General features: G+C 39.5%; 6 protein-coding genes across 7 annotated transcripts in view; 4 read left to right on the forward strand and 2 right to left on the reverse strand.

Moving 5' to 3' along the window:
- Positions 1 to 12,650: 12,650 nt before the first annotated feature.
- Positions 12,651 to 206,327, forward strand: trpm3 (transient receptor potential cation channel, subfamily M, member 3). Its single transcript, XM_036598475.1, has 26 exons — positions 12,651 to 12,909; positions 102,938 to 103,017; positions 106,031 to 106,232; positions 107,208 to 107,421; positions 108,472 to 108,596; positions 110,319 to 110,490; positions 126,868 to 127,042; positions 128,393 to 128,516; positions 151,663 to 151,735; positions 159,447 to 159,547; positions 161,381 to 161,515; positions 162,495 to 162,545; positions 166,065 to 166,205; positions 170,542 to 170,571; positions 171,348 to 171,640; positions 172,558 to 172,786; positions 178,237 to 178,440; positions 180,517 to 180,657; positions 187,764 to 187,892; positions 191,858 to 192,109; positions 193,500 to 193,674; positions 200,778 to 200,870; positions 202,151 to 202,301; positions 203,284 to 203,477; positions 203,762 to 203,894; positions 204,435 to 206,327. Exons 1-26 carry the CDS (start codon positions 12,772 to 12,774, stop codon positions 205,942 to 205,944), a joined length of 5,265 nt encoding a protein of 1,754 aa, XP_036454368.1. The 5' UTR covers positions 12,651 to 12,771; the 3' UTR covers positions 205,945 to 206,327.
- A 7,056-nt stretch (positions 206,328 to 213,383) lies between these two features.
- klf9 (Kruppel-like factor 9) lies at positions 213,384 to 218,964 on the forward strand. The gene is made up of 2 exons (XM_036598359.1): positions 213,384 to 214,012; positions 215,141 to 218,964. Exons 1-2 carry the CDS (start codon positions 213,733 to 213,735, stop codon positions 215,410 to 215,412), a joined length of 552 nt encoding a protein of 183 aa, XP_036454252.1. The 5' UTR covers positions 213,384 to 213,732; the 3' UTR covers positions 215,413 to 218,964.
- A 3,525-nt stretch (positions 218,965 to 222,489) lies between these two features.
- Positions 222,490 to 231,865, reverse strand: fam219ab (family with sequence similarity 219 member Ab). 2 transcript variants are annotated; one of them, XM_036599072.1, is made up of 6 exons: positions 231,656 to 231,865; positions 228,367 to 228,466; positions 227,369 to 227,471; positions 225,778 to 225,858; positions 225,642 to 225,696; positions 222,490 to 223,569 (listed from the first exon to the last, which is right to left on the reverse strand). In XM_036599072.1, the coding sequence occupies exons 1-6, from the start codon at positions 231,710 to 231,712 to the stop codon at positions 223,411 to 223,413; spliced, it is 555 nt and encodes a 184-aa protein (XP_036454965.1). In that variant the 5' UTR covers positions 231,713 to 231,865; the 3' UTR covers positions 222,490 to 223,410. The 2 variants fall into 2 exon arrangements, with proteins under 2 accessions (XP_036454965.1, XP_036454963.1); XM_036599070.1 differs by having other exon boundaries at positions 225,621 to 225,696.
- Positions 231,866 to 262,604: 30,739 nt separating this feature from the next.
- Positions 262,605 to 273,818, reverse strand: ela3l (elastase 3 like). Its single transcript, XM_036598332.1, has 8 exons — positions 273,672 to 273,818; positions 269,201 to 269,289; positions 268,530 to 268,627; positions 267,687 to 267,815; positions 266,935 to 267,071; positions 265,527 to 265,672; positions 263,783 to 263,935; positions 262,605 to 262,668 (listed from the first exon to the last, which is right to left on the reverse strand). The coding sequence occupies exons 1-8, from the start codon at positions 273,709 to 273,711 to the stop codon at positions 262,651 to 262,653; spliced, it is 810 nt and encodes a 269-aa protein (XP_036454225.1). The 5' UTR covers positions 273,712 to 273,818; the 3' UTR covers positions 262,605 to 262,650.
- Positions 273,819 to 277,102: 3,284 nt separating this feature from the next.
- Positions 277,103 to 287,446, forward strand: bco2l (beta-carotene 15, 15-dioxygenase 2, like). The gene is made up of 12 exons (XM_036598522.1): positions 277,103 to 277,317; positions 280,587 to 280,758; positions 280,910 to 281,121; positions 281,368 to 281,483; positions 282,159 to 282,261; positions 282,945 to 283,076; positions 283,162 to 283,322; positions 283,503 to 283,673; positions 285,001 to 285,135; positions 285,223 to 285,405; positions 286,325 to 286,435; positions 286,942 to 287,446. The coding sequence occupies exons 1-12, from the start codon at positions 277,278 to 277,280 to the stop codon at positions 287,056 to 287,058; spliced, it is 1,653 nt and encodes a 550-aa protein (XP_036454415.1). The 5' UTR covers positions 277,103 to 277,277; the 3' UTR covers positions 287,059 to 287,446.
- A 192-nt stretch (positions 287,447 to 287,638) lies between these two features.
- Positions 287,639 to 288,358, forward strand: part of si:ch211-214j8.12 (uncharacterized protein LOC100000539 homolog) — a 10,721-nt gene continuing 10,001 nt past the window's right edge. Inside the window, 1 exon segment of the mRNA XM_036597891.1 lies at positions 287,639 to 287,981. The gene's annotated coding sequence lies outside the window, so the exon portion shown is untranslated.

A 288,358-nucleotide genomic window follows, 5' to 3' on the forward strand; every position in this document is an offset into this window, starting at 1 on the left:
TCGGTAATCACCAGTTTTTCTGTTGCCTGGAAAAATATCCCTTGGAATTCTAATCAAGCTATTACATCACTTGTACTGCACTATATGTCCAAGAACATCCTTATAATAAGTGAATTCGGCCACTTTAAGGTGCATCCAGCACTGATGCAGGTGTTTAAATACACACTCACAGTTTAATCTCCATACAAGGCACTGACCAATACAATGGGATGCTCTGGAGTAGCCACTCATGAGGTCACCATGCCCAATAGCAAACATCAGCTAAAGGGGATAGCATTGGGCTGCAGGGCAGTGCTAATCATCCAGCATCAGTACCTGACCTCACTAATGCTCTTGTGGCTGAATGCAATCAAATCCTCACAGCAAATGATTGTTAAAAATGAATAATTTGAAATATGTGAGTAATTCATGGTTAATGAATTACAAGTGTATCTTATGTGTCTTATAAAGCAATGCTAATCTAGTAAATAATAATGAAAAACTCTACTTTCCTGATAAGGTCATGATTATGTAATTATGCAGTAATAGCTTATATGTGGTTTACTGAGTAATGTTACTGTATTAATTAACAATAAATAACTCTAAATATGTAATTAGGTCATAATTAGTTAATCACACATTACTAATTCATAGGTGACTTATAATGTTACTTTTGTAATTAATGATAATTAACTAAATAACTCATTAGGTCATGATTAGGTCATTACAATGTAATAGCTTATGTGTCTTGTAAAGTGATGTTACTGCATTAATTAATGATGGATAATGGGGGGCAGTCATGGGCTGGAGGTTAGGGAACCAGCCTTGTGACCAGGTCGCTGGTTTGATCCCCTAAGCCATCAGGACATGACTGAAGTGCCCTTGGGCAAGACACCTAACCCTGGGCGCTGTGGATAGGGCTGCCTACTGCTCTGGGCAAGTGTTCTCACTGCCCCCTAGTGTGTGTGTGCACACTAGTGTGTATGTGGGTGTTTCAATGAAATTTCCCCAACTAATAAGGGTCACTTAATAACTTAATAATAATAACTCTAAATACTTGATTAGTTCATTACTAAGTTAAAGCTAATAGATGTGTTAGAAACTATTGTTATTCTAAAGTGTTACCAGTCTTTCTACTATGATCAAATATAAGTTGGAAGATCCAATAATATTTCGGATTATTCTTTAATTAGAAAGGCAATAACAGCACATTGAGCTGTTTGTTGGTGCAACTTGAAAATATCTCAAATGCACTGGAAGCGCTATGATGTGCTAATACAGCTCTGCTATTTGCAGATCTGAACTGTCACTTGTGGGCTAAGCTTCCCCGATCTGCAGCCCGAGCTTCGTCGTCTTCATCTTCATCCCCTTAACGTTATGGAGCGCGACCGTAAAAGGGCGTGAATAATCAGTCTTGTGCAGAGCCTTGTTCTCCGGGTTTGATTTTCCCAGCCCGCTGTGGAACTGCATTCGTCTCAATGACAGAAGCTTCTGCCTCCGTAATGAGCGCACTTAGGAAATCCGGAGGGCTGCTTATGAATACAGATGTGCTCCTGCCAATACGCCAACAGCTGGCACAAATCACGCCATTCCTGACGGCTGCCAAATGAGAAGCAGTTCTCACTTGCTGTCCCCAGTGTAGTACAGAAGTGTTGACATCTCAAGAGGAAAATGTAGATGTTTAGTCCAGGGTTGAAGAATGGAGGGTATAATATGTGGACCTTATATGATTAAGAGGCAAATAATGGTCCCACCAAATATCTTCCCAAATTGATACTAAAGCATAGATATATTGTACTTAACTGCTGTGTTGCAGCTCCCAACATCTCAGCTATTGTTTGATTGGCAACCAAGACTTCTGTGTTTCAAAAAGAATCATCAAGGACACTTTTTACTCTTTTTAGTAATTGAGCTTGTTTTCTCTGTTGGTTTGGAATAACACAATGTTACATTGCAAACTACTTGGATTGGACCATTTTTCTTTACAAAAACTCCAAATAGAACCCCAAAAAGGCCCACCTTGGGAACGAAGTCAAAGGGCACATATTTTATCTTCTTGTTGTGATGGCAGAACCCAAACCTTTCAGGTGTTTAAACTGCCTTTAGACCAAAAGAGGTTCAAAATGTGATTTTAACCATGTTTCCAGCTGGAAACATAACAACCATTAAATGTTTCTGTTGGTTTCTGGTGTCCAATAGCCATTTATTGTATTTTGTGTTTTCTTGATCACAGTGTAGAGGATTCTAATGGTTTAATAGGTGTTCTGGGATGGTTACACATGCGTTTGATGGTTTGCAGACCAGATCTAAAGGTGTCCTACAGGAAAGTAGTTCTCTTCAATGGTAACCATTAAGCCAATTCCCATTAGTAAGCAAAATCGCAAGTTTTTTTTAATCCTAATGGTTCCAGTGGTCTTTTTTCAGCAGGGTTGTAAAAGAAAACTGTAAAATTATTATTTAAAACTTACTCTTAATACCAAAGAAGGCACCTTAATGGACAAGAAGCTGAATTTTTAAGTTAAATGTACCCAATAGATAAGCTGTTTTACATTAAAAAGGGATTCTGGCCTAAAGAAAAACTGTGACCATCGCTACATCTGCGCTAAACGCCCCTACTCTCATCTTCAGTGGTGCTAAAGTAGTCTCTAATGTGAGATTTTTTTCAATTTAAAGTTCAGTAAAGGGGTCGGCAACCCAAATTTTAAGAAGAGCTGTTTAATCCCTTCGACAAAAATCAAACCACCTTGGGAGCCACAACATTTTATGTTAATTTTACCAAATACATTGCTAATGTACTAGAATAGGCTTACAAATATAATATAAATGAAAATGCAGACTTACTTTGCTCTGCTTTAAGCTTTAGCCTAGCTATAGCCACTTTTCTCTCATCTCCAGCAGGAAACCTTTCCTCAAAAGTAGAACAGTTTCTTGTAAAATGTGTCTTAATGTTTGACTTTTTACGAGGCTGAAGTCGGCTTCTCATTCACCAGCTTCTTGTTCAAATTTTGGGTTAAAGGGTGAATTAGCAGATATAACTCCAGCGTTTAAGACCATTTGTTGCTAAAACTGTTAGAATGATCAGCAGAGCTTTATTTTACTAAAAAGAATGATTATTTTATTTTTACCTAAAAATTCTGCTGTGGAGCTGCAACAGGGCAGCATGTTGCTGGATTTGGAAAACTTTTGGAAAATGGTGCTGCTAGCAAGCCAAATATCATTTCTATATGCATTAACTTCTTCAACAGTCAGGATTTCTTCATTTTCCAGAGGTTATATCACGTATTTACGTAATGCATGCTAAGTATTGCAGTGAGAGACTGTAGACGGATGAAAAGGATGCTTCATTATGAATTCTGCCGAACTGATGAGGCTGCGGGATGCAATGCTGCACTATGGAATAATAAACAACATGATGCATAACATGCCCAAACATGCCCCAGCAGTCTCTATCCTGACCTGTCCATTGTGCTTGTGTAGAAGAGCATCGACTGGACACCGATAAAACATTTGACTCCACTGACTCATAAAGTGAATGGCCAACTCTGGAGGGCGTAAATTGTGTCCATTCAGCCTTGCAGAGTGTGTCATTTCTGATGGAATAAGGTGGTCAGACTGAGGTATTTGACACTTTAGGAAGGACTAGATAGCCTTAATTGCCAGGCAGCTGTATTGTCTAGACAGTGAAATGTGGGAAAAAGAGAGTATGTGTCAAATACAACTTCAAGTGAATTGAATACTTCCAGAGCGGTAATATGGTGGACTTCACTGGCTTGTAGAAGAAGCAATCAACTGCTCCTGAGTGGCACAACCATCTTAGCACTGGTCCTATGATCAGGAGATCCCAAAATTGATCCTGAACAGCATTTATTTGTTTGTTTGTTTATCTGTCTGTACAGTACAAGTATCCCATCTAGAGTGATTGAGGAGGGATTTCAGAATATCAAAACAACAGTGGAACACAGCAGGAACTATGGTTGATAAAGTGTAGTGGGTAACACCACTGGTCTCAGTGGCCTCCAGACTGGGGTTTGAGTACCTACCCAGTCAGGAACCCTAACGTATACCAATAAGAGACCTGTGACAAGATTTCTAACACTTCATTTGCTTACATCTGTAACACACTGTTAGGTCCATAAATAATCAGACACTGAAAAAGTTATTGTTATTTTAGCTGCCTATCACAGCATATTCGAGTTTAAATTAAATAACGAACATGAGCTCAAAGAGCAGCCATTCAGCTTTACTTCAAGGATATTCACATCCAAATCGGGTGAACAGTGCAGGAATTACTACTATTTTCATATATAGTCCCTCCATTTTTTGGACAAACCAACAATCATACTTAATCATACTTAATCATACTTAATCATCATTAATACTGGGTTTAAAATCCTTCACAGTCAATCGCTGCCAGAAATTTGGAACCTATAGACATCACCCAACACTACAGCTGTATTCAATTCCTGCTTGTTTTTTACCTTTAATTTTGCCTTCAGTAAGTAAAATGCATGCTTGATTTGGCTGAAGTCAGGTGATTGACTTGGCCATTGCAGAACATTCCACTTAGAAGAAGAAACTTAGGTGGCTTTTGTACTGTGTGTCGGGTCTTTGTCCATTTGCACTGTGAAGCCCCGTCCAATGAGTTTTGAAGCATTTGGCTCAGTCTGAGAAGATAATATAGCCCTTTACACTTAAGAATTCATCCTGCTGTTTTTGTCAGCAGTCACATTGTCAATAAATATATGGGAAACAGTTTCATTAGTAATCACATATACTCACACCATAACACTACCTCCACCATGCTTCACAGAAAAGGTGGCATGCTTTCGATCATGTTCACTTCCTTCCTTTCATTATACTCTTCTCTTTCCATCATTCTGGTACAAGAATCCTAGTGTCATCTGTCCAGAAGATGTTCCAGAACTGCAGAGGCATTTTTAGATGTTTTGACACACTGAAGTCTGGTCTTTATGTTTGTGAGGCTTGTCAATGGTTTACATCTCTGTACGTATTCTGGTGAAATCTCATCTTGTTGACTCTGACACTGATACGCCTGCCTCCTAGAGGGTGTTGTTGAGCTGGCCGACTGTTGTGAAGGGGTTTTTCTTCATCATGGAAAGAATTCTTCTGTCATCTACCACAGTTGTTTTCCATACTCTTCCTGGCCTGTTGGTGTTTCTGAGCTCACCAGTATTCGTTTTTTTAAGATTGTACCAAATAGTTGATTTGGCAACACTAGTTTTCTCTCTGGTGGGTTTGTTTTGATTTTTCTGCCTAAAAATGGGGGTGCTATGTATGAAAATGGTTGTAATTCCTACACATTCTTCGGATGGAAATACCCTCAAATTAAGGATGTGGTAGAAGCCAAAATAACAATAACTTTCTCTACAAATATTGAGAGACCTGAATGTAATGCATCGGGCTCCCATTGCAGTGAAGAAGAGGGTACAGCCTTAAAAATAAAGCAGTTGTAGAGTCAGAAAGCTAAACATATTAGCATTAGCATTCCTTTTTTGGTGAAGAATGAATGAGGTAATGTTTTTATTGTGTTGTTCTTCATCATTTTGAGGGCCTTTGCATATCTAACATGCTTGGTGCGTAATTCTTTGTCATTAGCTTTTGTTCCAGAGTGCATTCAAGCCGCAACATGTATTCGTATGTGCCTTCCCTAACAGTCAATCGATGGGCTTTACTCAGTTTGTTTAGCACCTGGCCTTGGGAAAGAAAAAAAGGCCGATTACTGATCGATACATTCTTATTGACCAAAGAGAGTGAGCAGTCAGAGGCAGGCATTGGGGGGTTGCTGTGTCACGAGATGGTTTCATTAGTGAGCTTGAGGGCAAATGAAGGGCTTTACAGTGTGTAGGATCAGGCATTAAAATATACAAATGCACATGTTAAACATATTGATTTTTCAGGAACACTGTGCGCTAAAATGCTATAGGCCAAGCAGTTTGCATGGAGGTATGTTCTGCAGAAAGAGGGTCTTTGACAAAATGAACTAATAGGTTCAGCTGGACAGAGGCCAGGACGAGCCTTCAGCTCATTATAAGTGGCAATTTGACCCGGTACTAACAGGGAGCTCGATACTCCGGCCTCTTAACGGTAAGAGTGAACAAAGCTAACGTCTAGCTGCTAATGCACAGCGGCATGTGGGATTCCAGCTACACAGGCAGAGCTGGACATTTAATGCACAATTACTGTTTTTTTTTTTGTTTGTTTTTTGTTTGTTTTTTTTGCTGAATTTAGTGAACTGGCCTGTCCAAAAGGTGAAAAATGGCATATTTTACGTTTTATGTTTTTCCTGTATGTCAATCTCAACAAGTACATAAAAATGCTCTAAAATATGCAAAAAAAATTGCCACATTTAAGTTTGTTCCCTGAGGAAGATATGTTAACTTATTTTCACTTAGAAAATCAACAAGACATGTCATTTGACCAGGGATGTTTAAACCTTTAAATACAAGTGTGTTGTAGCATTGTAGGGCTTCTGGGAAGAAGAAAGAAAGTTGCTGTGTTTTCTTTTTTGGCATTTTGGTTAGAGTGCTAGCATGATAAATTCGGCAACATTGCTGTGTTTCTTTTGCCGTTTTGGTTTATATAAAGTTACCTTAAGAGAGATATAATGGCCTCATCCCACTTCTGACACCAGTGTGGTGTTGTACAGAAAAAGAGTCAAGTGAGACACTTATCTCTTTCTCAAGGTATCTTTATGTTAATCGATATGACCAAAGAAAGTTTGTGTGACAGTGTGTTATTTTTTGTGTGTAAACTTTATAGTGTGTCAGTGTGTTACTGTGTGTGTGTAGGATGTAGTGTATGTAGGTGTTTGTGTAGTATGTAGTCTGTGTGTAGTACATAGTGTGTGTATCTGCGAGCGTATGTCAGTGTGTGTCAGCGTGTTACTCTGTGTGTAGTAAATAGTGTATGTATTTGTGTAGTACGTAGTGAGTATGCATTTGTGTGTGTGTTATGTTGTATATAGTGTGTTATGTAGTTTGTGTTTGTGTAGTATTTAGTGTGTTTATGCATTTATATGTGTATATATGTAGTGTGTGCATATATTGGTGTGTGTGTAGTATATAGTGTGTGTGTTTATGTGTGTATGTAGCGTTTATGTATTTGTGTGTGTTGTGGTGTGTGTAGGTATTTGTGTGTGTGTGTTTTACTGTGTGTATGTATGTGCGCGTGGGGTAGCTGTGAATAAATGAATAAGCGAGTAGGCCCTTTGTCCGTTTGCATGCACAGACATGCCAATAACTGTCAGGGGAATTCTTCTCCTGGATCAGCTAAACCCCCTGAGAGAGAAACTCCGTCATGCAGTCCAGCAGCCCAGAGAAACACCGCATTTCACCATCACTCACAAACTCACAGCCTGACAGATGTGCACACTTTAGTCTCCTCCTATTTATTTACAATACAGAATTGCTGTTTTAATGCAGCTTCCGCGACTGCCTTTGTGGAAATATTCGGACGGACGTTCGGACGTCAGTTTAAATATATCTATTTAAGTCAAGCATTATTTTTGGTCATTGAAAGTCAGTGGCCAATGTAGACTGTTTACTGTCCTGTAAGAAAAACCCAGCATGTTTTGTTTTGGAAGAGAATCTGACAGCACCCTTCCAAATTACTGGCATCTTAGGTAAATATAAAAAAACATGTAAAAATTAAATAAAAAATACAGAAAATATGAGAATGAATAAGAAAAAAATTCTTATTAAAAATGAAAAAAAAATCATGGGAAATATGAGATTTACAAATGTAAATAAAAACAAAAGTAAAAATGAATAATTAAAAAAGAAATTAAATAAATTTGAACAAATGTTAAATAAAATTTTTAAAATAAATTCATCAAAATAATTAAAAATTATTACTATTTTATGAAATAAAGAAAATACTGGAAATGTGAGATAAAAAAAAGAGATTACAAATATAAAAAAAGAATGAATTAAAATAATAAAAAAATAAAAAACCTATAAAATAAATGAAAAATATCATTGGAAAAAATAGATTAAAAATTAATTGCAGTTAGTAAAAAAAAAATCTTTCCAAAATTGAGTAGATAATATCACTGAAAATAAGAGAAATCAGAAAAGTGAAATAAAAAATGTAAAAATTACTGAACATGTGAGAATGTAGGAGATTAAAAAAAGTAAAACAAAGAAAGAAATTTTAAATACCACTGAAAATAAGAGAGAAAATGTGAGAGAAATCTAAAAAACAGAATATAAAAGATATCTAGCGTGAGATTTGAAAAAAATCCTTTTAATAAAAACGGTTTAAAAAATGACAGAAATCTAAACTTGGATGGTAATAAATATATAATAAATTATTATTTATTTTGTTAACTGTCACAGTGACTGTGCTCTTCTCATTTGGCAGAAAATATAAAAAGAAATTCTGAATTGCCAATAACTATTTTATAATTGATGTTTATGTAAAATATTCTTACCTTACTTGAATAATTGTACTTCACTGAAACGTTTGACTTCATTCATATCATTACGGTGAGATTATGCTTATAAACATTTTTTTGTATGCTTTGTTGCTCAAAGGTTGCAGTGATTCTTAAGGCCGCTGTGATTTTTTTCCACTATGGTGACTTACAATGTAACAACATGGAGCAAATAAGCAGAATTAACCTTTATAGTGACATTTCACATTAGCATTAGCATTTTATAACAGTGCTACTTCAGGCCTCCATATGCACCTGTGACTCAACTAGCCTCAGGGTTGTGGTGTGAGTGAGTGTGAAATCAGATCTGATTGGAGGCCACGAGAAAGTTGGCTTCCTATTGGCCAGCATCCTATTTACATTCTCCCATTCCACCTTAAATGGTGCAGCAGTTATCGTAATGCCTCAGGTGCCAGAAAGCACATGCTGCATCATTTAAGGTGGAATGTAAAATTCCAATAGGGATCCGACTTCGTTTGGAGGGCTTGTACCTGCTCATTAGAACCGGTTCCACACCCCCCAAAGGATGCTGAGTAAACTGAGGTTACCATAGCAACCTGCACCGGCTTCAAGACATGCGTGACACTTTGGGCACGCGAGGGAGAGAGGCGAGGAAGAGGAGCGTGAGGAAGGCTCACGTGGCGCGCATGGTGGTGGTGGTGTCGCTTGAGAGTGTGAAGAGGTAGAGGAGGTTTACTGACACCAGCACACACTGCAGACACACACCGCTTCACCCAGTACATCACTCTCTCTCTCTCTTTAACTCACTCTCTGTCTCTCGCTCATCACCTCCTTTGAAGCTCTCTATCTATCTATCCATCTATCTATCTATCTATCTATCTATCTATCTATCTATCTATCTATCTATCTGCCCCCCCTCTCTGTTTGAGAGGCTGACCGAAGGATGGGGTGGTCAGGGTACTGTGTGTCTGTGAGTGTATTCACTGACCCTCAGGCTCTCACACACACGGTGATGAATGACTCGGTGGTCCGTCTCTGAAGTGTGTCTACTGCAGTGTGAAAAAGAGAACGCACCCCTCACTCAACTTCACCACCACACACTCAACATTCAACACAACTCACATCTCTCTCTCTCTCTCTCTCTCTCTCTCTCTCTCTCTCTCTCTCTCTCAATCTTTCTCTTTCTTTTTTATTTTCTCATCTTTCTCTGCAGTCCTTTCCTCTCTCTCTCCCTCTCACTGCCATATTCTGTATCTATCGCTCTCCTCATCTCTGTTTCTCTCTTTATCTCTCTCTGTCAGACTCTTTATCTCTCTCTCACTCTGTCTTCTCTCTCACATTTTCTGTCTCTCTCTCCCTGTCTCTATATATCTGTCTCTTCCTCACTGTCTTCTCTCTCATATTTTCTGTCTCTCTCTCCCTATCTCTATATATCTGTCTCTCCCTCACTCTGTCTTCTCTCTCATATTTTCTGTCTCTCTCTCCCTATCTCTATATATCTGTCTCTCACGCTTTCCCCCTTTTTCTCACGGTCATATTCTCTCTCTCTCAAGTATTGCCAAAGTGACAACAATGACAACAACAACATATTGTAATATATAATAATATATTAAATAATAACAATGATTAGAACAACATTGTTGACTATATTAAAAGAAAAAGGGTATAATTTATTTTATAATTATTAATTATACAAATTTGGAAACAATTTTTTATACATATTTGTAGTGTTGGGGGAATGTGAGATGGGGCATCAGAAGGATGGGGGTGTGTGGGGTGATGGTCAGAAGGGTGGGGGTATGTGGGATGGTGGTCAGAAGGGTGGGGGTATGTGGGATGGTGGTCAGAAGGGTGGGGGTATCTGGGGTGGCGGTCAGAGGGGCGGAGGGATGTGGGGTGGCGGTCAGGAGGGTGGGGGTATGTGGGGGTTGTGGTCAGAAGGGTGGGGGTATCTCTTTCTCGACCTCACCTGTCATACAGTGACCACACAGCCTCTTCTCTCTCTCTCTCTCTCACTCATGGCTGATTTCCATGCACTATTGCCAAAGCAATTACAACATGAGAGGCAATACAGCAGCACTAGTAATCAAAATAAAACATAAACAACAATAAACAAACAGCAGAGCAGCAAACTCTGACAGTGCAGAGGTCCAGAGTGAGATGGTCACTGTTGTGCTTCGGCCTGTTTTAGAACACATTTCTCAGCAAAAGACGCCGTGTAACATTTCATTTTCTGTTCTTTAATTGAAGCAAATCACTTTTCTATCTGGAGCTTTTTCTCAGTGACCTCCTGCTCTTTTCTCAGCCGAGTATCTTCCCTTTTCTGTGGCTGGACTGTTTCAGTGAGCGCTTTACTCCTGACAGATCACTCCTCTCACTCCGTTCAGGAAAAGGCAGGTCTGTTAGTGACCGGCTGCTGCGGATCGTCCACTCCGCTGAAATATTGAGCAGGTGGAGGAAGGAGCTGCTCCGGCAATGCGGCATGTGTTTGGAGAAGGATGAGGGGAGGGGGGGATTTGGTGGGGAAAAGATGAGTGAGAATGGGGGACAGTGGGAGATCAGAGAGAGAGAGAGAAAGAGAGAGAGTGAGAGAAAGAGAGAGAGTGGTGGAGGGATAAGCGTGAAAGATAGCTTCTAAACAAGGGAGAGTGTTTCTCTCATCCTTTTATCCTTTTATCTGTGACCTCAAAGACCCATAGGTGGGAGAAAAAGACTCTGACAGAGAGAGAGAGAGAGAGAGAGGAGAGAGAGAGAGAGAGAGTGGGCTTCAAATCCAAGAACAGATTAAGCAAGAGAGAGAATAGAGAGATAGACTGAGCGATCCTTAGATCTGAGGATGGAGAGAAAGAAAGAGAGAGAGAGAAAGAGAGAAATTGACATAGAAAGAAAGAATAAAAGAAAGAAAGAAAGAAAGATGATCGATATAGACAAAGAGTAATCCACAGATCTGAGGAAGAAGAGCGAGAGAGAGAGAGAGAGAGATCCTTAGATCCGAGAAAGGAGAGAAAGAGAAAGAGAGAGAGAAAGAAAGAAAGAAAGAAAGAAAGATCGATATAGACAAACACAATGATCCACAGATCTAAGAAAGAGAGAGAGAAAGAGAGAGACAAACAGACAGAGACAAACAGAAAATGAGCAATGGAGAGAGAGAGAAAGACAGAAAGTGATGGAAAGGGAGAGAAACTGAAATAGAGATAAAGAGAAAAAGAAATAGAGATAGAAACATTGAGCTTCAAATCCAAATGAGAGAGAGAGAGAGACAGACAGAGAGAGAGAAAAACAGCACACAAAACAGAGAGAATGGAAGATGAGCTTTAAATCGAAGTAAAGAGAGAGTAAGAAAATCAGATGAGAGAGAGAGAAAGGCAGGAATAGGGAGCGATGGGTAGTGAGAAAGAATGAGAGAGAAAAATTAAGAGCATGGATAAAGTGAGGGAGAAAAAACAGAAAGAGCCAAAAACAGACTGAGAGAGAGAGAGCGATAGAGAGAATAGAGAGGAACATGGAGAGCGACAGAGGGAGAGCTGGAGGGATTTCCGCTGCCAGTGGTGAATTCACTTTTAGTGGTTTTCTAGGACCGTGCAGAGGGCGGAATGTTCATTTTCCAAAAAGTTCCAACTCAGAACACGAGAATCCTTCTTTTCCTCTTTCTGATTCCCTCGTTACTTTCTCTCTGCGTCCATCCCCCGCTCTCTCGCTCTCCCTCTCCCTGCTTTTCTGCTATCAGTCATTTCATTCCACTCGATCCCTGCGTTCTCTCTTGCTGTTATATTCCCTCATCTCCTTCCTCATCTTCTTTCATTCTCTCTACCTCCATGCTGCGCTCTTTCTCTCTTTCTTTCTCTCTTTCTTTCTCTCTTTCCCTATCCCTCTCCTCAGCATATCTTTCTCGCTTCTTGGAAACGGCGCTGCGTTACTCTACATCAGAGCTGCTCTCTTGCCTCCTCTCTCTCTCTCTCTCTCTCTCTCTCTCCCTCTCTCTCTCCTCTGCTCGTCCCTCCCCCTCCTCCCCAACCACTCTCCGGTGCGCTCGCTCTCCCGCCGCCTGTGGATCCACCGCCACGCTTCTACAGCATCCGCCACTGCTGCCACTGCTCCGGGACTCTCCACTTTCTCCGGATCTCTCTGTCCCCCTGTGGATCTTCCTTGGGGAGGGGGAGGAAGAGGGGTCAGGACACTGGGGGGCCAGGGGCCAGGGGGCCGGGGGACCGGACAAAGGGGTTAGCTTGGTGTTGGTGTGGGGTTGGGGGGTGGGGGGGCGGCTTGCGCTCTTTCCCGTCCGGATTCTGGATTCCTTGCGAGGGTCATGCTCCTTGAGCTGAGCGGCGCTGGGATTCTGGGATTTGGCCGGACGCCGACCGCACCCCGCCGCACCGATGTGGGGCCCTTTTCCGGACGCTGGGAATGTCCGGCCGGGAGCCACACCGAACCAGCTGGATGCTCCGCGGCCCCTCAACTGGACCATCCGGAAACTGTGCCATGCCGCCTTCCTGCCTTCCGTCCGGCTGCTGAAGGTACCTGGCAAGCCTTTTTTGGGACAAGTGGGAGGGGGAAGGTCTTGCATGGGGTCTTTTAAAGCCATGTTGTGGTCATACTTTATGAAATCCAATTCTGTTGTTCCTGCCTGCTCAGAGGCTCAGAGAAGCTTCTCTACCAGAAGTTTGAAGCAAATCAGACTATGAGGAAAGAAGGGCTTCTTTCAAGCGCTCAAGATCTATTTTTTGCTCATCTTTCAAACACACTGAAAGTGAATTGGTGCGCAGAAAGGAGCGAGAGTTTCTCCTCACAGGAATGAGAGATGCCCAGGCGAAGCCAGAGAGGCAGGGGAGAGCAGGTGGCTGTGTTGGCTGGGCTGTTCTCTTCGTTATTGGATAATGATAGATGCTGTGGCTTTGGTGGTGGCATGTTGCCTGGAGTCTTCTTTCAGTCAACTCTATTAAAAAACCCTTACAAAAAAGCAGGAGCATGATGGTCTGTTGGGCTTCCCTGCCTGCCTCTGCATCCTTGCAATCCTGCACACATTCATTTTTCTACAAAACTTGGTTTTGACTCATTGTTTTATTTGGTTTAATGCTTTGCAGAGATCTTTGGAGATGGTCTCACTGTCTTGGTCTGTTTTATGCCTCTAAGTTAAGATGCAATTGCCTTCCATTTGGGGGACATTAAAAATGGTTTCAATCCCAGGAAGCATCTGAAGCTTGTGTTCACAGCCAGTGATGGTGAATGAAGTCCAGGCAAATGTTGGGACCAAATGTTCGATTAAAGCAAGCTTTAGGTTTTATTGAGGTCTTTCCTCTGGAGCTGTACAGTAAGTGCTGCTCACAGCTCCCTCTTCAGGTTTGATGAGACCAAGCAAGTGCAGCAGAGCCCATTGGTAGATCAATGCCAAGTGTTGGTACCACAATACTGGGTCGGTTTTCATTCAGTTCCCAACAAAAACTGATTTTTTAGACGTCCAACCTCTTTCTAAGCATTTATTATATACATTGATGTGATTGATGCCATGCAGCAGTTTGAAAAAAGGCACTTATTTGCACTTCCAACCTATTAAGCATTGATTACACTGTCACCATTGATGCTGTTATATTCAGAAGGCTGTTTGCACTGAAGTAAAAATATCTCAAACGAGCTCAAGCGCAGCGAGAGCCAGCTGTGTGAACATGCTAAAAATAAGCCTGGGAATGAAGCGAATTTCTATTTAGCAGTGTGAGGTGTTTGAATTGATTATACAGGGAGAATTTTTCAGGTCAGAGTTTTCTGGAGAACATATTTCCTCTTTTTGGGCTAAAAGGACAGCTTTACACACCAACATTGACTCTGTTAACAAGTATTTATAGTGTTGGACTCAGTAAATCACTGGTTTTTAGAGAAGCTTTTGATTGCACGGTGTAGGATATCTGGCCTGAAAAGGTGTCATTACTGATAGGTGTGATTGAAACATTCATTTTAAAGGCATAATTTGCACCATCGTGGGATGGTGGGAGGTATACTGGACTGCATTGATTCCTACTGTAAAGTGCTGTTGTGCAACACTTTGCTGGGCTGTTGGAATATGTGCTATAATGTGTTTTGTTGTGGATTATGTTATGTCATTGTGGACTGCATTACAGGTTATAGAGTGTTGTTGTCATATGCAATACATGTAGTTATGTAATCAGGAGACAAAATAAACATACCTGTATTCCTATACAATTCTGTACACAAGAAAAGACAGTAATCAGCTTAAAGATTGCATAATACTCTTCTCCATGATATAAACCTTCACTTTATAAGTAGACTTTGTTTATCCAACTACCCTCATTACAAAAAAGCTAACATTCTCTATTGGATTTGCATAGTTACATTAACCACCGCCAAGCTAACGGTGGTGCACATTCACTTTCCTGCACTGAGTTTTATACCATTTATGGCAACTCTGGCTTCAATATATACATTTGAAGCTTGTAAGACTTTGAAGTAGCTTTTATTTAAGTTATATGTTGCAGCTTTATAGTGAACTCTTAAGTAGTTATTGCAACTTTATTGAAGGAACCGGTTTCCTCCCTTACAATGATGATTAACATACGAGTGGGCCTACGGAACTTGTACTACTTGCACTGTACACATTTGTCATCTTCATGTTTGAAACATTTTCATATCATCGTACAAAAAAAAAGCTCCAAAATAGTGACTTTACATGAGAAGGTAAAAACGTTCTTAGCTTTTAATGTAAGTTAATGTGAAGATGTTTTATTTTAAGTGATTTTGAAGCATTTCTATTGGTCCATTTACCATGAAATGCTTGCACAGTGTAAAGGACAGCCACCAAGTTCATTTAATATGGAAAACACACACACACACACACACACACACACATATATATATATATATATATATATATATATATATATATATATATATATGTTTATTTTTCAACATTAATTACATATACAAGCCTTATTTGAATACTTGACACATAAGGCACAATTGTCACTTTTTTTCACAAAACCTGCCATCTGTTACATTGAAGTCAGCTTTTCTTTTGTCTTCATGTAATTATATGACTTCAGCAAAGCAAATAACCCAAAAGGAATCAGATTAATTTAATATTTAATAATATTGTTACATGCAACATGCAGGGTTGGGAGTAACCCATGTTGAGCCATAACACGCTCCAGTGCTGGGGTCAGGTGACCTCATCTCTGCAGTACACAGAAGGCTTTTGGTCAAACTTCCACTGACATGCACACCTGACCAAACCTCCTGACCTTTGTGGCTGGCTATTGGCATTAATGATTCATTGCAGTGTCCTATGTGTTGGGCTCTTGATTTCTGTGGTATGACAACATGGATGGAATAGCAGAAATGAGACATCAAATCAGGTTTCAGATACAGTTGTATCCAAAAATTGGTCAAATGACTTGTTTTTGTTTATTTTCTAAGTGAAAATTAGTTAACACATCCTCTCCAGAGAATACACTTCTGCAAATGCAATGTAGAATTACTGTTTATTTGCTTAATGTAACGTATTAAAAAGAAAATCAAACATAAAATGTGGCCTGTGTAGAAGTTACAGCACATTATATATTTCAGGTTTGCAGTGTTTATATTTTTGCATAGAAAATCAACTAAACATGTCATTTGACTTGAAGTGATTTGCAAATGACTTTATAAACACAAAAATGAGTGGAATTTGGAAATTTAGGGTACATTATTACAAAATCTCTAAACATTTTGTGTTGTTTGACCATCTGAATAAAATGTTCACAATTATTATTTGATGATCGCTATTATTTGCATATTTCTTGCCTTAATTCTGCATACATCAGGCCATGTGCATCGTCCAGCATGTCCTTACACATGGGTTAGCTAGTTGACTATGGAAATGAACTGAATATATTAAAACAAGAACACACTAAACATCACTGGTGCTTCTTTTGCCTCTCCAGTCTACCTGAAGTATCATTCCTCTGATTGAGTTAGCGTTTCTTGTAAACAATGTATCTCAATCCAGTACTTCAAGGCAGTAGCGTAAACAGTAATACATTTTTGGGTAAACCTGTGAAAAAGTGGGTAGGCCAACTTGCATTTTCACTGAATGTGCTTATGTCTGTCAAAGTCATAACATCAGGCTATTGCCTATGATGATACAAAGCAACAGCAGTACTGTGTACACATCAACCAAGATGCTGATAGAGATGCCAGGCATGAAAAATGTTAATGGACCATTTATTTCATACCTTTGATGACTCGATGCATTTGTAGTATGTTTGCTTTGACATTTTGACACAGCCCATTTTAGCTTCTATAGTAAAAGAGCATTGTAATATCAAATTGCAAGTAACAAATTTAGAGTCCACTGACAGCATCGTGTATATTTTTTGGGGAAATTTTGGAAATGGATAGAAAACAATATACTCTATCAGGGATGGGATCTTACAACACAACATCTTTTGACCACAGATAGAGCTTCAAATTTAAACACTAGAGCACTGATCACAAACCGAAGGCTTAAGGCAGTGATGGACAGGAATGATTTCTAAGCAGTGATTGACGGGCTGAGAAGATAAGTCAGAGCTTGGGATTGGACTGTATCTAGCACAGTCTTATCCAGCATAATCATTCTGATTGTCCATAGTACATTCAAATTTCTATATTTATTATTCTTTATATTCTATATTTTATATTCTTTCCCCATTTGATTTCCAAGGAAACTGAAAAGGAGAAAAAATTAAGCAATAAATAAAACATATTTTCAGAGAGCCTAACGTGGATGATTTAAGGGGTTTTCTGGTTGAGCAGGGGGGCACTGATTCAATGACTGACAATGATTCAATGACTGACAATAAATCAATGACTGTACGTTTGAACAAGTGGATCGAGGTGTATTGCCTCATAGACAAGGAACGTTCCTAAAAACCCCTCCTTTGTAGGTCCACCTCACTGATGTACTGTTAGAGACTGTAGCTCATCTGCACAGCGAGCATTAGCCATCCTCTAGCCCTTCATCAAGGGTCAGTTTCTGACCACAAAATCACCTTTGACTGGTTATTTTTTAGTGTTGGACCACACTGTCTCTAGCAGTGACACTGACATATGTAAAACCCAAATAACATATGGCTAACAGAGATTCTACAGTCAAAAACTGACCAGTGATGAATGCAGTAGAGCTGATAAATTGAGCATTACAATACATGGGCTACAGTCTGCAACTGTACACCTAAATAGTGAGCCTATAAAGTAGGTAGACCTCATGTGAGTGAAAGTGGCTAGCAGAAGAATATTTCTAATGAGGTGCATACTAAGCAACTGTAACCCAATAATAATAATAATGTAATGATTAATAGGTCATAATGAAACTTCAAGATTTGTAGCATTCCCTCATATTCCACAGGAAGCGAGTTCACCTGCTAAAAGACCATTTCTATGCAGTCGACGAGGCAAGCCCTCGCACCTTCAGCAGCTAATCTAAAAGTAATGAAAATACAAGTGAGAAAATTAAAGTTGGAGACCCGGGTGGTTGCGTCCGTCAAGACACAGCAGCTAATCTAATTTACTCTTACCTCCATTAATTATGAAGCAATGGGGCCAATAAATCAGCCCCTCTGACAGGGGTGTGCCCACAAGAGTGAACGCTCTAAAATATGAACATTCATCTCTTTTAGGATGGGATGCTTTCAGAAAAAAATGTAGAATGAAGGTCTTTACCTTTAACAAAGCTGAGGGTTTGTTGTTATATCATCCTTTATTAAAATGTGGTTCTTAAAGGGGTCTTTAGTAGAGACAAGGGTTACAAATATAACAGGGACAACTCAAGAACCATTTGAATGTCTAAATGACTTGTTGTATTAGTTAATGGTTCTTCTCTGTTATTTGCCTGTTGTAAATAGTTCTTTTAAAAGCCTTTTAAAGAAGTCATAGAACCTTTTTTGTACTTGATAGCAGAGGTTCCCAAACACCAGGCCATGGACCGGTACTTGGCCAGGACATGTTTAGTACTAGGCCACAATAATGCAGGAGTAAAGCACAGGGGATGCTCAACTACTTAATTATTATTAATACTCCATTGTTATTTGGGACTCAATTTGTGCCATTAAATGTAAAATGATTTAAGTAAATATAAACACAAACTTGTGTGAGGCCAGGAGGCTCTGTAAAAAGGCCAATGACATACTGTACTAACAGACCTTACACATACTGCTTTGTCTCTGGAAAGCAGGCCCAGTATCTGCATAAATGCTGCAATTAGCATATTTGATTTCCCCACATTTTACATTATTCTGTTCAGTTTATATTGTTAAGTTAAAACGTGGACAGCAAATATGGGCTAAATCGGGTGCACCATGCGCCACTCACAATCCCAGTGGCCCATTTAACCAGAGCTGAAGTCACTGTTCCACTTTGCTGTTGTCCCTTGAACCCCCAAGAATGTCAGTCCAGGAGTAGTGGAATATTTGTGACTTTCATTCCCACTATTTCCATCAAGGCAGCAGTGGATAGCACTGTCGCCTCACAGCAATAAGGGCCGGGGTTCGATTCCCTGGCCCGGAGTGACCAGGGTCCTTTCTGTGTGGAGTTTCCCCCGAGTGTTCCGGTTTCCTCCCACAGTCCAAAAGATATGGACCACTTGAAGACTCTAAAGAACCCTAGGTGTGTGTGAATATGTGTGTCTATGTCTAGCGATGGACTGGCGACCTGTCTAGTGTGTTTCCTGCCTTTCACCCAATGTATGGTGGGATAGGGTCTGGTACCCCCATGTGACGCAGGTGGATAAGTGGCTTAGAAGATGAATGTATGTTTCCAAGTTTGAGAAGAGAAATGTGTTAGATTGCAACAATTTCTGGGCAAGTTCTGCTGCCAAGGTTGACGCTTCGGTTCACTCAAACCCTCGGCCCTCTGAGGGCTACTCTAACACACTACACCTAAGCTAATAAAGTAATGGAACAGCCCTTAAAAAATGGCCCCTGGGATTCCCCGAAGGGAGGCCAAGTGGACGAGGGCTTGTTAAAACTGGCGCTCAAGTGGGCGGCATGTTTCCAGTTGTGACTGGTCACAATTGTTGCCCCAACCTTTGGAAGTACCAGTAACCAAATGTAATAATGGACAGTGTGCTCTGTTTCTTGTTATCAGTATGGTTTTGCCCAATATGTGCATGCCAAGTTTCCACAGTGATCGCGTGCATTTCGCAACACGTTTTTGCAACGGATTCCATCATCCATTAGGTAATTGACAGGCCACGAAGGGTGACATTGCTTTAGTGTTAGCTCAACTAGCAGCAGTTTAGATAAGTCTGTCAATTCGACGATAATTAAGATGAATGAGATGTGAGAGTGTACCTGGATGGCGGGGAAACCCTTAGGGAGAAGAAAGGAGGGAGAGAGAGAAGGCAGAGCAGGAGGATAACAGCTGTAGAGCAATGAGGAAGCAAAAGAGAGAGAGAGAGTTGGGAATGCTAAAGTAAGAGAGAGAATGATCGTGCGAGAGAGAAAGCCAGAGTTAGTAAGGTGTAATCTTTGTTGAAGGGTGTTTGTGCTGCTGGCAGTGCGTGTGCTGGATGCCGGGGCCTAATGCACTCGTCCGTTCCTCAGCTGCACATGGCCTGATACAAAATGCATAAGACCTGTATAATGCATATACTAAGGCATTTAAACACTCTGCGGTCCACTGTCGTGCCCACTCTCTCACATGCTAATTTAACTTTCTGCAATGACTGGATTGCATTTGCCATCCTGACTGCCTGTCCAGACTTTAGAAGAGGCCTCTGGTGCTCTGAGCTATTCAGGTGGATGAGGGAACAGCTGCTCTAACTGTGGAAAATAAACTTCATGAATTTAGTGGTGTTTGTTCAGGTTTTCGATTTTAGGCCCTGTTTCAGTACTTTTTTTAAACATGTTGTTGTCAACTTCAACTCATCACCCAGAAGTGTATCACACCTACGTTAACCAAGTGGTGGCAGAAGAGGCACAGCAAGAAGCAGATTATTTAGATTAACCTCAGTGAGCCAATCAGCTAGCTGTGCAAATTTTGTAATGCAAAGAAGTTTAAACGTAACATAAATAACATTTGTGAGTAGTTGCTTTGTCTGGTCATAAACTTGTGTGTGGTGTAGTGCCTTTCTTTTTGTTGTTGTTAGCCGTGTAGCCTTTAGCATGCTACCTAGCAAGCTAGCTGAGTAAAGTGATGAAGTGATGGTTATATCAGCAGTCATGTATAACAGATAATGTACTGTGCAATCTAAAGCCCAGCAAATTATAAGTTATAGTTTTGAAATGTTAAGCATTATTATTATTATATTATTGCTATAGCTTATAAACAGCTTTGTCCACCAATAGTTTTGGGGTTTTAAAAGAGAATGCATCAAATTGCAATGATTTCTGGTCAGGTTCTGCTGCTTAAGTAGTAATAGATGGGACATGGTAGACGTTTCTAAGTGGCCCGTGAGTGGAAGCACAAGGTGAGTGTTTCTAATTAAGTGGCCAGTTAGTGCAAGTACAAGGTGGGTGTTTCTAATAAAGTGGCCTGTGAGTGGAAGTACAAGATGGGTGTTTCTAATAAAGTGGCCAGGGAGTGGAAGCACAAGGTGAGTGTTTCTAAAAAAGTGGCCAGTGAATGAAAGTACAAGATGGGTGTTTCTAATAAAGTGGCCAGTGAGTGGAAGCACAAGGTGAGTGTTTCTAAAAAAGTGGCCAGTTAACGAAAGTACAAGGTGGGTGTTTCTAATATAGTGGCCAGTGAGTGGAAGTACAAGGTGGGTGTTTCTAATGTAGTGGCCAGTGAGTGGAAGTACAATGTGGGTGTTTCTAATAAAGTGGCCAGTTAATGAAAGTACAAGGTGGGTGTTTCTAATATAGTGGCCAGTGAGTGGGAGTACAAGGTGGGTGTTTCTAATAAAGTGGCCAGTGAGTGGAAGTACAAGGTGGGCGTTTTGAATAAAGTGGTCAGTGAGTGGAAGTACAAAGTGGGTGTTTCTAATGAAGTGGCCAGTGAGTGGAAGTACAAAGTGGGTGTTTCTAATAAAGCAGCCACTTAGTGGAAGTACAAAGTGGGTGTTTCTAATAAAGTGGCCAGTTAATGAAAGTACAAAGTGGGTGTTTCTAACAAAGCGGCCAGTTAGTGGAAGTACGAAGTGGGTGTTTCTAATAAAGTGGCGAGTGAGTGGAAGTACATGGTGGGCGTTTGTAATAAAAGTGAAAGTAGAAGGTGGGGGTTTCTAATGAAGGGACCAGCGAGTGTACAGAAAGGAGATCGAGATCAGTCCTAGTTTGCACGGCCAAGAGAGCAGAAAAATGTCTAATTGCTATAAAGGACAATCTGATTTAGCAGAGAGTTCCTCCAGCATTCGTCCACAGCTTCAGCAAACTCATCACGTCCTCACAAATATTCAGTTAGCGTTTAGCAGAGCACTATTTAACTCTATTATCTTTTCTGATTAATAATTAAGATAGCCGAGGGGGGATCCTCATTCATTGAAATTATCAATTAGTTCTCAAACCAAATGCGGGCCAATTCGAACGCCCGACCCAAATCTGATGGAAATGCTCTCGGAGTGCGCAGTGGTAATGTGTGAGCATAACTCACTGCATCATAAAAACCACAGAGATCAGGCCCCACGCTGTTTACACTCAGCGCTGCCAACGATATCGCAATCACTCATCCTGACAGTCTCATCCCTCTCGTTCTCTTCCTCCTGCTCGGTCTTTCTCTCTCTGAGTTATGCTTATGTTCTTTCTTCCTTTCTCTGCCAATGTCATGAACTAAACCCTGACCTCTCTAAGGGTGGGCAACATGATGATATTTTATAGTTATAAATTACATCACAGTGGGTCTTTGTTGGTATGTCATGGGTATCATCTGTAACTGTGGCATTAATTAAAGTAGCTGATTGGATGTCAGCCCATTATTACAAGTCAGCCCAGTATAAAATCACTTCATTTCATGTCAGTCCATTATGACAAGGTTATAACATGTCTGCTCATTATGGCATCATCTTATTATGTCAGCTCATTATGACATCATCTTATTACCTGTCAACACATTATGACATCATCTTATTACGTTTGATCTTCATTAAAGCAATAAGCCGCTTAAGGCTGTGCATTACAGCAATTTTATCACAGGGAAGGGTGTTGTTAGGCATGACGCAATCCCTGCGATAAAACAGTGGCCAACATAAAATATGATAAAATTCACAATTTTTTAGAAATAATAATAATTAATAATAATAATTAATAATAATAATCGACATAAACAATAATTCCGCCAAGAAATGTCATTCCTTTAGAGTATGGTATTGTTGCCAAGCAACCATAGATTGCTGAACGAGGTCGCCCCTTGGTGTATATTGTGGTCATTTTATGAACTTTTTAACTTTTTGTCATATAACAATGAACATAATTTAACATAGCACTGTTTGATGCAGAAACTTTTGCTATATAAGTACTTTCTGGACATCGAATGACCACCGCGAGTCTTATTTAGTACAAATACAGCCGCGCCCCTCTTCTTGTGCTGGTGCTGAATCTCAAACAGCTCCCTACATAGTGCACTACATAGCAATTTAAATACTGGATCCTGCAGCCCAACAGTGAATAATATAGCTAAGGCATAGTTATTTGGGATTCAGCCACATCCATACTCGATAAATGATGCACTGTTTGGCTGTAGAGGCCAAGAGTACTGAGCCGTTTGAGACTGAGTGAAATTTTTTGGACTTTACACTGCCATTTTACAGCTAATCATACCGTAAATACTTTAATTCAAGCCTGTGATATTAATGATGGAGTTGTTTAGCATGTTTGCTATCTTTTAATACACAGTTAATATACATTGTGATACACAGTTCAGTTGTTGTGAGGCGGTCATTGGTCTGCGTATATGGTGGATTTTACAATGCGGCTCAGCCAATAAGATTTTAGGACTGGAACTGTGTTTTGTAAAACATCATTTTTTTTACATCAGCTTATTATGACCTCATCTCATGACGTCAGCCCAACATGACATCATCTTATTACATATCAGCTCGTTATTATGTCAACCCATTATGACATCACCCTATTGCATGTTTGCTCATTATAATATTATCTGATTAAAAATGCACTTACTATTGTTACTGTACTATTGGTTTTCCTTCCTGTTAATTTTATGTTATTCTGCACAAATTTAAAACAATTGGAAAAAAAAAAATTGTAGATTTTTTCTCAAAATGTGACTGTTAGGCTGGTGCATTTTGTCCATTCAAATTTGTTTGCAAACCTTCAAAACAGTGAATATCATGATATATACTGTGTATCATCAAAAACGGTCTTCAAATATTGTGATGCTTTGCCGTCTTGCCCACCCGTAAAGGACGTTCCAGCCAAAATGAAAACTGAAACCATCGCTACATCACTACACGTGTTGTGAACATGCCTACTCGCATCCTACAGTGGTGCCGCAGTCATCACTAGAGTGAGGTTTTCTGGTTTGAAGACTAGGAAAAACCTCTTTCAGATGATGTATCATGAAGGTGGAGGATCTTTTTCAAAAACTACAAACACTTGGGGTGAATATTTGATGGAAGGCTGCTAGCAGGCTAATGTAGAAAGAAACCAGATAGCTAACGTTACTGCCAGGAAGCCGAGTATCTTTATTAGCCTCTACATTGGTGGAATTCTCATCGTAGTAGGTGGCATTCACAGTAGTAGTAGAGCACATTTTTGTAATGCATGCTGGGTATTGTAGTGAGAGAGCATTGATGAAGGAAAACAACAAAATTCTGTCAAACTGATGAGGCTGAGGGATGCAATGCTGCACTATATAATACTGCATAACATGACAAATAATATAGTAAATTATAGCTTTAGGCCAGAATGCCCCTCTGCTAATATCCTCCTTAGAAAGGTCCCAGAGAGGCCTCTTTTAGGGACACTACCCCATCTAAAACCCATTTTCCATCCATTGACTTCCTCTATGTGCTTATGTTTGCCATCAATTAGCCGAGTGAATTAATCCCGCGTCGTGTGTGAAATCGTGATTATGGCATTAATTCGTTTACAATCTGAAGCTCATGTTGGGCCCTTCATTCTCTGTCGCACTCAACATTATTTATTTACTTCATTACTTGCATATTTGCTTAATTTTTTGCTCAATTCAAAATATAAGTGGTCTTCTCTCTGTCTTGCCTCCATTGAAGACTTCTTATCTTTTCCTTTTAAAAGCCAACCTCATTGACAGTGACATGGTTGTATTAAATGCCAATATAGTCTTTAACAAAGACACATAATTATTTGGTTTTGCCATTTGGTTATTTAGTTTTGGTACGAGTGGATCAGACACAGCAGTGCTGCTGGACTGAGAATAGTCCACCTACCAAAAATATCCAGCCAACAGCATCCTGTGACCACTTGATGAAGGACTAGAGGATGACCAACACAAAGCAACAGATGAGCTGCTGTCGCTGACTTTACATCTACAAGGTGGACCAACAGGGTAGGAGTGTCTAATAGTGTGGACAGTGAGTGGACACAGTGTTTAAAAACTCCAGCAGCACTGCTGTGTCTGATCCACTCGCACCAGCACAACACACACTAACACACCACCACTATGTCAGTTTCACTGCAGTGCTGAGAACGATCCACCACCCAAATAATACCTGCTCTATGGTGGTCCTGTTGGGGGACTGACCATGGAAAGAGGGCTAACAAAGTATGATGGACTACAGTCTGTAATTGTAGAACTACAGAATGCCTCTATATGGTAACTGGAGCTGATAAAATGGACAATGAATGTAGAAACAAGGAGGTGGTATTAATGTTATGGATGACCAGTGCATTAACTTGGATGCATCTTCTAATCAATAGATTCTAATCAGACTCTGAGTCCCCTCAATGCGACTTATAATGATATTTAAGTGGAATATGATGACTTTGGCCATTTACCCTGAGGGCCACATATAAACTACATTATAATGTACAGTTTTACCCTGTCTTATGGGTTATCATTTTAAAACTGGACGTGTCTTAATGTAAAAGTCTGTCCACTTAGAGTGGTCTGAATAATTTACAGACTCTGGAATGAGGCTGGGCGGAGGACGGCGGTTACTTCAGAGGTAATCTGCAAGCAGTGGCAGATGGTAAAAATGTTTCTAGATGGAGCAGCCCAGTTCAGTTAATGTCCCAGAGGCATGTAACATTACTGCAGCTAAAATTATACCGTGTTGCTTCCGTCCATGCAGCATACAACTTAAGTCAATGACGAAGTTTCTGCAGAGTTTAAAATGGGGTTCTTTGAGCAATGCTGTAACCACGGAGGCAATGACGGAGGATGCAAGAGCTGGTTTTATTGACGTCAGATTTCAGAGTCAAAGAATTGATTTCATTGACAGTGAAACCTACACGAAACAAAATTGCATTTAGGTTTATAGCCACTAGCCACGTTTACATGCAGCCTAATAATCCGTTAATAATCTGACTAATAGCTCAGTTGGAATAGAATATGTCCATGTATACCTCAAATGGAATAGACTCATCAAATTGAGGCCATTCTGAATATAATTTCTATCTGACTGAACGAGGTTGGTAATCCTGCAAATAATCCGTGAAATAGAAGAATATTAGCCATGTAAACGCCTGTATCTGATTACATTCCCAATCGGAAAGTTTAAGTACGTTCTGTGCGTGTGCGGAAAGTTTATACCATTCAACATGGCAGAGCAGAAACTGCAGAGGAGACGAAGTTTATGCTCTGATCTTTAAAAGACGGTGGTGGGACGGACGTCCAGCTTATGTATCTCTGAACATGACGTCTTCCTCTCAGCCTTCTTGAATAAGGACATGTGAAGGACGTTTTCATGAATCTGACATCATTTTAAAGTACTTAAAAACACAAACACTGCTCACTGCTGCTTGTCTCACTCTGACTGGACTCACGTGATGCTCATTGTCATGCTAACGTCTACACTTAGCTGTACTCTTGGATCTGATTACTTGTAGTGAGCATGTAAATGGAGATTTTCCATCAGATTCTTGAGTAGAATAAGCATATAAACACCCCAGTCGTAATCTATAATCTGAATAAATTCAATTAAATTGGCAATAATCTTTACATGTAAATACAGCCACTGTTAGAAGACACATCAGAAATGCATGTGCCTGATTTTTAAAGCATTGAAAAGCTTTATTTCTAAGAAACTGTATCTGAATGAAACCAGAGGCATGGCTGTGAGGGGTTCCTGGGGTGGCCTAGGCTTCCACAGTTGGAAGCAAGGCTGCACTCTACTAATGAAAATTAGTTTGTTTTATGCTCCTATAATACAAAGTTCTTGCTTTTTTTGTACCTTTTTCCACCTCAAGCAAATAAGAGTGACCACCAAACCATTGTTCACCTGGCTGCGTGCGGCCATCAGTCACTGTTTTATACTAACTCTGCAGTGAAGCACAGGGTAGCTCATTTTTTTGTAATGCTAACATGTAAACACAGCATTTCCCTGCTTGAATGTTTCTTCAGAGTGTAGGATTTTCAATGAAATGGACAGTTTGAAAGAGCTGGCTTGGGAAAATTAATTAAACTTCCCATCACTGCTCCCAAACTACTCTCAAAGATATTTAAATCAGCGTTATGAAGTAGAATATGCATTATGAGACTTAGCATTAGTATCATTGGAAGTGAAATTGGCATTATTACAATGCAAATCTACATTATTAGAAGTAGAATCAACTTTAACACTTTAAAGTGCCAGACTTATTACATACTAAGGCTTATTATTCAGTAACTACAGGGAGCTCAATGCAAACTGGTTGAACTATTCTTGGGTTATAAAAGTAGAATCTACCAATAAATTTGGAAAAAAAGTGGTTTTAGATTTGATTTGTTTTCATTTGGGATCAGACCTTTTTTCTGCCAACTCTATAATTGGTGTAGCTGAATTTGTAACTGAACCTGTGAAGTGAGGCCTACAGACGATCAGTTAAATACTGTATTCAGTGACTTAATACTTTTCACAGCAAAGCCAAACTTTTTTTCCACCTGTAAGAGTAACTTGGCATCTTGACCGCATGATTTGGTCTCAGAAGGCCTCCTTTCGTCCAACTCTTTGATCACTGAGGTTTGAGTAACAAAGGCCTAAGCCTGTTTTGATGAATCATGGATGGGCTTTAAATGTATATATATAAAAAGGTAGCAACCCCATTCAGCTACAACACATTTGCATCACTTTCATGAACAAAAGCCCGTGGAGCGCAGCCAGTCAAGCTGAAAGCAAAGCTACCTGCAGTTCTGAGCTTTGGAGGTTTAGTTTATTGCATCTCCAAACCATTTGAAGAAGCGTCCACAGAATGGAGACGTGGCTTTTCTTTCTTTCGGAGATCAACAAAAGTGTTTTGTTTTCCTCACCACATTTCTTTGAGGCTCAAAAAAGATCACAGTAGTTAATCTTTAGTGTAAAAATGAGGAAAAAACAGCCTGAAACAGAAATAAGACCAGGGATTAGCAATGCTAGCTATGCTAACACTACTGAATTCTGTGTTTTGTAAACAGTGCTGGTTTTCGGATTTAGTGTTTGTGAGTGTGGCACCTGACGGCTCATGAACAGAAACTCGTGACAGGAGTGGAGAGAGCTTTAAAAAACACTCAAAACCTAACTTGCAAGCTCAATGTTATGCTAGCTTCCCTGCTGAAAAGAACAGCATGCATTCCATGCTAGTCTAAACTGGTTTATATCCATCTGGTGCTGGTTTAGCTGGTCACCCAGCACAGTCATGCTGATCACCACCAAAACCAGCACCTAAAACACAACATATGCTGGTTTTGGTGGTGATCAGCATTATAACTTCCTTTGCTGCTGACCAGCATACCAAACACAACATATGCTAGTTTTGCTCGTTACCAGGCATGCTGGTCTTTTGTGGGGTTTTTTTTGGGTTTAAGGACCCAAATTGGAGTGGTTAACAAACACCAGTTGCTTGTTTATTATTGGTCAGTTTCTGCCCACAGGACAGCTGCTGACCAGGTATTATTTGGGTGATGGACCATTCACTGTATAGCAATGACATTGACATGGTGCTTTTGCTAACTGTAGACCAGCAAGTTTAGGGGTTCTAACAAAGTGGCCGGTTAGTGTCAGTGGAAATGGACAATTATCGCATGCTGGCGAAAACATGGTCCAGCGAGTCCGTTCTGATTCAGTATCCATAAAAAAGTGGGAAAAACAGTGTGACTGGTTATTTTACAAAACTAGCGTTCCTGCATTTAGCGCAAAAATTGGGGAATAAAATGAAGAAGCTAAGGTCACTTTATCCTCTTCACTAGTTATCGTTAAGAGCGCAGAACATGTTATTAGTAAATTAGAGCAGCCTCTCCCAGTCCCAGTGTTGTTTTTTAATGGAAATTTTCCATTCGGCGCCTCAGAAGAGCGACTCCCTGCCGGATGCTAAATGGAGGATTTGGAATTAGCTTCCCCTCATTGGCGAACGGTTATTGCTGTGAAGCGGGCGGCCCTTTGAAGTCGGGCCGGAAGTCTTCTCTTTTTCTCTCCCTTTTAATGCATGCTCTGTTTAATGTGCCGGGTAGCCGTGTCAGACAGATCCTCAGCGGGATTTTTGCGGGGACCAAGGAAATCCCTTCCTTTTTCCAATCTCTTCCTCGTCCTTTCTCTCCGGCTTTCTTTTCTTTGCTGCTGTCTGGGTGCGGTGGATCAGATCGGATGGAGAGATGGGTTCTGGATGCGCCATGAGTGGCGCTGACAAGAGTGTGTATGTGTGTGTGTATGTGTGTGTGTGTGCCGTTAGCACTCATCCCCTCGTTGAACAGTCATTTGTGTGCTGAGGGTAAATGGAAAGTGTGAACATGGTTAACTACACGCCACTTTCAATGCTTCTTCACATATCCACATATCCTTATATGGCCATATATCAAAGGGTCAGTCATGTATTTCACAATATGTGTACATATATGTAACAAAGATTATATATATATGTGTCTGGTGGGTGAACACATATGCATGATAAATGGATTATATATATATATACATATATATGTATATATATGTGTGTGTGTGTGTGTATTTAAATAGAGCAGGTATTATTTGGGTGGTGGATCACCACTGCTGCAGTGGTGGTGTGTTAGTGTGTGTTGCGCTGAGTGGATCAAACACAGCATATATTGGCCTGATAGGTGGTGAAAACATGCATAATATATGAATCCCATATATACTGTTTATACACTCACATATATACTGGATCGTACACATTTTTTCATACAAACACTGAAAAAATTTTAAAGCCAAAAAAAATTAAATACACCAGCAACATCTATGCAATATTATTTTCTATTATATATTGTTAAATGTGATACATACATATGTTTAGATATGTTGAAATATGGCTGAAATGTATGTCTCATTTTTGAAAATAGCCAATTTCAAATAAGTTGGCATATGTCACCTATATGTCCATATATGACTAATATAAGTTGGATATAAGGGAAATCCATATTTGATAATATATGTCTTGTATTTGAAATCCATATATTGCCATATATCAGTTTTCTATATGGGACATATAGGAAATGTTGTAGAAAAACATATCGAGCTAGCTTATACATATACTGCAACAAGCTATAATGTAGCAGTCAACAAGCATCAGTTGCTAGCATCTCGCTCACTTCTGTTTGGTTTTGTCAGTCATGTGTCCCATTAGAAACTACCCTGGACTTTTTTGCCCCAGTTAATTTCTTATTTTTTCAGAACAGTACTTCCTGAGGTTGAAGGCTTAGCGGTTCTCTCCATCTCGCTCCCAGCTGAAATGTCTTAATTCTCACTGCCATTCTCAAAGTCCATCCTAAAAAAGGCCTTACAGTGCAGTGAAAAAACAAAGTAGTGTGCCAAAGTCAAGTCAGAGACCACCGTTCATTTATTTAATTTCCAGTCAAAACAGCCATTAGGTACAAGTTATTCTTTTTTCAGAATCAGGAAAAAGGCAGAAAACCTATTTCACATAAAATCGCAGAAGCCTCAACAACTAAATATAAAGCCCTTAGCCTTTATTACAGTTTCCATTCTTTACACACCTCCAAATTTCAGTCTTCGAAGTGGGTTTTTCTTTTTATGCTTCTCACAATCCAGATAATCCCAAACACATTTAACAATGTTGAGGTCTGGACTCTGGGGTGGTCGGTCCATTGTTCTGAGACCACCAGCAGCTTCTTTGATTTGTGAATGTCATCCTCTTTAGTCTTTCTCCATTTCTTAGTAACATTGAGTACAATTACATGCACTCAATAATCTGATCATAATCGGATTTCTGCAGTCATCCAGTTTTTCAAATGGTCGTATAAACACCATACTCTGATCTAGAAATCCGATTAAGAAATCCGATAAAGAGACCTGGATTTTAGCTCAGTAATCAGATTTCTCAGTGCATGGAGACTCTTACTCTGATTTCTTTCTGATTTCTCAGTCTGCGCAAAGCGAGAACAGACAGTGAATGTTGCAAGACGCAGCAAAACACTTTGATTACTCAAGTGGATGTAAACGTGTTGATCGGATTACTGACAAAATCTGATTTTCTACAGTTTTCGGATTATTAAGTACATGTAAACGCACGCATTGTCTTCTTAGAGTTGTTGGAAACACCTGTGGATGTTTTCAGATCTGAAGCAAGAGTGGAGCTTGATTTTCTCCTCTCTCTCAAAGATGAACACTTCTGGAAAACTGGATTGAGGAATCCCTCAATAATGTCTCCTGGAAAGTGAGGATATTGTACTCTTGTGGCTGTTGTAACTGGAAATAAAATAAATGAAGGGTGGTCTCTAATTTTGCATAGTTGAGATGCCTCCAAAGGTCTGTGGACACCCATACACCCCTCCTTCATTTTGAGTTCAGGTGTTTCAGCCACTCCCATTGCTAATAGTTGGAATTAAGCATATAGCCATGCGATCTCCATAGACAAACACTGGCAGTAGAATGGGTCATACTGAAGAGCTCAGTGACTTTAAATGTGGCACTGGACGCCACCTTTGTCAGTTTCTGAGTTTTCTGTCCTGCTAGAGCTGCCCTGGACAACTGTAAGCGCTATTATTGTGACATGGAAGTGTCTAAGAGCAACAACAGCTCAGCCACGAAACGGTAGACCACACAAACTTACAGTGCGGGGCCAAAGTGCGGGGCCAACACCTATCCTCAGTTGAATCACTCACTGTAGAGTGGGGGGCGGGTGAGTGTAAAGCATGTTCCCTCTGGACGTGTTCTCGAGTGATGGTTCACGCTTCACTAGGTTATGTTTTGACAGTGACAATATGTGGGATACATTATTGTAACATATTGGTACTTATGTCTAAATAATGCATATGAGACCGATGTATGACCCCATGTCCTGACACTGTATAAAACCAAGTGTGTATATGTGTATATGAGAGTGTTCATGGCTGCTGCTGTTTCAAGCATAAAGGATTGGATCTGCAGTGAGATCTTACATTCACTGCTCCGTCACTAATATATAGAAATCTGTTAAAATATATATTTTCACTGTACTGTTATATATGCACATTTCAAAATATTTCATTCATCTCCTCAGTTCAAAGACTCCATATCTACATATATATCGCTGCTGTTGGAACAAAACCTTGTATTTTTTCCTTGTCCTTTTCCTTTAACCTTGTCATTTTTCAGGTTTTGACATAAATTGTATATGCCTGTTGCCCTTTACACTGTATGTAAATTTCATGATGAATGGACCAAAAGAAACAGCCCAAAATGACTTGGAAAAAAGTCTGGTTCCATTGACTTACATTAAAAGTAAAGTACGTTTTTTCCTTCTCCTGTAAAGTTACCATTTTGGAGGTTTTCTTCCGACAACAGCAATATATATATGTGTGTGTGTTAGGGGTGCGGGAAAAAATCGATTCTTAGATGCATCGCGATGTGGACGTGAACGATTCTGAATCGATTCACAAATGTCAAAAATCGATTTTCTAAATATTTAATTTATAACGTAATGACAGAACGTAAAAGGCGGATCTTGGAATTGCGGAAGTGCAGCGCCCCGGACAGTCTGTGGCGGCACATAACAAAAACACACATGGATGAGCGAGAAATCCGACCGGCTCCCTCTGCATTAAAAGCCAAGTTAGATCAGGAGTCACAACCCAAATGATAAGAAGAGCCATTTTGTCCTTTCAACAAAAATCAAACCACCTTGGGAGCCACAACATTTAATGTCCAGTATGTATTAATGTCCTTGTATAGGCTAAGCAATATAAACGTGAGTGCAGATTTACTTTACTCTGCTTTAAGCTTCAGCTTTAGCCGCTTTCCTCCCCTTTCTGTCAGGAAACTTTTCCTGTAAAGTTCAATAGTTTCTTGTAAAATGTCTCTCATCGTTCGACTGTTTTACGAGGCTGAAGTCGCTTCTCATTCTCCAGCTTCTCGTTTGAATTTTCCCGTTCCACCTTAAATTCTGACTGAGGCGCTGAATGTAACCTAAATGCAGCACTGTTTAAGGTGGAACAGGAAAATTCGAAAGAGAAGCGACTTCATGTATATATATATAATTGGTTTCTGTGACACCACAAAAATGGTGAATTCATAACAGATCCTTTTCACAGCCCAGTTTCCATATATGGACAGTGGGAACAAAATATTTTGGAATTTTTAAAACGTTAAGACAGAAAAAAAAGAAAAGAAAGGAAAAATTGGTTTCCCATGATATGGGCCCTGTAAGTCTCCCACAAAAGCCTGAATAAGAGCTGCAGTAACTCCACCAGGACCTGACAACATCGCTGCCCTGTGGTTATTTGATTTGCTAGGAAAAATTGTTTTTGTCCTAGTGCGGAGGGGCCGAATACACACGCACACACACACACACACCACACACACACACACACACACAGCCTTTGTTTTACTAGTAGAAACCCATTCTCTGTTAAAATCAGAGCAGATCACATCCTTACTCAAGCAGATATGAATGATGTGTGTGTGTGTGTGTGTGTGTGTGTGTGTGTGTGTGTGCGTGCTTACTGGGTTGTACATATGGGCCGGTGATGAAAGGGTGGAATAATGCAGGCATGCAGCTGTAGGAGAAATGCACACAACCGCAGCCCATACACTGCAGAAGCACTGACGGTTCCTATAGGACTGGAAACAGGGAGAGGAATGATTAACGGCAATACAGCAAAATATTTCACAATTAAATGATTAAAATAGCTGTTTATGATTAATCAGTGGCAAACTATGACTACTAGAGCTGCTAGGCCTTCAATTCAGGCCATACACGGTCAACGCGAGAGGCAAAAAACCCACCTTAATGATAATGCTAACTTCTGATAGCGTTCTGTTGAGATTCTAGTAGCTTGTTAGCGCTAAGCTAATGACAAGTTAGCTTCTAAAAGATGATTCCATGTTTTCCTTGTTGTTGTTCATCGGTTAATTCTGCTCTCACCTCCTATTTATATTGGTGGTTAATCTGACTACAGTCTGTCTAACCAATGGGAGAGCTCGCTTGGCTGTATCTGCCTAGATACCACAGAAAATGATCCTGATTGGACAATTTTCCATTAGCCATTTTACGACTTTAAATCTTTTGTTTTCAGCAAAAACTCAACAATAAATAAAAGCACTACTACAGTCAGTGGTGAATCGTGAGCCAGACCTTCAATATGAGCCATAAATGTCAAAACTTTGTCAAAACATGAGGAAAAAAAACACCTCAACAATAATGCTAAGTTCTGTTGGCATCCCAGTGGGATTCTAGTAGTCTGGTAGTACATCTTAACCACTTGATTATGAAATATTGAACATTTTAGGTGGAATTTCCCTTTTAGGAATGAGCTGTGATGTGGATTGTGTTAAAAGGTGTGTGTGTGTGTGTGTGTGTGTGTGTGTGTGTGTGTGCGTGTGTGTGTGTGTGTGTGTGTGTTTTATCCTTTAACAAGGTCAGTAGAGCAATTACTACTATCATTAATATGTTCTAATCACTGTATGGACTGTAATGATAAGAGGAACCACGTTTCATTAATATATGAGTGAATTAGTTCTCGGTAAAAGCAACCTTGTAGTTCACTTCCTTTATCTTTCCATTCTCAGCTCTATCATTCTCTCTCTCTCTCTCTCTCTCTCTCTCTCTCTCTCTCTCTCCCTCTCTCTCTCTTTCTCTCCTGTCTTTCTTTCTCTCTCTTACTCTGTCTCGCTCTCTTACATTCTTTGCCCCTTTCTTTCTTTCTTTCTTTCTTTCTTTCTTTCTTTCTTTCTCTGTCTCTCTACCTCTTTCTCTGTCTGTATCTTTCCCTCCTTGTTTCTTTCTTTCTTTCTTTCTTTCTTTCTTTCTTTCTTTCTTTCTTTCTCTCTGTGTCTCTTTCTGTCTCTCTCTTTTCCCTCTCCCTGTCTCTCGGTCTCTCTCTCTCTCTCACTCTCTCTTTCTCTCCTCTCTTTCTTTCTCTTTCTTACTCTGTCTTGCTCTATTACATTCTCCCTTCCTTTCTTTCTTTCTTTCTTTCTTTCTTTCTTTCTGTCTGTCATTCTCTCGCTCTCTCTCACTCTCTCTCATTCTCTCTCTGCCTCTTTTTCTTTCTTTCTTTCTTTCTTTCTTTCTTTCTTTCTTTCTTTCTTTCTTTCTACCTTTCTCTGTTACTTTCACTGTCTCTTTTTCTCTCCCTTTCTGTTTCTATCTCTCTCTCCATATCTCCATCTATCTCTTTTCTTCTTTTCTCTTCTCTTCTCCTCTCTTCTTTCTTTCTTTCTTTCTTTCTTTCTTTCTTTCTCTCCGTGTCTCTGTGTCTCTGTTTCTCTTTCTGTCTCTCTCTTTTCCCTCTCCCTGTCTCTTGGTCCTCTCTCTCTCTCTCTCTCTCTCTCAATCACCCGAGCATTCCTCGCCCATAAAGCTCCCACATTCATTTTCACTCAGACTCTAAAAACCAATTAAACTCTGCAGCAAATGATCGCTACACTGGAAAAAGGCAGCAGCAGGGCATGGAGACAATCCCAGATTAATTATACTCCAGTCTTGGCCTGAACGTGTGTCAGCTGACCGTACAAACACACACACACTCTCACACTCCTTACACACCTATCCATCATCTCTCCGAGTCGACGTCCTGTTCTGGTTTTATATCTGCTCATATCTGCTCACCCTCGTGTAATAACGCCCTGTTCACCTTCAGCCACTAAAATCATCCTGTATTATTCATAAGTGCCTCTGGACCTTGGCTAGCTCTCCAGCCATTCCGCTTCTGCCTCCAGTCCCTACTTCAGAGCGTTATCTGTGAAGAACACGGCCTTATGACCGGGCCAGAGCGAGAGGGAAGGCTTTTAAGGCGGAAGGTGACCGTTTGAAGGGTGCTCGTGTCAGATTGGATGGAAAAACGTAAGCCATGCTCCTCTGTAAGCTCCCCAAGGGCTTAGAGTTTTTCAGCACCATGCTGGACTTCTGATGTACAAGCACTATGTGTAAATAAGTAAATAAATAAATAAACAAGGGGCACTGGGCATTTAAAACATTTATTTTTCATGTTTCCAAAAAATCAACTTCCATTGTGCTCATGAGAAAATATTTAATATTCTTATGAAGGATTAGCATCAGAGTTCAAATTTAGGGGGTCTGGGGGGTCACGAACCTCTCATAAGGATAAAGCAACCCCCCCAGTAAGAGATACAAAACTGAACACTTCCCATATTTTGGTTTCCGGTATCATTCCCTTAAATTAAATTTTCATTTTCCAGCAAAATCAATGCCCTCATATGAGGTGACCGTCTTATTTTCTGCATATTTATCATGTACAATATTTCAGCACAGTCAGCCAGAATCTTGTAAAAGTAATACATTATTTTGACATAAGTCAAAATTTCAAGAAATTTTTCAAGAAATCTCAAGAAAATAAGACATTATTTCAACATAATAAGTCAAAATCTTGAGAAAATAAGACAATATTTCATATAACATAATTCATCAAAATTTTAAGATAATAAGACATTATTTCAACATGGTCGGCCAAAGTCATGTAAAAATAAGGCATTCTTCTGACATAATCAGTCACACTTCAGAGAACATATTAGGTCAAATATTAAGAAAATAAGACATCATTTCAACATAGTCAATATTTCAAGAAAATAATACAGTATTTCAACATAATCAGTCAAAATGTTGACACAATAAGACACAATTTCAACATAATCAGTCAAAATCTCAATAAAATAAAACATTATTTCAACATAATCACTCAAAACAATGTGAAAAAAGGCATTATTTCAAAATAATCTACCAAAATCTTAAGACATTTCAACATAATCAGTAAAAGAATCAAGAATATTAGACATTATTTCAACATAATCAGTCAAAATCTCCAGAAAATGAGAGATTGTATCAGCATAGCCAGCCAAAATAATGTAGAAATAAGACATTATTTCAACATAATCAGTCAAAGGCTCAAGAAAATCAGTCAAAATCTTGAGAAAATATTTCAACATAATCAGTCACAATTTTGAGAAGATAAGACAGTTTCATAACGTTATCAGCCAAAATCCTCTAAAAATAACACGTTATTTCAACATAATCAGTCAAACTCTTCACAAGATAGACCCTTATTTCAACATAATCAGTCAACCTTGAGAAAGAACTTAATTTCATGACAATAATTTCAACGTAGTATTTTTCTCCTCTAGCTGGCAGGACTGGGCTTCTGAATGAATGAACTCTTTAGCACTGTGACATGCCTTGTTCCTGCTTAAATTTCTCAGGATAATGTAAGGCATTTTCACTGACCTTCTCACGTGACAGGTTTGTTTTACGGGAGGCTGATAAAATGACATGAAACATACTAAGCTAACAAGCTAAGCTAAACCTGTAAACATGTGCTTACCCAGTCATTTCCATTTGGAAGTAAGTTTTTGCATATGTGTGCAACCTCTCTAATAAAAGTGGGGGTGCACATGGTCCACTTTCTCCATTGCTGAGCTGCCTATGGTCAGACTTTCCATCAGAGCTCCCCGCCCCCAAATAAGACTCTGTATTTTTCTTTTTTCCATGTTTGAAGGGGCTCTCCAGCCAAAATGAACCATGTAACCATCACTACAAGGCTTCGCACCTCCTGTTGTGGTGTCAAAATAGTTAGAGTGAGATTTTCCCAGTTGAAAGACTATGAAACACCCCCTTCCAATGATGCATCATGAAGGTAGGAGGAGCCTTAGTTTAAAGAAAAACTAAAAAGGTTTTGTGGGTAGGCTGTTTGAATTTTTTCCCCACCTGCTGGCTGATGCAGTAGGAATTACATTACTGCCAGAAACCCAAATATCATGTTTGTATTTACTAGCCTTTAATTTGCGCAATGCATGCTGGGTATTGTAGTGAGAGAACGTTAATGGATGAAAACACAACTAAAGATATAAAATTGTGAAGCGATGAAGCTTTGGCGTGCAGCGCTGCACTACAGAATGCAGCATAACATGACTAAAAGCATTAAATGCTAATTTTAGGCCCCTTTAAGCCATACAGTATTATGGTGCACAGTTCCAGCATGAGAGCAGAGTAGCTCGTGGACGTGGATTAAGGTTGCAGCACTGTGTGTTCTGTGGATCACAGTTGTGTTCGGTTAATAACACCCTCCCCCCACCACCGGTGGAGGATACCAGGTGTTAAACTGGGACTTGGTGAGCCAACCCTGGGTTCACAGATGCCAGGAGCCACAGGAAAATGAGGCTCAGTGTCGACTCTGTGAAGTGAAGGCGCTCCTGCTAGCTCTCTGCCCATTAATTTAACCGCTGGGGAAGAGGCATATGGCAAGCTGTGGGGCTAAGGGTCTCATTTGGTTATTTAAAACAAGGCAGAGGGTAAGAGCTTTGCTTCGCCCAGCAGTGCCATCATTGTGGTTTAGCAGTTTTCTACAAGCATCTGTCCAGTAGGTTTCTACAGATGCAGAATTCCCTCAATAACAAACACTTATGTTTGTTCCCATCACATAGAATGATTGGCAAACAATGCTGAGCGAGTGGAATTCCACCGCTGTTTCCCCCGTAACATGCAAATAGTTCCATGCATGTATAATTTCACGGTTGAGCGGAGGAAGGCTCATGAATAAGACGCTCGGAGGAAGACCAGAGCTGATCCAGGACCAGCGCTCATGTGATTTCATGTTCAGTTGCAAGGCACCCCTCATGTAATTTGTAATTAAATTGGAATTCATTGAGATGTTGGTAGAGTAGCTTAATGTGAGGGCACTACAAAGAAAGTAACCCTTAATTTGAACGAATTTAACTGAGAGCAGTGGTTTGTCAATCTACTGTGACCTGTATTTAAACAGAAGCAGTACAAAGACAAGATCTTTAATGTTTTATCAACTTCATTGATTTTTGCAAATTTAGGCTCATTCTGAAATTCCTGCAACGTGTTCCAAAAATAGTTATAACAGGGGCAATTTAAGACTCGAACATTGTTAAATGTTCAGAAAACGTTTTAAAAGAGGTGCAATCATGCTAAGGGGTCATCCGGGAAAGGCCTACAGTTTTATGAGCAAGGATGGGTCGAGGGTCACCACTTTGCTAAATAATTACATCAGCAACTGTTTAACAACAAAGTTCCTCATCTTCTACAGTGCATAATACATTCAGAAGAGTCAAGGAGTCCAGAAAAATCTCTGTGCATGAAAAGCAAGGCCAAAAAGCACAAATGAATGTCTGCGACCTTCGACCCTCAGACGGCACTGCATTAAAAACTAGCATGCCTCTACTTCTGTGTGGGAACTCATTCACAAACAGTTGCCAATAACTAATGTTCATCACTGCATCCACAAATAAAGTTAAAACTGTGCTATGTACAGCAGAAGCCCTATATCAACAAGATCCAGAAACGCTGCCGACTTCTCTGGGCCTGAGCTCATCTGAAATGGACTGATGTACAGTGGAAATGTGTATCGTGGACTGATGAGTCAACCTTTCAGATTGGTTTTGGAAATAATGGACGTTGTGTTCTCCAGAATAAAGAAGTAAAGGACAATCCACATTGTTACCAGCGTAAAGTAGAAAAAAACAGATTCTGTTATGGTATTGGGGTGTATTAGTTGGCAACCTGAACATCTGTAAAATCACCATTAATGTTGAACTCATTTTGGAGCAACTTATGCTAGACGCCGTCTTTTTCAGGGTCAATTTAATACATTAAAGAGAATTCACCAGTCACTGCTCTCGGTTTTTTATTAGCATTACACATACTATCTTAACTTTTTTGGAATTGAGTTTGTACATAACATTGACATGCCATAAATATTTCATGGCTGATGTCATGTTCTGTCATGAAAGATTTTGTTCAGTAAAATAACGGTCATGTTACCTTTACAGGTAATTGTCATGACAGATGCTATGTCACAGACTTATGTCACATGCTAATGTTTGCTGAGAACTCTACTTAGCTCTCATGACATCATGCATCCAACTCTAACATACATGCAATTTCAAAATCCCCCAAAAAATTCCAGTTGTTTTCAAGTCAGGGGATTGGCTAGGCCATTCAAACACCTTCACATCCTTTTTTAGAAAAAAGTCTTAAAGTATTTTGGCTACATGTTTAAGATTGTTGTCTTGTTGAAGTGTTGATTTTCTTCCCATCTTCAGTTTCTTGAAGAATGAGATTAAATTCTCCTCTAATATCTCCTGGTACATTGCTCCATTTATGATTCCTTCAATGACCTGTAATACCCCAGAGAAGCAACCCAATATCATGATGCTTCCACTTTTACACTTCCACTGTGGGAGTTCTTGGTATCATGCATGCATCCCTCCATTTTCTCAACATGACAAGCTGAATTATTGCCATAAAGTTTTAATTTTGTTTTGTCTGACCAGAGTACATAATTCCAGAAGAGTTCTGATTTGTCTAAATCTCTGTGCTTCATTTTTGCAGATTGAGTTTTGCGTGGGGTGTAGGAATGGAGGTGATTGTGGTAGCAGTTCATTGGTTATTGTTTTCTATGGAACCTTTGTTCCTGCTGCTTTTAGGTCATCCTGCAACTCTCAAGCTTCTTGCTTACCTTCCTCATCATTACTCTGAGAGGAATCTCATGTAGTGCACCTGTCTGGGGTCGATACAATGTGGTTTCTTGAACTTTTAACTTGCATGTTATCAAATCAGTTGTACCTATGAGACGTTTAAGGTTTTTGATCTGGCTCTGTAGCTTTTTCAATTCAAGTGTTGATTAATATTGTTGTCCCAGAGAACTTTAGAATGATCCTACACCTTTAACCTTAACATATATGTATATTTTAACATTGTGCCTGAAAACTTTTCTTGCTGTCAGTTCTGTATATCTTTGCTTATGCTTATGAATGCATAGTTTTTTGTTCATACACTATATAGACAAAAGTGTTAGACACACATCCTAATTATTGGGTTCAGGGGTTTCAGCCACGCCCATTGCTAACAGGTGGACGATATTAAGCACATAGCCTTGCAATCTCAATAGACAAACACTGGCAGTAGGACACCACCTCTCCCACAAGTCAGTTTGTGAAATTTCTGCCCTGCTAGATCTGCCCCAGACAACTGTAAGTGCTATTATTGTGAAATGGAAGCACTTAGGAGCAACAACAGCTCAGCCACAAAACGGTAGACCAAACAATCTCACAGAGCAGGGCCAACGAGTGCTGAAGCACATAGTGCCTATACATTTTGGACAATTGTATTCTTCCAACTTTGTGGGAACAGAGGGAAGAACCTCTTTCTGTTCCAGCATGACTGAGCCCCAGTGCACAGAGCAAGGTCCATAAAGGCAATGCTGGGTGAGTTTGGTGTGGAAGAACTTGGGGGGAGCAACTCCATATTAATGCCTATGGATTTTGAATGGGATGTTATAAAAGCTCCTGTGGGTGTAATGTGTAGGTGTCCCAACACTTTTGTCCATATAGAGTATTTATAGGCAAAGGGCATTATATGTGTATTAAATAACAAAGTTAACGAAGTGTCTGAAGACCTTTCCTCGCTGTATAGCACAGAGGCCTGCAGATGCAGTACATACAATACAATATCCCATCATCTAGTTTAATTTCTCTACATTAACAGGGAATTTGAAGGATGTTGTTTGATATCTTAAATGATTGTAAAGTTATCTAGTTGTTGGTGAGGACATTAGTTGGTCGGGGCCTGGATCTTTGGACTGCTGGTGGTTGTTCTTCTGCGATTGCTGGTTTCATATGGGTTGTGCAGCTAGGGCCTGTGTTCGGTTGGGTAGGTGCAATGTCGGTGGTCACTGTGTTTGTTTGTCACAGTGGAGAGCCCCGAGTTTCTGGCACCATGTCTCTTCAGCTAATCCTCCCTCACTGCCCAAACCTAATGCTCCACATCCTGACACACACACACACAGTAACACACAGTGAGGATGCTGCTGGGCTTGACTGATCACGCGCTCCAGCCACTGATGGAGGTTTGAGCGTTCAGGCAGAGGAGAGATAGAGAGGGTTCTCGAGATAAGAGTAAATGAGAGCTGGAGAGGAGAGTGGGTTAAAGCTGATTTATACCTCTGCAAAGATGCATATACACATATTTGCAGAGAAGTGGTCTATGAGGTCTACTGCTTTTTCCAATAGACATTTTCCTAAAGTAGCATTGCAGAATTCCGGGTCTAAACACCAAAGAGCATCGCATCGAGGGAGACAGTGGCAGGGATTGAACTGGAACTGAGCTGAAATCAATTGCACTGAACTTCATTGAACTAAAATGTCATTTGTTGAATTTACATTAACTGAACAAAACTAAATGAAACTGAACTACATGAAATTTGATGGATCTGAACAAAATTTAATTTAACTGAATTAAAAAACAAATTTAATTGACTTGAATTAAACTGAACCAAATTCGATTTTCCACACATTTAGATTATTCAACTAAACTAAACTGAATTGAGCTAAATCAAATTTGATGTATCTGAACAGACCTGAATTAAATTAAATTGAATTGAACTAAACCAGGTTGAACTCACCTGAACTCACTGTATTTCAACTGAACTGAAATGAACTGCATTGAATTACTTTGAATTTGAACTGAACTGAAATGCATTGAACTGTGTTGAATTGAATTGAACTGAACCAAATTTAATTGACTTGAATTTAAATCAAGTGTACTGACCTAAATCAAATATAAATGGATCTAATCAGAACTGAACTGAAATGAACCACGCTGAATTATGTTCTATTTAAATTGCCTGAACTGAACTGAATTCAACAGAACTGAATTACTTTTTAATTCAGTTGAACTTGGACTGTTTATTTATTGATTTACCTTGAATCTAATCAAGCTGGGCTGAACTGACCAGAGACAAATTTTACAGAGTTGGATTTAAGTTAAGTGTAATAAATTGAATGAATTGAATTAAACTGAACTAATCAAATTTGATCTGAACTGAATTGAATTGAACTGAATTTGAACTTAATTGAAATAAATCCTATTTAAAATGTGTGAGCTAAACTGAACTGAACTGAAGTAATCTGAATTTGCACTGAACTGAAATGGAATTCCAGTGGCCATTCCTAGTGGACAAAGGTGAAAATCCACTTTGCGTCCAGTTTAGTAAATCAACCACATTTCCATCTAAATATATTACATCAAGGTTACTGAAGTAAACAATGCATATTTCAACTCATGGACCTCCAGCTATTGAAATGGGGTTAAATTATTTTGGTATAATTCAGTGTTGTTTTAAAAAATACAATATTAACACAAATGGGACTGCAAAAAGTATATGGACATCTGACCATCACACCTATATGAGATTGTTGGACATCCCATTCCAAAACCAGGGGCATTAATACAGAGTTGGCCCTCTTTACAGCTCTAACAGCCTCCGCTCTGCTGTGTCTGTGGGAATTTGTGCCCTTTCAATCATAAGAGCATTTGTGAGGTCAGGCACCTATGTTGGACAAAATGGCCTGGTTCACAATGAACGTTCCAATTTATCCCAAATGTGTTCAGTGGGCTTGAAGTCAGGACAGGAAAGGGCCTTCCCCAAACTGCTGTCACAACGAAAGCGTATAAAATGCCTTTGTATGCTGGGCATTAACAGCACCCTTCACTGGCACTAAGGGGCCCAAACCTGGACAAACACCAACCCATTATCCCCCCCTCAACCAAACTTTACTGGTGGTACTATGCATTCCAGTAGGTAACGTGCTCCACCAAACCCAGATTCATCCGTCAGACAGCCAGAGAGTGAGCACGATTCATCACCCCAGACAACATGTTTCCACTGCCTCAGAGTCCAGTGGGGGTGTGTTCTACACCCCTCCAGCTGACGCTTGGCATTGTGCATAATGATCTTAGGCTTGTGTGCACCTGCTTAGCCACAGAAACCCATTTCTTGAAGCTCCTGATGCTCAGTTCTTCTGCTGATGTTGCTTCCAGAGGCAGTTTGGAACTCTGCAGTGAATGATGGGACAAAGGATAGGTGATTTTATGTGCTACACACTTCAGTACGGCTTCATGGCTGAGATGCTGTTGGTCCTAGATGCTTCAATTGTACAGTTGACCAGGGCAGATCTAGCATTTTACACCCCGAATGTAAACATTTACCGATGATACTTACGCATGTTCACAGACTCACAGAGGCAGAAGTGTAATCCGGCCCTTAGAGGGGACTGACAAGCATTTAAGAAAGACGAGTGCAGAGAGAGGAAAGACACTGAATTGGAAGTGGACTGTGAAAGTGCCTGAAACGAAAACAACCAGTGCAAATGAAGTGAGAACAGCAGGGCTTTTCTCAGAGCTCTGCCTTATCAGCTCTACCAGACCCTCCCCAGGTCACAGGCCCGTCTGTTCCAGCGCTGCCTGGCTTTGTCTCTGCCCCTCTCCCTCTCTCTGGCTCTACACAGCTCCGATCAGCTCTCTGACGCAGGCCACATGACCTGCAGCTATCACTTACGCAAAGCGACAGGTACGCTGTGGTAGCTCTCAGTAGAGCTAATAAAGTGCCCATGTGCAGTAAAAGCAGTGTTTCCAGTGGGGATGTTACGGGCGATGCAGCGGGGTTAAGGTTTGGTTGCTGGCTGTGCTGCGAATCAGGAGCTTCTACCCTGCTTCTGTGTCTTCTAAGCCTGCTTTGTGTTCACACTGAACTTCTAACCCCCTATATACATTCAGCATAATCATTCGTCCCCTTAGACCTGATAGGCTTTTACCATTGGTCGTTGGCTTACCTCACAGATCTTTCCTCTGCATAATCTGGGTGCTTTTGTGTTTTAATCCTGTGTATCTAAATGCCATCTGTTACAATAACTTCACTATCCTAAGAGATTCTTTTTTTGAGAATAAAGATTTCAGTAAAGCCGCTTTGGGACAATATGTGTTGTTGAAAGTGTTACCCAAATAAAACTGAATTTGAATAGAATACATTTGAATCAAATTGAATTTAATTAAAACCAAATGTAACTGACATTTAATTTAACTGAACTAAACTAAATTGAACAGAACTAAATTGATGCATCTGAAAAGAAATGAATTGAACTAATTTGAACTGAACCAAGTTGGACTGAACTGTATTTGAATTGAACAGAAGTTAACCACACTGAGTTACTGTGAGTTCAAATTGAACTGGACTAAAATGAATAAATTGAATTATTTTGAATTTAAACTGAACTGAACTGAACCGAATAGAACTAAATGAAATCAAATTCAAACTGAACTGAACTGGAACTAAATGGAAATGAACTGCTTTGAGTTATTTGAACCAAACCAAATTTAACTACTTGAATTTAGATTAACAATTTAAACTGATTTGAGCAGAACTGATCTAACTTACCTGAACCGAACAGAAATCAACAGAACTGAATCAAACTGAACTGGGACTGATCCAAAATGAATAAAATTGCCTTGAACTGAATCAAGCTGGACTGAAGTGAATTTAGTTTGAACTGAACTGAGACAAACTGAACAGACTTGATATAAGTTAAATGAATTGAACTAAACTGAGCTAAATTGAATTTGAATTGAATTGACAGTGTAGTTCTTGGCTATTAAATGGATTGTGTTTCCTTTGCTAGGGAGGGTTTTTCTCCAAGCACACTGAGGCACCAGAGAACTGCTTTGCAGAAACTGGGAAAGTGGTAGACTTCACACATATGAGAGGAAAGACTGTACGCCTCCTGCTATCTTTCTGCTGTCATGTGACAGGCGAGACTCCTGCTAATATATTTAGAATAGATAGGGGATGGGATCCTATATCTAGAGGTTCAAGCTAAGAATGCACATATAAGATCATATTTTTACCCTCCTAGTCATATTAATTAGGATAAAAAGGCAAAAATGGGTTCAAGATCAGTACAATTAGTAAATTGAATACATATCATCCTTACAGTAGAGTGCATACACTCTTAAAAATAAAGGTGCCAAAAAGGAGTTTTTTGGAGCAATACTGTGGAAGAACCACTTTTGGTTCCCTAAAGAATCTTTGACTGGGTGCTTCTTTAATGAACTGTGTTTTGTAAATGAGATTTGGGAGTGTAAAGAACCTTTTTAAGTTTGAAGAACCTCCAATCAATGTAAAGGTCCTATACTTTCAATACAGTATACAGATACCAACACAGATATCAATACAGATGCCTTGACTTCAATGTAGGACTTTAATGGTTGGTATGGTGGAGTGGGTAACACCTCTGCCTTCTACACTTGTAGACTGGGTTCAATCCCCACCTACACTATACCAATAAGATTCCTTGGGCAATACTACCACAACACTACCTTCACCTACCTGTGTAAAATGATCAAATTGTAAGTAGCTTTGGATAAGAGTGTCTGCCAAATGGCATACATGTAAATGTAACTGAGTCTAAATTTGTGGTCTGAACCCAAATACAGCCCGAGAATTTTCTATTCAAGTCTGACCACATCATTGAGTTTTGCGTCCAAAACTGACCCGAGCTTGAGAAAATCAGAGTTACAGAATACAATCTGTTAAAGTGGGAACATAATTTTTTTAACCCAACCCAAGCCAGATCTTGGAAATGATGTCTGAACCGGGTGAGCAGTCGTGTCCATCAAGTTTCGGCTCAGTTCAGTTTAGTTCAATTCAAACTCAGATGAATTCAGTCCAGCTCAATTCATATGAAAGCTGGAAGATGGATCTCAGAATAGAGTGGTGTTTGAGAATTGGCCTTCATTAGGTCTTATTCTGAAAGCTTCAATAGTCACAAAGCAAAGATTTCTCAAGTTGATAGGTCTTGTTTTAAAAAATCTGGCTCCAGTTCAATAAATACTAACATTATTGACCATCATCAGAAGCTTGCAACTATTCCCGCTAATCAAGACATAGTCCTATGGACACATAATTGCGTGGGCCACTGCTTAAATGTAAAAAGCTAAATGGGAATGCCACTTGAGCTGCTTTATCTCAGTGATCTGTACAAGAGCCGGATCATTCAGGGGCTCACCGCGGACAAGCGATGCCACAAAAGTCGATATGGAAAAGCAGGGTCCAATATCACAGCGTTTTTTTTTTTTTCCAACGAAAGGTCACGGTGTCTGACATCAATACTCATATTCCATCACACCAGGTAATGAAACTCCCTTCCAATCTCCCATATGGGGGTACCAAATGCACCCATGTGTGCAAACGCAATTTGGCATGACGCTCGAGATTGAGAAAATCACATGCACAGAATCACTGTCTATCGTCTTATTTGGGGCCGGCGATATTGAGAGGGTTTTATGTAATTGAAAACTCAGACACAAAGACGCTGAGACATGATTCAGTATGCCAAAGTGTACAAATCTCAACTCCAAAAAAGCTGGGACAGTATGTAAATGCTAATAAAAATAGGAAGCAGTAATTTGATCATTAAGCTAAATTTGACCAGTTTTACATTGAAAACAATACAAAAAACATAATATTTGATGTTTTACCTTATTAACTTTACTGTTATTTTGTAAATATATGCTCATTCATAGTATGATGCCTGCAAAACATGGCAAAAAAATTGGGACAGGATCATGTTTACCACTTTCTTTTTAACAGCTTTTAATAAATGTTTGGGGACTGAAGACACAAACTGATTCAGTTTTGAAAGTGGATTTTTTGCCATTTTTTAGTCATACACATCTGTGCACAACCAAACAAGCCCTTTGTTTTTGTATTTTGCACTTCATAATATGCCACATATTTTCAACAGAAGACAGGTAGGACTATCTGATTACACAGCTTTCCCAGATGTGCAGGCAGTGGGCATTAATACACCCCCATACTATGCCAGACCCTTCCTTTTGAACTTATAGCTGGTAACAATCTGGATGGACTCTTACTTCTTTGGCCCGGAGAACACAATGTCCATTATTTCCATAAACAGCCTGTCTTGTCAGACCACAGTATGCATTTCCACTGTGCATCAGTCCTTTACAGATGAGCTTGAGCCCAGAAAAGTTGGCAGCATTTCTGGATGTTGTTGACAAATGACTTCCAATATGCATATAGTCTTAACTTGCATTTGTGAATGCAGCGGCGAACAGTGTTTATTGACCTTTAAAAATATTCTTGAGCCCATCTGCATTTCACATACTGACCCAACATTTTTGGAATTTGTCCAATAAATGACTGACGAATTTTGCCTAAATTCTCCCCTTGGATGTAAACAAGTTGGGCCTAATCTTAGTTGAAGCTTATGGAAGCAGTACCCTCATTAAGGCTGATGTGGCTTAAAAACTCCAACACTCTCTCTGAGCAAGTTACTGAGAGAAAACTAACAACCAAGCGAAAGCTATACAGGCGTAACCAACAATCAAGCTAGTTCATCAGTCTGTGTCTCTTTGTCGTCCATTTATCCGTCCATCTGTCCAACCAGTCATGCCAGCATCCCATCATTAGTGATTAAATGTTTTCTGTTTGTTTCAACATTATACAAGCCGCTAAATATCCCTGATTTGTCGGCATGATATTGTTAAGTTTGCAAAGCCTCAATATCAGCCATTATTATTGAACAACCAATATATCGAGCCCTAGTTGTAACACTAGGGGTATTCAACCTGTGGTCTTGGAAAGCTACAGATTTGTCCTGTTTACCATTGTCGATTCAATGCATGAAAACTGGAATCAGGTATTTCAGAGCAGAGAAAACGCCGGGCACCCCTGCATTACACCACTTAGCTTCCAGTGAGTAGCGGAATCCCTCCAGAGAATATCCATTTCCTCCCAGTGCGTCCCCATCAGCAGCCAGCATAACAATCGTGTAGGCTAAATGCTAGCCTGAAGGCATTAGAGTGGGATGGTGCTTGATGTGTGTGCCTGGTGAGTCATCCTTGTGTGAAATATTCTATATTTACCGGCATGTGGTCTAACACACACTGAGCGCCATGTCATCATTACATGCTTGACATAGAGGGCCAAAGCTCAAGCACTGTGTCAAGAGAATGGAGTTTTGAGGTTAGTACAATGCTGCAAACAAGATGTGGAAGAACCATGAATATGAAAAAAATATTCCCTTCTAGGCTTAATACATCTCGGTAATGTTTAGTTTAAACTAATCTAATAGAACAGTCTTGCTTGTTTTCATTGCATTGTAGTAATACTCATATTTCACTGGAAACAAAAGAGTTAAGATCTTTAAAAAACCTTGTCTGTTTAATCTAGAATGGTCAAAAAAAGTTCACATACACTGGCATTAGCTTAGCACTAACCTATTATTAGAAATCTCATAGAGGTGCTAGCAGATAGGAATGTGCTAGGTTAAGGGAGAATTCAATTAGTTTGGAAAAATTTCTGCATAAGTTAAAGAATTGTGACTATTAGAGCTACACTCTTAAAAAAGCTGGTTTTTCGAGGGTTCTTTAGTAAAAAAAATGTTTATGTATAGAGTTATGAACAATCAAAGAACACTTTGCATGGTTGAAGGGTTCTTTGCTTGGTGAAAGCGTTCTTCCGATTGAAGGAGACTGTGCTGGTTCTATAAAGAACCTTTTTGAAAAGGGTTCTGTATAGTAACAAAAGGGGTTCTTCTGTTTTACAAGCTTGACATCGTAACAATAGAAGAACTCTTTTCAAAAAGGTTCTATATAGAACTATATACAATCTCCATCAATCTGAAGAATGGTTTCACAAGGCAAAGAACCATTTAATCATGTAAAGGCCAGTCAAGTTCTTCCACACCAAACTCGCTCATCCATGTCTTTATGGACCTTGCTTTGTGCACTGGTGCACAGTCATGTTGGAACAGGAAGGGGCCGTCCCCAAACTGTTCCCACAAAGTTGGGAGCCAAAATCTCTTGGTCTGCTGAAGCATTAAGAGTTCCTTTCACTGGAACTAAGGGGCCGAGCCCAACTCCTGAAAAACAACCCCACACCATAATCCCCCCTCCACCAAACTTTACACTTGGCACAATGTAGTCAGGCAAGTACCATTCTCCTGGCAACCGCCAAACCCAGACTCGTCCATTGGATTGCCAGACGGAGAAGCGTGATTCGTCCCTCCAGAGAACTCGTCTCCACTGCTCTAGAGTCCAGTGGTGGCGCTTTACACCACTGCATTCGACGCTTTGCATTGCGCTTGGTGATGTAAGGCTTGGATGCAGCTGCTCGGCCATGGAAACCCATTCCATGAAGCTCTCTACGCACTGTTTTTGAGCTAATCTGAAGGCCACATAAAGTTTGGAGGTCTGTAGCGATTGACTCTGCAGAAGGTTGGTGACCTCTGCAAACTATGCGCCTCAGCATTCGCTGACCCCACTCTGTCATTTTATATGGCCTTCCACTTCGTGGCTGAGTTGCTGTCGTTCCCAATCGCTTCCACTTTGTTATAATAACACTGACAGCTGACTGTGGAATATTTAGTAGCGAGGAAATTTCACGACTGGACTTGTTGCACAGGTGGCATCCTATCACGGTACTACACTGGAATTCACATTCACTGAGCTCACTAATGTTTGTAGAAGCAGTCTGCATGCCTAGGTGCTTGATTTTATACACCTGTGGCCATGGAAGTGATTGGAACACCTGAATTCAGTGATTTGGATGGGTGAGTGAATACTTTTGGCAATATAGTGTATATATATATATATATATATATATATATATATATATATATATATATATATATATATATATATATATATATATATATATAGATTCTTTTTCTATATGTATAAAGAGAGATAGAGAGATAGATGGTATATATTACTCATCTAAGTCAGCTTCATGTGATAAAACAAGGTTTTTATTTCTTCCTAATACGTATTGATGTATAGTATAATAGGTAAATAACTAAACACTAAAACATGCACATTTAAGCTGTGCAATAAAATCATTCAGAAATAAATTACAAGAATTTAGACTACCCAAAGTTTAGCTCTTGGCTTTTATCTCGAAAGAGTCTCTCTGCATAAACAGAACACATGTAGATTTCCTGAACACTGAGCAGCTGTTGGCTCACTGCATTTAACCCCACCATTTCAAATATCTGAGCACCTCTTCCTGAAAAGAAAACGCCAACTGTTTGTATTTAGTGAGGTGAGCTGAGGTTAGCGCTCTTATTAGCACAGAGCTGGGTATTTTCTTAGCTCTTATTTTAGCATTCCAACAGCGATGACACTCTGGGCCAGAGCTGCCTGTCTGCCGTTTAAGCATCTCTGGCTCTGACACTTAATTATCAGCCTATCAGGTGACAGCATGACAGCCTAATCTTAGCCAATCAGGACAGCTGCTGATTCGTGTCCGGCAAGAGGAGAAAAGGAAGTCGACGGAACCACCTCTTATCAGCTGTCCTTCATGTGCCGTCTCTTTATGTGATGTTCTGTTAATTCCCTCCTGGCATATGAAAAAAAATGTCAACAAAAAACATTGGATAAGACCTCGTTAGTGTTTGTTCACTGTCTCTACAGTTTTGGGTGAGAACTGTTTTCAGGTCTTAGAATCGGTCAAGCTTAGTGAGGTACTAATAAGCATTGTTTATGATTATGGACTGAAGTAAGTCATTTTATTTCTAGAGCTTATTTTATGACAACTTAACCTGAACTAATTGGTGCTTTCCCAATTAGATATAAATGACATTAACAAGCCACTCAGCTCTGTGAACTTTCTCAAAACCTAATAAATCTGAGTTTTAATTCTAGGTGCAAATTTATACCTTGTTTTAAAGCCCAAGGAGTGGTCAGCAAGTCATATACACAAACTATTTAACACTATTTGGCTGTATGTCAAATTTGAATCAAAAGTTTTTGCCATGAGATTCGATGTGCAATGCCATTAGTTAATTTGTGGGGACCAAAATGTCGCACTTGTTTTCCATTAACTGTACAAAAAAGATTGGCCATCCAGGTTTTTAATGCTCACAAAATTGTGATTGAACAGTGATTGCCTTTAAAGAACCACACTGGGTTTCAGGATATATTGACATAACAATGAAAGGATATTATGCTTCCCCTCAAGGGTACTTCTTCAGTCCCTTAAGTTAGGGAACATGACTGTACTATATTCCATTTATATATTTTTAAGTTATATTGAATCCACTCACCATGTCTTGTATGCAGGCTTTTTATTTTATTTTATTTTTATTTTACATATAAAAAGGTACAACTGAGCATCTTTGCACTGGGAAAAACTCATTTAAGGTACATAGTTGTACCTTTTTATAACCTAATGTTTTAAAACAGAACAATAAAATAAAAAGCCTGCATACAGGACATGGTGAGTGGAGTCAATATAACTTAAAAATATATAAATATATACATTTTGCACATTTTAAAAAAGAGTATGCCCTATAATTTAATCCTGAGGAACCCCACACATGGCTGTGGCAGTAGAGGAAAAAGAAGTGAGGAAGGAAATAAACCAATTAAGTGCTGTACTCAAATATCAAATCGATGTTCCAGATGTCTAATGAGTTTATCATTGCAGCACTGAGATCTAGAATCAACAGAGTAACAAAACATTTGTCACTTTGAAAAGGGCTGACTCAGTAATATGACTGGCCTAAAACCAGACTCACAGACTTTCTATTATCGAGTGCATGCAGGGACCAGTGGCTAAGAAGATATTAACAATTTTACAAAATACTGTGACACAATACCTCAGATATTTCTCTGAAAAAGCCTGGAAGGAATTACAGCAAGGAGGGAGGTATGTCTATTAAAATTCATTATCTATTAAACTAGTAAGCGAAACAGGTTGAAGGTATTTAAAGGCAACATTAAACATCTGGTGAAAGAGAAGAATCAACAACAGAAGGTGTTATATGGGGATATATGAATCTTGTTCTCAGACATCTCTGGGGCCTGGCAAACAGAAGGGTTGGGTAAAAAAAAATAATCAAATGAACTAGTCTTTGACGATTTAGACATGATATCTGAAACGTTTTTATGTCCTTGCAGATCTAACAATATCTAACTTGAAAGTTTTTTTTAAAGGGTTTTTTAAAACATGGCATGGTACTTGCAGCTTATCCTTTGTTCCATTTAGACTCTGCTTCCCTACAATCCTGCCTAAGCGCCCAGGTAGTATCATTTAGCCATGACTGGGATTTAGCCACCTAGCTTTAAAGGGGGCAACAGAGCCAAGAATAGCTGTACAAAATGAGTGAAAAGAGAAGCAGTGGTACAGCTGCAAACTGACTAGCCGACTAACGTTCTATTAAAATCAGTCTGAAAATAATACAAACACACACACACACACACACACATATATATATATATATATATATATATATATATATATATATATATGTACATATTACTGGTGTGACATTTGACAAAAAACTTGCATCCAACTTGCTTTCACTGAATTGTTTAAACTAATCGGCCATCCTGCTTTTATGCATAAAATACAAAATAATCACTGAGCCTGAGTGTTCCAGGGGAAGACAATGATTCTAATTGGCATAATAATGAAAGATATTATGCTTCTGAATAATAAATTCCAGTGGGAGCATGCAAATTTTTAAAAAATGAATAGGCCCTACAATTGAGCCCTGAGGAACTCCACACACAGCTGAAAACTACTGGCCTATGATTCAACAGCCTATGTGTATGCAAATTTATGTTACCAGCAGAAAATGCAAATGACAATGTAAGCTCAAGTGGGTGACCAGGCTGTGTAATCCTGACACCAATAGAAACATAACATTCCTGCACTAATTTGCAACTAAGTTTACTTGCAAGTTTACTATGCATATTGAATTGCAAGTTTAGAAAATTGCATATTAAGAAAGAAAATTGATTTGTGTGGCTTGAGAGCCCTTATCATAATAAGCAGAGCATCATGAGTGGTTCTATATGCTTCAAGCTCACTTATGTGGACTTCATTGCATTTCTCCTCCATTCTTCTCTATGTTAAACAGTGGGAGTGCACCCAGCATTTTCCCGCCATGCCAGTCACGCTGTAATGTATTATGAGCACTCAGCTGTGGGAGGATGTTTCAATTTAGCTCGGAGCTGGAGCGGATAGCGGCTGTCACCAAGAAAATGAGGACTCATCACCCAGAGCTGGCTCAAAGATGAGGGGGCTATTGATTTTAATTTTATTTGAGGCTACTTCGGTACAATGAGGGTCAGCAGGAGTGTTTAAGGAATTGTATGCAAACGCATAAGACCGCCGTGGAATCTTGCACAGCAGATGAGACAAACAAAAGAGCCTGAGTTTTTCAGCCATTTGGGGTGTGAAGAAATGGAAAGTTTCTGCTAGCTGTTTCCAGGCCGCCTGGTTAAGAGAAGATAACATTTAAACACATCGCTGAAATATGTCCCCACTGAAACAGTGGAACCATTAGAGAAATGACGGCAATGCTGACTTAATTAATCAACTGCCATCCTTAAGCTTAGCGCCTACACGATCATTCTGCTGATTTCTCGTGGGCTGCCTTGGCTAGATTAGCCCCCAAAGGGCTGGTGGAACTGAATCATGACGGATTCAATGAAGTGAAGATGGTAGGAGATGAGGAAAGCGGTGATTTAAGATAGGACGTGAGGGTTTTTGTTTGCCTGGCTGCCTTCAGTCTTTACAAGTGAGTTTCCTTCAGTAGACAAACTTAACAATGATGGGCTTCTGTTCTGTTGGTTTCTCATCTGGCTGGCCAACGTGACTAAATTCGATTCGAGTGATGCTTGCTTTTTTGGGTGTCTCCCCAAATCCACCTCATGAGTTTCCATCTGTCAGGTTTGCAGAGGCTACAGCAAAGTAAAGGTTTTGTCATGTTTTGTTTTGAAGGTAGATCATTTAAGATACAGGCTTTTCAAAGGATCTCACATCTCTTTGAATGCCTTCTGAAGTTCTTGGCTGTCCTCCTCCTCGTCATCATCATACCTGACAGATATGTAACCACGTCCAAGGAAAACCACATGAAAAGAACTTACATACACTCAGAATCCGCTTTAAGAGAAACACTATATAGGTATACAATTACACAGTTTATCGGGTGCCCTCTACCTCATGCGTCTTTGGTCAGTTTCTGACCGCAGGACTACTGTTGACCACATGTTGTTCTTGGTGGAGAGTGGTCTGCTGCCCACAAATGTGCAGACAAGAGCAGCTCTGCGGGCAGAAACCTGACCACAGATGGAAGGCTTGGTAATGAATTGGAATGCGAGAATTCAGAATACATATTCAGAAAATAGAAATTAAGTCTATTCATACTGTTCATGTTACATTTTTGTTTTGCACACAAGGTGCACACGAGGCTTATGGAGCCCAGCCAGTGACGTCCGTTCTTGATGAAAATAATATGTGGCCACCACTTAGTAAAGCATGCAAACAGTCTACTAAGGCATGGGAAAGAGATAGTTAAGTCTCTGCCACAGTGGTGTCAAAGACTTATTCCCACACATTACTAAGTTGTGTCAGACACTTAACTATCTTGTTCCCACATATTACTAAGTCATGTTAAACAATTAACTATCTCGCTACCATGTCTTACTAAGTCATGTCAGAGACCTAACTATATCGTTTTCACGCATGTCTGACTAAGTAGTGTAAGAGACTTTAATATATCATTCCCACATCTTACCAAGTAGTATCAGAGACTTAGGTATCTTGTTCCCACGTCTTACTAAGTAGCGTCAGACTTAACTATCTTGTTCCTGCATCTTACTAAGTGGTGTCAGAGACTTAACTATCTTGTTCCTGCATCTTACTAAGTAGTGTCAGAGACTTGACTATCTCGTTCTCACATCTTACTAAATAGTGTCAGAGACTTAACTATCTCATTCTCACACCTTACTAAATAGTGTCAGACTTAACTATCATGTTCTCATGCATGTCTTACTAAGTTGTGTTTGGGACTTAACAATCTTGTTCCTGCATCTTACTAAGAAGTGTTAGAGACTTATTTATCTCATTCCCATGTCTTACTAAGTAATGTTCGAGACTTAACTATTTTGTTCCTTCATTTTGCTAAGTAGTGTTAACTATCTCATGCCCACGTCTTACTAGTAGTGTCAGAGACTTAACTATCTAGTTATCACACGTCTTACTAAGTGGTGTTAACTATCTAATTCCCACAACTTGCTAAGTACTGTAAAAAGATTTACCTATCTTGTTCCCACATCTTACTAAGTAGTGTCAGACACTTAGCTATCTCATTCCCATGCATTACTAAGTAGTGTCAGACACTTACCCATCTTGTTTCCACATCTTACTAAGAGACTTACCTATTTCATTCCCATGTCTTACTAGGTCATGGCAGAATGGTCACACATTTTGATCCTGTTCCGACACTTTAGTAAGTTGTGACCATGCATTGACTTTACTAAGTAGGGATGTCACCAGCGTAGTTTTGTGTGCCGCACTGGGTGGAAAAACTTGGTCAGGTGTAAAGAAAGATTTTCTGTGCTGATAAATGTGAAAGCGGGCCTTTAGTGTAAACATGTAGGAGTGACTAGTGGCTGCAGTTGCCAAGTAGGCTAAACTCTTTAATTTGGATTGAATATCCAAATGATTTCCAACCAGAATAAAGTTCTATATACCTTTCAATGCCCGTTTTACTGCACCATCCTCATGTATTAATGCACAGAGTTGTCCTCTGACTTTGTGTTCAGTCTTTCTTGGTGACTTGTGGTTCATGGATTGTGGTCTTTCTGGAGATTATAGTAACTTCAGATCACCAGCTATGGTGAATGACTGTTGTTGCCACAGCGGCTGGGCTCTCCAAAAGTGATCCGATTTGATTCCGTCTGCTGGACGGAATTAAATCCCGAAACCTTTCATTGGATTTCTCAGGGATGTTCTCCGTCGCTGCAGAGCATGGCATTTTGCGGCGTTTTATAACCATAATGAAAAGAGCTGAAGAGCAGCAGCTGTTCAGATTGCGGAGGAAGAAAGAGAGTAGATAAAATTGAAGAGAAAGGGAGAATCGCCGGGAGAGAGTGAGAAGAGAGAGAGACTGATTGATAAAGACAACAGGGCGAGCAATTTAGGGACTGAATTAAAGGATAATTCAAGAGAGGGACGGAAGAAATGGGACATTGCTGTGAAGTCAAAATTCATACAAAAAAGGAACGTCTACCTGACAGAAGCTACTGATCTGTAAGGAATCTGAAAGGGATGAAGAATGATCTGAAGGCATGAAAGTGCAGATGAACCACTGCAAGCATAAGAAGAGCAGATTTAAACATTTAGAGTGGCATTTTGGCCTAGAACTAGCATCTAATATGTTGCTTGTTATGCAGTATCTATCTATTTTGGGGTAAAAAATAGTTGTGCCCATTGATTATAATGGAGTAAATAGGGCCATTGTGTCAATAATGCTGAAAGTGGTGAACATTAAGCGCCCATGGTTGCATTTTTGCAACATTTACAAAAATTGCCTCAAATTTGTGTATGTACAGCTTTTGTCTGTTGTACTTTTTCATGCTAAGCATGTTATGAATGAGGAAAAAATGAAAAATATCAAACCCCAAATACTTGCTTTGATTTTGACATTCTATTAAATTTAGAATATAAATAAATAGTAATACTTTACCGTAGGGTACTGTTTATAAGGCTACATGACACCTACATAAGCTTTTCATGACCACTGACAAAACCCTACATAAATGTTTATAAAGGCTTATTCCAATAGGCATCGACTGTCATAAAGGCTACTTTAGTTGACTGATCGAAACTGGCAAATGTAACCTTTTTAGAAAAGGACACCTGCTGGAATACGCATTTGTAAACATTTATGTGGGCTTGTGTCAGTTGTCATGACAACCTTATGTAGGTGTCATGTAGCCTTATGAACCGTACCCTACAGTAAATTGTTACCAAATAAATTAATGTACTGAGTGTGAACTGTTGGGAGAGGAAGTTTTAGTGACGCAAGTCAGACACAGATATAGAGAGAGAGTACAATTGTCGCAGAAGTTTCTCTGACTACAATATCCAGCATGCATTGCGCGAATACCTTATACAACTATTGGGTATCTGCCGTAAAGGTGATGAACCAATCATGCTAGCCTAGCCCTCAAGTATTCGCTCCAAGGTGCTTGTAGTGTTTCCATTCAAAAGTTCCTCCCACCTTCAAGATGAATCATCAGAAATGGGTTTTCCTAGGTTAAAGCTGAAAAATCACAGTGTAGAGATGACTGTGGCACAACTGTAGGAACTGAGTAATGATGTAGTCATGATAGTCAATATCCACCTCCAAGCAGTCTTTCAAAAGTTCCTTCCACCTTCAAGATACATCATAAGGAGGAGAAGTTCCTAATTTTAAACCAAAAATATCTCACTCTAGAGCAGGGGTCGGCCACATGTGGCTCCAGAGCCGCATGAGGCTCTTTTACTGGCCTGTTGTGGCTCCACAGCAGAAAAAAAATAATTAAAAAGTAAAATAATCCTCCTTTGCAGTAAAATAAAGCTCATTTATTGTTAGAACACAGTTTTTACAATAAATGGTCTTAAACACTGAAGCTAATGTAGAACTGCTAATTGACTCTTTAACCCTGAAGAGTGGCACAGACAACAGTCTCACCTAGTTAGTAGCTAATGAAAAGGCAAAAAGAAAGATCAGTTATTTGGAGACGAATGGAATTTGGATTTAGAATCACTCTAGCTATTTTCCTGATATGTTTAATCTGCATTGAGAAACTGCCAAACACTAAAAAAGTCACGAAGCTGAAGTCAGTTTCTTGTTCGTATTTTCCCGTTCCACCTTAAATGGTGCAGCAGTTACATTCTGGCACCTCAGGCACCATTTAAGGTGGAACGGAACAATTCAAACAAGAAGCTGGCGAATGAGAAGCTGACTTTTTTACTTTTTGTAAAAAAATCGAATGATGAGAGACATTTTACAAGAAACTGTTCCACTTTTGAGGAAAAGTTTCCTGCCAGAGATGCGAGAAAAGCAACTATAACTGAGGTAAAGCTTAAAGTAGAGCAGAGTAAGTCTGTGTTTTCGCTTATATTATATTTATTGGCTTATACTACTACATTAGCACATACTGAGAGATATTTACAGCCAAGATGGTAAAATGAACATAAAATGTCATGGCTCCCAAGGTGGTTTGAATTTTGTTGAAAAGATAAATTGGCTCTTCTTAAAATTTGGCTTGCCAACCTCTGGACTAGAGAATGCTGTGCCAAGTAGGTATGTTTACAGCCAGTAGAAAGTATCCACAGTTGCAGTTTTTCAATTCAAAAGATCCTCCTACCTTCGAGATGCACTATCAGAAGGGGGTTTTCCTAGTTTTAAACTGGAAAATCTCACTCTAGAGACGACTGCAGCACCACTGTAGGAGTGAAATAGACATGTTTACAGCCAGTAGTAATGCTTACCTTTTTCATTTTGGCAAGTGTGCTCCTTTAATAGATTTAATAGACAGGAGGTACGTATGAAAAACAACTCTCTGACTAATCACAGACCTGTTTCCTTTACTGTTCTTCTTTCTCAGCCTCTGCGCTTGTTCCTGTGACAGGTTGTGTCGTTTAGATCATTTGTGTTGAGTGGGAAGGTTTGGGGGAGGTCCGCTTAGATATGTGAGCAAAAACAAGTCATCTCTAGTGCTGAGTTTCTCTCTCTTTCTTTCTCTCTGTCCTCCCACAAGCTTGGTTCTCATTTAGCTAATGTGAGAAAAGTAGAAGTGTTCAGCCAGGCGTGCCGCGGCAGCTGCATCGTGAGCCAACCTGCGACCCCACAAACTCAGCGTGGGCTGCCTTTCTCTTAGGCTCTCCGCAAGACACTTCTCTGAGATTGGGGTATAATTGAGCAAAAGTTACTTCCAGAAACTTTTAGAACAATCTCACAAACTTTCAGCCTTCACTTTCTTGAGGTACCGTAATTTCAGTGATTACAGAAAAGATCCGTTAATTTTTAACATCTGTAGTTTTTACAAATCTGTCAGTAATGGTAATCCTGACTGAATCCAACCTCATGCTAATGCGAAAACGAAGCCTGTTGAGATCTTTTATCCCAAACCAATTGGCTAATCAAGTCCTGACAAATGACATTACACAACCTTGCCTGGTAAAACAAATCCAGCTCCAACAGTGCTTTACAGATTGAGACTTTATTAAGGCAATTCTGACAAATTCTTAAGAACCTCTGAAGTGTTGTCTAGAATTGCATTTACATTCTCGGGTCAGATTTCTGTAAACTTTCCAAAGAAAAAACATTTTGATCTTTAAACAACTGCTAGATGTTCCATAAGTTTGGGCCTCATTCACCCATCTTAGGACCTTTCTCAAGAACACATTTAAGAACAAACTTATTGGTGAATGAGGCCCAGTGTTCTTAAATGTAATTGTGAAATCTACTCAAGATGTTCTCATATCCTTTAAAGAACATCTAAAAGTTCAAGGAACTAGAATTTCATTCTCAGAAACACTTAAATTCTGAAATATTCCAAAACATTCCTTTAATTCTTATATATTCATAAGAATGCTCTGTAATTTCTCAAAAACTTTCTTGAGAAGGCCTAGAAATTCCAGATGTTCAATGAACAAGATGTTCAAAAGATGTTCTCGAATGTCATTCTCGAAAACGTTTAAATTCTCAAGCATTCTCAAATATTTTCTTAAATTCGCAGTTATTTGTTGGAATGTTGTGGAACTGTCAAGAAGAATGTCAGAATCTCTCAAATACTCCCTTGAGAAAGTCTAGAAGTCCTAGACATTCAAAGAGCTAGAAGTTGAAAAGAATGGGCCTCATTCACCATTTTTTAAAAGAAATTTCAATAACACTTTCTATGAATGTCATGTTTGTAAGCATCTATAAACACATTCATAACATGTTATAATGCATTCATAAGGTATCATAAACATGGCTATAAATATTTATAAGAAATGCATTACATGTTACAGCCATGCTTATTATGCATTATGATTTGTTAACATAATGCATTATAAGTTCTGTTCATAACAAATTATTAGAGCTCGTAAGCTGTATGAAATGTCAGATTTTAAACTAGTGCTGCCATCAGTGTTTTACCCAATGTGGGAAAGGTAATGTACACCAGCGTTAGCTTGTCACTAACTTAACACTGCATATCCAATAGAATGCTAGCAGAAATTAGCATTATTGTACTGTAGTGTAATGATGTTACAGCGTGAAGGTTTCTAGCACTTGACGTTAGAACCAGTGAGGGAAACAATTACAATGACAGCACTATCTTGCCTCTCCCTCTCCAGGCCTTCACTCCACAGTGACTTCACTCTCAGTGTGATGTCAGAGGGGGTTCAGGGGAGGGGCTGATGGGTACTTGGTTTGCTGTGATGTAATGTAACATTGAAAGTGAGAGCGCTGGGTAAGAAAAGCACATTGTAGCAATAATTCTAGGCTGGACAGCCTGTTTGGAGCAGCTCTAACAGCACCAGCGGTGATAAATAAAATATTGGAAATCCCAGGGTGTAAATGAACTTTATATTTGTCTTTACACTCTCCAAGCTGGGACTGACTTCTTTGGCACTGACAGTATAACATGTTATTACACTACTTATAATGCATTATATTAACAATTCATAATGTATAATAAACCTGGCTATAAAGTATAATTCAGTGTAATTATTTTTTATAAATATTTATAACCACGTTTATAATGCCTTATGAATGCATTATAACATGTTATAAATGTGTTTATAGATGCTTACAAACGAGACATTCATAGACAGTGTTACCGAAATATCCCCTTAAAATCTATTTAAGCAGTTTTCTTGAAGATCCTGACATTCACCAGTGTTTTTGTAGTTGGGATTTGTTCTTAGGTAGGAACAGAATCTAGAGCACAAAGGTGTGAACAATTCTGTGGTTTAAGAACACGTCATGAATCTGACATAGACCCTTTCTTAGGACCCTCTTCAAGAACATATTTAAGAAGAAACTCAGGAAGATATTGGCGAACGAGGCCCAATGTTCTCAAGTGCCACTAAAATTCTCAAAAGTTCTTAAATATTTTCTTAAATTCTCAAATATCCATAAGAACATTCTGTAATTGATAAAAGAAACACTTAAGACTTTCTCAACCACTCTTTTGAGAAAATTTAGGAGTTCTAGAAGTTGAGTTGTGCTTCCATTGCTCACAGAAGGTTCCTGAAGCTGGAGCATTGCTTTGTTGGTTTAGGACCATGAGCCACTATCTGAAACGTTGTGTGAATTCAGTCCACAACAAAGCCTGCTTCTTTCTACATGGGGCAGATGGCTTTTCAACAGGGCGGTAAAATGTGTAGGTGTACTTGTCAGTTCCATAGACCTTATTTGGGCATGTTTGAGTCGCCGCAGGGCCAGGCAGTCTGTGCAAAAACGATGACTGTGTTGATAAATGAGGTATTGTCAGCTGCTAACAACTGTATTGTCCACTCAGAGGTTGTTTAAGGGCGTCTAAAAAAGTTTGAACAGGCACATAATGTGCTAGCGCCTTTTTAAATGATAATGGTCCTCCTACGAGGTAGCAGTAAATAAAACCCTGGATCAGTTCCATGCGTTGGACAAACCAGCACACCAGCGCGCTGGCACTGTGGGCCTGTTCTACAAGTGGAATCGATTTACGATTTTTATTCCATAACCCTATTTCTGTACGTAAGCCCATACATCCATTCCCACTTATAGTAAATGGGGTTGGAAATAGCCCCCTGAGTCTTGCTTGTCCCATAACCGAGATTGTACATTGCTCTGAGCCTCTGCACCCTTGGCTCAGTGCGCCAAGTGGTAGTAATCGTTTAAGGGAGTCTTCCCGCCTTGATGCGAGGAGACTTTCTGCGGGCGCCAAGTGACCAGGATCGATGCGAGACTCTGTTGGAGGCAGCAGCGATGAGGGACTTTGAGAATAGAAAGTGATCAATAGCTACTGCTGCAGTTTTCCTCCACAATGGAGCTCTTGGTGGAGGGAAGGTGTGAATGAAGCTCAGCCCAGTGCTGGAAGACAAAAGCTATATGTTCACTTTGGTGGAATGTGTTGTTTTTTGTGATATTACCAAAGACGTTTTCAAGCTATAGCCATGCCACAAGGTTTCTGACATGTAAGATATGTGCATTTTTGCAGAAATATGTTAGATTTTTCACATTTTGGCATGATTACATGGTTAAGATGCAGGGGTGTCACCTGGCTTCCAGGGCTACAGCCCCAAATATTCTTTAATCAACTCTGAACTTTATAACATAAACACGTTACACATCTCACCCCAGTTCTTGTGCTCATCATTTTCTTCATCCATTGTTTCATCCATTTAAGACTCCTCAAACTCTATTCCGAACACAGCTGTGGATTGTAACATCACTGTAAAGTGCATGAAATTTCTGCAAAAAAGCAAATCTGCTTAAAATCGTCCCAATATTTTCTCAGGCCCCTTTGGGCTTGTGTCGGGTACACCTCGAAGAAATGAATCAAGACATTCACAAGATTGCCCAAATGGAAAAGTTTGTTTTAGTGTTCTTTTTAAATTAAATCTATTGTTTCTAGTTTGATGTTAAGAACAGTTTTACTGATCGACTACTTATCATTTTAAAGATGCAATAAGTGAGTTTCTGCCTTATGTTCTTGGAACTGTATACACTGCAAAAAAAATGGTAAAATTATCCTAAATATAGTCAGTAAATCTAATATTTCTCCTGTTGAGATTGTTCTAAGATTAATTTAAGATTATTTACCTTCTTCTAGACATTTTTACTTGGTTTAAGTAGCTTTATTAAGTAAAATATCTCACTATATTGGAACATAATTTTGCTTGGTTTAAGAAATGTGCTTGAAACCAGCAAAATTATCTGCCAGTATAGTAAAATAAATAAACAAAACAAATAAAATAAAGTCTAGATAATCGTATAATAAGTGCACAACCATCTCAAAAGGGGAAATATTAGATAGATTGACTAGATTTCAGATCATTTCACTTGACAAGATATTATTTTTTGCAGTGTACCTGTAGGAGTGGGTGAGTGTCTATACTGCCCCCTGGTGTTGTGGAGAGGCAGCCCCCCCTTTTCTCATTTGGTAGTGGAATGAAAGACTAAGGCTGTGTTATTTGCCCAAAACATGTTTTTTTAAAAATCCATTCACTGTGGATGGGTACATTATGTTGTTATGAGGCAAAATAGTCCCAAAAGAAAACATATTTTCACAGATGTACCAATATTTTACCATCATCAACATTAAATATAACAACTCAGAAGACACATGTAGGTTCACTGGTGGTTTTACATAGTAAATAAAATGTCTGTATTTCTGTTGTAGACATCAGAACCTCTGGTTCCTATCACCACCACTGTAAAGAACTCTAATTCAGTTTCTCTACAGTGAACGTTTTCACAACTTCAAATGACTTTGTTTACATCTTAAGCACAACATTTTATAATCTAATCAGATTTCTTTTAGTCTACTTTTGGACTTCTCCTAACAGGCTTCTCTCAAAACCCCACACTACTGTTATCAATTATAGTGGCAATGGCGACTATTAGAGCCAGGCCTTAAGCTCAGGCTATAAACGTCAAAAACCAGGAAAAAACACCTCTATATATGCCAATTTCTGCTAGCATCTCTATGGGATTAATACTATGTTAGCACAGTAACACTTTCTATGAATGTCACCATTGTAAGCATCTATAAACACATTCATAACATGTTATAATGCATTCATAAGACATTATAAACATAGCTATAAATATTTATAAAAATGCATTATACGTTATAGCCATGTTTATTATGCATTATGAATTGTTAACATAATACAATATAAGTACGGATCATAACAAATTATAAGAGCTCATAAGTCGTATTTGTCCGCTCTAAGTAAAGTGAAGCGTACGGTACTAAAGCCACCTCCAGTGTTAAGAGTGAGGCTTCAAGTTGAAGTATTTACTGAAGGATTTACTGAAACACTAAAACATACACAATAAAGCACATTACAGGCTTCAAATGTCAGAGTTTAAACTAGTGCTGCCATCAGTGCTTTACCCAATGTGGGATAGTCAATGTACACCACCGTTAGCTTGGTAATTGTCTTTGTCTGGCTTTACGCTCTCCAAGCTGGGACTGACTTCTTTGGCACTGACATTATAACGTGTTATTAACACTATTTATAATGCATTATATTAACAATTCATAATGTATAATAAACATGGCTATAAAGTGTAATTCAGTGTAATTCTTTTTTATAAATATTTATAACCATGCTCATAATGCCTTATGAATACATTATAACATGTTATAAATGTGTTTATAGATGCTTACAAATGTGACATTCATAGAAAGTGTTACCGTTAGCACTAAGCTAACCCTGGTGCACACTAACCTTTTTCAGCCATTCTAGATTCAATATGGACATTTGAAGCTTATAAAAGACATTATGTGTGTTTTATTGAAGTTTGTGACAAACATTTACATATATTTGACCTTGTATGTAGCAGTTTTGCAGTGTAAATAGCCCTTTCATAGAGCTGCTGCTGTTTTACCGGAACTTTGTTAAACTACCGCTTGTATTCATAGTCAGTGACATATCCAGAACTTCCAGAAGGCCTAGAGTGATGCTTTTTCTAAGAATATTGGTCCCATTGCAAATCAAACCCTGATTCCAATTATTACTACAACCTGTATGAGGTTTAAATACAAAGAGCATGTTGATTACTTTCAATAAAAAGCAATGAAAGTGACAGACATGTATTATATAGTTCCTCAAAATGCTTTTTTAAAGGCCTAGAAGGCCTTGAATAAGTTCCCTGCTGCACAGTGGCCTCACTAATGTGCACTTTACAGGCACACTAAGTAAAATAAGAATTAATAGACTGAATTAATGACGTTTAATGAAAATTGTAATTCTTAAAATTAGTGCTTGATTTTTGTAATCAGAATACATAACCCAGATTAGATGTATTCTGTTCCTATCCAATGCACATCAAGTGATAGCGAATGTGTTAGCCAGAAAAATGAACACTAATAAACAAAGAACATCTTGCTTGCCGCACCTTGAAAATACCCATCTTCATCTCCTTCTGTGCAGAATGTAGCATGCGCCTCCCAGCTCGGCGGCTGAAAAACAAACCAAACTAAGCCCTTGACTTGGCAGCGTTTCCGATGCTCACCAAGCCCCATTCATCACGAGCTAGCGAATAAACTCATACTGGCGCATGTGCCGCCATATTACTGTATGTGCCGAACCAAATAAGAGCAATAATCAGCTCCATTTTCCAGCAGCAAATAGCCTGGTGGACTTGCCCTGGCTCAGGTGGAGGAGGACATAGCTGTAATGGGGTGACTGAAAATTGAGGGGAACATGAAGACCATGTCTTGGGGTTTTATTTTCTCTGATTTTAACCAGGGAATAGAGATATTCCTCTCGTTTTCTGAGGAGAATCCTTTCCTGATCTGATCGATCAAGCTGGTGGAATCTAGCGGTGCTCATTAGCATTCAGCAGAGCTAGCAGAACCTCCAGCAACTCAGTACTAGAGTGGTTATCAAACCATGTTTATGGTGCTATTAGGCTTTAATTCAAAGAGCTTTTTAATTAGGTTCTCCGGTTATCTCTTTTTAATCCTGTCTGCTGACCATCCACATGTGCAGCGTTTAAACCAGAAGACTTTGATTGTTGTGATCTGACCTCAATTAGAACAATGCTAACTAATCAGACGGCTACTTTGTGCTGGCTAAGAATGGCTCGTGAGGTCTTGCATGAGCAATATCAGTTGTTTAGTGAAGTGTTTTGTAAATTAAGTGGTTTTAATGACGTATTTAAGCATGGTCCACAAAAATGCACCCATGGGGAAAAGTGAAGTAAGTGGACACACTGTCTGTATCTAGCGATCTGTGCTTATTTTTTTGTCATGTGACCATGTATTCAGGAGGAAAGCATCATTTCTCTCAAGCAGTGAATGGAAAGAAATGTACTTTATGACAGAAGATGAGTGGGCCTCATTTCCCCACCCTTCTTAAGAAGAAAATAGTATCTTGTCAAGTAAACTTATCTGAAATATAGTCAATACATCTAATATTTCTCCTGTTGAGATTGTTGTAAGCTTAATTTAAGATTGTTTACCTTATTTCAACATTAACAGCAACATTATCTGCCAGTATAGTAGATCATTTTACTTAATAAAATGACCGAAAACAAGTAAACAGTGTCTAGAAATAAGTTAGATAATCTTATAATAAGGGCACAGCCATCTCAAAATGGGAAATATTAGATAGTTTGACTAGATTTCTGATCATTTCACTCGACAAGATTCCATTTTTTGCAGTGTATTAACTTGTGTTGACTTAGAAAATCAACAAAAACATGTCATTTGACTGGGGTGCCAAAACATTTGCACACCCACTGTATGTTGAGGCTCAAAAAAACCCATCAGCTAGGATCAACTTACTCCTAACCTGAGGCAAGATGGCACTTTGTTAGAGAAATCATATTTTCATACATGCTATTTTACCAAATCTATTTTACCAAGTCTTAGGAAAGATCTTGAAAACTTCAAAACCTCGTATCTCCAAAATAACAGCTTTGCAGGAGAAGGAAAAAACATACTTTACTTTTAATGTAAGTCAATGGAACCATACATTTTCCATGTCATATTGGGCCATTTCTTTTGGTCCATTCATCATTAAATTTACACACAATGTAAAGGACAACAGGCACTTTCAAATTACGTCAAAAACTGTCAAAAATGGAGATACGAGGTTTTGTTCTGACAGCAACGATATGTAGCAGTTTTACTTCCTTGCTGACATGACAACTTCAGGTGTGCTGGAGATAAGGAGTCAAGCTGCTGCCCTCCAGGACCTTCAGAGCCCTTTTTTGAAAGCCACTGCATCCAGCTTTTGGATGCACCCACTGCCAACTGGATATAATTAGGAGCTGCCTTTTGGCTAAAGACCGGGAGGTCGTTCATCATCAGTCCGTCAGAGGTCGTGACATTATCGTAGCTTGTGTAATAGTCCAGAGCTTATGACTCATAGAAGAGCCACATTAGTGCTAATGCCACTGAGGGAGCACTAGCTAGCGTCATGCTAGCACTCTGCCGAAAGCCATGACTGACATATCCATTAGACGGGTGAGAGAATGATTGACAGGTGCCTCTTGGTCTTCTTTCCAGTGACGTGGCACTTGCTGGGTCACGTCTGTCTCCTTGGGCGAAGTGTGATTAGATATGCAGTTGGTCAGCTGTGGTTTGTGAGTTGATTCAGTGTTTGTTGACCTACATGACTGCAGTGTTCGAATGAATATTGGGCTCAATTAAATTTGCATCAGCAAATGTGACAGCGTTTGATATCATCATATGTCTAAAGGCTAGTAGACACCTGCTCAATGTTTCTTCTGAAAGGCTTAAGGCTCTTAATAGTTAGTGCATCCTCCTTCTGGGAAGGCTTTACACTAGATGATGGAACATTGCTGTGAAGATTTGATTGAAGCCACACAAGGTCAAGTAGTGATGTCAGATGATTAGTTTGGGATCCCAAAGGTACTCGATGGAGCTCCATATTCCAAGAGAACACATTTCCACTGCTCCACAGCCCAATGTTGGGTTTTATACCCTTCTAGCAGACACTTGGCATTGAGCATGGAGACCTTAGGCTGATCCTGAGCATCCCATTCTATTATGATACTGACTATACTGTTTGTATACTGAGATTTTAGCAGTGATTTTTGTGTGCCTGTGCCAACAATGGGTGCACCATTTTGACATATGATATGCAGTACTCTGCAAAATCAGAGACCCCCCATTCATATATTTAATTTCGAGTCAAAACAGCCAATAAGTAAACATTTTTCAGCTTCAGGAAAAAGCAGAATTCATATACTTAACCACTAAATATAATATCAAGTTCATTAGTATTTATTGTGCCCACCTTTGGCCTTTATTACAGCTTCCATTCTTTTCATTTTTCCTCCAAAGTTCAGTCTTAGAAGTTGGTTGCAATTTCTGCTTCTCACCATCCAAATAACAAACTCATCAGTCCATAAGACCTTATGCTACATCTCACCTGTCCACTGTTGGTGTTCTAGTGCAAATTGTCTTGTCTATTTCCTTTTCTCAGTAACGTCTACACATCTTTTCAGACCTAGAGCATTGGATTGTCTTCTCACAGGGGATGGATGGACAGAAACATGGATTTTTTCAGATCTGAAGCAAGACTGGAGCTTGATTTTCAAGAATGGCGCTTGCAGTATGGTTCCTCTGATAGTATCAGTTTAGATGTTCCTCTAGGTCCTACATGGTTGATTCACAATATGTCACTTGTTAACCCCTTAAAATCTCAGGCTTATTACTTCATTATTCAGTATCTACAGGAACTTTAATACAAACTAGGCCATCTAAGGGATTCATTCCTATCACAATATTAGTCTTCTCAATACTGATATTTTCCAAAGGCTGCAATATGCAAGAGGCTCAAACTAAACATGAAGTGTTTTGCTGAGTGCTGCAAGTACACTGGCCAATCTTGGATGTTCTTTGGATGTTGGATGAAAATCAAGGTGTTAATATGATCCAAACAACACATTTTTGGCCAAAAAATAATGAAGGGCAATCTTTAACCATATCACATAGAGAGAGGAAAAAAGAGAGAACGATTCCAACAACATCAACATATTGACATAAAGCTCTTAATTAGTATCCATATTAAATCTGGGGGCAAATAAGTCAGACGCCATTGACTGTAATCTAAGTACGTGATCAATGAAGAGAAAGACAGGATGGCGATCAGTGATCAATATATTAGCACAGCTACTGTCATTAGTTTCCCTCCTCAAATCCTCATCAATGTCATATATTCAAAGTGTTATGCCTCATTAGCCTTTGATGACCAGTTGCATCAACCGCTCGATTCTAGCTGTAATGAGTGCAATAATGACCGCTTAGCACTGAAAAATTCAGCTGTGAAAGACTGGGATTGATGGGTAATGGAGTGCAAGTGGAATCTGATTAGTTTAAACAATCTGATTGCTGTTATGAAGTGCAAAGAGAATATAATTTGTTTCTGAGTCAGATTATTATTATTATTATTATTATATTATCGGTAATTTATTGGTAATGAAGTCCAGTTGTAATCTGATTGGTTATGGAGATAAGATGGAATGTGCTTCATTATGGTTAAGGAGTCCCTTTGTAATCTGACTGGTTGTGGTGTCAGATTGGAATCTGATTGCAGAATCAGAGTGAATACTGACAGTTTATGAAGTCTGAATTGAATCCATTTGGTTGTGGAGTCCAGTAAGAATCTGACTGGTTGCAGAGTCTGACTTGAATTTGATTGGCTATTGAGTCTTGACTGGAATCCAATACAGAGTTATACAGTTAGTTTGGAATCTGATTGTTTTTCAAGTCCGACTGGAATCTTACTAGTTATGCAGTCCGTTTGGAATGTGATTTGCTATGAAATCCAGTTTGAACCTGATTGATTATGAAGTCAGGCTAAAATCTGATTGGTCATGGATTCAGATTGGAATCTGATTTGTAATGGAGTCTATTATAAAATGATTGGCTATGGAGTCTGATTGGAATCTGATTTGTTATGGAGTCTTGTTTTAATATGATTGGTTATGGAGTCCAGTTTGAATCTGATTGATTATAAAGTCAGTTTAAAATCTGATTTGTAATGGAGTCTGATTTTAATATAATTGGTTATGAATTCTAATTGGATTTGTAATCGAGCCTGTAATGTAGTCTGATTGTAAAAAAATTGATGAAATACTCTGATTGGTATCTGTTTTGTAATGGAGTCTGATTTTAATGTAATTGGTTATGGAAACCATTTGGAATCTGATTTGTTATGGAGTTCAGTTCAAAACTAACTGATTATGATGTCAGACTAAAATCTGATTGGTTATGGAGTCTGATGGGAATCGGATGTGCAATGGAGTCTAATTTTAATATGGTTGGTTATGGATTCTGATTGGAATCTGATTTGTAGTGTAGTGGAGTGGAGTGTAGTGGAATATGATTGATTATGGAGTCCAACTCAATCTGTTGAGTTATGGGTTCTGATTAGAATCTGAGTAGTTAATCAGTACAGTTTGGATCTCACTCTGATTTCAAGTTAAATATGTGATGTTGGCTATGTTGCTGCAGAACCAATGCTGGTCTTGATTCTTGAAATAAACCAAGATCTCAGTTTTAATATGAATAACTGCTCAGCTCTAAGACAGCCTGTCCAGTAATGTGTAATAAAATCTCAGTCCACAGTAGCAGTTCTGTGAGTCACATACGTGCTCAGTCATTCACAGCATTGTCTGAATTCATACTGACTTCTATTCATTCTTACATCAAGTTTCATTCACTTCAGCCCTATAGCAGGCCTTTTCAGAAGCTATGTGAGCACAAACGCTCTGATTACAGTCCAGCTCTCTTGAAAAGAAGAGACTGATAAGAATTAAGACCCAGTAATATCGACACGTTCAGAAGTTCTCATTGTTATTAATTGTCCATTGAAAGAGATTAAATGAATATGAATATGTAGGAACATATAGAAGGATGGTATTTATCTTGTTTATAATCTAGCATTGAATTGGCTGTGAATTCCACAGTGGTGCAGGGCCTAACTCACATAAATTAATGCATCTGGAGATGGTGGATGCCAGGGAGAATGCTTTTTATGACTATTTCTGAAAAGCTAGGCAACTGACCAGTTCACGCCCCACCCACATTTTCATTGTATATCTATTTTCCATAGATATACATAGCTAGATGCCGCGTAGCCTGTTGTTCTCTATCTGAGGCGATACGTCTGCGCGTCCACCATGTTGGAGCTGTCAAGATCCGCTTGTGAACATATTCACTTGTATTGAGAGACGATGAGTCTCAGGATTAAATCAGCCACAACTTCCTTATTACTCAACTGAATTTCACCAAATTTGTTTTGTTATAATCCTCAGACAGAGATTAATCTAGGTCTCACGGACTGCTCTCGGTAGCTTGACGTGAGTTTAGCGCGAGCTCCGATAAAACACACAATCAGCAAATCCATCAAAGTGTGAATCACTTCTAATCTTAATACACAGAAGGATGAAGCTAAAGCTGGCTTCCTATTCGCCAGCTTTTTAAATGACTCCTTAAATAGTGCAGCCGTCACTTTCTGGTGCCTGAAGCTGCACAATTTAAGGTAGAACAGGAAAATCCAAACAAGAAGCTGGCTGATGCACCATTTAAGGTGGAACGGGAAAATTCTAACAAGAAGCTGGCAAATACGAAGCTAACTTCAGGTTCATGCAATAAGGTGCTAATGTTAATCTGTTATGAACATCTACCCAGATTAAGCAATGCTATAACTGCATGCATTAACCATCATTGTAAATAAATAAATACTTCATAAAGTTAAGATGCCCTGAATAGACTATTAAATGAAATAAGCTTAATATAAAACCAGAGAAAAAAAAACGATCACATCAACAGGGTCTTTGTGCCTCACCAACAACACGACCATATCTACACATAAGCATCACACAAACGATACGCATCACACAGACATGAGTGTGGATCGCTGCGTCCCCGCCATTGTATAATACTATCCCACTTTCTGAGTGCAGTGTTGTTGAAATAGTATAATTTTGGACAGTATCTTTGTTAAACTGCCACTCTGTAATGGTACTGAATGCTGTCCAGCAGCGTTGTTGACCGCTCTAAAATGGCGGCGCCATTGACGTGCCTGGCTGGACCCAACGCAGCATCTAGGTATGTATATCTAAGGGTCAGGCAAGCTTTACAGCATGTAGGCAAAATCAGCATTCAACCAAATGAGCGGCACCTAATCTCTAATGCTGTTTATTTTGTAGAATAGATCAAGTGTTGATTTTGGTTGTTTTAGGGATAAACATCTGGCTGCTAGTCTAAGTGGTTAGAGTTAGCCTCAGCTGCTAGCTATGTCATAAGATTGAAGCTTGCACTACCAGCTACTTTAAGGGAATTCCCACAGTACAGCAGAACAGCACAACAGTATGTTACATTGAACTATATCAATAAAGCATTTTGTTGTAAGTGTACTCACAGTGTACTTATAAACAATGAAACAAAGGACGGAGGATACGCGATGCTAGAGTTAGCCCCGAACCTGCCTCAAAACACTCCAGGCTGACGAAAGCGTCCCAGCCAAGCTTGTCAACTCATATTGTAACGGGAAAAAAGTAAACAAAAGTAAAACGGTATGTGTTGACATGCTTTCTACATGCAAAAACTACAACCAGATCACATCAGGGACACATTTTAGCGAAAAGTGTAAACGGAATCCGGCTAGCATGTATCCAGATACAATCGCGACACAATGCAAGGTGTAAACAGGCTCATTCGGTGCTCTTTAGCTGCTGTAAGGATTGTCCATCAGTGTAGCACCAGCTTACTACTTTTATTTAAGATCTCATTTTCATCCTGCTTTAAGTGAATTCATTCCTGATGTTACTGTAGGTATGTTTTCACTGGGCAGTGTGGTTCAGTAGTGACAGCACTGGTATTGCTCAGAAACATAGCAGCATGTTTTCGTGCTGGATAAATAAATGAGGCTGCCACTCCAGATGAGCTAATGAGCTAACCAGTGTCACGCTGGACACTGATGAGGACTTGTTGTCTTCTACATGAGGTATTTTCTCCTCAGTGGACGATGTGCCAGCAGTAAATTTGTCAGAGAAATATATTTTCACTGTTTTTGGACCTAGCTAGCAATAGCCAGAGTAGCTAGCATAGTTAGCAATGTAGCCATGCTATCTCTGCTTTCTTAGCTACATCCTTTATAGTTTTGGTCCATATAATCGTCACAGAACGATAACACGGTGCCAATGGAGACAGATGACCACCATCTAGCTAGCCACAGTTGCTATCCGTGATTCTCACATTAAACCAAATGCAAAGGAAAAGGTAAATCAGAATGTAGGCTAATGCTAGATTTGAGTGGAAAATCAATCACACAAGCTAAAGAGTTCTGATGTGTGATGGGAAATGGACACAGGTACTCAAAGAGGATAGAGATAGTTCAAGGTTTGGATTTGGAACTGTGTTGTACTGTACTATGTTTGCTCACATGCTACCTACTTGGCTAACTTTAGCAGCATTTTAGAGAGCAAAAATACATTCTTAGCAAATTAAAAATGTTTTCCAGTTTTCCAATATATTTATCTTTGACATTCATGTAAACAACGGGGACGACCACACTTATCACTCTACCTAAACATATTTATTTATTTAATATTACATATTACATTTATTTTCTACCAAATTGGTTTAAAATCAGAGTTCAAAACCCATTTTGGACATTTAATGGACTTAGATTTTACACTACAACAAATTCTCGAACACTCAATTTTACACTACCAACACAATAATAGTGCCTCCAAAACTTTACTAAACATTTGGGTAGTGACATACATACATACATACATGCATCACCTAAACTGCTTATCCTTCTGGGTCACGATGTGGGTAGTGGCAATTTTTGCAAATTTTGAGCAGAATGCAAAAACACTACTCAGTACATGACTAGCAAACACAGCTTTGAACAGTTGTACACACATAAAATCATAACAGTTTAATTAAAGCACAAAAACATTCACTTAATTGCAGAAAATGTTTTGGTAGTGACAATTCTTAATGTTCCACAATGATTGTGTGATTTTGGGACACGTACTTCAAAACAATGGGATCTAACTGCTCACCATGTGGCCACGAGGGACAGGGATGCAGTCTCACTTCCTTCTCCGCCGGGGTACGGCTAAAATAAGCCTCCACCAACGGACCAAAAAAGTGTTTCAGTAGTAACGTGAAAACATGGGACAGCAGTTTTTGAATGAAAAGCTAAATTCACAGTGACTCTAAATCTTTCAAGCTCACTTTTAAGTTAAAAATCGTTAAAAAATGAAACAAAAAAAAAATTAAAGAATATAGTATTTTCACACATAGTCACAAACTTAGGGGTTAGGATTTGGAACAGCCACCTCCCAATAGATAGTGCCCCATAAATGATGATTATGTCTATATTTCACTTTTTTTTTTTTTAGCTTATCTCAGTTAATGCCTTGGGTTTAAGTAGATCAAAACATAATCCTTGTAAATATCTAAGGTCTGAAAACTGTTTTTATTTTTTTTTTCTTTACTGTGGAATCATAACGTTACTGTAGGATTTACAATGCACTCTTATGTTTGGCTGAAACTTGTTGTATGCTACAATTTTGTCCACCTTCTGTTGTGAGGTTGGACAAGCTACAAAACTTATGGTCAGATGAATGATAGGTCAATAGAGTGCTAAACTGGGCCTGGATCTCAGCAGGTACCTCTCTACCGACAGTACATAGATGTACATTAGGTCTGTTTCTGAGTCTAAACACAAATTATTTCTTTCTCCACCTCTCTCACTTCTTAGTCCTTTGTCCCTCTCTCCACCTCTCTCATTCTCGATTCCCTACCTCCTTTGTGCCTCTTGTTAGCATTCTTGCTCTCCTTTTCTCTGTCTCCACCGGCAGATGACAGGTTCAGGGCATACAGGAAACAGACTGGTCACAGCGGAGAGCTCGGTTGGCTGGCACCATTACAATGAGAGCAGAGAGGATTACATAACACTATCCATCCACAAGCACTCCCTCTCATTCTGTTTTTCTTCCACTATCTCACTTCCAAAACCCCTCTGGTTAGCTGTGCAGCTCCCAATCCTCATAGAAAAGGATGTGTGGTGCAGTTCTCAAAATACACCCTAAATGCTACAACTGGATATGGTTTTTGCTGTGCAGCGTCTGAGGCTGGTGATCCTAAAAGAAAGAAGTTGTAAACCTCAGAATTTGCTTTTGAATGATGCTGTGAAATCTGTAAGGGATGACTAAGACTCATGATCCATGGATCTCAGCTCCAGGACTGTTTTAGAAACTCTTTACGCCTCTATTTATTATAGCACAGTTACTTTAAATATGGGAGTGCAGGCTTACTGGTTGGAGGATCCACTTTGGTAATCGTAAGGTTGTTGGTTCAAATCCCATTGAGATATTTGGTTCGTAACAGGGATAAATTAGGGCCAGTGCCTGGATGCAAAACATCGTTAAGTATTGTTAAGTAGTATTAAGATAATGTTCCCCTTTAAACCCCCCACTCCCCCATTTCAAATTATTTGTTTTTCCCAGGTGTATCTCTGGTGCCAGGCTTGTACCTCACCCATCGTTAGCATATGAAAGTCATGCTCAATGGGATTCAGATCAGGAAATCAAGAATTTTCCAGGTTTTAGCTTTGAAAATTGTTGATTTTGTAGTATGTTTGGGATCATTGTCTTGCTGTTGAATGTAGCGCTGTTCAATAAGTTTGGAGATCTTTTCCCGAACTTGAACTGAAAAGATGTTTCAATAAACCTCAGAATTCATTTTGGTGCTGCCATCAGCACCTAGATCATCAATGAAGATGAGGGAGCCAGCACCTGTGGCAGCCATAAAGGCCCAGGTCACCCCCACGTTTTATAGAAGAGGTGTTATGCTTTGGCTCTTGCTATTACTCTGATACAAGTAAATCTTGATGTCATCTGGGCACAACACCTTTTTTTAGCAACCTTTAACCTGGACATCCTGTTTTTGGAGCTAACTAGTGGTTTCCATTTTGCATTTTGTGTAGTGTTCTGTGGACAGTAGTCATTGACAAATCCACACCTGCCTCCTGAACAGTGTTTCTTCAATATGGTGAGAATTCTTATTCATCAGTTGTGGAAGTCTTCCTTGGCCTACCAATCCCTTTACAGCTACTAAGCTCACCAGTGTCCTTTTTCTTCTTAATAATGTTCTAAATAGTTGATAGTTGAAGTCTAAGGTTGGCCAATGTCCCGTACTGTTTGTCTCAATCAGTTTCTCAGCCTTGTAATGGTTTACCTAACTTTCATTGGCAAAACTCTATTGTTGACAAACAGCAAAAGCAGACTCCAAAGCTGACCAAAAGCCTAGAATCAAGACTAGATGCTGAAAGCTCCCACATACCCGCACGCAATTAAACACACCTGTATCACCAATCATTATAGAATGAAACTGCCTCAAGGACATCCTGTATAAAGAAAAATAACATGTGGCTACGCCATATTAACTTAGTAAGGTGTGGGAACAAGATAATTAAGTCTCAGTCATGACTTAGTAAGGTGTAGGAACAAGATAATTAAGTCGCGGCCACGACTTAGTAAGGTGTGGGAACGAGATCAAGCCTTACTAAGCTGTGGTCAAGACTTAATTATCTAATTTCCATGCCTTACTAAGTTGTGGCCACGCATTAGGGTCACATTTCCACACCTTACTAAGTCGTGGCCACTCATTATTTTCGTACGGGATGTCACCAGCAGGGATCTGTAAAGATCAGTAATGAAACATCGGTGATATAATCGCAATAATTCATTGCTACATCATTAGATAATGGGCACTAGTGTGCTGCGGTCATTGGCATGAGGCCTAAGACTAAGTCAATTAGCCAGAAGATGGCAAGAATGTATTCCTTCAGAGATGACAATGCAATAAATAAACAATGTAAACTGCAATAAATAAACGTCTCCTCCATGTTCCTTACCTCAGTCCTACCACAGGTAAAAGGAGGGGGGTCCGGCCTTCTAGATCCAGGCAGAAGCCAGCCCAAGTTCACAGAGTCCCTCCCTCAATCAGTCGTCCCTCATACTACCACCATATTGCTGCTGTCCAAAGAAAAACAGGTATCTCCAACATGGTAACTTCACAGAAGAGAGGAAAAACATTCCTGAATTTAAGTTAATGTAGAGATTTTATACCAAGCAATTTTGGAGCATTTCTATTGGTTTAATCATCATGAAATTTAAATGCAATGTAAAAGGCAGCTGCTGTGTTCAAATGATATAGAAAAGTAGAAATTGGAAAAAATGGAGATGATTGTTTTTTTTGTTTTTGGACAGCAACGATACGTTGAAGGCATGGTCGGAACTCACAAAATGTTTCATTAAATAGATTTGTTCTCACACAGACATGATAAGAAATACATAATATGTGTGAAATTTGTAAAATTGCAACCCTGAAGCAGTAAAAATTAGCCAAAATTGATGCTTGTTGGCTTTTTGATGCTTCTGCTGCAAGTATGACCCTTTGTCTTCATTTCAAGGCTGCTGCGACACGACAAATTACAGGGATGGAGAAATCCAAATCTGCCCCAGGCAGGCAAACCCAGCCTTTACTCTGATTAGGCGAGATTATTAGATAGCACAGCTTCTTAGTATAGCAGTCTGACTGATGTACGACCTTGCCTCGGCTTGTCTTGCATCTAATCTGTTGTCGGACGAGGGCTGAGCGCTGCAGCAAACACTGTACGCAAATATTTCAACACGCTGTTGGGCTTCAGCAATATTTCAGCCGCTGTTTTGTTTAAGCAAACTCTGAATGACCAATAGGCATGAATTTTCTATGAGGGTGTCAGGTTTGAGTGAGTGATTCTGAAGCGTTTAATACTCCTGACAAAAAGAGAGAGAGAGTGAGAGAGTGTCTCAAGGGCCAAACGTATGAAGGTTGGAATTAGATATAGAGGCAGCACCTTTCAATAAATAATGCTTCACTAAAAGAGGGCTGTGTATGTGCGTGCCCGAGCTGGCTGCAGCCTGTGTGCCGGCGTTCAGTGTGTGTGGCGGGGAAAATGATTAAAGTGTTCTCGGCACTGGCGGGGCTGCGCTACTTCTATTCCTCTCCCGAAATTGAAGGAGCATTCCTCGCTCTCTCGCAGATGAAGAAAGGTGGCCCTGTAAAGAACAGGAAACATTCTCTCTTCTCTATTTCGGATTACAGGCCTCTTTTTTCTTCTGTCTCTGTTTCGCTGTCTGGAATCGTATTAAAACAGCTGTATATCACACGGCAACACGCAAAGCAAAGATCGCAGTTGGCGCTACAGTCGGAGTTGTCCCATGGGACTTGTGTGTATTATTCTAGTCTCTGTTACAGATGAGATAATTCATATAGCTGCGGAATATAAATAGAACACACTGTAGCATGGCAGCCTGAAAATGCAAGCAACTACTGTTAGCAGCAATCTGTGAGTTTGGGCACTTCTGTGCTTGTCGTGAATGTGGAGTGTAGTCAAAATGAATGTGTTCATTTGTATTAAATGAGATTTTTAGCAAAATTAACAAAAAATCAGTTCTATTTTTAAATATAAGCAAATTACAGGAGCCCATGGCAAGCTAACATGCAGCATTGGCTAGAAAAGAGTCGCTAAGTTACCCAGGCCCTGAAGGAGCCTATAATGGAGTTTGACTAATGGCTCACATCGGCCAACGAGATTTTGTTCATTGGCAAATAATTGGCCCATTCTTGTTGGCCCTGTTAACCCTAACTCATCCCTAACTGGGAGCTTTGTTGTGGGTTTCTCCACAGCTCAATGGGCCACATTCTGGAAAGCTGGGGCTTTTCTTGGAGTGGGTGGTGGTTCATGATGCTACGACACACATGATTAGCCTATGCAAGCCCATCAACCAACTCATCATAGACACACTTTCTATTGTGGCCAATGTCAAAAAACAAAGGAAAATTAAACTACAGCGCTTGTTGGCGGTATAAAAGGCTACCTCAGTTAACATATGAAGGTTTGCTTGCGTCACTTTGTGTTGGCTGCTTTTTAAGAATGTGCCAAATATTGTGGGAGATGAATCAGTAAATTGGTAGATATTTGGAAAATTTGGTCCTCCTTTTGTTTCTCTCCTGAATGTTTGGCTTCTGTGGACAGAGACATCGCAGATTTTTCAGCCTGTATTTTTCTTAGCCCTTTGATTGAGTGGTATACTATTGATCTGCTATCAAATACTGTAAACCAAGGCCCAGTAACAGCCCAAAGCCCAGCAGTTGGGAACCAAAAAGTGAATGAAAAGTGCATACCAAACATTGTGAGGTAAGGTAAACCAAGATATCACATGCCTGTTGAAGTCAATAGGACAAAAAGTGTTATAGGTCCTGTCTGCATATATGGGGCTATCATCCACTCCCCCCTCCCCACCTCCCAGGGCAACAACAGCAGCCTAAAACTCTTCAAGAAAATGCTTATTCAGGCTTAAAATAGTTACAGCAGCCTAGCAATCACAAAAATGGTCACAAGTTCATTGTAATCAGAGAAGGCCAGGAAATAAATGCTAAAGTTCAGTAAAATGGCCAGAATTTCATGCTGGTGTGAATGAGAGTTTTATTTTATGCCTCTTTTTTTCCTTGGTATCAGACTCAACAGGCTTATAAGTTCAATGCTTATGTCTTAAACCACATAGTAAATACTCTTGGCAAAGTGATGTTAGATAAAACCAATAAATAGATAATATAGACAGAATCAATTAACACTACCTAACAATCAGTGATCCATTCAGAGATTTTGTCTTTGACCCCTTTAACTCTGCCCCCAGAGTAGTTGGTGTGCGTTCATGTCGACATTGGTCATAGTAAAATGGATCAGCGTGCAGAATTGGAGCTTTCTAAGTGCCATCATGTTTTCTATCACTGTATAAAAGAAGCACCACAAATGTGCTTAATGTATAGATGTTAAAAAGGTTACTAATAAAAAAATCCTTTGCCAAGGGAAGTAAAAACAACTGGTTTATAGAAACGTCCCATCTGCTCATTCTGATTATACTGCTGCCATTTGTATTCCAGGCATTTCAAAACACCTATGTTGTACTTTCACTCACTGTCCACTCACTGGCCACTTTATTAGAAACACCTACCTTGTACTTCCACTCACTGGCTACTTTATTAGAAACACCTACCTTGTACTTCCACTCACTGGCCGCTTTATTAGAAACACATACCTTCTACTTCAACTCACTGGCCAGTTTATTAGAAACACCTACCTTGTTCCTCCACTCACTGGCCACTTTATTAGAAACACCCACCTTGTATTTCCTTTAACTGGCCACTTTATTAGAAACAACTGCTGTGTATTTCCTCTCACTGGCCACATGAGCTCCACCTGCCTCCACCAGAAACTGGCCACTGATGAAGGTCTAAAGTAGGGCTGCGCAGGTTTGCCTATGAGGATGTTTTATTGGGCCCACCAGAATGTTACCCTATCCTCACCTCCTCACCAAATTAAATACATTGTATATAACATTTTAAAACTCCCCTTACCATTTTTATTTTTACATTGTTTAGTTTTTTTGCCTTTGGACCACCACACACATTGCACTATGGCCCCCCATAAAAAAGGGCAACCCTAGACAAGAGGTTGACTACACAGACTGTGCATCAACAGATTAAGTATGGTCTCTATCTGTACAACATCAAGGTCGAGCTACAAGGAAGGGGTTTCAAATAAAGGGGCCAGTGAGCTGATACAAATTCAGGATGGGAAGTCAGACAGTCCGACAGGAGTTTCAAGACATGCATTAAAGTGCGGTCAGACCTAGAGAGGTCATGTGGTTAATGGTCTTGCATTTTAGCCCTTGCAGTATCTTTGGAGGAGATGTGGAATGAGTTCCTTTTGCAGTTGAGGATGTTTCTTGTGGTGTTGGTTCTAAAAGCCTTCTGACAGAAAAGTGCCTCCATTAGAAGTGTCAACACATCAGAGCAGAACATGACATCATAGTGAGAGAGAGAGAGAAAGAGAGAGAGAAAGAGAGAGGGAGAAACATAAAAAAAACAGCTTGACGTGGCTACATAACAGCCACTTTCATGCGCATTAAGCTCAATTCCTCACAACGTGTCTCATTGGCCAGTGAGTATGGGCAGGCCACGAGATGCTGCCAATTAGCTGGTTGGTTGCAGCCACTGCTTATGCAGCTGTGAGCCAAGCTGAAGGACACATAGGACAGCTATAGATCCAGTGGATAATGGAGGGAGAGAAAGAGAGAGGGAAAGAGAATGACAGGGTTAAAGACAATGGCACCACTGACAGGAAAATGGATGGTTATGAGTGCTAGCAGTAGCTTAGAGCATCTCAAATCCAAGTGCCTAGGGACCCACTGGACTGCCATGGTTTAACTCAGACCCTTAATGAAAAACACAGAAAGAGCCCACGACTCAAAAGAAAAAACTCCCTAAGAACATGAGGAAGAACCACTGAGAGGAACCAAGACTCAAAATGAGGACGTCCATTAGAGCACGAGGAAGAATCACTGAGAGGAACGAAGACTCAAAAGGAGGAAGTACATTAGAGCATGAGGAAGAACCCCTGAGAGGAACCAAGACTCAAAAGCAGGAAGTCCATTAGAGCATGAGGAAGAACCCCTGAGAGGAACCAAGACTCAAAAGCAGGAAGTCCATTAGAGCATGGGGAAGAACCCCTGAGAGGAACCAAGACTGAAAAGGAGGAAGTCTATTAGAGCATGAGGAAGAACCCCTGAGAAGAACCAAGACTCTAAAGGAACCCCCACCAAGAGCATGAGGAAGACACACTGAAAAGATCCAAGACTCTTAAGGAGAAATCCCTAAAGAGAGCCAAGAAGAACCAAGACTCTAAAGCCTTGGGTACACTACACATTTAAAATCTTAACAGAAAAAAACTGGGCATCTCACTGGTTTTTGGGTGACTGAAATATTGGGGATCACACACTAAACGATTAGGAATCACATACTACTGAACTTTCAAGCTCTTGCTGACCCAAACGGAACTCACTGAACTCCCACAAACTCTCGCATTCTCCCATTACTAGGACACGCAAATAAACAAACATGTAGCTGCTCGCTGCTGCCACTGTTTTCTCTGCTGTTTGCACTGACACAGTAAAGAAGCAGCAGGTAAACGTGTTGAAGTGAGGCTCGTGGATTTAAAGTTGTGATCTGTGTGGTATTTTTTTTTAATTTTTTTAAATGTACATAAACTCAATTGTGCCTTAAACTCAGCTCATTAAAAAGCTTCTCTCCACACATGAGAGACTTTTCAGCATTTTTCTTTGTTTACTTGCTGTATTTTCTTCTTTCACGCTCTCAGTTTTCATTGGCTGTTGTGGGAATACGTTCAGATTGAGACATTGATCAGTTTACACTACTGGATTACGCTCAGGGTTGAAAAAAATCAAACGTTTGATAAACTCTGACTGGTCTGAAACGCAATCAGGAGGCCAAAAATCTGAGTCTGCGCCCCTCACACACTACGCGAGTCTCTCTCTCAACTGTTGACTTTGACTGACCCAAAAATCTAGACTAGAGCCAACTAGCACAGACTCAGCCAGACTGAGAATCAGGGCTAAAATCAGGGTGAAAGTCATGTAGTGTAACCCCAGCCTAAAGGAAAGACTCCCTAAGAGCATGAGGGAGAAATACTGAGAAGAATCAAGACTCAAAAGGAAAAACTCCCTAAGAACATAAGGTGAACCACAGAGAAAAACCAAAAATCAAAATGAGAAACATTTTGAAAAATAAGAACATGAGGAAGAATGTCTGAGAGGATCATTTTCGCTTTGCTTGAGGAGAGGTGCAATGATAGCACTGAGAGTAAACAGAGTAAAGTAAAAGGCAGAATCTGGTGTTGGCCCTATCATCAGGAGGTTGCGAGTTCAATCCCTGGTAATGCCACAGCCATCGATAGATGGGAGTCCAAGATAGCATAACTGGCCCCATCTGATAGCTAACCTAGCAGAATTCTCAGTTAGTGTTCTCCTCCAATCAAGTTGAGTCTTGCAGTGATGTTGCATTGGCGGCAGTTTGAAAAGATGTCGTGGAGCTTCATGTGGCTTGATGGGCACAGCAGTCTTCACTCTTCCGATTCAGTATGATATGGGGAAACAAGTGGGTGAGAATTGGCCTAAAAAAAATCAAAGGTCAGCCATTTTAAACATGATAAAGTGTGATATGGAGCATGAGGACGAGTTCAATCTTTGCTCAAAGGCAGATCTCCAGGAGGACAGTGGTTTAGCATTTTCTCCAGCACACCTGATTCAACTCATCATCTCATCTCCAAGGCCTTTGTGTGTTGAATCAGGACTGCTACATGCAGGAGAAGATCTTTTTCTTCTGCCGTGATTGCGTTATTTACTCATTGCTGAGAGAAGGAAGACAGGAGAGAGAGAGATACAGAGTAAGAGAAAGAGAGGGAGGTTGTGAGGTTGTGATGGACACGGTTCTTTTTATTCACTATGTTTTATTTGGGGGAACAGAGGCACGCTGGCAGGACGAAAGGCAATTTCACAGCTTCTGCCTCCAGACACACCAACTACACTATCACACTGAAGGGGTGTGTGTGTAAAAGAGAGAGATCGAGAGGTGTGCATTTGCGATAGATGGATACAGAGGATCAGATGTACTCACGAGCGCAAGTCCAGCGCAAAATGTGCCGTGGTTCGCCTTTAATATGCACCCACAATGTGCCCGGATTTAGCATTTGATTACTATGACTGCAGTTGATCACGCAAACTGTGCATAGCCACACCCACTAACTGCTCACTCAAGAGATAGCGGAGGTCTTGTTAGGCTGTTTCTATGGTATTCCAGGTGGTTGTTAAGGTATCGTTAGGCTGTTTCTATGGTATTCCAGGTGGTTGTTAAGGTGTCATTAGGCTGTTCAATGGTATTCCAGTTTGTTGTTATGGTATTGTTAGGCTGTTTCTATGTAATCCCAGATGCTTGTTAAGGTATTGTTAGACTGTTTCTATGGTATTCCCGGTGGTTATTAAGGTATTGCTAGGTTGTTTCTATGTTATTTCAGGTGGGTGATAAGGTATCGTAGGCTGCTCTTATGGTATTCCAGGTGGTTGTTAAGGTATCATTAGGCTGTTTCTATGGTATTCCAGGTGGTTGTTAAGGTATGATTATGCTGTTTCTATGGTATTTCTGGTGGTTGTTAAGGTATTCCTAGACTGTTTCTGTGGTATTCCAGGTGGTTGTTAAGGTATCGTTAGACTGTTTCTATGGTATTTCTGGTGGTTGTTAAGGTATTGTTAGGCTGTTTCAATGTTACTTCAGGTGGTTGATAAGGTATTGCTAGGCTGTTTCTAAGTTATTTCAGGTGGTTGATAAGGTACTGTCGGCTGTTTCTATGGTATTTCAGGTGGTTGATAAGGTACTGTCGGCTGTTTCTATGGTATTCCAAGTGGTTGTTAAGGTATTGCTAGGCTGTTTCTATGGTATTCCCAGTGGTTGTTAAGGTATCGTTAGGCTGTTTCTATGGTATTCCAGGTGGTTGATAAGGTATTGTTAGGCTGTTTCTGTGGTATTCCAGGTGGTTTTAAGGTATTGTTAGGTTGTTTCTATTGTATTCCAGGTGGTTGTTAAGATGTTGTTAGGCTGTTTCTATGGTATCCCTGGTGGTTGTTAAGGTATTGTTAAGCTGTTTCTATGGTACTCCAGGTGGTTTTTAAGGTATTGTTAGGTTGTTTCTATTGTATTCCACGTGGTTGTTAAGGTATTTTTAGGCTGTTTCTATAGTATTCTAGGTGGTTGCTTAGGTTTTGCTACCATACATGTATGATGGTGACATAAGAGGCGTGTCCAAGAAGTTTGGCTACAGAATGTATACCGACTGTGATGGAATAAGTGTTAGAGTTATAAGCATTATATACTGTATAAGTGGAATGATTTCAATCTCAGGATGTTGAGCATTTTCCCTTTTGTTTTTATGGGAAAAAAAATTGTATTTGAAGAAATGTTGTGTAAACACCATGAGTCAAATCGGTTAAAAAACACCTATATGGGTATGAGTGCTATGATCCTGCAAAGTTTTGTGGTTCTAGACCAAAAGCTGTAAGAGGAGTAGAACTGCAATTTTTTGACCATGGAAGAAAAGGAAAGTAAGTTGACTATTTCAAGGGCATAATAATTGACACCTAAAATGTTGTGCAAACGATGATATACAATACACAAATCAAAGTGCTCTGTAAAACACTTAATTCACTCTTATTGTTTTAAAAAGTAGTCATGAGCAGCCGGTTAATTAGCAACTACTGTCTTGATAAGGCTTGATAGAAGCATTATGACATCCCCTTATACTGAAGTGTTAACCGAACTTGATCATCATTCCTGCTCATGTGTCTGACAGCTCTCATTTGTTTTAATGCTTATCATTTATGAGTAATGTAGACATAATCACAACATGAACCCCTAGTCCTTTCTCTCCATCTGTCTGTCTCACTCTCTGTTGGACAGGCAGGTAGAATTAGGCGCTCATGTACTGGGTGGAGGGCGGCAGAATGGCCTTGCCACAAGTGATTACGGGCCGCTTGAGGAGGCGCCACACCGGGCTTTGTGCTGCATGGTGGGAAAGGGGGCGCTTGCTTATTCTGCGGCCCGTCGATGGATTGGCCCCGACAGTGTCTAAAACAAGCCCTGGCTCTCCGGTTCGGAGATTACTGCTTTCGTGCACCCATTGTTGACACGCACACACACAGCTTGGCCTGAATAGACAAGAGGCGGAGTAGTGTTGACTCCTAAAGCTGCAGGTTCACACTCAGAGTGAAACATTTGACAGTTACAAAGTTATTCACAGCACGCACAAGTTTGTGTTCCTGTCTTTGGGGGGTCTTTCCATGTCTATCTGTATGACAAGCATTTAGACTACTTCTACTTTCAGTGCATATATCCACACACATGATTTCTTATGACTTTCTAGCTACAAATATGATATGTTTAAAAATAGGAACCATGTCATTAGACAACACTCGAATGGAAAAAGCTACAGAGCCTTAAACAAAGATCTGAAAAATCCCTGTCACAACTAGAGCAATTCATTTGATGATATTCAAGCATTCAGACAAGACTCTTTTAGAACAAGGTGCTCTGGTCAGAAGAAACGAAAAAGAACTCTTTGGCAATAATTCAGCTTATCATGTTTGGAGAAAGAATGGCATATGATCCTGAGAACACCCACAGTGAAGCATGATGGTGGGAGTATCATGATATGGGGCTGCTTCTCTATAACTAGTACTGGAGCATTACACGTCATTGAAAGAGACACAAATGGTGGGAGGTACCAGGAGATAATTGAGGAGAATTTAATCCCCTTTGCCAAGAAAAAGAGTCAAAAAAAGAGTTTCAACAAGATAACAAACCCAAACATACAGCTAAATAACTCAAGGCTGATTTCTAAAACAGAAGGTAAAGGTGCTTGCATGGCTTAGCCAACCTCCTGACTTGGATCCCATTAAAATGTATGGACAACTTTGAAATTGCGAGTCTATCAGAGGGACTCGAATAGTCTTAGGGAATTGAATACGGTTTGCCAAGAGGAATGGGCCAAAATTGAACCACAATCCTGCAAAAAGATAATTACTTCTTACCATAGAAGTCTCAAAGCTGTAATTGGCAACAGTGGCTTTGCAACAGAGCGCTAATGTTATTAATCTGGGGTGTCTGAATACTCTTTTCCTTGTCAATTTTGTTGACATTCCTTTGTTTATGCTTATAAATTCGGGATTTTTTGGTTTCAATTGATCAATATTTACATGCACATGCTACATTAAATAACAGAAACAGAAATGCAGCACATCTACAGCTTGAAATATTTGCTAAATACCAACCAAACCCAAAGATTTTTCCCAAAATTTGTGTCAGGCTCAGGTTCACATTTGATCGTCAGGCTCAATTATTGTTGCTACATGGAAATTTAACTGCACTATCATTGGAAATACCAGTTTTTTTTCAACACTTTGGGTGATGTTGGCCAGTTTGTGTCAGTTTCAGGCAGCATTTTGTTGTTCTCGCGTCAGTTTCAGGCTCGACACTTGATGATGTGGTTTGAGTTTGGTTGAGGCAAAATTTCATTGGTGTTCCTGACATGTTCAGTTTCAGAACTTGACGATTTGTTTTGGGTTGGGTCTGGACAAAAGCGTTGTCAGACTCAGGCCAGTTTAGGACTTTGAAAGTTTTGCCAGTCAGGTGTGGACTGATGTGAGTCCGGACAAAATTTTGTTGGGTTCGGCTCACATTTGGACTCAAAACCTGATGTGGTTTGGGTCCAGATAAAATGTTCCTGGGGTTCCTTAGTGTTCAGACTCTGATGACATGGCTTGGGAAAATTTTGTTGGGCTTGGATAAATTTCTGACTCAAAAGTTGAAGTTTGACTCAGGTTCAGAAAAAATTTGGTTGGGATCCCGTCGTGTTCAGACTAGACCTTGATAAAGTGGTTTGGGTCAATTTGGGACAAAATGTTGTTGGGCTTAGTTAGGACTCAAAACTTGACAATGTAGTTTGGGCTGGACTTGGGCTGAAAGTTCTCAGACTGTATCCAGTTTTGGACCAAATGTGCCTAGTCAAAGCTCTAGCTACACCAAACACTACCTTGATCTTTATCTTAGAAAACTTTTGGCTTTTTACTTTTTCAAATAAAGCTGCAGTTTTGTAAAGAAAACCATCCTCAGGGGGAGCAGTCAACATGTTCATGTTTTGCTGCTACTTTGAGGACATTTGGTCCACTGTGAATGTAGAACTATGCCACACATTCTCTCTCCTTGCCTTCACTGACACTTTGTCTCTCTCTCTCTTCTTTCCCCATTTTATTATTTTGTCTTTTCAAGAAGAGGCCGTGCCAAGTTATGGTCATTATTTAAAAACAAGCTAATCCTGCTCTGCCTCTGGGGATTTGCATTATATTTTTTTTTCCTCTGGAATTGGCAGAATTTCATATCAGCTTAAGTTTCTCTTTGTGTGGGAGAGAGCTTGCCCGGGTAATTTTCCCAGGTAATTCTTCTCTGATTTATGAGCCGGCATGGAAATGAAATCCAGCGGCAGCAGAATTAGTATCCGAAGCCTTTGCCTGCCGTTACTCCATTAGAGGTGTGAGCATGAGCATTGTAAACACAGTAAATTGCAATAGGTGCTTACAGCAAGATGTCCACTAATGTGGGGCAGTCATGAACTGCCCTTGCTGTTTGAGTAGCTTCATGAAGAAGAGGATTGTAGCTTCATGAAACATTTTATTCAAGGACTACTTCCACAGAAACATCATAACACATGTACCAATGTAAAAGATGTCCATCTCTTTAGTTTAAGGCCCCTTATATGAATACAGTATCCTTCACTGTATAAAAACCTCTAGTCGATATGCCATGACGTTTTCATTCTAATGCAATCTAATGCTAGCTTTACCTCTGACTTAACTCATAAGCTAATTCTAAGCGCTTCCTAAAATGAATCAGGTGTATTAGAGCAGAGGCAACTTGAAACTGTGCAGTGGACTGGACTTAAAGCCCCCTGCTCTAGACCAGAAGTGACCAACCAGCCTTGCACCTGGAGATCGATCCTCCTGTGGATGTTAGCTTCATGATAAAGGCACCTCATCCAGCTAGTAGGCCTGAATATAACAGCTGAGTGGCTTCTAGATCAGGGCTCTGCAGGGAGAAGGGTGCACTGTAGATGTTTGCGGGGCTCAATAAGCCAGTCAGAGGTGGAATGCTGTAGCTCATAGCCAAACTTAGCCTAATTGATTGCCATATCCAAGTCATGGTAACACTTTCCCTAAAGGGTGTCTACATAACACATTCATAACATCTTACACAAACGCTTCATAAAATGTTCATGAATGTTTTTACTCTATTTTCTATAAACTTTATTGTGCCAAAAGGTTATACATTGTTGAGGAAAATGTTTTTGTTATGTTATCCTCGGTTTAACTTTCTTGGGGTTAAATACTAGCACTGTTATCCCAGTGATTCATTAATACTTTATAGGTTTTATTTTATTTTTAGGGATGTTCATTCTCGCTTATGGTATTGAAGAAGGCAGAATTATAATTGTGCTTTGGTTAATTGATACTCTTTGAGACTAAATGTTGCACTGTCCCAAGGATTTGTTGCCATTACCTCAAAAGTGATGGACGTTAACCAGACTAAAATGCATGTTATGTGGGTATTTAAATTGCAATGCAAAGTAGTCTACTTACATTCATGTGGCTATCCAGCACCAACAGGGAATGGATGAGTATTATGGCCTGTAAAACTCCTTCATGCAATGTATCCCACCACCATAATAGGATTCAGTTGATAGATTCAGCATATTGATGAGTAATTTACTGTCTATAAAGTGACATGCAAAGCAGCAAATGCTTATTTGAGAATAAGAAAATACAAAGAATTAAAAAGAAATTATGAGTGAGTGTCAAAACACCTATCAAAGGAATAAAGCAAGGTCATTTTTATTGTGGCTGTCCTGAAATGAGGCATTTTACTGAAAATAATTACTTTTCAAAATAAAAAATGAGGACTTTTATTTTGAAAATGCATCTCAGTAAAATGTAGTCCATATTAATGTCATGTAAAGCATGTATTTTTTATTAATGTTGATTTAAACATTCATGAATATGAAGTGGTTATGTAAGATGTTATGAATGTATTATGTAGACTTTCAGGTAAAGTGTTACCCAAGTTACTGAATCTGTCATTAGGATTTGAAGGTTTATGCCTTTTGTTGTCTCCTCTCTGTCACTGTCACCAAGTCAGAATAGCCAACAAAAGACTTCTTTTCAGTTTTCCATAGAAATCTGTTACTTTTCCACACCTCCAATGAAAGGTCAGTCTTGGAAGTTGGTTGCATTTTCTGCTTCTACCATCCAAGTAATCCAGTTACAACTTTTAATTTTAGCCACTTTTGGTGTTTTGGTGCAAATGTCCTTTGTGTTTATTTCCTTTTCTCAGTGAGGGCTTCTTGACAGCTACACTTCCTTTCAGACCCATAGCATGGAGTTGTCTTCTCACCTTTTATGTTTACTTAGGTAGCTAGCATTGTTTCAGCTGAACACATACTCTGGTGGACCACCCCAGATAGTGGAGTTACGATGCACGTTTACAAGATTAAACAGAGCCACTCAGATCAAGTAGAGGAAAGATTAATGAGATAAGCCAGTGATCAATGTTAATGTCCGTCAAATACCTGTTGGTCTCCTGAATGTGTCGTACGTGTAGCTCCTACATTCCATTCCAACACGCATGTTACAAAGATCTATGAATATTTATGTCATGTCAGTTTGAACATGGTTTGCTTGGACCCATTGTGGTGGACGTGATGCAACTCCAGGCAAGGCCCTTTTGTTCGCAAGCTTGAAAGGACGCAATACTAAGCAATGGCCATTTGAATGTGGAAGTGGTCCATACAGACTTGCTGTTTAACTGGGGAACTGTGAAAGGCATAATTAGTTACACAGACCCAGTCATGATGGTCACGTGAATGCCCATCTGTGTGCTCACACATGCAGACAACGCAAGCCACCCAAACAAGCGTACATAGATGGCCACAGGTGTGATGCACCCACGCTTTTGGTCACGAGTGCCGATGTGAGCACACATATACAGACACTCGAATGCACACACGCGGGGAGGCATGGCATACATGCCTCTCAGGGTTTGTCCCTCGCTTGTTTTCATGCCAAAGTGATCAGCTAAGCTGCAGTGTGCTGAGACAAGCAGAGAAAGAACGGGCGGAAAGAGCCTGTCAGAGCGAGAATGGAGGCAGGGCCCAGTATGTGTAGCATGCCTTTTGTGTTGGATCAGATATGTGGCATTTGTGTGCACATGCAAGTCCATGTGTTGTCTTGTTGGTGCAGGCGTGATCTCGTAACGTGAACGTCTGTGGGCCACAATGAGAAATTTTGAGCTAAATGTGGATGGGAACGTAGACTTACGGAACAAATTGAGTTGCACATTTAAAAACAAATTCAGCATGAAAGTGGAGGTCAAAGTGGGAGGTGATGGTGCTTGTCAACATTGTCTGATGGACAAGAAGCCCATCTTTAGCCAATGGAGGTAACAAACAGTTACGTTAAGTATGTACAATCATATGCAAAAGTTTGAACAGTTTTGTTGATTTTTTTTAAGAGAAAATAAGTTAACATCCTCCACTGGGAACATTTTTCTGCAAATCTTGATCATAATTTCCATGTGTTTGCTGTGTTTAACATATTGAGTTCCACATATTTTAACATATTAAGTTTTACATATTAAGTCCAAAAGGTGCTATAACTTTTTCACAGGCCACATTTTATGTTTTCTTTTTTCCCACAATATGTTAAATTATGCAAATAGACAGTCACCGTGCATCAAAATCAGCAGATATGTTTTATTTGTAGAGGGTGCGTTGACTTTTTGAAGAAACTTGAAGAAAATGTTTCATTTGACGAAGGGGCGCCCAAACTGTTGCATAAGATAATCAATTTGCATAAGGAAGGGAAATGCCAAGTGAAAAATCAGACATTTCAAACATAAATGTATACAGAAAATGGGACTCCTAGCAACCACCTGGAAGATCTGGTAGACCACCAACACTGTCCCCATCAGATAAACAGAACATAAAGCAGCACTGACCACTCCAGAGTCCAGACCTTAATTACTGAATGTGTTTGAGATTACTTGGATTGTGAGTTGCAGAAAGTGCAACCAATTTCTACGACTGAATTTCTTGTATTTTCTTTGAAGAACTGAACGTATCCTGAAAAGAATAGAAGCTGTAATAGAGGGAAACGACAAACACATTAAATATTGAAAAATCTGAACCTGATATTATATTTAGTTGTTTACTCAATGGCCATTTTCACTACAAATTAAGTAAATGAAATTATGCTCTCTGACTTTTGCACATTACTGTCTGCATCACAAACATGTACATCTACTATGCGAACCTTGTGCACAATAATGCTAAATACCCACAAATGAACCTTTAGAAGAAAATGTGTCTGACCTCTGCATGGCCTCTCATTTGATAAAAGCTTTCTGATCGGTGTAGACTAAATGGAACGGAAAAGCCTCTTCGCTTTTCTCCAGACGACTCTTCATAAAAAACAACCTTAAGATACCCTACGATCCACTTAGCATCCATTCCGAGCCCGCAGAACACTTTCCTGATTTCATCCGTCTGAAAGCAAGGCCCATTAGCTAGGCACAGATGTGTCTGATGGAGTAGGATGCCTTATTTTGTCCTACTGTGATCAGCATCAAGCTTATATGTTGAAGTTTTAGTTTTGGTGGAGAAATAATTGCATCTGCTGACTGACCTGTCATTCAGCTTGATGATTCAGCCTTTTGTTTTACACAGTTTTTCTTGCCCAGGTCACAGCTCTTAAATTTCATAAGTTTGCTGCCTACTTATGAGGTTACATGTCTTATTTTTCTGAAATTGAGTTAGGAAATAACTAAAGTTTGGCAGGAGGACCATGCTTAAACCTCCATCTAATCTAAGGCCCAATCCCATTTCTTATTTTTACCCCCACCCCTTGTTTTCGAGTGTCACCTTGCCCCTTGGAACAGAGCTACAAGGGGTAGTGGTTGAAATCTTCCCTCATGAAATGGGATCCTCAAATAAAAAAGAACATTACTTCATTAACAGGCTACTATCAGTGCTTTGTAGGTGACCCTGCCAGTCTGTAGTGATAGCAGAGGAGGGTAAAGTTCAGCAGCCTCACTGCTGGGCTTTAGTTACATTTAGGGCATCATATGCCTTCAAAGAGTTGGGATGCAATAATTATTTATTATCACCCACCCCTAATTCTTCACTGATATGAAGTTCAGCTATTTGCCAGCTTCTTGTTCATATTTTCCAGTTCCACCTTAAATAGAGCAGCAGTTACATTCTGGCGCTTCAGGCATCAGAACTGCTGGGCTATTTGGGCTATTTAAGGTGGAACGGGAAATTTAGCTAGCCAGCTACTGAGACATTAGCATACTACTAGTGAATTTTTGTGCTTGTTACGAAGAAAAGGATCATAATACACTGAAACGTCATTAAACTATGACAGTACAATGGTTATTGTGATTTTTTAATGGAGAAAATTCTCACATTTGTGGGTTTCTTTGGTCGGTTGCACAGCCATCTTGCTTTTTCCTTTTTTTCTCATAACACTCTGTTTGGGGTGTGCCTCTGATAAACCTCCATTTGGAGGGCCCTAACACTTTGACTTACCCATCTTTCTCAACAAAAATCAGGACACCCTACCCCTAGGCATGAACGCACAAAACAGAGGGCTAAGGGCTAAATTGTAGGTACAAGGGGTGAAATGGGATTGAGCCTAACATTCTATATGTTGACATTTCTACCTTACATTTCCAATGTCCAAGTTTTCTTACCCTACCACCATCCCATTTTCTCCTTGTTCCTCAGTCCTTTCCCTCCACCCAACCTCTGTTCCTCAAGGAAGCTTGAAGCAGAACCTATCCAGAACTCCAACCCACGTTCTCAAAGTTCTCTGCGCTCCTAGTCATACAATGTCCTATTATGGTACAGCCATATGTTGACGATGCAGCAAATAATCACTGAGGCAGTATCGCAATGCATTGTGACAGAATTCTTTCTTGAAAGTCTACATTCCAGATGATGGATGCAATCACCACAAGCGACAAGCACACTCATTACTTGATTATTACAATTGTGTTGTCGAACATTATTAGACAGGTAATGCTAGCTAGCTAATCAACTGACCCAACAATGTGACACAGTTGGATAATTTGCTAGAATGATCAAGATTTATTGCTGTCTATTACGTACTTAGCCAGCAGGTTAACACCTTCTCACTGAGGTGATTAGACTGGTGCATGCTGAGGCAGAAACATTTTGTGTTGTAATCACTTTCTAGAACAGGGGTATCCAAATGAGTTCTTTCCAGGCCACAGCTCTGCAGAGATTTACTTTCATTAAATTCACCTTATTCAACTCCTCAGCTAATTAGCAAGGCCTTCAGCCATCGAATTTGCAATGTTAGCCCTCATCCACACGTATCTGAATAGTTTTGAAAAAGTAGTTTTTTTCTCCATTTTCAAAAAAAATTTCACCCATGCCTACAGCATTTTTGACAACCTTGCCAGCCAATCTGATGTCAAACACCTCATGAACAACAGTGCGAGCATGGAAATGGTGCACAATATAAAGTGTAAAGCTGATTTCCTAACCAAGGGCCTGTCCATATGTATCAGGACATTTTCGGAAATCTGTAGTTTTCTCTGTGTTTTGGCCTCCCATCCTCAGGAGGATGGTGTTTTAGGTAATTGAAAAAATGATTTTTATTCACAAGCCATGAAACCTGCTGGCGGTCCCTGTCCATCAGATTTGTCTTTCGACCATAATTCTGATGAGAATTTCCTGTAGACTGGGATTTTTGCCACTGCTGGTAGACCCATATGACCTTTCGCTTCAATACACCTGCAAATTCAGCTACTTCCTTTACACTGTGGCATTTGGCTCGCCCAAATGTAATCACTCCTTTTTGCCAATCATTAACATCTGCTTGCAACCCATTTTCCATACATCAAAGAAGACAATCACTCCAATGTACCACCTCTTCTCAATCTATGAATCTTATTGCACACCCTGCAGGTATTTATAGCCCAATCATCCTCGTGCAAGTCATGTCTGAGGTTACTACCACCTTAAACACACAAGGTGTAAATTTTTTGTCCGGGGAGCTGATGTTTTCAGGGTTTTCATGTAGATGGACAAAATATTGACAACTGCAAAGCTGTAAACTCAGAAGGAGCCTAGTTTGATGCTTCAAAAAGTGGTTTCATGAGGTTTGATTTGGGTTGCAGTGCTGCCAGTCTGGACAGAACAAGGCAGTTTGAAGAGGGACAGTGCTTATCTCTACAGAGCTGTGACCCAGAAGGAACCCAGTTTGGTGCTCTTGATCTAGAATTTCCTTGTGATAAAAACCTCATGAAATTTGATGTCAAATTTGATGTTCAGTAACCCCAGGGAATGCCACCACCTTGAACTCCATGTTCAGTGACCCAGAGGAATGACACTCCGAGCCCCTAAAAAAAAGAACAGGTTAAGCATGCATATGGCTGTGCAATGTGTGCAGTGCTGAAGCAGAGATTTTCTACAGTCCATATGTATCCAGATATTTTTGAAAACATAGTTTCCTATGTGTTTTGACCCCTTGCACTCATGAGAATGGCATTTTTGACTACTGCATTTTCAGTTTTCATGTGGATGGGCAATTAAAAGAGGGACCGTGCTTCTCTGCAGAGTTGTGGCCTGGATGGAACCAAGTCTGATCCCCTTAGAGTGTCTCAAAAGGTGGTTTTACAAGGTTCTGTGTAAGTTGTAACTCTGCCTACCTAGAAAGGTGCATCTGTCGGCATTAGAGAAAATGTCATTTCATAAGGTATTGAGTGTTACTGTTAGGTTATTACAGGTGCTAACAATACTGCAGCAGATTGTTACCAGAGACCATGATTAACGTACATATTGTAGGTTTTAGAAGGTGTAGTCCTGTACCTGTCCTTCTAAAGACTCTGTTGTTGAGTCTAAAAAGTAGGGTTTTCCCAAAAGAACATACAAACAAAGTTGCAATTTGTATCATCAGTATTGGTGGTGTTTTTGCACCTGGCACTTCTCAACTTGACAATTTTCCTTGTACTGCAGTGAATTGAGGCAGGTTGCAGTTCACGGCCTCTGAGCAGCTCTCTCATGGTGTCAAAGAGCTGGCCTGCACTGTAGCCTCTAATATCCCTGCGAAAACAGTCTTTAAGTAATCAGTGCATGCTTTAATTATGCAGGGAGGGGAAGAATGCTTTAATCTGTATTAAATGAAGCCCCCGAGGAATGCCGCCGCTCCGAGGCCTACACCGCAGTGAGAAGGAGCGGGCAGGGGGCTGAGGACTGCTGGGAGACCGATATAGAACTGCCAGCGTACAGCTGGGTTATTAACCGAGGGAGAAGGAGGGAGGGTGGGCGAGAGAAGGGGAGAAAAAGAAAGAGACTGGCAGCCAGGTGGAGGGAGAGAAAGTGGAAGAGAGTGTGCGATGTGAAAAAGAGAGAAACCAATTGAATGCAGGTGAGTGGGATGGAGGCAAAGCCTGACGAAGGGAAGGAGGGAGATAACAGGGTGCTGTCCATCACTCAGGCCTGGGAACAGCCTGGTGTTTGCAATTTCATTCTGATCTTCAGGTAAACACCACTAATGCCAACAGAGTGAGGAAAATCCATTAATGCGATTGTTATCCAGGCCCTGGGACAGTTGATGAGCCACACTGGTGTTTTGTTGGTATTGACCAGTCCATTTTCCGGCAGCATGAGTTCTCGCTTACCAGCAATCAATCGGACCTTGCTGGCATCTGCTAACCTTCTATGATAAGCACGCTCATTTGTCATACATCTTGTACTGTTTGAGAAGGGACATCGTAGATGCTACCACTGAAATGTGAGGTCATTGACCATTGCTTTGGGATCTATTTGTGTTTATCTTCCTGCCTTTGTCTCTTTCTATCTCCCATTCTCTCTTTCCCTCTTTATCTCACTCCATCTATTCTTCCTGAGGCTGCTGTCTCAGACCACGGCTGCTCTCTTTGTTCATGTCTCAGTGTGCACTGAAGCACAGCGACAACTAAATAAGAACTAATTTCACCAAAACTGCAGATGATGCCTTTGTAATCGGGCTAATTAGAGGCAGGGATGAAACCACACATAGAAAAACGAGGTGACATCATCGTCGCTGGAAACAACTTGGCTGCAAATGTCAACAATCCCTCACTGAGTCCCTTGTTGACTTTAGCGGGTACAATGAGAGTCACACTCTTTCCAATATTTGTCCCTTTAGACCGATCCTGCCCACTGACACAACATGAACATGAATCAACTTAAAGTAAATGACACCATATCGCAACCACTCTTATCAAGACAGTCTTCGTGTTTCAAAAGAAACCATATACAAAGATTGTAAAGCCAGAAATACTAATATTGGACCCCAATCCCCAGTATACAATGATGTTAAATTACCTATGATACTATCAAATTACTATCAACCAATGAGGTATAACTCTATTCAAGAGCACCACATACCACCATTAGTTTGGTTGTTGTTCAAAATAACCACAATATGGAAAATAATGCTTTCTTCAAGAGATCATTAGTGCTTTATTAGTGGGATTTCAAGCACTGTGGTGCTCCATGCATCCATGAAAGGTCAGCATTGCTGAGGGAAAATCTCCATAGGTGGCTGATACTGCACCAGAGGGGTCATCCAACTACGATGGAGGTTGTAGGACCTGTGCTGACCTAGTAGCTCTATTTTCTGAGCCTTGCCTTGACAAATAGCCATATGAAACACAATTATTACACTCCCTGACCAAGAGGGCAGTTGTGCAGTCTGAAGGCAAAGGGACGGGGCTAAACCCCTCCACCCCCCGTATTTTTTACGGGGTCTATCTGTGCTTGTGCCTGTTTAAGACTGATGTAGGATCATGATATAGCTGGGTGATTCTAACATTGTGGTGGCAAACGGGGTATGCATGTATTTCAAGTGTAAAGCGCAATCTTTTACATTGAACATCAGTACAGTTGTAACACCACAGACCGTAACACTACTGATTGTAACCGAAATGACCAAAAATTTGTAAAACCAGAGCCACTGCCACTTCAGTTTCCAAGTCACAATGTATGTAGACAAATGACAAGTATTGCAATCATGGTGTTAATTTATTTCAATATTGACATCTCTTAATGTTTCATAAGTAACACCACCAATGCAGTCTTTTTAAACATGAAGCTGTCAATTTTTGCCAAATTCATCAGAAATCTAAAAAGAAATTTCATTAACTTGGACTTCTCAGGGTTATTCTTTCTTCCTTTGAGATATCCGTAATTGAAGTATTCAAAAGACATCATCATTTTTATTTAAATGACATTTAACCTGAAAAACAAAGATCAAACATTCAGTAAAATTAACATTCAAAACTAAAAATGATCTTCTCTTCTTTTATCTCATTTTGAGCTCATTTTCATGTGGAAAGGTTGGGATAAAATGACCCAACTACACTGAAATCTTAACCATTATAAGAGAACCAGCAAGTCTGGTCTCATATCAGTGGAAAATGGCTTTCAGCTTCACTTCAACAGCAAGTCATGGACAGTATAAGGTGAAAATTTTTTCCACGTAGGTGTTGTGTCAGCAGCATGTGTGTATTCATGTAGATATATATATGTAGGGGTGGTAATTACCATGTGTCAAAAGTGGAGGATAATGACTGTTCTTAACACTGCCTTTGTTCCAGGCCTGTAACCTTCAGTTTATAGAGTAATTTTGGGTTGCTGTGTGTAGAGGCTTGGCGAGTTTTGTCGAATTTGCTGAGGCAAGGAAGTGAAAAGTTCTCTGGTAGCATCGGCCGCTCGCCGTGACCAAGACTATAATCCAACACTGAGGTTCAGGAGGGGTCAACTAAGCCTGGAAAGATTTTTGCAGCCAATTTATGGGAAAATAGGATGGGGTCTTAATAGGCTATGAGTGCCCCACTGTTATGGACTTGTTATTGCAGGGGCACTGGGTTTGGTGGACCAGCCAGAACTGTGTATGTGTGGCATGAGGGGGGGGGTGTCCTGCCTCTATTCTCTTCAGCTGTGAAGAGATTAGCCCTGAAATCCCAGTGCAAATCAGTTCAGCCACTGGGGCGGATGTGAGTAAGCATGTCTGGTCAACAGCTTGAGGCTCTCGGTAGAACTGAGGTCCTCACCAGCTCAGTACAATTGGGGTCCACACCAGCTTGGTAGACTTTGGGGCCAGACCAGCTTGGTAGAATTGGGGACCAGACCAGCTTGATAGAATTGGGGAACTGACAAGCTTGGTAGAATCTGGGGCCAGACCAGCTTGGTAGAATTGGGGACCACACCAGCTCGGTACAACTGGGGTCTACCCTAGCAGAACTGTGGACTGACCAGGACATGAGTATGACTTTCACCATGAGCAAGGCTATCCAAAAAGAAGATCTACACAGGTACTGGCACTTTTACACACTTTCATACATTTCCTTGAACATATACTGGAACTTTGCAGAGTTACTGGAGCTCTTGGTATATTCTTTATTGCGTTGGCAAATGGTGTTCCATGACTTTAAAGCCAAGGAAATAGCTTAAAATAAGAATAAACCATAGAAAGTTGATGGATATATATTCTTTGTTCAATTCCTAGATGAACCAACAAAAACTAGGATAATTGTTCTTGTTTATTTTTTATTTTAGTGACTGTAAGTTATGGTGCGCATGAAAAACAGCCATGACTTAAGTAACATTTCATTTGAAACAACAATTTTGATCGTTGTTTTTCAGTTTAAATAGTAAAAAAAGTCATTAAAATTATTGCCTGTCCTATGTTACAAATAATTTAAATATACACAGTTGTTATTATTTTATTTCGTTAATAAATCTTGTCACAAGATTTTTTGGTCAGCGATATTACAGAAGCATTAAAAAAATGCTGTTTTTTTTAATTACTTTATGTAGGGATATCACAGTTAGTGAAATGTCTTTACATTTCTGATAAATTTGGCTTACTGTTGCAAAAAGGATTGTGTCAAAGGTGTAACTCATGAAACATTTAAGGATTTTAAAAAATAATATGAAATAAAAACGTGAACACAACATTGGTCATTTTCTACATGCAATTTGAAACTAAGGTGGCAAAGAAATATAATTTATTACACTTTTATTCATAATTTTGTCAGTGGTGTTACCGTCAGTGGGGTTACAACTTGAATGTAATAGACTACATTTAAATTGCATACAAAATTCCACCAACCTTGTGGTACAACGACCAACATTTTCTTGCATTCTTGATTCCGAAGCAGAGTTCCACTGAGTGACGGAGACAGTTGAGATGCCTGCGGCCATTCTCCAAGCTGTGTGAGAGGTAGAATTGAGCTGAACTGTGAAAACTGGATTGATTAAATTGACTCCTGATTGCATAGTCTTCTCTGCTCAGTCAGGATTCAGTTGCCTTCATATAATATAGGCATCTAGCGGCGTTGTGTATTAATCCAGAATTTGATTTTAGGGTTATTGCTAGCATGCTGTTATTGTTGTTATTATTGCACGGTGCCTGTAGCCAGTCTATAACATCACCTGTGGAGAGGCCATATAGACGCCGAGAGATTTCCAACGACGAGCAAAGCTGTTCGGCGCCTCTTGGGGGGGCGAACCTGACGATGAATCTTAATTACACCATGGGGCTTTTGGCTGCTGTCGGCTGTCAGAGACTAGCAAGCCTCTTGCATCATGTCAACAGGCACCGACAAGGCCTGGGAAAGAAATTGTTCTGACTAAAATATTATGGTTCTCAATGTCCTTTATGAAGCCTGCAGCAGTTAATATTGTTCCATGTTACCTGCCCTTCTCACACCAAAGGCAGTGCCTGAAACTAATGAGTTCTAATGCTGGGTTTTATCATGAAGAACACGTTGCTGGAAAGGAACTCACTTTTAAAACTTCTGAAAGTCTCTTTCACTTTACGGCTCATTTTGGTTATAGCTGATTAGAGCTGACTGCACCAGAGTTCCTTGTTGTGCTTGCAGCGCCGCGTTAATGCATCGCCTTTTCACAGTACATGAACGAGACCGCTGTTCTCCTGCCAGCTCTGTCACAAAGCATCGCATCTCCCCAGGACCTACTTTGTGCGTGCTCACGCCGGCGGAAAGCTACGTGAATACGGGTCGTCACCGGCGCGCCCCGGATCTGCTGATTCATCGCGCAAGGGTTTCCCTGTAAAAGCTAGGACCCTCCCCCCGGAGACAACATTTTTATAGGAGTAAGGGTTTACCGTGGGAAGGCCGGGGTCAGGGGGGGTTAGTTGGGATCAAGGTCTGGGTTCAGAGGTATGTTCACAAGGTAATTTTAGAGGTTCCAGAACCTGTCATGCTGTGATGAAGTGCAAGTTTGGGGCATTGACAGCTAAAGTTCAGGGGGTTGGGATGCATTCACAACAGTGTTGAAGCCAGAATTTCAATTTAGGGGTGCCTGGTTACAGATCGGGGGACCCGCAAAGAAGCATCGTGTTCATCACTATAGTGAGGTTGACAAACACCAACTAGCTTCTAGCTACTTCACTGTAGCTTCCATAACCAAAAACATAGTTGCTGATCTCGCAATCAGTTGGGCACCTGGTAGATCTCCAGGTGCCCAATCCTGGTCCTGGAGGTCTACCAGCCTACAGAGCTTAGCTCCAACTCTAATCTAACACACCTGAACCAGTTAATGAAGTCTTCCAAGGGGGTCTGAATATTAGAGTCAGGTGTGTTGGATATGAACTTTCCAGAGTGGTAGATATCCAGGAACAGGTTTGGGTACCCCCGGCCTAGTAAGTATAACAACTGACAGAATATTATGGTGGGCATTGGCTAATTGACTATCTTTTACAGCATTAGCATGCTGAATGATTAAAGATTTTCTTGTTGAAAAGTGTAGTTGCCATGGTGATCACATCTGGCAAAAATGAGCGATGATAAAATAAAAGTTTTGGTGATCACTTTTATTTGTTTTAGGTGAAAATAAAAGAATGAAGATGCAAGAACTCAGCACCTTTGGGTTTATCCTTTATTGCAAAAGTACAAATGAATCTTCATTGAATGAATTCATGAATTTTCATTAGCATCAAAGGACTTGAGCAGTCTGAACAAATCTGGGACTTGGCTTCTAAATGAGAAGGACTAGGTCCCCATGGCCACTGGTTTGGAGGTTATGGGAGGTTTGAAGTATGGAGCGATTTCCTGTGCTTTTGTGTAATTTAAGGCCTTTCACTATGGAATTCATCTGAAGTGCTATTTTCACAGTCAAATAACATTATGTTGGTTTCCTCTCCAAATATTACAATCTGACCAAACCTTGCCACAAATTTCACATCGCTTCTTGTTTTGGGAATGCCTCCTAGGATATAGGAGTGACCAAATTGGTCCCATCTGCAGAGCTAGTTCACCATGACCTCATCCAATCTAGTATCACCAAACTACTTGATTAGATGATAAAATGATAAAATGGCTGTGGTAACTACAGGTATCATATATACAGTCAAAGTTTCCAACTCCTCTATGATTGTAGCCTCTTGCTCTCATTCATACAGCCTGTGGATTCTTCTTACAGAGGTTCACTTTGCTGTTGCTTTTGTTAGTTTGCTGCTTGTTGAATTATCCATAAGTCTGATGTAGTCTGATGAAGGTGCTAAAAGTATTGCTTTTAAAGCTATATAAAAGATGTATTGCAGTACTGTGGACAACTTTGACAACCGTCATTGAAACACATCTGTCTAGAGTTAAAAACAAAGTAGAGAACTGTATAAAAGTACATCAGGATCTCATTTAAAAATACAAATCTATATTCCAAAGCCTACCTTTTACCAGTTATGTATGTTCCATTCTATTGGTATAGTTCTACAGGTACTGGTTCTTCTGACTAAACTTGCTATCAAGTCCATCATTACTGCAACTGAAGCATCAGAGTAAAACTTTCACATCGGATTTTCTGCCACAGCAGAGCAGTGTAATCCCTGAAATATGTAAATCCTCCGAGAGAAAACCCTGGGATAATGAATTGTCACTCTGGAAAGCCTTGCTCCAGGTAACGAACCCAGCCAAGCATGCGCAGACAGAGAGCTTGTTAGGGGATTTATCGTAGGTTCCCTGATTGGCTTTCTGGGGTGGACGGATGTGGCTCACCTCTCTGACGTTAAGCTCTCTCTGTGTGTCTCCTCAGGCGCAGAAATCGTGGATCGAGAGGGCTTTCAGCAAGAGAGAATGCGTGCATATCATCGTCAGCACCAAAGACCCCCATAGGTAAGATTCAACATGGCCTGCTCCGGCATCGAGCGCGTTATCACTGAATCCATCTCTCGGAAAGGTGTATTAAGGCATGCAAATGGAATTAATCCAATTAATTTTATCAATGAGAGGGAGTGAGAGAGATAGATGGGGAGAGTGCAGGCCGGTTGAACGGCCTAATTTATGGAACGTTTTCCAAGGAAGACTCGATTGGTCACTTGGATGTGGAGATGGTATCTCTACTGGAGGAGGGAAAGAGGCAATGGTGGGGGGTGATGACCCACTCTTTCAAGTCAATTGCTTCCAGAAATCGTTCAAAGCGATAGTTGGGCTGATAGAGAAGCTACAGTATCTCCCTGCATCTTTAATGTGGCCATTTTCAAATTGTCATTGTTAATCAGTAATCATAATGTATTTTCCTGAAACAATGCATCAGGGAGGGTCTCTAAGGTAGCTAAAACTCTAGAATGCACAGTGCCAACAGTAAAGTTTGGTTGAGGAGGGATAATGGGTCTGGGGCTGTTTTTAGAGATTTGGCCCCTTCATTCAGCACAGCATACTAAGACAATTTAAACAATTATATGCTTCCAACTTTGTGACAACAGTTGGAGGAAATGCCTTTTCCTGTTCCAGCATGATTGTGCCCCTGTGCACCAAGCATGGTCCATAAAGACATGGTTTGATGAGCTTTGGTGTGGAGGAACTCCAGTGACCTGCACAGAGCCCTGACCTCAACCCCACTGAACAGTTTTGGGATGAATTGGAATGTCACTTGTGAGCCAGGCCTTCTCGTCCAACATCAGCGCCTGACTTCACAGAAGCTCTTTTGATTAAATGGACACAGATTCAAACAGACACATTTCAAAAACTTGGAAAGCCTTCCCAGAAGAGCGGAGGCTGTTATAGCCACAAAGGGGGACAACTCTGTATAAACGCCCATGGTTTTGGAATGGGACATCCAACAAGCTCATTAAACATATTTTTAGCCATATATTCATTTTTATATTCACTCTATTCATATATATACATATATTCACTGACATTGCTAACAGACACCAGACAGAGAGTCAACTTCAAATTAGAAGTTTTAGAACCTCTAGAAAGAGGTTCTAAAAGTTTTAGAACCTTTAGAAATTTTAAATACAGTTCAGTTGCTCATTAATATTGATTGGTCAGATTGTTCACAATCCAAACCCACTTACTCTAAAGCAACAGAATGTAAAGCAAGTAACACTCGTCTAATGCTTAAGGATGGAAAGTTAAGACAGTCGTCATGCTACAGTGCTTTTAGAAAATTTGATTCAGCCTAGAAGAAAGGGTAAGCTAATAAGAAAGAAATGAACACAGGTCGCACTGTGCTATTTAATAAGCACGAGGTCCTATTTAATCATGAACACTGGGAAAAAAGGCCCTAAAACTTTTAATAGAGTGAACTGTTCTGAAATCTGAAATGAAAAAGAGTTTTGGCTGTTTTAACCTTTTGGATGTTTCTGTGACCTGCTATGACGTCTGTTCCTATCCAATTTCATGGTCAAGCTTCAGATAACAAGTATTACATCACATAGGAATGGGTAAATTCTGTTTTAGTTCTTTCAGTTACAACCAATCAGATGAAATGTATGTGGCAACCATAAATACTGTCACATTCACTATATTGCCAAAACTATGTGGATACCTGTCCATCACATCTATAGGAACTTCCCATTCCATTGGACATCCCATTCCAAAACTATGGGCATTCATTTGGAGTTGGCTTTCCTTTGTGGGTATAACAGCCTCGACTCTTCTGGGAAGCTTTCCACAAGATTTTTGAGTGTGTCTGTGGGAATTTGTGGCCAATTCAATCAAAAGAGTATTTGTGAGATCAAACATTAATGTTGGATGAGAAGGCCTGGCTCACAATCGATGTTCCAATTCAGCCCAAAGGTGTTCAGTGGGTTTGAGGTCGAGGTATTTGCAGGCAAGTGGAGTTCCTCCACACATAACTGGTCAAACTATGTCTTTATGGAGCTCGCTTTGTGCACAGGGGCACAATCACGCTAGAACAGGAAACGGTCTTCCCCAAACTGTTGCCGCAAAGTTGGAATATAATTGCCTAAAATATCTTTGTATGCTGTAGCATTAACATTAACTTTCACTGGAATTAAGGGGCCTGAAAAACAGCCCCAGCTCATTATCCCTCCTCTGCCAAACTTTACTGTTGGCACTATGCATTCCAGTAGATAGGGTTCTCCTGTCATCCACCAAACCTAGATTTGTCCATCATTCATCTGTTTCTAGAGTCCAGTGACTGTGTGCTTTACACCATTCCTGCTGGCACTGCGCATTGTGATCTTAGGCTTGTATACAGCTTCTTAGCCACGAAAACCCATTTAATGAAGCTGTTCAGAAGCTGTTCAGAACTCTGTAGTGAGTGATGCAACAGAGAATAGGTGATCTCTATGTGCTGTTAGCAATGGGTGTGGCTGAAACACCTGAGCTCAGTAATTAGCAGGGATGTCGATATAGTGTACATTTCATGCAGGTTTTCCCAAAAGTTAAAGAGGCACTCTGGCCAAAATAAAACCTGTAAACATCTGCTGAAAACATGCCTACTTGCATCCTCCAGTGGTGCCCCAACAGTCTGAGAGAAATGTTCCAGGTTACAAACCAGCAAATCCCTCTTTTGATAAAGTATTTTGAAGGTGGGAGGAAACTTTGAGGTGGGTGGACCTTTTGTAAGGCTTTTGTTTCCTTGCTACCTGGCCAATGCTGAAGGAATTGCATATTTATTTGCATAATTTATTTGCATCAGTCAGGATTTCTTTATCGCTGTAGCAGGACAGACATATTTGCGCAATGCATGCTGGGTATTGTAGTGAGAGAACATTGATGGGCAATGCTGCACTACAGAATGCTGCAAAGATATTTAGTGCTACTTTTATTTTGGAGTACCCCTTTAAACTCTCTATAATAAACCCAACCTGAGTACATAAGACCACAGTTTAAATCACTTGTTCGCTGCTCCCTGTACCTTTCTCCCTGACAGGTGCTGTTGTGGGCGTCTCATTGGCCAGCATGTGGGCCTGCCCCCCAGCATCTCGTCCAATCAGAACGACAAGTCGGAGCGCTTGTCGAAGAACGACAGCTTGTCAGAGAAATGGTCCATCAGCAAGCACACGCAGCTGAGTCCCACCGATGCCTTCGGGACCATCGAGTTCCAGGGAGGGGGGCATTCCAACAAAGCGATGGTAACAGAGGCCAGAGTTTTTTCACTATTAAAGCAGAAGCTCATCTCCTATTTTTCAAAATTTACACAAAATTCAGTAGTTTTGATGTAAACAAAGTCAAGTAAAGTAATTGACTAGAAAAACTTACCAACTCAGATCTCTTTACAGTGGTGGTGACAGTAACCAGGGGTCGCCATGTCTACAACATAAATATAGCCATTTTATTCACTATCCAAAACCACCAGTGAACCTACATGTGTCTTCTAAGTTTTATATTTATAACGTTGATGATGGCAAAATAGCTGGCAAAGTCTTTTTTTATGCATTTTAGGCCTAAATTTTATCTCACAACTACCATAAAAGTGTTTCAAACATCAGGCAGCACATTTATGAAAGTTATTTATGTAATAACTTTATGTGCTGTAGCTCTTAGAGGCTTTAAATTCATCAGACATCTGGTTACTTACTTGTCTCCACCACTGTGAACAGTTCTGAATCGGTAAGTTTCTCCAGAATAGAATTTCACATTAGACCACTTTAAATGACTACATATTGAGCATTTCAATGTGCAGAAATGTTGAAAAACATTGGAATTCCCCTTTTAATTGTTGGACTTTTATTATGTAATGTGCTGCCAAAGTGTTGATCTTGCATCTGTCAATATGATCCATTTGAGGAATGCTCACAAATAGGCCAATAATGGACCAAGATATAGGTTTGAATAATTAAAATATTACACAATAAACTGGTCAAATTCATAAAATAGTTATATTACATTTCGTTACTAATTTATCAATTATTAACTGAAATGTACATATATAACGAGCATTAAAGATGTATTATCTTCCAGAAACGAAGACTCTTTTGTGTTAATAAATACATTTAATTATTCATTCTTAGTATTAATTATCATCCCTAATGAGTCGACTCCGCTGCTTTCTAGATGACCCATCAAGTCTAACTTGCCATTATTTTTTCATGCTTCCAATTCGTCAGTACGTGAGGGTGTCCTACGACACAAAGCCGGACCTGCTGCTGCACCTGATGACTAAAGAGTGGCAGCTGGAGCTCCCCAAGCTGCTCATCTCTGTACACGGGGGTCTCCAGAACTTCGAGCTGCAGCCCAAACTGAAGCAGGTGTTCGGCAAGGGCCTCATCAAGGCCGCCATGACTACCGGTGCCTGGATCTTCACCGGGGGCGTCAATACAGGTGTGTTACAGCTGCGCTTTCAACAAAGTGCTGTACTTAAGTTGTACCAAAAGATTGAGACAGCAAGTGAAATGCTGAGATGTACTCAAACAACAAAACCAAGACAAGATATGTAATGTTTTATCTTATCAACGTCATTTTGAAATTGATGCCTGCAGCATGTTACAAAAAAGTTGGGTCAGGTCAGCAAAGGAACGTTGTGAAATGTTCAAAAACCGTCTTAAACAGGTGATGCAGTCACGCTTGGATATAAAAGGAGCATTCAGGAAACGCCTAGTCCTTTATGAGGTCCATTCTGATTCCATTTTGTCACAACCAAAACAATCATGACATTACCAAAGGTTTACCAAATGTTTCAGTAGTGACTGTTTCAGTGTTTTCTTGAGCAGAACTTAAAAACTCTAGCCAGTACATGACTGTCAAGACTTTGAGACAAAACAGTGGGATCTAACTGCTCACCAAGTGGCCATGAGGCACAGGGATACAGTCTTACTTCCTGTTCTGAAATGCAGGTGTGCACTGTGTTTCAGTAGTGACATGAAAATGCTGCATTTCTTGAATGTTGCATTTTCTGTTACAGCTGCAAAGGGGGGACCAACTCCATATTAATGCCTATGGATTTAGAATAGGATGTCATAAAAGCTCCTGTAGGTGTAATGTGTAGGTGTCCCAATACTTTAGTCCATATGTTGTAAGTATTGAGTTTATATTTAAATGTTTTGTAAAATTAAACTTAAACATATTATTAGCAATATATATATATATATATATATATATAATGTGTGTATGTATGTATGTATATTGTTGTGTTATTTCTAATAATATATTGATATTGATATCTTAAGCAGAAGCCATGTCTCTGCCAGTCAGAGCTGTTTAAAAAGCACACAAAGGACAGCACATTAGACAGGTGGTCATAATGTTTCGGCTCATCAGTGCATACATTAAGTCCATTGTCATTCAGATGAGAGCTGATGACTAATTTCTCACCAAAAAGCAACTGTCTAGTTTTGTTTGTAATAATCCTCATACTCTGATCTCCACACACAGGGGTCATCAGGCATGTGGGCGACGCTCTGAAAGACCACGCCTCCAAATCCAGGGGCAAAATCTGCACCATTGGCATCGCCCCCTGGGGTATAGTAGAGAACCAGGAGGACCTCGTGGGCAAAGATGTAAGTCATCACACCTACAGTCATATTCTAAAGTTGGGGCACCCCCAGTCAATTCGTATAGTTGATTTTCTAAGTGAAAATAAGTTCATACATCCTCTACAGAGAACACACTTCTGCACGTTTTAATGCACACTTACTGTTTATTTGATGAAACAAAAAATTTGCAAAAATGTTTGCAAGAAAAATTGCAAAAAAATTTGTTTCGTTTTTTGCCAATATGTTAAACTCGGCAGGTAAATAGAATTTGTGCACTAAAATTGAACAGAAAAATATCATATTTAAGTGTGTGCTCTGTGGAGGATGTGTTATTTTCACTTATAAAATCAACAAAACATGGAATTTGACTGGGGGGTGTTTACAACTGTTCATACTGTAAATACAACTCATCTGGACATAAATACCACACAAAGTGAATAAAAACAGCATTTGAATTCTGTGCAGAACAGTATATATATATTTAGAAACTCCTAGTTTATGTACCATATATAGTTAGTACATGGTGCCTGTCCTGCTGCTTAGCAGCTCTGATTTTAGAAAATTAAAAGGTCTTAAAAAATGACATTAATGTATTCTCTACATGCATTAACAATGATACAACATGTGCTGAATAATTTAAGCGGACCGCAATGTGTCAGCTTACTTACACAGGCTCAGTTAAAAAACACACGCTTCACTTGAGCTATCTCTTATTTATAACTACCCACTTCTGTTTGCTCTCTCTGCCTCATCTTCCCCCTCTTTCTCTCTCTCTCTCTTTCACCCTCTCTCATTCTGAGGCCAGATGTGTTCACTTTCTTTCACTGAAGTACTATAATGCTGTTATGAAGAAAAACGTCAGTGAAAAAGAGAAAAGTGACACTAATATCGACTTCTCTCTTTTCCTCTCTTTGCCTGTGTTGAGTGGTATTGAAAGTTAGAAACTCAGGTTAACTGACTGTTGCACTATATACAAAACCTTTAACCACCACTGCGCCCTGCAGTGTGGCAGGGAGCATTATGCTCAGACAACTAGTCAGACTGCACCTTTAACCATCACTCATAAACACCAGAGTGCACCTTTAGTCATCACTCATAAACCATCAGACTGCACCGATAATCATCACTAGTAACCCTTTGGAGTGCATCTTTAATCATAAATTATTTTATTATAATATTATTTCAACTCATAACCCATCACAATACTTTTAATCATCACTCATAACCAGTCAGGCTATATCTTTAACCAATCAGACTGCACTATTAATCATCACTCATAAACATCTGACAAGACCTTTAGTCATCACTCATAAACCATCAGACTGCACTATTAATCATCACTTAACCCATGAGATCGCAGCACATCAGATCACAGATCAGCGCTCATAACCAAACAGACTGTTCCTTTAACCATCAATCATAAACACCAGAGTGCACCTTTAACCATCACTCACAACCATTAAACTACACCTTTAATCATCACTCATAAAAATCGCACTGCACTTTTAATCATAATTTAGAATCCATCAGATTGCACATTTAATCACCGATCATAACTATTGGACTACACCTTTAACCATCACTTATAAACCATCAGACAGCATATTTAACCATTACTCGTAAACATCAGATTGCACCTTTAACCGTTACTCACAACCATCAGACAACACCTTCAGTCATCACTCATAACCATCAGACTGCATCTTTGACCATGAGCGAACCCTGTTTTTCTGTAATATGTGGCAGGTGGTCCGGCCTTACCAGACCATGTCCAACCCAATGAGTAAATTGACCGTTTTGAACAGCCTGCACTCCCACTTCATCCTGGCAGACAACGGCACCACGGGCAAGTACGGCGCTGAGGTCAAGCTTCGCCGGCAGCTGGAGAAACACATCTCCCTGCAGAAGATCAACACACGTGAGTCCACCACCTGCTCACCTCTAACTCAGTCACAGTGTTGCATAATGATCTGAGTGCATTATTAGCCCTGTGGATGTTGCACTGTGTCTTTCCCTTTAAGACTGACCTAGGAAAGCATGCTTAACCCAGAGCTGATATTTCAGCTATTATGATAGAAGCTGGATCTTTTACCTTATCAATTACACATGCACCAGTGTTACTGGCCATATACGATACTTAGCACCATATGTAGTACTGTACAAAGTGAAAAACCACCCTTTATTTACTTTGCAATCTAAACAACCATCAAGTGCAACCATTTTTAAGTAATTAGAGATTTTTCCACATCTCTAAAGTTCAGTCTTAGAAGTTGGTTGTACTTTCTGCCTCTCACAATCCAAGGAATACTTTTTCAGTTCTGAAGCAAGAGTGGAGCTTGATTTTCTCCTATCTCCAAGAGAGATATCTTAATATCTTTTATCTGTTGGGGACAGTTTTGGTGGTCTACCAGGTCTTCCAGGTGGTTGTTAAGAGCCCTATCTTCACTGTAGCTTTTAACCATTCTTTGAATTTCAGTATTGAAAACATCTGTTTTTGACCTTCTAATTTCTTTATGCAAGTGGATTATCTTATACTATACGGTCAAAAGTATGTGGACACGACCATCATGCCTAAATAAACTCTGTGCAGTCCACTGGAGTTCCTTCACACTTAACTTGTCAAACCATGTCTTTCTGGACCTCGTTTTGTGCACAGGGGCAACGCTGCAACTAAAAACGGTCCTGTGTAAAAAGTTGCCCGAAGTTGGAAGTATTTAAATGTCTAAAATCTCTTTGTACATTGTGGCATTAATATTACCCTTCACTGGAACTAAGGGGCCTGAAAAACAGCCCCAGCCCATTATCCCTCCTCATCCAAACTTGGCTGTTGACACAGTGCATTATGGTAGGTAGTGTTTTTATGGCATCAACCAAACCTAGATTCATCCATCAGACTGCCAGATAGTGAAGCTTGATTGTTACATTGGCAGTTGCTCCTTCTAGATGCTTCCATTTTACAAATAATACCACTTACAGTTGGCCAGGGCAGCTCTAGCAGGACTGAAATTTCACAAATTGAATTGTGGCAAAGGTGGTGTCCTATGACAGTGCCATGTTTAACATCCCTGAGCTCTTTAGTATGATCCATTTTAATGCCAGCGTTTGTCTATGGAGATTGTATGATTGTGTGCTTGATTTTATACACCTGTTAGCAATGGATGTGGCTGAAACACCTAAACTCAATAAACTGGAGTGATGTCCATGTACTTTTGGCCATATAATGTATATGTAATCTCCTTTAAAATACCTCCTGAAAGGTTAATAACTTGTTCATGCAAGCTCTCTAACTTTTGCACAGTACTGTACACCGGCCACTTTATTGGAAACATCTACCTTATAGCCGCACTTCGCTTCAGCAACAGATGGGTTACAATCTGTAACTGACATCTAAGGTATGTGTTTCTGATAAAGTGGCAACTCAGTTGTGAATCAACTAGTATACATCTGGAAATGTACAGTACAGGATATAAGCAGAGTCAGACTGCAGGCTACTTGCACCACCTGTCAGAGTTTCCCATTCCTATGATTCACAAGAGGTCAGTGGAGAGCTGGCTGCCCACAATAGAATCCACTCAGACGTCCAATTCAGCTCAGAGCACTGTGTCAAAGCACTTCACTCAGTGAAGGAGCTCCGGATGAGAGCACAATGGCATCAGATGCTGAACTGTAGCCCAATGACACTCAGCTCCCCTTCAATAACAACACTGTCAGACTCTGTAGAACACAGTCACTCATACAGGCTACAGCAGGAAGACTCAGTAATCTGGTGACGTCTGCAGTTAATTAGGACCCTATATAATTATGTTAGTACATATAGTAGAATTTTCTGAAGGAAATACAGAGATTACAAGGCCCGAACATGTCATAAAATAATGTTTCTAAGTGATGAGTCATAGAATTCAAGTATAATAAAATGAGAAGAAAAAAAGTAATGAAACAGACGAAAGAAAGAAAGAAAGAAAGAAAAAAAGAAAGAAAGGAGAGAGAGACAGATAGGACATAACAAAAAGGCAGAAAGAAAAGAAAAAAGAAATAAAGCAAAAAAAAAGAAAGAAAGAAAGTAAGAAAAGGAGAGAGAGACAGACAGAACATAACAAAAAGGCAGAAAGAGAAGAAAAAAGAAATAAAGCAAAAGTAAAAAGAATCTGTGCATTAAGCAGTTTAAGCTGTATTATGTATTAATAAAGAGGACAGCAAAAAAGAAAAAGGAATCAGAAAAAGAAAGGAAAAGAAAGAAACAGAAATAAACAAGAAAGAAAGAAACAGAAAAATAAACATGCATGAAAGAAACAAAGAAAATAAAGACAGAAAAGAAAGAATGAGTGAAAGAGAGGAAAAGAACAACAAGAATGAAAGAAACAGAGAAAAAGGAAGACAAAAATAAAGAAAACCAGAAAAGAATGAGTGATAGAAAGGAAACAGACATCTGAAGGAAAGAAAGAAAGAAAGAAAGAGGAAGGAGTCTGTATGTTAAGCAGTTAACACTGTTTTGAGTACATTGGGGAAAGAGAGAAAAGAAGAAAAAACAATAACAGGGATAACAAAACAGCCTCACAATGACAGGCCTGAGCTTTTCTTAATTGCGAGTTTCAAAACAGGAGTTTCCAAAACTGGAGCTCAAAATGATTAAATGTTATAGAGGAATCTAAATGTATTATTTGGATCATGAGAAGCAAAAAGTGCGACCAACTCCTAAGACTGAACTTTGGAGGTGTGGAAAAATATCCCTGCAGATTTCTATTAAACATTGAAAGTGAGTCTCCTGAATAGAACAAAAGCTGTAATGAAGGTAAAGAGTGAACACAGTAGATACTGAAAAATCTGATCTTATGTTTAGTTGCTGTGGCTTTGGTGTAATTTTCTGTTAAATGTGTTTTCTGCATTTATCCTGACTGTATATTGGTATACTCAGTATACAGAACCACACTCCATGTATTCATTTCCAGTCAAAACAGCCATTTAGTACTTCCAGCTTGGTTTATCTGATGGTGACAGATTTGCTGGTCTCCCAGGTGTTCCAGGTGGTTGTTAGGACTCCCGTTTTCTTTGGATCTATTAATCATTTTTAAACTCTCACTTTGGAAAATCTTATTTTCACTTATTTTCCTTTGACGTTCCCATTCCTTAAGCAAGTGGATTATCTTCAGATTGTCTCCTCAGAAACATCTCCTTTTCACAGTACTGTACATGCCTCTCGTCCATCTCCACTGACCACCACTAACCCACAAACCCCAGCATGTGCTGTTCTGTTTGAATGGATCGATCAGCTAACCTTCCTGACCCAGACATTGGCTTAGGCATTGCATGTCTCTGCCATCAATTGGAGGGAATGAGCTAACGGTCAACAAGACAACGTTTAGCCAACTTTTCCCTCCCACTTCCAAACCCTCCCATCCCCAGTCATGTGACCTGTGGACTTCCCTTTGTCATCCTATGCCTGGGATCATAGAGGGGGCTGGGAAGGCAAAGGGACGTCCAGTCGTCATCAGCAGCATCTATGTCCAGAAAAAATGACTGACAGCTCATTTGAACCTGTCACTCTTCATGGACCAGCACTTCACTGAGCACATTCACACTGAAAGAAATGCCTGTTAAGGAGTAAAGCAGAGTTCTTGAAGGAAGCAAAACTGAGGAGAGATGAGTTGAATAATGCCTGAATAATCTTACTGTAAATCGCTGAGTAGGAAAATTACTCTTCTGCCAATCTTCCACATATTTTCAGTTGTTAAATCTTTTTTGCAGTCTAGACTATGAAATAAACCTCTGGTGCCCAGACGTTTTTGCCTGCCTGGCAAAAATGTATCGGTTGACAAGATAAAGCGAGCAAATATATATGCAGTTTGTCTACCGTGTCATTATATCTTTTGCTGAAATTGGTTTTGTCTGTAAGCAAAACCTTCTAGTGCTTCCATCACTTCACGTTTACAGTGAACAGTGGGATACAGCACAGTAAACTAAACTACTATCAACATAACCAGTTAATATGGTGCTGAAGTGATTTTGCTAACTAGCATTTCCTAAACTGTGGTGTTACTTAGCATTAACTAATATAGATGAATTATTATGGATAATTATAATTTCTTTAACTGCTGTGATTGTCTAGCATTGACTAGCACTGATAACATTTCCTAAACTGCTGTGATTGTCTAGCATTAACTAGCATTGATAACATTTCCTAAACTGCTGTGGTTGTCTAGCATTAACTAGCATTGATAACATTTCCTAAACTGCTGTGGTTGTCTAGCATTAACTAGCATTGATAGCATTTCCTAAACTGCTGTGATTGCCTAGCATTAACTAACAATAACATTACCTAAACTGCTGTGATTGTCTAGCATTAACTAGCATTGTTAACTAGCATTTCCTAAACTGCTGTGGTTGTCTAGCATTAACTAGCACAAAAAAATAGCATTCTCTAATATGGTTGGCATTCCCTGCTATGGTTGTCTGGGATTAACTAGCATTCTTAACTAATGTTTCCTAAACTGCTGTTGTTATTTAGCATTTATCATGAACTATCATGGATACATATCAGTTTCTGTTTTTTGTCTGCCATTAACTTTCAAGGATAATTAGCATTTCAATTCCCAACTCCAGTGTGACTGACTAGCATTACTTAGCATGGATAATTTGTGTTTCCTAAACTGCTGTTGTTGTCTAGCATTAACTAGCACAGATAATTAACTTTTCTGAAACTGCTGTGGTCTACCTTAACTAGCATGGGTGATTAGCATCTCCTTATGCCAGTGTGGTTGTAGCATTAACTAGCAGGGGTAATTAGCATTGCTGTAATTATCTAGAATTACTAGCATGAAAAATTAGCATTTTGTAAACTGATGTGGTTCTCTGGCATCAACTAGATGTTTAGCATTAACAAAATTGCTGTGGTTGTCTGGCATTAACAAAGCATGGAAAACATTAGCTTTTCCTAAACTGCTGTGGTTTTCTTTCAAATAGATAAAGATGATAAGCTAGCGGTTGTTTGAATGAAATACTTAAGCAATAGAACACAAGAGGGAGTGTGTTATCGCGAATTGCCTTCGGCTTGTGCCTGCAACCAAATCACAGCCGTGATGTTATAACACACGACCTCGAGTGTTCTATTGCTTTTATACAACGGTTAAATAAATAAAGTAAGAAATAAATAAATTGGGCTGTGAACACGGCATTTAATATGTTTTAATGTCTGTTGCTACATCAGAGTAATGAGCACCGCCCACTCGCTGCACAGTCTGCTGTAAACCTTGCCTTTTGAAGTACGGACTGAGCCGTGAAACTGCCGCAATATCAAGTTTAGCTCAGTTTTGTCAGTTTTTGCTAGATCAATATTAATGTTGTTTTGTTCCAGCCAGTCTGTAAAACATCTTACAGCCCATTTTGTTTGGCAAATGGTATTCGGTTAATGTCTGTCTAATTCCAGGTTGTTTAGGTGTTTTTCTGTCACAGCTGCCGACTGAAAAGCTGCTCAGTGGTGATGACAGTTTTGAAATTTAGTGTAGTTTCATCTTCAGCGTCTGACCAAATCGGCTGTCGGTCAAATGTGATCTTAAAAGTGTCCATTTTCAGTTTGTGCAAAGTAAGAAGTAAAAATGTTCAAATGGCTTTAGCGTCTTCTACAGCTGTCAAAGTTATTGCTTAGCAACAGCGTCTTAGTGGAGTGATACAGTGAAAAACCTGATGTTATGGCGAAATAACAGCATGGTTAGACCGCCTCTCAACCAATCAGCTTGGGTGGCCGGAACTAACTGTTGTATAAAATACCATTAAAAAATGAGGGAACTCTGTTATATTACAGTAATATGTTCTTAGCATTGACTAGCATGCATCATATCTAGTTCTAATCTAAGAATAACATGTCTTTTGACATTTTAGTGTAGGATGAATTCTGTTGGGGATTGTATGAATAGTACTGAATGGTACAGTGCGGCTTATTATAGAACCAGATTAGATTTGCAAAACTACATATGTGAAACATATTTCATCTATAAGCACACAGTGTGGAACTGTTCTTCTCATGACCTCTAGTTTCATTGTGTTTCCTGCACCAGCTACAGTGATGGAATGCTGCTGGCAGAGGCTTTAGGCTGAGCTCATCTCTTGATTTGATTACCTTTCTTCTCCAGCTGGAGAAGGACATCCATATCACTCTCCGTTTGACCTCGCAGGCATGCCAGGAGCCGCCCACTCTACTCAGCTGTTGAACCACTACAGCAGCCTACGATAAGGCATAAATACATTCATATACTCTCCTGCTGTGTTCTTGTTTATACGAATTGAGCAGAATCACAGAGCCAATGTTTTTGCTTTCTGCTCGACTGGACATATAAAGAAAATACTGTATTACTTTTTAATGTCACCACAAAGGTTAATAGCTTCTAAACTTCTAATGAAAAACAATGAGCAGGGTTTTAGCGTTGAGGAGCAAAAAGAGTGAAGAATTTAATCACTAGCATTTTCTGAATTCGAGCAGGCAGAGGTCATATGCCGGCAGCTGACTGAATGAATTACAACGTCAATAAAATGCATGGGTGAGCTGTCCGGGGTGCTGAAATGGTTCTGAAGAATAGAGCAGATGGCGTATATATTTGTGCTTCATTTAGTTGTATAGGACTGGTTAAGGGTAGACGATTACAGCAAGGACTGTATAATTACTCATTCATTTATTTAGACAATTAATAAGTATTTTTTTCCAAATTGTATTTAGCCAAGTATAAATTTGCAGGTGATTAATTAACCTTTTAATGTCAAGGAAAAAAACGTGGTTATTTAAAAATAAAATTCTTTTTTTGGAGCCCTATTATGGATGGTTTTTTAGACAACCATTGCAATGAACGGTTCTTTAGACCACCATTTGCATAGATGGTTCTTTGGACAACCATTTCAATGGATGGTTCTTTGGACAGCCATTTCAATGGATGGTTCTTTGGACAATCATTTCAATGGATGGTTCTTTAGACCACCATTTGCATAGATAGTTCTTTGGACAACCATTTCAATGGATGGTTCTTTGGACAGCCATTTCAATGGATGGTTCTTTGGACAACCATTTCCATGGATGGTTCTTTGGACAATCATTTCAATAGATGGTTCTTTGGACAACCATTTCAATAGATGGTTCTTTGGACAACCATTTCAATGGATGGTTCTTTGGACAACCATTTCAATGGATGGTTCTTTAGACAATCATTTCAATAGATGGTTCTTTGGACAACCATTTCAATAGATGGTTCTTTGGACAACCATTTCAATGGATAATTGTTTGGACAACCATTTCAAACAGACGGTTCTTTAGACCACCATTTCCATGGATGGTTCTTTGGACAACGATTTCAATGGATAGTTCTTTGGAGAACTATTTCAATACATGGTTCTTTGGACAACGATTTTCATGGATGGTTCTTTGGACAACCATTTCAATGGATGTTTCTTTGGACAACCATTTCAATAGATGGTTCTTTGGACAATTGATAATTGTTTGGACAACCATTTCAATGAACGGTTCTTTGGACAACGATTTCAATGGATGGTTCCTTGGACAACCATTTCAATGGATGGTTCTTTGAACAACCATTTCCATGGATCGTTCTTTGGACAGTGATTTCAATAGATGGTTCTTTGGACAACCATTCCAATGAATGGTTCTTGGGCCAACCATATCAATGGATAATTGTTTGGACAAGCATTTTAATGGATGGTACTTTGGACAACAATTTCAACAGATGGTTCTTTGGACAATCATTCCAATGGATTGTTCTTTGGACAATGATTTCAATGGATAGTTCTTTGGAGAAAGCTTTAAGTACTGTTCATCTAATGAGGTCAGTTTTGGTGGTCAACCAGATTTTGCAGGTGGTTGTTTAAATTCATTTTATTTGACTTTCTCCTTCTATATGCAAGTCAATAATCTTATATCTACTGTATTTTGATGGGAAATAAATGAAAGGTGATCTCTGGCTTTTGCACAGTACTGCAGGTATCCATACTACACCATTGCTCTCACTGTGTATGTCTACAGGTCAGTGACCTACATATGACTCTGTAGCTCTTGGATTTAGCTGACCCGGCCGTCTGGGGTCCAAGCACTCAGTGGTTGACGTCATGCCTAGCTATGGGGCCAGGTGTCTGCCGGCCTTCCTAGCCTAGAAACCTGCTTTAGCGCTCTCCGAGCTAACTGGGACTGTGCGAGATGGTGGCATCTGCTGCTCCCTCACTTTGGTGGGTTATTTCTGGACATTATTCCCCGCTGCTGCAGCCTTTGAACGTCTCCTCAGTGGGTTGCAGCATATTAACATAATCCCACTGTATCATGCAGTCCAGCCACACGGGCCTGGCATTCTGGGTCCTGCTCTCTTTCTTGGAGATGCATGATTAAAACATAGACACTGAGGGGAAAAAAAACACTATACCAAATGGAATGAGTCAGGGTCATTTATGTGCTATAAATGAGTTTCATGCCAGTTAGTGGGTTAAGTGTAGAAACCAGTCAGAGAGTATCCTTCATTTATTTAATTTCCAGTCAAAGCAGCCATTAAGTACAAGCTCATTTTCAAGAAATATTAGTTCATATTAGATATTAGAGATTAGATATGAGATAATCCACATCAAGGAAGGAGAATTTTAAATAAAAACGTTTTCAAAACTGGAGTAAAAATTCTGAAAAGAAATACAGAAAATGGGACTCATTACAACCATTCAAGACTTGGTAGACCACCAAAACTGTCAGCATCAAATAAACAGCACTTAAAGCTTTCATCTGTGAGGAGAAAATCAAGCTCCTCTCTTGCTTCAGATCTGAAAAACCACAGGTGTTTCTGTCCATCCTTCCAGGAAAGAAAACACAACTGAACACTATGGGTCTGAAATTATGTGTAGCTACCGAGAAGATGAAGCACATTCGCAAATCAAACAAAGAAGCTGTTAGTGTTCTCAGAACAGTTGACTGACCACCCCAGAGTCCAGACCTCAACATTGGATTACTTGGATGGTGAGACGCAGAAAGTGTAGCCAACTTCTAAGACTGACCTTTGAGGTGTGGCAAAGTATCCCTGCAGATTTCTTTGACAAACTGAAAGCAAGTCTCCCAAAAAGAATGGAAGCTGCAGTAGACAAAGAGTGTCTTATACACGCAAAATATAATTAAAAATATGCTGAAATATAATTAAATCCCAAATATATATGAAAGCAGCAACAACAACATGCTCATTACATCACGTCAAGAAATTATAAAAACATGGCAAAAGTGTAAAGACAGTTATTTTCTTTACACAGAAAAAAAGACTACAGACTGCAACGACTCAAACATGGTTAGGCTAGAAAAAGTTTTTTTTTGTTTTTTTTTCACAAAATTGCTCCCATTGTAAACCTGGATATTATTCCACTGCTGTTTCCTAATTATTTTGGTAGATAATCCGATGTGCAAGTCCTAACCAATGGCAGAGCTTGCTTGGCTCTATCTACCTAGATACCAGCCTGATTAGACAATGTTTTGTTTGTCATTTCAAGATTTTGTCAAGCTTCAGCCCTTTTGTTTCCAACCAAAACAGTGAAATATGAGTATTTTTACCATACTTACAGGGCTTCAATACAACAAAAATGATGATACTATTTAATAAAAATAGACTAAAATTTGCAGACATATTCTTTTAGCTGCCAGAAATTAAGAAGTCCCTGGGGTTTCCTCTTTTAAAATGGTCTTCTTCTTGTCTGAGTGTTGTGGTTTATTGCTATCCTCATTTCTAAGTCTGTTCAGTTGTTCAATGTTTTCTTATATTCTCATTTGTCGGTGAGGTCAGTCGGGAAAATGCTGCCTCCTAATTGACTGAGCATGAGTTGTAGCATTAGATTTGCTTTTAATGAAGCCCCTGATCTCTTTATTTCCCTCTCTCTCTGTCTCTTCCTCTCTCTCCCCTGACAGCCTCATCACAGCCGAGATCACTGCACTCAAAACAAATTATTCAAAGGCTTTTCTCTTGTTCTCTGTTTCACTTTTCTCACTCTCTATTTCTGATCAGCACACTCTGCCCGGTAGCATGTTGTAGAGCTTATGGTTTGTATTCTGGCGAGGTGCTGTAGGTCCGCACTGAGGTATGCATGCCTAACTGGCCGGCTCCTGGAACCTTATGACCCCTTCACACCCTTTTGTGATCCAGGTTTCATATAATATGGTTTCATATATTAATACTGTATGTTATCACTTAATGAGCTTGGTGAATGTGAATGAAATTACAAGAGCTGTCTTGAGCCACAGCTGAGCATTTGTAGCATTTTCACGGGTCGCTGTGTTAGAGCTTAGCAACCACCTGGGACACCATAGCAATGGCCTAGTAACTCCTTGGCAACCACCTGGGATACCACAGCAATGGCCTAGCCACACCTCAACAATTACTTTGGATAATATAGCAATGGCCTAACAACACCACAGCAACCACTTTGGATAACATAGCAACAACTTACCAACACCAGAGCAACCACTTTAGATAACAATAGCAATGGGCTAGTAACTCCTTAGCAACCACCTGGGTACCATAGCAATGGGCTAGCCACACCTCAACAGCTACTTTGGATAATATAGCAATGGCCTAACAACACCACAGCAACCACTTTGAATAACATAGCAACAACTTACCCACACCAGAGCAACCAACTAGGACACAATAACAATGGCCTAGTATCTCCTTAGCAACCACCTGGGCTTCCATAGCAATGAGCTAGTCACACCTTAGCAACCACCAAAGAAACAATAGCTATGGCCAAACTACACCTCAACTTGTATAACATAGCAATGGACTACAGAGACACCTTAGCAACCATCTGGGATTCCACTGCAATGGCTTTGTCCAACCAACTTAAAGTTCATTCACTTAAACTCTCTCCTTCTAATTGTATTCAATCTCTGCAGGTATTGTCGTAATTATCTTACTTTATTGTTAAGTTTTCATTGGAAACTAAAGATTAAAAATTCTTGAAATGCCCAGACAAAAATCACCTAATCTAATATTCTCCATGGTGTCTGGGTAGATACTACCAAGCGAGATCTCCCATTGGTTAGGATTTTAGGAATTGGGATGAAGGCCTTACATTTTACATTACCTGTTAACATATTTGAGAACTGACAATGGAATCAACCAATCATGCCTTGACTTCCAAAGGGATCCATTTCGTAAGGATTTTGCAGGCCTTCTGGAAGTCCTACATATCAGAGTTCTTTAGTAAAACAGTCACTACAAAACTGCTAGTACAAATGAAGATTATTATATTTCTGATGGAATGTTGTCATTTATGCCTAAATTGAAGGCCTAGCTCTAATAGCCACAGTTCACTTCTGGTTATAGCCCAATGGCTAATTACAATATACAAACCAAATGAACCAGATTTTTATTTGTTTAGTTATGAATCGGTTTTACAAGAGGGGGTTTTTGCCCTACACTTTGCCCCTTGTTGCTTGCTAGCAGTTCAACATTGCACATAAAGAGATCCAACAACATTCTATTTAATTTGATAATAGAATTAGAATTACCACAAGGAGGAATAATAGAATAGAATGGCCACTAGGGGGCCTGCAGAAAGAGGCTATGGTTTACCAAATCAAAATGAGAACAAACTACCACACAAACTAGCACACAAACTAGCAGGTAATACATATATGACTCATACCAATGGCAACCAAGTAGCTAGCTAATGTTGCGCAAACAAGCCAAAACCATGGCCCATTTAGAAAGGGTTTTAACTTACAGCACTACATTTTTAGGCCATTAGGCTTACATTAAGCTAGCTGTGTGGACTGTTAACTTTTAGCTTTATTTCTGCTGACAGCCATATTAGCATCCACTATTACAATGAAATAAAACAAGATTAACAGTGAGCCTTTTAGACTAATGCTGCCAGTGTGGCACAAGACCAGAAAACATTGTTTTGAAATTTTTATTGTTATCAAATTGGTTAGAAATTGGTCATCATTGTGTTAAAGCAACATGGTTTTCCTTAGCGCCCCTGGAAGCTTCAGATTTATTTGCCAACACATTAGTTTCATTTAGGTGGTGCAACTCCATTCTGTAAAGCATCAATCTGATACTAGGAAGTGGAAACTAAGGGCTCAGTGAAAGGTCTTGTTTTTCCTTCCTGTACAATCCAAGCTGCTATTGGCTTTGACACAAATTTCACCTGTTTAGTCCTAGGTCGAATATTTTGTACCTAAAATGCTGAATGTAATGAACATAGTTTATGTGGTGCAACTTCTTTTGATTCAGTAATATGTAAAGCTTAGCATAAACACTTGTGTTATAACTAACCTAGCATTCACTTAGCCCCTGGCCAAAGGTCAGCAGATTGCTTTTAATCCCTAAGAAAGGCAAACATGAGCAGCCAAACTTGATCCTGTGAACCCCATATGATTAGGGACTCAATGATGTCCTTCATTACTATAGTTGACCTTTCAATTTGCAATTAAATGAGAGATTTGCATGAACACTGGTTTGTTATTATGGCACCAGCTGTGAATAATAAAAGTCACAATTAGGATCAGTTTCTTTCTTCTTTTCGTTTCAAGACATCTTGTTTGTTCCATTCACAAGAATTTCACAGCTGGGAGTATGTGATCATGCTGTGTTTCCACACCTGGCGCACCACCGGGGAGCTGATTTCACCTTGAGGTCGTGACATTTTCCTCTGTGCTGTCTCGAAACAATTAAGCCAATTACACTCAAAAGGTTTTCCAGCCAACCTGATAGTGAGACAAGGAGCAGAGGTTTGGAGCCAGTGCTGAAAGAATAAACAATATTGTTCCAAGACGGAGAAGCGTAACGGCCGCTCGGCTTCCCACCAGATGCTAAACTGCCTTTGCTTCCGTCTATTGAACGGCACATTAGGGTTCATTTGCTGAGCTGAGCTTGCTTTCAGTTGTTTGCTCTGGCGCTGCTTTTCAAAGAGACTTTGAGACTTGCCAAGGGTGGTTAGACTGAAAAACAGCCTGGGATGAGCAGAGACAATAATAAAACAAACACACAGCACAGCTCGACTGTGGTCCTTGTTTGTTTCTCGGCCGGCAGGCAAAATTAGAAACTGCTGGGCCACATTTTCTCCTGCTCCCATAAAGTTATAACACCATCTTAACACTCCACAGCAGAGTGTGATTCTTCCCAAGATTAATGCCAGCATGGTTCTGGCCAGCACACAGAACAGAGGAAACTTTCTTGTGTTTGGGAGGTCATGAAGGTTGAAAATAGGTCTTCAAACTGTGGAGATTTATTATGTATGCCTTTAAAACAACAGTATCTGAAAGGTACTTCAAAAAATCTGTCTGCTACCAACCGTAGTCTGACAAAATTCTGTCTGAACCCAACTGTAGCCTAATAAAAGTTATTGTCAACCTGACTCTAGCCTGCCAAAATATGTCCAAGCTCAACTGTAGCCTGACTGAAGCCCAAAGCCGATTGTAGCCCAACAAAATTCTGTCCAAACCTGAATGTAGCCAGAAAAAAATTGGTCCAAACCCAACTGAAGCCTGACAAAAAAATTTTTGAACCTTACTGTAGCTGACAAAAGTCTGATATTAACTGCATCTTGACAACATTCTGTGCAATCACAACTGTCTCCTCTCAACTGTAGCCTACCAAAATCCTGCTTGACTGTAGTCGTACAAAATTCTGCCTGAACCTGACTGTAGCCTGACAAAATTCAGTCTGAATCCAACTGTAGCCGACAAAATCATGTCTGAACCCGACTGTAGCTGACAAAATTCTGTCTGAACCCGACTGTAGCCTGACAGAATCCTGTCCGAAGTCAACTACAGCCATACAAAATTCTGTCTGAATCCAACTATAGCCTGGCAAAATTCTGTCAGAACCTGAATGTAGCCCCACAAAATTCTGTCTGAATCCGAATGTAGCCTGACAAAATTCTGTTGAACCTAACTGCAGCCCAACAAATTCTGTTTCAACCTGACTGTAACCCAACAAAATTTCGTTGAACCTGACAGTGGCCCAACAAAATTCTGTCTGATCCTGACCGTAGCCTGACAAATTTCAGAGTAAACATTTTTTACGCGACAAGTACAGATGTACAAGGTGGGTTCTCGTGTTTGTGTAAACAGAAATGCCAAGCATACAACAGAATCTGACTTTGCCACTAAACGGAACCTGAATAAAACTTCGTTCCCATTGAAGGCGTTTGCTAAAGTACCTCAGTGACAATGTTAAGCTCCTCAGCAAGAATAACAGCTACCACTTCCACCAATTTACATTATTCACCCAGCAATGCCTTCAAACAACACACTAAAAGTTTGTAATTTAGGATTAATATGTTGTTCTCATGCTGGCCTCACGGACCCGTGGTCCAAGCTTGACGTGAATAGCTGGGTCCTTTCAGATTCCTTTCAGGCAAATATTTCCCGCTCTAAAATGAAGTGGAAGAACTAAGCGAGACGCTCGTTTTATCCGCACGCCGCTAGCAGCTGAGTCGCGTAAGGACTGGGCTTTGAAGTCAGTGAGGCCTATAAATAGAGCTGCTTTATGTAACTGTGCCTGTTTTAGGCACAATGATCGCACATGTGGGACTCTTGGGAACGGCCCACTTCTCTCTCTCGTGCTCTCTCTCCCTGTCTTCCCCTCCTCTCTACCTTTCTATCCGTCTCAATCTGATCCTTTCTTCCTACATCTCCCCCACTCCATCTGTCCTTTCCTGTTTCACTCTTTAACTCCTCCTCCTCTTCTCATCCCTTTCTCTCTTCTACTCTTTCTCTCTGTCGGACTCCTTCTCTTTCCTGTTGGCGCTCTCTCTCTTCCTGAATAATTCATGCCGTTGGAGCGGGATCGCTGTTTGAACTGCAGTCACAATGCTACAACGCAAAAGTCAGTCTATTACAGTGGGCGAGAAAGAGAGAGAGAGGGAGCCATGCGCCCGTGAACCTGCCAAATATCTGATGGGCCTGATCCCTCTTCCCCTGCCCCACCTGCTTCATGCACCACCTGTTAATTACTCCGCAATCACTGCTAATCGCGGCTGATAAATGGATGCTGGCCCGCTCTGCTGTCCAAAGCAGATCTCTAGGCACATGGATTTCATTCCCACCATACTCAAGGGTCTGCTGTGGAACTGTGGGCTCATGTGGGCATGTAGTGGCATGGACAGCAGGGTCACTCAGTCTGGGCCAGATGTACTAAGCCTTAGCATCTGGTTTCAGGCACAAATTGACGCATTCGGCCATGCATGTTATGTGCGAGACTATAAGGTCATGGCTGAAATGGATACCTATGTTCATTTTAGAGCACTGTTATGAACATCAGCCATTCATAAATTGTAATTCCAGAGTGATTTTGGGGGCGCAAAAAACTCCCACATTGCACTCGTAATGTCTAGTGAACACTGTGGACCAGAACATCAGCTGAATGTATACTAATGTGGATTGCAAGTCTCTTGATACTACACAGCAGACAGAGGAATGTTAGCTAGGGTTAACGGTGACCGCTGGGCCACTGAAAACGAAACTTATCAGACTCTCTCAACACTCTACTACCTTTCATCATATAGCAAAAATAGTCAGCTGAAATTGTATTGATAGCACCCAAAGGAAGCATGTAAACAATAAACAGGAGGGTGCCTAAGACGTAGCCCTGTGGAACTCCATTCGGAGAACAGAGTTTGAGATTTATATTTAGTAAAAGAGAGATACTGGTCTCTGTCTGTGAAGTAGGACCTAAACTAGGCTAGGAGAGAATCACATATTCATTCTAGACAAGAAAGTACTGTTTGCATGATCAGCTACAGACCTAGTAAACTAGCTTTTAATTTCACATGCATTGACAGCAGATGATGCAGCCGAATCTAGTCACATTTTGCACTGCAGCGCCTCACATACATAAGTGTAAATGGGTAACCAAAGGCGCTAAGAAAGTTATTGAGCGTCAGAAGTGAAAAAAGAAGCAATCATTTGCAACTTCGATAGTTTTCCTGGCTGGTTGTCAAGCTGTGACAGTGCTGCCACAAGTGTGGCTGCTGGTGGAGTCACTTCACTCCTTTCCACCAAAATGTGTGGCAGGTTGTCAGTGTCGGTATCTCTCTCTTTCCAAGTCTCGCACACTGTTGTGACTTCCCAATTCTTTCAGTTTAGTTAAAAATATCTAAGCTTGAAAGTGAGAAAATAATTATTTTGGCATTATTGCCAGAAATTCTTTGTAGCCCTGGAGCATCTCAGAATCAGAAACACTCTCCATCCTGTCTGGCATTCTGGCTCTTACCCAACTGCTATTGACTTTTTACTGCCTTCACTGATTTCTGTCTCTCTCTCTTTCTCTGGCTCCAGGAATCGGCCAGGGAGTCCCTGTGGTGGCTCTGATTGTGGAGGGTGGCCCTAACGTGATCTCCATCGTGCTGGAGTACCTGAGGGACACACCCCCTGTGCCTGTAGTGGTATGTGATGGCAGTGGACGAGCCTCGGACATCCTGGCATTCGGCCACAAGTACTCAGAGGAGGGAGGGTAGGTGACTAACAGAGCAGTGTGAGAGCACCACTTTGCTACAGTAAGAGGGTGTAGCTCATCTGTAGATACACCGTTTGTGTTAGTCAACCTTTAGTCCTTCATCAGTGATTAGTTTCTGACCACAGAACTGCAAGTACAAGTACAAGGTGGGCGTTTCTAATAAAGTGGCCAGTGAATGGAAGCACAAGGTAGGTGTTTCTAATAAAGTGGCCAGTGAATGGAAGCACAAGGTAGGTGTTTCCAATAAAGTGGCCAGTGAATGTAAGCACAAGGCAGGTGTTTCTAATAAAGTGGCCAGTTAGTGGAAGTATAAAGTGTGTGTTTCTAATAAAGTGGCCAGTAAGTGGAAGTACAAGGTAGGTGTTTCCAATAAAGTGGCCAGTGAATGTAAGCACAAGGTAGGCATTTCTAATAAAGTGGCCAGTTAGTGGAAGTATAAAGTGTGTGTTTCCAATAATGTGGACTGGGAGTGTAACAAGTTTCATGCTAGAAGAAACACCATGGAAGCAAAGTAACCCTTGGCCTAAATCTTGACCCAGTTGGCTCCTATTATAAGATGAATAAATCAGTATGTTAGGAGGAAAAGCTGAGTAATGAACTCAACCCCTCTCATTTTTATACTTGGGGTAATAATTCAATGAGGTTCTGAAAACTTTTTGTGCCTTTAAATAAGCCCAATGCTTCTTATTAGCCTACATACCGAGCACTGTGTTGTTCATCTGAATACAAACGAAGAAAGAACGATTTCTTACAGACTGTGCGATGTTTTTATGTCACGGCATGTTAAGCAACTTTTTAATTCCGATCCACTAATGTTATTCCTGTTTAATTGCCTCTACTTTCCTCTGTTTGTTTGTTTTTTTTTTGCTTGTTGTTGTCTTTTTTTTCGCTCTCTCTTTATCTCATTTCTCTTGCGCTCTCGCTTTCTTCCACATCTCATCCTTTCTCATTTTGCCTTTTTTCTCTCTCTCTTCTAAATATTCCTTTATTTCATCCTTTCTGCTTCTCTTGTTTCTTTTTCTTTCACTTTTCATTCTCTTCTATATCGTTTACTCATTCTCTCACTCTCCGTTTCCTCTGGTTTTCTCTCTCTTCATTTTTTTCATTCTCTTCCACATCTCTATCTTCCTTTTTGTCCTCTCTGCCTCTTTTTTGTTCGCTTTTTCTTGTCTCCTTCCCTTGCTTCCTCTTTTTATTCCTTCAAACACCACCTTCTCTTTCTTCTTCATTCTTATCTGCCTTTTCATTTTCACCTATTTGTCTTCTCTCTCTCTCTCCTTCTCCCTCTCACTCTCTCTCTCTCTCTCTCTCTCTCTCTCTCTTTCTCTCTCTCTTTCTCTCCTGCAGCCTCATTAATGAGTCTTTGCGGGACCAGCTGTTGGTCACCATCCAGAAGACGTTTACGTACAGCCGTACTCAGGCCCAGCACCTCTTCATCATCCTCATGGAGTGCATGAAGAAGAAGGAGCTGGTGAGTGCAGCGCTAACGCAGCAAACGGCAAACAAACTTGAGAAAACAAACTGTGCTTGGAGCGACAGCAACAGTGTTCTTGTGAAAGATGAAAAAACATTCACTCATTACATGTCTCTAAATTAGGGCGGTCAAACAATTGAAGTCATCACGATTAATCATTTTCTTTTGTGCAGTTAATCAGGATTAATCACATTCATTTGTAAGACTAAGATTGCTTTAGCTTGTGTAGTTGTGATTAGTCATGATTAATCACAGTAATAGTAGTCACATAGTGTAGTAACTCATAATTAATTACTTCAGTTTTGTCTGGTAAATCATGATGAATTGCATTCATTTGTGTAATCAAGATTAATCACTTTCTTTTGTGCAGTTAATTGTGATTAATCGCATTAGTTTTATGTAGTTAATTAGAACTAATCATGTTTGTGAGGCTAAGCTTGATTGATTGCTTTGGCTTGTGTAGTTGTGATGAGTTATGATTATTCACATTATTTTGTGTAGTAAATCATAATTAATCACCTCAGTTTTGTCTAGTGAATCATGATTAATTGCATTCATTTGTGGATTCACAATTAATCACTTTCTTTTGTGCAGTTGATCATGATTAATCACATTAGTTTGTGTAGTAAATCATGATGAATCACTTTAGTTTGTGTAGTAAACCTGAATTAACCACATTAGTTTGTGTAATCATGATTAATCGCTTTCTTTTGTACAGTTAATTGTGATTAATCGCATTAATTTAAGGTAGTTAACTGTGACTAATCACATTTGTTTGTGAGGCTAAGCTTTAGCTTGAGTAGCTGTGCATATATATGATTAATTACATTATTTTGTGTAGTAAATCATAATTAATCACTTCAGTTTTGTCTTGTAAATCACGCTTAACCATTGGTATGTATAATCATGATTAATCACATTTTTTGTGTCATTAATCATGATTTATCACATTAGTTGGTGTGGTTAATCCTGATCAATTACATTAGGTTGTGTAGTTAATCATGATTAATCACATTAGTGATTAATCATATTAATGTATAAAACCATTGAATTCCTGATTGTGGATTCATGCTACCATGGAGGCTCTCGAGGGGAACTGGAGTCCCACTTTGCTGTTGCTTTTGTCAGTCTGCTGCTCATTGATTTATCCATAGGTCTTCTCCGATCATTGTCCAATGCAATCTGCTGAAGTTGCTGACAGTATCATTTTAAAAGCCATTTAAAAGTTGTAACTGAATGAGAGAATTAAAATCACAGATTCTATATTAAAAGCATACAATGTGCTGCAGCTGGGCTTCGGGAAAAATCTGTTAACGGCAATGCAAAAGATGAATGCAGATAACAATTTATTGCAATAAATGGTATTAACGCCTTAACTTTGACAGTCCAACTGTAAATATAATTTCTCAATTCTCGGTGTTTCAGATGGCCAGTCTTCATCAGAATCCCAAGTGCAAACAGTCAGTTAATTGTTGAATGAGTTAACTACTTTTGATTAATTAATTGGAATGTGAATGTACATAATAATTAATATCCTCTCCAATGAGAAAACGTGTCCATACAACACATGGAGAGTTGCAGTCCTTTCTTTTAATGTACTCTGGTAGACGTGTAGAGATAGAGATGAGAGATCATCTCTGCAGGCTCGCCTTTGATTTGTGCTTAGTCTCTATGTGCTACAGTAGAAACCTGTATGGTAGGACTTGGATACATTTCCTCTGTAAAGTCAATCTTAAGGGCGATACACAGCCATTCTCCATTTGGAGTGATAATCCAGGTGGATACATTTTTAAAAAATCTATTTCTTTCATCCCAAAACTAAATAATTATGTCCATTACCTTCTCCTATTATCATAAATGCAAAAGGAGTGTGCAACTATTTATAAATCATTTATAAAAGTGATATTTGGCATTATTTTCACAACATTTTAATTACCCAGACATTAAAGCACATAACACCGGTGACACATAAAAGTTCTGTGCTGCCTGATAAACAAAATTATTAATAAATTAATGAAATATAGTGAGCAAGTGTGGATTCATGCCTTGAGTTGCTTCCTTTCTGATGAGCCTCGACCCAAAGAAGCAGTTTAATAGAGCTGAAAATACTGTGTTAAAATACAATATAAGAGTCCTGATAACACCAGTGACCAAAATCTCTGTGACAAATTATTTTTTTAAATAACATACATACTTTTAAAATGTAGTACAACATTAATGATATAAAAAGTAAACTTTAATCTGTTTTATACAAATGTCTAAGTTAAACCTCTTAAAAATATTGTTTTAGATTAAAAATGGTTTCTCAAATGTTTAAAAAAGTTTTGTGATGAGATGTTTTACAGTTACAGAGCGACTATGAAACAGGATTAAAAAAGAAAACTCATAAGGGAAAAGTGTTATTCAATCTTAGGTCAACTGTGTAAATGTACAAACTGAATTTTGGAGTTGTGCCTAAACTAGCCAACCTATCAGAGTAAAGTTGGCAGGGGGTGGGGCTTATGCTGTGGCCATATATTATACATTTTAAGGGATCTGATTTTTAGGCTCCAGACGTTTCACTTCAAATCAATTTGAATCTTGACCTCAGAATAAATAATTGTATCAGACCTGAAAGTTTGCTTTCAGGTCTGATACAATTATTGTTGTATGGCACGAAACCTGGAATACTAGTATAGATTATATATTGGCTGGCACAATAGCAGCTTTGCTACTCACAGTGCACCATATCTGCCAACTGTACAAGTTGAATTGAATGTAACATTTGAACCATTTGTCCTTCGCCCAGTGCAGTATACCCTTACTGGCCACTTTATGACCTCCACCTGCCACATAGTTGTACAGCTACAGACTGTAGCCCATCTGTTGTCATGCATAAATTTCTCCCTGTAGTCAGAACCTGAACACTGATGAAGGGTAAGAGGATGGTTAACACAAATTATGCATCAACAGAACGTGGTACAGCTATGTGGCAGGGCTTTCTAATAAAGTGAACAGTGAGTGTAAATGTGTAAATGCGCACTAAAAAATACAATCATTATCTGATTTCAGCAGTTATCTGATTATTTAAGTGTCATGTGAACAGCGTATTCTGATTTCTTAGTTCAGATTAAAGCTGTTATCAGATGAACTGGATTTGAACTCCGCAATCAGGTTTTTTGGATATACAGTTAATCTGGTTTCCTGTGTTTTTCTACATCTGCGCATGAAACGGTGAACGCTAAATGCTTATTTTAGTACTACAACCATGAAATGCACTTTTCTGGTGACTCACAAGTCATGTATTTAAAACGAAATCTGATTATCAAGTGGCTCACATAGACTCAGAGTTTTCTCATCATCAGATTACTGAAGTGCTTGTAAACATGAACAGATTAATGCCAATATCTGATTTTGTGCAGTTATTAAACATATCCAGTGAGTGCGCTAACAATATGATATTTATCTGATTTTAGCAGTATCTGATTATTAAAGTGGTCACATACTCTGATTCTTTGATTGGATTAAAGGTCTTATATCAGATTAATCTGATATCTTGCATTTTAATTAAAAAAAAATCAGACAGAGAGTTGTTAAATTCGAGAAACGCTACATTTTACAAATGAATACATTAAGTGCACTTTGGAGCCATGTAAACAAATGAGTATTAACTCTTAAGGGTTAAAAAGGAAACTTTGGCAAGACATTTGAATTTTACATTGCGCACTGCACAGATGGTGAGTTGACTGGCAATTTTGGTACTTACCTTGGTATTTAGAAAGAAGTCTGATTATTAAGTGACTCATGTAGACCTGGAGTTTTCACATCAGATTTCTGAATCAGATAACTGATTGTTATGTGGATCTAAACGTACTCAGCGAGTGTGTTTACATGCCAGTAGAACCAGAATCAAAGAATTGTTATCTGGTCTTGGCAGTTATCCAGTTAGTGAAATGGTCATGTAAACATGACTTTTAGATTTCTTAGATCAGATTAGCGCTGTCAACACATTTCCAGAAATCTGATAAATAGAGCTGGATTTCAGCTCCATCAATTTTTGGAAATGCCCTTAATCTGATTTCCTGCATTTTTTTCTACATCTGCAGAACCAGACAGAGAATCACTACAACCATGAAATGGCAACAAATTATAAAATTTTGTGCAATTTGGGGCCTTATAACAAATGCATATTTATAAAGGGACCTCATGTGAAAAAAGTAATCTTTGGCAAGAAGTTAGAATTTTATGTTACCTGCAGCACATGCAAAATCTTTTCTGCAGTTGTTGATTATTTTGTGTATCTAAATGCACCCAGTTAGAACATTTACAAGCAGACCAATGAGTGCCTTTATACTTAATAATCTGATGTCTGCAGAAAATCAGATTTTGTCAGTTCGTTCATCGTCTTAACATGCACTTGGGTAATCAGATAATAGAAAAACCACCGGGTCTACATGAGTCAGACAGTAATCGGATTTCTGCTTTGCTACCCTTCAAAGAACTCTCAGAAGAAGATGTGACATTAAAGTAACATAAAGCACAAATGTTATGCCACGGCTTTTTTAAAACATTGAGTCATTTTAGTGGGAAATATGAATATACATCATCTAGAAGATAAAGAGTATTAAGTTTTTCATTTCGTCAAGCATGTACTTGGTTTCGGTATTGCTCCAAAAGTGTTTTGTTGTCACCTCGCGGGTGCCATGTTTGATGTTTCTGGGACAGTGCTCTGTTTGTGCACATGCCCAGACTGAGGAAAATGAAAGAAATCAGAGTAAGAGTATACATGCAGTGAAAACCCCAATTACTGAGCTAAAATGTAGCTTTCTTAATTGGATTTCTAGAAATCCAATAAGGGCCTTAATCGGAGTATGCTGTTTACATGAACACTTGAATAGTCAGATAACTGCCAAAATCTGATAATGCTTGGACTATGCATGTAAATGCGTTGAATAATATGATCGTTTTAGCAGTGCGTTTAGCAGTTTGGATTAAAGCTGTTATCAGATTTCTTGATTTTAGTGCCATAATTGATTTTTTGTTTGTTTTTAGGTTTTTTTTGAGTATGCCCTTACTGTTTTTTTTTTATTTGGTGTGCAGAGTCAAATAAAGAAGAGTTACAACCACCTAATGGCAACAAATGATCGCATTATGTCCAATTAGGAGCCGTATATACCCCCCAATGAATATTTAAATGTTAAAAAGCCAAAAACCTTTGACCTTTGCACTTCTTTGATGAGTTTATTGGTGATGCTGCTGCAATGGTACAGATGCACATCATGTTTTTAGAAAGAGATCTGATTATTAAGCCCTTAAAATCCCAACATTATCAGAGCCTAAGATTTTTTATTCAGTTATTACATGCGAAACAATGCAAACTTGCTAAGTTATAAGAGTGAGGAATGAAAGTTGGATCTGCCGGTGCATCCTGACCATTTAAGGGCTTTAGTGAGTCATGTAGTCTCAAAGTTTTCTCATTATCAGATTACTGAAGAGCAAAAGACTGAGTTTCTGCAGTTATTAGATTATTTGTACCTGTAAACATACTCACTGGCTAATAACTTCTCATTTAGAGGTTGAAATCGATGAAGTCTTCTGGACTTGCTAATGTGTAGAACTAATAAGTCCAAAAAGCAGCGCTATGTAAGTGTCCCTATGTGTGTCCTGTCACAGAATCATTAGCAAGGCTGAACTGCCCTGTCCACTTTCCTGCTGATAAATGCCACGTGAAGCTAATCTCCTCAGGGAACCGCACTGTCTGTTCATGTCAGCTTTTCTCTCCGTCAAACACATTCACACTCTCGCACGGTCTCCCTCAGCCTCACTCTGCCGCTGCCTCTCTCGCTCTGTCTCTCTCTTTCACACTTTCTCTCCCTCTTCATATTGATTCCGTGCTTTCACGTCCGTAGCCACACATATTTGCAGCGGGAATTCCAGAGCTTTCTGACATCTGATGTCCAGCATACAGGACGTCTAGGCACATGCAAATTCTTGTACATTCAAAATAATGTAGATGTTGAACAGCTACTTAAATCAAACTGAAATCAAACTGCTCTTAAGCTGTAAGGGCTTCATATTTTTTGTCATTTTCAAGTCTTTCATTGTATTTGTCCTGCCGTTTGCATGCTGACAACTGTCTTTGAATGTTCTAGAAGCCTGGAGTAAATCACACTTGTCTTGCTGTATTTATGTTTGATTGTTTTTATGTTATTAAATCATTCATCTTCTAATTGATGGCTGTGTACGTGATTTTTTTCTTGTGTGATTTTGGTTTTCTTTGTTTCTGTTTTCATTCCATTCACTGATTTTCCATCATTGTGTTTGTGCTTGATTCAATTTTAAGTTAATTGAGCTTTTGATATATCATACAGCCAAAAGTATGTGGACATCTGACCATCACACCTATATAAGCTTGTTGGACACCCTATTCTAAAACCATGGGCATTAATATGGAGTTGCCCCACTTTGTTGCTACAACAGTCTCCATTCTTTTGGGAAGGCTTTCCACAAGATTTTCAAGAGTGTCTGTGGTGATTTGAGCCCATTCAGTCAAAAGACCATTTGTGAGGTCAGACACTGATGTTGGACGAGAAGGCCTGGCACACCTCAAAGCTGTTCAGTGGGGTTGAGGTCAGGGCTCTGTGCGCTCTTCCACGCCAGACTTGTGAAGCCATGTCTTTATGGAGCTCACTTGTTGGAACAGGAAAGGGTCTTCCCCAAACTGTTGTCACAAAGTTGGAAGCATAATTATATAAAATGTCTTTGTGTGCTGTAGCATTAACATTATCTTCACTGGAGCTAAGGGGAGCAAAACCTGAAAAACAGCACCAGACACATTATCCCTCCTCAACCAAACTTTTTAGTGTTGGCACTATGCATTCTGGTAGGTACCGTTCTCCTGGCATCCGCCAAACCCAGATTCGTCCATCAGACTGGCAGATAGTGAAGCATGATATATCACCTCAGGGAACATATTTCCACTGCTCCAGAGTCCAGCAGCGGCGTGTTTTACAGCATGCCAGCTGACGCTTGGCATTGCACATCTTCAGTTTGTGTGCAGCTGCTTGGCCATGGAAACCCTTTTTCAGGCTCTTTCCACACAGTTCCTGTGCTGATTGTGCTCCCAGAGGCAGTTTGTTAGTCTGTAGTGAGAGATCCAATGGCCATGCAATCTTCATAGACAAACATTATTTGAGACAAATTAGTTGTCTGTAGTGTACTGTAAATTACTGTATTTTTACAGAATACTGTACACAAGGGAAGAACAAGATATACATGCACATGAAAATCGCTCACTTTCACTTTCTCTCTTCCACATAAACACACATGAACAAAGTTTCCACAAAGTACAGTGCAAAATCTGCCATGTCCTGTGAGCCGTGTTTGCAGCTCACCCTTCACAGGCATGTAAAAGGATTGGTGGAGATGCTCTGGGTGTGGGGTGACTGATATGTTGGCAAGTGCATTCAGCTTGCAAGAATTTTATAGCACCATCTGACATCTTGCACATTACACAGCATGCTTGAACTGGGTTTACTTAAGCTTTTACCACTGCTGCTATCACAATAAAGCAGGCTTAAATGGGAATGCTCCATTGTAAAGAAACTTGCCGAGCCAGAATTGTTCACAGTGGTGGTGATAGGAACCAGACATCTGAGAAGTTTAAAGCTTCTAAAAGCTCCTTCACAGAAAGTTATTACATGAAACAGTTATGAATACGCTGCCTGATGTCTGAGATGATAGTTTTACGATATGATTTTGGCCTAAAACATATATTTGAAATACATTCATGGTACAGAATTCTAGTTGCAACATTAACATTTTTAATTGACTATCTAGGCCTGTTGCAGCTCCACAGGAGAATTAGATTTTTAGGTAAAAATAAAATAATTCTCCATTGCAGTAAAATAAAGCTCTGCTGATCATTCAAACACAGTTTTAAAAATGAATGGTCTTAATAGCTGGAGTTAATGTAGCCTATATCTGCTAATTCACCCTTTAACCCTGAAGGTTGGCATGCAGACTGCTGGTCACCATAGCAACACAGACAACCGTCTTGAACAGCTAGTAGCTAACACAAAGGCAAAGAGAAAGATTAAAGATGAACATCGATAATTTGGAGATGAATGGACTTATTTGCGTTTATAAGCACTTCAGCTGGTTTCCTGATACATTTAATCTGCATTGAGAAACTGTCAAAGACTAAAAAGTCGCAAAGCTTAAGTCAGTTTCTCCTTCATATTTTCCCGTTCCGCATTCTGGCACCTCAGGCACCAATTAGGGTGGAACGGAAAAAAGGCGAATAAGAAAGCTGACTCCAGCCTCGTAAAAAGTCGAACATCGGGAGAGATTTTACAAGAAACTATTCCACTTTTGAGGAAAAGTATCCTGCTGGAGATGCGAGAAAAGCAGCTGTAGCTGAGCTTAAAGAGCAAAGTAAGTCTATGTTTTTGTTCATATCATGCTTTTTATCCTATACTAGTATATTAGCACATACTGAGACATATTTACAGCCAAGTTGGTAAAACATTATTTAATAAAATGTCCAATAAAATGGACATAAAATGTTGTGCTCTCAAGATAGTTTGATTTTTGTTGAAAGGACAAAATGGCTCTTCTTTGCAACATTTGGGTTGTGACCCCTAATCTAGGTGCTACTTTTTTGGCTACTTTTAGTGCACTATTAATTTGCTAATAAATATAATAAAATATAAGATGTACCATAATTTTTTTTTTTTTTTACCCAGTATGTTAAATTCAGCAAATAACTATTATTTTTGCATTAAACTGTGCACTTATTTTCACTTTTATTTTTCTTACAGCTCAGTTGGTGGTAGATCATTTTCTTGTGTGGTTCCTAAAGTCTGAAATGTCATTCCAAAGAATATTAGCAATGCAAGGAATTCATAAATCCAGATTGAAAACATTTGTTTAGACTGGCATATGCTTGTAACTGAGCTGTTTTCATTTACAGCAATATTATTATTTGTATTCATGACTTTTGTTTCCTGTCACCACCATTGCAAAGAAATCTGAGTTAGTAAGATTATCTGCCGTGAACAATTTTACATCAATCCACTCTGAATAACTTTGTTTACATTTCAAGCCAAATTAAATTAAACAGAAATTGACAAATTAGCGGAACTCTCTTTTAATGGGAACTTTTGATAAACCACTGCCAGTTCATCTCACACGCACACACATCACGTATACCACACATGCACTGAGCTTACTGAGCTCCTTATACCGCAACTGCCATTTTACATTCATTACATGTCCTACAGGCTACAAGCAGATGGAAAGCTCAAGCTGATTTCGCTCAGGCTAAACACTTGAAGAAGTGCTCACACTTTAATTTGTGATAGAAGAGTCACTTGAAGATGAGCACTGCAACATTTTGAATACATTCCCAATGTCAAAACAGATTAAAATATTGGAATAACAGGACAATGTTGGGCAATATTCATTTATTAAAATTGTAGATGGGTCTCCTAAATGTCCAGATAGACAACTGACCTGGGGTCCATCCTAGAAAGCAGGAGTTGATGTCTAGCCAGATTACTTTAGACTTGGTTTGATCTACCCCTGGACTTTCTGTCTTATGACGGTGGATCGGGCTGCATTGAGATGGCAACTTATGCTGTGCGCCTATACTGTTCCAATGTCGGCACAGGTACAGTTTCAGGCTAAACTGCTCTTAGACCAGTGGTCACCAGCCCTCTTCCTGGAAATCTACTTTACTGAAGATTTTAGTTTCAACTTGTATCTAACAGATGAGGCCAACTGTGGTTGGAGCTAGGCTCTGCAAGAAGGTAGATATCCAGGACCAGAGTTGGTGACCACCAGTCAGGGTTGAGCTTCTGACCAATCAAGGCCCAGTTTCCCAAAACATCTTAGTGTTAAAATCATCTTAACTGGTTGAGGAAGTGTTGTGCTCGCTCTACCATTTAAGAATCAAATCTGCTTTGTGAGACAACATAAAGTTTGGTGGTACTTCCAGTGAATACAAAGAGAAGAAACTGATGTAAAACATTGGCAGTAATGATAAATGAATAATAATCAAGAGTAATGAATTAGGTTTGAGCTTTTCTAGTTCTTAAAGAGAAAAAAAAAACACTAACCTGCATCCTTTTCTTTATTACATAGGCTGCTTTTGGACTAAGTCCAGCACACTTGGCAGACTCTCTGTGACAAAATTCCCAACTGAACTGGTGCTTCATCTTCACATGAACTTGGCTGCCACTTCTAAAATAGTCAGTCATTGCTCATTATTACTCAGCAATTATATGAAAAAACAAAAGCAGTATAGTTCCACAGAAACATACAGGCATAACTGCAGCTAAAAAGTTTAGTTTCACCAAAGAGTTTTTCATTCGGAATCAGTGTTCCCTGTCATTGGCCATGAAATGAAACTGTAGAGTTTTTGGACACCGCGAGTCACCTGGTGTGCTGTAATCATTGTTTCTGCTCATTATTAATTGTTTTACTACCTTCTTGCTTACTAAAACCTATGCACCTTTTTTCACATCAATCGGGAGGAGACCCTGTTGTATTTTGTCATACTGATTTTATGGATTTTAACTAGATCCGAAGGGCTCATGATCACCTGTAGACCCAGGGCCCACTAGCAGGTTAAAGCACCTCTGGCAGCACTTCTCCACTGGTGTGCAGTAGAATTTATTCAGCAAAACCATCATCACCAAAACAGCTCAGCTATAGTCTATAGTCTATAGGCACAGGCAAAGATCATTGATTGAAATAATGCAGAACTGTCCCAGTAAAGCAATTAAGGAAAGTAGCTTATTATTCATTCTTTCTTGTCAGGTCTAATTCTCAGTTGCCAGTTCTCAGCATCAGACATATTTTACATTATATATAAATACATATATACATATATCCAACATGCTGGACTGTGTCCTTGGAATGTCCTGGTAAATTACATATTTCTCTTACATGTTCTATATGATTTTCAGCATAACATACATTTAAACATATGTATTTTGGCTTACAGAACAATAATTGTTATGTTATTTGAAGCCCAGAAACAACATTGAAATAAATAGGCAAACCAGTACACAGTGCTGGTGTACAGTTAGAGGCTGTAGCCCATCCATTGACCACTGTCAACCCCAATAGTGACTGCTACCCAAATAATATCTGGTCAACCGCTAGTCCTGTGGCAAGAAATTGGTGATAAATAGGGTAGAGCAGGGCTGTTGTGCAGCAACAGACAGACTTCAGTTTGTAATTGTACACCTACATAGTACATGCATAAGGCAAATGGACCTAATAAACCAATCACTGAGTGGAAGTACAGGGAAGATGGTGTTCAAAAAAGTCAATGGTGCATATTTAATCCATAAAACTCACCAACATCTGAAGCTTCTAGTCAAGAATGTGTTCCATTATCATAACGCTTGAAGTGATGCCTGTGAAACCCAGTGATAAGCTTTATCTGGTTTCCCTACACTACCGATGGTTACTTTGTCTGAATATGCATGCTGATGCAAAAGGCAATTTAGAATGTACTTCAGCGGGTTACACTCATCCAATCCAATGATGACAGATTCTGGACAGATTTTTCTATTTAGTATAGCACACGAGAAGATGTCTTAATTCTAAAGCAACACTTGGTAAGTGGCACAGTTTCTAGAAAAGGTACTCAAGTTTTACTGAGGTGTACTCTCAAAAGTACATTTTCAGTACTTTTAGTGAGTGAACAAATACTATATAACTTTGTAGTTATATTTTTATTTTGCATTGACTCCATCCATCTTGTCTTGACTCAAAGCTTTTTATTTTATGTTTCTATCTTAAAACAATAGGTCATAAAAAGGCAGAAATGTGTATTTTATCCCTGGGAAAGTGAATTAGTGTATCTTAAAACTTATTTAAGATACACTGTTGAACCATGATTGTACCTTTGAGGGTATATTTACATTGTTTGTATGCTTTTTGTACATAAAGTACAACTTGGATCTGTTTTTTAGTAAGGCATGGTGAGAAATTACTGGACATAAACAAATCTAGAGACAAATAAGGATATAACCGGTTTCTGAGAACAAAAGAAGAGATACCCGATACATGTATGTATCACATGGAGCCCAATACTCGACAATACACTGTGCTCCCAAATGTCCTCTTGACTTTCTCCCTGTTGAATGCTTTGATATACACACAGATGTGTTTTCTAGAAGTGCAGCAAAAGGGCTTCCATGTTCAGAGACTTCTCTCCGGGTAGCCTCAGCCTTTAGATGTTTGATGTCATGCGGTGTGTGTAGGAGGCTCTCCAGAGCTTTAGGCTTTAGGATGAGCATGGAAAGCACGTACAGCTTCCATAATGCTTCAGCGCTATCAGTCATACAAGTCACGAGTCTCTCGGCTTTGATCTTCAGTGGCGTAACATGTCAGTTGTTGTTAGTGGGGATTTTGCATGTATGTGTAGTGAGTCAGAATAATGAGTAAGGGTACGACTCAATTCCTGCAATTCGTTTGATTTTCCCCGAAGGTAAGTGAGGTCTGAAAGGTGCCTGTGCTTCCTTCCATGCCTTAGGGAACTGTATTTTGAGTTTACCTGAGATGAGAGTAAGACCTGCATGGCAGGAGTCAAGGGATTGCTCCCTCCCTGTCTATCTTCGCAGAGTATCACTTCAGTTTCCAAAACCAGGCAATCCTTTTGTGCTATTTCATCTTCAAATGAACCTGTTTTAGGGGATCAAGGGCTTGGTTCAGGCATGGTAAGGAGTGGAATGGGATTGGAATGTCTGTCCCAGGTCATGTAAACTCAACCGAGATATTAGCATTCTCCTCAAGGCGTGTCTCACGGGATCACGTGAGCAGCAGTTTGAAAAAGAGCACTCCATGTGCTTGGGGAGTGGGGCACGTGTAAGCCCACATGCTCCCCCCTTTCTTCTGTGTAAATGTTGAAGGCCTACAACAATAGGTCCCCGTAAGCATTGAAACACATTCAGAGGCGCCAGTCTTCACGAGTTCATGTTCCAGAGTATTTAGGCGATATGTTCTTAACATGGCCTGCCACAGCAACGCTGTAATTCGTAGACCTAATTGTGATGAATATTCATTCCGTTTGGCGTATGTGAGACAACTAAAATTAGCTGCCAAACAAAGGGACATTAGGCTCGGCTCGGCTCTGCGCCTGCTCCCTGCTCTTATTTCGAAAGTCATTCTCTTCTCAATCTGCCTCTCCATGGAAGCGCAGGGATCGCACAGTGAGGGAGCGATGATTCTATTTATCAAACTGACAAGAAAGGAGGGGAGTCCTCACATACTCTCTTTCTCTCTATCTCTGTCTCTCTCTCTCAGAGAAAGAGAAGGCACAAGAAGGAGTAATGCTGCCAGAGCTCATGTACTCATCAGAGACTTTAATATGGGGGGTCTTACAGAGCTTTCAACCTTCTCACTCTCTCTTTTTCTCTCTCTCTCTCTCTCTCTCAGTGCTCACTCAACAACGCTTCATGCCAAGCTTGTGTATGAATACATAAGCAGCATGCTTACTGAAGCCTTCGCTCTCCTCTTCCTCCCTTTTGACTTTTTGTCTTTAATGTTTTATTCCTGTCAAGGTGAATAACTCATGAGGGAAGAGGATGCTTCCGGAGCTAGAACAGGAACCTGGATCAGCTGGTTGCTACAAAAAACTGACCTTGCACTAGAGGGCCTCTAAGTCCCTGCTGTCAAACTGAACACTGGTGCTCTACGCTCTGAGCAAACCAACACAAGATGGTACCGTTCTCACTAGGGAGAAAAATAGGGAATGAGAAACAGGCTTCCCATCAGTTCACACTGACTAAGTTTCAGGTTAACAAAACAAATGCAACCACAGTTACAGGCCTGCTATCAACAGGGGGCACAGACAGGCTTAGGCCACCTTGAGAAGACTCCAAGCCCTCCCACATACACTAGAGGTGTGAGAAGACAATGCATTGCTTAAATACACACAGCACTTATTGGTATTTTCAGATCATTTTTATTACATTATAAACATACAGTGCTGTGAAAAGGTATTTGCCCTTCACCTGATGCCAGATGTAATGGGACCAATGTCTTCCAAAAAGTACAACCTTTGACTCATGAATCCACAGAATATTGTCCCAAAATTTGTGAGGCTCATCTAGATCTTTTTTGGAAAACGTGAGATAAGCTTTTGTGTTATTTTTGGTCAGCAGTGGTTTGCATCTTGCAGCTCTCCCATGGATGCCATTTTTGCCCAGTGTTTCTTACTGTGGAATCATGTACATTGACCTTAACTGAGGCAAGTGAGGCCTGCAGTTCTTTAGATGTTCAGCTGGGTTCTTTTTTGACCTCCTGGATGAGTCGTTGATGCACTCTTTTGGTAGGCCGGTCACTCCTGGGAATGTTGACCACTGTTCCAAGTTTTCTCCAATAGTGGCTAATGGCTCTCTCTGTGGTTCTGGAGTCCCAGAACTTTAGCAATGGCTTTGTAACCTTTTCCTGACTGGTAGATTTCAATGACTTTGTTTTGCATCTGTATTTGAATCTCTTTAGAACGTGGAATCATGTGCTGCATTTTGAAACCTTCCAGCCTGCTTCACAGGTTCCACTTAAGTGATGTTTATATTCAACAGGTCTGGCAGTAATCAGGTTTGGGTGTAGCTAGTGAAATTGAACTCAGCAGTTAACTGAACTTGGTTAAATGGTTGATTTAGTAGCTGAGAGGGAAATTACTTTTTCATATAGGGCCAGGTAGGACTGAACAGCATTTTTCCTTCAATAAATGATATCATCATTTGAAAACAGCGTTTTATGTTTACTTGGGTTATCTTTGTCTAATATTTAAAGTAGTCAGATGATCCGAAACATTCAAGTGTGACAAATATGCAAAAATAGAAGAAATTGGGAAGGGGTGAATACTTTTCACAGCACTGTGTATAGTTTTCATTACAAAGGCTTTTTTAAAATGTATGCACATTTTGTTTGTTTTCTGTGTGTTGTCCATGTATTGTGGTCAATCAGAATCATGACACTGTCCTTGTCATTCCTGAGCCTGCAGGGCAGTCCAACCCAAGTAGAAGAGTCCTGCTGTCTTACTTGTCTTACAAGTGGGATGCCGGTCAAATATAATGTTATAGAAGTTATCTAATGCTGTCATGTTCTGTTTTTATATGTGCTAAAGTAGAAACTTTAGTATTTTTTAAAAGGCTTTCAACATCCAGAACTATCTGTTTCACAATAAATGTAAGACAGTTAGGGTTGCTAGTTCCAGCATGTAAACATACTTCTGCACATTTGTTAATATCAAAATACTTATAAATCATTTTACATTTTACACATTTTACTTATAAACATCAGTACTACATAAAGCAGCAGTAATTTTATCTGTATCGACCATCCCAATGCTGGTGCATCTGTTTTCACAAATTAGATGCAAATTTAGCATCCTCAACAATGTTCCATATGTCCTGTTGCCTCTGGAGTGTGTTTTACAGTGCATGTATCATCAAGACAGTTACTTATGTAATCTGCCATCAGTCACTCTGGCACATCCTTGAGGAGAATGAGCTGATGAAATGTTTGTGCTGCTGTGTTTCCAGTCCACACACTCCTTAAAAGATTAACTGTAGAGCTAAAAATAGCACAGATGGTTTGTGTCATCGCTTTTATGCATTATTGATCAGCGATATGCATTATGGATCAGCAATAATGTATTATTGATCGGGGGTTACTGAGAAACACGCAGTGGTTGTGGTGGTTTTAGTTCGACATGTCTTGACCGTTAGATCATAATTGCCATCAATTACATGTGTCAAGTGAAAAACTAGGCCTACTGACTGTGCAGGCATGGAGCCAAAATGCACAAATTACCTCTTTTTGTGCTGCAGCGAACACAAATCCTTTCTGATGGGCTTCATTTCTTATGTGTATTTTTTCATGAAGTCCATAGAATGAATCAGATCGAAGGCATTTTTATATAAAAAGACTCTTAACTTCTCAGGCTCATGTTGACTCTTGACCTCACAAATGTATAATTGGTGACCACTAGTGACCTTGAAAAAGACTGAAGAAAGCCTGTGACACCAGAAAGAATACAAAATTTAAGAGATGCTGAGGTGAAGGACAAATTGATGAGTCATGAATGATTAATGAGAGGACCATTAAAGGGTGGCTTAATTAAGGCAAGGTGGGTCCATGGACGTGCATGTAATGTATGAACAGGTACATGGATGGATGGATGGATGAATGGATGGATGAATGTGATGTAAGGATGTATTGATGAATAAATAGGCATGTGATTTATGTATGATTGGGTTGGTAGATGAATGGATAGTCGAATGATAGGTAAATTGATTGATATGCATGTGATGTGTAAATGGATGGATAGATGGATGGATGGATGGATGGGTGGATGGATGTACAGATGGATGGATTGATGTGCAATGGATGGATGGATTGATATGTGGTGTGATGTGAGGATGATGGATGTATGGATGGGTATGTGATGTACGGATACATGGATGGATGGATAGATGGAAGGATGAATAGAAGAGCATGTAATATATGGATGGATAGATGGATGAATGAATGTGTGGATGGATGGATGGAAGGATGTATGTTTGTATGTATGCATGCATGTATGTATGGAAGGATGGATGGGCAGATGAATGGACATGTCATTTCTGTTTGGATAGGTGGATAGATGGACATGTAATGATAGGATGGATGAAAGGATGGATGGATAGATGGATGGATGGATGGATGGATGGATTGATGGGTATGTAATGTAAGAGTGGATAGATGGATAAATTGACGTATAGATAGTTGGATGGAATGTAATGTGATGATGGTTAGATGTATAGATGGACAGATAGATGGAGATATGCTGAAAGTATAGATGGATGGAGGCTTGTATGGATGGAGGGATGGAGGGAGGGAGGAAATGAAAAATGTAGGGATGATGGATGTGCCTGTGATGTATGGATAGAAGGATGTATGGTTGGGCATGTGATGTATGGATACATGGATGGATGGATAGATGGAAGGATGGATAGAAGAGTATGTAATGTATGGATGGAAGGATGGATGGATTATGAGGTATGGTTGTGGGGCTAATAGAGGGACACAGAGAAAAAGAAAGAAAGAAAAGAGAGGTGTAGGCATATATGTGTTCATATGTGTTCACAGAGTGAGGAGAGGGGAATGTCGCTGCTGGTAAATGAAGATGAATGTTCTTCTCTTTCAGTGTGACCCACTGAGGCGTGCTCTTTACAGTGGACTAAATGATGACCGCATTAACTGGTTCCACTGTGCTAACACTTACAACTGCAGCAGCCTTTTATACATTCATACACCAACTTCACTATAGCCTCTCTGAGCAGTCAGCAGCTTTCAAAGTCAACGCCGCGTTAAATATGGACCCATAAAAGCAACTGTATTTCTGCATCTCTAGTTCAAGGATGAGAATTGGTTTCTTTTAATAAGTCAAAAGACAGTCAGTGACCACTGTGATTCTGGAAGACATAGGTAAGACCACATCAAAGGTGGTAATCCTGGCTGGGATGGATCTAACACCTTCAGGAAGCTTGGACTATTAGGGAAGCAGTGATAAACATTCCTAGCTACCAACCTGCGGGCTTATGAGTCTGAACTGTGTTATAAGAAAGTGGCTAGAGGTTTGAATGTGACCCTCCATCAGTCCAGAGGTGGTTGCTTTAAGACTACATTGGAAGCACGGCTTCATTAGGAGCCTATGAGGGTATCGCAAGTGATTTTTGCATGCAAGCATTTATTGGACTGTACCCATCTGGAAGCTCAGCCTCTGTATGTGATGATTGGTGGAGCTCTCAAATGGGCAGGATCCCGAAACTGTAATGACTGACTGACATCAACTCAAACAAAATTTCTGGTCCTAACATAAGCCCTATTTGGACAAGATCAGTTTGCCATGGGGAGGTGGGGTAATAGCAGTTTATCTCAAGATGTTTGTAATATTTATGACCAATTCAATAACCCTCAGAGACGAGGTTGAAAAAAAAACTGAGGAGATAAGTGGCTAACAGTTCATCGCTGCATCCACAAATGCAAAGACAAAACCATATACAAACAGGATCCAAAAACGCCGCCGTCTTTGCTGGGCCTGAGCTCATTCAAGATGTACTGAGGCAAAGTGTCCTGTGGTCAGATGAATCAAAATTTGGACACTGTGTCCACTGGGCTAATGACCATATGGTTTGTTATCAGTGCACAGTTCAAAAGCAAAAGCCAGCATCCGTGATGGTATGGGGGGGCATCAGTGCACATGGCATGGGTGACTTGCACATCTATGAAGGCATTGTTAATGTTGAACGATATATATACTGGTTTTAGAGGCATCATTGACCACAAGGGTACTGTTATCCACTGGCATACAAACCGCTTTATCACCACCAAAGACATGACCTGCGCTCACAAACAAGGCTGAGCCGTAGCTCGTCTGTAATAAATGATGCCCTCGGAGAGGTCCAACATGAGTCGGAACGGTGCTGTTATTGTTATCTGTTCAAATGCACTGCGGTTTCATTAATTCAACCGCGTCCCGCAGGTCAGCACTTATTTGAATCCAGGAGAGACGTTCCTATATCTGTGTCTGTGGCTGCTCCCCCTACCGAGATTAGCAAGGCGGCGATGTTAATTTCCCTCCGATTAGGGGAGGCACGTTGAGTATTTATGGAGCCAAAAGTCAGTTAATGTGACATTAATGGTGAGGGAAAGCTTAGAGAGGCGAAGGGCTAATGACTAGTGGATCCTACATGCTCACAAGCGCACACCCATGCACAAATGTAATTATAACTTTGAGTGGGCTGCAAGGGCCTAGCCTTAGAGAGATAAGTTTGAAAAGGCCAGCACTCTCGGGACACACATGCACAGATTTGTTTTTATACAATGCCAGGACTTGGAGTTGGATATGCTCAAAAAGAGCTAAAAAAAAGTCAGTCAATACTGAAAAACATAGAATGCAATGATGTGCAAATCATGTAAACCTTATATTTAATTGAAAATACAAATATGTTTATCAAATATTTTACAAATATTTTTTGAAAATTACAAATACAACATATCAAATGTTTAAACTGAGAAATTTTATTGTTTTTGAAAAATATATGCCCATTTTGAATTTGTTGCCAGCAACATGTTCCCAAATAGTTGGGATGGGGGCAGGTTTACCCCTGTGCTCCATCACCTCTTCTTTTAACACTCTGTAAGCGTTTGGGGACTGAGGAGACACTGCTGAATTTTTGAAAGTGAAATGTTCTCCCATTCTTGCTTGATATAGAATTTCAGCTGCTCAGCAGTTCAGGGTCTTCTTTGTTGTATTTTTTATTCCATAATGCACCAAATATTTTCAGTGGGTGGCAGGTCTGGACTGCAGGGAGGCCAGTTTAGCAACTGGACTCTTTTTACTATGGAGCCATGCTGCTGTAATATGTGCAGAATGTGGTCTGCCATTGTCTTGCTGAAAAAACCAAGGCCTTCACTGAAAAAGACGTCATCTGGATGGCAGCATGTATTAGCTCCCCAATATTCTTTTAACCCAGTTTACAAAGGGTAAGCGGTAAAAATTTCAGCTGCCCCCTTGTGGTCAATGATGCCTCTAAAACCTGTATATATCATTCAGCATTAATGGCGCCTTCACAGATGTGCAAGTCACCCATGTCATGTGCACTAATGCACTCCTATACCATCACGGATGCTGTGCTTTTGAACTGTGCGCTGATAACAAACCATATGGTCATTAACCCGAAGATACAGTGTGCATGATTTCCAAAAAGAAATTCAAAATTTGATTCATTAGACCACAGGACACTTTTCCACTTCACCTCAGTCCATCTTAAATGAGCTCAGGCCCAGAGAAGGTGGCGGTGTTTCTGGATCCTGTTTATGTATGGTTTCTTCTTTTCATGATAGAGTTTTAACTTGCATTTGTGGATGCAGCGACAAACTGTGTTCACAGACAGTGGTTTAAGAAGTGCTTCTGAGCCCATGCAGTGATTTCCACTACAGAATCGTGTCTGTTTCTAATGCAATGCTGCCTGACGGCCCGAAGATCATGGTCAGCCAATATTGGTTTTCGGCTTTGTCCCTTGCATACAGAGATTCTCTGAATCTTTTAATGATATTATGTACTGTAGATGATCCCCAAGTTCTTTGCTATGTTACATTAAGAGCCGTTATTCTTGAGTTGTTTGCTCGTGCAGTCTATCACCCAGTGGTGAACCCCTCCCCATCTTTACTTCTGAAAGACTCAGCCTCTCTGAGATGCTCTTTTAATACCCTGTCATGTTACTGTCATATGCTAATTAACCATCATATTTTTTTTTAGAATTACATAACTTTACTGGTCTTTTGTTCCCCTGTCTCAACTTGTTTGAAACATGTTGTTGACATCAAATTCAAAATACACATATATTTTTCAAAAAATAATAAAATTTCTCAGTTTCAACTTATGTTATTTTATGATATATGATATATTGTCTTTGTAGTATTTTCAATTAAACATAAGGTTTAATTAATTTGTAATAATTTGTTTCAGGCATCAAGATATGGATTGCAATTGTTTTATGTACTAACTTTCATGGTATAGTGTGTAGAGGCATTAAATTTTTCAGACGTCTGGTTTCTATCACCACCAAATAAACTATTTTGACTCAGTAAGTTTGTCTAGAATGGAGCACTTCACATCAAAACACTCTGAATGACATTCTGAATAACAATTTAATAATGCAGAATTTTGAAAATAATCTAGGAAAGCTCTGGGTTTTCCTACAAAAGTCTAACAATGTATGAAAACAAACACACACAAACACACCAACGGGTCACCTCCACACATAGAGGGTCTTCAATAATGGTCACACGAGTAATTACTCTCTCTTTAGAAAGAGTTGATATAATCGCAGTCTATTTATTCTATGCTTTCACCCATACAGTGACAGGGCTATCTCTCTATCCGTCTATCTCTCTTTCCTTTCTTCTCACACACATACACGCATAACATGCACACACTCATTTTTCTCATTTCACTCCTCCCAAACATCCATGCAGCTCTTCAATATGCCTTCATTTCATGGTCCGTTTAGAGGATGAAAATGCTGTGAGCGGCTGGCCGGCCGGTCATCACTGCCCTGTGGCCAATCGGGCTTCCACGGATCACCTCATTAGCTCTGGCTGGGCTTTGAGATGTGAGGGGTCTTGGTGAACGCATCCTGGACTAATCCTGTAAATGGCGTTAGATTTATGGCCGCCGCTCTAATGCATTGCGAGTGTTCTGGAATTCGGAGCACACGCTGGGCGCACTGCAAGGTGCCCTTGTTGCACGTGTCCATGTGCAGCTCTGCGACACAAGCCCCCCGCCATCACTCAGCAACAAGCGCATGCATTACGCCACTTTGCTCTCGGCACGTGCTGCAAACTGACAGTGCTGGCTTCCATTCCCCCCCTGTTGTGGTGTAGCAGTGATTGGGACGGTTGTGTAGTTCTTGTTTGAGACACAAAAAAAAAAAAGTGTAGACCTACTGTCTTCTTTGATGATGATGTGAGCAAATGAACAATGGATTTGTCTGGGCAGTCAATAAAAGTAAATTTCTATAATCGATTAATTTAGCAATTATTTGCTTAATTGACTAATCAGATCATTATGTAGTGGTCTTGATGCACTTGTTTAAAAAAAAATGTGGTCCTGTGGTCTGCTTTGATAATGATGTGAGCAAATGAACAATGGATTTGTCTGTGCAGTCTATAAAATTGATTTGCATCATCAATTAATCTAGTGATTATTTGATTAATCAACTAATCAGATCTTTATGTAGTGGTCTTGTTGCACTTGTTTAAACAAAAGTGTGGGCCTATGGTCTACATTGATGAGTAGGAGATCATTTGTGAGGAATTTGTCTTGGCAGTTACTAATGATTTATATCTAGAATTGATTAATCTAACAAGTTTCCGATTAATCAACCATTATCATCAAGTAGTTGTTGGGATGCACTTACTTAAGATGCAAGAAAAGAGCAAGTAGAAGTGTAGTGTGTTCTGTGATTAATTAGTTTTTGCGATAGCTAATAATTCACTCCATAATTGAATAATTAATTGATTAATCAGTGACCATTTTTCAATTAATCAACTAATCGTTTCATTGTTTAGTGATTAGGACATCAGCACTTGTTTAGAATGCAGTAAAAGAAAAGTGTAGGCCTACAGAGCTGTTTATGATGAGAAGAGATTATTTACAAAGAACTTATCTAAGAAGTAACTACTGGTTATTTCTATAATAAATCTAGTGACTTCTGTTCGATTAATCGGCTAATTAAATTATTTTGTAGTGATTGAAATGTTGTGTAGATCTCGTTCAGGATGTGAAGAAAATGTGGGCTTACTGACGTCTTTAATGATGATGTGAGAGATCACTTTAAAGCAATTTGCCTTGGTAGTAATTCATAAATGACCTTCACATTAAATTAATGTAGCAACTAATCTTCGATTAATCGACTGTCATCAGATAGTTAAGTAGTAACTAAGACAGTTGTGCAGCACTTGTTTAAGACACAAGGAGAGAAGTGTAGGCCTACTGTGTTTTTAGACTATGATGTGAGTAAGAGATCACTTTCCACACAAATGGAAATTTATTTCTACAATTGTTTAGTGTTGCAACTATTATGCGATTAATCGAGTCATCAAACCAGTATTCCTTCTGCTGCTTCCTCTAACTGTTTCACAACACTATCATCATTCAGTTTTCTATCTCTGTGAAAAAACTTTTTTTCATGGTGCATCAACATAATGGAAGCCTTATTGCCCCCTGCATTTCTTATAGTGTATTGCAATCTGTTGTAATGATATGTATGATATGGACATTAATTGACTTCAGTGTTGACTAATGTTGTCGATTTTGACGATTAATTGTTGCGCAACTCTTATTATTTTATTTGTTGCATTGTTATTTCACAGTAGCTAACTTTAACCTCGGCACATTAACCAGTAAATAAATTAAATGGAGCAGAACAGAGATAAAATGATAACAATGAGTATTAAATTTAATAATAAACAGTGCAAATAATGTAGATTTATAATGTTTACTGATTATAAGCCTTATTACTGCCCTATTATAAGCCATATTACTCCTTCATTCTCTCTCAACTCTCTCTCTGTCTGTCTTTTCTAGATCACGGTGTTCCGAATGGGTTCAGAGGGACACCAGGACATTGACCTGGCTATCTTGACAGCTTTACTGAAAGGTAATGTGTGACAGTGTATGTGATCTTGGGATTGAAACATATACATAATGGTACCTAATACAGCAATAATGCATAGCTTAAAAGGCTTTACCTCACATGTTTAGTCACCCTGTGTCTTCTCAGCACACCAAGGACAGAGCTACATTAATGCCCTGTGTGTTCCATATGGCTCTTCTACCAAACACGACATCAACAACACCCCTGAGAGCTTTTACATGACTATAAGTATGCCTGCAACAGAGAACAGTGCTTTACATGACACCCGTGGGCAAAGGTGTCTGTATCATAATGCTACACTGGTTCTGAACTGGTCTCCAGTGTCCACTCTGTGGTTACACTTTCTCAAGCAGTATGTGTTAATGTAACACTGGTGAGTTTTGATGAAGGTTAATGCTGCATCCCACCCCCACCCCATCTCCACCCTTTCATCTCTTTGCTTCTATCAGCACCATCTGCAGGGGGTCTGAAATCACTCTCCTCAGCAGTCTGTGAGCCAAAGTGACTTGTGCAAGATACATTTAACATGAACATGCACTTAAAGGAATAGATAAGATTTCAGAGAAAAATCTGATGTGTACAATTTTCCCTGTACTGAAGATTTAGTCAGTCAGCCAAGGCACCAAGGCTGCAGGAAAATGATATGCAACTCAAGTCCGAGTCACTGACTTGAGCCCCCATCTCTGCCCTACAGTATTACAAACCAATCGATTAATCTGGTGGCTATTGTCCGAATAACTGACTAATGTAATTGTTCTGCAGTGATTGGGGCATTGTGCAGCACTTATTTAAGACCGAAGGAAAGAAAAGTGTAGGAGTGCTCTGTTCTTCAAAAGGAATTTCTCTTGGCAAACAACAGCAATTACTTCTATGGTCAATTAATCTGGCAACTACTGTTCAATGAATCAACTAATTGTAACATAGTGACTGAGACAGCTGCGTAGCACCTATCTAAGACAAAAGGAGAGAAAAATGTAGGCCTGCTGTTATCTTTAATGATGTAAGAGATCCCTTAAAGAAATTTGTCTGTGCAAAAACGAACAATTACTGCTATATTAAATTAAATCTGGCAACTATTATTCGATTAATCAACTAATGGCAACGTGAAGTGACTGAGACAGCTGTGTAGCTCTTATCTAAGACACAAGGAAAGAAAAGTGTAGGCTCACTGTGTTCTTTGATGATGAGGTAAGAGATCATTTAAAATAAATTTATCCCAGCAAGAACTAACAGTTACTGCTATAGTCAATTAATCTGGCTACTATTGTTCGATTAATCGAATAATTTGAACACATAGTGACTGAGACAGCTGTGTAGCACTTATGTAAGACACAAGGAAAGAAAAATGTAAGCCTAATGTGTTCTTTGATTTTGTGAGAGATCACTTAAAAGAAATTTGTCTTGACAAGAACTAACAATTACTGGTATTGTCAATTGATCTGGCAACTACTATTCGATTAATTAACTAATGGTAATGTGTAGTGACTGAGATAGTTGTGTAGCACTTATCTAAGACACAAGGAAAGCAAAGTGTAGGCCTACTGTGTTCTTTGAATAAAAAAGGAATTAGTCTTGGCAAAAATGAACAGTTACTGATATAGTCAATTAATTTGGCAACTATTTTTGATTAATCGACTCATTTAAACATGTAGTGACAAACAGCTGTGCAGCACTTATCTAAGACACAGAGGAAAATGCAAGCCTAGTGTGTTCTTTGATAATGTAAAAGATCACTTAAAAGAAATTTGTCTTGGCAAATCTAACAATTACTGCTATAGTCAATTAATTAATTAATCGACCAATTTGAACACATAGTGACTGAGACAGCTGTGTACTACTTATCTAAGACACAAGGAGAGAAAAATATAGGCCTGCAGTGTTCTTTAACGATGAGGTAAGAGATTATTTAAAAGGAATTTGTCTTGACAAGAACTAACCATTACTGCTATAGTCAATTAATCTGGCTATAATTGTTCGATTAATCGACCAATTTGAACACATAGTGACTGAGACAGCTGCGTAGCACTTTTGTAAGACACAAGGAAAGAAAAATGTAAGCCTAGTGTGTTCTTTGATCACTTAAAAGGAATCTATCTTGGCAATAACGAACAATTACTTCTATAAATCAATTAATCTAGCAAGTATTGTTTGATTATTCAACTAATTGAAATATTATGTAGTGACTGAGACAGACTGAAGGTTTTTCTATGAGTGCTTTTACATGCATGTAATAATCCAATAACTGAAGACATGACATAAACTCAAACTTCATGCTGTGGCTTTTTTTTTTTTTTACTTTGCGCCACTTTTAATGAAAATATGAACTGACAGCTGCCAATTCGGGGCAATGCTCGTTGCTTATTTCTGGTACCGTTGTTTTTCGCACATGCGCAGACTGAGAAATCAGAAAGAAATGAAAGTAAGAGTTTACATGCACTGAGAAATTTGATTACTGAGCTTTCTGCAGGATTTCTGCAGTTATGTGATTATTCAAAAAGTCATGTGACCAGCATGTTCTGAGATTGGAGTAAGGCCTAGAAATCCGATCAAAAATTCAGATAAAGAGAGCTGGATTTTAGCTCAGTAATCAGATTTCTCAGCGCATGTAAACTCTTACTCTGATTTCTTTCGTATTTCACAGTCTGAGCATGTTTGAAAAACAGCTGATCTTCTGCAGTTATCAGATTATTAAGTGCATGTAAATATGTCTACATTAGATTTCTTAATTAGATTTCTAGATCTTACTCCAATCTTAGAAATCGGAATATGTTGTTTACATGACCATTTGAATAATCAGATGCAGAAATCCAATTCGGATTACTGAGTGCATGTAAATGCACTCACTGATAAAAGGACTCATTATTGAAGTCACATATAAAAGTCTGTTTGGGATTGCTTAACACCTCTACACAGTTTGCACAATGCTAATTAGTCAGCTATAAGCTTCCATTATTTGCTACATTAACATCATAGGTTCAGTGCAAAACTAAACAAGCAAATGTCTGACACCAAGCATGTCTTGACTGATTGACTATAGTTGAAATAAGGGGGAATTGTGTGCTTTTGTTTATTTGCAGAACAGCCTCTTTAAATGAGACTGAGCAATACATTGGGCAGCCACCATGCCCCAGTGGACACTGTGCACCGCATCAGTGCCCACAACTGTTCCCCCAATGTCCGCTATTGATCCGCAGGCAGGGGATACGGTCTCTGAGCGCGATTAAGTGCTCTGCCTCTTTCCTTTTCCTGTGTCCTGCTCCTAAATCCCTCACAGAAGTTTGGAATTCTGCAGAGCCTTTCCATCGGAGCGCCGCAGGCATCATCCTGAGGAGCAGCGTGGCTCCTGCATAATTCATACCGCGCATCTGAAGAGCAATTTGCTCGCTCGCTTTCTCTTCTCTCTCTCTCCTCCTCTCCCTGTCACTCTCTCTCTCTCTATCTCTCTCTCTCTGTATCCCTCATTAACTCTATCATTCTCCTAATGACTGGAACATGCTCTGCAGAACCGAAGGCCCGCATTACTGTTAGCAACTGACTCATAAAAAATGAGCTATATTATCAAGTAGCAAAAAACATTACATTGAATACTCACTTCCATACACTTCATTACACTGTTATTAACCCTCTGCTCTGGTAGCTTTGGTGCCTTTTGTGTGACTTTAATAGGGATTGCCTGTCAAATGCAAAACGGCAGGTTCTATGTCAGGACAACAGCTTGCGCTAGCATTTGAATTACGGCGCCCATTTAGTTATACTCATTTCTATGCAGGTTGTCTTTTAAGCAAAAAATTGGTATCATGGTGATCCTGGAGATTCACTGAATCTTGAGCAGATATTGAATTAGTCTGAATGTCAAATGCCAATAAATTACAAACAGTACAAAAACACCATGTTTGATGTTTTACTTTAATGAAAAAATTGGGACAGGAGCATGTTTACCACAGCTTACACCACCTTTCCTTTTAAGAGCACTTAACAGTCCTTTGAAGGCTGAAGGCACCAATTTATCCAGTTTTGAAAGAGGAATTTTTGGTATTCTTCTATCATACAAGTCTTCAGCTGCAAATCTGTATGGGACCTTCATTGTCATATTTTGCACTTCATAATGCGGCACACATTATCAATGGGAGGCAGGTTTGGAGCCACTAGGTGTGGGTCAGTTGTGTCCACTGTGCATCAGTCCATGTCAGATGAGCCTAAGCCCAGAGAAGTCAGTGGTGTTTCTGTATGTTGTCGACATACGACTTCCACTGTGCATAGTACAGTCTTAACTTGCAATTGTCTTTATAGCAAAAAACATTGTTTGTGACAGTGGTTTGACAAAGTATTCCCGAGCCCATGTAGTGATTTTCATCACATGCCGGTTGTTAATGTAGTACCATCTGAGGGCTCGAAGGTCACAGACATTCAGTTATGGTTTTTGGCCTTGGCCTTTATGCACAGAAATGGGAAAAGCACAGTGCCAACAGTAAAGGTTGGTGGAGGAGGAGCATTTTTTCAAGGTTTGGGCCTCTTAGTTCCAGTGAAGGGTAATGTTAATGCTAAAGAATACAAACATTTTAGACAATTATATGCCAGCAATCTGGGGAAGACCTTTTCTTTTCCATTATGACTGTGCTCCTGTGAGGTCCATAAAAACGTGGTTTTCCGAGTTTGGTTTGGAAGAACTGTGAGACCTGATCTCAACCCCACTAAACACCTTTAGGATAAACTGGAATGTCAAATGTGAGCCAGGCCTTGCTTTTTTGACTGAAAGGAGGCTGTTATAGCCCCAAATTGGGGGCAACTCCATATTAATGCCCATGTTTTTGGAAGAGGATGTCCAACAAGCTCATATGTGATGGCCAGGCGTCCATATGTATTTGCCTATATACAGTATGTGTGAATCACAAGAAAATTTTGACTGTGGGTCTACAGGACCCTGTGTTTGTTTTTCCCCATTGTGGGCATAGCTCCCTTTTTCTGACGCATGACGCTCTCCCATGAATTCCCTCTACCGTTACAGCTATCCGTAGCTCAGAACTGAAATGAGGTTATAAAACCTTAGGAGTGTGTATTTAATGGACTGTGGTTGAACAAATGAGACTCATAAAAAAACCCATATCGGCCCTGAAAGTGAGTTATGACGGATGTAGGGAGGTTCTAAAGGAATAGCGGGATATTCATAGTGAAAGAAAGGCTGTTACAAACTGGCAGTTTTGAGCAAATGACAAGATAGGAAAAGGGAACTTGAATCTGAGGGTCCTTTTTTCATTTTTACATTGTCCAGTTCCTCCCTATATAACACACTACATAAGTCATAAAACAATGGCTTCTGCCCCCAAATAGTGTCCTGTACGTCAAAGGGAGCCATTTGAGATGCAGTCACAGTCTAGTACCTTGTTACTCCCTAAGACTCTGATCTGAGTCCAACCTCATTGTTTCGGCCTCATTACTGTGGCTTTTTCAAGTTTTTTCAAATCCTTCCGACATCCTTGGCTTTGGTGGCTCGCGAAACAAAGTATGGTGTGCTTGGATTGGCTTATAGGTCTTCTTCAGCTTTGTTACTGGAGGATGCTTCAATTGCGATTACAACATCAAGATGCACTGTAAAAAATGACTGTAAATTTACAGTAACTTACTGGCAGCAGAGTTGACAGGTACTCTAATTAACATTCACAGTACTCATACTGTAATGTTTGTTTACAGTAATGACATTTAAATACAGTGCAAAACTGTCCTTTTTTTCTTTTACACAGAATATTACATATTTTACATGTGACATTAAATTGCAAATTAAATACTTTTAAAGTGAAAAACAGCTATTCTTTCAAAAGCTAACAGGCTAACAAGCTTCTAATATTACTCACAGGTTTGAGTATTTTCTACAGGAATCACTAACAAACTACAATTTGCAAAGTTTTAATTCATTCTTTCAGTCATTTCATCAGAGTCATTTCTGTTTGTTTTTTAGGAATGTAGCCATGTTTCATTTTCTAGCCACTAAAAATCTAATTCAAATATTACTAAAAAAGTTGTATCAGCATCAGAGCATTACCATGTTCAAATCACATCAACTTTAAAAGTGTTTATTTTAAATAAAACCTAATTTAAGGAAAATATAATATATATAAAAATCATTTTTGATCATACAATAATATTCTGTTATACTAAGTGACAGAATAATAGTTATCGGTAACCAGCGGTGTAGCCAGTCCTGGTGCAGCACTGTCAGATTTCCTATCTGGTAGCCCTTAACAGGCACAGATTTCAAAGCTAACACCTACACGGTGAAAATGGGTAAGAATAGCCTATTCATGAGGGTTGGCAGCCTTGCTTTATGGCTGGTTAATGCTCTATTGTGCAATGTTGCCTCAGGTTAACAAACCCATTCTCCTCACTTTAAATGACATCATACATATTTAATGACAATGAAAGGGTTAATGGTAAACCGAATAGTTTGAATGAACCAGTAAAAAGCTTGTGCTTTGTCAAACTGTCCTCTGGTGAGCGATTTAAAACCTCTTTTTCCCATGATGCAGCTTGTGGACAGAACACGTTCTGCTCTAGACAGTTTATATAATTATAATATAATTATAAGGGAATATAATATAAATAAGGGAATATAATTTTCATTTGTTATAGTATTTAAATTCAATATAATATTAATTATTTCTTATTTCCTTAAATGAAACATAACATCTTGAAACCACCTTGAAAATTTCTCAAACATGAATGTTGCCTACAAGCAACATTGTGCAAAAATGGAATGAACATAACCTTTAGCAAGTGGACTGTAAGCTATGCAGCCATTTTTTCTGTGTAAGTGAACTTTACTTGATTTTTGTGTTTTGGCATTGTTTTAACTGTTAATTTCATTTTCAGTGATTGTTAGGTGTGCAGAAAATCAAAATCTTACTTCATGATGTTGCATAATAGTAAGAAGGGTTCTTTGAAAATAACATGAAAATAGAATTAATCTGTTTTTTTTTGTGTGTTTTTAGCATTTTAACATCAACAAATTACTACTAGCTACTCAGTTTCGTTCCAAATATTTAGATTTTTAAATAACATTTTCATTTTTTTCCACTATTGCACACTGTTGCCTCAGGGCAACGTACCACAAAAGGATCCCCGAACATGTTATTTTTTATGCAAGAAAATTGAATCAACATTTAAAAACATTATCTTTTAATGCATTCAACTTGTTGTATTTACCCTGGTTCACTTTATTTTAAGGTAAAGCTGAGGATACTGTTTAATTTATTTTTACCTATTGTTACAGTAATATTGCTATAGCCATACAATAACAAGTTCAATACAGTATATGTTCACTGCTCTGTGAATGTTTTCCCAGAATTCAGCATGAGATGTTGTATAAAACTATAAAACACATTTAAAGTATTATACTGGCATGAATAGAGTACATTACAAATTTATATTATTATTTTTTTATGGTGGATATATCATAAGTTTGGTACATTCATTTAATAAACACAAGACTTCCAGCCTGTTGCTCATTGCTGTTAATTAGCAAAACCATTAGAGCGGGGATATTTCATTTCTCGAGTTCCTGAATACCCAGACTGATCAGCACATTTAATAAATTAATAATGTTCTCAAAAAATCATTAGCCAGTTGATGTCCTTGGAGCACTGCTACAAAAAAAGGTCTAGTTACGTTCAGTATGCAGTCACTTTTCCCTTTTGCTGAGCATTCTCTGGTCTTCTTTCAGGTGCCAATGCTTCAGCCCCTGACCAGCTGAGCCTGGCTCTGGCCTGGAATCGCGTGGATATCGCCCGCAGCCAAATCTTCATCTATGGACAGCAGTGGCCTGTAAGGAACCATTATACATATTCTGCCTTTTAGAATGCACCAAAACAGGCACCATCGATGGGACTTATGAAAATGCTTTGCCATATAAGGATTTTACACTTTGCCTTCTCTTAAAATGTTCCAAGAAATATTTGATTTTCACTTAATTCTTAATTTCAATTAATTCATTGTTATCTTCAGCCTATATCCCTTTTTTAGAATTAACAGATTACGTTTAACATATTATATAAAACTAAAAAAGTGTATTTCCCAAACAAAACACAGAGTGATTGCAGAGTTTAAGCAGTTCCCAAGCAGTTGCTAGTGTGCAACCAAAAGGTTTCTATGGCATTTTAGGTGGAAGCTAAAGTGTTGACAACTAGTTGGTATGGTATTCCAGGTGATTGCTAATGTGTTGCTAGGTGGTTGCTGTGGTATCCTAGATGGTTGCTAGGGCATTGCTAGGTGGTTGCTATGGTATCCCAGGTGGTTGCTGGGGTGTTGCCATGAGTTTGCTATGTTATCCTAGATGTCTGCTAGGGTGTTGCTAGGTGGTTGCTATGCTTTCCCAGGTGGTTGCTAGGCTGTTGCCAGGGGGTTGCTATGGTATCCTAGATGGTTGCTAGGGTGTTGCCAGGTGGTTGCTGTGATATTCCAGAGGAGCTACATGTACACTTATATGCAAAGTATCTGCAACAATTTTGCAGCTCGTAGCCTAAAGTGAAAACAGATTATAACAGTTTATATAAATATCTATAATTGTCTATAAACGAAAAGTAATTTACAAACTTTTGTCCACAAGAATAGGAGATACCTTAAAAACACTGCTATACACTGCAATAGGAGATATTAGTTCATAAACAACCTCAATAAACACTCTTTCAAGGAAGTCGGTGTAAAAACTAAACCATGAGAGGTACTTACACCGAAGACAAGAATAGAAACCACCTGGGAAAGTAGAGGTAATAAACTACATACAGAGGAAAGCATTAAGGGCTACATGTTAGGAGACAGGAGAGGGTGGAGTCACAAACAGGACAACAGTGACATCACTTTGGAATGGGGGCTGCAAGTCATTTGTAAACCACTATCAAATGATGGTTTATATTTGTTTTCTGAAGTAATGTTAATATATAATTAATGATGAATAATTCTAAATACCTCACTATTTCATGATGAGTCTATTATGAAGTAACAGCTAATAGGTCTCCTATTATTATGCCATTTATACCTCAGTTCTACAGTATTTTAATTTGTGCTATAACTTTTACAATATTCTAGCGCCAGTGCTACCTGCTCAAAAAGTTTGCACACAGTCCTGGTTTGATAAATATCAAACTGGTGAAACAAATCTGGAAGTTTTAAAATTGGTCTTTAAAAAGTTGTGGAAAAGTTCTGGAACTTTTTTTTTTTTTTTTAAAAAGTGAAGTAATGCAACATTTCAGTTTGAGGCAACACTGTTCACTCAGATATAAAATCAAGGTGGAGCTTTGGGTCACCTAGTGCTTATCTAAGCGAATAAAATCCATGTTCTTTTAATTTGCTGATTTTAAAACATGATTTAACTGCGTGAATATAATCACTGCAGGTCAAACTTTTAAAGGACCTGACTCGAGTCAGCTCATTAAATCAGCAGCAGACTGAGCAGACGTTTTGACTGTCTTTTTTCCAGTATGTTTTGGTTTATGTTCTCTGTGCTTCCTGGGTGCTCTGACATACTCAGCCCCAGGGTCCTTGTGCTGTGTGTTTTGGTGTGTGTTCTCTGAGAGTTCTGACAGACACACACACACACACACACATATACACACACATAGCCCCGGGGCACTGATGTGGCTGTGTGTTCTTTGGTTCCAGGTGGGCTCTCTGGAGCAGGCCATGCTGGATGCGCTGGTGCTGGACCGTGTGGACTTTGTGAAGCTGCTTATTGAGAACGGCGTGAGCATGCACCGATTCCTCACACTTTCCAGGCTGGAGGAACTCTACAATACGGTAACACACTATAGGAACTCACAGCTCTCCAGGGTTTTTGCTGAAAAGACTTAAAAGTTAGGCTTTAACTTGGTGGGCCCTTGCTTAATCCCCTAACTTTCATAACTACATAACCGACAGATTAGTTTCATAGTAGTTAGTGAATAGCTTGTCTCACATGCCAGACTTCAGCCTACGGTAAGAGGGTCTGGTGTGTTTTGTCTCTCAGGATCGCCAAGAACTGCCTACTTTGACAGGAACGGGCTGTTCAACCCTTTAATGCAAACACATGGCTATTATTGCTGTTAAATCTGCTCTTCTTGGTTAATAACAGAATTTCTCAGTACTGTTGTTGCAATTATGCTGCGTTAACATTTGATTTGAAAGCAACATCATTCAGTGTCTCCTAGCGTTATGCGACTGATGGCATGCAAACATTGGCAAAGTGACAGCGTTATGAGTGAAAATGGGTGATTATTAGAAGAAACATTGCCACTGGTTCACTGAAATGCGGAACGTTGCCACTCGTACATTGACAACAATGGAATATCTGGTTTGCCATCAACCGTCTACCACCAACATGTGAATGCAGGATTAGCCAGAAACGATTGAAACAAGACCACATTCAGGTTAATCTGGCAAATACTTATAAAGCTGAGTCGAATCTGATTGTGACAGTTTTTTGGCTCTATCCTTGATGCAAAAGGTCAATTTTAACGCACATTTGATGCAATGTTCAGAGCTTCTTTGCTTTATTTTTTCTTTATGATTTCTTTATTTTGAAGAACTGTTGTATAAAACACTTGAGGTCATGTGTTATCGCAAATAATATCACAGCTGTGGTGACCTACAGGATTCACCTTCAGCTCATGCCTGAGACTGTGATATTTGCAATAACAGGGTTCTACACCTCAGATAGCTACACCACTCTGCTAGTTCATTCATCTGCTTATTTAGGAACATTTCTAATATGATATGTCTTTGTTTGTTTGTCTAACAGAGGCACGGACCATCCAACACCCTGTATCACCTCGTCAGAGATGTGAAAAAGGTATGACGTCTCAATGCATGCTTGTACGTGAGAAAGGGAAAGAACGGCTGTGTGTGCATGAGTGTCGGTGTGGTTGTGTGTGTCTGAGAGTGTGTGTGTAGCTGGTAGAATAGCATTTTAGATTTTTCGTTGCACATTTCGGAAAGTCCTTAACTCTCTAGATGGCTTGCCAGCTTCACTTCCCGGCTTGAGGGAGGGTGCCGCCTAATTAGACGCCTTCTCTGTCTCTGCATGAATCCTCCCTGCTTGACCTTCTGTCCATTTTCATCTGTGAAAGAGTTGCGTTGTTCTCCCCTTCCTGACTTTTGACTTCTCAAAGCTCAAGAGAACGGTCTCCGAGTCCTAATTAGAGCACCTACTGCCTGCTTCAGAAATCACAGTTGTGACATTGGTGGCCAACTTGCTAACTTTGTGGGTGCTTCTGCTGTCTTTGGTTGCTAGTTTGGTAGACATTCATAACATTGCCCCTTTACACACTTCTAGTGCTAGTCTACACAGCCCACTCAGTTCAACTCCACAGACTGGTCCTCTGGCTAATTTTTTTTCCTTTCAGATTTTATTCACGGCCAATTTCTACCCACTATCTAGATCTCAGCTATCGCATGATGCTACAAAGAGGGGGGTGAGGGCTTGAACAAGTTTCCTCCAAGACGTGTGAAGTACCACCACATCTTTTCAAACTGTCCCTAATGTCATCTCAACATGCTTGGAAGAGAACATTAACTGCCAATTCTGTTGCGTAAGCTAACAGACTCCTACATCGTGCTAAGTGATGGGGGAGAGGGACAACCATCCTACCCACCCGGAGAGTGCCAGTTATAATCTCTCAAACTTCCAGCCATGGATGGGTATGGCATCACCAGGGATTGGACTTGCGATCTCCTGACGATAGGGCCAATGATTAGGCATTTGATTCTTTAGAATATTGGAAGACATTACAGTTACACCAATGTGCCACGAATATGCCCATTACTATGATGGAGACTCAAGTGTGGCTTTAGGCTTTTATGAAATCAATGCACCCTTTGATATTGATTCAGCTTACAAATGTTCAGTCAGCCCTGAATGCTGTGGGGGAAAATCAAGGCCAGCGTGTTTGAGATCTAATCTGCTGGTGGTGAAAGTAATTAGCCCGTTTGAAAGGAACAATGGTTGTCTTATGATTCAGATGCCTTTAATGTTGGCGCAGTGGCTTGATGAAGGGTACAATTGCTAACAGAACTCAGAGGATTGTTGTGGAAAGTCATTTATATGAATGCTAAACAGGGATAATTGTATTTGATGCTGTATTGGAGCTGTAGCTATAGCCATGTACAGACAGCTTAATGCTAGCAGACTTGCTAATAGGAATGTGATGCCATGACGCAGTGTCTTATGGGTGAGCTGCCATTTTGGCAGAGTTAGCCAGTTTGAATAGTTGAATTAATTTTCCTTTTCTTACCTACTTTCCTTGGTTTAGCCCAATATGTTGTGAGAACTGACTAGCATGTGGCTACATGGCTACCTGATCAGAAAATCAGAGCAAAATCAAGGATAGGAAAAAGAAGTTTCATTTAACTATGGAGGCATAACTCTAGTCAAACAACTCAGGAAGCATCACAATGTGCCAATAAACATCAAATTGGAGTTCATTTTATATTGTACCTGCATAGATATAGCAGAATAAAACATTTAACATCATGTTTGATATTAGCTAACTAACTTTTCATGATCTCACCGGTATTCAGCTAAAAGGTACAAGATGAAGTAAGTTATGATGTCATTAGGCTAGTAAGGCTAGCTGAAGTAACATATGATTAACATTATCTTAAAGACTATATTAATGGCTCATTTGTTGTTCATCTTATTTGCCAGTAACTGAATGAAATGTGCCTATACCTGATTAAAAAGTGCCAGTAACTGAGTGTAAATTTGTGTATACCTGAGAGAAATATGCCTATAACTGAGTGAGATTTGCCAGTAACTGAGTGAAATTTGCCTATAACTGAGTAAAATGTCAGTAGCTGAGTGAAATTTGCCTATACCTGAGCGAAATATGCCAGTGACTAAGTGGAATTTGTCTATACCTGAGTGCAATTTGCCAGTAACTGATTGAAATTTGCCAATAATTGAGTGAAATTTGCATATACCTGATTAAAATATGCCATTAACTGAGTGAAATATGTAAGTAGCTGAGTGAATTATGCCAGTAACTGAGTGAAATTTACCAATATCTGAGTGAAATATGCCAGTGACTGAGTGAGATTTGCCTGTAACTGAGTGAAATTTGCCTATAACTGAGTGAAATATGACAGTAACTGAGTGAAATATGACTATGACTGCGTGAAATTTGCCTATACCTGATTAAATTACGCCATTAACTGAGTGAAATATGCCAGTAACAGAGTGAAATATGTCAGTGGCTGAGTATATGCTGGTAAATTAGTTATATACCAGTGGCTGAGCAGAATATTAATTTGTAAACTGTACATGAACTGAGAATGACTTGAACATTCTAAATTACTCATAAAAATAGACAAAAGCCTGAAAAGAACACAATAAAACATTTCTCGTAATGTAAGCATTAGTAGGACATGAGCAAAGAACTAACCCTGCCGATATGTTGGAATGATCCCATAATGCAGTGCGATGTGACATCAGTTCCAGAGTTCTGTAGAGTGGAGTACATTGCAAATAGCATAAATTCAAATGTCAGTAGAATTGTGAAAAACCTGGACCTTTCCTAGACAGTTGTATTCATTCTTTCTTCTTCCTCACCTTCTGTTCTTTTCCTTTTTTTACTGCCTTGCGAGAGTAAATATCTCATTTAGCCCTGTAGGTGCTAGAGGCCAGATTTGCTAAAGCTATTAGAGCATGTTTCCACAAAATGATCAGCATGTTCGGTTTCAGCAGTGCTGCGTGTTTTCCTGCCATCCGCTTGTTTATGGCCGTCAGCGGTGTTTATTGCGTCTGCTCAAGCTAAGAAATGAGCTCATGTTGAAAATATTATTGGACCTGGTGCTTTGTTTGGTGAAGGACACTACATGGCCTTTTGTGCTTTTGTGTATTAGTGGGGTATTAGCATTTTAGCGTGTTTGTGTTTAGCAGTACTTTAGCTGTGTTGTGTTTTACTGGGTGCTCGTGTCATAGGGGTGTTTGTCTTTCAGTTGTGTTTTTGTTTTTTTAGCTGGGTGTTTTTTGTACTGTTGGGGTCTTCATGTCTTAGTGGAGCTTTGTTTGTTGGTGGGGTGGTGTTGTGTTGGTCGCCGGATCCTTCGCGTGTGATTCTGTCTCACTTACCTTGTGTGTTCTTTCCAAGCAAGAATATCCAGGGTTCAGTTGGATCTACCTCAAGGTGAATCAGCCAGTCCCTTATCTTCGTAGTGCTTTTAGCGACAAGTCAGTGTGTGTGTTCATGTGTGTGAGAAACTGTTTATGAGTGGTATGACTGGGGTATGAACTACATCTGGCATTTCCTACTTCATAACCATCTTGGGCTGAACATGTACAGTCCAGCCTGAGTAACCTCTTTATCTTCAGGGTAACCTGCCACCCGACTATCGCATCAGCCTGATTGACATTGGGTTGGTGATTGAGTATCTGATGGGCGGGGCCTATCGCTGCAACTATACAAGGAAGAGGTTTCGAACCCTCTACCACAATCTGTTCGGCCCTAAAAGGGTGAGTCCCTCAATACCATGAAAATTGTCTTGACCTTATTAGGTTGTTAACCTGACTTGTTATGCAGTTGTCAGTTGTCTTGACTATTCTGAGTTGCTACTGACCCTGCTAAAAAAAATCCAGCTAGAACCAGCTTTAGCTGGTTTCAGATAGTCTGAGCTGGCCTTTGAATGTCTAGGTCAGTGTTTCCCAACCCAATCCTCAAGGCTGGGGACGAAAGAAAAATGGGGACCCTGAGGACTGGATTGGAAAATACTGGTCTAGGTGCTTAACAAGCTGGTCATCCAGCTGGACTAGGCGAAAACATACCCTATGCTGGTCAACATGCTGATTAAGCTGGTAGACCAACTTCGCGGGTGACCAGCATAACGTATATTTTTGTTGGGGTAGATGATTTAGATGGTCGACCACCATGCTAGTCAACAAGCTTGGTCAGGCTGGTCATGGTGGTCACACTGTAACACAACTGACCTCACTGAAAACAGCAGGACGACTGGGTTTAGTTTGTGTATACTGTTGCATCTGGCAAAAAAGGAGATAGCGTTTTCAAGAAATGGCCTTTTATTGAACCAGAAGCAGTGGAGCACCACCCCCTAGCGCTAATTAAAGCAGCCCCAAACAGAATGACACAACCAACCCCCACAATCTACCCTCCGACCACACTCCCGGCACTTTCCCAGGAGGCTCCACACGTCCACAGCCAAATGAACCAATAGTAGAACACTACAATACTGTCAATGCATCATACAGCAGCACTGAAGATCCAAAACTGGGGTTAGCGCTACTTTTAGCAGCATCTTAGCTCGACCCTTTGCACAGTTCTTCCCAGCTAGCTTTAAATAAACACATAGAAAGATGAGGCATGATATACTGTCAGTTAAAAGGGCTGTATTTGATGGTATTTCTCCTTTTGTGTTCTTATTGTTTATGGTAGGGAAGTTCAGCAGCTTGCTAACTGTTTGGTTAGCTGCTTGGCTAAGCACTGCGTGCTAGTCATGCCATCAAGCACATCAGTTACACTTTTTTGCCACGACTCAGTGTGTAGCACTCACAACATGTGCTTAACTAGTATCATTATATTTACTTTTGTGTTTTGTCGTTTCACAAGTTAGCTAGCTTGCTAGCTGCATAAAAAGGAGGATTATTTTCTGTACTCACATCTATTTTGTCACAAACTGCAAATTGTTAGTGTGACTGCAACTTACATCATGTTGTTGGCTACAATTTTCTTCCTGTAGACTGCTAAAGTCTTGCAAAGCCTAAAAAGGCCTAAAGCCTAAAAGGCCCACAGCTAAGTTAGGCCACTCAAATGAGTCAAAACAATTGGAAGGTTTCGAAAGGTAATCCGTGATAACTTTAGTTTCAGGAACATTTCAAATGCTGCTTAAGAGATTACATGACATGTAATCTCTGAAAACGAACAGCAGACCTCTCAAACTCTGCAAAAAATTCAAGAAATGAGACATTCAGCAATTCGAGAACTGCGACTTGACAAAGGTGAAAACAAATCCTTCCATTGCCTCACCTCTGCTCGGAGCGTCCAAACAGAATGTGTGATAAGATTCTGCCAGATCCCCTTTAAGCACATTATCTGCCGACAGTGAAACACATTTTTCTAGCAGCCCCTGCTGAGATGCGGAGCCGCCGCAGATCAGAGATTGAGTGCAGAGAGAATTATTTACACTGTGGCACAGCGGCAGCCCCGAGTATACGCGGCTGAAAAATTGGGCGGACGAAAATTGACATGCCTCTCCGGAGGTGCCGGCTGGGATTTTTCTTACCTTTGGGTGTCTTGATTGAGGCGAGCAGGTAAATAGGTGACATCAGCAAATTCAGGCAGCTATAGATCTGCTGCGTAAACCCTGAACCTCTGAGATTAGGGGAGACGACTCACAGGAAGAAGACAGAACACCTTAATGATCTATAGCTGCAGTGCTGAGGGCGCAATTTTTTTGTTTGTACAGCGAGGTGTGTGTGTGTGTGTTTGTTTTTGCAAATTATGGAGACTTAAAAAAGAGTAGGAAAAAAGATTTTTTTAACATTGCATAAGCATCTCATGATTAACTGATCAACAGAATTTATCCAAAATGAATTAAAATTACTATGCAATATCATTTCATTACCATATATAACGTTAAACCGTTTCATGAAAAGAGTGTGTCCACAACATTTGATGCCATATATAAGACACAAAATTGTCTGAGCACCTCCAGTCAAATTCATGTTTTGTTGATTTTCTTAGTGAAACTTAAAGAGGACACATCCTCTACAGAGAACACACTTAAATAAGGCATTTGCTGCACATTTTAGTGCACAATTTCTATTTATTTACAAGGTTTAACATACCAGAAAAAATAAAACATAGAATATAAATTGTGCTGTAACTTTGGTATAGGCCACATTTTTGTGTTTTTTTCATGTGCAAATGTGCAGAAGTGTGTTCTCTGTAGAGGACGTGTTACTTATTTTCTCTTCGAAAATTAACAAAACATCATATGACCAGATGTGACCGATAAGTTAATAAATATATATTAGTTCTAAGTTCGTCAATAACAGCAAATCTCTCTCTCTCTCTCTCTCTCTCTCTCTATCTATATCTATATATATATATATATATATATATATATATATACACACACACACCCAATCTGCTTCCACTGCTGCTGGTTCAGCCTGTTTAGCTCTCATTATGTTACTAAACATTACTGAAACTCATTTTTCATTTCACAATCAACACTATAACACATGTAAATTTGCAATGTACCCTGCAATTTCCCTCCAGGATCAATAAAGTTCTATCTATCTAAATCACAAATTTATTATTCTATTTATAGTTAAAGTGAGCTATATACCATGTTCTTTAGTGTTCTTCTATTTAGTGTTCCAAGTTGTAGTGATTTAATACAATCCAGCGCCGAACGCGCTCGGAGGAAAGCGCCAAATGCCAGATCTGTTACGTCAGCTAACAGACGCCTGCACTGAGTGATGCAGGGAGAAGGAGGGGCCATCCTATGGCTGTAGCATCACCAGGGATCGAACTCGCGATCTCCTGATGACAGGGCCAACGCTTAGACGGTTGCGCCACTCAGGGAGCCCTGTTTTTCAGTTTTTGACATAGTTGAAAATGAGAGAGAGAGAAAGAGTAAAAAAAGTTGGCCATTCTCAAATGTATTTCTATGTTAAACATTTTTAAGTATGTATCAATGTGTTAAATTATGAAATGTCACTACCGTAAAACACATTTTCTGCAATTAAGTAAACTCTATTGTGTTTTAATGCTAAATATCATGATTTTATGTGTGTATAGTTGCTCAAAGCTGTGTTTGTTAGTCACATCCTGCCAAGCGTTTTTTGAGTTCTGTTCAAAATGAGCTAAAATTGTCACTACTGAGACAGTCATCACTGAAACATTTAGGTAATGTTTCAGTAGTGCTATGATTGTTTTGGTAGTGACAAAATGGAAGGTTCAATCATTTGTTTTAATAAATTAAACATATTTAAGGTACAATGTCACTTACAGCAAAAAGATTTTAGTGTAAAGTCCAAGTCAGTTAAAAGTCCTAAATGTGTTTGCAACTCTGGCGATGAACCAGTTCAGTAGAATGGTCCATATACTCTAAGGCTGAAATCAAGCTAGCTGGTTAAATTGGCAAATAAATATAACTTTACTGCTGATTCTAAAAATAGTGATCAACACATTACAATATATCCTATCCTATATCTTTATCATGCACACTCGCATGGCAAATGGCACAACCCCAATTCGTGGTCCAGTAAAACAAGACGTAGCTTGTTTCTTGGGGTTTTATAGACAGTGGTTTCTATAACCACCCCATTTATACAGCCCTAGTGGTGTGCATATGTGCTCTGCAGGATTTGTCCTACTTCGTCCTTCCTTTGCACAAACTATATATCCACACATTTAAAGACATGCCAGCATCAAACATAAACATATATACAGGCTTTTGCGAATGCTAAAAGGCCTAAAATAGATGGGAGATATTAACAGCCACACAGGAGAGCTGCTCCAGATTTTTCTTTGCTAAGCTCCCAGCGCACACGCTAGCTCATCTGTTCATTTATGCATACATGCCCTGCTTTAACGCAGATACATCTCGCTTTAACACGCTCTCTCTCCCTCATACAAACACACCAGGGGTCACTCATATTGCTCTAATGAGTGTGTTAGAGCGAGAGACTATTCGGGGGTCCAAGAGAGAGAGTGTGTGGTGAGAACAGGGTACATAGGGGGTCTTAGGATGTAGATGATATAAATATGCAGAGAGCGTATCTGGCTGTGTTCCTAAATGCCACTTTTTGTTGTCATCATTCATAGCCAAAGGCCCTGAAGCTGCTTGGAATGGAGGTGAGTGCGTGTTTTTCTATTTTCCAACCCCCTCCCCACGTTTTCAAATGCCAGCCCACACAGTTTACTGTTAGAAACCACCAACGTTTTTCCTCACACTGCATGTGTGGAGGCAAAATATTTACTAAACAGCTATCAATCATGCCATGTATTTATGTAGGTGTCGCTGATTTCTGGCCAGATCTGAAACGAACATAACAAGTACTTCTTATGTCCATCACTATTATGAACAGTACTGTGCAAAAAAACAGAGACAACCCTTTCATTTATTTGATTTCCAGTCAAAACAGCCATTAAGTACAAGTTATTTAATTTCAGTGTCAGGAAAAAAGCAGAAACATACATTTTTCAGTATTTCCAGTTTCCACTCTTTATCTTTTTTTTTTTTACAGTTTCCATTCTTTCAAAGAAATCTGCGGGGATATTTTTCCACAACTTTGAAGTTCAGTCTTAGAAGTTGGTTACATTTTCTGCTTCTCACAATCCAAATAATCCCAATTACAAATTTAGACTTGTCAGTCCAGGAAAAGGTTTGGAAATTAAAGGACTTGACTGGAAATAAAGAAAAATGTTGGTCTCTGACTTTTGAATTGTACAGTATGTGTCAAATTCTTGTAATATTAGCACTTTTTGAGCACCATGAATAAGACTTCTGCATTGGTTACATCATTGCCCCTTTCAAAGTGTCCAATGTCAGTAATAGTCTCTAGGTTTGTATTTAATGGCACTTTTGAGTTCCTGATTTTAATCCTGCAAAAAAATTTCTTACGCAACAGGACGACATGCCAATCCGAAGAGGGCGCCAGAAGACCACACGGAAGCGAGAGGAGGAGGTGGACATTGACTTGGACGACCCAGAGATCAACCACTTCCCTTTCCCCTTCCATGAACTGATGGTGTGGGCAGTGCTGATGAAGAGGCAGAAGATGGCGCTCTTCTTCTGGCAGCACGGCGAAGAGGCCATGGCCAAGGCCCTGGTGGCGTGTAAGCTCTGCAAGGCCATGGCGCATGAGGCATCAGAGAATGACATGGTGGACGACATCTCGCAGGAACTCAATCACAATTCCAGGTGCAAGAACAGATCTAAATGTGTAGAGTAATTTGTTCTGTTTGTTTTCTGGTCCTTTTCTTGGTAACACCAGCCTTGTGTCTTGGTTACACCATCCTCATCTCTTGATTACACCAATCTTACTTCTTAGTTACACCACCCTTATCTCTTTGTAACACCAGCCTTATTTCTTGGTTACACCAGCCTTATTTCTTGGTAACACCAGCCTTATCTTCTGGCAATGCCATCTTTATCACTTGGTAACACCAACCTTATCTCTCGGTAACACTTTTCTTATTTCTTGGTAACATCATTCTTATCTCACCATCCTAATCTCTCAATTAATCCATCTTTATCTCCTGGTTACACTTTCTTTATCTTTTGGTAACACCATTCTTATTTCAGGGTCACACCAGCCTAATCTTTCTGTAACATCAGCCTTATCTCACAGAAAAACATACAAATTTCATCTCTTGGCAACAGTGATTTTATCTACTAGTAGCACCAATCTTATATAGTGGTAACACGAACCTAATCTCTTTTTCACTTAATCTACACCCTATTCCATGCCTAATTTGATTCTCAACCATGAGATAAATTTCCTGGGATTTTCCAGATGTCTTATTCCACAGCAGAGATTTCAAATGCCACTCTCTCTCTCGTGTCCTGGCCCATAAGTCTCGAGCATAGCTCTTTGGGGAGGGAAGGTTTGAGAGAAGAACTAATCTTGTGCCAAACTTACATCACATTAAAGGCGCAGTGACTGGCCACACTGTCAGTCTGCCAAGCATGCTCCTTTGAAATATATGCACGGGCTAATTAAAGGGCGTATCGTGTGTCTGCGGCTGTGTGTGAGTGTGCACGCATACACCTGTCTGCCTGTAACCACGTGTCCCGTCCCTCATCCACCTCTCTCATGCAATTTCCGCCTCACCCAGGGAGTTTGGGCAGCTGGCGGTGGAGCTGCTGGATCAGTCGTACAAGCAGGATGAGCAGATGGCCATGAAGCTGCTCACCTACGAGCTGAAGAACTGGAGCAACGCCACCTGCCTGCAGCTGGCTGTAGCCGCCAAGCACCGCGACTTCATCGCCCACACGTGCAGCCAGATGCTGCTTACTGACATGTGGATGGGGCGGCTGCGCATGCGCAAGAACTCCGGCCTCAAGGTCAGACCACAAACTGCGCGTAACCTTTAAAGAGCAACACCAATGAAACTGTAACAAATGTAATTATTTTGTATTTTGTCTTTTCACCAGCGATAGATTTTGGGATAGTGTTAGATTTAAGCAGTGGTGAGCCACGACTGTTAGAGGTAGGCCTTCAGTTCAGGCCATGAAAATCTAAACTCGGTCAAAAAACAAGACCAGCACCCCTGTTCAGTTTCTAATAGTTGTTTAGCACTGAGCTAAAGCTGGTGCACATGAATATTTTTTGGCTATTCCATATATTTTATTTGAAGCCTGCAACAAGTCCTGGTATAGAGCTGCCACTTCTGTTTTCCTAAAAACTAACAGAAACTTGGTTAAGCTACCATTTATATACAGAGTAAGTGATCTATCTAGATCTTCCAGAGGGCCTAAAGTGATGACTTTTCAGTGATGTTAACCCACATAGGATTTTTTTTTCCCAAACGTTATGTCCCCAAGTGTCATAACATCAGGCGACAGCCTTATGCTGATGGCAGTGCTGTCATTATTAGACCAATTCCAATGCTTTGACCAACAACAGCCAGACTTTTCACATCAACAAGAATGCTAGATTTACATAAATCCAACCAAGAACATCTTTCACAATAAAGCATGCACCTACAGGCAAAACTTTAGTCCAGTGAAGATGACATAACTGAGTTCAAATCAGACAGCTGAAATGAACAACACAGCAAATGTAAAGCAGCTATGCTAAAGCATTCTGCCACAGCATGTGTGAAAAAAATATTCATTCATATCCTACCTTTGATGACTTAATGAACGGACATTTGTTTTGATATGTTGACACAGCTGTTTTAGCTTTTGTAGAAAATCCATCGGCCAGTGACATTGGTTTTTGGAAATGGGTTCAAAAGAATGTACTCCACTCTGTTGTGGTCTCACTTTTACAGGTCCCCCAAGTTTGATAGCAATGGGTGCTAAGCAATTATTTTTCTCAGGGCTGAGAAAATAAGTCAGAGCTTGGGAGGGGTCAACTGGATTGCACATTCAGGAATAAGATGGAGGGTGCAACAAATTTGATTAGCCATAATACAATGACATCACTTCCTAATCAAACAAAATCAAATATCAGCTTAATTCTTCCTCATTTAATAGGGTAGGCCTGTGACCAATCTGGGTAGGACCCCATAGGATTTAAGTCAACATAAACCAGATGTATGGCTTAAAACCCATTTTATTTTCAGTAGGTAAAGTTACAAGACTTGCTGACACTTGTTAGGTGCCAGTTTTGTTCTTCTGCTTTCAAAAAAGATGGTTCCTCAAAGGTTCTTTATTAAAGGGAATGGTTGTATTCAGATTAATATCTATTATTTTTCATGCTTAAATGGTTTGTTGAATGGTGAAATGGTTCTTCAGACTGATGGAGAATGTGTTGTATATGGTTCTATATAGAACCATTTTGAAAATGGTTCTACATAACACCAAAAAGGGCTTTGATATTGTTACAATGTCAAACTCGTGGATCTATATAGAACCATTTTTGAAGAACCATCTTTTTAAGGATTGTAAAGACTGTAGCTAGCTAGCTTTGCTACAAGTTTAGCTAATCTGGTTAGCTTGCCACCACGCTGTTAGTAGCTTCGCTAATGTTAGTGGTAACCAAGCTAATGTTATAGTTGTTAGGATGGTGTCTTTCCATGATTGACCCGCCTATGATTGTCAGAATGACCAGCGTCCATTAGACTTAAAGGAGAACTGAGAACAACCCAGATGGAGTCATTACTGGAGCCATTACAATGATGGACAGTGGTAATAGTAGCCCCTTTTATATCTAAAGCAGTCTTGTCTCATCACAAATTCCTAAAACTGCTATCAAAATACAGTCAGTTTGAGATTGTAATAGCACCTGTCTCATTTGCAGAGCGTTTCTACCCCCCTACTCTCCTAATTGACAGATAATGAAGTTTTAATGGTTATTTTCAGCATGGTGCGTTCAGAGCCAAGCTCTTTCAGCAAATTAGATCAACCTTGTGTTTTTGTTGGGAATTGGGGAATTGCTGAGTTTTCTGTTTTAATTAGGTTTTGAGTTTTGAAATGGATGCTGAAACCACAATTTATATAAGTCATCACGCTAACCCTTTAAGACAGGAATGTGTTGAGTCAAAGTGACACATTGTCATTAAGCTTTTACAACCGTTTGAGATATCAGCATTCTTCAAATTCCCCATTCATTTAGAGATGCCTGATGTTAGGTGTTATTGTATGTGGAAACTCCCTGTGAAATTCCTGGCATATTCTACTCTATATCTACTGAGTCATCTGGATGTTCTGACCACTGGATCACAGATATATAGATAATCATCAGCAGACATCTTTTCCACATTTTTTGGGAGGTTGTTAATGCTTGTCAGCCGATCAGATGATTCATTATACGCTATATGGTCAAAAGTATTTGGACGCGTCCCCTAATTATTTTGGTGTTTCATACTCTTTGCTAGGTGTCAGCAACATGCAGTTCTGGAGCCGCATGCGGCTCAGTTACATCCTGTTGCGGCTCTGCAGCAGAATTAGATTTTTAGGTAAAAATAAAATAATCCTCCTTTGCAGTAAAATAAAGCTCTGCTGATCGTTCAACACAGTTTTAACGCTAAATGGTCTTTAAGGTTGGAGTTAATGTAGAACAGCTAATTCACCCATTAACTCGGAAGGTTGGCGCACAGACTGCTGGTCACATAGCAACGCAGACAATAGTCTTGCCTCTTGCTACTAGCTAACGAAAAGGCAAAGAGAAAGATTTAAGATGAACATGAATAAATGGAAACGCATGGACTTATTTTCATTTATAAGCATTCCAGCTGGCTTTCTGATACGTTTAATCTGCAACGAGAAACTGTCAAACACTAAAAAGTCATGAAGCTAAAGTCAGCTTCTCGTTCTCCAGCTTCTCTTATTGTTCAAGTTTTCAGTTCCACCTTAAACGATGCCTGCTGCACCATTTAAGGTGGAACGGGAAAATTCAAACAAGAAGAGAAGCTGACTTCAACCTTGTAAACAATTGAACAATGAAAGACATTTTACAAGGAACTATTCCAATTTTGGAAAAGTTTCCTGCTGGAGATGTGAGAAAAGCAACTATAGCTGAGCTACAGCTTAAAGCAGAGCAAAGTGAGTCTGTGTTTTCATTTATATTATACTTTTTTAGCCTATACCAGCACATCAGCACATATTTACAGCCAAGATGGTAAAATGGGCATAAGATATTGTGACTCCCAAGGTGGTTTGATTTTTGCCGAAAGGACAAAATAGTTCTTCTTAACATTTGGGCTTGAAATGTCTAAAATTGAAGCTCTTTGCCATTAAAAGCATTTGTTGATGTATGCATTTTCGATGCAAGAACCATCGGGAAAGGCCAAAGGAAGTGCAGGAATAACCTGCTTGTTTCTGATAGAGCCACTCTTTTTTCATCTAAGAATGCCAGCTAGTCGTCCTGCAGCAGCGTAAGCCATGCGGGAAGCAGACTCGAGCTGGCCCCTCTCTTTCAAACATGCGTTTGGCAGCTGCTGGAGCAGAGCATTACAGGGCTTTAGGAGTCAGAGATTCCCCTTTTGACTGCATCTGTTTTTCTCTGTCTTTTTTCAGGGAATGTCAAAGCTGTTGCATGAGGGAGAGCTGTACAATCTTATAGCTGTGCCTCAGATTATGCACAAGCATGTTTGCTCTGTTGAGCTGGTATTGTCTGAAGGGTTTGGTAGCATTCTGGAATACAAATCAGAAGAGCTCATAGAATTCCCAGCTGGATTTCTACCTAGTCGGTGGAGTGGAGAGAGTATCAGCATTCCACTTTGTTTCTGTACTAATATGAGAAAGCTAATCTTTTTCGGTCAGGGCACTGGGGAAGCTCCTCAACTTTCCATTCATAACAACTGACTGAAATCTGGTTAGGCTAGAGTGATGTTTTTTCTCACAAAATTGGTCATACCCACTGGAAATTAATTAAGATTAAGTGACCCTTATTAGTCCCACAATGGGGAAATTTCACCTCTGCATTTAACCCCTCCGTGCAGTGAAACACCACATACACACTAGTGAACACACACTAGGGGCAGTGAGCACACTTGCCCGGAGTGGTGAGCAGCCCTATCCACAGCGCCAGCCCTGAAGTGCAGTTGGGGGTTAGGTGCCTTGTTTAGAGGCACTTCAGTCACGTACTGTTGGCTCAGGGGATCAAACCAGCAACCTTCCGATCAAAGGGCTGGTTCCCTAAGTCCAGATGATGACTGCCCCCAAAACCAATCAAAACGTGATTGGTTGTTTCCACTGTCAGTTTTTAATTATTTTAACTAGTAACCTAACACATTAGGCCTTCAGTCCAGCTCCTTAAGTCCCAACCAATAGAAAAACTCACTTGGCTGTATTTACTGAGATACTATGGGGGGAAAAAGCTGGACATTCCGTAGGTATTTAAAGATATTTACACTTGTGTTTCCACCTAAAATTTGGAATGAAATAAGGATATTAGTACATGTATGTAGGACTGAGGAACAGGGAGGAGATGGGGTGGCGGTGGGGATTGCGAACCCTTTTCCATGGGAATGGAAAGTGAGTATGTGAATTGATAGGGCGTTAGATTGGAAGGAGGAGGGCTTTCAGGCATGTTCTTCCCCCCAAACTTCAGTTATGACATAACTACATTTTATATGTTGGCTTTTTTAAAAAAAAGCTCCATGCCTTATTTTAGAGTTGCTGTAAACCTCCGATGGAATGTGAATACTTGTGGCAATCAGCAGTATTGCGAAGGTGTAAATTGCTGGCAATCAAAGGAGGGCTTATATACAGTGGAAAAAGGCATGAGAATGCAAGAACTCCTCCATTGGGTTCATCCTGCATCATAAGCATGCAAGATGGATTACATTTTGTAGCATTTTCACTGGCAAATTTTTTGAGTGTACTTATAGCTGACCCTGGTTTTCGACTGAGAGGGCATAGGCCCTCCCAGGCTCCCCATAGCAAATCAGCAGGTACCTGACATGATCTTGTAATAAGAATGCACCCTTGAAAACACTATTGTAAACTTTTCATGATGGATTGCAAAGAAATCCACTACAAACAAAGGTACGGCCCCTCTGTGCTCTTTTAACACCTGTACCTGATAACACAAGTAAAATAAGCCAGTTATCAAAACGCTATTGTTAGCTAATGAAACTCTTTTCTCCTTTAAGAGGTACATATTCTTCAGCCATGTTCATTTATGTTACACCACCTTTGGGTTGACGACAGCCTTGTTGTCCGACGTCCCCTACTTTGAGCTCTGCCTTGAGTGATATTTAACCCAAAGTTTCTCAAGGCCCCACGACTAGGCAGTTTAAGGAATGATGCGGTGTCACATCCAAAAGAATTCCAAGAAGATTGTCACTAATTGGTTTGACGCACATGCTTCCATGTCTGTAAATGTGTGCTTGTGGTTCCAGGTGATTCTGGGCCTGCTGCTGCCTCCCTCCATCCTGAGCCTGGAGTTCAAGAACAAGGACGAGATGTCGTACATGCCTCAGGAGCAGGAGGCCTACCTGCAGGAGAAGGATTCGGACGAGGCCGACAAGCCGGCCAAGGACAAAGAGGAGGAGGACATGGAGTTCACCGTAAGAGCATACTGTGAGGCGCAGTACAACTCCGTGGTGAGAGCACCCATCTTAGCCCCGTTCTTTAGCCTGTAGTCCAGCACACACAAACACACGCAGCGCTGCCCCGAAATTTGGCCTTCCCTTTCAAATCTCTGTTCTTTTTTTCCAGTCCATGGCTCCTTCCCTTAAAGAATATGTCCCGCCCCCTTCTTTGCCCACCACTCCCTGCTTTGCCCCTTTCCTCGTTGTCCTAGCAAAGACGTGTGGTCGTGGAGTTGTAGCGTGTCTCCGTTGTGTCTGTCTGCCCGTCTGTCTGTCTGTCTGTCCGTCCGTGTGTCCGTCCTTGTTTTCTTTCTGTCCTCCTCCGTTTTAGCGACGGTCCCTCGTCTGAAGTACGGTACTGTGACATTTCGCTGAATGTTTCTTCTCTTTCGTCCATGCCTTCCTGCCATCGCTGTGCATGTTCAGTGGACAGGCTGCCCATCTGCATTCCGCTTGCTGGTCCATACCCCAAAAAAGCGTCCTTCTGTGCAAATGTTTGTGCTAAAACCTCAAACTCCTTCACACAGCTGTCATTTGAACTCTTGTTTCCAATTACTGTCATGATTGCATTTAAGCTGCAGGTTAGCGCAAATGACTCATGGGAAATGAAGTCCAGAGGGCAATGAGACATGAACAAGTCTTTAAGTGAATTACTTCATTGCTCAATGGTGCATTTGCCTCATTGCGCTAAACTGTCATTGTTCAACACAGCTTGGGCAGTTGACCTCCCACATTCAACTATGAATCTACCTCAGATTTATAAAGTTATGACACAAAGTGGAAAAATTGTATTGCAATTTAACTGCCTTTGCCTAATGGCACATATATGGAGTCAAGACAATAGCACAAAAACATAGATATTGCAAGAGAACATGAACGCAATTAATTATAAACGCTGCTTGCTGCAGTGCGACCTCTACCTAATAAGCGACATAAGCAGCTGCTTAAGGCCCCACAGCCACTAGGGGCTCCCAACAACTTCTAGGTAATTACTGTACCATTGTATTGTCTAAGATGTTCTTAAGTGAAGAAACTGGTTAATCATGTTTAGAATGCACACATTTATAGCCAAAAAACAGATAAGAAAAGGAACAAATAAAGAGAAAAGGTTTGAAGATAAAAGTACGTCTTAATTTTTTGGTGGTGTTAATGTTACGCCATTTGTTTTGGCTTGTAGTTGGTCAACAAGTAGTAGTGTCTATTGAACCAGTTTCGACCTAGACAGGCTTTCTGACTGAGTTTCGGCTGCACAAAAGACTTTCTCAGTTAATCCCGGTTTAAGAACTCAGGGTGTGTTTAATCCGGGTTTAGGTGCTCATGCTGTGATTCCTTTTGAACCTGTGTGCATGACGCCAATGTTAATATGGAAAACATATGACATGGTCCAAAAAAGTCCCACAAAATATGGCCCAATGCCTCTGACTTTTGTATTATTGGCTTTATAGTGCTGCTTTAAGGGTAGCTAATCCACCACACTTGCTATGTGGCATCATCTTGACTCCATATACCAGTCTCTCGTTAATGCACTTCAAACCTGTCAGGTTCAAACGCCTGGATAATTTAACTGTCTATATGAGTCTTTGTAACAATTTGGCCTCTTTTCGACGCTATCCAATTGGAAGACAAAGAGAGGGGGGGTAGCTTAGCTATGGGTGCTAAGCAGCTCAGCCATGGTTGACGGCTTGAATAGTAAAACAGATAAAGAGGTTGCAATACAATTGTGACACGAAGTCCAAGAGTGTGCCATATTCTCCATCAGTATGAGCTCCCCACTCTTGGCTTAAGAATGTGTTCCAGAGACACATGGAAATGGCATTAAAATTTCAGTTTCTACTTTCTCTCTCTTGCTCTCTCTCTCTATCTCTGATGTTCTCTCTTCTACTCCACCATTCTACAGCAAGATCATCAAAGCCCTCTCCACATGCACCACCTGCCTGAGCACTCAGAATTGTTCGGCAGTTTTTTCAACAACTGCCACATACAATTCTGAGTGGGGAAAAAACTCTTCTTACGTTACTAACATTAAATATAAAGCCTGCGTTTTTCTGTTTTCTCTCTTCTCGCTCTTCTCAAATGCACTTTTCTCAGGCCATGCTGGGGAACGTGAGCTCAGAAGCATCTTGTAAGAAGGAAGTGCAGGAGGTTCAGCACCGGCATCGCCTGATTCCGGTGGGCCGTAAAATCTATGAGTTTTACAACGCTCCCATCGTCAAGTTCTGGTTCCACACGGTGAGGGGCACATCTGAAAAACTGATGCTGTGTCTAAATTCTGTACTAAATATTTCGGTAACACTTTACTGTAGGGTGCTGTTCATAAGGCTACATGACAGCTACATAAGCTTGTCATGACAACTGACATAACCCTGCATAACTGTTTATAAATGCTTATTCCAACAGGCGTCATTTGTCATAAAGGCTACTTTAGCTGACTTTGATCAAAATTGGCAAATGTAACCTTTATAACGGATGATGTCTGCTGGAATAAACACTTACAAACATTTATGTAGGGTTATGTCTGTTGTTAGGAAAAGGTTATGTAGCTGTCATGTAGCCTTATGAACAGCACCCTACAGTAAAGTGTTACCAATATTTCTTCTTCTGAGTTGCTGGTATGTTGCAGTGGTGAACCATGACTTTTAGAGCTAGACCCTCAGTTCAGGTCAAAAATTGAGATTAAAATCCACTTCTATGATAATGAGTGCGCTTATATGCACTTAATAATCCGATAACTGTAGAAAATCTGATTTTGTCAGTAATACGTTCAATGCGTTTGCATGCACTTGAGTAAACATATAATGGGGAAACTCCAGGTTTACACGAGTCAGGCAGTAATCAGATTTCTGCTTTGCAACCAGCCAATAAACTGACAGAAGATGTGACGTGAACATAATGTAAAACCCAAATTTCATGCCGCAGATTTTTTCTAAAACATCGCGCCACTTTACCTGAAAATATGAACGTACATCATCTATGCAGAAAACTGAAATGCTTTCGTTCGTCAAGCATGTAGTTGGTTTCAGTGTTGCTCCAAAAGTGCTTTGCTGCCATCTCTGGGCCATGCTGCTTGCTTATTTCTGGTACAGCTGATTTCCATGTTTTCCCACATGCACAGATCTGATTACTGAACTAAAATCCAGCTCTCTAGATTTCTTAATTGGGATTTCTAGACCTTAGTCCAATTTAAGAAATTGGACTATGCTGTTTACATGTCTATTTGAATGATCAGATAACTGCAGAAATTCAATTATGATCAGATTATTGAGTGCATGTAAACACACTCGATGCTAATTTTGGGATACTAGTAGTATGTTAGCATGACATGTTTTATTTGAAGCTTGTATGGGACATTAACATATATTTTATTGTGTGACAGGTATGCAAAAGTTTGCCCGCCTGTTCAAATTATATGTTTTACAATGTATGTTGTTGTTTTGCTAAGTGAAAATAAGTTCAAACATCTTCTAGAGAGGCTTAATGAACAAAAAAAATACATGTCTGTAATTTTTCGTTCATTTATTTCAGTTGGTCAGTGCTTTTCTATGGACATTTTTTTACGGAGGGTTAAAATCTTGAAATTTCCAATGGAAAATTACCCAACCATGTTTTTTTTCTCTGTGGTATCTACGTAGATACAGCCAAGCGAGCTCTCCCATTGTTTAGGCCTTCAAGAGTTGGACTGAAGGCCTGGCATAGAGCTGCCACAGTTGTCCATTTCTAACAACTCACTGAAACATGGTTAGGCTACAGCTCACCTTCACAGTCAGCAATGTATCTAGAACTTCCAGTCTCAGAGTAGCGTTTTTCTCAAGGAATTGGTCCCATTGCAAATCAAATCAGTTGATGGTTGAATTCTCTGTCACTTCCTTACTATGTTTGTACTTAAGTGAAAGTGTGAGACCTCCAGTCCAATAAGAGTGTTACTACCCATAATTGGAGAGTTTGAATATAAAAGCTTGGACTAAAAATTAAACATGTTTTTTTTTGTTGCCAGACCTCATAAGGCCTCTGTAGAGGATGTTTCAACTTATTTTCACTTAGAAACAAAACATATAAAGTGACCAGTGGTGCCCAAACGTTTGCATGACAACTGTATAACCTCACAACAAAATACAGTATAATGCTTTCGCAAATTGATTTGAAACCTACCTACCTCTCTCATTTGAATGCTTTTTAGCCCTTGGCCCACCACAAACACTGCATGGCAAAAAGTTTAGGCACACATGGGCGAGAGGACACAGCATACACTCTCTAACTGTACACCAGCAAGGTGGAACTACAACAGAGGGGTTTCTAATAAAGAAACGTTTCACTGATCCATGAATTCATCAGTGGATTGTCGTACTCTGTTGGTTTCTGTATACTAAAGTTGCCCATCACACAATGCTTTTCCCTTGCAATCATACTGTCTAAGATATGTAAGCAGAACCCAATATAAGCGGCATCTAGCTGGTCTGCATTATCATCTGGCATTCGGAGAACGCAAGGAATCAATCTCAAGGATCAATATTATGAGAGTAAACACCACAGGGAGGTGTCAGTTGTTAATTCTTCTAGTTCTGTTTTTTAAAAACCTCACCACGGCCACACGGTGCAAAGCTGCTAAAAAACAAATATATTTGCTTGCTTTCTGTCTCTTCCTCTGCACTCCCTCATTACCACCGCACACAGGCCCGCTGTGGTCACGACACACACTAATGCAGTTTTGTTAGCGCCCACATCGGCCTTCTCACGAAGAAAAACGTGTTGCGTGAGGAGAAAAGGACTGTAGGAATGTAGCTACTGTCCTTTTGGAATAGGTGATGCGACTGATTTTCCTTTTTAGCCCAATACCGGTTAATGTGCTAATAAAATTGGGAAATGATTGTGAGTTCTTCAGTATGAATTGGTGAATCTGTAAAGCATTAGTGAGGTCAGGTACTGATGTTGGATGATTAGTTCTGGATCACTTCAACTCATCCCAACAGTAATGGATAGAGCTCCATCACTCCAGAGAATGCAGCTTCACTGCTTCTCAGCCCATTCTGGGAGGCTTGTCATTAAGGCATAATGACCTTAGGCTCATGTGCGTCTGCTCCAGAGCATCTCCCCCTATTAGTTATTGCTTCTCTATTGGGATTATATAAGCTGCATTGCACAGCTGAGCGTCTGTCTCAGCAACCTTTATAATACACTATATGGCCAGAAGTATGTAGACATCCCTCCTACATATTGAGTTTAGGTGTTTCAGCCACACCCATGGCCAGCAGGTGTATAAAGTCAAGCACATAACCATGCAACCTAGCTAGACAAACACTGGAAGTAGAATGGGTCGTACTGAAGAGCTCAGTGACTTTAACTGTCACAAGATGCCACGTTTGAAGCCAGTTTGTGAAATTTTTGCCTTGCTAGATCTGCCCTCGTCAACTGTAAGTGCTATTACTTTAAAAAGGAAGCGTCTAGGAGCAACAACTGCTCAGCCACAAAGTGGTAGACCACACAAAGCGTGGTGAAGCACGTAGCATGTAAAAATTGCCTATCCTCTGTTGCATTACTCACTACATAGTACCAGACTGCCTCTGGAAGCAACACTGACACAAGAACTAGGAGCTCCATGAAATGGGTTTCCATGGCAGCAGCTACACACAAGCCTAAGATCACTATGCGCAATTCCAAGTGTCGGCTGGATGAGTGTAAAGCATGCCACCACTGGACTCTGGAGCAGTGGGAACGTGTTCTCTGGAGTGATGAATCACACTTATCACAGTCTGATGGAGAACGCCGCCTACTAGAATGCATAGTGCCAACAGTAAAGTTTGGTGGAGGAGGGATAATGGGCTGGGGCTGTTTTTCATGGTTTGGGCCCTAGAGGTTTGTGAAGGGTAATGTTAATGCTTCAGCATACACAGTCATTTTAGACAATTATATTCTTCAACTTTGTGACAGCAGTTTGGGGAAGGCCCAAATACAGAAGTGAGTTCCATAAAGACATTGTTTGATGAGTTTGGTGTGGAGGAACTCCAGTGGGCTGCACTGAGCCCTGACCTCAAACATATCGAAAACGTTTGGGATGAATTGGAATGTCGATTGTGAGCCAGGTGTTCTTGTCCAACATCAGTGCCTGATCTCACTATTTTTTTGCCTGTTATAGCCACAAAGGGGGGGCAACTCCATATTAATGCCTGTGGTTTTCGAATGAAAAGTCCAACAAGTTCCTAGGTCACTTGACCAAAGACATTAGGCCATGAAGTGTACATTCTATCAACATTGTTGAAGAAAAAAAAATGCATAGTTCAATTGAGGGACCTCCAAAACAGGCAGGAATTTCCATTTCATGGCTGCTGTAAAAGGAATTGAAGCAAATATGTTAAAATTACTTTATAATGCATAAAATATTGAAAATACTGGAAACATCAAGATATATTGATACTTCTGCCTAATTCAGTGAGAAGATAACGCAGGTTGCTAAAAAGATGCACAATTAAGTGAAGTAAAAGAAAATGCTCCATTTCAGTTTCCCACCATACTTTTTCAGTCAAGCCTCCAAATCCTGCAGAGTAGAATGGAGAAAATATCACTGTTCTGATGTCAGGCATCTCACACAGGAGGATGTTTGACAGGTTTCAGTCTGTATGTGTGTCTGAAGGAGAAAGAAGGCTCTTCTCAGGTAGCAAGACCATGTTCTGTCAGTGGGTTTGACAGAGTGGTGGAGTTTCCCATCAGATGATTTGAAGCAGATGTTAGAGCTCTCATAGAGCTTTGCGGTTTCCCTAACCCAGATTAGGCTCAATGTGGGATTAAATTACGCTTTTCAATTATACTTTTCAGAGTAAAAGTGTGAGAAATAGGATCAACTTCATGCCATTCATGATTGCATTCATAAAGATATGAAGGACAAGGCCTAATCCTAGATCAATACTAGTTCTGAGAATGTGATTACATAACTAAAAGACTAGTTTGGCAGAAAGTCTCATTGTTACAGTTTTCCACCTCAAATGTAGTCGATTAGCGAAGACTTGTTTGGTGTGTGAAGTTTGCTTGTTTAGTTTTAGTGCTGGAGCTACTACCCTGCTAGAAAACCAGCATAAACCAGTATATCTGGTCTGCAGCAACACCAGCATATCGCTGTTGTCGGAACAAAACCTTGTATCTCCGAAATGGTAACTTTACAGGAGAAGGGAAAAACCTTCTTTGCTTTCAATGTAAGTCAAAGGAACCAGACTTTTTTCTAAGTCATTTTTGGCCATTTCTTTTGGTTCGTTCATCGTGAAATTTATAAACAATGTAAAGGCCAATGGGTATTTTCAAATTATGTCAAAAACTGAAAAACATCAAAAATGGGGATATGAGGTTTTGTCACCAAAGCAGCCATATGTTGTGTTTTGGATGCTGGTATGCTGGTCAACCAGCAAGACCATTCTGGTGACCAGCTAAACCATCACTAGACCAGCATAAACCAGCATAGACAAGTTTAGATTCGCATGACATGCATGCTGATCAGACTTGCTTATGTGGTTTCTGACACTGTATGACATTCTGCTGTCTATAGACACGGAAAGAATGATGCTAGCATAGCTAAAAACAGTAGTAGCAGCAATCAGGCCTGAATTGCTTTTAGCTATGCTAACATACTTTTATCCATGTTAGTAGATAACAGTATGTCATATAGTGTCAGAAACCACATAAGCAAGTCTATTTAAAATGTATAATAGGTGGTCTGAACTGCTGGAAGCCAAAAACTAGTCATAGCATCTGAGCCTGGCTTACTGGACCTGCAATATCTAAGCCATGCTTAGCAATAAAAAAACACAGATGACATTAATACAACAGATATGATCCCATAAAATATGTGCGAAAGCCCAGCTTTATACATTTTTCTCCATCTGAATCTTATGCAGTGTAAATACATGTTGTAAGTACCGTGGTTTGCCCAGGGGCTGCGTAAATACACCCTATTGCCTGGAGGTGTTGTATGCTTTGCCTGAAGCCATAAGGCAGCTTAGAAGTGAAACTTGAATGTGCCTCTAGGATTCAAATGCCTCCTGAAAAGTATATCCAAGTCTTACATTACCTTATATTAATGTTAAGAAAGTATTGTCTTTAGCCTCTTTAGCCTAAGTTAGCACTGTTAAGGTTTAATCACTGGTGTTCCAGCCACACTCATTGCTAACAGGTGTATAAAATTAAGCACATAGCCATGCAATCTCCATAGACAAACACTGGCACTAGAATGGTGCTTATAGGTGCTTAAAAGTGGCACTATTATAGGATGCCACCTTTGCCTCAAGTCAGTTTGAGAAATGTCTGCCCTGCTGGAGCTGCCCCGGTCAACAGTAAGTGCTATTATTTTACCATGGAAGCATCTAGGAGCAACAACAGCTCAGCCACGAAGCAGTAGACCGTGCAAACTCACAGAGTGGGACCACCAAGTGCTGAAGCATATAGCATGTTCAAATCGCTTATCCTTTGTTCCATCACTCACTACATAGTTCCAAACTGCTTCTGGAAGCAACATCGACACAAAAGCATTGCATCAGGAGTTTCATGAAATGGGTTTCGGTGGCTGAGCAGCTGCACACAAGCCTAAGATCACTACGCGCAATGCCAAGCGTCGACTGGAGGAGTGTAAAGCACACTTCCATTGCCAGACTCTGGAGCAGTGGAAACATTCTCTGGAGTGATGAATCACACTTTACTATCTGGCAGTCTGATGGATGAATCTGGGTTTGGTGGATGCCAGGAAAACACTACCAAAAAATGCATAGTGCCAACAGTAAAGTTTGGTGGAGGAGGGATAATGGGCTGAGGCTATTTTTCAGGGTTTTGAAGTGGAATGTCCAACATACTCATAAAGGTGTGATGGTAAGGTGTGGTCATACTTTTGTAGTCTATCATTTTATATTCATTTATTTATTTATTTTGCTTAATTTAGTCATGGCTCCACCCACTTGCTTGGTCTCCTCCCATCACACAATGCTACCAAGCTAGGTGGGTGAAGGCTAGCACACACTAGCATCTTTTCCCATTGCTGGTAGCATAATGTCATTAGACTGCTCAACACGCTTGGAGGAGAACACTAACTGCCGATTATGTTTCGTCAGCTAACAGACACCCACACTGGCTAGCATCATGCTGGATGATTGTAGGAGGGGAGGGTCATCCTACCCACCCAGAGAGAGCAAAGACAATTATGTTCTCTTGTTATGTGGCTTTAAACTGTTTTTCGGATAAAATTAGTCTATTCTTAATTTTGTGCAAACCTCATAAAAGAAAATATCATAATACATTTTGAGTAATGTGAAAATGTTATATATTAGTTATATCACTCACCCTTAATTCCAAACTGTTCTTGTTCATAGATGGCCTACGTGGGCTACCTGATGCTGTTTAACTACATTGTGCTGGTGAAGATGGACCTGTGGCCTTCTCCTCAGGAGTGGATCGTAATCGCTTACATTTTCACCAATGGTATAGAGAAGATGAGGGAGGTGAGGTCAAAGACAGATGAGCATTTTCTCTTTCTTAGTCCCTTCTGTCTCTATTAGCAGTGCCCCAGTCAGCTTTGTGTATCGATTCCCACCCACATGAACATGATGCAAAGCTAGACAGTTAAAATTACACTTTATAGACTGTTTTCACCTCAATCATGTATCAGCTTACCCCTTTACAGCTCAATGCCAAAACCTTTTTCAAACAAATTCCATACAGGCTTTTCCTACACCTTAACTAGCCTTCACAAGCACATACATTCAAGTGATAGTTTAACAACAAACCAAATTTATAGGATCATCTTTTCTAAAATGTAGTCAAGCAGCTTGAACACTGGCTTGTTTCAAACCATGTTGGCAAGGAATCTCAGACAGTCAAAATTACAGGCAAAATTCAGGATTCCAGGTGGTTGCTAGTACTGTGTTTAGCCATGCTAACATACTTTTGTTCTTTTTCACAGTATGTTGTACAGAGTCAGAACCCACAAATCTCAATGGGCCTCATTCACCAGTATCTTCCTAAGTTTTTTCTTAACCCTCTACTGCATGCATTATGAGAGCAATTTAAAATATATATTTGATTCACTTTTCTTGCACAAAATTGACCTGATTATTGAATTCAAATAATTTTTTAAACAATAATGTGCGCAGGGGTGCTTTTGGAATATGTTGCCTTGAGGCAACATTGTGCGACAATGGGACGAAATGATATAGATCCGTGTTCCCGGAAGTGGTGAGACCTGGCTTGTGACTGGCTAAATCCATTCCACTGTTGCACAATGTTGCTTCTAGGCAACAAACATATTTCTGCAAATTCACATAACTGAAAAATGATACTGAATGTTAAAAATAGGTTTGAAAGTGCCCACTAAGAGATAGTATGACTAAGAACATGCTGTTTTGCTGACTTACTTAAACTCTGCCCTTTATTGTTAACCCTGTCAGTGTCCTAAAATATGTATAATGCTATTGTAACGTGAGGAAAATGTTTGTTGCCCTAAGGAAACATCGTGCAATAGAGGGTTAAATTTGTTCTTGAGAAAGGCCCTAAGATAAAGTCTACGTCAGATTCATGATGTGTTCTTAAACCACAGAACTGTTCACACCTTTGTGCTCTCGAGTGTGTGTAGATTCTGTTCTTACCTAAGAACAAATCCCAAATAAGAAAACATTTGTGAGTGTCAGAATCTTTGCGAAAACTGCATAAATGGGGTTTAAGAACAAATTTCTTCCTAAGAGCAGTTTGTGAATCCATTTTTATCATTTTTTAGTTTTTGACATAATTTGAAAATACCTACTGCCCTTTACATTGTGTGTCAATTTCAAGATGAATGGGCCAAAAGAAATGGCTCAGAATTACTTGGAAAAAAATCTGGTTACATTGACATACATTAGAAGTAAAGTAGGTTTTTTTCCTGCTCCTGTAAAGTTACCATTTTGGAGATAAGAGCTCCAAAAGCAGTGATATGTTGTGTTTTGGACGACCAGCATAAACCAGGATAGATTTTTCAGGAGGGATGTTTTGTTGACTTTCTAAATGAAAACATGTCAACACGTCCTCCTTAGAGAGCACACATAAACATGGCATTACTTCTGTGAAACATACCAGGAAACATGCAGCATAAAACTATTTTTCCAATATTTTCAGAAAATAAACAGTAATTGTGTATTAAAATGTACACAAGTGTGTTCTCTGTAGAGGATGTGTTCACTTATTCTCACTTAGAAATTCAGCGAAACATGTAATCTGACTGTGGAGCACACAACTGTAAACACAGACAAGACAAAGAGAGTGTGTTTAAATTTCACAGCATAAACTCTGTTTTTATGTGTATTTTGGTAGATTTTCTTTGATTTACACCTTCACGTAGCCCTGTGTTCATAGAGAATAAGATTGATAGAACTGAATAATCAGACTTTCAATTCTTTGAAACATTTTGACAGAACTGGTTCGGTAAAATGAATCAAACTTCACACCACTAGTGGAGCAGAGCTGTGGAAAGTAGCAACTGATTGAAAACTTTTCTCTAAGTCTGACGATTTCAAAGGATTACTTGACGTTACCATCTTCTAATGTAGTTAAAGGATCCTGTAGCTCAAGATATAAACAGATTAAAGAAAGTTGGCAACCCCTTCAAGTTCAGATCAGAACATTTTCACACAAAATCAGGAAACTATCAACAACAGCCTGCTCCAAATAAAAGAAATAGATCTAAAAGCTCAAGCCACCTCTTCTTTGGAAACCATGATCCCAAGATGACCTCGCTTCCAGAGGTCAAAAAAGAACAATCATCAGAAACTTGATGTCTATGGCAAAAGCTCAAAAAGATGTTGGTACTCGCGCCATCCCGGCTGGGGTCTTAAATAGGACAGGACAGATTGGGAGAGATGAGGGAAGAAGAGCTGCTGCGACTCAACCTGACACAACAGAATTTATACTGACCTCAGATGTGAGGCCTTCAGAACTGAGGACCTCCTTCACCTAAACTCCTTTTCGTTATTCCCCCCTCTGCTGTCCCTGAGGGTCTTTAGGGTCTTGAGGAAAACGCTGTAGTGAGGTTTTGTCGTAAGAGAGTAATATTCAGATTGTAGTCACTGTAGTATGTTGTCTGCTGCTGCGCCGGTTATTTCAATACTGAAAGTGACATTCAGCTGAGATGTGCTACGCCAGCGTTTTTCATATTGCTAAATCTCTATAGTGGATACTCCATGCGGTGCTGTTTAAGAGCGCACAGGTTACCTTTCCAGGAATCACAAGAATAATACTGGAATAGTAGGCTTATACTGCCCCCTAGTGGACGTGAACATGAAGTGCTTTTTGGAGCCTATATATATATATATCCAATAAAATTAATGTCCATAATGACATCATAATAACATTAATGTCAATCATAAATAAAAAATGTATTAAATAACCAGAATTAAAAGTCTAATAAAATTAATATCTAAAATTAAATTATAATAAACTTAATGTCCAGAATGAAGGTTTAATAAAATTGATATCCAGAATCAAATCATAATAAACTTAATATCCAGAATGAAGATGTAATAAAATTAATATCCAGAATAAAGATCTACTAAAATAATATCTAGAATTAAATAATAATCAACTGAATATCCAGAATGAAGATCTTATAAACTTAATATCTAGAAAAAAATAAAAATCAACTTAATATCCATAATGAAGATTAATTAAATTAATATCTAGAACTAAATAATAATAAACTTAATATCCAGAATGAAGTTCTAATAAAATCAGTAACTACAATTAAATCATAATAAACTTAATGTCCAGAATGAAGGTTTAATAAAATTGATATCTAGAAGAAAATTATAATAAACCTAATATCCTGAATGAAGGTTTAGTAAAATTAATGTCTAGAATTAAATGATAATAAACTTATTATCTGGAATTAAGGTTTAATAAAACTAATATCTAGAATTAAATGATAATAAACTTAATATCCAGAATGAATGTCTAATAAAATTGATATTTAGAATTAAATTATAACAAACTTAATATCCAGAATGAAGATCTAATAACATTCATATCTAGAATTAAATAATAATAAACTATCTAGAATATCTAGAATAAAGTTTTTTAAAAAGGTATCCAGATAGGAGGTATAGCAAATAAAGATCATATCTCAAGGCAGATAACTTGACCAAACTTACTGTAAATAGATCTTAACAGTCTAGTATTTATAATTTAATAAAAACTTGAAATATTACGTAAAATATGTTTTGGTGTCTAATATATAATACTTACATCTACACAGAAGTTATAATTCTATATAAAATAGGAAATATTATTCATATCACAGCGGAACAGCCGTGTATATCCAGTTGTATCCATTTGTGATTGCACCACTTCTGTAGTCTGTAATTGTAGACGTCTGTTTTAACAGAGCTGATAAAGATAGATAAGGAAACGTTTTGTGGTTTAATATGTCTGTCTGTCTCAGATCCTGATGTCCGAGCCGGGGAAGCTGCTGCAGAAAGTGAAGGTGTGGCTGCAGGAATACTGGAACATCACTGACCTCATGGCCATCCTCATCTTCTCCATCGGCATGGTGCTCCGCCTCCAGGACCCGCCACTCATGAGCTACGGGCGGGTCATCTACTGCGTCAACATCATCTACTGGTACATCCGCCTGCTCGACATCTTCGGAGTGAATAAATACCTGGGCCCCTACGTCATGATGATTGGCAAGATGGTGAGGGCTTCTACACTGTCAGTCCATCAGTAGTTTGCCTCAGAACAGAGGGGAATCTAAAGGAGAAGAACCTTAAATACAAGATGTTCTACTGTTTTCTATCTTCTATTCCTACATAATTCTAGATGTGTTGTTTCACAGCTGTTTGTTTATTATTCTAACAATCACAGATTAACTGCAGAGTTTAAATAAAACTATATATTTTATTATTATTGCTCATTTATGATCTATAGTTCAATTAGAATTACATTTATTATGAAATATTAATTAATTATAATGAAGACCCCTTTAAAAAGGTTCGTATGTGAGCTTTCACTTCAATTCCTCACACTCAAACTACTTAACTTGTGTATTAGTTTCTGAATAATTCATACTAGTTTCTAAAAAGTTAGTAGCATTACTCTTAGCAGTTGCTGAATAATTCACAGTAGTTACTGAATAATCCATAGTTATTGAATAATTCATAGTAGTTGCTGTTTAATTCATAGTAAGTACTGTTTAATTCACAGTAGTTACTGAATAATTCATAGTAGTTACTGAAGAATTCATAGTAGTTTCTGAATAATTTACAGTGGTTACTGACTAATTCATAGTAGATACTGAATAATTCACAGTAGTTACTGAATAATTCATAGTAGATACTGAATAATCCACAGTAGTTACTGAATAATTCTTAGTAGATACTGAATAATTCATAGTAGTTGCTAAATGATTCATAGTGGTTACTGAATAAATCATAGTAGTTACTGAATAATTCATAGTAGATACTGAATAATCCACAGTAGTTACTGAATAATTCTTAGTAGATACTGAATAATTCATAGTAGTTGCTAAATTATACATAGTGGTTACTGAATAAATCATAGTAGTTACTGAATATTTAGTAGTAGATCTGAATTGAACAATCAATAATATGTACTGAAAAACTAATAGTATTTGCTGAGTAATTTAGTGTTTGCTGAATAATTCATAGTTGATACTGAAAAAAATCATAATAGTTTCTGAATAATTCATAACAGTTCATGAACAATCCTTTGTGAATAATCTGTATTAAATAATAATAATAATAATAATAATAATAAACTTGGATCTGTAGCCTGCGAGCTTAGCTAGCATTACTTTGCTAGCATTACTTCAGCCAGTAGTAACAAGTTTGATTTCACCAGTCACTCAACTTTGCTCCCTCAGATGTGAGTCATTATCATCTAAACTTGCATCAGTGAAGCTTCAGTCAGCCAGAATTTAATCTGTTCTGTGGTGAACAGAGCTGTTAGCATGCTAGCTTAACTAATGCTCAGCAGCTCCTCTCTCCCAGTTAGCAGCACCATTTAAAATTAAGACATTTATCAAACTACTTGAGCTTTAGCGGTGTTTCTCTCCCTCTCTGCAGATGATTGACATGATGTACTTTGTGATCATCATGTTGGTGGTGCTCATGAGTTTTGGGGTGGCACGTCAGGCCATCCTGAACCCTAACGAGGACCCCTCCTGGATGTTGGCACGCAACATCTTCTTCATGCCCTATTGGATGATCTATGGCGAAGTCTTTGCTGACCAGATTGACCGTAAGCTGACCGTCTAACCTATTTTATTTGTTGTAGTAGAAAAGAGAGCTGCCCAGTAAGCCTGGTTTGGACGCATGTGCTATTTTGAAACTACAGCCATGTTTATTTCTGGAATAAATTCTTTTTTGGACCACTCGGGTTCCCATAGATATTGTAATCCAACATTTTTGTTGCGTATTGAAAGATTTAGAATTCAGGAAATGGTTCTGATCTATAATTAAGCCATATAAGGATGCACTACCGCTCAGAAGTTTAGAATAGCCAGTCTTTTTTATCATTTTTGTTATTTTGTACACAATAATAACTTACAGTATGTAGCGTAGACACCAAATATGTATAATGTTTATTGTATTTTTCAATATTTCAGGCAGTTTGAAAACCAGAAGATGTTGTTAAGTGATAAATAATATACTATAATTGTCTAAGTACAATCATTTCTTGCCAAGCCTTACACTTTTGAAATGTGAGTCATTCTGGCTATTCATTTTATCTTTATCTAGCATTAAGCTTCTATTAGAATTTATTAGAACTAAAGCAGCTTTATTTGGGACAACATAACACTCAAGGTCATCACTGGCAAGGGTCAGTACATAGACAGGCAGGTACAGTCCAGGCAAATCCAAAATTGCAATCTGGAGCAAGAGTCAGAACATGATGAGACACAGTCAAGAAAGGCAGTACATCCAGAGCGGGATGCTGGCCAACAAAGTGATCTAGAATGTAAGCAAGACAGGACGGAGCCTGGGTCAGGGAGAGGGCCAGGGATGGAGCCTGGGTCAAAACGAGTGCCAGGTATGGAGCCCGGCTCAAGACGAGAGCCAGGGACAGAGCCCAAGTCAGGACGTGGGCCAGGGACAGAGCCCGGGTCAGGTTGTGGCCCAGGAACAGAGCCCGGGTCAGGGCGCGGGCCAGGGACAGGGCCCGGGTCAGGGCAAGATCCTGGTTCAGGGTGAGGGACAGGGATGGAGCCTAGAATTGTAGCAGGGCCCAGATTAATGACGTGTTCAGTGGTGGAGACAGCAAGCACTGGGTCAGCACCAGAGACAGCAGGTCATGGGTCAGCACAGCAGACAACGGGCACTGGGTCATCGGCGGAGGTCAGTTGAGTGGTGCACTGGGAAGCTAGCAAAAAAATGTATTGGAACTTCCTTCTTAATATTAAGGAATATCAATGGAACTTTATTTGGCATATAAGTGTTGTTATAATTTAATTATGGATATTCATATTTTCATCATTTTTACTGTAGTAGTAAAAAAACATTAATATAGCACACTGTACCTTTAAAGCATCAGGTTTCTCTGTGTGAAGCTTGTGGACTTTGGCATTTGTTAGTTTACCAGCAACTCACAGTTTTCCGTTCTGACGTAAGCTGTTGTGAGAGAGTTGAATGACTTTACGCTAATGGGACCGTGTGCGCTATCAACATGAGCTTAGGGTTTCATTCCTTAACCCTCTGCTCATGGAAAAAAAGGTTTCTTCTCAGAATCATGTGAGTCAGTCAAATGTTTAAAGGGTTTCTGGGACGCAGTGATAAATAAACACACAGTAAGACAAATATATTTCAAACAGCAGAGATGTTTTTGTGCATTTGTGTGAGAAACTATGACTATGGACATTTAGAGTGCTTGGGACTGGGTATGTATGTGGACCAGAGAATTGATTCTCATTTGAGGTTTGAGGTGAAGTTCCATTCAGGAAAAACAATGTGTCGATGTGACTCATGGTAGAATATTTTTCTTTCAGCCCTGATTTACTTCATGTGTTTCTCAACATCATGCTTTGGAGGGTGATTCAGAACGACCAGGGTGAAGAAACAAACTGATCATTCGGGCTGTTTGAAATATTAATGGTTAACACTGAAGATCGCCATATGAAATGGAGAGGCCCCTCGTATGTGAAGGCCAGAAGAACTGGAGAACTTTGTCCTTGGAAGGAAGTTGGAAGAATATTACTTGAACTTGAAGACCTGATCAAGAAGTGTCATAACCATGACACCAATGTTAACTCTGAGTTATAGGAAAAGAACTGCATAGGAAAAGAACTGTGCTGACTGTGTGGTTCCATTAATTGGCCTTCAAGCTGCAGTAACTTGATTAAAGCTAAAGCAGGGATGGGGAACTGAGGGCCGGGGTCCAGCACATTTTGCTGATTTGCTCTACCAACTAAACCTGGCAATTAATGGGTGAAACCATGGGTCCTTGAGAAGGAAGATCACCAAACTGTGCTGGACTCCGGCCCTCCAGAGTTGGATCTCCGCACCCTGCTTTAAAACCTAATTCAAACTCTGGCCATCAAATGTTTGGGGATACTTAGCTTGTGAATACTGCCAAATCCTCAGCATTTTATGTCTTTGACATCAGCTCACATCATATGCTTTTAACAACAGTTTGGAACAGGTTATGGAGTGGAGTGTTGCCACAGATGCCTAAAATATTAGTGAACAGCTGTGTAATAGCTTTGCAGGTATTTATTTATCTTCAGCACTTTGCAAAAGTCACACCTTTTATTTCCAGTTACAAAGACCACTAATTATGAGTTATTCATTTTTCCAGCAGAAAACAAATTACACAGATCAACTAAATCTAATTTTTCTAGTGTGTCCACTCTTTGGCTTCATTAAAGCTTCTATTTTTTTCATGAAAGCTGCTTTCCAGTTTTTCGAAAAAAATCTGCAGGGATATTTTTCCACACCTCCAAAGTTCAGCCGTAGAAGTTGGTTGCACTTTCTGCTTCTCATGATCCAAGTAATAACACACACACATTCAGTTCTTTTTGAGAGCTGGACTCTGGGGTGGTCAGTCCATTGTCTTTTTCTTTTTCAATCTATTTTCTTTTCTCAGCTACAGCTACACACCCTTTCAGACCCATAGCACTTATGTTGTCTTCTCACAGTGGAAGGATGGCTAAGCATGTTTTCAGATCTGAAGCAAGAGTGGAGCTTGATTTTCTCCTTTCTCTCAAATATGAAAGCTTTAAATGCTGTTTATCTGATGGGGGCAGTTTTGGTGGTCTACCAGGTCTTGCTCAGGTCTTAGGAATCCCATTTTCTCCTGTTTTGTTACATTTTCCATTGGCTTTCTCTTTCCTTATGCAAGGGGATGATCTTATATCTAATCTCCTCAGAAATATCTCCTGAAAAATGAATAACTTGTACTTAATGGGTTTCCTCCGGGTACTCCGGTTTCCTCCCACAGTCCAAAGACATGCAGTCAGACCAATTGGACATGCTAAATTGCCCCTAGGTATGAATGTGTGGGTATGTATGTCTGTCTGCTCTGCGATGGACTGGCGACCTGTCCAGGGTGTATCCTGCCTTCCGCCCAATGACAGCTGGGATAGGCTCCAGCACCCCACCGCGACCCAGAAGGATAAGTGGTTTAGATGATGTATGTATGTATGTATGTATATGTATGTACTTAATGGCTGCTTTAAATGGGCATTAAATAAATGAAGAGTGCACAGTACAGTAGTGTCAGTGGTTATGCTGATGGACAAAAAAGACACCCAGTTGCTTCACTGCCAGGGCTGAACTCGTGATCTCCTTACGATAGGGCCAATGTTTAGACAGTTGTGCCATTCAGGGGACCTATAGACCTTTTGTAAGTTCGCATACACCATCATAGGTTTCTCCCAACTGAGAAATAGGCCAAATTTGATGAAATGGAGACTAATGCAAGGATAAATGCTCCAGATGATCTATAAACCATTCTCCCTTTCAAGAAAAGCAAATTCATTTCTTTTTTTTTTTTGCAATGTATCATATATTTCACACTGTATATCACCACCACACTGTTTCAAGAACCTAAAATTGCAGTGCGACCTCTCGCAGAACTATAAAAAAAACATATACCCCCCACTAACTGTCAGACCACACTGTTGTACACCTATATGTATGTTTAGATCCTGGTGATATGGAGTTGAATGTGGAATTCATATTAGGCCTATAGTATGCTTGAGTTTTAATGCATGTGTCTGTGTATATACAGTTGTGAGAAAACTGTGCCCTCTTTGGAATTGTCTGGATTTCTATATGAATGAGGCCGAAAATGTAATCTGGTCTTTCTCTACGTTATGCTGATATAAACAGTCTTGTTTAACAAACAACACCATATCTTCACTGAACAAGTGGTTGACAGACACTTCATCAGAAGGGGGGTTTCCTAGTCTTTAAATCAGACAATCCCACTCTAGAGACTACAGTGGCACCACTGCGGGACGGTAGAAGGCATATTAGCAAAAGATATAGTGAATACATTTTTTCATTTTGGCCAAATGTTATGATTAAACATCAAAAGTATATATACTCTAAGTCCAAAACAGCTGCTCATCATAGGTTTCTTCTGAAATCAATGGTATTAACAGGGTGTTTGTCCCTCTTTGCTGTAGTAACAGTCTCTACCCATTGGGGAAGGCTTCACTCTAGATGCTGGATCATTGCTGCAAGGATGTGATCGCATTCAGCCTCAAGAGAATTAGTAAGGTCAGGTACTGATGCCCCACAGACCAATGCTGGAGGGGCTTTATCCTCCACTAGCCGGTACTTGGGTTGGACATGGTGACCTTAGGCTCATGTGTGGCTGCTCCAGAGCATCCTGCTCTATTAGCAATGTTTATACATGGCGATTATACAAGGTAGGTGTGCGCAATTGAACACCTGTGTCAGTAATGAGTGCACTTAAAAGTGGTTAAATTCGCTAATTAAAAAGGCCATCTGGATGCATTTGGACACACATATCAAAAGTTAAACACTAAAGTTATATATTCAACAGGACATTAAATAAACCAGCAAGGGCTTCACTTCAAAACCTTCACAGTAGCATCTCAGATGGATAGTAGTCTACAAACGTTAGTCACGTGAAAGCCCTACAAATCCTTTGCTACCTCAAAAGCTAAAACTTTATAATGTTATTTTGACCTATAACCTCATATAGCTTAAGCTAATCCAACTTATGAATCACTTGGTCACTTGTAAGTTATTAGCTAATGGCAACTTGACCAATAAGCCACATTGTTAACTATTAGGCTGTTGTTATTTGGATAGCTGGTAACATTAGCTGACCTCAAGTTTCCGAAAGTGAGAATTTCTAGCAGCAGCACCACACAGCAGCCGTTTCATTGTATAAGACCAACCGGCATGATGATGCAAGAACTAACACTGTATGTCCAAAAGTTTGCAGACACCTGCTCATGCAGTATTTCTTCTGAAATCAAGGCTATTAATAGGGAGTTTGTTCCCCCTTTTGCTACAGTAACAGCATCTACTCTTTATTGCATCTACTCTTTACACTAGATGTTGGAACATTGCTGTGAGGATTTGATTGCGTTCAGCTGCAAGAGCATTATTGAGGTCAGGTACTACTTTTGGATGATTAGTTCTGGATCAGAAATGCCGCTTTAACTTATCCCAAACATATTGGCTGGAGCTTTATCACTCCAGAGAACGCAAATCCACCGCTCCACAGTCCAGTGCTGGGGGGCTTTATACCCCTCGTGCCAATGCTTGGCAGTGGGCATGGTAACCTTAGGCTTATGTGTAGCTGCTCCAGAGTGTCCCATTCTGTTGGCAAAACTTTTCTATGGAGACTGTAGAAGCTGTCCAAGTGAAATTAAATACCTGTGTCAACAACTGGTGCACATTAAAGTAACTGAATTCACTAATGAGAAGGAACGTCTGGATACTTTTCCACACATAGTGTATATTTTATTATATCCTCATCGACACTGAACAGCTTTTTTGGAGAACTTTTTTTAAGACTTCCCTCTCATTTGGCAATCTCAGAGTTGCTGGTGCACTAAACATGCAGAAGCCACCAGTGGGATTATTTTTTTAAGCATGAGCAGAAGCTCAATGCTCACTAGTGTATGTAGAAAATCCTAGCTGATATGATTAGTGGGACTTACTGACTTGGGTGAAGAATGTTAAATGTAAGGAGTAACAAAGATTCTACTACCCTGAGGTGAACCTCTAGAACACTGGTTCCCAGTCCTTTTACTGGAGTACCACTGTACCGCATAGTTTTCCCTGCTCCAAAATACCTGTTTCAATTAGTCAGGTAATTAGCAAGGCCTTCATCAGGTAATTAGTCAGGTAATTAGCAAGGCTGTGGATCTCAAGGACTTTAGTTTGACATTTGCTGTTGATACTGTATGTGTTTATGATTCTGTCAAAAAATGACAATCTAAAGAAGGCTTTGACAGTCTCTTTTCTGTATTTCTGGTGGAAAAAGGCATGATGGTACAAGAACTTATATTTTATTAAATCCTCATTGGCATTGGAGAGCTTTTTTTAGTGATCAGCAGTCTGGCCTAGGTTCTAAGTGGGGGGCACAGGCCCCTCCAGGTCCCACCAGGACCTATCATAGCCACACAGTACATTATAAAAACCTTAATTCCAAAAAATTTGGGACAGTATGTGAAACCATTATCAGTAAATGCTATTCATTGTTGCATCCTTAAATGCAAGTTAAGACAGTATAAGCTGTATATCAAAAACGCCCTTTTCTGGGCTTGAGCTCAACAGAAATTGACTGATGTTCAGGGGAACATGTATTGTGGTCTGACAAGTAAACCTTTTAATTGTTTATGGAAATAATGGACTTCAAGTTCTCCAGGCCAAAGAAGAAAGAACAATCTGGTAACAATCAGCATATATGACATTAATAACTTGCAGATCTATGAAGGCACCATTACTGTACAACATACGCCGCCTTCTAGACAACGTCTTTTTCAGGGACACTTTTTCCATGCTTATGTCAGCATAACAACCGCAAGCCACATTATGCATGTGCTACAACAGCATGGCTTTGTAATCAGAGAGTGCATCTGCTAGATTTAGGGTGTTAGGGTGCTAGATGATACTGCAAAATTATATGTGTGTTAGTTGTTGAATAAGACTGTCTTTGTTATTACCACTTAGATGAAGATCAGCTCAGTCATTCCTACAGAATCACAGATAATTCCAAAGGATTCAACTTTTTCTCACAACTGTATACCATTTGGGAGTTGTGTGTGGGTGCGTGAATATATGTGTGTGTATGTTTGCTGAGAGGTGGATGGCCCAAAGACAAGAGAGCTGAAATAACACTGTCGTTCTTTGTTTCAGATGTGAATAGTAGGAAGCTACAGAACAGGCCGAATGAAAAACTCTGGCTGGTCGAAAATTACATTCGAGCTCAAGGAACTGGGCGTAACAGTGGTCCATCCCATATAGGCAATTTTCAAATACATATAAATCGATTGAATTTTTCAATAAGAGTTCCCTCACCAACACCATTCCAGTTTCACCATGCCATGCCATCCACTTCACCATCTCCCCCTAGCGGGCGGGGAGAATACAACACTCGTGCACAGCACTGCACGGCAATCGAAGCGTGTTTCCATGCCGGGGATTCTCTTTAGAGAATCTCTTTTACACACTGAAAACTCGTCACCAAGAGATGATACGCCAGATTTTTGTGTCTGATCTCTGTCATGGAAACCTGATGATGCTGAACCCATCCCCAACCCACCATCCACGCTGAATGATTACTGTAGCACTGCACGGTTCGCCAGCTTCGAAGCAGCTTGCCAAGAGCAGTACTACTACCATTCATTCTAAGAGTACTTCACATCCACCCGGCCTTGCATCAACAGACTGGGTTGACAAACATAATTGATACGCACTTGTTTCAATATTGCTCAAACGTAGCTCAATGGTCCTTACATAAACTTAATGTAAGGCTTACTTTTTAAAGCTCTGTATGTATTTTTTTCCATATACAAATACAAAGATTTGTATAATGTGTTGGCACAAAGGCCAACACCAATTCCCCAGACTCCTCCACACATTCGTCACCTCTCCTCATCAGCAAATGTTTTTTCATGTGGTTCAGTTGTCAGAGTTTTTTGACAGATCTGAATTTTTTAGCGCAAAAATTTACGATTTGAACACAAATTCAAGTTACTTCAGTTCTCTACCTTTGGGCTTCCGAGTGTGAATCGCAACAGTAAACGGAGATCCGCAAACATGAACGCTCACGAGTGTGACTGTCTTTTTCCTGAAAGCCACAGCAACTGAACCATCCCTTATGGAAAAAACGTACAATGTATTTTCAATACATTTTGCACAATATCCAGCCATCTTTTATGAGATCGCTACACTCTGAAGCGTCAATATATTTTAAACATCGACAAATATGTTTAAATATATTGGAGAGTGTGATTTTGCATTTGACAAATATATTTTGAAATATATTTCATCTCAGTTGCCATTTGGGTTCTCACTCCTTATCGCTCTTCTGAAAGCTTTGTTGGCCACGTGCCAGTGAAAAACGAGAGCGATAAGAGATTGACAGTGTTTCACGTCATTTCGGCTGTGGTTTCTGTTTGTGTGGTTTCTTTTTTCGTTTGGTTTTTAAGTTCGGCACATCTCGAGTGTTTGTCTCTCATCCACACGTGGAGATCATGTTAATGCTAACTAATGCTGTCTCTCTATAGCACCATGTGGACAGAACATCACTACGGAAGATGGCACCATTGTGCCACTACCCCCATGCAAGACTGGCGCATGGATCGTCCCTGCCATCATGGCCTGCTACCTGCTCGTGGCTAACATCCTTCTGGTCAATCTGCTCATCGCTGTCTTCAAGTATGACTCACCATCCTTCTTGGTCATGGTTACCATTTATATAATATATTGCTGGAACTAGAAAGGAACAACTGGATTGTCATGTCGGCCAGGACAACAAAAAGCACATAATCACTGATGATTACCACTTGCAGGCCAATCCTTATGAACCACAGGGGCATTTCAGACTAAAACTAATATGTTAATATGTTATTTGTCATGTTATGTGTTAGTCTGTGGCACAGCACTGCACCCCTTAGCCTCATCAGTTGGACCGGATGTGTTAGTCTTCAGCGTTCTCTCATTATGCATTAAGTGAATACATCACACAACCATTGGTAATCCCTGTGGTGTCAACCAATTATGACTCCTAACTAAGCCTACAATCTACAAGCTACTGAACACAACCAAGCTAGCATTAGTGTAACTGTTACTTCTGTTGTTGAACAAAACTGTAAGGAAAACAGTGACACTTCTTCAGTCAGAGAAAAGAAGCCAAACTGCGTTAAGATATCTGGATTCCCATCTACCTTGCTGAGTGCAGCTTTAACCCTGGATACCTGATGTAAGGTATCTAGATTGCCAGGTAGTTACTTTGCTAACTGCAGCTTTTAGTTTGTTGCCTTCATCTGAGTCATTTCTGTCACTCAAGTAATCTGCTCTCTGTATTATAATGATGATTTTAAGACAGTTACCACAGCTATGTGGCTGCTATTATTCGGCATCCTGGAGTACCCCTAGTTTTTTTTGTCGAAAAGTTTCTTGCACCTAGAAGATACATAATCAGAAGTGGGTTTCCTAGTCTTTAAACTGGAAAATGTCACTGTAGAACTACTGCAGTACCACTGTAGAAGACAAGCATGTTTCTAACAGATGTAGAGATGGTTACATGTTTCATTATGGCCAGAACGTCCCTTTAAGTCAAAGACACATTTGTGGGTAGTTTTTTAAGTGGCAAAGTCGCTTGTAACTTCAGCATATTATAATTTGTCTGTCCTCTTAGCAACACATTCTTCGAAGTGAAGTCCATCTCTAACCAGGTGTGGAAATTTCAGCGGTACCAGCTGATCATGACCTTCCACGAGCGCCCCGTTCTTCCTCCTCCCCTCATCATCTTCAGTCACATGACCATGGTTCTGAAGCACCTGTGCTGTCGCTGGAGGAAGCACGATGATGATGAACGAGACTTTGGATTAAGTGAGTGACCAGTAGCACAATCTTTCATTACATCTGTGATGACAATTTTCTTAACATGCCTGAATCAGCTTGTTATCTAATTATGTAGCTCTTTGTGAATAGAATCAAGCGTGCTCAAGCACAGGAAACACTTGACTAACAGTGTAGTGAACAGTGTTCTGTCCATCCTGAATTTGTGCAAGAGAAAGAGAAAAGAAATACTGGGATATAAGAGATATGCTAAGTACCATACAGATCAAAATAAGTTCAGGAAATAATTGATGCCTCATGTTCTGATCCACCAGAGCTCTTCATCACAGAAGACGAGCTGAAAAAAGTCCATGACTTTGAAGAGCAGTGTATCGAAGAGTATTTCCGAGAGAAAGACGACCGCTTTAACTCCTCCAACGATGAGAGGATCCGAGTGACGTCTGAAAGGTCCAAAGATCTCAAACACAAAAAGTAGATGATTTATATTCAGACCAAACACATGAAATGTAGTCTTACCAACAGTAATTGTCAGAATAACAAAAGTCAGAGCTTGATGGTGCAGATAACCGTATATGAGTGTCCGCTAGGACTTTTTGGTGCCGGTCACAGCGTCCGGGAATGATTCAGTTTGCCAGACAAATGACTAAATTCCAGTCACACATTCATGCTAACGTTGTATCTCTTATCCATATCCAAAATTAGGGGAATGTGTCACCGCAGGATTAGATCCACTTCAAATTTTGTAGGCATGTTATGCTCCAGTAGGATTTTACTTCATCAGTCTTGCAGAGTTTTTACCATTGTAATACCCGTATTTACCAGCTAAAAGCAACCATAGTACCTGCATCATTTACAGTTCCAGTCAGGAAATGACTGTCAAAAGAGTCCATCACACACAACACATTCAATCCTGTTTGCATCTTTTTGAAAAAAAAAAAATGTACAGTTTCAGGCTTCTTTAAATTCTAAAGTCCACTTCATTGTCAGGGTGGAAAACATGGCCATGCGTCTGGAGGAAGTGAACGAGCGGGAGCACTTCATGAAGGCCTCCCTGCAGACCGTGGACATCCGGCTGGCCCAGATGGAGGAACTGATTGGCCGCATGGCCGTGGCACTGGAGAGGGTGACAGGTGTGGACAGGGGCGAGGTGAACAAGGTTCGCTCCAGGACATCGTCGGACTGCACTGACACCAACTACATCCTCCGGCAGAGCAGCTTCAACAGCCAAGAGGGGAATGCCTACCGGCTGCAGGAGTCTCTGGAGCAGGGTGGGGAGGAGTCTATTTCACCAACCTCACCCACTGCACTGGCTCCGAGAGCGAGGAGCCACTCCTTCTATGTGGGCCATTCATTCAGGGACAGGTGCGGGCCAGACCGCGCAGAGGGCTTCTTCAAGGAACGCTCTTTGAGCCTACACCGGGCTAATAGCTCACAGTCTGTAGCATCAGGAGCTGCCCCCAAAGAGTGCAAGCCTGCTCCTCTGAACACTCTGTCAGTGCAACAGCAGCATCGGCCTTCATCCTGTATAGATATATATGTGTCTGCGTCGGAGGAGGCCCAGCCCACAGAGAGCTTCCTGGAGCCGATCCGGACAGTTCCACCACTCGCACGAGAATCCTCACTCCATTCTGAGATCATGGAGGTAGTGATGTCCGGGGGGCGGGACTACAGCGGGAGGGCGGGGGCAAGCGAAAGACAGTCCGATGGCACAGTTTTATTTGAGGACAGTGCCGCCGCTGACCTGTCGCTGTGCTCCGCCCACCTGCTGCCAGACACCCTTCCCCCCTGGGACATTGACCCATCCCCTCCACCCTCGGCGGGCATCCTGGAACGTTCCAAGAGCAGCCGTTTCCTGTCTGCGGCAGGGCCCCTGTTCCTAGATGAGCCTCCACTCGTGAAGTCCCACAGCCTGATGTTCACACCACGCACCTACTATGGAGGCATTGGGGTGCAGGTAAAGGCAGCTGAGTACACCAGCATCACGGACTGCATTGACACCCGCTGCGTTTCCACACCATACCCAGCACCAGAGCGATCCGACTCACCTGGGGGCTCTTTCACTTTTGAAAAGCCCCAGGATCTGGGCACTTCCCATCCAGAGCGGGATGCCGAGCTGAGCCACGCAGAGTCTGACCCCGAGGAGCCTGCTGAGGGCCCAGCCGACACCAGCAAACCTTGTCCCAGTGCAGGGGGAGGGAGCAGTGTGGGGGTAGATTTGGGCCTGGGCTTAGCCCTTGGTCCCTTTTGCTCTCCAATCTCCAGACTGGAGCGAGCCAATAGCTGCTCCTCTTCTGAGGACTCCCATTCGAACGTCTACGCCCGGAAGAGCTTCTCCATCAGCGAGCGCATGGACAAGGGCCGAGGGGCTGCCAGGAACCCCTTCCAGAGGAGCAAGTCTGGGGCCAGGCCCGAGGCCAAGACGGACACGCTGTCCTTGAGGAAGATGGCCAAGCCGTCGGCCTTCCAGAGTTTTGATGGCAGGCACAACTACACGTGATGATGGCGGAGGTCAAGGGAAAGGCGCAATTGACATCGTAGATCTACAGTAGTACGCGTAGGATGGAAAAAGAGGCTCTTTCTTGTTTGATGTCCAAGGGCCCATCCATCAAGCAGTTAGCATTGTTTGGGTGAATTATGTGCTCTACATTGTAATGGTCATGGTTAGCAAATTAGCACACTATGACACCGTAGTACAAATCTGGATTTCCTTCAATTAGACCAATTGCCATTTGGATAAAACTAGTTCCCAGCTCCTTTGAACTGGTAATGTCTAATGTTCCTTCTTTCTGTGGATTCAGGTTGAAATAGCATAGGAACATAGGTATTCACAACGACACATGTTGAGCGGACTTGCAATGCATTGTCTGTAGAAAAAGAGGGCATTCCCATCACTTTCTAGCTTAGTAAGCCATGTTTTAAACAGAATGAATTCCTCTCTCTCTACTTTAATCAACTTCCACCATGAGTATGTCTTAATATTTTGATTTATTCTAGCCATGTTTCAGTCATACTGACACATGTAGGAGTTGTGATTTTAAATTTAAATCAAATGAAATCTTAAAGGGAAATATTTTTAAGAGTGAGACAGATGTAAGAAGAGACATTTAGAGTTTGTTGTATATAAAAATCAATTATCTTGGGCTTGTTTGCTCTCTATCATTTAAGGCGCACTCACACACACTCACACCTTCAAATGCAGATATATTTTCTCAGATGTTGAATGTAGATTAAAGCAAGATTTTATCATGAAAATATACATTATATTGAACCCTTGAAACACTTGCTTTTAGGCCCTTATAGGGTGCAACCAGTGCTTTTCCAGCATTTGTTTTTTTGACATGAAGTCCAGCATTTTCATCACTTACTTCATAATATTTCTTTTGGGCACTAGCCAGTCCAAGTGGAACACATTCACGATTTGGCCTTCTGTTTAATGCACACTCTTATTTAGGTCGTTCTTAATTGTATGGCCATTGCTGTGGCATAAATCATGTTGACATGTTGTGATCTTACTCAACCTGTAATTTATGGAAGTGCACACTAGAGGGCAGCATGTTCACAACCAACTGAGACTCAATCACACTTCAGCAGCTTGTTTAGCTAAAAAAGGGAGACTGATTCGTTTCTTTTGTGTTTTTCTTCACAGACAAGTTGATTTATGTAGACTTGCTATGCAAGAAGCCAGGGCAGGAGTGGACAGGAGTGGTTTTTATGCACTTTAGAACAGGTGTTGATTTCAGGTATGCACATTTCTAATCGAAACTTGCTAGCACACCATTTTCGGGACGGCTGAAAGGTTTGGAGTCGAGGCTGTAACTTAAAGAACCGGCCATTTGTTGTAGCTGCCGTTCAGTTTTACTGTTCCCATTTGACGCAAATGGGTGAAAAAACAGTGCAGCTTCATATATTTCAGTTTCCTTGCATTTTTATGTTTGAGAATGATTATTAGGGTAATTACATTGTTATAACATGTATATACAACCTTTCTTGATTTTGAAGAGTGATGAATGGTTTGGTAAATGATTTCTATGATTAATTTGATTAATTTAGGTGGATCTGAATGAGCCGCTTGGTACTTAATACGTTTTATTCTAAAGAAAGTCATCGTTGCCATATTCACGGGATCAATGTCGGATCGGTGAAAAGCCCTGAAAATTGTAATATCTAGGCTGGTAGCGTTAGAACTAAAAAGCTGAAGCAATACAAAACAAAAGGAAGCTATCGTGAGGTTTAATAGTCTGAAAGGAAGATGTTAAAGTGATGTTAGGAAGTCTGTCAGTGTCACGTCCGCCTCCACTATGTAACCTAGTTCTTTTGCCTTATTCATGTGCAATAGCGCTAAGAGATTTTAATATTTAATCACTATCATTCGCCTCTGTATTGCAGGGTTAGGAAGTAGTCATGGGAGATCTGTGTTGACCAAAAAAAGTCTGAAAGTGTCAAATACTTATTTTGCGCATATACAGATCACTGTGCTTTTCATATAGTTTTAATCACTGACTTACTTGGAATTTGGCATCTGCGGTTCTTGGCAAGAAGCCGCATCCTATCATGACCCTTCAAACCAAACTGAAGATGAGGCCATAAAAGCTTTAAAAGAAGGGTGGAGTATCTATAGATGTACATAGCCTGTTGTATTTTCCTAAAGGCCTCCTAATAGACCATCACTAGGCCCACTGTTGGACTGGTTCCAGCGACTACAAGAGTTCCTCAGATCTGACCACGGTGGCCCTCAACGCCCCACGGTTTAGTGAGTCGAGTCAAACCCTTCACTATGTAGTGCTGTGGCCTGGATTAGAGTAACAAGGCCTTGAGCTATTCCCTCAAGCACCCGGTCACCACATGTAAAGGTTCCGTATACGTCCTGTAAATGTCGCTGTGGTTGTAAAAGGTCATCGCGTTTGACACGAACGAGACGAAGAGAAGGTTTCAGTGCATCTGACCTACCTAGCGTTGTGCCAAAACAATACAAGGAAACTTCATGTACAGTATTTTCTTAATATTTTCCTATACTGTAGCATACAGGTTTGTGAAGGACACTTCCACTTTTAAGTCCACCCCCACCCTCCTCCTCCTTTTCTTTTTTTTTACTTTATTTGTGAGCACTTGTATGCTAATGAGTCCGAGCACATGTTTCCGCAATAATATCGTAGTTTTATCTGAAGGGGTCATAGTTGATTTAGTGTCCTAAAAAAAATGCATGTCGTTCTTCCACAGGATGTGAAATGAATTCTGGGAAAAGAGAGAAAAGAGGGCAAAGGGCGAGACTAGTCTTGTCCTCCCATCATAGTCGGTTGAGTATTTGGATGCAAATACAAAAATATGTATTCTTTAATATTCCTTAATGTGAATAGGATGTTTGGCATGTATTATTAAATAAATGAATATTTAAGTGAAGTGGGTTTTCTCTGTGCTCTTATTTTTCTACACTATCAGGCCACCTTAATGTGTGTGTATATATATATATATATATATATATATATATATATATGTGTGTGTGTGTGTGTGTGTGTATAGTAACTAAATACATATATTCAATAATAATATTTTATATAATATTTATAGAATATACTTATTTTTATTTATTTTTTTGTATTTATAATTTGAAAAATACTTGTTTACTTATGTATTTAATTTATTGAAATAAAATTTATAATACATAGTTAATTATAAACTATTCAATTAATAAAATTATGAATAATTGGTTTGTCTATAATTAGGTAAAATTTCATAATATAAAATTAAATAAATACCTATATATCGATAATAATATTTTACATAATATCTTTTACATAGTATACTTAATTTTATTTTTAGTTTTATATTTTTAAAATATTTTTTATTATTTACTTATGTGTTTAATTTTTATTAAGATAAAAAAATATAATAAATAATTCATATTTTATATTTTTATATATAATTATTAAGTTATGTTATTTTATATTTTAATTATATAATTACAACTGAATATAAATAATGTACAATTAAATACTTACATATTTTCAATCAGAATTTTTTATACATTTGTTTATACAATAGAATTCATGGGTAACATTTTTAAGTAATGATAGAAGCTAAAAATAAACAAATAAATAAATAATTTATAATTTTTTTATGCTGTTATTTATTCTTTTTTTTTTTTCTCCCTTCCTGTGTTTGGATTGGCCAATAATTCGAATACTTGGTGGCGACTGGCGGGCCGGTAGCGAGTAGAACACCAGTCGCGGCGCAGGAGGCGGGACTTGCCGGTGGGGGGGGAGGAACAAACGCCAGATGGCGCTCAAGTTCTCATTAGAGCTGAGCAGAAAGAGGAGAACATTCTGTTCCATAAAAACAGACACGCAGTGAAAACAACAACGTGACCCCGACCTATCTTGATTATGTCTGTTCAAAACAAACCCAGACCTGAGCCTCCCGGTTACCGCGCCGAAACTGAGGCCATGTTTCAGACGTGTTAGCAGAGGAGCCTAAAAAGTGTGTAACGTCGACGAATGACCCCAAAATCTCCTCGGGTACTGAGAGTGGAGGACGGTTAGCATCTATCAGCGGTGCTGTAGATACAGATAGGGCCTAAAATAAACAGAGGGGGCTCAAAGGTGGGTGTAGAAGCCAAACTAGCCCCGTTTTAAAGACTAAAATGTGACACCAGGGGGGAAACACAGACCCCTTTTCCTCACAGGCCCAGCAAGCACATGTTACACCGAGTAAATGTGGCTGTTTGTCTAGTTTCTCATCAACAGACCGACTTGCTCGCTTCTTCTTTCATGGTAAACATGAAACTCGGTGACCCCGTTGCTCCATAAGTTGAGTGTGTATGTTAGTCACGCAACACGAGCACAGAGAATCATTGTTTACAACGATTAAGATGCAAGTCTGACGCTTTAAACAGCGGGACTGAGGTTGGTTTCCAAATTCGCCAGCTTCTCTAGTGTTGAATTTCGAACTCTCCGTTCCACCTTAAATGGTGCAGCAGTTGAGGCGCCGGAATGGAACTGCTGCACCATTTAAGGTGGAACGGAGAGTTCGAAATTCAACACTGGAAAACAGAACTATTTCATGAGAGTGAAGCCCTGTATTGACTGTAATGTTACTCATATTAACTTTTATTTCGTGTAAGATGATTATTATTATTAATAAGCTGTAAAAAATCTGTTTCCATTCGCCTCCATTTGAGCCGCCCCGTGTATGAACTCCTGTCTTCGATGTAAATAATTCTTTCCCAGAATCGTGTCCTAGGCTGAACTGAACTCGTGTCCGCGGATTACTCCGAAAAGAGTCATATTTCCCTCGCTCTGATTGGCCGAGCTCACGCTACGCTCGCTCCCATTGGCCACGTTCACCATCCCCTCGCTCCTATTGGTCGGCTTCTCCCTCCCTGCCTCGCTCCTTCTCCGGCCGAGCCCATTCATGTGGAGGCTGGAGGCAAACTGTGTTAAAGGGCCAATACCCTACATTTTCCTCGTATTTTTCTTCTTCTTTTAAGGCCCACTTCACGGAAAAACTCGTTTTCTTTTTTTTTTAAGTAAAAGGCTTCAGTGTAGTATGTAAACACTGTTAAAGTTCAGTCCATGTAGTCCATATATGCAAAATAGGCTGCAAAAACAGCCCTAAAGGCCTACTCAGGCTGCAGCTGTTTAGCCCCGCCCATTCACACTGATGTTATAAGGAGTGTTTCAGCCTGGATTGCCACGTAAAAATGGATGATGACTGTTTTTGATACACAAAACCACACAAACTATTATAAGCTTCTATAATTGGACTTTAGGGGAGAAATACAATGCAAGAGAAATGCAGTATATAGGCCCTTTAAAGTTTTGAAACATTTTGTGATGTCACAAAGACACCTAATGTCATATATCTGCCTAAAAGGCCTTTAGCAATTTAGCCCCGCATATTCACACCAAAGTTATAAGGAGTGTTTTAGCCTGGACTGCTTTCTGTATGAGGCTTAGCCAATCAGAACATAGCTCATTTGCATATATAAGTCTTAAAGGGACGGTAACTAAAACAGTGTTTGGTTTTAAGGGAGAAACAAAGGCTGGAAAATGGTGTTTTTGGTACATAAAGCCAAGTATAGTAAGAAGTAAACAAACAAGATAAATGTAGGATATGGGCCCTTTAAAGTTTTGAAACATTTTGTGATGTCACAAAAATGCCTAATTTACATATATCTGCCTATCCAGCTTTTGAAGTTGCCTATTCACACCAAAGTTATAAGGAGTGTTTCAACCTGGACTGCTTTCTGTATGAGGCTTAGCCAATCAGAACATAGCTCATTTGCATATATAAGTCTTAAAGAGACGGTAACTAAAACAGTGTTTGGTTTTAAGGGAGAACCAAAGGCTGGAAAATGGTGTTTTTGGTACATAAAACCAAGCACTGTCAGTGGTAAACAAACAAGGTGAATGTAGGATATGGGCCCTTTAATAGGACGCAGTAGTAGTGTGGCAGTAGTAGTCTATAACGTTTCAGTTTTAGACTGTAGGCTGTATAAATATGTCATAAAGCGTTGTTATAAAGCCGTTCCAGTGTGAATTTCCTTCTTTCCTTCTTTTCCAGGCCTTTTCCTCCCTGAGTATGACATGTGGCAAGGATATCAATCACGGGTGAATGAGGGCAGCTACAAACCTGTTCCATTTCAGCCCAGTTTAAACACACCCTCGTTCACTTGCCCTCACCATTTCCTCTCAGGGGAATCTATCTTACTGTCTTAAAGGGAAATTCCACCAGATTCCAAATTTCAGCATAATTAAGTCATTAAGATGTAAACAAAGTCATTCAGAGCGGTTTAGTTTGAAATGCTCTGTTTTAAAGAAACCGTTTGGGACACAACGTTGGTGTGGAGGTCACTGTGCGGCCCAATGCCAAGCTCAGTCAGCCAGAAGAACAGAAAAAAAGATGGTTCTTCAAGGATTCTTTAGTAAAGGGAATGGTTCTATTTAGAACCATGAGTTGAGAACTATTGCATGCTTAAATGGTTCTTTGCAAGGTGAAATGGTTTGTCCGATTGATGGAGAATGTGCTGTATATGGTTCTATATAGAACTTTGTGGAAAATGGTTCTGTATAGCACAAAAGGGGTTCTAGTATTGTTACAAGGTGACATTGGAACCAATAGCAGAACCCTTTTGGTGCTATATGGAACCATTTGCAAGAAGGTTCTATATAGAACAATCTTGTTCTTCAGATTGATGGAGAATGGGTTGTATGAGGTTCTATATAGTACATGTATAACACCAAAAATGGTTGTAATGGTTGTAGGCTTGACATCGTACCAATAGCAGAACCATTTTCAAAAAGGTCCTATATAGAACAGGCTGGTTCTTCAGATTGATGGAGAATGGGTTGCAAGCATTTCCTTGACTAAAGAACCCTTGAAGAACCATGGAGAATGGAATGTATATGGTTCTATAAACACCTTGTTGAAAATGGTTCTATGTAGCACTGAAAAGGGTTCAGCTATGGTAGTGACATCAGGCTTGTAACAACAGAAGAACACTTTTTGGTGCTATATAGAACCATTTTCAAAAAGGTTCTATATAGAACCATACACAACACATTCTCTATCAATCTGAAGAACCATTACAGGATGCAAAGAACCATTTAAGCATTAAATGGTTCTATAAATGACTCATGGTTCTAAACAGAACCTTCCCTTTACTAAAGAACCCATGAAGAACCACGTTCCTTTAGAGTGTAGTAATACTGGCGCGAATGAGTGTAGTATGCAGTGCTGTTTGGACGTAGGGACACTCGTTTTGAGGGGGAGTGAAGAGCAGTAACGAGACGCGCCCTCAGCTTTTCCAACAGCGGAGCACATGTAGCAGACAGGCCACGCCCCCTCCCCCCCTCAGCGAACGCGATTGGCTCGCTGCGCAGTCAGTCTGCTGCTTCCTTGGTAATTCCTGGTAGCTCGTTCGAAGCGTGGTGGAAACGACGGCGCCGACCAATCAGAGCGCGGGGTGGTGATGACGACACCCCGGGATTCCGCGAAAGTGCCTCTTTCAGGAGAGAAACGGCAGTGGCCAGAAAGTTGACGCAGTTATGAGGCGAGGCGGCGCGCGGCGGCACGACTTCGGGACCTCTGCCCTAAACCGAGAGACCGACCCCTGAACCGAGTCAGGCCGAGCCCGGGTACGCTAACTCGGCCCCGTCACGAACAGAACCGAACTCGGCACCGCGTTTTCGGCTTTTCTCGGCCGTCTTCGTCTGAGCAGCGGAGAGAACTCGGAGCGCTGCTGTTTGTCTGCGCGTCTTTACGGAACACAGGACTGCGCTCGGGAGCGATGACGGAGCTCGCCACGTGTCTGGTGTCCGGCGGCGGCGAGGAGGACGCGGCCAAGGAGAGCCAGGAGAGCCGCACGCTGCTGATGGTTGCGCGGATCCTGCTGGAGCTCAACCGGTGCGGCGCGGGCACGGCGGAGCCCAAGCGCGTGCTCCACTCGGGCTCGCGCCGGAGCCAGGCTCGCGCTCCCGCTGAAAAGCGGCACCGCTGCCCGCAGGCGGGCTGCGGGAAAGTCTACGGCAAGTCCTCCCACCTGAAGGCACACCTGCGCGTGCATACAGGTGAGTGAGAGAGTGGGGGGTGAGGGGGGGCAGTTCAAAAAGTGCGTGTGCGCGCGCGTGAGAGTGTTCGAGTCTTTTACAGGAATCGGTGCTCGTGCTGTGAAAAGGAGGGTGGGCAGGGGTGGCGGGGAGGGGGGGTGTAACCGCGAAGGCGGAGCGCGAGGGAGGAACGGTTAGTCATCAAAAGTAAGAGCAAGAAAACAACAACACGTGCGCCGCACTGTTTGGCAGAACAGCTAATTGCAGTAACTTCCTACCCGAACTCACCCGTTCCACCTTAAATGGTGCAGCAGTTTTAAGGTGGAACGGGAAAATTCGAACAGCAGCCTCGTAAAAACTAGACGCGTCGCTGGACTCATCGGATCGTCTTGTCTAATGTCCGAGTTTAATGTCCGATCGCTGTTGATACCCTGTGATTATGTTTTGGCACCCCGCCGCACTCTGCGCTGTCATGGCTGTGTTTCTGTAGCCGGTACACTCTGTACCCCCCGCCCCGCCCCTCTCCACAGAGCGCGAGCGCGCCAGGTTTTGTACGTCAGGCGTGCGCGCGCTTCCTCCACCTCGTGCTGTAAACACGCAGCACGTGCTCTGCCTGGTTACTCTGGAGCAAAGCCAGCCCAGTAGCGCAGTGATTTATGGGCGATTCATTGGTGTACTTATTGGTTTTGAGCTTATAGGTCCACTATAAGATCATATGAGCTTATAATGGGCCTATAATGAGCCCTACAGGTCCACTATATAAATATACAAGTATGCAGGGGGGTGGGCAACTACATAGGGCCATGGTGTCCAGCAAGGTCATATAGGTGTGATGGTCAGATGTCCACATACTTTTGGCCATTATAAAATACTTGCGTGTGTATATGTGTGTATATATATATATATTATATATATATATATATATATATATATATATATATAAATATATAGACACCTGACCATCACACCTATATGACCTTGCTGGACACTATGGCCATTAATATGTAGTTAAATACTTTTACACGCAAGTATTTTATAATGGCCAAAAGTATGTGGACACCTGACCATCACATAAACGTGTGTGTATATATATAACGATGCATGACGTTTCTCTAACCCTCCTTTCTTCGCGGCTGGTTCTGGTTTCAGGCGAGAGGCCTTTCCAGTGCACCTGGCCCGACTGCGCCAAGAAGTTCTCTCGCTCGGACGAGCTGACGCGTCACTTCCGCACGCACACGGGCGAGAAGCGCTTCGCCTGCCCGCTCTGCACCAAGTGCTTCATGAGGAGCGACCACCTGAGCAAACACGCCCGCCGGCACGACGGCTTCCACCCCGCCATGCTGCGCAACCCGCACGGGAGGAGACGGCACTCGTCCACCTCCACCTCGTCCTCCGGCTCCGGGGACGCCGAGGGCGTTTGAGCGGCGCCGAAACTTCACCCACACCGTCTGATCTCCAAATCATCCTCCTCGCAGAACACTAAGTGTGTATGACGTGTATGTCACAGGGTCTTCAACGTACAGTGGCGCCGACGCCGACTGCCGCTAGTCTGAGCTGGCGAGCCAGCCATCTCGCTCAGACTTCAACACAGCAGAAAGAAACTCTCTTGCACATATAATCAGCTACACGAGCAGCACAGACATGTAAATATGGTTACTTGAACGTCAGCTATAATGATCCAGTGGTAGTTGTGGCGATGCTAATAGTGGGGATGGTTTCTTGCTGTTTAAAGGAAAATCGCAAAAAAAACGTTTATCTTTTTAAAGTGTTCAAAAAATGATGTTTTTTAGTGAAATGCTATGAACTCCCATAGACTACAATCTACGTGGAACACAAGCTAAATAGGGTCATTTTTGGCCAATGACCATTTTATGCTAAACTAAACTATAGGGAAATACATTCAAATAAGCTTTCAATAGTTACCAGCCAACCTGAGGAGGCCACATTGCTAGACTTGTGGTAGTATACGAACACTTGAGTGCAGCTAATATCAAAGTGGGAGCCTTTGGGCGGCTATATAACATCATTTTTAAAACATTTTGAGTTTTCCTTTAATCGGGACTCCAATGATGTTCCAAATGTTCTGCGTAATTAAGTGTTTAAGATGCCATCAGCCATTAAGAGTGGCTTGATGTGAAATGTACCATTCTAACGTTCACAGTGGAGGTGATAGGAAGCAGATGTCAAACAGCGCCTATAAAAGCTCCTTCACAGAAAGTTAAACACAACATCTCTCAGACATTGTTTTGAGTTTGAGGTAAGATTTTGGCCTGAAATCCATTGAAGATGGAAGGATACGTGGCGTTTTAAGGTAAAATAGTCCCCAAAAAGACCTTATTTTTCAGGTTTACTGCTATTTTGCCATCAGCATTACATATAGAAGCTTAGACGACACATGTAGTTGGTTTTGGAGAGTAAATAAGTGGCTGTATTTGCATTAAATGTGTTGTGACCCCTGGTTCCCATCACCACCACTGTAAACAAACCCGAGTTGGTTAGCATTTTAAATCAAACCACTCAGAAAGACTTTGTTTACGTCTCAAAGACTGAATTACGCAGAAATGTTGGTGGAATTCCCATTTAAGAGAATCAGGGACCTTAACAGAACGACCTTGAGTGGTCTGTAAGTCAGTAAAATGGACATGGGACTTTTATAGGAACACCATAATCTGGGCTATCTCTGAGATTCCCTGTGATTAGCGTAAAATAGCTAAAGTTTGCTAACAAATAGAGACTACCTAACGGGCAGCGGCTGCCTTCGGTGTCAAAATGACACGAATCTGGCCGTTCACTGCATTGACTGGGCTTCACTTGACGTCTCAATCACAGCAAATATCATTTTATAATGGACGTTTTTAGCCGTAGCCTAAAGCTAAGCAGGTACAGGTGTGAATTATGCGATGATGTTGATGCATATTGTTTTTATCTTTTAATGCTTTATAACCAATGGCTGTAAAATAATGTTTTTATTTATGTACAAACACCCACCTCCTTTTTTATAACAAAGAACATGTTTGCAATCAGAAGTGAAACTGTGCTGACACCTGTCAGCTGGCCTTGAAAACACAGTGCTATCGCTGTACCGCATTACTAGGTCGCCCCCTAGTGGCACCTTTAGTGTTAGCTTCCACAAAGGGAATCTATGGTGGAGGGCTTTTATTTTGTAGACAGCATTTTATATGGTATTTTATTTGTTTTTGTAGTTTTGTGTTTTACTAACATAGATAATAATATACGGTAAAATGCCTACAAATGTATTTCTCAGTGTTAAATTCAGTTTAATTCAATTTAATGATGGCAATTTTGCTGTACAGGCTTAGTAACTATTAATATATGTTTGGTTTATTAATTTTTAGGGTTAAGTCTGAGAGGGATGCATGCTGTGTAGCCTTGTATTTCTACAGTTTCAGTGAATGTATGTTAGCAAGGAGCTCAAAATGACACAAGTTTGGTTTACTTGAAATATTCAATGCTGTGACATCGATTTTGGGGATACAAGCAGCCACTAAACAGCACAAATATAAATATTATAATTGTATATTGGTAGAAAGAGGGTATCTTCATGGAATACATTATATAAAGGGTTCTTTGGAGCAGCGCCATACACCAGAGGTCTTCAAATCCCATTTCCAGTCCTGGATTTTGTAATCACTGGCGGAATTCCAGTCTAAAATTAGAACTTAACACAATATTTGTTGTTGTGTTGTGGAGTGCAGTATTGCATCCATCAGCCTCACTGTTTTGACAGAATTCACAATTATTTTGTATTCCTTTCGTCTTTTCAACCATTAATTCATTCATCTCACTACATTTCCCAGCATGCATCAAGCAAATACATCATAAAACAACTGGGACTCCCTACAACAATAAGGAAATCCTGAGTGCTAGCGTAGCCACTGATGTATAGACTAATAAGTAGATGTGATGGCCAGCTAGCGGGGAAAAACAGCCTGCCCACCAAGTATCCACCCCAGCATGCTTGTAGTTTTTCCTCCCACCTTCAAGTTACATCATCAGAAGGGAGGTTTCCTAGTTTTTAAACCAGACACTCTCACAGAATATTGCTGGACGGCTGTAAGAGCTGGACAGGCATGTTTACAACAGATGAAGCCATGGTTACATTTTTAAATTTTGGTTGGAGTGCCTCTTTAACTGGACGTCTGGCCATCTAGTGTCGTACCTACCAGTGACTACAAAATGGAGACTGGAATCTAGATTCAGGATCCAGATTTGAAGACCCCTTTTGGTTCCCTAAGGAGCCTTTCATTGGAGTGGTCTTTAGAGCCCCCTCCACATTTTTACTCAAGCAAAATTGTGGCCCACCTGTGGGGCCCTGAGGACCACTGCTTGAAAGTAACATCTTTAAGTGAGGGGTGCGAATGTGAAGAACCTTTTTAGAACCTCTAGGTTCCATACCAATTAAGATTCTTTTCTAGAACTGTAAATCCAACAAAGAACCACTGAGGAACCACAGAAGTCACTCATCCAAAAATGGTCTTATCTGCTCAGTATACTGTTCTGTCTTTAGCTTTGCAACTCAAATGCACTTTTCCAAACATGGAGGATTTTCAGGTCGTTCTCTTTCACCTTGATTTCAAACGTGAAAACACGTGATGACGTCAGAAACACTGCCATTGTACATCGTTTCCCAGCCTGTGCCTCTTCCATAAACTTCCTTCATGTTATGAATGTAGAATGCAACGATCAAACCACTCAGTGATGTTTTGCGTGACAAACAAATCCTGTTCTTGCGAAGTTTTTTGAGATTGTACTCAGTGCAGCAGCTACAGACTGTGTTTGCATAACTGCTATGTAGGTTCGGAATAACCGCATTTGTACATATGACAATAATTTAAATGTTTCATATTAATTTCAATGTATTATTTTTCAAGAGTGCAACAGTCGTCTGTCCTTTTCCATGACCATTCAGTTTGTTCAGGTCAGGATGAATTAAAATAAAAAAATAAATAAAACCAATTGTGTCTGTCACTTTTATTACTCTTTGTAGTTTCTTTTTCTTAAAAAAACAAAAAAACAAAAATATCAACTGGAAGAGGAAAGTTTGTGAATGAACTTGGCTTGACAAAACTGTTGCTATGGATTCCTAGGTGGTTGTTAAAGTGCTGCAATGAAATCCCAGGTGGTTCCTAAGGTGTTGCTAGGCCATTGCTATGTTGGTGGTTGCCAAGGTGTGATAAAGCTGTCGCTATGGTATCCCAGGTGGTTGCTATGGTGTTGCTAGACCATTGCTATGTTGGTGGTTGCTAAGGTGTAGCTAGGCCATTGCTATGTTATCCCACATAGTTGCTATGTTGTTGCTAGGGCATTGCTATGGTATCCCAGGTGGTTGCTATTATGTTGCTAGGCCATTGTTATGTTGGTGGTTGCTAAGGTGTGATAAGGCTGTCACTATGCTATCCCAGGTGGTTGCTAAGGTGTAGCTAGGGCACGCTATAGTGTCCCAGATGCTAAGATGTTGCTAGGGCATTGCTATGGTATCCCAGGTGATTGCTAAAGTGTTGCTAGGGCATTGCTATGGTATTCTAGGTGGTTACTAATATGTGTGCTATGTGCATCTGTATGTAATGTGTAAAAAAAAACATCCTTTGAGGCAGAAAAAATTAAAATATGTTCCTCTACAATCCTGCAAAGTTTTATGGTTCTTACTCAAAAACTATGACAAAATACAACAAAGAACGGTAAAGTGGCTATTTCAAGCCAACTTAATCATTATTATTAAATTGTCACTTCACTTTTCTCAGTAATAAACACTGCATATTATCAACATGGAATCATGTGGCATATTTCTGCTTCATGTTTTATTGGTTCCATACACAACTGGGAAGAGTAATAACATAGTTAATATGTAAATGGATATTTTCACCATCAGTAATGTAACTGTAAAAAAAAAAAACTATCAGTAACAAAGAATTGTGTCCATTTTACAGCTTGCATGAAACAAATATAACAGGGATCTTGGCAGATAAAAATGAACATAAAAAATAATGCTGTGATGGACTGTTTAAGGCAAACAGAGGACAGAACAAGCACAATGTGAACAGCTTAAATATGAAAACTGAGGATTAGCACAGATAATGCAGTTTAAAATGAAAACACAGTAAAAACCACCAGTTATAAACCTACTGAGGTCAATTTTCCCTGTTTAACACTGTGGGAGTTCATTAAATAACAGTGCTTTTAATGTCACTAATGTCACAAGTTCTACTGTATTTAGTTACATATGTGAATTATGACTAATGCAAAATAACATTAACAGTAATAAAATGTAACAAAAATTATTAAAATTCATAAAAAAACACATTTTGTGCATTAGAGCCTATGGACCACAACTAAAACTGAATAACAAAATTACTCCAAAATGTGTGCTGGCAACATCTTTTATTTGCTGCGTCTTGTGTCGGGTTATGCAAGTTATGGCTCAGAAAACTTATGCAATAAATAAATAGATAATAAATTAAAATAAAAAGTATTCAACTGACTTCAAAAAGCTTAAAGTAAACAATGTGGTAAAAGTTAAAATATCAATAAAAGTAATAATGACGGTAATTTAAAATATATAGTACAATGAAAAAAAAGCAGCTTATGGGCTTTAATGGGAACTAACTATAAACCGTCAGTAGTTTTTGTCGCTTTGCGTATGTGAGTTTTGCAAAATAGTAAAAATAGAATTAAAAAGTCAAAAAAATCAGTTTGTGCAATGAAAAATGTGTACATACAGTCATGTGCAAAAGTCTTGGCACCTCGGTCAAGTCACGGTTTGTTGACTTTGAGTGATGTCATAGCTTTTTTCATCACTTCTTATTTGTTAAATTCAGCAAATAAATAGAATTTGTGCACAAAAATTTTGCACTAAAACTGCATAAAATATGTGTTTTCTACATACAGGATGCGCTGACTTATTTTCACTTAGAAAACCAACAAAGCATGTAATTTGACTGGGGGTGTTCAAACTTTTGACTGTATTTGAGAGCTTATGGACCATAATGAGAACTGAGTAGCAAAATTATTCTAAGATATACTGACAGTAGCATTTATTTGTTGGTTCTCGTATACGGTTTTAGGCAAAATAACAAAAAAAAACTGAATAAAAAAGAAAGAAAATGTATACAGTACATCAGAGCTTATGGACCACAATGAAAATTTAATAGTATCATTATTTTTAAATTGACATGGCGATACACTTTGATTACGTTTTATTTTAGTGATAATACAAATGTTTCATCATTTAGAGTTTGTTTTCCTTCACTTTTATTGATTGCAACTAATCATGGTTAGGCTAACTAACCAAACTCTTACAGGACAAGCAATAAACATAAGCTAATGTGTGATATAGTGGAAATTAAAGCAACGCGTGGAATAATTAGAGGTCATTTTAAAGTTAATGCCACAATATGAACATCCCATCAAACTCTTTAGACTTTATTATGGGTCATAATATTGAGGACAAATGTTTTATCAGTGAATTATTAATATCACCGAAGCTATTCTTTGTTGTAATGCAAATAGTGAGGATTTCAGTCAGGATATGCATGCAGGGAGGGACTCTGGTGACCATTCTTTGGTGAAAACACAATAGGGGGTCACTCTTGGTTTTAAGGACGACTGTGAAGGGAACACAGAGACAGCAATGTGGGTTTATATTAAATTTTTGTGACAATGCTAGAAGCTCATTTTCAGAAGCAGTCAGTGGTGCTAGGCCTATCATGATATCAGCCTTTGCAGTACTGATATCTCAAAATGCAAATAAGCTTATTTCACCAATCACAATGACTGCGTGCTGTGACCAATCACAGATCTAGATTGGTATATGACTCATAAGTAGATGATTTAGGTAAAACAGTGCAGGCCAAAAGATTGCAAGGCATACTGCAACTGCAATGTGAAGTAATATGACAAAAATCAATTTATAGTTAATTTTTATTTAATTTCAATATAGAGTACTGTAGTAATCACCAAGTACTGTAGTAATACTCTTTACTTCATTGTTAAGTTTGGTTGGATACTAAAGGGTTAAAATCTAGATTTAAAAATCAGGATTTTCTGTCTCCATTTTATCAAGCAAGCGCTCCCATTGGTTAGACCTTCAGGAGCTGAACTGAAGGCCTAACACATTAGGCTGACTACAAACATTATGAAGCAACTGTGGAATCAACCAATTTTTTTTATTTATAGTGACTGTGACCAATTTCATGAGTTAAAATGTCATTCTCTGCCTTCTGGAGGTTCTAGATACATTATTGATTGTGAAAATGAGCATCAGTCTGACCAAATTTCAGTGTTAGAAGTTAGAAGAGTTGCTGTGGAACTGATACAAGGTAAAATGTACGTTAGTGTCTGTTACGAGCTTCAAATGAAACATGGGATGTATTTTACAAGCTTCAAATGTTCATGTTTAATCTAGAACAGCCAGAAATTGCTCATGTTCATGTGCATCAGCATTAGCTTATTGCTAACATACTCTTAGAATGTTAGCAATAAGCTAGCACAAATTAGCATTAGCGTAAAAATGTTTTCCCATTTTTTTGACAAAGTTTTGACATTGATGGCCCAAACTGAAGACCTAGTTGTGATAATCACGGTTTGCCATTGGTGAAATAAGTAATGTTTATGCTGCTAAATGGTTACTATGTTTGAGTAGCTAGCTAGTTTGTAGCTAGTTTGATATACTGTTCTTTTTCAATGACATACTCCTCTCCAAACCATTGACAACTCATGATATGTAATAAATAAATAAATGTCTTTGACAATTCTGTGAATAAAAAGTAAACAGAAGTGGTAAACAAAAACAAAGTGCGGTGTTACGATGCTGCTTTTAGCGCCGCAAATGAGCAACTAGCATAACAACATCCTAAAAATGCTACAAAAATCACATGATGCCTTGGCAACGTCCTCAAGCACATACAGTACAGCTGTCCATTTAGAAAAATAATAAAAAACAAAGACAAAAGACATAGAATGATAAAGTAAATGCAGTAAATACAGCATGGAAGCAGTCACTACAGTGGATAAGCCTACTCCAGTCTGCGGTAGCGCCACCAAGTGTTTTATGCACAGTTCAATAAACTGGAAATCGACATTTTTTTTTTTACTGATCTACCTCCACTTGTACAATATTACACAACATCCACTAGGAGACGCGAGTACATAAGCGCTCCTAGCTGGCTAGCATACAGAGCTCCCTACCATAGGAGGGCGCTACCAATAATAGTCTTAACATTAATTATCATTATTGTGTGTGTATGTATGTATATGTGTGCGGGTGTATGTGCATGTATGTGTCTATATTACACCATGTTCATAACATTAACTGTACATTTCGTGCTGTAATATTGATATTAATCTTTTTTTTATAAGGGGATGAGGGTCAGGAGAGAGAGATAGACTGATAGAGAGATGTTTTACTGGATCTGACAGGCAGTAGAAGACGTGGCTTGGCAGCACATGCAGGTGGGGTTGACGGATTTGGGCGGGATGAGGTCCAGGTCTTCGTCGTCGGGGATTTCGTCCAGTCTGTAGCCGTCCTTCAGCAGCTGGATGTTCAGGTCCTGGTTTATTTGCTGTGGACGTGAGTGGAGGGCCACACTGCTAAATGCCTTTTCATACTTTAAGTGGAAAGATGAGCTGGCCAGGTCATGCTAACTTACACTATATGGCCAAAAGTATGTGGACACCTATCTGAGTTTGTTAGATATCCCACTCCAAATCCATGGGCACTGATATGGAGTTGGCCCTCCTTTGCAGCTATGATAGCCTTCAGTCTTCCAGGAAGGCTTTTCACAAGATTTGTGAGGCCTGGCTTGTGCTTCACACCACTCCAGCCAACACCAGGCATTGCGCATAGTGATCTTAGGCTTGTGTGCAGCTGCTTGGCCATTTAAACCTCTTTCATGCAGCTCCTGATACACAGTTCTTGCACTGATGTTGCTTTCAGAGGCAGCTTAGAGCTGTTGTTATTCCACTTCTATTTCACAATAATATTACTTACAGTTGAGTGGGGCAGATCTAGCAAGGATGAAATTTCGAGAACTGCCTTATAGCTGAAGGCTATATGAGCTGAATTATATGGCTACATGCTTGATTTTATCCACCTATTAGCAATGTGTGTCGCTGACACACATGATCTTAATAATTAGGACCAGTGTCCACATACTTTTGGCCATCTAATGTATTTAGCTTTTTACTTAAAAAGACACATTTTATAAAAATGTGTTATTCCACGGTATCAGTGCCAAGTGGACATGCACATTTTAAATATTTTCATATTTCAAGAAACAGTTTTATATCCTCCATGGTTTCAATTACTTATTACAATGCCATTATGTCGAAATTGTGACAGAAAGGAATGTGATGGGGTGGAATATTTTTGGCTAAACAGTCTACCATGCTCTTTGTAATCAGGGTTACACTTTCAATGAATTACTATACTGCTATATTACTATATTTAAGCTTTAAAAACACTTAGTAGCAGATTTTGTCTCTTATACATGACATCAAATGGCACACTTTTTGTGGAATGACTCAGAAATATGACATATCCATAATCCTTTGAGTGTATGTACATAGAATTAAAAGGCAGACTTCAAATAGCATCAACTATTTAGTTACCAACAGTTACTAGGGTTGCAATGATAGTATTTCCAAAAAATTGGGACAGTAAGTGAAACGTAAATAAAAACAGAAAGCAGTGATTTGTAAGTTCATTTGACCTGTAGTTAAACAAAATACAATACAAAGACAACTAATGTTTTACTTTGTCAAATTCATTGTGTTTTGTTAATACACACTCATTCTGAAATTAATGCTTGCAACACGTTTCAAAAATGTAAGACAAGTATTGTTGTTAAATGTTCAGAAAACATTTTAAAAGATGTGATGTAAAATGTCAGCAACATCCAGAAACGCCACCAACTTCTCTGGGTTGGAGCTCATCTGAAATGGACTGACGCACGGTCCAGCATATTGTTAAAAGGAAAGGTGATGTAACACAGTTGTAAACATGCTCCTGTCCCAACTATTTTGGAACATGTTGCAGGCATCATATTTGGAATGAGTATGTATTTACAAAAAATAGGTTCTTTATAATAAATTAAAACATCAAATATTGTGTTTTCAATTTCGGACATGTCAAACCGAATGTACTAACCACTGCTTTGTTTTTATATCATTTCACAAACTGTCCCAACTTTTTTGGAATTGGGTTTGTCGTATTCAACAAATGAAACAAATTATTTATTATTTTCAATCATTACATTCACTGTAAATACTGCGATAACACAGGGAGTGCTACAGATGTGTGATGAGGTGAAAATAAGACAAAATTTTGGAAATAGTAGTAATGTGATTTTAGATAAAGTTGGATAGTTCACAAAACTTGCCTTTGTGAAGAAAAAACAGCGTGTTTTGTGGAAGATGGTACTGTCTAAGGAGGAAATGGTCTATTTTCTTTAGGACAAAGAAGATCATTTTGTGAGTGACGTGGAATGTTTAAGTGGAAAAGGGGATTGTTTGTAGTTTGTAATGGAACAACAGGGTGGAAAACAAGGCATTTTGTGAGGGAAAACACAGAACTAGACAGTGTGGATTTGGTTACTCAGTGTATCATAGGTACCTGTTCCCTTAGTGACCTCACCTCAGCCGAGGAGTATCCCGACGAAGAGTATCTGGACACGTCAAAGTCATCATCACTGGGAAACAAACGTATAGAGGGTCAACTTGGACGTCTGCAGAAAAACTGACCTACAAATGAATAAATGACTGTAGTGTACCTGTCTGTGTCTAGAGCTACTAATGGTTTCTCATCTGGGCTCTGGTCTAAAGAAGAATAGCCTTTGTTGGGAACAACCAGCCTGGAGAGAAAGAGAGCGAGAGAGAATAAGAGAGAACAGACAATTCACACGACAGCAAACATTTCTTCTGCACTGTTACAAGTCGCAGTTATCACCACTGTAAAAAGCATTGTGTAATCTGATATTTCTCATTTGTAGTTTATTTTAAAATCTGGGTCATTTCACTCCTCACCCAAGGCATTGCAGGTACTTCATGGATTACCAATAAATTCAGATAAAAACATCTATTCAATTCGTGAGACCATGCAAAATTTCACAGTTGTGCTCCAATTACCTTTTTAGTTATGAAGTTTGTCTAAGCAAGTTTGTCACCTGAATGTAAGCTGAGTGTAAATACAACACCAAGAATGACATTTTATTTGAAATCAACTGCTTTTAAGTTCATAAATTCCAAAAACTAGTCTATCTACTGACAACTGTATTTTCTGTGATAATGTGAAATCCTTCATTTGTGAAATTTAGAAATTTCAGTCATTTATCAAAATTATTTTTGCAAAATTTTAATTTATTGCAGCATTTCTCTGTTTCTATTAAAACTGTCAATTATACATTTCAACAAAATAAATTTCAGGTCTTTTTCATCCTGTGATTTCTAGCTACTAAACCAACTTCCTTATCTATTTTTTAGAATAAATACTGTTACATCTCATGAACATATACAATGAGATTTCCACATTTTTAACATTCCTGGAAATCTGTATCTTTTTTGAAGGTAATATATTCTTTCACTCTTTGAAGTTTTGGAAAACACTTTGTACAGGTTTTCTTGCTGTAGCACCCAAGTATCCTGTCTTGCAGGCCATCTTTTTCTACGCAGGAAAGTCCTTTAAAGTTTTGAAAATGTCAAGATTTGTTTACATTATCCATGTATTTAAAACTTTAAACTTTATTGTATGTATTAATGAGATTTAACTGTTCTTATTCAGGAAAGAAATTAGTTCTGCTTGAGAAATTATGGGTTCAAAATGGATTTTTAGTGCATGCTGTTCAAAAAAGTAATAATTCGTAATGTGGGAATCTAAAAGCACAATTTTGAAAACTAAATTAAATGTCAAAGATGAACAACTTTATGTGTACCTTTCAATAAATAAACCTGTAATAATACATTATTAACATGAAATTAAAGTAAAATTATATTTTATATCCTTAGTGTTTTATTAATACCAAGTTAATAGTTCAATTCAGTCTGGTAATTCTGTACTGCACATTTTACATAACTTTACACATATTACATAACTTTTTTTGGAAACAGGGCTGTAACTAAAAACCTATTTGCAGCATTGTCTTGAAATAATTGTTTGAATTGTATATTGGAGTACTTGTACTGTATATTGCATTTTGCTTGAATATTGTTTTGGTAATCCATGACAACCTGACACGTGGAATAACCCATTTATGTTTGAATTCAGAAGAGGAGAATTTTCATTCTGTTTTGACTTACATATGGTGTTTACATCTAAATGTGTCTAACCCTATTCCAGATATTACAGCAAAAGAAAATATAGCTCACCTTGTTCTGGCCATAACATTGTTTTTCTTGGGCTGCTGATTGACAGGACTCCCGGCCGTGCCGTTCTTCAGCGAACCCTTCCTGGCCATCTCTCGCTGTTTCTCTGAACAACAACACAAAGATCAATCAGCCGAAAGCCACAATTCAAAACTCAAATTTTACCATTTAAAGCTCCCCATCAGGAATCGACACAACCCTCAAGGCCCCTTTAAGCACTTTTATTGAAACACCTGTAGGAACTAAACAATCCTCAAGTTTACCATGTTCTTTGTAAATTTAGAGCTAATCCTGGGATGGCTCACTGCAGCTGTGGTGCAGCTTAAACTATTCATCTGAAGCCCCTCTACACCCCCACATCCAATGAGGCACCTAAAGATAGCATGGCTAGGCCATTTCCACCTACCCATTAAAACTTGCTGACGCTTTTCTTAATTCTAAATCAATATACTGGTGTATAAACATTACAGGTTAAAAGTGTGGAAGTAAGCATTGATTTTTGGAACATTTAAAAAATATTTTACAGTAACAGTCCAATATAACAGTGCTATGAATGTCCTTTGCTTTACCGTTTATGTGATAAACAGTCATATGCAAAAGTTTGAACAACTGAGCTCTGCTAAAGCCTGAGTAGACTGATAAATCAATGTGATGATCAGTTATTAACCTCAGTGTTACTGAGCGCCACTAAAGCCTGAGTAGACTGATCAATCAATGTGATGATCAGTTATTAACCTCAGTGTTACTGAGCGCCACTAAAGCCTGAGTAGACTGATCAATCAATGTGATGATCAGTTATTAACCTCAGTGTTACTGAGCTCTGCTAAAGCCTGAGTAGACTGATAAATCAATGTGAATGTGAAAATTAATGTCAGGGAAGGTGGAGTTCTTCCAAAGTTCTGAATATGAATTGTAAGTTTTCCTACTCAAAAGTTAGAGACTTCCCAGTTCTAGCTCAGTCATGAATGCAGCATGTAATGGAGGAATCAAGCAAGATCTACCTATTTTCCTCTGCAGTGGCGAGGGTTTGTAGTTGAGGGTGGCCGGCTCGCTCTCTCTTGTGTCCGAGTCAGCCTCAGAGGCAGTGGACGAAGCCGGGTCCTGCAGAGAGAGGACAAAAGAATCAAAGGCCAATCAGTCAACCAGTCCGCGAAACAAGCAATCAGAAATCAATCTGTTGCTTCTCTGATTTTTAGGCTCCTGAGGCAATTATATTTAAAAAGCTGTTTATGTGGTCAGTAAGCGTTTATATGTTCAGAAAAAACACTATATTACTATAGATACAACTAATATTTTGTGTATGTCAATGTGTTTGTTTAACCTCTCCTCATAGGAGCCCTGTATTATTTGCAGTTATTTACTGCCAATACCTGGTTTGGCTAATCAATACTTGATTATGTTAAATCAAGTGTGCTGGTGATGGAATATAACATGATAGCTGGGGGCATTTATTCTGTAGTTTTTACAAGCACAAGAACAATTATTGCCAATATAAATGGCTTTAAAAATGTGCTTAGGTGCATTTTATACAGTACTGTATGTAAGGCTAAATGTTTTAAAAGAAACATTAAAAATGTGGAAATTACATTTTTTTATGTTCAAATGAATTACATGATCGATAAGGGTTCAAAAGTCACCTTTAACATTGGGGTTAGGCATCCAATTGGATGTCATTTTTATATTAAATTGAAGTGGATAAGCCAGTTAGCCAATCACATCAAATAATCAAGCAAAAATCAATCAGACTGTACAGGCTACAGCATGTTTGTTCTTGAGAGCAAAGATTAATAAGGGAAAAGAAGAAATAGCTTAATGCTAACAAACAGCACGCCAGAGAATGGTGAACATGAAGGAGGAGCTAAGGTAGAGGTGGGGTGGCAAAAATATCATGATACTACAAGACTTTTTTCACAACACATGATGAATACAAAGATTTTTATTTAACAGGGGCGTCACTAGGCCCAATTTACCAGGGCACAGTCTCTCTCTGGGTACAGAAGTTGGTCTTCCCTCTCCCCATCACTCAGCACAAGGCTAGTCTGTTAGCTGGCATAACAGAATTAGCAGTTAGCGTTCTCCTCCAAGCATATTCACCTGATCAATGATGTATAATGACTCTCCAGTAATTATAACTCAGCAATATGATTAAGTTGGCTTGATAAAGCCGAATTACTGTTCTTCGTTACCTTAGGTTATCGCAGGAAATGAGCAACCACCCGGGATACCACAGCAATGGCCGAGCCACACCTTAGCGACCACCTGGCACAGCAATGGCTTTGTCAAGCCAACTTAAAGTTCATTCAAAAACTTCACCCTCTTAGTTAATTTGAATGATAATTATTTGGTAATAACACATGACAAAAATATTGCTTTTACTAACATCATAAATGTTACCATAAATAAATGTCTCAGTATTACCAATACTGATCAAATAAACATCGATTAACATATTTTGACTGAATCCTCTCCTGGCTCTAAAAACTTGGTTGCTGACCACAGTTAGACTTTTTAAGATTTTCAAAAGGTTTAATAGCTTTAATAGCTCCTCCAAAGTGCAACCGTGCTAGGAGGAAGAACATGCTAGCCTACACCCTCCCAGCTCAGCAGCATTGTGTCATAGGGGGAGATCTAGCTAAGGTTGATGACTGAACTGTGGGGGAAAACTAGGTAAAAAAAATACAAAGAAAAGGAAAATAAGTCTCCTTTGCTGGTTTGGTTTTGCATTATTGGAAAACAATGACACCAAAACATCTATCCATTTTGATTCAGAAAGTGCAAAGTTGGGAAACACTTTACTTGAACCCTGCAGCACACCACTGACATAACCATGCCATAACCATGACATGGCAGATTGTGCTCAGTGATATAACAGCATCATGTTACCTTTACCTTAACTGTCATTAATGATCCCTGCTGGAAAAAAAGCCAACTTACTCTTCATAGTCATCTCAGGAAGTGAGCAACCACCTTGGTTACCATACATGGATGCTGCTGACCAACTTAACCAGCGGCAGACTAAACCAGAAAAACCTTGCTATCCCAGGTGTATCCTAAGGTGTTGCTCAGCCATTGTTACACTCTTAAAAAGATGCTTCTTCAAATGTTCTTTAGTAAAGGGAGTGGCTCTATTTAGAACCATGTGGTCTTTACAGAACAATGTGGCTTAAATTGTTCTTTGCATGGTGAAACAGCACCAAAAAGGGTTCTTCTATTGTTAAAAGCTTGACATTGTAACAATAGCAGAATCCTTTTTGGTTTTACATAGAACCACTTTCAAAAAGATTATATATAGAACCATATATAACATATTGCTCATGCAAAGAACCATTTAAGCATGAAATGGTCCTATATAGAAGTCTTTCGTTCTAAACACAGAACCATTCCCATTACAAAAGAACCCTTGAAGGGCCATCTTTTTAAGAGAGTAGCTCAGCAACACCTTAGCAACCACCTGGGATAGCAAGGTTTTTTTCTGGTTTGTGCTGGTCTGGTGCTGGTTTAGTTGGTCACCAGCATCCAAAACACAACATATGCTTATTTTGCACCAATTCCCTGCAAATGACTGACAAACCTGGCCTTGGATTGGGGAAGAAAGACCACCCACACTCTACAAATGATCCTCAATGTGTGTTAACATTACCCAACCATTTGAAATGAAACTGATTCTGTGTTTATCCAGATATGTTTGAAAATGTCCTGCATGTGTACCGAAATGTCACAGGGGTTAGGTCTACTGTACTGCATCTGTAGTGGGATGGATGATGAACATGCAATGGAGATGAATTTGGGGGCCTAAATGTGATATTTTTGAGTACAGAAGGTCTGATGAAGCATTACAAGGCGACACAACAGGCCTCCACTGAGCCCTCATCGATCATACACCCAGCTAGGGACGCTGCAGACAGCGATGCACTGCCATCCTGGCCTGGACATCAACGACCAGGAGACAAAACGTTCATAACAAATAGCGTGAAAACCTCAGACGCAGTGATAACAGAGGCCACCAACCATTAATCGCCCCCCTGCGATTAGTGCCAGATCGCGATGACGAGGTTGAAGTTGGCTTCGAATTCTCCGGTCCACCTTAAACGGTGCAGCAGAATGGAAGTGCTGCACCGTTTAAGGTGGAACGGAGAGTTCGGACGTGACGGTACAAACGAACAAAGCCGGCTAATTTGTATATACAGCGGATACAGAAACCGCACAATAGGCAGGTTAACACGGTCTACCAATCACAGACAAGACACCAAAGAATCCGTTCGCCCGCACGGGTTCTAGACTGCTGCCTACCAGGGCCTGCATCTCTGCCTCGGTCGGGACTTGAAATCGATCGATTTCTTCCATCATCTTGAGGCCGTGCTGGGTTTCCGAAGCCTGTTCCGTTTCCCTGCCCGCTGCGGAGCGACCGATCGCGCTTTGGGAAGCTCTGAGTCTCGGTGCTGTTGGGTTATTTGTGTTGGATTCCTCGTCAGCCCCGAGACCGTCCCCGGCTCTCCTTCATCCCAGCGGTCCGGTTGGAGAGGCAGCGGTGATCCGCCCACTTCCGGCGGAGATCCGTGTGGGGAGGGGGGGCGATCTGCCCCCTAGTTCAGGGGTGGAGGGCGTGGGCTCCACCCAGACTCAGATGGTGCACAGTGGTGATCACCATCCTCCCTCCTGGAGATCTGCCTCCAACATGAAACTAACGCCTTGTTCAGCGAATATTCAGACTTCTGAAGGCAGTAATTAGATGGGTGAGGTGGTGGTCGATTAGGCCTGCAAGAAGGCAGACCTCCAGGACGCAGGGCTGGGGACCACTGGTGTAAACCATCACCAGTTCCCAGTTCCATCTGTCCCACTCTTAAAAAAGGTGGTTCTTCAAGGGTTCTTTGGTAAAGACAGTGAACACTCAAAAATGGTTCTTTGCTTAGTGAAATGGAAATGAAAATGGTTCTATATAGCAGCATAAAGGTTTTTGCTATTGTTAAAATGTCAAGCGTGTAGACAAGAGAAGAACGCTTTTGGTGCTACATAGAACCATTTTCAAAAGGTGCTACATAGAACCCATATATAAGACATTTTCCACCAATCTGAAGAACTATTTCATCATGCAAAGAACCATCTAATCATGTAAATGTTTCTATAAGTGTTAATGGTTCTATATAGAACAAATGGGCCTCATTTACCAACTGTTCCTAAGAAGAAATGGCTTCTGAAAACCCACCCCAGTTTTCACTAAGATTCTGACATTCACCAATGTTTTCTAATATTGGATTTGTTCTTATGTAAGATTCTGGTGAATGAGGCTCACTGTTCTTACTAAAGAACCCCTGAAGAACCATCTTTTTTAATAGTGTAACTTGGGGGTTCATTGGGGTCCATATGGAAACTAAGAGGATTTATTTGGAGGAGGGGAACAGAACAACATATACAGCAGACCAAAGTTTAAACCCCCCCAACCACCAACAGCAGTCTTCAGTTCTGAAATGAACCAAAAAGCAGTCTCAGGAGGCTTCAGTACCCTGGACAGCACCCTACACCAACTCCACTGGCTTTCAAAGACCATCCAGACCCATGAAGATCTGCTGGCTTTTAGCTCTAAATTCAACCCACCCATGATACAGTCTTCAGAGATCCTTCACTAACTGGATCAAGTGTTTGAATATTTGGGTTGGAGATGAAGGTATAGAACTGCGCAAAAAGACACTACAGTTCACCCAACTCAAACTTCTTAGTTTAGTCAATAGTTCTCTTAACTCCCTTTTCTAGCTCTGCATCTCAAGACATTCTCACCCTTCAGGCTTCCAGAGGTGGAAACTTGTGGCTTGGCTCGGGTTCAAACTCACAGCCTCCTTATGCTGGGATGAGTTCTTAAATGGACACCAAATGTTTCCACAGCACAGTGAGTTAAAACAACAAACATTTTAAAGATACAGAAATCTGCAGGGGCTCCAAAGTGGTACAATGAACTAAACTTCACCCCTCTAAAAGGGAAAGACAGTGATGCCACAGCCATCCATAAGTGGAGAAAATGCATGGTGAGATTGATGGAAAAAGACTTTAGTTCAACTAAACTAAAAACGAATTTAGATTTGGCAAATGTTTAGTGTCCTCTAGTTGAGGTAACTAAAGACAAGCAGTGCAAAACAGCCATTTAGTACAAGTTATTCATTTTTCAGGAGACGTTTTGATAAAATTAGATATATGAAAATCTACTTGCAGAAGGAAGGAGCAAGCCAAAGGAAAGTAAGTGAAAAATCAGAAGATCAAAGAAATAAAAGATAAGAAAATAGGCCTGGTAGACACCAAAACTGTAATCCCATCAGGAAATTGAAGTGCCTACAAAATGAAATGTGGCCTCAGACTTTTGCACAGTACCACATATACGTATTTTATTTATTTGTTGCAATATATTTCTTACTAGGCATGTTAGAAATGATGGAAAGATATCCCAGCTGAAATACTTCCTTGGATAATTACCAAATTTGCTCTAAAACACTAAGCAAGGATCAGCCAGTATCTTGGGGGGGTTAATGGAGTCTGAGCAGTTGAGCAGCGTTTTTTGCCATTTGTTGAGTACTTCAGGTTGTTTTCACTTTGAAGGCAGTTGCATGATGTGGGCTGATGGAGACAAACCATTTCATAAGCACTGTCTTGTCCCATTACATTGCCTGTAATCAAGCAGGCAACCAGCAGATGGCAGTAAAAACCAAGTAATTCTCATTGACAACACTGATAATACAGTCACATATACATTTTACTTTGCTCAAACTTGTCCATAAGTAGGTTTCATTACATTCATTGCTTTATTCAGGCTGTGAGGAACACAGTCACACTTTAAATGATGAGAATTAATTGAATTGAGTGGTTTCACCTGGCAATGACATAATCTACCAAAAATGATGGAAAACTAGTTTTCAGGCAATCACAACAGCCAAGTAATCAAGACACGTGTGATTCACAATTTCTGGGTGAATAAATTGCATTTATTTGTATTCTGTTTATTTGCTTTACTATACTACTACTAGGCCTATATTTGTTAACATATAATAAAAGGGTCTGACTGAATATGTGCAGCAATTGTGTATGCAGTAGGTGAATGTTAATGGATTTAATGAGTCTACAAAGCTTTATTGCTGTTCTAATCAGATCAACCTGATTCTACCATCCAGATACTCATTTACTTATTTAAACACTATTTTTCCTTTCACTGTTGGCTGGCTGTGTTTTTGTTTGTTTGTTTGTTTGGTTGGTTGGTTGTGCACAGTCGGTTGATCAATAAACTAAATACTTTCTTATTTCAAATGACAGAAACATGTTTGTATTAAATTGTTCAGATTTTCTTCTCAAGACATAGAAGAAGAAGAAGAAGAACTGAAGATCTTTCTTTTTGAAGCTGTAGAAATGAAGACTTTTTTCCTTATAAAATTCAAGTATAGTTTTTGTTCTTGAAGAAAATAGATCCATCGTCATCAACCATCAATCATCACTAACCGCTTAGTCCAGATAGGGTCGCAGTATCAGTTGGGAGAGCAGAGAATCTCAGACAACCCTTTCCCCTGCAACTTCTCACAATAGATCCAAACAGATCCAAAACTTTTTTCTTCTTGAATACATAGAACTGAAGGTTTTTCTTCTGAAAGATGAAGAGCTCAAGGTGTTTCCGTCTTAAAGGTGTTTCCATCTTAGAAAATGTAGAGCTGAAGGTTTTCCTTCTTAAAAATGTAGAACTGAAGATTTTTTTCTTAAAAATGTAGAGCTGAAGGTTTTCCTTCTTAAAAATGTAGAACTGAAGATTTTTTTCTTCTTAAAAGTGTAGAGCTGAAGGTTTTTCTTCTTAAAAAATGTGAAGCTGGTGTTTCCTTCTTTAAAATGTAGAGCTGAAGGTTTTTCTTCTTTCGAAAGTGAACAGAATACTTCTTGACGGTGTAGATCTAAGGGGGTCTTCTTGACAGTGTAGATCTAAGGGGTCTTCTTCTTGAAGAAGTAGAACAGACAGCGTAGATCTGAGGGGTCTTTTTGATGGTGTAGATCTGAAAGGTTTTCTTCTTGAAGAAGTAGAGGAGATGGTGTAGATCTGAGGGGTCTTTTCCACAGTGTAGATTTGAGGGGTTTTCTTCTTGAAGACGTAGAACACATGGTGTAGATCTGAGGGGTCTTCTTCTTGATGGTGTAGATCTGAGGGGTTTTCTTCTTGAAGAAATAGAACAGACGGTGTAGATCTGAAGGGTTTTCTTCTTGAAGAAATAGAACAGACGGTGTAGATCTGAGGGGTCTTCTTGATGGTGTATATCTGAGGGGTTTTCTTCTTTAAGAAGTAGAACAGATGGTGTAGATCTGAGGGGTCTTCTTGATGGGGTAGATCTGTGGGGTTTTCTTCTTGAAGAAATAGAACGCATGGTGTAGATCTGAGAGGTCTTCTTGACGGTGTAGATCTGTGGGGTTTTCTTCTTGAAGAAGTAGAAGTAAAGGCTTTTCTTTTTAATGATGTACTATTGCAGGGTTTTCTTCTTGACAAAGGTTTTTCTTGTTGGGGAAGGCTTTTTTTATTGGGGAAGTTAAACTGAAACTTTTACATCTTTTAAATGGCTTTTGTTCAGGAAGAAGCTGAATTAAAGCTTTTCTTCTTGAAGCTGGTGGAATTGGTAGGTTTTTACTTAGTGATATAAAACTGAAGACTTTTCTTCTTGAAGAAATAAAACTGAAATGTTTTCTTTTTGCTGAATGAAAACTGAAAGCTTTTCTTATTTATGAAACAAAATGAAAGGCTTTTCTTCTTGAGGTATTAGAACTGAATGCTTTTCCTCTTGATAAATTATCTCACTACACAAAGTTCTGGACATATATGAGAGAGTTCCAAGCAGTGCTCTTAAAAGACTCTTTACTCTCTATGTGATATTAGTGTATTGTTAGGTGCTTTCATTGAGCAAAATAAGATTGAGAATATAAAATAACAATATAATTAAAACACAGTTGTAATTGCAGCAGTACTAACATACTTGCTTATACATTGAGGAGTCAAATATAGACACTGCATGTCTGTTTGCACTGGATTATCTCTCTGATAGCATTCAGCTGGTGTTTGAACACATCCACTGCCAGAGCCTCTATGTGAGGTGGACAAGATAAGCTCCGTATGTTTGTGTCTGATGAGTCATGTCGAGTTTCATTTTTAACAAGGAGCTCAAAGTATCTCAGTCAGGCTATCGCATATAAACACACTCAGAGCAAGAAATAAACACACTCGACACTAAGAGCTATAAATAAACACCGGCAGTGGGGAAAGTATGAGAGAGCGAGAAGCAGACACTGAAAAATATAGTGCTTTGCATTTATTTGATCCAAATTTGCATATCAAGTCTACATTAATACAATAGATATAAAGCAAACCTCAACTCAAAAAAAGAAACAATACCTGAAACGGAAATAAAAACAGAAAAAAGTTTCATATTTTTACCCTATCAGCTTTATTGTTGTTTGTAAATGTACGTTTATTCTGAAATCGATGCCTGCAACATGTTCCAAAAAAGTTGAGAGAGGAATTTAATACTAAGAATGTTGTGAAATGTTCAAAAAGCATCTTAAACAAGTGACGTGGAGCATCCAGGAAAGGTCTAGACCGTCATGAGCAAGTGAACTTTTCAGATTGTTCATTGAAATAATGGATGTTGTGTTCTTTAGACTGTTACTAGCATGAAGTTAAACTAGGATCTGTCATGGTAAGGGGGTGTATTAGTGAGCACATCTGTAATGGCACCATAAACATTGGAAGACACATACATATTTTGGAGCAGCATATGCTGCCTTCTAGACAACGTCTTCTTCAGAGCCTGTTGGATTGTGGGGTTTCTGTACTGTCTTCAATTTAACATAGGTTAGACAGTATATACTAATCACTCTTTCTGTTTTAATGAGTATTTCACATACAACTTTTTTTTTCTACATTAACACAAATATTGAAAATACCATCATTGCTTTTGGCAACAATTGTGTAGATGTAATAGAGTTTTTCCATATGAAAAGAATGTACACATGTATCAAAATAATTCAAAGCACAGGACACAGTGTTAGAGATGGACAGGAGAGAGAGTGAGAGAGATTGAGTGAGAGAGAGACAGAATGACTGTGTTGGCCTGGTCTCATTCTGAAGATCTAGGTTATGCAATCCCTGCAGCCTCACAGATGGTAGAAGTAGATTATGGTTTATTAGTAAACAGTATGTTTTTTTTGCCCAATGAACTGTAGTGTCATTACATTACATAATCCTGTACTGTATGTATGTGTTTGTTTTCATACATTTTCAGGACAGAATTATACTTACATAGAAATACTAACATAGAAATTATAGGCCACCAAAGAATTTTCTTTTTTTCTATTATATGTGTTGTTGGGGGTAGACTTTACATACACCAGAAATATAAATGCTATATTATCTTTATCAGAGAAATGAAAATGTGCTTTACAACAATCATCAGCTGTTGTGCTTTTCAAAATCTAATATCCATAATTGTTACATATGGATAAACAACATTTGGAATGAAACTCTTCATATGTGTGTGTGTGTGTATATATATATATATATATATAAATTATATTCATAATATAAAAAGTACATATAATTCATATTAGACATATTATTATTACACATATACTTACTTGCTGGTGTTGTTGGAAACATTGTTGGTGTGTGTGTGTGTGTGTTGAGGGCACTAAATTTCCCCAGGGCAGATCTGGTGCAACAGCATGTCCCTTACTGTTTTTTGGTTTGCTTCTGACAAGACACAAAATCAAAAGCTGACTGAAAACACAATTAATATTTACCCTGCCACAGTAAGAGTTCTGACGACCTTGCGCTCTCCCCTTGGTTTGATCCAAACTCATTAGTGCAGCACCAGCTTCCGCCAGCTTACATCAAAGAGCATTCTCCTTCATCCGGATATTATGAGTCGTGTCAAGATCTCTCTACAAACATTTGATGTTTGTTTGTGTTGCTTTGTTAAAGGAATAGAGACGGAACTGTGTACAGATTGTTAATGCCATAATCAGATCCTGACGGGATGGCTGTAATGCATACCAATGGGATTCACTTTCCCAGTGGCCAGTACTCTTGGCAACGAAGGAAACGTGAGTTTGATTTTGGCTGAAAGCTGTTTTACTGCCTTTAGCGAAATATTAACACAATACTTACAAGGCATTTCACCATCTAGGTGGCGGAATCTCTAACTCTGGTGAGCTGCTGCCCTGGAGAGTGTAGTTCCAAGCCCAGTGTAACATACCTGATCCAGCTGATCAACCCAGGCCTCCAGAAGCATCAGGTATGTTGGAACTAAGTTCTCTTAAGCACCTCTGCTCTAAACCCCTGTTGTAACAGACAAAATGAGATTGGAAAGAAACCTGAAGCGATATTTTTCCACACCTCCAAAGTTCAGTCTTAAAAGCTGGTTGCACTTTCTGGTTCTTATGACCCAAGAAACAGCTGTGGATTTTTCCGATCTGAAGCAAGTGTGGAACTTGATTTTCTCCTCTCTCAAAAACATGAAAGCTGAAAAAGTACTACTTATTTGATGGGGACAGTTTTGCTGGTCTACCAGGTCTTGCAGGTGGTTGTTAGGAGTCCCACTTCTCTATATCTTTTAATAAGTTCATTGAGCTCAACTTTTTTTTTCATTTATTTTCCTTTGACATTCTCCTTCTATATGAAAGTGGGTTATCTTATGTCTAATCTCCTCAGTAATATATCCTGAAAGATGACTAACTTGTACTTAATGACTGTGTGGAAATTAAATAAAATTCTACTGAGTGGAAATTGAGAAAATGAAGAGTGTCTCTGAATTTTACACAACGCTGTATGATGACTATAAAGTATGTATCAACCACAGGAGGGAACATGGCTGTCAGGAACTGTTGCTATTCAGTCCTAAGTCTTGACAAAAAAGTATAACAAAAGCTCAACCTGGTATCATGCTAGCTACGCTAACTACATTTAGTAGCTAGACATTAGCAAATGTGAAAACAAAATAGGACAAGCTATCTAACTATTATATCTAACACACTATTGGTAAATTAGCTAACATTTAGCTACTAATTGTAGCTGCTAATTGTAGTTAGCGACGCTAGCATGATATCAGATTAACATTAGTGCTAAAGTTAGTGTTACAGTGTTGTTCAAAGGTCCTTATCACAACAAGCAGTGGTTCATTCATCTTGAAAGGTCAGAAGTGAATAGGCACGTTACTGTACCCCATCAACATGTGCAAAACTTGAGTACATTAACTGAAATTGCTAAATTTACGTCAGAGGCCTACTTCTACACCAGATAGCCTGATTGCACTATACATTATTTTCTTAGCTGAGCTAAACGAAAAACGCGAACTCTATTACATAAATTCTGTCACTGAAGTAACTTTACAGGAAAATTGAAGTGAAAAGCACTTTATGTAACCGAGTGGACTAAGTAGTTGTTTATGTGTATTGTTGCATAATAGGGGCATTACTGTGGAATGCAGTCACCCTACGTCTGTGACCCCACGCTGTCATTTGTGAGCTTCCAGTAATTCCAAGTGCTGACACGGTGGTGCACAATTCTGCATATGCTCCTGACAAAACAACCCATAATCCTACTCGCAGCAGGTTCACTGTTCTTCAACCCATTTGTCTCCAAGGAACCATGGGTGTTACTTTCATATCAGTTCCATAGCAGTTACTGAGTAATTCATAGAAATTGGTGAATGATAAAACATATTTAGATTTTAATCCGAATAATAAGCCTGGGAAGTAGACATCTAAGCATGTTAGTTTAGGAACATTACATAATACTAATCGATACCGGGGGGTGCCTGTATGCAGGTAATCCCACCTAAACCGTTGCAAATATCCTTTCAGAGACCACATTAATCCCACAAGCTCTTCAGAGTCATTCGCCACTGAATCCACTCATCTTACAGTGAGGACTTAGTCATAGTCCACTTAAACCACTGTGATATGAATACAGATCAGAATCCAGATAATGGCCACTTTATTAGAAACTCCTACCTTGTAGCTCCTCCTTGCTGGTGCACAGTAAGAGTCTGAAGCAGATGCATAATTAGTGTTAGCCTTCTTCTAGACCTTCATTAATGGTCAGTTTCTGACCACAGAGCTGTTCTTGGTGAGATATTTTGATTTTTTCAAACCTGTCGGTACAAAAAGTAAATGTAATTCATTGCGTAAGTTACTATATACAGTATATAAGAAATACAGTAGCTATTTTTCTATTCGAAACTGGGGTGGTCAGTCCATTGTTCTGAGAACACTAGCAGCTCCTTTGTTTGATGTGTCTGTTTCCTTTTCTCAGTGAGGGCTTGTTGAACAGCTACACATTCTTTCAGACCCTGTGCTGTGTTGTCTTCTGACAGTGGAAGGATGGGCAGAAACATCTGTGGATTTTTTAAGATCTTAAGTGAGAGTGGAACTTGATTTTCTCTTCTCTGTCATTTATATTTATGGGGGCAGCTTTGGTGGTCTACCAGGTATTGCATGTTAGGAGTCTCGTTTTCTGTATGTATTTTAAGCATTTTTTTTAATTCCTTAGAAATATCTCCTGAAAAATGAATAATTTGTACTTCTACACTCTTAAAAATAAAGGTGCCGAAAAGAGTTCTTTGTGCAATGTCATATAAGAACCACTTTTGGTTAAATATACCTTTGGTTAAAAATGCCTTTTAGTGGATGGCTCTTCGAAGGACCATTTTTGTAAATAAGATGTTTAAGAGTGATGAACCCTATTAAAGTTCAGAGAACCTCCACATAATGTGATGGAGACATCCATAAATTGGTGTAGAATCTTTACATTATGTGGTTAAAAGGTTCTTCACACTCAGAAATCTTCTTTTCAGATATGGTTTTTAGGAAAAAAACGTCCATAGTGTCATTCAAAGAAGCCTTTGTGGCGACTATAGTCACTCAAAACCTTTATTTTTTAACATGTTTAACTGAGATGTTTGGCTATTGTGAGACAATGTGGATAATAAGATAGATATCTGTGTATGACGTGATGGAGACTAAACTCTCTTACAGACTCTCTTAGTCACTCTCAGTACTGCCTCAGGGATTTTTCCGTTTAATTCCTCTCTTCCTCTCTTCTCCACGTCAGTGTAGTCGTAAGGAGCTGAAGAGGACTGTGATTTCTGGATAAGGCTCACAGCTTTCTTGTGTAAGACTGCTTTTTGCTAGAGTTCACCCTCATCTGGTACTGATCTAAGCTCAGTCTCGCTGCTCCCGTGTGACACCTTCATCTGCTATTTGGGTACAGCAGACCGATCCTGGATCAGACGTAATCTGAGGCATCATGTAGTAGTAAATAGACTGGCAGATGGACAGTGTCCAAGGGGAGCAGATAAGAAGCTTTACCCGCTTTACGTAATAATCGTCCTTATCCACAGCCTGACAGGCCAAGTCTAGGACACATCCGTTTACGTGCTTTTTGAAGGCTGTCTCATGCTTTACTGAGGTCCTGCAGCTTTCGAAATTGGCTAATTTAGACTGCAGGCCACAATTTTGGATCTAAAACAAAGTTTGTTTAAGAGATAGTGGACAGTATTAGGCTTGACATACAGCAAACTAAATAGCCTCCAACTACCTGATTCTTATTTTTTTGTTTGTTCCTGGTAGGAATGTAAATGATTGACCAATTAACCATCAATCAACAAATAAACAACTGTTTAAACAAAGTTTTCAGTAAGAAACAGTTGTATTTAAAGCTACACTATGTAAAATGTGTGTATTTTTGTATATTTGTATATTTTCCTCTTTGGTGGAAATGTGTAATTGCACCCAACGTGCAGAAAAACACCTTGTAATGTGGGTTGTGCTTTGGTCCCCTTCCCCGAGCAGATGAATCTGAGTATTGTGACCGCGTTGAGAGTGAATTCAAAGAGAACTCAGTCAAAACTTGGTGAAGGACGCGTCTTCCGAGGACATGATGATTTATCTACTATTGTCGTCATCATCATTTGAGACCTACACATCGAGCCAAACCTTCTTTTTAAGCCTGTGCATGTGATGTTAATCTGTAAAAAGCATGACATAGTCCGAAAAAAAGTTCGACCCAACACCTCTGACTTTGAATTTATTATTTTAGGCCTTGCTTGCATCACCAGACATCATATTCTAGCTTGTTTTTTTTTCCTCCTGACTTGGCAATACTACTTCTTTCAATTTTAACCAAAAAATCTTATATAATGCAGCTCTAACTTGATTTAATTTTCAATAAACAACAGCTCCTATTTGAAAAGGGCTATACATGAGGGCGCAATAAGCAAATGGTTCTGGGTTTTGGGCCATTAACTTCATATACGCACTGATGGTTGGTCTCACCTATCAATGCTACATTCCATGGAATGCCAATAAAAAGTACCTCATTCTTCGAGGTGTACTAGTGTAGTCCTAGCACTATCTCATCATCTCCAATACTGGAGTGGTGGTCAGACCATGATACTGCCAACATATTCCCAAAAAATGCAAAAAAATAAATCACAACAAAATGTCCATCCAAGTCATTGAATTCTCTGTTAGTAGACAGTCAAGGCAACTGGACTTAAATTTAATGTAAAATGTACTATTACATTAAAGCATTAGTTGTGTTTTCTTAACAATCAATTAGTTGACACGAAATACAGATGTAATCCAGACTTCACCAATCTGTAGAAAATCTCATTACATACATATTGCTTAGATGCAGAAAAGAGGTTCATTATTTGCACACACACAGTCATACAGACTTCCAATCAGGGATGCTTTGCTCTGTACATGGAGATTTACTACTGCCTTTTAACCTATTAAGTTTTAGATTCAGGTTGGAATTGATCCATGCGCCGCCCACTAATGCATTCTTTCATAGCATCTGTTGTGAAGTTGCTTCACAAGAATTTTAGCCAAAATACCATTCAACTGTTTTTTAAAGTGCGTTATTCATTTCCAATTTTGCTAATTCGCCTTCAAAATATGGTTGTAGAAGACACTGTATGACAATAGGAGGGAGGAGAACTGAGAAAGTGGGCTGGAGTTTTGGAAGCTTCTGCTTTAAGCTAGACCCCACTCTTTGATCGACAGGGGTTGGACTGAGAGGTACATGAAGGTGATGGTCTCTTGGTGGGTTGTGTAATTGGGGTTTTAGGAATAAACATCTGATTGACAGACCAAGCAGAAAGTTTACTGGCTTCAGCTGTTTTAACATTGCTAGCTAGCTAACACTGTTTCCTACACAATAACTACTGTAGCTGAAGGGATTTGCCAACCCTGTCATATTTGTCATGTTGAATGTTGTCATGTAAATCCCAAGATCTCAATCATGTTTGCTGTACATGTAAGCCAGGGTGACACAATCTCTGTTGAGTTGTTACATACTTTCTACAAAGTGGACCTTTCATGGGCATATAAAATGATATCACACTGTAAATGTAGGTATTTTGACAAAATCAAGGTCAGAGTTCAGGTTCTACAGCTTCTCATTAGGCCGATGCAGTTGTGGGGCAAAGCATGGAACGCACCAGTTACCAATTCGAACCAAGAACTATCTGTACCTGTGTCCATTTTCCGTCTCACAACAGAACTGTAAAAGTAGATGGGGTTCTGCGGCACCACCTGGGGCTACCCAGACAGTACTGGGATTTGAACCTGTAACCTTCTGGTTACTAGCTCACCTCCTACCACTAGGCTACTGGCAACCCCCAAAGTGCATGGTCACTGATTTGTAACTGCACTGCCCATTTGATGCTACACGTCAGCAGATCTTCAGAAGCAGGTCTCGGCACGCTTACTTTAAATCAAACAATAAACGAGTTCCTTCGAGTTAAGTGTGCATTCTTTTCTTTTTAGAGAACTTGACCATTTGTGCTGCAACTGGGCACGTACAAGCCACTGAGCAGACAGAGGACATGTACTGTATGTAGCAGTATCACTAATTATCACTGATATTCTCCAGTGCTTTGGCTGGACAGTGACTGGCTGAAGGAGCTTCATTACTTCTCTCAAGCTCTCTATCCTTCCGTTCTCAGAGACACTTAAGCCATCTCTGGCTCAAATAAAATGGATTGTTTTTTTTGTTTTTTTCATCTGGCGCGTAGCCACCCTTAGCTTTCAGACAAAGTCATAGCTCATTGTTGGCTAGCTTCATCTGAAGATCAATGTGGAGCCAGAATAGTACCTTGCAACCTCACCCACCTGCTCCCTGTGGTCCCATGTGTAAGACAGAGGAGGTTATAGAATTACAAAGCAATAAGGAAAAGTGTCTTTTCAGCATTGTAGGTGGTAAGAAATAATGTCATCGGGGACTGAACCTCATTATAGTTTAATACTTTGCTTCATCCTTCAATATATTGTTTGTGCTTGAGATCAGTTCAAAATGCCTCACCCTTATATATGATGTCATAACACATTACATAAGGTTTAAGTTAATTAGCTCATTCTAGGACTGCACAAAATGTTGTTTGTTAATCGTTATTGCAATATTGGCCTCTGCAGCAGTGAATAAATACGTACATAGGCCCTCAAACCAATCACTGAAGGTTTTATTAGCCTGATTCAGACAAGATTAAATTAGATTTTATTTCTGTCCAGACAGGCTATGTTGGTGTTTTTCTTCCTACTCCTCTGAGAAAATTACAGGCCGAATTGAAAACAAGCTACTGTTTTTTTTTACCAAACTCAGCAGTGGTCTGACAATTTTAGTCCTGTCCAGGTACACATATCTGTGATTTCCCAAGCAGGTGTCACCTTGAGTTGGAAAAAAAGTTGTTGATCTCTGCTACTTGCCTTAATTAGTCTCTTAACATGCATATCCATATTCAAAAGTTCCCAAATTGGCAGAGTCTCTAAACCATTTGCTTGTTCTGGGTGGTAGAACTTCATCTCCATTTTCCCTACACTGGAAGAGCAGTAGCACGAGGAGAAAGAAAACAAAGTCAATGAGAAAAGCAAGATCCACCAGTGCACTCTCAGAAATAAAGGTATGAAACTGTCACTGGGGCAGTACCCCTCTTTGTCACTGGGGTGGTACCCTCAAGGATCTCACCTCAGTACCTTTAGTCCTGTCTCATCTGCAGGCTTTTTGTATTTTATTGTTCTGTTTTAAAACGTTAGGTTATGAAAAGGTACAAATATGTACTTTTTCACTGGGAAAAACCTATTTAAGGTACACAACTGGACCCTAAAACCACTGTTGTACCTTTGAGGGCACATTTACATTGTTTGTACCTTGACAAACAAGAAATGTACCTGCACAGTGACTTATTTCTAACAGTGTGGGGAGGTTATAATGGCAGCTACATTTATAAAGCATTACTTTATACTCATATATGTACATTATCATCAACGTTTAGTTGTCTGGAAATAATGACCTGTTGCAGCAGCATCAGCTCCTTAAACATCCAATTATAGGCTAATTGTTGAAAATATAACCCACTAGAAACTTGTCTTGTGGTAGTTTTATTGCCATCTGGATGCAAAAGTTTTATCACTGAAAAGCTGAGTAAATATTTTAGTACAGATGCCCCCCTGATGAACAATTCCAATCTGAATGGGGCTGCAGTGTCACTGATGCGTTCTGATCAACATCAGACACTCCAGATAAGTGTTCTGTGAGTGTTTAGATGAATCAAGGCCTTCATGTCATCCTACGAATGTCAATCGTTTTGATCAAAATAATACAGACAGGTCTATAACCACAATTCAAGGCATATTACAATCGTGATATAATTCCAAAGTGGTATTTTGCCCATATCTTGCAGCCCTAGCTTGGAACCTGTGGCGTGCATTATATGCAAGGTAAGGACCAACCAGTGTGAATGTGCTAAGTTCTATAGCACAAACAGAACCATTAAAAGACCTTCTTTTAAATATCATGCTGCAGTCAGTAAGTATTTCTGTTCACTCTTCTGCTTCTCTTGAGTCTCTGCCAGTACTGGCGCCCTCTCTGGACAGGAGGGCACCTTACAAGCCTTGTAGAGAATTATGAAGAGGATCAGGATGAGAACAGCAACTACAGAGTTACACGCAATGGCCACGATGGCAGCTGCAGACAAGCCTGTCCTGAGTTCCATCTCCATGGTGACTTGACCTCACGGCTCTGATCTGCTCCGCAACACAGAGGGCGATTGGTACTTTGCCCACCCGAGCTCAGCTTCTCACAGTGAATTAATACAATCCCATCTTGGTATGCATCTTGGTTTTCTGTGCTTCTTTAAGGAGACAAAACAACACGCTGTCCGTTGATGGTGTGGAGGATCCATTGTGGTTGATGTGCTTACTGGTCCAATTTTCAGGTTCTTTTCGGAACAGTTTGTCGTCTGAACTTTGGTTTACCCCTGAAAAACAAACAGACAGTTTAGTAAAACTTGCACGTCTCATAAGACTGGACAGAAAGTATTAGGCTGAGAACTCAAACTGAATTTTAATCTACTACTCAGTTCCTGCCTGAAACTGCTCTAATTGAAGTCATTTGATGTCAAAAATTAATAACGACAAAATTTATCAGCAACTGGATATTCCGTAACTAATCAGACTGTGTGAACCTACTAATTTATGGAAACAGTCATACTGGTTTGTGAATAAAATCCATTTATTAAGTGAAATTACTATGCTGCAGGCATAATGTGTGCCTAGGAGGAGGCCCTGAATAATTTTTTATTTCATAGGCTGATGATTTGGTGCATAGAATTCTATCATTGTTTTCTATAAGTATTCTTATAATGTGGGTTCTGAATGGCTTGGACAGTGTCATGTTTGAGAAGAACAAATATACAATGACCAGCCACTGCATGAAGTACTACACTCATTATCCGCTTACCATATAGGTGCACTTTGTAGATCTGCTATTACAGACTGTAGTCCGTCTGATTTTTGGCATACTTTATTAACCCCCTCTCACCCTGTTCAATAGTCAGGACCCCCACAGAGCAGGTATTATTTGGGTGCTGGATCATTCTCAGCACTGCAGTGACACTGACATGGTAGTGATGTTTTCAAACCCCTCAGTGTCGCTGCTGGACTACTACATATCCAGCCAACAGCGTCCTGTGACCACTGACGAAGGACTAGAGGATGACCAACACAAACTGTGCAGCGACAGATGAGCTACTGTCTCTGACTTCTACAAGGTGGACCAACAAAGTAGGAATGTCTAATGGACAGTGAGCGGACACAATGTTTAAACACTCCCTTAGCACTGCTGTGTCACACATTAAAACGCCACCACCACATCAGTGTCACTGCAGTGCAGATAATGATCCACCACCCAAATAATACGTGCTCTATGGTGGTCCGGTGGGGGTCCTGACGAACAGGCTAAAAGGGGGTTCACAGGAAACACATGCACTACAGTCTGTAATTGTAGAACTACAAAGTGCACCTATATAGTAAGTGAAGCTGATAAAATGGGCAATGAACGTAAAAGTGATATATGGATCATTCTACCAAACTGGTTCAAATTCATCAAAGAAAGTACTATTTTCACAAGTTTAAATTTGGGGGTTAGGGTTTGAGGCAGACACCCCCCAACAGAGAGAACCCTATACATGATGTTTTTTTTTATATAGTTGGTTTATTACTATCTCAAGCGAAGCCTTCGGTTTAAATAGATCATGACATGATTCTTGTAAATATTTAAGTTATGAATACTTAACTGTTTTTTTTTACAGTGGTACTGCAGTTTGAACTAATTTCGGCTGAATGGTCCATATATGTGTATGACAATGCAGGGTGGGTTTTTGTTATATGCCCCAGGGGACCTTCATAAAAGCTATAGAGGGACAGTCTGTCTGCTGAAGTGGGACAGTACTTTAAACTTAAAGTAAACCTTTTTTTTATATCGCCTACTGGAAACTTCTATGCAAAGTAACAAAACATTTAGTTTAATATCTGACTGAAACTCACATTCTGAAACTGAAATGTCTTAATGTTTTTAAAAACAAGTTCTTTGAAGGGTGGTTTTTATCATGTTCCATGTTCTGGTAAGGAACTGCACCTGGGGCTTCCTCCCTGACTCAAACCGCTCCTTTTCATTCTGTTTTCTCATCTGATTGGTCAGTCTACCACCATGTGTTTGATGGAATCACACCACTTTTTGATCATGCCCAAAGTAATACTGCCAGGCCAATGAAAACAAGTGCTAAATGGCAAGCACCCTTGTGGTCACTGATCATGCTGTTACATTTGATTGGCTCTTTTACCTCAAAGTGCAACGTAGCATTTGTCTTATTTTTTTCCCATTTCACTTGATGTTCTACTTTTGCTGAACCCTATGAGTCTTTAGCCACAGATGTACTAATGTTGGCAAAAAGTACATTGCATTATGGCCTAATTCAGGGTGGCTGTGTTGTTCATAAACACTTTCCAACTCATCTTTACTCACAGAGCCTCTTCCGCTAATGAGTCAAAATTGCACAGCAGTTCGGTGACCCCCCCGAGATCACAGCCAGACTCAAATAACCATTAAACACTCGTTCCTGTTGGACACAAAACGTTATCCTGTGCAAAAACAAACCCGTCTGGCAGCTCAGCAATGGGCTAAATGAAGACGGATGGGCTTTTGATAAGGGCTCCATGAACGCTGAATCCATTTTTGCTGCAGGGAGATGCTTACATTAAGTCAGGATTTTTTGCTTACAAGGCCGAATGAGATTCAATCACAGGCGTTTCGCTCTGCCTCAGAGCAATTCCCCTCCCACCTCCCTGCCAATTTCACAGCCTCCGCTGTTATTACTGAGTCTGGAATGAGACAACACGGGAGGAAGATTGAAGAGGATCGCTCAAGTTGCATTCACTTTCTGCCGCTGTCTCTGTTTGTCATCTTTCTATGCAGAGTCATACACAGAGTTTGGGGTCCAGGCCCAAAGTTTAAACAGTGTAAAACTCAGTTCTATCAACACTGTAAAGTTAGGCAGTGATGCCAGTAATGAAACCAAGGACCAAACGGCATAAACTTTAACCAAACTGAGTTTTTTAAGAGCTTCCCATTGTCTACTTTTTGTTTAGCCAGTGTAGGGTTTTATTGTCAGGCTTATGTTATCATTATAATTACTATAATTATTGCAGGTCTGAATCATGAAACATAATGCCAGGAAAGTTGCCGTTGGGAGCAAAATATCAACATTTGCCAAACAGAAATTAGTTCTAGAGCTGTTCAAACTGAAACGTGTAAAAGCTCTTCACAATCATGTTTGTGATGTGGGTTGTGGGTTCAAAGTGTTTTTGGTGACAAGGATGAGTGTTAGGTAAACTCTTAAAGAGATGGTTCTTCAAGGACTCTTTAGTAAAGTAAATGGTTCTATATAGAACCATGAACACGCAAAAGAATGCTTTGCATGATTAAAAGTTCTTTGCATCGTAAAAGGGTTCTTTAGATTAACAAAGAACGTGTTGCATATGGTTCTATATAGAACGTTTTTTTGCAAATAGTACCTGCTGTTGTAACAATACAAGCTTCTAACAATAGAAGAACACCTTTTGGTGCTATATAGGACCCTTTAAAAAAAAATTTGTTTATAGAACCATCTAAAGCATATTCTCCATCAGTCTGAAGAACACTTTCGCAATTTGAAGAAACTTTTAATCATGCAAAGGGTTCTTTGAGTGTTCATGGTTCAATATAGAACCATTTTATTTAACAAAGAACCCTTGAAGAACCATTTTTTTTAATGTGTAAAATTTCAACACGGTAAGCTTTCAGACTGGAGGACCTTTAGAGAAGGATTCATCTGGAGGAAAATTCTATGAGTCTCACATCAGGAACACCAGGATCAGAATCTCAGTCCCTGGCAATATGTTGAGTTGTTGCCTTTGAATCCAAATGAATATGATCAGACAGGGTGAGCTGGTTCTGAAATACTGTGAGATGTTTAGCAAGGAGTGCAAATTTGATCTAAAAATGCTGTAGCAATTTAACATACACCTTAAAATAAACATAAAACTGGGCAAAGCATGAAAAAGAAAGAAAGATTGTCATGATATCTAATGCTTTATATGTCGCTATTAAAACACATGAAAAACATATCATTAACCTGGAATAATAATGTTGTGATTTTTGGAATAAATTTTCACTAAACTGCCCATTACAGTGGCGGTTTCCCATTGTCTGTCAATGAGAGCCTTAGTTTGATGTGCTTGCTGCTATAAATATTGCAACATAATACGATAATGAACAATGTGATGATTACGCAAAAAATAGGAAGGACATTTAATAACATTAGTGGTATAATTCAACAAATATTACAATATAGTCAATACGTGTTGAACCCATTCATTTCCACTGGAAAAGCAGGTTAATGCCTTTTAGTGTTAGTTTTGCCTGGTTAAAATCACTCTGTAAAATAAAGTGTTGAATAATTTAAATAAGAGGCCATCACTGCAGCAGCTGGACAGTACCTAATGAAATAACCTAGACCAGATGAGGTCAGAGTGGACAAGATCAATAGGAAGGACCACCACAGGCACCAATGTTCTTATTAAAGTTTGTAATAAATATTGGCTATATTAAAGCAACACTTGATTGCTTTTTGGTACTGAAGCTGTGCCCCGCTGTGCTGGTGGCCTGTGTGGTCAGTGCAAATGTTTATATCTGTCTCCCCATGAACGTAATTACATAATTAAGCCCTATTGGAGCTGGATTAGTTTTAACAGAGGAGGTCCGGAAATGTAATCTGTGTGTGATTTGACTGGCTGATTCTTACAGGATAAAGGATCAGTGTAATTTCCCCAAATTATCTCAAACAGCCTGGAACAAAACATCATCGCGCCGACGTTTACGTCCGCATTATGCGACAGGTGCAACACTTCTGAACAATAACAACACATTGTGCAGCTAAATGGCATATAAACTAGCAATGGACTATTAAGTGGGTTCATTCAACTTACCAAATGCTGCCCAACAAGACAAAAAACTTGAGGATTAAGAAATTCGGTCATATCGAGCTCCATTTTAGTTGTTAACCTTGTGCTCAGTTTGCAAGTAAAAGAAAAAAAGGAGGTGCCATTTTATTTCACCTAGTTTGTTTATTACCTTACAAGTTCGGCAAATTATAGGAAGTAGTTTGCACCTGAATTATTACATAGCAGACTTGTAAAAACTACAGACATTGCAGATTTATAAACAAATCTCAGTAGTAATAACTCAAATTACAGGACCTCCGTAGTTAAAACTAATCCAGCTCCAAAAGGGCTTTAGTTAAACACTATTGAATTACGTTTACATTGGACAGGTTTGCATTTCCAACTTTTTATGTTTTGTTTACATGTCAAAATATGACAAAAAACATGGCAAGAATATTTTTTTCTTTTGACAAAATGAGATTATATGCACAATAACTTTTCATTAGTGTTGCATCGATGCCGATACCGTATTGGTACCACTACTGGCACTTAAACGTGATGATGGGGATACCGATACCTATGACCAATACCACAAAGTAATTCTAACGCATGCATATGCACCAGCAGACCAAACTTAATGGCATGTCAGCGGTTTGGGACAACGAGCAGCAGTAAAACTGTTCATGGCAGAATCTGTAATGGCAGTTTTTGGTGTTAAGAACACGCTAACAGAGCCGCTTACCTGAACGACTGAGCTGAATCTTTCAGTAATCACTCGTCTGCCGCTGTCAGTAATCACTCATCTGCCATCTGTCACTTACAGTCTGAGTTAATGTTACTGAGAGAGCCAAAGGAACCGCCGGACTCTTGTCGTAATAACAGCCTTTAGCCTCGATTTAGCCTTTAGCATAGCAGCCCGCTAGCCAGGCCTGCAATGTGCCTCTGTTTGCTGTACTATCGTCATTTCAACCAAGCCAGAAAAAAAACACTGACAGTCACTGATACTGACAGCGTGAATGACAGTGATATTAACTGAAGTACTCGGCATCAGCCGATACTAAATGATCTGGTATCAGTATCAGTATCGGAAGGGAAAAAGTGGTATTGGTGCATCTCTACTTTTCATTAATTCATAATAAAATTTATCCTCTTCTACCTATAAACACAAATACAGTACAGATGACACTTTATTATTCCCCAAAAGGAATTTAGATATTAAATTGTTTAGAATCCACACTTCCAATAGAATATATCCAGGTGGAACAAGGCCTGTTTGAAGTTGTATACATCATGTGGGAATAACAAGTGCGCCCAATGCTCCAGAAACAGGCTAAAACACTTTATGAACGTAACACAGTGTGTTAATATCAGAAAGACAGAGAGATGGAAAACGACCAAAATAGACAGGAGATGTGGGGAATGAGAACATTTCTGTCCGGTACAAGAATGCCTTGATGTCATAAAAACAGCCACTTAAACTATCTTTAGATCAGACAGAAAATGACTAAACAACATCATTAGACTCTGACGAGAAAATACACACAGAAACTCCATTTGACAGCAAAACCATTGCAAGCAAAATTACAATCATTTCAATGGAAATTGCCACAATCAGGGGTTCTGTATTGCAGAATTTCACAGCAGATGCAAATCTTCACCTACAGTTTGACTTTGGTGAACTTTCACTAGCATAAATCAGCCAATGGGACAGTTGCTTTGGCTGCTTTGTCCTTTGAAGGGGTGACCCTTTGTCCTTGAACATGAAAAAATGCAGGCATCACTCATCTTAGCAGTGTGTAGACTTCATCTGGCCTGTCATCATTATATCATAATGGCACGATTGCAATTATTTGAGCAAATCACAATTATTTCCCATTTGGGCTGCAAAAAAGGAATATTTTGATAGTCTATCATTCGTGTAAATTGACTAACAGCCTTAATGTGGCCTTTAAATGTGAACAGCAGAAAGAATAAAATGTTTGCCTTCTGGCAAGATGAGGTACCGTTCATCAAGAGCTAAATTACCATCACGGAAAAAAACAGGTGGCGCTTTGCTCAAGGCTGCCTATAATTCTGAACTATGCTAAGTAATAAGCAACAGCTAAAAATAAGTGATATAAATGGAAACTAACTCAGACTAACAGACAGGTTGTATGTATGTTAATCTTCATTTAAAGAAAATGTTCCCACACATCTTTTTTCTTTGTTCTTTTTCTTTCGCTATCTGCTCTCATAGCTACAACACTATAAGAGAACTGCTGCCCTCCTCAGGTAGAGTCATTTTAGGTTGAACTTTAGGTAGAAAGTGTAAACAAAAACAACAATTTGTTGACAATTTTTTATTGTCAATGCTACCAACAATGGCAGCCCTATTTCCCACAACTGTAAGCTTTTATGTCCCAACAGAATGTGAACTGAGGACATTTTTATCCATTGGGTTGCAGTAAATGCACAAAAATAAAAGAAAGCAAAAACAGCAGAAGTTCTAACTTCTGACTCATACTATAACACAAGAATGTCAGTATTGTTTGTAATGTGTAATGTTTGTTTAAACAAACTGACAGCTAGTAAGCAGCATAGCTAATCAGCCAATTTGGCCGCTTTAATAGCTGCATACACTGCAACTAAAAAAACAGTATCTACTTATTGTCAGCTAAAATTTCATCATCATTACAGGCCTTGTTTAGGCATTATATTTAGATAATTCTTCCCAATTCAGTAATAATTTCATATGTAAAAGAAAGATGGTATTTACACAGTCAGTCAAGAGCTCCATAGCATCTTCAGTTCTGTGCTTTTACTGTTTATGGTTGCTGAGTAAGCCAGCTTGCTACCAACCAACTTACCCAAAACTAAGCATGGTGTGACAGTGGATTATTTCACAAAAACAAACAAGCTTGATTTAATCAGCAATGCCTTCTATGAAAAAAAGAGTTTCTCAATTAGTTTCTCTTCATGACTGATCAATTCTTTGGGCTCTAAAGCAAACTGTTAAGCGGGGAATGCCATGGTCTGATGAGACAAGCTTGGATTCAGTATGTTCTTGATCACCTGATCAAAACGCCATGCGCTCAGGAGAGTGGCGGTCCAAAGTTCACGAAAGGTCTCTGTTCAGACCACATCAATACATACAGCAACTTTACATAAAACAACATGGTTTGTTACGTAACATTTTGTTTGCATGTGTGCGTCTGATGCAAATGATCAAAATTCAACCTCTGTGTCATCTCCTGTTTTATTTATGAGCATCTGTAATGAGTGCAAAAAAAGGTAGATTACGAATGCTGGAACTGAGGCAAATCAGGAAAAGAATAACAGGACAAAACAGCCTTTTGTCCATCGTGGATTGAACTAGCCTACGCAGCCACGGTGGCAAACAAAACCAACATATTCTTGGTGTTCTTATTTCCCTGCCCTGATATTCACAGTGCCACTGGCGTGGGTAGTATTGATTCTAGATCCTCTGCTTCGCTTTACAGCGTGAAAAAATGTGAAAAAAAATTCTCTATTTACATACACTGCTTAAAAGTTCACTTCCAGCTCAGTGACCCACTGTTTGGTAGGAAACACACTAGAAAACTCCTGGCATGGAATACAAAGCAGGAGCCATTATCTGAAATCTCTGCTGAGACTTGTCTACTGGATGTATGCTATATTGTTTAAGCTAATGATGTTCACTTTTGTGAGCATGCATGCTTTAACCCCTTAAAATCTCAGGCTTATTACATACTAAGGCTTATTATTCAGTAACTACAGGGATTTCAATGCAAACTGGCTGAGCTATTCTTAGATTAAAGAAGTGTGTAATAAAACTTTGGGCCTGCAGTTTAAACCACGCAGCACTACTGTCAACAGCTGCACAATGTATCAGATATTTAATACTTTTTAAATACTGCAATTTGGCTAACAATTCAATACTCCAACTCCTAACACTTTTGTTTTTCAAACCTTTACTCAATTTAAAAAAGCTACCACCAGGCTTGCGTTGTATTTTTTACTTATTCTTTAAAAAATTTATATTTGAAAAATTTTGTATTGATAAAAAACAGGGTGAATAAAAATTAGACATGTTAATTATGGTTGTATGCAAAAGTTCACTCTAAACAACATACTTCTAACACAATTCAGTGCATTTCAATGCATAATTGCACATATTCAAAAATAATATATACAAAATGTGGCCTGTGCAAAAGTATAAAAGTTTAAATGTTGTGTTTTATTTTTTTAATATGTTAAACTGTGGACTATAATTGGTATAAAAGTGTTATATTTCAGTTTGTACCTTGTAGACAATGCGTTAGACTTATTTTGTACAGCATGTCCTTTAATATACACTACCAGTCAGAAGTTTGGATACACCTGCTCCCTAGTTTTTACTATTTTCCATGTTTTAAAACCACAAAACAATGGAAAGCGGCCAAACAAATCAAAACTATCTTCTATTTTAAATTCTTAGTAGCCTCTCTTGGAGCCACTTGGGATGCTTTTCAACAGGACTAAAGAAGATCTACATAAGCTGAGCTTATACATACATACAACATCATTATTTTAACATAAGTATTTAGATACTTATGAAACACAGTCATGGTGAGGAAAGACACATTTAATCAAGTGTGTTAAAACCTGTAACTGGTACTGCACTTAAAACTAGACATGAAACCAAACTTATACCAAGGAGCTGTCATGAGGAGGGTTTTTGTCCATGTTGTCATCTCAGGGACAATCGGCCGTTTGTTTCTGCCCCACATTGTGAACTGTGGGGTGCTTGAAGAATGCGGTGATGAATGCTAAACAGCTATGAACTAGCGGTTACTGAACACACTGAGAGGCCTGGAGGTCCATGAGGTTCTGAACTAGCTGGCTAAGATTTTTAAAATAATAATGTTCATGATTCATTCTGATAGCAAAAGAAAACAGTAAGTAATCCAGAGATGATATCTTTCATTCAGGCACCAGACAGAGACACAAACACAGCCACACAAACACACACACACCCCAGCTTGTATTCCTGTCTTTATGGGGTGTTTCCTCAGACTTCTGCTGAATGCTGCTGTTCTACACTTAACTTACCTTCACAATAAAGGTGAACTCCACCGACTTTTCAAAAAGATTCCACATAATTAAACAGTTCAGAGGTAAAGAAAGTCATCCAGAGTGGTTTGGTGTGAAATGCTCCATTCTGGAGAAACTTATTAAATCAGAATTGTTCACAGTGGTGGTGATAGGAACCAGGCATCCACCTCTAAAAGCTCCCCCACAGAAAGTTATTACGTGAAATGGTTGTGAATACACTGCCTGATGTCTGAGACACTTATTTTTTAAAAGTTTGCTTTAACATGTATTATAATCTAGTCATGGTGGAGGGATACATTCAGGGTGTTCTGATGCAAAATAGTAAATCTTTCAGATTTATGACTATTTTACCATCATCAACATTACATATAAAAACTCAGAAGGCATGTGTAGGTTCACTGGTGGTTTTGGATAGTAAATAAAATGGCTATATTTATGTTGTAGTCATGGTGACTCCCTGTTTCCCATCACCACCACTGTAAAGAAATCTGAGTCTCTACAATCAGCCACTTCACACCAGACTACTCTGAATGACTGTTTACATCTCAAAGATTAAACTATTCAGAAATTGAGAAGAAATTTGTGAAATTGCCCTTCAACATCAGGAAGCCAAACATTTTTACTTTCTTACAAATAAAAGCTGGTTTTTGATTTTAAAAACACTTTTTCCTAGTGAGGACTTGCCCAGTGTCCCCACATCGTCAAATGTTTTAAATGTGTGTGGGTCCCCATTTCGTACTTGGTCCCCACAAACCACTAAAAACACGACCACACACGCCCTACTAAGTTAATATTACCCTAGTTGGTATCAGTGTCTCGCCTGAGGGGTCTCAAGGGGGCTTAGTGTTCACATTACAGTTAAAAACACAAGTACGTCAGGGTCAAATCTGAAGTAACTGCTCTGAAAAAGTGAAAAGTAAGGTTCCTCACCGCCACTCGCCGCCTCGGGTTTGAAATGTCCCCTCAAGTCAATCCTCGTTCAACAGAAAACAGAGTTTTAGGACGTCAGCTTTGCCAAAAAAGGCTACATTTGTCCGTCAGGAGTGAAAAAGCGCCATGTTAAATCCTCTGGTGTTTCACTCAGCCGAGTTAATCACCACACGTTTGCCCGTTAGCCCTGAGACCGTTACCGCTGCCCTCCTCCTCTCACAGCTTCTCCGCTCTGCTGACTGACTGACTGACTGGGGCAAGAAACGCTATTTCTTCGCCACCTGTATTCCGGAAAGCCCCGCCTCCTGCGCTAGGATTGGCTAACTCCTGCGCCTGATTGGCTAGTGGTTCAGACTCTCACGCAGCCTGGAGGCGGGGCTTGTCGGAAAACGGGTGGAATAAAAAAATAACAGTGACGCGCGTGTCCTATTGTTTTTGTTTTGAGGCTGTGATGGTTGAATCTCGTCAGTGTTCTCTGCTGTGTCTTTTCAATCGCGTCGAGTTTACGCTACTTTTCGAGCCGTAGCGCAGTCGTTCGTGTGAAAAAACAGAGTTTTCGTGTCCTGATCTCTTGAGTCCGAGCTTAGGAACGAAAAACGAACCGCTCCTTTTCAAAACTTGACGTCTTCGAGCCAGAGCGCGAGAACAATGCAGCGACCCTGCACACAATGCATGCTATTATGCGCAGCACCAAGACTCCCACATTACTAATGCAGCAATGCATGGCACAAACACTCCCACATTACTAATGCAGCAATGCATGGCACCAAGACTCCCACATTACTAATGCAGCAATGCATGGCACCAAGACTCCCACATTACTAATGCAGCAATGCATGGCACCAAGACTCCCACATTACTAATGCAGCAATGTGCGGCACCAAGACTCCCACATTACTAATACAGCAATGCATGGCACCAAGACTCCCACATTACTAATACAGCAATGCATGGCACCAAGACTCCCACATTACTAATGCAGCAATGCATGGCACAAACACTCCCACATTACTAATGCAGCAATGTATGGCACAAACACTCCCACATTACTAATACAGCAATGCGCGGCACCAAGACTCCCACATTACTAATACAGCAATGCATGGCACCAAGACTCCCACATTACTAATGCAGCAATGCATGGCACCAAGACTCCCACATTACTAATACAGCAATGCATGGCACCAAGATTCCCAAACATTTGTAATACTGACTGTAACACAGTGGGGTTTTGTATTAATGAATGTTCTACACTGCCCTTCAAAAGTTAGCGACAACAAAATTTTCAGAATGTTTTAAAAAATGTATATACTATTTTCTTTGTCAATTTTCATAAAAAGTGGAAAACCTAAGATCATGCAAAAGCTAAAAAATTAAACAACCAAATAATAAAAGTCCTAATGTCAAAGCCCACCAATTTCTTTCACTTTGTTGTGATGTCAGCACTCAAATCTTTCAAGTGTTCACCAAAACTCAGCTTGGAAACAATAGTAAATCAATAATAATAATAATAATAATAATAATAAATCATAAGGCTTTTTTAAAATGGTTTTTAAAAACACCCTGAAGCTGATAATTATTGTTATTTAAAATAAAATATATTCTTTTGTAATAATAAATGCTATAATTCATGTTGAAGTATTAACTTATGTTTTCAAACTATCAAAATGACATAATTATTGTGGTCAGTTCTGCCTCTGCAGCGCCCTCTCAGTACTGGAGTATGAAGCTACTTCAAAATATGTTAACCAAGCTGTTCGCACTCTCTTACCTAATGTTTGTTAAGTTTGTTTATGTGAGTAACTGCTGTGGCATATTACATGAGTGATCTGGGACAAAATGAGGCAGTGTAATATGTCTTTCGCCTGTTTATATCAGAAACGACCACTGCAGCAATAATGCTAATTTCTGTAATTGCCCGTCTATGAGGTTTTAGTATTATGTTAGCACCAAACTAACCATGATGAATGTTCATCCTGCTGAAAAAAGCCAGCATAAACTATCTTACACTGGTTTAAGCTAGTTTATGCTGGTCTGGTGCTGGTTTAAATGGTCACCCAGCACGGTCATGCTGGGTGACCAGCATCCCTGCATCCATCTGACATGTTGGTCTATGCTGACTCAATAACTATTATGTTGTCCACATACTTTTGGCCACATGTGTAACTTTACCCTACAGTATTTCCTCATTTGCACTGGAATGGAGTTGAGAAACTCTTATTTATGCTCTACAACTGGAACTCATCATCAAAACCTTCCATCATGAGCGTGTAACCCCACACAGGCAATATGCTATCAACTGACGGTGCATCCTAGAACCAACATTAAACTACTGTGCCTTTTCCTCTGTTGCAGTTTCCAGCCACAAAAGGCCAGAAGGTCACAGGGAAAACAAAAACAACCGCATGACACTCAGACACGCATACGGATAAACAATAAATAGAGTGAGTGCGGCTGAAAGGATGATGGAAGACTGGCTCAAGATTGATTTTCTCTCTTGCAAATGCACCACCAGAATACACTGTACACACTACAGAAGCACAAACACAGGAAAAGCCTCACAAAGTGCATAAGACAGCATGGAGTCCATAGCAGCTGTGCTAACAGACTGAAGTCCAGCAGCACAAAGAGAAGTACATTTTAAAAGATTGTACTATTATTCAAGAATAAATTTATGGATTTACAAAATTTTCAGTGCGAGAATTCGGAAAAAAAATGAATATGAGCCAGTTTAAAATCAGTCAAAGCAAAAAGAAAATGGAAACCAATGTAACATCAATGAAACCAGCAAAATCCTTTAGCCGCTGGACACTTAGCAGGTTTTCATGGAGGCTTTGAGTGATGGAGACTGCTCTTTCAGATGAGCTAACTGTAAAGCTAACAACAAGTAGCACTATTCAGCGTAGCATGCTGAGGAGGACTGTGCCTATACATAAGATCTTTTATCAAATCTTAATGATATTAATGCAAAGAACAGCACAAATATACAGGCATTAGCATTTATCTTTGATCAGAATGTTTTTTTTAATTGCACCATCCCATTTAAGTTAATTTATCAAGCTAACTTTCAACAGCTAAGTCATTAAAACTAGCGTAGTTAGCTCGCTATTGATCGTAAGGGGAAATTTTGAGATGTAAACAAAGTCATTCAGAGTGGTTTGATGTGAAATGGTTCACTGGAGACAACTGTGCCTCATAACACCCTGCATGTACCTCTCCACGATGAATGGATTAAAATAAATGGATTAACAAGACGTTTTAGGCCAAAACTTTATCATATGCTATCATAAAACAATGTCTTAAGCATCAGACAACATATTCATAGCCAATTTGTGAAATAATTTTCTGTGAGGGAGATTTTAGAGGTGGACGTCTGGATCCTATCACCACCACAGTGAACAATTCTGACTCGGTAAGTTTCTCTAGAACAGAGCATTTCACACCAAACCACTCTGAATGTCTTTGTTTACATCTTAACCGTTTAATTATGCAGATATTTTGAAAAATTAGTGGAGTTACCCTTTAAAAGTATGTGCAGGAAGGAAACGTTTATAATCTGTCTTGGTGTGCGACCTTCAGTGACAGCAGCAAGTTCCCACTCGTTTTGGCAGCAGCGCTCATATCTAGCGGCAGGGACACTCTCTAGCTAAAAACGTGCTCTGAGAAACTACTCAGGCTATTATCGTTGCTAAATGTCAGTGAAAGAGATTCAAAAAGTTAGGTTTTACATCATTTTTCTTTTACCCCAAATGTAGTTGACTAGCCAACACATGTTTGGTGTCCAAAGTTTAGCTGCAAGGCTAAAAAGTGGATGAAAGTACGTTAGCATGGCTAAAACCAGTAGTAGCAGTATTTTGGACTGAATTTTGCCTATATTTTTACCCATTTTTATAGAAAAGGTATGTCATACAGTGCTAGAAACCACATAACCAAGTCTATTTGAGATTATTTAACAATTTGACATGGTTTGAGGCAAGAGTCTAATGATTTAGACATGCTAATTTGCTAATTGGTACAATTTAAGCTTCCATTTCCGCTTATTAGCGACATTAGCTACGTAGTTCCAGCACAAAAATAAAAGATGGCAAACCTCAGATACTAAAGGTGCCTAAGCAGATCTGCAGTTAGGGGATAAATTGAGGTAAATTGTACTTTTTTGCCAATCTGTAGCTTTAAATTGAGTCATCTTTATGTGGAATGGAAGGAAGATATTTCCTCTGCTTTCCTTTTCTCTGAGGGACCTGAAAGGCCGCTAGTGGAATGCTAATTTCTTGGAACGTCATGTTTTTTGGAGATAAGAGGTTTTCTCTGAGGAGGAACAATATGATGTGCTGCTCTCACTGAAGACCTCTGGCTGTTTGTGTGATATAAATTTACAGCCATCAACAGACTTGTGGCAATTCAGATTGACAGGGCTATAAATATGGTAGTCCAGCATGCTGTTTGTGTGTGTTCTGTGTTTTACTCTCTTTGTGGGGACCAAGCCACCACATTATAATGAGAAAACATGACAATTCTAAGGTTGTAGGTATGTTTAGCTGGTGCACATGAGGAAAATGTGACTAATTTGAAAAAGGGAACAGGTAGTGGGGTTGGTTGGCACCGTTTTCATGCTGCCATTTATCACAGGCACAGCATACATTAGGATAACCCAACTAGCAGCAAATAAAAGCTGAGCAACTAAATTTTTACAAATGTTTCCTGGAATTAGTGCATTCATGAATAAACTCAGGTTGTGCATGTTGTGCACCAACAATCAGTTGGTTGGCGTGCGTTATGAGGATCATTGGCACAATTGTAAAAGGCTATAATTTTTAAGAATAAAGCAACAAAAAGAAGAAATTTGAGCCGAGCAGCGTTTCTGAATCAATTAAACACTAGGAGTGTTTAATTTTTAATGCCTATATGTTGCATGTTTGTGTTATATGTTTGTGTGCCCAGTTATGAATTGCCAAATAAAGTTTATTCAGTTCAACTCAATTTATTTTACCATTGACTTGTATTGAAGCAAATAAAAACAAGTCATAAAACAAATAAAACTGGGTCACTTTACTAATATAGATGTCTGTTTTTTCTTTATATTAAAACATCACAATTCATTATGAATTACTTATCATTCACTTTCAAATCAAAACTGCATCAAAATGTGCATTTTGATTGACATTTCTTAACATATTAAAAGAATATGTTAAGGCTGAATGTTGTTCAAGTGGACAATCATTATTATGTTACATTATTGTGAGAGTTTATCCTACTAGACCAAAATTTAACACTGTGCCAACCAACCTTGTTCTTGTTTAATATTTGGGGTTGATGTTAGTCTTAGTGTTTGGTTTAAGATTAGAATGTGTGTGTTTGTGTGTGTGTGTGTGTGTGTGTGTGTGTATGTGAGAGAGAGAGAGTAATAGCATAACTGTAACTTTTCAAAAGCATTTATTGCGATTTTTCATGCTTGTTCCACTTTAGTTGTTTAGCATAACCTAAAAAAAATAGAAAAAAAACTATTAGCTATATTCACCATATAGTGGCATCACACAAGACAATATTTAAATATTAGTTATAATGTCATAACACAGCAGTGGCATATAAGACCATGTAAGAAAAATATACAAAATATTTACAAAATACTTCCTTTTAGCTTTTTTTTATTATACACAAGCATTATTTAAGAAAATATTTCATTATTAGCAATAATATTATATAGAGCAGCAACATATAAGAACATGTCAATGAAAATGTATGCAAAATATTTATGTAATACTTCATTTTTAGCTATAGGTATTATATATCAGCATTATATATGAAAGTGATTTTATTATTTGCTGCAATCACTGTACACCAGCATAATATTAAAATGTATATAATAGCAATATTATTACCAATATTTTATCATTAGTTATATTTATTTTACAGCAGCATCATATAAAATATTTTTTATTAGCTATAATTATTATGTATCATAATAAATGTAGTCAATAATGAAATATTTTATATGTAATTAGTAAAACTGTAGATTTATGTTAGAAGCTATATTTTTATATTACATGCATTAAATAAAAAAATACCTATATTCATTATATAGCAATTTCATAAGAATCCCATGAGTAACTATTTTAGCTATAGTTAGCATATATATAAAAATATTTCATTAGCAGATGAATTAATCAAATAGCAACATGATAGAAGAAAACATTTTATTAGCTATATATATATATATATATATATTTAGTAGCACTTCTATGTAAAAACATACTTAGCTACATTTATTACTTATCTGCATTCTGACGTTCAAATATTCATTCATTCATATAAGATAATGTTAATTACATGAATTCATCCTGCACTGTACTTTGTTTAACACAAGTAATCTGAGGTTTACGCAGCCAATAAGATCTTAATAAGAACATCTTTTGGAATATTGTGGTTCCAGAATTATCAGTGTGGTTCTAAATTTCTTAGTGTGGCTCTAGTATGTATCTAGCAGTAATCGAGCAAATGCTGCTGTTACATGAATAGATTTCTAGGTGGAGTGATATTACAGTCACGCTGCTGCGACGACACTGAGCGCTCTCAGATGGACACTGCAGGCATTACCTGGTCGATCCAGTCGTTGAAGGCAGACACACGAGTAAAGACGGTGGGCTTCTTCTCATAGTTGCAGCCCAGGCCAGAGACAAAGCTGGCGATACCGTGGACCTCCCACACTCCCTCAGAGTTCTTACAGTTCAGAGGACCACCAGAGTCACCCTGCAGGACAGACAAGTTTAACATTATCTTCAAAGAAGGCAGATGGCTTGACAAACAATTACTGTAAAATAATTACAGTATGTTTTATTATTTGTAAATAGATCATTGCTGAGGATGCACCGAAATTTCAGGAATTTCAGAAAATGGTCAGAAATGGCACTTTTGAAGCCAAAAGGGAAAAAAGCTACATTTTTAACTACAAATTATTTCAAGTGATGAAAATGCGAAATAGTCATTAAAAACACTGTACGTTCCCTTCACTCTTATGTGCCATTCAGTGCAGATGTGTTCAAACAGTTTGAGCTATAGCAGATCAACAGTGAAAATACCAGCCACTGGTAACACTACAAGTTCCATACTTCAAAACACATCTTCTCCCTTGATAGCCACAGGGTTGAAAACATTGAAAAAAATGAAAAACAACAGAGCCAAAGTGCAAAATGTGACTACAAAATAATGGAATTGCCATGGAGGACCAAACGTGCTCTGCACCAAGGACGTCGGATTTTGTGTAGCACATACAGTAACATACTGTACATTTTATGTTCTATTGATCGTCAGTTCTTTCGATTTTCAGTTTTTGTTTTGAACATGGCTTTTTATTTCGGTGAATCACTGATAACTACAGTATATTTTATCGTTTGTAAACTTAAGGTTGGCTTGACAACGCTGTCGCCATGAAATTCCAGTTGCTGCTGAGATGTTGCTAGGCTGTTGCTATGGAATCCTAGGTGGTTGCTAAGGTGCTGCTAGGCTCTTGCTATGGAATCCCATCCCGGGTGGTTGCTAAGAAGTTGCTAGGCCGTTACTATTTTATTCCAGTCGGTCACTAAGGTGTTGCTAGGCCATTGCTATGTTATCCCAGGTGGTTGCTATGGTGTTACCAGGCCACTGTTATGGTATCCCAGGTGTTTGCTATGTTGTTCCTAGGCCATGCTATGGTGTCTAGGAGGTTGCTAATGTGTTGCTAGGGCATTGCTATGGTATCCCAGGTGGTTGCTAAAATGTTCCTTGGTCATTGCTATATTATTATCCTAAGTGGTTGCTAAGGTGTTGCTAGACCATTTCTATTTTAACCCAGGTGATTGCTAATATGTGCATAATGCATAATGTCGATGAGGTTCAGTATTAGAAATGACTTTTGTGACATCATTTGTGGCAGTTAGATTGGAATTTTCCTTACATTCCACCATTTGTTTCCTAAGGGAAAAAAAATCGTCTTTCAACAAACGTTTTGTACGGGAAAGCCAAACATTCGATCACTCCCAAAGGGTAAAAGCGCATTATTTCCATATAGGCTGTACGATCCTTTCGTAGTTCTAGCTTGAAAACTGCAGTCGGTAAAACAATAAGAATAACTTAACTACAGTATACTCAAACAGTATGAAACAAATATTTTAAAAATCATATAAAATAAAAAATAATGAACAAGTGATTCTAAACTTCTGAATGGAACTGTACATGGAGAGTAGTTTCATACTGACACATGTACATGACTGTCACACACACTGGGACTTTGACATTGATGTTAATCAGTAGTGACAGTACTGTAAAGCCACAGCTACTGAAAGCGTTGAGTGCTGTCACTCACATTGCAGCCGCCGACGATGCCATCTCCTCCAGCGCACACCATGGTGTCCCTCAGAGCTGGACCCCACCAGTCGAACTTTGTGCAGGTAGCATGGTCCACCACGGGCATCAGAGCCTGCTGGAGCTTGTCAGCAATGGGGCCACCAGCTGAAACAAACCACAGTTCTATTTAAGCACACTAATACATACTGGCTAAAGAGCTCTTATAAACACAAACATGATGAAATTAATATTACAGTTTGATAAGTGAAATCAGCAAAACTACATTCACAAACTACACTTAATTTTACACTGCTCATTTTAAGAGCAATGCCTCCCTTCTCTGCGCTCACTTTGCCTTCTGGGATACTGCCATTTTTGAGTTGAGGGAACCCTATTTTTTCCATGGATGTAAACAATGTGGGAACAATATTATTCATTGTATAAGGCATTAAAGAGAATATCATGAAAATGTGATTGTCCATCTGTTTCTGCCGTAAGCTGGAGGTATGCTTCAAAAGAAAGCAACGTTTTCAAGCAAAACAATGTCTTTTGGCCCAAAAGATGTGGTACAATACGGTAAGTGGGCAGTATACTTCAAAAGACAAAAGAAATCGAACTACCAATAAACACCCTGTCGTACGTATATTTAAAAAGAACTCAGCACCACCAGAAGCCCAATTTATGCAGTGACTGATTTGGTTTTGAGGTGGATACAGCCAAGCTAGCGTTCCCATTGGTTAGAACTTAGCTGGACTCCAATGTTAGATTCACTATCAACATAACTAGGAACTAACAGAGGAATCGACCAATCATGTTTTGGTTTTCATTGGGTGGGGGTGACCAATTTCTTGAGCAAAAACATCACTCTAGGCCTTCTGGAAGTTCTAGATATGTCACTGTCTGAGAATACGGATGGTAGACAGACAGATAAACAGCGTCAGCAGCAATAAGCCACTTGAGGCTGTGCGTTACTACACTTTGCGTCATGCCTAACAACACTTTTCCCCGTGATAAAATCACAGTAACAGACAGCATTTCGTGGCTTACTGCTTTAATATACAACAGCTTTAGCTTAGCACATAATATCAGAACTCTCATAGCATTGCCAGAAGAAATTGGCATTAGCTTTTTTCATTCTTGGCCTAAACTGAAAGCACAGCTTTAATAGTCATGTTTCATCACTGCATTTCACACATACTTACTGAATATGATGTGGTTTTAAGACTTATTTTATGCTAATGTCAAGGCATGTGGCTGAAATCTGATACCAACCTAAAACTCCTTTCAGATATAACTGTGATATTCCTCTTGTCTATACGTGTAGCTAACAATTGGTCCACATCTACACTTAATAACACGTCAGAAATGCACACTGTACAATCCTCTGCTTTTGCCAGACTGATGAACACATTCTTAGCCACACTTACTGTAGATTCTGCCCCATCCAGTGATGTAGCAGGGGTAGTCATTGGGCAGGACGTTTCCAGCAGCAGGTATGCACGCCAGCTGCACAGTCTCACTTGGGGTCACATGCTCGGACAGCTTGATCAGAGCTATGTCATTCCTGACCACATCACCATGGAGATGAGTTTACAAACATTTATTTACAGTATCAGAACAATTACATCATGATGATTCATGATGATGTTGTTTGGTGAAATTTTCCTATGATGGCATGATCACCTCGATTGCATTTTGTGAGAGCACAATGTGGGTGTTTCTAATAAAGTGGCCAGTGAGTGGAAGCACAAGGTTGGTGTTTCTAATAAAGTGGCCAGTAAGTGGAAGTACAAGGTGGGTGTTTCTAATAAAGTGGCCAGTGAGTGGAAGCACAAGGTTGGTGTTTCTAATAAAGTGGCCAGTGAGTGGGAGTACAAGATTGGTGTTTCTAATAAAGTGGCCAGTGAGTGGAAGCACAAGGTTGGTGTTTCTAATAAAGTGGCCAGTAAGTGGGAGTACAAGGTTGGTGTTTCTAATAAAGTGGCCAGTGAGTGGAAGCACTAGGTGGGTGTTTCTAATAAAGTGGGCGGTGAAGTTTTGTTCTGACCACAATGATACATAAATGTATATGCATTATGACTATAAACTAAATTGGTACTTTTACTACAATATACAGTAGATTTCCTGGAATTTACACTAGCTATATTGTTATTTACAGTAGTTTTATGGTAGTTCTCACCCAAAGGCCACAAAGATGGGATTCCACTTCTCGTGCACCACAATCGTCTCAGTGCTGATGGCCTTGGACCCGGCCTCCTCCTCCACCAGGTTGTACTTTCCAACATACACGCGGTAGGTATTGTCCTTACTGCATGAATGAAGTAAGTTAATGCACAAAACAGCTTCATATGTACATCATATCCATATTTATGTATGAAAATGTTAGAGACGTTATGTTAATTCTGTTTGTTTCACTGCTTTCGTAGATGCTGTTCATCATGCATTATTATATAAATACTGCAAGTTAAGTTGTAAATGTAATATATATATGTATATAACTTCATAGATTCATATGTCCAGGTGATGAACAGAGAAATGATTCCAAAATGACTGAGAAAAGTGTAGAACGTAGAGAATAAATTTCTAATAAACTTAACACTCAGAATGAAGTTCTAAAAAATTATTATCCAAAATTAAGCTCTAAGAATTCCAGAATTTTTTATACTTAAATTAATATCCAGAAGAACTTTTATATAATTAATACTCAGTGTGTATATATACCTAGAATAAAGTTATATTAAAATTAATAACCAGAATGTCTCATTTTGATGATAAATAAATATTTAAAGTTCTTGTTGTTCCAAAAACACTTGAAACATTAATTGAAACATCTAAAAAAATCTTCTGAATCTCCACAGTGTATAGGTTATGACTGAATACAAAATCAACACTTATTAAAATCAAAATAAGCTGCTCTAAACTTTTCAGGTGTAGTGTTAAAGCATTAGTAGTGTTACTGTACAGGCAGGGTTGCTCTGATTGAGCAGCTTCTTTAAAGACATAAGAAAGTAGAGTGTCGTACTTGATACAGTGAGCAGCAGTCATCACCCAGTTGGTGGCGATCAGGGATCCTCCGCAGGTGTGTCTCCACTCTCCATCTCGCAGGTACTGCAGAGAGATCTATGAGGGGCACAGTGGGTCACAAGAAAGCTGTAACAACCACGAGGAGATGATCAATGAGCTGATTTCATCCAGAGATTTTAAAAGTGGAAGCAGGGCTGTATTAAAAGGCACATCCACTCAGAACGTCTGCATAATCACACTGTTGAGACGTAAACAAAGCCATTCAGAGTGGTTTGGTGTGAGAAATAAGTGGAATTCCCATTTGAGACATTCTGGGGCCCTGAGCTTAGTCTATCTTCTTAGTCCTACCACACAGTCAGACATTAGGCCTCGTTAAGCAAGTTAAGCAAAATGGACATAAGCTGAAGGCTAACACTGGACTAACAGTAGAATAAATCTGGTTCAATGTAAGTGTATTTTTCAGTTGCTTTTACTTTTCCTCCATTCCAATTCTACATGCATCCATGCTTTTGGAGCCCCCTGGTGGCCGGGGCTCTGAACTGCAGCTCCTAAAGCCCATTGGATTCAAGCAGCCTTGACTGAAATGTCAAGGGAAAAACAGAGACAGAAGAAAAAAACGAAGAATAACAGAGTGGAAGGACAAGAGTAAATGGACGAAGGCTTACAGACCTGCCAGGGCCAGCTGTGGGGTCTGGCGTCCACTCCATTGACCACACGGGTGGTGATGGGCTCGATGGGGGGAACCCCACAACCCAGAGCTAAAGGAGAGATATAAGAGTAACATAACTATAGCAGCAAGTATAACTACAGCAATGAAGTGGGTAAACATATTCCCAAAATATGGCGCTATGCAGGCGCAATGCCCACTCATAGCATGTCATTTTTTCATAAACTCTGTTTTCTTAACTGGAATAGAATAATACGGAGACTTGGCTACAAATTAATATATTGAGGCCATAAATTACTATATTGACTATATGACTATATTTAGGCTGCAAATTACTATTTTGAGGCCACAAATTAGTATATAGAGGCCACGAATTACTATAGTGAAGCCATAATTTATTATATTGAAGCCATAAATTATTATTTTCAGGCCACAAATCAATTTATAGAGGCCACAAATTACTATATTGAGGCTACAAATTAATATATTGAGATCACAATGTACTATATTGAGGCCACAAATTACCTAGGCCATAAAGTACTATACTGAGGCCACAAATTATTATGTTGAGTCCACAAATGAATATATTGAGGCCACAAATTACTATATTGGACTACAAATATACTGAGGCCACAAATTATTATACTGTGAACACAAATTAAATATAGAGGCCACAAATTACTATACTGAGGCCAGACATTACTAGAAAACTTAATTTGTGAAACATTACTAGAGAAACTTAATTCGTGGCCACACCTTATCAGAAATAATCACCATGACACATTAGGGATCAGTAGAATAACACATCTGCGCTCTCAAAAAATGAACAGAAGTGTTTGTTTCTCACGCACTGAAAATATGTCGACAAAAATGAACTGTGTGCCTTTAAATAACTTGTTTACATAAAATGGACAGAAATGAATGAAACTACATCAGTAAATAAAACTGTTTTTGACCCAAAGAGACTTCGGTTCCAAAGAAACCCAAATAAATTTTCTTGAAATGTTTCTTTTGTTCCATCGACGATTGCAGTTTATGCTGAGCTGATGAACTCAGTTGTGTATACTGACTCCACTCCTAATGTACATCATTAATTAACAGTTTTTCTCATTTGTCAACTGTGCCATCTCCACATTCACAATAGACTGTCATAGCAGGGCACGACCTGTGGGCGGCGCTGCTGCCGCTGTTTTTAATCCACCCCTGCCTCCGCTGAGCTGCCATGACGTAGGTGTTTTTCTCCGTTTTCCAAAACAAAAAATCTTCGTCCACACAAACTGCGTTTTTAAAAATCACCTCATCCACACCAGAACGCAGAAATGACTCGGAAACGCTCGCATGAGCATAACAGCCCAGTGTGGGGCGATAAGACCTCTTTAAATGTGATGCCAAACGCCCGAAGAAGAGCAACATGAGTTCTGACACGAGCTCAATGAATGTAAACAGTAAGAGTAAAACTGCATGACGTCAGCGTTTTCCACCAGGTGCGTTTTGCCCATGACGAACACGCTGAAAACGGAGGTCTCAAACATCTCCACCCTGGAGAGCGACTTCGAAAAACCTCCGTTTTCAGTCACCTAAAACGCCGCGTTCGTGTGGACGGGAGACGGAAACGCTTCGTTTTCAGAAACACCCGAATATGTGGAGACGGAATCCTCTGCTGTGTAGCGTTGAGAAAAGGGTGCGTCTCAGCCAATCATATCAGACTTGATAAGCTGTAAGCCAATCATATCAGACCTGGGGGTGGGTCTATGGGTGCTATTCCCTCGGTAACGTAACGTCAGACAGCAACCGTTGAGGTAAAGCTGTGACAGGGTTTCGGCTGAAAGCTAACCGACATAAACAGGCCTTATTCAGACTACACCGCATACAGAGTGAAGCAGTGAGATTCAGAGTGAAGAAAACTCAGTACAACACAAACTGATCACAAATTATGATCAGAGCTCGCGTGCTGATGTTTGTAATCTGTAAACAAAAAACTTAAACTGCCTCATGCCTCAGTCAGAGGATCTGATTCATAGCCTACATCAGTTACTCGTGCTAATAGTCATTTCATTTCTACTTTTTAACTGTATTTACTGCGAGAGTCAGGTACAGGCAGAAAACCATAAAGCAAGGCCATTACGCCAGAGAACTTGTAGAGAAGAGATTTACCACTCTGCAGTGTCTTCCGGTTTTCAAACGCTAGAGGGCGCTCCAGAGTGAGTCCAAAATGGTTGATATGGAGTATTTGAGTAAAATCATAGTTTATAAACGCTTAAACATTTTTAATGTAAAAGAATACATAAATTTCCTGAACACTGAACATCATAAAACATTTTAACGTCGCTGTTATGTTTTTAAGAGCTTTTAAACTCGTTATAGGAGTTTAAAATGGCGCCTTATGTAGGTCTATGACGTCAGTGAGCATGAACAGCCAATGAGCTGCTCCGCTCGCCACTCAATCATCACGCTCTAGCACTAATGCCCGCCTCCTGCTGCCCAAAACCCGTTTGCTGTAGAAAAAAGGAAATATATGGGTAAGATTTCTTTGTTTTTTTAGTGAAATACATCCTTCTACTTTCTAAAATGAAAGGAAAGTTCTGGGCGAGTGATTAGAAACTATTTTAACTTTTCGTTTTTAGCCGTTGAGCTCCATTCACTCCCATTCATTTAGGACTCACTCACGGGCGCCCTCTGTTGTTTGGCTCCTCATAAACCGGCTCTGATTACATAGCAGTGTCTAATACAGAAGAATCTGTTTTTTGGCGTTTTTTTGTAGCTTCACTAATGTAGGGTTAGCTTGGTGCTATATGGGATTTTAATCTCAGCTCGAGTTTAAATATGGATATTTTAAGCTTGTAACAGGCATATAAATAACATTCTTTACTTTGTATGTCTCAGTTTAAAGCAACACTTAATTTAAAGGCCTAAATTTGAAATCTTATTTTTATTATTGTAGCATTAGCCTAATAGCTAGTTAGCTTTCTGTTGACTTGCTCAGCCTGCTAGTGAGGAATGCAGTTATAAAGAGAATATAAAGTGTAAAACAGTTAAAGAGAGTCTAGTAGCTAACAGTGATGTTCAGCTGGCAGTTTAACACCTGGTTGCAGATTTCAATGCTAACTTGGCTTTTTCAAGGAGTCATAGTGGAGCCACATTCACGTGTTTGCTGAAGCTCTGCGCTTTATTGTTGTTGCTGTAATTTCATCTTCACTTGGCTTTACTGAAACTGCACATTGCATGTTATCCTAGTACCCAGAGACATTTAATGAGACAAAACAGTAATCTATTTCAGCCATAATCATTAAACACAGTGGTCACACGGAAAAATAAGGTGAATAGTTTTAGGCTTCAAGTTTTTAGTGAGGTTGCTTGTTAGCTAGCTGGCTGATTTAAGCTTTATGTTATGTTAGCTGACAAGCCAACTAGCTAACATTAGTGCCAACAACTAAGCGTGGATTTTAAGAATGTTTACAGATAGTGAGAGTGAACAAGTGAACGGGTAGAAATAACATTATTGACAGCTGTTTGTACTTTGTTTTTTTCAGATTTCTCGGTGAAAAAGTCACATATTGCTAATCATAACAGTATTATCTCTGTATCTGTATCTCTGTAGATGGATATACGAAATTTCTTCAAGAGAGGTGGCAGCTCCCCTCAGGACCACTCAGGTGAGATTTTTTTGTTTAAACAAAAAAAAAGAATTACCTCATTAATCCTTGAAATCTAAGTTTGATTTAAAAAAAAATCAACATGTTACTAAGCATAGGAAAGGAAAGGGAGAGGAAGAAGCTCAAGAAGGTCTACTAATCTGTAGTCGGTGACGATGAATAACATATTCAGGAGCTGAAGTTTATCTAAGAGAAAGGAGATAATATTGTGTGACTCCAGTACGTCGCCTGATTTGTTCTGTTGTAAGTAGATTGATAGCATTTAAGTCATTTTAGATCCAAACGATGAGACAGAAGTCAACAAATAGTCATATTTTTTGATCAATTTTATGTGTATTGCTGCTAAAAGTTAATAAACTAAAAGTTTGGGGCCATTAAAAAACTGTCCTGTGGGACCATGCTGCCAGAACCCCCCTATTAAAGTTTAGCCCCCGTCCATAAATCTCTAGAGATGCCCCTGGTCTCCAGATTGTTAATGGTTATAAACCCTGGACCTCACCAGGCACATTTTGCACCATATTTAAAAGAGTTTAAAAGAGTATAGCATAAAGTTGGAAAAAATGATGAACAGAACCGTAGAAGATTCTACAGTGACTGAGAAAGCTGTAGAACATCACAAGAAGGAAGTTCTAATAAAAGGAATATCTGCATTTCAAAACTGGACTAACTTGACAAGAAATAGAATAATTTGACAGTAAGTGAATATAAACAGTCTAATATAACCATACTTCAGATAATCCCAAAGAGTGATCATCAAATCAAAGATCAGGTCTAATTAAACTTTTGAATAAAGTTAGACTCCATGCAGGTGCGTTCTTACCACTAGCAATGAGCACCGATGCCAAAACAAACAGGAGCATCTTGACTTGGATCTGCTGACCACTCGGACCCAGCGAGCTGAATTATAAATCTTTCCTTATCAGCTACAAACGACGTGTCACCAAAAACTAAGTCATCGGTCACTCATTGGATGAAAGAAATTCTTTATCTGAGTCTGGGCAGCTGTGTTTCAGGGACGTGTTCTCACTGGTCATACTTAACATATAACATTTTTGACTGTAATCAGCAGTTTCAGCGCTAGATTATCTAAAATTCCTGGAACATCGCAGAAATAAATGAGTCATGAGTTTTTCAGTATATATTTTTATATTATATACATATATTATGAACACTGAAGACTGAAATAAAGGTTCTGTGCAGGTACATTTTATCAAGGTACAAAGGTAACAATGTAAATGTACCTCAAAGGTACAACCTGGGTTTTAAGGTCGATTGTGAACCTTAAATAAGTTTTTCCCAGGTTAAAAATACGTATTTGTACCTTTTCATAACCTAATGTTTTAAAACAGAACAATTAAATAAAAGCCTGGTGATGAGATGGGGTGTGTGGAGTCAATGCAACTTAGTAAATATAATTTCAATGGATTATGGTACAGTTATGTTCCCTGACTAAAGGTACTGAGATGTACCCTCGAGGGTTCCACCTCAGTGACAAAGAGGGGACTACCCTAGTGACAGTTTCGTACCTTTTTTCTGAGAGTTTATTCATCTCCTTTCTTAAGGTGGCCACTGAACAAAAGCTACATCTTCTTTGTATTTTGTGCATTAATTCGTTCAACTGAACTAACAAAGTACAAAAACTATAAACATATTGCTCTTTGTAGATGGAGGTGTATTAGCATATATTGTATATATACCATAGTATTTTACTGGTCTCACATTTGTATTGTATTGAGTTTGCTGTACTTGGTTGCTTGGTGAACTGAAGACAATTGCTGCTGGTTAATAAAATTCTATTCTGTTCTGTTTTATTCTATTCCATTCCATTCGGTTTTATAGTATACTATTATAATCTGTTCTGTTCTGTTCTCTTCTATTCTGCTGGATTCTATCGTTTTATTCTCTTCCATTCCATTCTTTTTTGTTCTATTCTATCCTCTACTGTTCTATTCAATGCTATTTTGCTTTATTCTATTATATTCTACTCTTATTTTTGCACTTGTTGATGCTTGTTTACAAAATTGATAGAAATTGCCAGAGAAACAGCAAAAAAGCTACCAGAGGATACACCATGACATTGGAATTATATCAGTATCAACAGATATGTATATGAAAAATACTGAATATTGGCATCAGCCCAGAATACACATATAGGTGTATCTCTAGCTATAATTATACAATATAGTGATTGTGCTGTCATTATAACATACAGTTGGTGTAGTAGCACAGTTTCATATAAAGTCTCCAGGTGGTTAGTAGTTTTTCACATTCTGAATGTAATTGTTGCACCTAAAGTGCAGAGTAATTTTCTGAAAACAGATTTGGCCCATTAGCTCGGGTACGGCTGGTCAGCATATGGCTGTTTCTCAGTTCAGGTCAGCTTGTCTTTGAAGCGTTAGATTTTGTGTCTGGCACCCTAAAATAGCACATCAAAGCTACTGTTTAAGCAGTGTTTAATCAGTAAAGGCCACGAATCCGAATGACAGATGAATATCTTTATCTCTGTTATAAGGCATAGGCTCCAATTCTGTATGTTACCACTTTGTATTGGGATTATGTATTACCATGGAAATCAGGGCCAGCAGTGCATCACTGCAGCTGCCAAAAAAACAACCAAGTTGGGTGGAACATAAATTCTAACAGAAACTTAATTAGACACAGTCGCAATTTTGATGTTTGAATTTAAAGGTGCAGTGTGTAAGATTTAGGGGGATTTATTAGATGCCACTAAATCTTACACACTGCACCTTAAATAGTGTTGAAATCAGCCAATATCCTTAAAGCTAGTTTAGGATCCATAAACTTTAGTCTAATTGGCAGAGATGTTCACAACTCATGTGAGTCTGTGTTGAGTCTTGAGTCTCTGGGGCGCAAGTCAAGTCTTGACTCTTTAGTAGAGAATTTTAGTTTAGTTCCATTATTAGCTTTAGGTAGTGCATTTTACAAAAGTAATTCTCTGCTAAAACCTGTCAGGTTCAACACAGCTTCAAATAACAAGCTTTTTTATGGAAAAACCTTTAGTCAGACGCCACATGCAGTAAATGCTGAGTTATAAGGAAAGAAGAAAAACAACCTGAAACAGTTGGTCAGTTTGTAGTTGTATAGCAAATATGCTAGCTAAATATCACACTTAACTTACTAAAATTGAAGCTAGGTTTGTTGACAGCATCAGCTATTACAGCTAGTTTGCTAGCTTGCTCACTTGCTATCCAAACTGTATGCTAGTTTCAATGTGTTTTGCCTCATTTGCTAAATGTAGCACTTCAGTTCAGTCCATCAGATTGAAATTTTGTTTTTTTAATGAAAGATTCCTGATTTGATCCATATAGAACTTGACCTGATCTAATGCAGATGATGCCTGATCATATACTGTGGTTATATATCTGGCTGACAGTGAAGTGCCTTTACATTATTAAAAAATCAGTGGTCCAGTGTTTGCCCACCACTCAGTTTAACCCTGCATTTTTCATCAGCTGTATTAGAGGTATGTTGAAGCAAACTAAAGATATGCCTTTCTTATTTGCACACTGATATAGCCAATATATTTTGTAAGACACATTTTGTCCACAGTGTACTGTATGTACATAATAGATCTGCCCCACCCAGGGTACAAATGTAGCATGGTATGCGCAAAGTGAATGTGCAACCCAGTGCTTTAGTAGTGCATTTTTCATACAGTGTTTATCGTAGTTATTCTGACCCTGCACCTTGACTCACTGACCATTTAATTAGAAAACCCTCCTTGTAGCTCCACCTTGCACGTGTACAGTTAGATGCACTACTGTTGATGCATTATTTGTGCTTTGTCATTGGTCACTGTGACTCTGCTCAAAATGATACACCACACAAATAATATCTGGTCAGCAGTGGTCATATGTTGGTCTCTTTCCACTGATAAATAGAGCAGATGGACTAGATGGACAGATAGAATACAATATGTACAAAGTGCATTTATATGGTAGGTGTTTCTGATAAAATGGCCAATGTGTAAAGGTAGGTGTTTCTAATAAACTGGAATTGAGTTTTGTATCTAAAGACTGGTGTTTCAGTCGGTGAGACCACCTAAAACATGAATTCAGCAACAACCAACACTTGACTGAATTAGATTGATTGGCTGTTTGTCAAGTACAAAGAAGACAAAAGCCCTAGAGAGAGTGTTTATCTCTCAACTGCAGGTCAATCACAGGTCAGCCTCGGCCTTATAAACCCAGCACAGTAGCAGTTACGAAAGCAGTACAAAAGCACAGTGTTTTATCAGCAGGTAGATGCGAGTGTGTTGAATAACTGGGACTGTGTCCAGGGTTCAGTGTTCTGTAGAGATGGCAGGTCCCCACCCCCCTCATGTGCTTATTTGTAAATATACTGTCATTTTATTGGAGCTGCCAGTTCGAGTGTGTGCTTCTGTAGAACTTTCTCACCCGCAACCATGTCCGACCCAGCCAAGGAACCCGAGCCCAAAATGGCAGGTAAGTCAACATAGGCATAAAGGTTAAGTTTAGGAAATTATCTTAGCAAGGAGTATTTAAATTTTAGTGTGTGGCTTAGTCAGTTGCCTAATAGCATGCTTTGGTCTTGCTCACTTGCAATTCCCTGAATGAGTCCTTAAGATGTTATTGTTCTAAATCCTATACATTCACATTAAGGAGACCCCTCTTAATTGAGTTCAAGGGTTTCAGCCCCACTCATTGCTAACAGGTATATAAAATCAAGCACTTAGCCATGCAGTCTCCATTGATAAACACCATCAGTAGAATGGGCCATACTGAAGAGCTCAGTAACTTCGAATGTGGCACGGTCACAAGATGCCACCTTTGACATAAGTCAGTTCGTGAAATTTCTGCCATGCTAGATTTGCCTTGGTCAACTGTAAGTGCTGTTATTGTGAAATGGAAGTGTCTAGAAGCAACAATAGCTCTGCCACAAAGTGGTAGACTACATAAACACTCAGAGTGGAGCTGCCAAGTGCGGAAACATGTAGCACGTAAAAATCGACAGTACTCCGTTGCATCAGTTGTAGCTGCACAAATGCCAAGCATCATTTGGAGTGGTGTAAAGCCCAATGCCACTGGAGTCAGTGGAAATGTATTCTCTGGAGTGATGAATCATGCTTCACTATCTGGCAGTCTGATGGATGAATCTGGGTTTGGAGAATGCAACCTATCAGAATGTGTAGTGCCAACAGTAAAGTTTGGTGGAGGAGGGATAATGGCCTGGGGCTGTTTTTTTAGTGTTTAGGTTCAGCCCCTTAGTTCCACTGAAGGGTAATGTCAATGCTACAGCATACAAAGACATTTTAGTCAATTATATGCTTCCAACTTTGCGACAGCAGTGTGGGGAAGGCCCTTTCCTGTCCCGGTGTGACTGTGCCCCTGTGCACAAATTGAGCACCATAAAGACATTGTCAAATTTGGTGTGGAGGAACTCCTGTGGCCTACACAGAGCCTTGACGTCATTGAACACCTTTGAGATGAACTTTAACATCGATTGCAAACCAGGCCTTCACGTCCACCATCAGTACCTAATCTCACAAATGCTCTTTTGACTGAATGGGCACAAATTCCAGAACACACACTCCAAAATGCAGCAATGGGTTGAGGGGGGTGCAAATTCCCTATTTATACCTTTGATTTCAGAAAAACAGTTGCTTTCTACAAGTGTTTGGACATACAGTGTCAACATAATGAAGTCATTTCCAGGATCACAATTGTATTTAGTCAATTTAGTCAGCCTGCTTTATACTCCCTCTACACCTACTTACTCACCCATAATGATCTGAATGTGTACTGTATGATAAATAATGTGACTGCTATCTGACTAGCACTTGTCATATATATATATATATATATATATATATATATGTATATGGAAAACAGGTTAAATCAAGTCTGAGTCATGCTATTAAGAGACCTTTACATCATATGTTGTAATGTCTGCCTATCACTTACATAATTACTAAGTGCACCCACTGGTCAAGGTCTTGAACTTGAATTAAAAGAGTTTGTTCTCTTTTGTCTGTTTCTAGAAGCCATTTCAAATTGAAATGCCAGTAAGAAACAGAGAAACAGTTTCTTTCCAATAGACCAACAGTATATGTGCTGTGTGCTTCAACCTGTATATGTTTAAGATGGCAAATACATAGAACAGCATGTCAAAGTCTACAAGTCAAAACTGCAAAGCCCAGGTAGTCTCTACTCACAGTATTATGAAGAGAACTGAGTGTAGTTTTAGTTAATCAGTCACTCTGAGCTCTGGGTGAATTGCATCAGCTCAAAGTCCCAAGGCAATTGGAGCCAACCCACTTCTGTTTTCAGGACAAGCCTTTTCATAACAGGCTCCCAAATTGTTATTATTACATCAAAGAATATTTGAGGATTTTGATGATAATACTTCCTTCCATTCATATTGCACAAGAGCAGTAATAAAGCTTTGTTAATTAAACCATCATGAGCCAGGTGTGCATCAGAAATCCGGCTTTCATCTTTTATTAACTTCATTTCACATTTTAATATGCTATGAGTGCATTGACAAGGCTGCGTCTGAGAATTCTGAAACCCTAAATTTAGTGTTACAGTATTTTTTCAATTAACACAAAATACTACCTCAATATACTTAAGACGAGGCTACTGAAAATGCCCAGATTTAATATCACAACTGTTGACACAATCATAACACTCATAGTGCTTTGTAAGACAAGTTGTATTATCAAAGAAAAGATTTATTGCCTTGGTATGAGAATTTCACTAAGATTTTGTTTTTTTATCTGTATTATATGAACTGTCCAGACATATTCAAATTTAAGAATCATTTGAAATTAATAACAAGCTCTAAATTTCTGAATTTTGTTGCGTTACAGTTTCTCATTATTTTGAAAGACATTTTTGTCAGTGTGCTGTAAAGCTTGTCCAACCTAGCAACTAAAGCTAGAAAGAAGCATGGGCTGTGCAGTATGGATGGATCAATTAGGATCAAACCCCTTGGTTTGTGTAAGATGTGTAAGACTCCAGTCCTCATGGGCCACAGCTCTGCAGACTTCAAAGTTCTGTTTTGAGTCTGAAACTGATCTAAAACTAATCACTATCACCCAAAGTGCAGAATACAGCCTGCCAGGACAGTGCCGGTTACCATGTAGGGAAAATAATAGCATTAAATCATTAGAGCATGGATAAATAAAACATAAAACAACCCAAAATGTGATAATAAAATAATTAACTGTCCAAAGTTTAAATTTTGATTTACTCAATCTGTTTATTTCAAACATTTTTTTTATCTTAACCTTTAACTTTCCATAAAGCACTATTCTCATGCTGATATTGTGAGATGCTTTCATTTGTTTAATACAAAAACTATTTCTGCACATAGAACACTTCTAACATTCGACATAAAAATATTTCTGGCTTCACTAAACTATGCTCTCCTGAGTTGATTGACTGTTTTTGTCTAGGCTGTGAGAACGTGAAATTTGAGAATGTAAAATTTGAATCCAACCCATATTTGAGAAATGAGGTCCAAAACCAACATGAGCAATCAGGTCCCACCGGGTTAGGACAAATATTTCAAGCTCAACCATTGTTTTTGTATGAACTTCAGAATTAACGCACAGCAACTCTTGGTTACTCAGACTGCTGTTCAGTGCTTTGTACTGTACCTGCTATATGGTGTGGTGCAGTGTGTCCAGTGTGCTTTTGCCTAATCTAGACCTAGTACAATAGTCTCCCCCTCCATTGAAATCCATCAGACCCTAAGAAGCGTCCTCTGGCCCATTGTCTGGAGAGTATTGCCCCATTGGTCACTTCGGTAGAGGAGACTCCAGAGCCCATTCCGACAGTGATAAAAGGAAATATCCCTTCCTGGATCAATGGCAGCTTCCTGCGCAACGGCCCTGGCAAGTTTGAATTCGGTGAAAGCAGGTATGAAAGCATTGTCTTCATATTATACCTATACTGTAATTTAACACTTTCTTAAGAAGGTTGTTAAGAAGGTTATTGATTAAGGTTGTTAATTCTTTCTTAATAAGATAATGTCTGTTTATTTGTTGGTTCACCTGCCACTTCTTCTCAGGTTCAATCACTGGTTCGATGGCATGGCCCTGATGCACCGCTTCCATATCTGTGACGGTCAGGTGACCTATAGCAGCCGTTTCCTGCGCAGCGACTCTTATGTGCAGAATCTAGAAAAGAACCGTATTGTGGTGTCGGAGTTTGGCACCTTGGCCATGCCTGACCCCTGCAAGAACATCTTCGCTCAGTTCTTCTCCCGCTTCCAAATCCCAAGTACACTTCTAAATGAATTTAAGACAGCCCAGTGGTGATATTCAATAAGATCTATGCTGATCTAGAGTTTGTTTAGATGTGTAAGATCACCAAGACAGAAAAGCTAACTAGCCCACAGATATTAGAGTGGTAAATCAATTATAGCTTGTCTGGGACAGGTCTTGGACTTTCCACAAATCTATGACAAGAGTTGATTTACCATTCAGTACACAAAATAAACTCTTAATTCTTTGCTCTGGTCTTTAGAAGCCACTGACAATGCTGGTGTGAGCTTTGTCAAGTACAAGGGAGATTTCTTCGTAAGCACAGAGACCAACTACATGCGTAAAATCGACCCACAGAGTCTGGAGACCAAAGAAAAGGTACAGTGATCAATGGGCCATATATGCTAATGTGTACAATTTTATGTAAATGAATACTGTTTTATGGGAGTTGCTGGTCCTCAATCAACACTGAACACATAATTAAGAGTAAATATTTTTATATAACCATGCCCAAAAATTCAAATGGCATATAGAAACAACTTGTCAAATAAGGTGGACAATAAGCTAAAAGCTAAAGTTAGCAAAACAGCTACCTGGCTATCTAGATGCTTACTTCAGTTTGTCTTTTTTTCTGGCTGAAAGGGTAAAAACTGGCATCCTTTTTGTGCTGCATTAAGAATTGACGACCAAAAAGTTACACTAATGCCAGCTTGGTTGTATTTATTAGCCTATATCGCAGTGGCTACACTAGCAGTTGCGATCTGTTGACACCACAAGGATTCCCAATGGTTGAATGATGTATTTGCGTAATGCATAGTGGGTTTTGTAGTTCATACTAATTAACAAACTCACAATTATATAAAATCGTGAATTCTGTCAAACCAATGAGGCTGAAGGACACACAGGCCAGCTGCAATAAGGCAGTAATAGGACAAATAACATATTAAATGCTAGTTTTGGTATTTTTGGTATTGTGCTATACTTGCTTTTGTGGTATACTTGCTTTGTGTGTGGGGTCAGCATCAGATAAAATTCTGTTATGTTTGTTGAAAGGTGGACTGGAGTAAATATATTGCCATCAATGCGGCCACAGCCCATCCACACTACGACCGTGAAGGTGCAACCTACAATCTGGGAAACTCATATGGAAGACAAGGTGCATTAATCAACGCCATTTTACCCAACCTAGAACTGCCTAACTTAGTTTGTGAACTATTCCTTAATTATCCTTGATCATGATACTACTTTGAGCTTAAAGGCAAATTTATAATTTCCCAAATAGATTCTTAAGTTAGCTTCCTTATGTTTGCCTTTTAGCTCCGAGGCTAATGTAGCTAATAAGAAAGCTTATAGCCACCCGTTAGCATCATGTGAACTGCATGCCTAAAAACAGACTAAATTCAACCTTCAAGATGATTCCCGCTACTGTTTTTAGGTACGCTAATGTGCTTTTGTCAGTTTTTATACATACTAGTATGTTATACAATAGCACAAATGACATAAGCAAGTCTATTTAAGATTACTTAACAGCTCAACATGTTTTGAGGAAGTGTATCATGTAGGCATGCTGTTAGCGCAATGCTAACTGGCAAATAAGCTTCCAATATTACATTAGCTTTGTACTTCCAGTACAAAACTAAAGAAGCAAACTTCAGACATCAAACATGTCTTGGCTATTGACTACAGTCGGGGTAAATTTTGCAAACCATTGCTTTAATCAGGTGCTTTCTCTGTTACAGAAAGAGTATCCTGGTGAGGTGTTTAGATGAGGGCTACATGTGGAACTAGGTTCAGTCTGTTTTGTGTCCTTTATCTCAATGTATCTGTGCTTCTTTAAAGGCTACTTCTATAATATTATCCGTGTTCCTCGTGGTGAAGGGAGGACAGATGTAGCTGATCTCAATGGTGCCGAGATCCTTTGCTCCATTCCAGCTGTCAGTTCAAGGAAGCCATCCTACTACCACAGCTTTGGTAAGCAATCAATCATCTATCAGTCCTTCAGTCACCCTGTTGAATCAATCGGATTTTTTTATCAGTCTTTGCTTTGCCTTCACAGCGATGTCAGAGAATTACGTGATCTTCATTGAGCAGCCGATCAAGCTGGACTTGCTGAAGTTCATGCTGTACAGAGTTCAGGGCAAGAGCTTCCATAAAGTCATGTCCTGGGAGCCCCAGCTGGAGACTGTCTTTCATGTGGTTGACCGACGAACAGGCCAGGCATGTCATGTTTTTTTTTTTACACCAATGATGTCCAGTTCACAAAGGGCCTAAGAAGGTCCAAGCTTTAAGTTGTTGTTCTGTTCATGTCTCTACATTACTACTCAACATTCAGTCCACTGCTAAAGATGCATGGAGCATATGATCTGTCTTCTCAGACATTGATACTTCTCTCTGCAGCTCAGCAAGACGAGGTACTACACCACCGCCATGTTTACCCTTCATCAGATCAACGCCTATGAGGACAATGGTTATCTTATCATGGACATGTGTTGTGGAGAGGATGGCAATGTGATTGGAGAATTCACACTGGAGAACCTCCGCAAGGCAGCAGGAGAGGAGCTGGACAAGGTACTCGTTGGCTTCCATGGCAACTCACTTAGGGCCTGGCAGGTCACATCAATTCTATCTATGAAAAAATTATTCAAAAGCTTCTATTTAAGGGCTTCCGAGTGGCACAACTGTCTAAGCGTTGGCCGTATCATCAGGAGATCGCAAGTTCGATCCATTATGATACTACAGCCATTCGTGGCCGGGAGTCCAAGAGAGCACAGCTGGCCTCGCTCTCTCTGGGTGGGTTGGATGGCTCCCCCCTCTCCCCGCATCACTCAACGTGATGCTAGTCAGCACAGGCGACGGAACAGAACTGGCAGTTGGCGCTTTCCTCCAAGCGCGTTGGCTGTCCAATGACGTTTTTGTGAGCAGCAGTTCAAAAAGATGCGGTGGCACTTCACCGGTCTCGGAGGAAGCCTGTGCTAGCCTTCGCCCTCCTGGCGCTAACTAGCGGGTGGAATTGGAGACGACTAAATTGGGGGAAAAAAATCGTACACATAAAATCTTAAACACATCTTACGTATGGAATTCAATTGCTTAGAATGCTCAGAATTACTGAGCTGAAATATTAACTGGGTATAAATGCAACACAAAGAGTAATGAAGTAAAGAGTTATTTTTTATGTCGTTTAACATCAGGGTATATTTAAAGCTGCTCTACAAAGGATTTTACAAATCAGTGTCCGTTTGCTGCTGCGAGTCACCCGGTAGAGCCTGAAATAATAATTTAAAAGTGTTTTTCAGACTGCTTTACATATTAACATTACACACACAGGCTCAAAAAGAAGGTCCCATTCAATGTTTAGGTCTCAAATGAAAAATCAGCATTATTCTGATGAAGATATGATGACAATAGAAGATAATTTACACACATCCTCAGTAAAAATGTCCTGCACCAAGTTTTAATTGAGCTCTCATTGAATTCTCCTTCAATGCACTCACAATCATCACATTAATCAGGAAAGGTGACCGAAGCACAACCCAGGTTGCATGCAATTACACAGTTCCATGTTTTAGAACCTGCTGGGTCAAAACTTAAAAATCTCATAGATAAAAAACATTTGGAGCACGGTTTTTGCATGAATTCTTTCATGATGTGACCTTCCAGGCAGTAAGCAAGTTAGCTTGGAATAAACCTACTGCTAGAGTCATAGCACAGTGTTTATCCACAATGCTAATTGTGTGGTATAGCATTATGTGAAAAAATATTTTGGAAAATAATGTCAATGTTAGCCTTTGAATTAAACCGTCCTTCATCAAAGCCTCTTAACTGCTCTTGTAAATTCATAGTTGTTTTAACATTTGACAGCTTTAAAAAGTAAAACACGTCTCTGTTGCTTTGGCAGTTTTACAATTCTTTGTGCACAACCTTGCCTTGGCGATATGTCCTGCCTCTGGAGGTAAAGGAAGAAGATCCAAATGACCAAAACCTCATCAACTTACCAAACACCACCGCCACAGCCGTGAAGACAACAACTGGGGTGCGAGAGAAAGAATCACAAGTGATGTAACAGAAAAACCTACAGCCAGTGCTTACAACCTCTGTTATTTTTATTCCATACAAAAAGGTGTTCTGCACACATGAGAATCTGTACAACGACAATCTCTTGGAATATGGTGGCCTGGAGTTCCCACAAATCAACTACACTCACTACAACGCTCGTCCTTATCGCTACTTCTATGCCTGCGGCTTTGGACATGTGTTTGGCGATTCTTTGCTTAAGATGGACCTTGAAGGAAAAAGGCTGAAGGTATGAATCTCAGAGCTTTAAATGTAAATTAAGACACACGTGGCTTGTTTGCTCAATGGGGGCTTATTGGTTATTAAACAGTACATTATTTTAGTCCATTTTTAGTTAACATGATCATCATCATGCTTGTTGTTTTTAAGCTCTGCAAGTATTGTAGTAATACTTTTATATGTTAAGATTTGATTGCTAACAAAAAGGGTTAAAATCTTTAAAGGTCCAAAGGAAAATTGCCCAATCAGGATTTTTTCCTCCTATGGTATCTAGATAGATACAGCCAAGTGAGCTCTCCCATTGGTTACGCCTTCAGGAGCTGGATTGAAGGCCTTATATGTTAGAGTAAGCACCAAAATAGTTGCCTACTTCATACATCCCATACTTGTAACAAAGCAATTTCAGGGGGATGTAACCAAAGAGTAGTCATGTGACCCTGAAGGACGGTACATGGTAATTGTCTCATACTGAGTACTATACTGCTACTTTTAGGAGCGCATGCAGTATGTTGCATATACTCGTACAGTATGCAATACATAGTGCATAGTATGCTATTTTCTACACAGCCCAGGTTTCAGTATTGGAAGTAGTCAGCTTCAAATATAAATTATGGAACGTCTTTTACAAGCTTTAAATGTCCATTTAATCCACAGCGGCCAAAAATGTTCAGATGCTGTAGCGCTAGCCTTAACACTAACATCTTATTACAAATCCCATAGGTGCACTAGCAGAAATTAGCTTTATCCTAGAGGTGGGTTTTGTTCCTAGAGTTAATAGTCACCATATTTAGTAGTCCTAGAGTTAATAGTCACTATTTTTCATTAAACTCTGTTTAGCCACTCAGTGTTGACCTGCAGTTATGGGTTCTCCTTACAGTTTCTTTTTGACTGTCAATATAAGTTGAACTATGAGTTGCTTTCTTTGGCAGGTGTGGCGTCATCCTGGTCTGTTCACATCAGAGCCTGTGTTTGTCCCAGCACCAGATGCCAAAGACGAAGACGATGGTGTGGTCATGTCAGTGGTCATCACACCAAGAGAGGTGAGTCAGTGATGTTAAAAGTGATGGAGTACAAAACACTCCACTACTAAATTATCACCGTGAATATATGTGTATTATTTGAAATTTTGAAGTTTTTTTTCATACCAACTGGCATCATGCCAGACCTCCCACCCCTCAAATCGGGGGTGGTGAGCCTACATTTCAGGTAGCGTTGGCTCCATGTTGCCTTTTTGCTTCCAAATTGAGGAAGCAATTAGCTTGGCTAGCTAACTAGCCATAGCTATGTAGAGTAACACACATAGAAGCACTTTGTTAAACCTAAAAATGTGGCTTGTGTGTTCTATTGCAACTGCTATTAGTTAGCTAATTTTGCTAATGTAAATTTTAAGGTAGATAGCTAATAAACAAACAAACAAGCAAATTAGCTCTTCAAATATTTTTTACTATTACTTTTCAGCGGAGTACGTCACAAATTTAGGTCTGCCAGGACACATTTTAGAACACATATATGTCTAATATTATCTTGTATTTCTATATTTGTTTAGAGAAAGAGCTCCTTCCTCCTGGTTCTCGATGCTAAGACGTTCACAGAACTGGGCCGTGCAGAGGTGCCAGTGGACATCCCTTCTGGAACTCATGGACTGTTCAATGAGATGGGCTGAAGTCAAAGAGCACCACAGATGTACATGAGACAACATCGGAAATATAACACATTTTATATGTATAGTTTGTACTATCTAGAACCTATTTGAGAACCTAAGAGAAATTTGTTTAATAAACCTGTTATTAAACAGGATTTCAAAGTTAGACTTCAACTTCTTACAATACTGCGTCATTGAAAAATGTCTGAATTGTGAGCAAATGTTTGTGGGCCCTGTGAAACTACTGTGAAGCATGGTGGAGGGAGTATAATGGTGGGCAGCTTTACTGCTAAACAGCCTGCATTCATGAAGACAGTGGTTCCCAAACCTGCTGTGTGTACTGATTGTTAAATAACAATTTCATTTTTATAGCATGCAACGAAAAAGTGTTCACAAACTGTTTCTCTCACAACTGTGTTTACCTCTGATTAATATCAAACAAGTAAGCCAGTGTTGTCAGGCCTTTGATGACCATAGTGTGACTTACTTATAATAGACTTTTTCATGTACTTTTTCTTATATATATATATATATATATATATATATATATATATATATATATATATATATATATATATTAGGTATTTTTTGTTTGATATATTTGTGTTTGTATATATACTTTTGTTGTTGTATTTTAAAAATTCATAACAAATGTAGGACAGTGTAAGTGTGACCAAGCCTTCCTTGAGCGCGATTAACTTCCAGTATAATAATTTATAATCATTAGCTAGTTTAAATACGGCCGAGAACTGTATTTCTGTATGGCTTCCTTTTGCCGGAAATATCTGGCAACCCGCTCCACTTCACTAGATGGCGACGACAGGCTCTGTAAAAAGTGGACGTGAGCTGTGGGAGGCTGTGTCTCAAATAGCGCCCTACTTGCTACTTAGTGCACTATGTAGGCCGTGAAAGTACAACTTTCACACGGATATCCAGCATCACAGGTACACAGGGAGCAGAGTGCAGCGGTGTTTAATCTGAAGAGAACAGTGTTTCTGAACGAAACTCTTGGAGATACGGAGTGAGTGAGAGAGAGAGGAGGAGAGTTTATTCGTTTGTCACTGTTTTTAGTTGAGAAGCGTCTAACGTGTTAGCTACGTAGCCTAGCTAGTGTTTACAGTGTTTATACAGCAGTTTCTCTGAAGCACTTCAGAAAAGGAAAACGCCTCAAAGTTACATACAAGTCATTTCTTCCTCACAAAAGTCTTGGTAAGACGATTTAACAAAACGTATTAGCATGTTACTAATATTTATCTTAGCAAAACAGGAAAAAAGAATAACTCAGTCTGTCTGAAGTTAGCAGTACGCTAACTCAGCTAGC

The sequence above is a fragment of the Colossoma macropomum genome, unplaced genomic scaffold, assembly GCF_904425465.1.
Source record: "Colossoma macropomum unplaced genomic scaffold, Colossoma_macropomum, whole genome shotgun sequence".
Classification (NCBI taxonomy): domain Eukaryota; kingdom Metazoa; phylum Chordata; class Actinopteri; order Characiformes; family Serrasalmidae; genus Colossoma; species Colossoma macropomum.

Excerpts from the sequence above, each read along its gene's own strand:
- trpm3 (XM_036598475.1), top strand. The coding sequence starts at position 12,772 with ATGTGGGGCCCTTTTCCGGACGCTGGGAATGTCCGGCCGGGAGCCACA. Across the intron at positions 106,233-107,207 it reads GGCATTCCAACAAAGCGATG|TACGTGAGGGTGTCCTACGA; the intron begins GTAACAGAGGCC and ends CCAATTCGTCAG. Across the intron at positions 192,110-193,499 it reads TCATGATGATTGGCAAGATG|ATGATTGACATGATGTACTT; the intron begins GTGAGGGCTTCT and ends CCCTCTCTGCAG.
- klf9 (XM_036598359.1), top strand. The coding sequence starts at position 213,733 with ATGACGGAGCTCGCCACGTGTCTGGTGTCCGGCGGCGGCGAGGAGGAC. Across the intron at positions 214,013-215,140 it reads ACACCTGCGCGTGCATACAG|GCGAGAGGCCTTTCCAGTGC; the intron begins GTGAGTGAGAGA and ends TTCTGGTTTCAG.
- ela3l (XM_036598332.1), bottom strand. The coding sequence starts at position 273,711 with ATGCTCCTGTTTGTTTTGGCATCGGTGCTCATTGCTAGTG. Across the intron at positions 265,673-266,934 it reads TGGATGGGGCAGAATCTACA|CTGGTGGCCCCATTGCTGAC; the intron begins GTAAGTGTGGCT and ends GGTTTGTTTCAG. Across the intron at positions 263,936-265,526 it reads GCATCGTCGGCGGCTGCAAT|GGTGACTCTGGTGGTCCTCT; the intron begins GTGAGTGACAGC and ends TCTGTCCTGCAG.
- bco2l (XM_036598522.1), top strand. The coding sequence starts at position 277,278 with ATGTCCGACCCAGCCAAGGAACCCGAGCCCAAAATGGCAG. Across the intron at positions 282,262-282,944 it reads AAACTCATATGGAAGACAAG|GCTACTTCTATAATATTATC; the intron begins GTGCATTAATCA and ends GCTTCTTTAAAG. Across the intron at positions 283,323-283,502 it reads TTGACCGACGAACAGGCCAG|CTCAGCAAGACGAGGTACTA; the intron begins GCATGTCATGTT and ends TTCTCTCTGCAG.
- fam219ab (XM_036599070.1), bottom strand. The coding sequence starts at position 231,712 with ATGATGGAAGAAATCGATCGATTTCAAGTCCCGACCGAGGCAGAGATG. Across the intron at positions 228,467-231,655 it reads AGGCAGAGATGCAGGCCCTG|GACCCGGCTTCGTCCACTGC; the intron begins GTAGGCAGCAGT and ends CTCTCTCTGCAG. Across the intron at positions 223,570-225,620 it reads TGAGGTCACTAAGGGAACAG|CAAATAAACCAGGACCTGAA; the intron begins GTACCTATGATA and ends TCACGTCCACAG.